The sequence below is a fragment of the Rousettus aegyptiacus genome, unplaced genomic scaffold (assembly GCF_014176215.1).
Source record: "Rousettus aegyptiacus isolate mRouAeg1 unplaced genomic scaffold, mRouAeg1.p scaffold_m13_p_1, whole genome shotgun sequence".
In the NCBI taxonomy this organism is placed as follows: Eukaryota; Metazoa; Chordata; class Mammalia; order Chiroptera; family Pteropodidae; genus Rousettus; species Rousettus aegyptiacus.
The window spans coordinates 86,594,591-86,882,948 of record NW_023416284.1 but is presented as its reverse complement, the minus strand read 5'-3'; the positions used below and the strand labels follow the sequence as shown (position 1 = coordinate 86,882,948).

Here is a 288,358-nt window from a genome sequence, read left to right as displayed (position 1 = left end):
AAGATGGATGCTCTGTCCTCTGGGCTATTATAGTGTGAATGAACCCTCTCTTTGGTTCAGCCCTCTGTCACCCTTCCACTCTTCCTGGGGGGAGTATCCCTCCCTCACCTTGCATCCCTTTTATTCCTCCAGGTTCACTCTTTGCCTTTGTCCCCATTGTTCAACCTCATGTGAATGCTAAAGAATATTGATATATATTTTTAATTGTGGTAACATACACAAAAAGTGAAAGGTACCATTTTGAAGTATACAGTTCAGTGACATTAAGTACATTCACTTAATGATGGTGCAACCATCACCACCATCCATCTCCAGAATACTTTTCATCTTGCAAAACTGAAACTTTGTATCCAGTGAACAATTACTTCCCACTCCCACTTCCCCTCCCTAAGCTCCTGGCAACCATCATTCTACTTTCTGTCTCTTTGAATTTAACTACCTCATATGTGTAGAATCATATAGTATTGGTTCTTTTGTGACTGGCTTATTTCACTGAGCATAATGTTGTTAAAATTCATCCATATTTTAACATGTGTCAGAATTTCCTTCTTTTCTAAGGCTAAATAACATTACATTGTATGTATAGACCACATTATGTTTATCCTTTCACCCTTTTATGAAAAAAAACATTTGGATTGCTTCTACCCTTTGGCTATTATGAATAATGTTTCTATGAACATGGGGGTACAAATATCTATTTGAGACCCTACTTTCAATTCTTAGAGGCATATGTGGAATTACTAGATCTTATGGCAATTCTGTTTAAGTTTTTGAGGACCCTCTATGCTATTTTCCATAGTGTGTGTACCATTTTATGTTTCTACCAACAGTGCACAAGGGTTCCAATTTCTCCACACCCTGTTTAACATTTATTATATTCTCAAGGATATTCTCATTCAACAAATACCTCCTGAGATCCACAGTGTTCTAAGTCCTCTCTTGGTTTCCAAGGATACACAGTCTTCGATGGGACAACATCTTGGTCTTGAGCAGTTCATGGGCTGGTATAGGAGGTGGCACATACTAAGTAGGTGCTGTGGGAAGGGCATCTCCATGAGACAGGAAGGTTGGTCAGTGAGGGCCTCTAAGAAGAAGTTTCTTTCATCCCCATTTTTAAGGTGAAGAAACCAAAAGTGACTAGTTTAATGTTGAATACCCATTAAAAGGTGAAGCCAGGATGCTAATCTAGGTCTATCTGATTTCTGGTTCATGTATACAATGGAATATTACTCAGTCATTAAAAAAGAAAAGAAAAGAAAAAAAATGATATCCTACTATGCTGAGTGAAAAATAAAGAGGACAATCTGGTGATGGCCAGAAGGTGGGGAGTTGCAGGGGCTGGGAGAATGGGATGAAGGGTTAAAGAAATTCACATTAGTAAGGAATGCAGTCAGCATAAATGTAATGGCTAGGTGGAGAGCCAAAAGAGAGAAAGAGCAATTAGGGGGATCATTTTATAAACTGTATAAATGTCTAACCAATGTACTATATACTTGAAACTAATATTAAAATATAAGTTTTTTAAAAGCTCACTTTTCAATTCTGATGCCAAGCTGTAGTTGAGGGACGGAGAGTCAGAGAGGTGACACAATGAGCCCAATGCACATGGCTGATGAACTATGTGGCATAGAGTCCACCAGCATCGAGTCCAGACTTTCTAAGATGGTTGGCCTTTTCTTTTCTTTTCTTTTTTCTTTTTTTTTTACCAAGAGGAGTCCCACAGATGGAAACTCATCACTTTGGATGGGGGAGAAGATTAGAAGCAAGACTTCCAGAAAGAGAAGAAACAATGATTTGGGATAATGCATTAAGATTTGGCTAACCTTTATTTATATTCTCATTAAACTACCATTTAATGGGAGCTAAGTGCTTTAATGTGCATGAGTTCATGTGGTCCTGAAGTAATCCTAAGGGACAGGAATTGTGTTTCTCACCTTCTAGATGGAGAAACAAAGAGCCAGGGAGGTAAGTACCTTGTTAAGATTACATGGCCAGCAAGGTTCAAGGAAGGGATATAACCCAAGCTCATCCCTGTTCCAGGTGCTCCAGCTTTCTGCTCTAAAACTCAGTTTTTTAGTTTCTTCTGTAAAATGGGGCACTTACTTTATAGGTTGTCAGGATTAGAATGTAAAGGTTTCTTATTTCAATGTTTCTTAAATTTTGGTCACATATATACTGCCTTCAAAATTTTGTTTATTATTATTTAAATAGTATCTAATTAAAATTTATGATAAATATTATCTATTCAGATGATATTATCTAATTAAAATGTGACTTCTCAAAATTAAAAGTAATGATATTTTTTAAAATCTGTAAGTGGACTCACTTTTCAAATTTAAATATCACTTTGGCCTCACCATAAGCAATAAAAATTTCTAAAAAACACAAATTTGATGTGCTTCTATGTATCTAATTTCCACTACCCATTTAAAATAAATAAAAATGATTGAAATAAAAATGTCCATCAGTACACCATCTGCAACACTCCTCACACTACCTGTGGGCAGGTCTGAAAAAAAAATCTTCCCCCCACCATTCTACAGGTGACCTTGCATCCTTTGCCCACTGGAATCTAGAGTGATTGTTAATCCCCTCTACCTTCCACCTTCTGGCAATCTATAAGTGGTTACCATTATGCAGACTAAAAGAGGGCATTGACTCTTTAGAAAACACTTTTTTTGATCAACCATAAATCTCAAGCAAATAAATCCTTCTTTGAAACCTGGTGACTAATCCCTTTGTGCAATGCTAGTCTTGTTGAGAAATGTACATATGGGGTTCAGCCATGGCTTCTCCAGAGCTGCCTTCTTCTGGATAAGAAATGTAGAATGAAAGCCTTTGTCCCGTCTCACATATGACTTATGTTTTCTTATGTTGCTAAAACATTACCCTTCTCTAAATGATTATACATTAGAATCTTTTCCTGGCAAAAAGACCAAGAAATGCAAACATTGAAGCTGACACATTGAGTTAAGAGGCACGCAAACATTTCAGTCATTCCTGTCACTCTGATGCTTGGGCTTACTCACCACGGTGTGATTTTGTTATCACATCGCTCCTGCCCAGCACTTTAATGATTCCTGTAACTTGGTCGAGTGGGCCTCTTTCCATTATATTAACAAGTAACCACAAGGCAAAATTCAAAGTTTTCTGACATTTAGGACCTGGTAATTATATGCAACATTAAACTTTAAAAACTTTTAGTTGTAGATAAAAATATATATATTTTTTATTTCCTACTTTTGAAGACAGGGAACAGGGGAGGAAGCAGAATAATTGTTATTCTCCATTTGTATGTACTGCACCTTCAGCTGGGGCGGTCCTTGACCTGGGTCCTTCTAGCCATGTTTCTCCTCAGTTTCATCTGTGCTTTGGGGATCTCTATGCCTCCTTCCAGCTAGAACATGGGTCTAGTTCACAACTCCCATCACCTCAATGACCAAAATGGGTTAAAAGGGGGAGAAGATTTCTTAGGAGAGTTCTTCTCACTTGAAGAACTTGGAGGAGTGGAGGAGAAGAACTCATGCAGCAGAGAAAAGCAGTTGGCTGCAGGTTTGAGCAAGGCCCTCTCCATGCCTGCTGCTCTCTTTAAAAGCAGGCCTGGGTCCCCATTGGGTGAGGACCAGGGGAATTTTTATGCCCTAAGTACTCCTTAATTCCAGATTCTTTCTTCAGCTCTGAGAGACTTCAGGGGCTTCAGGTTGCCACCTACTCTTGAGAGTAAAGGCAGCAGAGAGCCCTCAAAATGTTCCTTTGGAAATGCAGGAGAAAAATCTAGCTATTGAGCACAGCTTTTTAGAAAATGGAAAAAGATGTATGGGACCAGAAAGGTTGAATTAACACTGGGAGGATCCCAAGAATTCTGGACATAATTTCTGTCCAGGAGATGTTGGAGGAGGAACAGCACCTCTTAAAGGTTAGGTGTGACCGAAGGAGAAAGAGAGTAGAACACAGACTGTAGGGGGCTTTGAGGGCAAGTTTTGGGGTAGGAACTGTGGTGGGGGAGTTTCAAAGGCAAACTTCGTCCTTTTCATTATTTTGAGCAGTGAGTTCTAAGGCCCTTCCCATTGGCATAGGCTTAGAGAGGTTTGGCATCTGCTCAGTGATTGCTGAGACCCTGGCAGGTGCTGGCCCACACATCAGCCCATCTGCATGATGCATGGGTCCGGAAGGCATCATGAGAAAGTTTAATCACATTTGTAGAGAGCTTAGCACACAGTCAGTATGAAGGCATGTTCAGTTTACTTCTCTTTCCTGGGCATGGAATAAGGCAGGCTCTCCCAGGGTCCTATCTTGCTGCAGGCCTTGGTGAGAGCAAGAACCTGACCAGCCTCTTACTGGCAAGGCCAACAAAAGTCCCCCACTAGTCCAGAATGATGAATAACTACTTCGCAATTAGAACGCAACACCAACAACAAAAGCAAAACCTCTGGTAAGGGGAAAAACAAACCTTTACTCATCTGACAACCAAGGTCTTGGGGCTCTCCTGGGGCCAGCAGTGTAGGCTTCCACAGGCTCCCTATTCCTGAGGCTGCTGCCTCTCAGACTGCAGAGGCCAGTTGCAGAGATTGGTTAGCAGGGGAGAGGGAGCTGCATCTAGTATGGGGTGGGTCTGAGGGAAAAAATTACAGAACCTGTAGAGAGAGCAGAGAGCAAAAGCAGCTATTGAGAGGGATGGGAGCTTGAGGCAGGATAAAAGGAAGGAACTTCTTCCACCTGAGGAAGCAGATGTAGGAGTTTTTTGGTTTCTGTTCAGCCTAACATGTTGCAAGAGCTTCCACATGTGAAAATTAAGTTACATAAATGCATAATAAATCGTATTAAAAATAAAGGTAGCAAGTCCTCAAAATACTCATTATTTCCAAATTATCTGACTAGAATCTCTTATTATCTCTGCTTTGGTGATTATTTGTTACACTGTATCTGTATGGTGAAAATACTACATAACCCATGAGCTATTGCACATACTCTTTTAACTGTGTCTTCAGTGGCATTGTGTTGGTAGCTTGAAATTGACCGTGGTGGGAGTATTTACACCACAGGAATCAGTGAACACTAGAAATCAGGGCTTCCCTTCTACCATCTCCTCCCAGGCAACTGTAAGACATTTATCAGCACACCGCTGGGTGGAGCTTGGTTTGCTTTTTCACTCCCTGTTCATCCTAGTTCTGCTTTTAGCTGCTTTTGGGGCTATTAGCAGGGAGATAAAAAATAGCAGAGATGGAAGGGAACCAAATATCTTGTTGAAATCTGGCTGGCAGGAGATGTCCAAAGCTGACTTCCATGAGTGAGTCCAAGGTGAGGGAAGGGAGAATCACCGAGGACTTTGGTTTATAGGGACAAGAGGAGAGCTCTTCGAGCTGCCAAACCTGCAGGCTTGGCTGCAGGTTCTTGTCCTGGGCTGGCCCTCTCCGACCAAGCCTGGCTACTTGTGTTATGCCCACTCTTGCCACACTGATCAGTGGCTACCCGACACCCATTTGTGTCTCACTGGCCCTCTCTCTACAGTCCTCTTTCCCCACTTCACAGTGGCCAAGGAAATGAGCCATACATTTCTCCCTCATGCAGACACCTTTAGTCCCTACGTGTGTTTCTTGGGGCACCCTTCATCTGGCTGTGGCACAAGAAGAGCAGTTCACCCTCACACTATCCACAGGCCACTCCCTGATGTGAGGATCTCCAGGCCCACTCCTCCCCATAGCCCTCTGTCTCTACAAATCAGGACAGGTGGTGCAGACCCTAAGGCAGAAAAGTTACTTGGTCTGAAAAAAGGCCAGATTGTTTTCAGATTTCTTTCCACTGTGAGTTCGTGCTCGCCTCTTTGTCACTGGCTTGGTCATAGCACAGCACCAGCAAATGTCTGCTTCACCCTTCCAGCACCCCACAAATGTGAAGTGGGCTCAGGAGGGAAGGAATGCAATCAGGTGTGCTTCCATAGAGGGCTGGTGTGATGGCCCTGAAGCCCCCGAGAGTGGACAATGCAAGCTGACCTTCACTGTGAAATATCTCTGATAGGTCCAGGATCCCAGATGAAGTAAGCCAGCAGGAGAGACTCACCATGATGACCTGGATTCAAGCACTTCACATGCTGAGATACCTGATTGCCTAGTTAGAGGTGAGTTATTTGGGCCCAACAGTGCATGTTAAGTCCCTTCTCTCACAATAGATTTGAAATACATGGCCCTTGTACTCTAGTCCCAGCTAAGCCTTCTCTTCTCTAAACCTAACATTTTAACTTTATCTGGGGTGAGACAGAGGGAATAAATGAAAAAATTGAAGGCAAAAGTGGCCCGAATGGTAAGCTCCATCACCATCTTCCTTTGCCCATCACCATTATACCCCGGTGCCATAATCAATTTTCATCTAGTTTGATTATGTTATCTATTAATTTTCTTTCTCATACACAACATTCAGGCTTGAGAGAAATATCATATAAGGAACATATGGCAATAAGTTGCCCAGTTCAGTGGCATGACTTTATGGGATAACAATTGTCTCAGACCTCAGTCCTTAACCCCAAGAGAAGCATCATCACCTTCAACTGGGTTGTATGGAGTGCATGGAGGAACTAGGTTCTGTCCTTTCTCCCATAACCTGCTCTTTAAAACACTGAACATAAAACATGATTCTCCAGTTGTTAATTAAGCTCCATAGAACAAGAAAGGACCATTGTTTTGCTATGAAAACAGAGGATGCCTATTTCAGAAGGTATGCATCTGGAATCTAATGGAAAATATTACAATAGGTATAATTTGATTTTCTTCATTTTTATTCCATCTTAAATTCAACTTTATACCTGCACCACTGTTATGTCATTATCAGTAATTCTAATTTCTTTTTAAAATTTGCATCTAAGATAGTGCTTGCCTGTAAAATTTATTGACAGAGGCAATATTCTATATTTAGCAAAAGAGATGTTATCTATAAATTACAAGGAAATGATTACATCAAGGTCCTCTGTTGATGAAATAGACCACAAGAAAGAAATAAAGTGTATGAGAGGAACAACATCCTAAAAGTCACTAAGAACCAAAGCTAGTTGACTATCTTGCATCTAAAAACTCCTTTGTCTACATGTATCCTCCATATGACCAAACAGCATGGCCTATGTGCCCTCTGGAGGGTTAAAAGAACAGCAATAGTGTATAACAATTTCTTCTGCAGACTGAGAACATAATCTCTATTCAATGGTTATGTATCTAAACCACAAAATCACTAGAATAATTAGATGCATTTTTAGGAATGATGAGAAGCATGGCACAATTGTCCTTTTTATTTGCATAGCTTACTACCATCTATTTTGGCCAGTCTTTTCACTTTTCTAAAGAAGGAAACTGAGGCACAAAGAGGAAAAGTGGCCTGCCCTGTGTCAGATGGTTGGCTGAGATGGGACCACATCAAGTCTTCAGCATTCCTGTTCTAGTCTTCCCATCAAGTAAAATGAACTCTCTTGGCTTCTCCTGGCAATCAGAGCTGTTCAAGAGAAGCACAGTGCAAGCTGCATGGTGCCATCCAGCAGAAATATAATACAAACCACAAATGTAAGTCACTTACGTAATTTTAAATTTCCTAGTAGCCACATTTAAAAAGAGTAAAAAGAAATGGGAAAGATTAGTTTTAATAATATCTTCTATATAAAATACAATATACCCAACATTATTTTTTCAACATGTACTCAGTCTGAAACAATTATTGAGATATTTTACATTCTTAACAGGTTTTTTTTATACTGTTTTGGACATGTATGTTACACTTGTTGCACATCTCAATGCAGACAAGCCACATTTCGAGATATGGACAGATTGGTAGGTCAGGAGTTGTGAGACCTGGGTTCCTACTCTGTTGCTGCAACTTCTTATGGGTATGACTGTAGACAGTTTCCTAATCTTCTTGAGCTCAGGTTTCCTCAAGTGTAAAATCAGGATATGAACGCTTATTGCACTGGGCTGTGAGGCCTGCATAATCCCACCAAGTCCAAGATGTTCAGGAGGTATCCTTTGTGGTGCCTGGCACCTAACAGCCTGTCTTCCACTCTCATGAGGGCTGGTGTTCTCATTAGGTAAAGTTCCTTCTAGGGATTCTGGTAAGTAAATACTTCTGTTCTTCAGAGTACTGCTCAAGTAATTCTAAACTACACTCTGATAGAGATCATCAGTGGTGAGTAACTTGATTCAATTAAATAAAATGTTGAAACCTTCCTATGTTTCAGATATTGGGCATGGATACAGGAACATGATGTGTAGAAAGACACAGATCCCATTTGGGGGAGTGGGTGGGGAGAGAGTAGCATTTGGGAATTCTCTACTCTCTGTGTCATTTTTTTGTAAACCTAAAACTGCTCTAAAACATAAGGTCTGTATACTGAAAAGAATATAGGGTCATTGTTTATCTAGTTGGTCACCATCAGCACCATTGTTAACTTGACTGGACCTTTGTATGAATTAGACAGAGGCACCTCTTTCTTAAAGCATTTTATCACCAATAATCATAAAGTTGTACTAAAAAAATATATACATATATATTTTAAATACAAATGCAGTGATTATGAGGAGAATGGTGCAGCAGAGTTATGCAGTAGAAAACCTGCACAATAGTGCACAGCAGCCCTGCTTTTACTGTCATGCCACTGGGGGAAGTAGACATACATATTAGTTACAAGACTAAAAGGTGGAATGAAACAAGTCAAATTATAGGGGAAAGATAAAAGGTTGGGAAGGCAAAGGAAAAAGAAGGAAATCATGCTGGGAAGACAGATAAATGGGAGAGGTAAGGAAAGAAACGGGGAACTACGGAAATAAAGTGAAAAGTCAGTCATCTCTGTATGATACCAGCTCTACCCTACCCTGGCCCACCTTGACTTTCCATGATTCTGTTATCAATGTTCCCCTGGCGATGAGCTTCTGGACCTATCTCTAAGGACTGAGAATGTCCCACTCCTACCACAAAGCCATGTGAACATGAGACACTGAGTTAAGCGTCATAATTCTCCTAGGGCAACACTTATATCAAGAAATTATTTTTCTCCCCACTGTGAGTGTCATCACCACCTACAATAGCCCTAAAACATGTTTTGTTCCCCCAGGGGCTAAAGCCTTGATCTATCAGCACCAGGGCTTAAGCAGAGTTGTTTTCCTGGTGGCGAGTGCCTTTAGGCTCTTTTATCCGTGTCTTTTTGCCCAGATGCCCATAGAAAAAGATATTTCGGAGATGGCTGACTCCTGATTGTTACTCACTGGTTTCAATTACATGGAATTGATCTTCTTACCCTTATTCAAAAGACAAATAAGCTCAAATAGCCTTAGCTGCATGGATAACTGCCATCATAGTCCATTTCTATGTGAGTCTTTCCTAATGAGTTACAAAACTCATGCTTGAGGCACAGGATTCATACCCATGGCAGGATGAAAGTGTTGGTGTGGAACCCTATTTTCTTCCTGCTGTAGTGCTGTGGGAGAAGGAGAGTTCCAGAGAACTGCTCTCCCTCTAGCATTCATGCAGTCAGGGTCAAATCCAGTAGTTACGTCAAACCATACCCTCACTGGAACAGTCATGGCTTTGCAAAGGACTGAGGAGAGACACTTTGGTGTGACCACATCCATCAGGGGTTACACTTAACATCCCAGCCACACTATAGATACAGAGACTGTAAAACAAAGGTCAGAGTTACCAAACAAAAGAACGAAAACAGCCTTGCCAGCCTTAGGGAGGTTTTTAGAAGACTTGGGCCTGAAAAGGTTGACCTTTAAAACTGGTGATCATCTCTATTTCCATAGAAATATTCCATTTTATTATACCTTTTTAGCTAAATTGTTTGTGGATATCTACATAAGTAGTAAATGACAAAAACCTTTATGAAAATTATATAATCAACTTCAGGACAGTGGCTAAATCCTTTAGACATTCATAATGGGTAGGTATATGAGTGCCTGTTATATTCGTATCTGTATATTTGAAATATTTTATTAACAAATAAACTGCCACCAAAGAAGATATATGGTTGGCAAATGAGCACATGGGAAAAATGTTCAGTACCATTAGTCATTAGGAAAATTCAAATTCAAACTACAGCAAGTTCTATGCACCTATTAGAATGGCAACAACCTGACAATAACAAGTTTTATCAAATACGTGGAGCAACCAAAACTCTTGTATATTGTTGGTGAGAAGGCAAAATACTACAACCAGTTTGGAAAACAGTTTAGTGGTTTCTTATAAAGTTAAACATATGCATACTATATGACCAAAATATCTTACTATTAGGTATTTATCCAAGAAAAAATTAAAACTTATCTTCACATGAACAGGAATTAATCTTAAATGCATTTTTTTTTTTAAGTAAAAAAAGACAGATTCAAATCTATCCACTGTATGACTCCACTTATATGACATTCTGGAAAAGAAAAATCTATCGAGACATTTCTCTCGATGCTAGGACCCAGGCAATCTTTAGTAGCTCCAACCAGATGCCCTCGGCACAGAAAAGTCAAAGTCCCATGGTCACCCCTTTCTTTGGCCTGTTTGACTGCTAGCCTCCCCAAGAGCTTGTGGGAACACAGAACCCATGGTTTGAAGATGCAGTAGGGTCCCTGGGCATTCAGCATCTTTCCACTTTCATACTTGGAGCTGCTAGTGGTATGGACTGTATCTTACTCATTCTATATACCCACTATACACCCAGAGACCAACAAACAGCTTGAGATATCATTGATGATTCATAAATATGTGCTTAAAAGAAGTAAGAGCAAGGTAATTAGGCTTGGACTTCTATCCCTGGCTCTGCTTCTAAAAGGAAGAGGGAGAAAACTCCAGAGGCATAAAAGATGACATCTTTTTGGAGAGGGGTAACTAATATTAGATGGATTATTTGCACATCATCTCAGATCACACACATCAGAATGAATATTTCATAATCAAAATGAGAATTACCTTAGTTGCAGAACCAACAAAGTGATTTCTAAAGGGAGTAAGTTCAATTCACAGCAAGAATACGCAGGCACCCTTTGTGTGCTGTGCTCTGTCTTTACTCTCGTAGGGTTGCCCATGAGACCATTCTGTGCAGAGCAGCAAGATCAGCCCAATGAAGAGACAGCCTTCACACAGCCAAAATGAGTGGTCAGAGGTCAGTGACTCATTTCGCTCTCCACTGATGTTCATTTTTCATTCTCTGCAGGCTTGATCAACTGTCAGCTTTCATAGGGAAAACGCCCAGGTCAAACACAGTTCTTCAGTTATTAGAATCGTTGTGTGGTTTCCCCCAAATCTTTGGCCTTAGTCACTGGCATAAGCTGAAATACAAGAGGCAATTTGCCTGCAAGCTGGCCCCATTTGTTTTTGTTAAAGATTAATTTCGTGTTAGAAAGTAAAAGAAACAAGTATTTACTAATACTAGATATTATGGCCCAATGTTTAAGCTTGCAAAGCTACAGAGACAGGATTTCTGGATCCAGAGCATTAGATGGAGTAAAGTCAGCAAATGTCACATGGTGCCATCACCATATAAACTCTGTGATGTTTGTTTGGAGAGAATTTCAAGTATACATAAGTGTTGTTCCTCAAAAGTAGTCACTTGGAGATATAGCAACCTAAACTGCATTCTTCAGGGAAGAACCATGACTTTTGACCTCTGAGCCCCAGTCAGGGCCTGGTCTTAAGCTCCTGGGCTGGATGACACTTGTTTCATTCATGATGCTACAAACGCTTAGTGGTGGTCATGTAGCTGAGTGTCTGCTTCTTGGCTTCACAGTCCCATCAATTTATTGCCATACATGAATTCTAAACTAAAATCCGTCGGTTGACTTGACTCTCAGTAATATTTGGCTGTTTCCCCAAATCAATTTAATTGACATCTATTGCAAATATTCAAAAGAATGTGTTATGTTCTGCTCTGAAGAGTTCCAGAAGAAGACACCAGATGACGAGCTAAGTGCAGGGAATAGAAAGATGAAGGAAACTCTGATTTTAATCTATTTTTTTAATACACATAATATAAAATTTACCATCTCAACCATTTTAAGTGAACAGTTTAGTGGCACTAAGAACAGTCACATTGGTGTGCAATTATCACCTTTTCATCTTGCAAAACTGAAACTCTATACCCATTAAACATTAACTCCCTATTCCCTTCTCCCCCCGCTTCTGGCAATCACCATTCTACCTTCTGTCTCTGAATTTGACTACTCTAGTAGTCATACAAGTGAAATCATACAGTATTTATCTTTCGTGACTGGCTTATTTAATGCAGCATGAAGTCCTCAAGGTTTATCCACATTGTAGCATGCGTCAGAGTTTCTTTCCTTTTAAAGGCTGAATATTATTCCATTGTATGGATAGACCACAATATGCTTATCTGTTCATCCTTCTATGAATGGACACTTGGGTTGTTTCTACCTTTTAACTATTATGAATAATGGTTCTATAAACATGGGAGACAAATATCTCTTTGAGGCTCTGCTTTCATGTTGTCTAAGTATATACTCAGAAGTGAAATTGCTGGATCATATGGTAATTCTATTTAATTTTTTGAGGAGCCTCCATACTTTTTCCAAAGCAGCCACACCACTTTACACACTCATTCTGTGACTGTGTGGCTTATAAACAACAAACATCTACTTTTCACAATTCTGGGAGATGGGAAGTCCAAGATTAGTGAGAACTTTCTTGTTCATAGACAGTCATCTTTTCACTGTGTATTCACAAGGTGGACACTCTCTGGGGAGCTGTATGGGGTCTCTTTTATAAGGCACTAACCTTATGAGGCTGGAGCCTAATGACCTGATCACCTCCCTACAACCCCAGCTCCTCATACCATCAGGGGTTAGAATTTCAGCACAAAAATTTTAGGGAGACATAGACATTCAACCAATAGCACCTCAGGACTTTATTTTCTTTAAGTTAGAGAAAACCAGGAGTAGAGATGTGATTATAACTGAATAGAGTTTGAGGCAAGTAGAGAGGTGTGTGCAGTGGCAGCAGAACCCCAAGATAAGTGCACCAGCCCTCAGGCATTTGCAGGGGATGCTTCATCAAAGAGCTGTGCCTTTAGTCAAATTTTGAAGGAGGGCACTTTGGCAGGAGGTGGTGATGAAAACAAATGTACCCCCACGGAACTCCCAGTGGTGTGCACAGCAAGGGACCCTGCTCTTGTGTCCAAGGATGCCCGAGTAGCCAGCAGTTGCCAAGTCCTTGATGGTGATGGCAGAGAAAGTCCATTATATGAAAGCTATAGCAGTTTTAATCTGGCAAGATTTGGAGAGTTTAATATGCCTTTAAGATGATTGGAGTTTTGGTTGTTTTCGTTGTTGTTAAGGAAGGTAGATCTAGGAAAATCAGACTGTTTTAAGAATAAGAATCAAAGTAACATATACATAGCTACTTTTTATAGGTACTAACTTACTGATTCATTAAAACAACTCTTTGAGGGAAATACTATATCATCCTATTTTAAAGCTGTGGAACAGAGAGGTCAAATAAATTCCCTGAGGGCACACAGCTTATAGGAGAAACTCAGATTTAACCCCAAGCAGTCTGGCTCCAAAGTCCACAGTCATGCACTCTTCCATTCTCACTGCAGAAGAGAATGTTGAACAACCAAATGCCTGCCCTCAAGGTGTTTGCAATGTAATCGGGGATACAAATAATAAAGAAATAAACAAACAAATATGATATATATCATTATATATATATATCATGTAACATATATGATATATAGCACAGGAGGTGGCAAATTTTTTCTGTGAAGCTTCAGATGATAAATATTTTAAGTTCAGCAGGAAAAGATGAAAAAACCGAGGATCTTATGTAGGTCTCTGTTGCAACTGCTCAGCTGTGCCATTGGATCATGAAAGCAACCACAGACAACAGGTAATTGAGTTAGTATGGCTCAAATTAAACTTTATTTATGGACATTGAAATTTTACATGTTTGGGGAGATTTGATCACCAGAATAGATTTGAGATGCTCACTGGGGGTGACTCATGCCTTCATTTTTGTCTTAGCCTCGTCTCTACCTAATATTATATCAGAGATCTGCAGACTACAGTCAATGAGTGAAATTCGACTTGCTTAATTCTTTTCCCTGTTAGAAAAAATGTGAAAACCATTTTTCGTTCCATGGTATTCCACCTATTAAACATTTTCATTATTAATAGCAACACCAGGAATTGCTTGATGCCTTAAATGAACTCAAAGTGTAAATAAAGTGACTTTTAAATCACTTACTATATTTCAAGCATATATGAACATGAAGAGGAAAGCATGCCCTATGATTTCACTGCCAGCTCCAATAATTCTCAACTCCTGGCTAGTGTTGTTTTATCTATGACCCTCCCACACCCCACACCCCCAAGATTATTTTGAAATAAACCCCAAACATCAAACCAAGAAATAAATTAAATTAAAAAACACATATGCATTAGAAAACTACATTTAATATAAACATATCATGCAAATCAGTTAAGGATTATATTAATAACTATCAATTTGTGTAGATTCATCCAGGTTTACTAGAAAAAACACTCAATGTTTCCTGATATAAATGAACCAAATAAATTTTACTGATCTAATTGCATTGAAAATCAGATTCCAGTACATATTCATTTTCCAAAAAATGGCCACAAAGGGCATCACACAATATTAGAAAACACAGGAAATTTTAATTTTCCAGGAGAGCTCTATTGATCTGCTGATAAGGGTGTAACAAAGCCACTCCCTGCCAAAGTTGGTTGTGAAAACTGAAGGAAATCCAAAGAAAGGGTGTTTGCAGTAGCTCTGAAAAGATAATTCTAGTAAGATGGACTCAATTTAGTTGACAAATAATGTAGCTAATAATTAATAATTAGCATTTTGTAACCTATAACATACAACTTAGGTAATAATTAAATATTTAACATTTGTTAGCACATTTCAGCCAAAGAAACAGTGTCCCCTTGTGATTCACAAGAGGAATCTTGAACTGAAACATAGGTGCAGTTATGTTCTGCATAGGATCACATAGGATCACAGTATGTTCTTTCAAACTTCCATGTCTGAGTACATCCTATTATTGAGTGTTCTTTCTTAACATATCTTCTTGGTGAACTATGTTTATCCTAAACACCCTGGCCAGCCAGAAAGAGGACTTTCTCCTCATGTGGATGAGGCTGGGGCAAAGCAATCACCAGACTCTTAGAGAGGAACAGTCAAGCTTGGCTCTACTACCCCTGACTGAGAGCTTGGTGACTAGGGGGTTGGGGGTGGAGTGGGCTTCCATTTCGTAGCTGCCTTGAGAATCTAAATCACTTGTCAGGCCTATGGACACCTTGCCATTTATGGTTCAGAGGCACTGTTTTTACTCTTTGGCAAACCTTTCCCATCACCAAAAACAAAGTCCATTTCCCTTTATGGAAATCTTTCCGGCTGTTTACAAATACTCTGGTTCTTCACCTTGCAGGCATAAGATAAGACTGTACTCCCTTGCCTACTCTGCAAGCGAGGAAAGTCATGTTCCTTACTCCGACAGATGAGTGACAGGAAGTGACACACATCACCTCCAGGTGGACATTTCAAGAGCCACATTCTCTTTTCCCTAGCCAAAAGAAGGAATCCTGGAAGTTTCTGTATGGTTGGAGCTTTCTCTGACTAGTATGCAAGTGAGTGGCCATGACAGTTGAGCCCTGCTGCCAGCTTCCTAAGATTCTTGCCTCTGTATCCTATGTCCCTCCAGCCAACCAGCCCATGCTCTGTTCCTGTCCTCATGCATAGATCTCTGGTTTAGCTCCAAACATACTTTTCTACCTCATATGTGCTTAGGGGTGAGATTAAATAAGTTTAAAGATAGCGTGGTTTTAGAAGGGAAGACAGGCTTAAATGGAAGTTAGAGTGGAGATGTTCCCAGTGCCTGACTTTTGTGCCTCTGTTATGGAGTGTATTGCAGTTCTTCCCTGCAATGCTTGCAATGAGTCTATTGGATCGATCTACCTTCTCTGTCAGCACTGTGTTTATACTAGGACAGGCCACTAGAATTTCTCAAATGTGCAAGACTGAGGGGTTTTCTAGAACTTACTCTGACCTCTTACTCCTCACTTTCTGCCCCTCAAGTCTCAAAGAGTATGGTCTCTTCATTCCCTGGCACCTGTCATTTGGTGGCAGGGTTCTTCAAATAGGTTGGCCCAGTAGTCACGTCTTATTGGTGGGTGTTTTGGGTGCAGGCAGGATGTAAGTTCAGAATAGACTAAGGAAGCGCAGGTTGGCAGGAGCAGGTGTTCTCAATTCTCCCAAATGACTCACTTGGAGCAAGGTATTACAGCTCTTTTCAGATAGGCCCATATCCAAAGAAGCAACATGATGAGGTTATTACTTCAGGGAAACTATCCTTACTATCACCACCAGCTGGAAAACACCAATGAGCAGAGAGTGATTCTGCCTATGGATCCAGAGTGCATCCACCCCAGGCAGGTGGCCTCTTCAGCTCAGGATTTTGAATGGTAAAGGTCCAGCGCAGCTCCCAAAGATGCAGGGCCATCCTTAGTGCTGTCACCATTCAAGCCCAGAGATATATCTAGTTGTGTCAACTCTTCCTGTATCTGATGCTGCGGGGTCTTCCCAGTGCTCACCAGGGGCTTCTGATCCTAAGTCAGGGTGGCAGATAGGGAACCCCCAGACAGCACCCTCAGGCAAAAGCATGTGGGAGTCGAGAGCAAATGCCCCAGCTTCCTTGCCTTCAGAGTGGGGTGGGTTATGAGACCAGGCACCTCATATTAACCTCTTCCCTCCCATCCTTCACCTTTCATTCCTTATCCAGTGTTGCCTCCCTGACAGTTGCTGCTTCTAATTCCTGTTTCAGAGTCATTTGGCATTTGGGGACAGTCCAGATCCCCCCTCAGCCATCACTGATGAATCTCTTATCAGTCAAGATATTTAAAGCTTTGGAAACCTATTTGCATATTCATATGTTAGAAATCTTGGAGAAAATAAGGTTCATAACTTCACTGCATAGTTTTTGAAATTTTCCTTTCTAAATTCATTTCTTCTAGCCTCCATCTCCATGGTCACTCTCAGTCCTTATGTTTCCTGATCAGAGAATTAGTCAATTTGGGCTGTTGTAATAGATTTCCACAGTCTGGTTGCCTTAAACAACAAATATTTCTTTCTCACATTTCTAGAGGCTATAAATCCAAGATCAAGGTGCCGACATATCTGGTTTATTTTCCTGCTTTGCAGATAGCTACCTCCTCACTGTTTTTACATGTATCCTTGTAATGGCTTCTTATAAAGTCACCAGTCCCATTTGTGAGAACTCCATCTTCCTGACCTGAACTTCCAAAGGCCTTACTTCCTAATACTATCATATCGAGGATTAAGCTTCAACATACAAATTTTGGAGGAGGACATCCTCACTCCATAACAGAGGCTATTCCTCTTTTTAAAAAGTATTGTGCAAAAAATGTTATGGCATCATCATCCTTTCTCTTGGAGTTAGCACAATTATCACTGCAAAATAACTGTGTTCCTAAGCCCTAAGATCCAAGAGGACAGAACTGTTTTTGTTTGGCTTACCATAGAGCCTGGGATATCACAGAGGGTCAAATAGTTGATGAAATGGAGAAATGAGCGAAAGTCTAGAACATAATCTCCATTATACATTTCACGACACAATAAATATTTTCATTTTTCTTTATTTAATTCTTGTCTGTATTCGTGTCATTTTGTATGGCTATAATATTAGTGTGAATCATAGTATAAGTGCACTCTTGGCTTCTGGTCAAGATGGTGGAGTAAATAAATGCTGTGCTTGCTTCCTCTCACAACCACATCAAAATTACAAGTAAACTACAGAACAGCCATCACTGGGAGTCACCTGAAGTCTAGCTGAACAAAAGTCTTACACTAGGGACACACAGAAGAGGCTACCTTGAGACTGGTAGAAGGGCAGAGGTGCATGTTTCACACCTGCATGTGGTGGTTGAGAATCGGGAGAAATATCTCAGCTGCAGAGGACCCCCAGAAGAGCAAGGGGTCCTGGTCCCACACTGGACTCCCCAGCCAAGGGTTCCAGTGCCAGGGAGAGAAGTCCTCACAACTTCTGGCTGTGAGAACCAGTAGAGATTGTGGCTGAGTGAGACGAAGGGCTGAGGGTTGTGCATGAACTTACCCGCTGTCAAACTCAGTTGCTCTGAACTCCAGCTCTGGGACAGCAGCTTGAAAGACACCTGGGACATATGGGGAGGAATTGAAATCTTGCTATCTGCAACAACATGGATGGACCTAGAGGGTATTATGCTGAGTGAAGTCAGACAGAGAAAGACAAATGTCATATGTGGAATCTAGAGAACAGGATAAATAAGCAAAAAAACCAGAAATAAGCTCATAGATATGGAGAACATTTTGATGGTTGTCAGATTGAGGGGTGGAGAATGGGCTAAGTGGGGAGGGGATTGAGACATTCACATTGGAGGTTACGAAATAGTCATGGGTATATAGAGTATAACATGGGGAATATAGTCAGTAGTATTGTAACAATTATATATGCTGTCAGATGGATACTGGGTTTATTGCGGTGATCACTTTACAAGTTATATAAATGTCTAATTACTGTGGTGTAAACCTGAAACTAATATAAATTGTATGTCAACTATGAAAAAATAAAAATATAAAAATTAAAAAAAATCATAGTATAAATGCAATCTTATTTTGTACTTATAATATTTTCACATTGCCACAAAATGTTCATAACATGTTGCATCACAATTAAGAACCAAATTTCAACAAAATAGTGAAATAATTGGTGAAATTAGAATATTGTCTGGAGATTAAATTATAGGACCATGTCAATGTTAATTCTTTTTTTTTCTTAAGCTTACAGCACCTGGTATTCCAAGGTGGTCTCCCATCCAAGTACTAACCAGGCCTGACCCTGCTTAGCTTTCGAGACCAGACGAGATCGGTCTTGTTCAGGGTGATCTGGCTGTAGACCAATGTTAATTATTAATGTGGATAATTATGTACAGAATATCTTTGTCTTTCATTTTAGGAAATACACACCAAAGAATTTACCAGTGAAGGGGTACAATGTATGCAACTTCTAAATGGTCCAGAAGAAAAATTGCATAGATAGAATGCTAAAGCAAGTGGTAAAGTATTAACGCTTGGGAAACTGAGTGGAGGGCATATAGGAATTCTTCATACTCTTTAAGCAACTTTCTTGCAAGTCTAAATTATTTCAAAATAAAATGTTAAAGAACAATAACACAAAAAGAATTGGACCCATGGATACATAGCTACTACAAGAGGTCTATGAATTTATATAAGCATCAAGTACATAGGAGTTGAATAAATAGTATCCTGTACACATACAGGATGCTGATATTTTTCAAACCTATTTGATTTTGTTGTGATGAATGCAAATTTATTTATAAATGTTACCGAATCCATTTTTAGTTTTTTACTGTGTATTTTACGAATCAATGCATGTTAAAAGATACATTTAAAAAGGGGATAGGAATGAGACAGGAATAGCAACACCTTGACAATTATTAAGGCTGGGTGATAGGTACATGTAGATTCATTGTACTATTTCTAGCTACTTTCAAGTATGTTTGAAATTTTTCAATAATAAAAAAATTTAAGATATGGTCATGTTTAAATTTGCCATGAGAAAAAGTGAATGCTGTGAAGAAAAAAGTGAAGGAATGCTTTTCAGGTGCTACTTTTGGAGAAAGTATTTGGCTAAGAGTGAGACTGAGGTTACTGGACCACTTTTGTCTCAATGCTTATCTGTGAAATGGTGATTTCAACAACTGCCATAGACAGTCCAGGAAAGTAGAAGTCTTATGAGGTTTAGGGGTGTGGAGTATTGTCTCACACAAACTATCAGCACAGAAACTGCCATTCTTCACCCTGATCCAGAGGAAAAGCCAGGAAGAGAAATGGATCTCAGTATGAATGTTTTGACCAGAATTATGGAAAGTGCTAACTAATTACAAGTGCAGATAAATGAAAATCAGTGCTGGAGAGAAAAGGGTGGGAGGTGAAATATACAAGGAGGGAAACAAATTGTACTTGGTTTTTTGAAATGAACAACTTGAAAAGGAATGCAATGGAAGAAAATAAAAGAGCAAGAACGCGAAGGGTAAGAGTGAGGGTGGCAGGAAGGAGTCAGCAAGGAAACAGCACTTCCAAGGCCTCTGCAGCCAGTCCCTTCTAATGCCAGTCATGGACAGAATGGCTCCATGTCAGAAGTGGTGAGGCAAAGCTGAACCTGAGAGATGAAATGAGAAGCTTGACCCGCAAAAACAGGAGCACTGATGATCACACAGCCATCATTAAACCTGGAAAGCAAAAGTGAGTATGCTTAACGGGAGCCAGGTGGTGATCTACATTGCCTACACCTTGCCCAGAAACCGTGCTGACCTGAAGAGCTAGGGGACACGGCCCCAGGGGAACCTTTGTGGAGGGCAGTATGGTAGTGTGAAGGAGAAGGAGGGCAGGAGCCATGAGGTCAGGTAATTCTTAAAATAATGGTGAAAAAGCATAGAATGTGGTGGAAACAGGCATATGGATTTGCATTGCAGGGTAGGCAGTGACTCAGCTGCCCTCGACCTTTCCAGTTAGCCACCCTGCCCAGGGACCCTCCACCCCCAGCTCCACCCTCTTTAAAAACAGAGAACACACTCCACCTGAAACAACCTTCCTTTTATTCCATGATTCTGACTTCCTCTTCTTTAACAGAAATCATATTTTCCTATGCTTTCAATACATTGGACAAGAGTCACTTTCTCCCTCCACCATAAAATGCTCCCTGATTACTTAGCCCATAATACTTTAAAAACCAAAACCAAATATTTCTTTTAGAACTTGGAACATTCACCAGTATTGGTAGCTTTTATTTAGCCTCTACATTATTTCACTTTCCTTGGGTTGGCCCTCAACTCCCTCATTTCATGTTAAGGTCTATATATGTTTTTGTATCATTTGACTTCTGCCACTGACCAGCTGAGTATTTAGGGTGAGTGAGTTAAACTTGCTGTACTTTGATTTTCGCCATCTATTAAGTTGAGGTGATAAAAGTGCATGGCTCACATGTTGCTCTAAGCATTAAATGCTTACGTGGCCCCAGCATGTGACAAATGCTTATGGAGGGTTCGTTTCATGAGCAGCTGCAGCAGTTTTATTTATTGAGCCTCTCATGCTTTTATCCACCAAACAAACACTCAGGGCCCAAGATATGACCATGGCCAGTTCCTGCCCTTTTGGCCCCAAGTCTGGGGGGAAGACTAGAGCTTGTAGCGGGGTGTGGTCAGGCACACAGGGCCACAGGAGCTCAGATGGACACAGCATAGGGGATTTTCAATAGGTATTTGGCAAATTGATTTGATAACACTCTCATCAAAATTTTGCTGAATGAATGTTGAATGATTTTGAAATCAAAGACCAAACCACAACACCCATGAAGAGGAAATGACAAGATGGTTCTAGAGAGAGTGAGGGTTACGATATACAGAGAAACAATGGAAAAGCAGCCAGTGTTTCAGTCAGGGCTCAGAAACTCTGATGTGTTCAGTGTGTTTACAGTTGTTCTTGTTTTTCCTTTTTAGATGACAGTGGGATATTTTTTTCCTCTCTGATTCTTTTTTTCAGAGTTTGAAGCAATAAGTTAGGGGATTCATAAGAATCATTGTAAATAAACAAAATGGAGCACACCTTCATGACCTAGTAACTTTGGTTTCTGTGGTTTTTAATTTGGGTATTATGAAATAGAGTCTCTGGAACAAAAACAGTTATGAGGCTTAAAGAGCTTTGCTTAAGTGCCCAAATTTAGGCCCTTCCAGAAGCCATTATAGGAATTGTTTGAACTGTTTAAAGGGCAATGGCAAAAAATAAATTGACAATGGCAAATAAATCTTACACTTAATAAAGTCTAGCACCATATTAAAATTAGTCCCTCAGGGGGCATAAAACACAGAAGACGAGATCAGTGAATGGGAAAACCAGAAGGCAGTAGGCCTGGATCCTGCTTCATCTCTTGTGTCAGAATGGTTGGTTCCCTCTAGTTTTGTGGCCCCCTGACTCAGAGTCAACAAGCATTCAAGAAAGCCTGGGTAGAAGTAGGGCACTGGGTACGAGACTAGCAGCTAGATATGGTCTTTAAAATGTCTACCCCTCAAGGAGAGGGCAATAAAGTGTTACAAATGAAACAGTGAGAGCAAAGGGCTTTGGGAGCCACATTCATTTATATGTTAATGGTATGGAAATAATGGGGTCACAGTGGGCTTTCAGAAAGGGCTAGAGTGGGGATTGAGACTGTAGTTGAAAAAAGAGTAGGGTGGGTTGAGGAGGTGGATATAGCTGGATGAGAGGAATGAGGGGTAAAACTAGTAGAGGGAACAGAGGCTGCTGGCTCAGGCAGGCCCCTTAGAGTTGCCACTCTTACAAGGGCTCTCCCAAATCTGTCCACAGAGCCACAGCTCCTGCCTGTCTGCCATGGGACCTGGATTGATGCCAAGTCACATATATTTAGAAATTGTCTCTTAAACTCCTACCCCAGATTCCAATTCTTGTTTTTCCAGACTCCTGAGCATATGGCTTCAGTCTTTGGGCTTGGGCTTCCGAAGCCTTCCCCATCTGAGTTCTAGGTGGGAACTCTGCCTGTTTAGACAAGATCCTGGTCCTTTTCTTAGTCTAGCCTGCCCTGGTTCACTGCCACCCACATCTTTGGGGGCAGACACCATTCAGAAAGATGGTGAGTGTAGATACCTTCTGCTGGGGATGGGAGAGGAAACACAGGGTGGAGTATGCCCTTGACATATGTCATCTATTCACAGGCAATAGGAGGGCTCTGAAGGGTTCTTAGTGGAGCCAACAATGGGAGAAATTGTTTTAGCTGCAGCATCTAGAAAATTCTAGAATAGATTGAATTTAGCAATAAGGAGGGCATGTAGACTTGAGTGATAATGACGAGAAGCCTCAGCTTGAGCATGGACTTCACTTTAATCCTTGTCTCAAGGCAGCTTATCCTGCTCCCTCATCTTTGGCCACTCCTTGCTCATGTCCTCAGATATCCTTGGTTCATGCTAAAGTTCCTAAGTTGAACTGAGACATTCATATCCAGGTGTCTCCTGAGCAGTAGGAGTGGGAGGGGGAGCATTTACTGAATTAAAAATGTATACAGTGTGTGAGAACACTAATGTCACCTCTTTTAACCTATTTAGTGACTTATGCAATCTTTAAACACACACACACACACACACACACACACACCCTACAACCTTTTAACTGGTTGAGTTCTACCAGGAGAGAAAAAAAAAAAATTAGTGGAAATAATGATATTGCACTCATGTTTAGCTGGCATTAAGCAGCTTCTGCAAGCCAGACGCCCGAAGAGAGGGAGGGAGGCCACGGCTGGGCCTGACTCAGTGGAAGGAAGTGGTGTGTTTCCATTGCAGAGCTCAAAAACAAGGTGGTTTGAGGAACAGCTTGTGTGTCATTGGCATTTCCCTGTTGTGTTTATGAAATAAGGTGGGAATAAATCTTCAGGGTTACTCTAATCTCGTCTTTTACAAGAAACCCAGAAGCCCCCAGTGGAACACTGGCAGGGGGCTGTGGCAGCCCCAGGAGGTGCTGGGGAAACCCAAGGGCACCACCTTCCCAGGGAGGGGAGGCTGTATCGCTCAGCTCTCTGAAGCCCCATTTTAGGAATGGAAACCTGGGACCATCCTTGCCAGTCTGGCTGTTTCCTTCTCTAGATGGGCATGGTAGGGGTAAATAGCAGGCACTCTGTGGATGGTGCTGAATGTCCAGGTCAGAAGCAGAGGGCCTCAAAGGAGGCAATATATAAGATGGATTTGCATAAAGGAAATGAAAAATGTCAGTGTGACCACCCAAAGCACAACATCCCTTCTGCACTGGTATCATGGAGCGCTCTTACTGAAGTCAGCAGTTTCACTGGAAACCAGTTCCACATTCCAGAGGTCAGTTCACAATTTTCAGGTTGTGGAGAGAGGGCTGCATTGATAACAGTAATCCAGAACACAGGGAGGAGAGTTGACTGTACCAGTGATGAGTTGGCTGGTTCTGCACCAGTGGGAAAGTGAGGCAGCATTTCCAAAATAGAGTTCTGACAAAGGGCCTGGACACAAAGGCCCAAGACCCTCAGGTGATGAGGTGTCCTTCTCTCCCTGGGTGGCTGCCTTCACCAGGACCTCCCAGTCTGAGCAATCCCAAAGAATAAGCTGCCTTGGAGTAACATATCAGGAGTTCATTTCTATATTTAAACTAGAGTAAAAGCCATATGAAAGAGTACACTGAAAACAACAAACACAGAGGAAACGGTGATGTCTGCTAGTCATGCAGTCTGTGGCCAAGCCCTGATGTTCCACTTACCTGTTTGGGTTGTGATCAGGCATCAAAACAATGGAAGAAAAAAATCCCCACATTTTCACAAGGAGGTTTACTGGAAATTTTTCCAATAAATGAAGTAGAAAGTATAAGCACAACAATCTTAAAACCACCCTATCATTAAATGTTGTTTTCAAAATCATCTCTCTCTCTCTCAGACACTGTCTTGGAGGGCTTTGTCATTGAGGCCTGGGCACAAAGTCCCCTCCATAAGTAATGCTGCTCCACCTCATGCTATCTATCACATTATCTTTTGTTATGGGTTAAATCATGTCCCCTCCTCCAAATTTCCATTTTGAATGAAGCTCTAACTCCCAGTACCTCAATGTGATTGTGTTGGGAGACAGTCTTAAAGAGGTGATTTAGGTTAATAGGAGGTCACACAGGTGAGCCCTAATTCAAGTCCACTGGTGAGATCAGGATGCAGACAGGCAGAGGGAAGGCTGTGTGAATATGCAAGAAGACGGCCATCTACAAGCCAGAAAGAGAGATTTCAGAAGGAACTAGACCTGCCTACACCTTGATCTCAGACTTTTAGCTTCAAGAACTGTTAAGAAAAAAAAATTCTGTCGTTTAAGATACTCAGTCTGTGGCAATTTGTTATGGCAGCCCTAACAAACTCTTATTTTCTTTTTTAAGAAGCTTGGAGATCTGTGAGCCTCCTCACTTTATAGATGAGAAACTGAGGTCCCGAAATCTAATGTGACTCATCTGAGGTCACATAGTCCAATAGCAGTTGACTAATATTTACTGAGCATCCAGTAGGTACTAAGCACTGTTTTAGCAGTGATTAGAGAGCGACAGAGTTCCTAACTACATGAAGCTTATATATACTTAAGGAAGCAGACAATAAATAAACACATGAATATGTATTATCAGGCATACAAGACATGAATGTTTCCTTTTTCCTGCCCCTGGATTTTCTCTCTGCTTTTAGCAGGTGTTTTGGGACTTTTGAGAAACCACTTTGAGAAGAAAAGCTACATGTTGAGAATGGCAGGAACCTGGATCCTTGATAATGTCACTGGGTTACTCATAATCAATCCTAGAGCTTCCACCTCCAGGCTTCTCATTAAGTGAAATAATAAATGTCACTGCTCTTTCAAAGACATTGTACAGCATCTGGGTTTATTTGCTCTTGTCAAGTAGGCATAGATGTCTTAAGCTCATCTGAGAAAAATCTGTGCTGGTTCCATAGTCAATTGTTCATAGTTCTGGAGTAATCAGCTTCACAGGAGTGTGAATGAGACCAAGAACTTGGCCATGCACTCAAGTAACTCGAGCTATAGGCATAAGGTATCCCTGAACTACAGGGCAAGAGTGTGTCTCGGGTGTGCAGTTTTACACAACTTCTTCTGGGTCCCTTTGGTAGGACTTCAGGCAAGTCACTTAAATTCTCCATGCCTTATAGTACCTGCCTTATAGTGTCCTTGTGAAGAGTAAATGAATTCACATGCGTAAAGCAGTTTAAACAGTACCTGGTCTATTCTAAGTGCTATAATGTTATCTATTATCATAATTAGCCCTTTGCCTGTGGCCATTTTTCTCTATTGTAAGAAATAATTAAAAATAAACATAGGTAAAATTTATCAAACACTGATTAAGTGCCAGGCATCTCACAATGTGCTTTAAAATATCTCATTAACCCAACCTCATCATTATTGTCTGAAGCCTGCTATTAACCTTGAATTACTTGAGGGTCTTTGTTTTTGGGTCAGTTTCCCCAGAGTCTCCCAGCATCTATCAGAAAGAAAAGAGTCACTGTCACTTAGTTCAGCTTTGAGAAGTGCACAAATGCTCCAGTCAATATCCCAGAAGAATCATCTCCAGGTTATTTGGACACCTAGTGGGGGTAACCCAAACCTCCTCCCTTTATACCCCTTTACCCTGGAGCGAGAGGGCTAGGACAAAGGAATCTGAGAGGAAAAGGGGGCCAGGGGAAGGGCAGCAATATCATCCATTGAATTAGGCAAGGAGTGTCCCCTGTGGGTACATCTATTACATGTATTGACATTCTTCCTCCCTCTATGAGCGAAGGACTCAGAGCTGCCCCCACCACATGACTAAGGGGAGTCCCTTCCCTTGGACAATTCAACGAGCCTTGCAAGGAAACACTGAGCAGTATGCCTTAGCCTGTTAAGGTTAAAGGCCATGCATGGTCCTGGCCAGATCACAGAAACCTGGGACTGTTCCTTATGCAAATCTGTGCTTTCCTAGAGCAGCGTTCACTAGTGAATTCAGGGTCGTCATCACCTCAGTCTCTTTACAATTCATATTTCTAATAACAACTCCAAACGTGTCTGTGGTCACTGCTTAGCTCAGAAACTTCCAAGAGCTCCCTATGTGTCATTGAATCAAGTTCAACCTCTGGACAGAATTTTGAGAGGGCTGAGGCAATGCCTTTGGCAAGGGCTCAAATATACTGTGTGCTACCATCTGTGAGCAGAGACCTCACCCTGTGATGCCTGCTCTGGACCCTCCAGGAGCAAAGCAGCTCTCTTCCTGAAACTGATCAATTTTATCGATTTTTTTCAAAGAGCCAGATTTTGGATTTTATTATTTTCTATTGCTTTTTTTTCTTTTTCAATTTCACTTATTTCTGCTCTCATATTGATGATTTCCTTCCTTCCTTCCTCTGGGTTAAGGTGAAGACTTAAAGTACCAATTTGAGACCTTTCTTGTTTTCTTAAATAAACACCAAATGATATTCATTTTCTTTTAAGCACTGCTTTAGATGTGTTCCACAAATTTTGATATATTATATCTTCATTCATTTCAAGATATTTGCTAAGTTACCTTGTGATTTCTTTTTTCACCTATGGGATATTTGTAAGTGTATTGTTTAACTTCCAAGTATTTGAGGATTTTCCAGCTATCTTTCTGTTTGTGATATTTTAAATTCCATTGTGGCCAGAGAACCTTTTGGTTTGTCACAGTGACTGGAGGCTATTGCTGGCATTTAGTGAGTGGGTTAGGGCTGGGAATGCCAGATTTCCTGTAGTGTCCTACAGTGTACAGGATACTGCTATATGACAAAGTGTAAACAGCACCCTCTTGGAAAGCCCCCAGAGCAAGGTTTGGGACATGGCATGAGAGGTTGGAATCAAGGGCACAGTTACAAGGGTAGAACTAAGATAGAAAAGGAGATAACACATTTTCAGAGATCAGATAACAGGGAGCAAAAAAGGGGTGAAGGTAATTTTTAGGTAAAGGTTAGACGTTGAGGAAAAATCATGCCTGAAGACCAATAAAGAGAAAATGAGGTTGTCTGAAAATAAAGATGAAGGTTGAGTGTGTGGCCTAAAGAACAAGGTGAAGAGTGACATAGTTATCATGGATGTGAAACAGGAAGTAGACAGGACATATGACAGACTGGCACCCAGCTGGGCACTGCCAAGATCTAAGGAGTATCTGAGTATCAGACAGAATCTTCCCAGGTATCACATGGTGTTCACAAACTACAATAATTCAGTGATGGTTTAAAGGGGTTATTTACACATATGTGAGACAGTTGTATGGTAACAAAGCACACTGGGGTTAGTGACAGCAGGCCCCCTATCACTTGTAAGCTTGAAAGGAGGAAGATCCAGAGTAGATTCAGGTAGGGAGAGCTACTGAGAGAAGAGTGGCTTTTGGTCAAGGGCATGATCACTCCTACCACATTCTCCTGTCTCCTATCTCCTGTCAGTGTTTCCCATTATTCACACTCAAACTTAAGCCAGTGTACAGTAACCTGCCTATTTATACAGCCTACTGTCCAAGGCAGAGTGCAGGATAGGGAAGGATGGATGGTCTAGAGGGACATATAAAAAATGTCCAGCTCTCATAGTATGATTTAGGGTTGGGTGATTGATAAAGAGGGTAGATGATTTGATGTCATTGAAATCCAGGAATTTATAGATTATGTTATTTGGTGGGTCTTCATGAACATTCAAATGGCAGGAGTTGAGACAGAAAAGGTAACAGTAATCTGTGGAAATCTATCTGTCTGGTTTCCTTTCAAGGAGGGAAGTGAAAGAAACCTGACAACTTAAGAAGAGAGAACAGAATTTGTTTCCAAAACTACATCAGTTGGTTAGGTTCAAAAGCCTATTGAATGTGTGGTAAAAATGAACACATGGGTCACCAAACTTGTTTTCTTTTCTCTCGAGGGCACATGACCCAATTCCATTTGCCAGCCTTTGGTGTAATTAGGAAAGGTTGTGAGACTGAGTCCTGGCCAATGGAATGTGGACGGGAGTGATGCACACCATTTCCTAGCCTGGCCCATATAAACACTCCTGTGTAAGCTTTCGCGCTGTCCATTTCATCTGATCCCTACATTGAAAGCACCCCAAAGAGGTAGACAATGGCAGAACCACAGATGAAAGCAGTCATCATTGGGAGGAGAACATCCTAAGGTGTTATGCAACCAGGAACATCACATTGAACTTTTATGTGAGCACAAAATAAACTTTTATTATGTCAAGTCACCAAAATGTTCATGTTAATAGAATAGTTAAACTTTCCTTTAGAATGTCATTCTTCTCAGGTTAGGCTAAGGAGATAGGATGAGTGGGTAGAATCCAAGAAACCCTGTGTAGCAAAGATGTGAAGAAGGAGGAGAATGAAAGTGACAGGAAAATTAAAGAACATTTAAAGATAGACTTGGAATATCTGGAGAATCATCACACTGACCATGAAAGGAAAATGAAGAAGAGAGGAGAGAAACATTTGGGGTTGAAGAGTTTGGCTTTGAAATTCAAAAATGTTAAATCTAATTGGCAGTGGAGACATCACAAATCACTTGGAGACAATAAAGAAGAGGATAGTTTTATCGCCATGCATTTGGGCAATAAGTTCACTGAGAGAAACAGTTTTGAGTCATGGGGAAGTGCCTGGGGTCAGGGAATTGTGGGAAAAAAATCAGAATGAGCACTTAAATTTGCCAAGCAGTTAATCTATATGAAATAGATGCTTTCACCTCAATTAATTCTATATTAGCCCTTTATTTATGACTAGCATGACACTTTGCATATAGTAGGTACTGAAAAAAGGTTGCAGAAAAAAATAAATGAAAGAAGAAATAAAAATGAAGCCTCTAAACGTTTTGGAAGTATTCCTCATAAAATTCTGAGTCTGAGCACAAGAGGTATAAACAGGAAGAGTTTGTGACTTGTCACGGAATCTGGGCAATCTGCCTCCATCCCATTTGGAGACCATTAAACTAGTTACAAGAAAGGAGAATAAGGGCTCTGGGATTGGTGTAATCAGAATTGATAGCAGTGAACTTGAATAGAGGCACCTTCTTTTTTAGTGAAGTTTCTAGTCTAATTGGAAATAGTTCTAATTACCTTTTCAAACCACGTCCCTTGTTTTAGACAACAGACTCCCACACCCTTTAAATATCTTCAGGTGTCAAGGGAAAGAGATACTTGGACATTACCCATTTGAATTAGCAAGTTTATAAGGTGGTCCTTAATTTTTTCACCAACCATTTTGAAATAATTTTAGACTTGTGGAAGAGTTGCAAAGATAGTATGGTGTCCATATACCCTTCACCTTGTACCCCAATGTTAACATCTTACATAAATGTATTATGAGAACTAAGACATTATTATTGTAAAATAATACAGATTTTTTCAATCTAACTTGTTTCAATGAAAGCAATTATTGTGCCATTTGCAGTGAGATAACTGCTATTATAGCTGACAGAAAGAGCTCATCTAATATAGTATTCTCGAGTAACAATGCAGTTTTTAACTCTTCAAGTTCCTGATGCACCTAAGTGTTATGGAGAGAGGAGACAAGGGCCTTGGATTTACCACACAGAATAAAACTTTGAGTTCTGAAGAAGGGTAGAAACTAGCTAAAGAGGAAGATGGAAAGGGGCAGAGATGAGACTCTGAGGGGCAGGCACAGGGAGGTGTGAAGACAGTCTTCTTCCTCTAGACATCTTGGCTCCCTTCTTTTGCTTGCCTCCACAACTGAAAAAGTGAAAGTATCAGTAGACCAATTTGGTGGTGAGTTATTATGGGAAGAGAATAGCTACTGATAGAGAGATAATGGTTGTGAAGCACTTTACAGTTTACAAGCTTTTTCACAAAATGACTAAAGGTTGTCCAGAGCTTGACTAACTGCAAGTTAGTCTTAGCCAGACGACCCTTAGAGAAGATCTAGCTAAACTCATTTGGTCAGAGGAAAGCAGCTCAGACCCACAAATGTTGTGAGCTGCTGGGTCACAGCCGAGGGAGAGAAGTTTGGTTTCTGATTTCTAGTCCTGTTTTTATTATATTTGAAATTTTCACTCAAATTTCTAAAATACTCAACTCAGGTAGTAATACTCACATCTAAGAAAACAAAAATGGCATTACCTGCTCTCGATGGTGTCTTTTCAATTAAGATATTAGGTTGGTACCCTGAATTAGATTCTTTATGTTGAAGTCATCTTAAGCAGATGAGGCAAAAGAAAAAGAAAAAAAGAAAAAGAAAAAAAAAATTCTGTTTCGTGCCAAGGAGGAAGAGTTAAAAAACTCCAGGTTTCGAAATGTGGTATTTTAACTCTTTTACATTATTCTAAGACCACATGCTCAGACATTGACTTGGAGAGTTTTCTAAAATCCTGAACTTCCACAAGAAGTTCATGCCTAACAACTTTCAGGTAGCTCATTGTTTCTTCAAGTTCTTTAAATGACTATCTTTATGCTTTTAAAAATATTCCCAAATTACCTGAGTTGTATTTATGAGGTAAATTATCAAGTATATTGTCTATTTTTATGATGAAACACTTTTTTTTTTCCCTGAGTGAAAGTGTTTATGAGATTTTCTTCCAAATAACACAACACTGAGGTTTCATGAAATAAAGGGGAACAAGGTCTCACTCTGGTCTGGACTCATGAAGCATCCATGCATGCCTCTTTCTCTCAAAAATCACAACATGGCCTTTGTTGAGACTTCTGTCACAGAATCTGCCAGCGGTAAAGGGAGAAGTCTGGGGCCCATAAGAATGTTAGACTAGTTTCTTTTGTACCAAATAACACATCTCCTGACCCTCTCTACTTTTCATCAGGGATCACGGAGACTGAATATGAGATACCTGTGCCTCAGAGGAAACTAAAGGCTGGGCCCTGCGTGCATATTACTTACCACTCAGGCAATTACATGTCAACAAGCTTAATGGCTAATGTTTAGTCAGTGGACGACCTTTCTCTCTAGAGGGTTTAATTGAAGAGAATACTACATGAAGACAGGTTAGATGATCCTTAGTAAACCACAATATTTTTAAAAAATTAAATGTATTGGGGCAACATTGATTAATAATGTTTTAAGTGTATAATTCTATATCATCTATATTTTGCATTGTGTGCTCACCACCCAAAGTCTAGTCTGCTTTTGTCATCATATATTTGACCCTCTTTACTCTCTTCATCCCCCACCCATTCCCTTCCCCTCTGGTAACTATCATACGGCTGTCTGTGTTTATGAGTTTGTTTGTTGCTTTCTGTTTTATATCATGCATATGAGTAAAATTATATGGTTCTTGTCTTTTTCCATCTGACTTATTTCACTTAGTATGATACTCTCAAGATCCATCCATGTTGTTGCAAATGGCAGCATTTCATCTTTTCTTATAGCTGAGTAGTATTCCATTGTATATACATACCACATCTTCTTCATCCAATCATCCATCTAAAGACACTTAGATTATTTCCATGTCTTGGCCACTGTAAATAATGCTGCAATGAACATAGGAGAACACATATTGCTACAAATGTTTAAAATTTTTTGGATATATACCCAGAAGAGAGATTACTGGGTCATATGGTAGCTCTATTCTTAATTTTTTGTACCACTTTACATTCCCACCTATAGTGTACATCCTCTCCAACACTTGTTATTTCTTGTCTTATTGATAGTAGTTTTTCTATCAGGTATGAGGTGGTATCTCATTGTAGTTGAGCATCTTTTCATATACTTGTTGGCCATTTTTATGTCTTCTTGGAAAAAGTGTGTGTTCGGTTCCTCTGCTTAATTATTTAACTGGATTGTATTCTTTGCTGTTGAGTTTTTTACATATTTTGAATATTATCCCCTTATCAGAGGTATTGTTTACAAATATCTTCTTTCATTTGTTATTATTATTATTATTATTATTACTATTTTTTTTTTTTGGCTTTTTGCTTTGTTGATAGTTTCTCTTGCTGTGCAGAAGCATTTTAGTTTAATGTGGTCTCATTCATTTATTTTTGTTTTTACTTTCTTTGCCTTAGGGGTCAAGTTAACAAAAACTACTCTGAGACCCAGGTCCATAAGTTTAGCACCTATGTTTTCTTCTATGCGTTTTATTGTTTCAGGCCTTATGTTTAAGTTTTTAATCCACTTTGAGTTAATTCTTGTGTATGGTGTCAGATAGTAGTCTAGTTTTGTTCTTTGGCATGTGGCTTTCCAATTTTTCCAACATCATTTATTGAAGAAGCTTTTCTTTCTCCCTTGTATTATTATTATTTTTTTGGCTCCTTCATCAAAAATATGTGTGTATTTATTTCCAGGTTTTTGATTTTGTTATATCAATCTGTGTCTGTTTTCCTGCCAATATGAAGCTGTTTTGGTTACTGTAGCTTTGTGGTATAATTTGAAGCCAAGAAGTGTGATACCTCTAGCTTTCTTTTTTTTTCCCTCTCAGGATTGCTTTGGCTATTCGAGGTCTTTCATGGTTCCATATGAATTTGATTAAAACACTTAATAAAATGGGTATAGAAGGAAAGTACTTCAACATAGTAAGGGCCATATACACTCAATCGTGAAAAACTAAAAACTTTTCCTCTAAGATTGGGAACAAGTCAAAGATGACCTCTTTCACCACTGTTATTCAATATAGTACTGAAATCAGGCAGGAGAAAGAAATAAAAAGCAACCAATTAGGAATGAACGAATAAAACAGTCACTTTTTGCAGATAACGTAATTCTTTATATAGAATACCCCACAGACTCCACAAAAACACTGTTAGAAAAAATAAATACAGTAAAGTTGCAGGATACAAAATCAATGTACAAAAATCCATTGTGTTCCTATATACTAACAATGAAATATCAGAAAAAGAAATGAAGAAAACAATTCCATTTATAATTGCAACAAAAAAGATAAAATAATTAGGAATAAACTTAACAAAGGAAGTTAAGGGCCTATACACTAAAACTACAAGATACTGTTGAAGAAATTGAAAAAGACACAAAGAAATGGAAAGATATTTCGTGTTCATGAACTAGAAGAATCAACATAGGTAAAATGACCATATTACCTAAAGCAATATACAGAGTTAATGAAATCCCTATTGAAAGCATATGGCATTTTTTAAAGAACCACAATTTTTTAAAACAGACTTTCACACAAGTAGGAGAGAATCCATTCAGATTGGCTCTAGGCTCCCAGGCTGGGCTCTTGCATGTGCCAGAAGCTGCTTCCATCTTCTGTCAATGGGGATGACTAGAATTGCTATTGGAGCATACATTGCTTATAAATAAGAAAGTTTTTAGTGTACAAGATCTTCCTGGAAAGTGAATAAAGCAAAACCAATATCTTATATAAACAAATTCCATCCTCCTCTTAAAAAAAAATGCTGGAGATGAGGTAGAGTGAGGGAGGACAGTTGTCTCATTCAGTTAATTTCAGAATTATTGGATACTTTGGTGGTGTTCTTCAGGACACCTCATGTTCCCATCTCCTTCCAGCCACCTCCTCTTAACATCTTGCTCACTGCCACGTGTGCTGAATAAAATAAGCCTTCATGTCAGCTGCAAGGCCTGGCTCTCTACCTATGGTTCATTTCTTCTTCCATGAGATGCTCTGCTGTTCTCGTTCCCACCCAGGGATGTCTCACTCAGTTCCTAGGGGCCCTATCCTTGCTACCACTCAGCAAGCTGGTTGAGGAGAGGTTTAGAATCACTAGGCTCTCCATAAAATTTACACCGGAAGCCTGGCTGGAGTCATTCAGTTTCATCAACATTTGAGCGTAGGTTGGGCTACAGAATTTAGTAAAAACAATTTAAAATCCTTGCACAGTGAGATACAAAGTAGAAAGAAGCTCTTTTGAGGTGATTAATACATAGAAATAGTATAGTTGTTCAGAGTTAACAATAGGGTATGAAGTCATTGACTCAAACAAGTAATATTTTTTTTGGATCCAAACGAGGCGAAACTCTAAAGTAGTGTGATTCAAGTTTCTTTGTGGTTCATAAACTGGTTCTGAGGGCAATCCAAAAATTAAACAAACAAACAAACAAAACAAAACACACACACACACAAAAACAAAAACAATGCTTTGACCAAATTCAAGCAGAAAAGCTATTTGTCTACATAAATTTATCATTACCCTACTGTTGTTGAAGCAGAACCCAAACCCTCTGCCGTTTCATGTCTATTGCACAAGGCCTAAAAATAAGGCTATTTTCTCACACAGGCACAATATATCAGCACATCTACTAAACTAACTCCTAAATATCACCCAATCCAGACCATGTTTTAGCTTCCTCTGATTATCCCTAAAATGTCTTTGCACAGTTGGCTTGCCAACTATTATAGACATTGAAATAATGTCATGAATTATATTGAAGGCAGAATTAGTTTGGATGTGTAAGTTCTGACATAGGTTTTAAAACGTTCTCTCTAAATAGCAGTCTCTAAAAAAACAATCCCTCTCTTTAGGGAAGGAACTTGAGTTTCCAGGTCATTCACTTAGAAGTATGAAGCAAAAAGATGATCACAAGGAGATTTTTCTAAAGAAGGGTAGAAGAAATTATCCTCAATTTCTGAGTTGGCATGCTGATGTCTTCATCCCTACCAGAGAGCTCTAATGTGAAGGGGTTTAAACTAAGACTTCGTGGCTCTTGGTTTTATCTCATCCCTTTCATAAGCTAGTTTTGTGATCATAGGAAGCACTAATCATTCCTAGTCTCAGTTTTCTCCTTGGTAAAGTCCAGAACGTAAAAATATTAATCCTACTCGCTTCACATCAAGTAAATCTTATACATTAAGGTTCTTAGAAAAGCACAACATTCTATAGCTATGAAAGGTGATGCTGTTTATAGAAATGATGCTTAAATAAAGGTATACATGTACAAATGATATTAGTGTGCATGATAATAATTAGCTTGGATGAATAATTAGCTTGTTTTATAACAGCAAACAGACCTCGCATCATTGGTGTCTCACTAAGCACAACAGTATTTCTCCCATAAATGCTAAAAGATATGTTAGTAAAAAATAAAGTGGTGTCAGGTGACAAAGTTGTTTTGTGGCATTTACCCCTAAAAATTATAGGACACTGATTAGTTTAAATGGCTATGTTTGAACACATTTTCTAAAAAGTAAGTTTTTATATAATCCTTTTCTTTTGCATTTGCCTTAGTTCCTCTGTATACTCTGGCTCCTCTCTCTCCTTGTGGCTGCTGAGACACCTCTGCAGATGTGTCTTCCAAGGTCTGCCCCTCAGACCCAGTATACCTTGTTCTGTCCTGGACCCCTCTATTAGTTGGATGTGATCTTATTTGTTCCATGGCTTCAATTAGTATGTACAAGCTGACTGTAATTTCTTCTTGTGCTCACAGCCCTGGGAGTCCTGAGGTACATATAATTGATATATCCAATTTCCTTAAACCTAAACAGGGAAATCAGGGAAGTGGAAAACATAAACTCATTCAGAACTTCTGCTTGCCTAGTTTTCTTGAATTAAATTGCTTTCCTCTTTTTTTGTGATGATAGATTTGCCAAAGGTTAGCAGCCAGAAGGCCAAGAACAGACCTTTATTTTCCTTGCTTCTTAATCCTGTCTTTATGTGGAGCATCGCTTGGGGACATGTCTCTTTTTAATTTCTTCAACTAGCTCTGTACTCCTTGAGAGAAGAGCTAAATGTGATTCATCTTTGCAGCTTCATGGATACTGAGCATCACCAACCTACTTAGGGTTACCCTTCATTTCTGATTTTGGAGTTCATGTTTTTGCTGAGACTTTGTTACTTTAAAGGATACCAAATATTTGCTGTCTTGTGACCAGTGTCCTGTAAAGCAGCACAGATTGTGGTTAAGTGCATAAGCTCTAGAGCTGGAATCTTTGGGTTCAAATCCTAACTCTGTTCCTAATTAGTTATGTGGCCTTGGGCAAGTTGAATTCTTTGTATTTCAGGTTCCTCATGGGTAAAATGGAGATAATAGTATAGATCTGAAAAGGCTGTTGTGAGAATAGTGCTAATACAAGTAAACTTGGAACAATGTCTGACAAATAGTAAGTGCTAAATGTTATAAAGGTACAGAGGAATATGATGTGCCCTAGAGGACATGTCACAGAAACTAGAGAGTGCATATGCTAAAACTCTAAACTGTGGTGCTCAAACCTTGGTGTATCTCAGAATGACCAGGGAGTCACGCAAAAATACAGCTACCTAGGCCTCACCCCTAAATCCCCTGGGTGATTTTAATGCACACTAAAATTTGAGAACTGTGTCTGTAGACGAAACTGGATTATTCCTCTTCACAAGAAAAATTTTGAAAGCAAAGTGAAAGCAAGTAACCAGTCACTTCTTTCCTCCTAAATTCTTTTAATCAGTGTAAACTGAAGGAATGACGAGGGCTGACTTCTCACAGGAGCAGTGTAGGATGCAAATGTAAGGACTGCAATGCCACTGTGAACATCATCATTTATGTGTCACTAACAATGGCAAAGCAATAATTCTATTCTTAAACATAGTGGAATTTTTTTCAAAGGGTCTGATTAGGAACCTATATTTCAAAACCCATTTGTCATTCAAAATGTCACTGCAGATAATATATCACCCATCATCTTATACATAATGGGATTTCATGTTGTGACTTGGTACTGTCAAACATAAGATAATAGACCTTAAAAAAATCCTGTTAGTTTTTTTTTCTTTCCAAAAGAATCTTTCTTTTTTAATGAGGATGTTTTAAGTTCTGCATGAACTGATTGATGGGACTGAAATGGGGTGGGGAAAGGGCTCACTCAGCCCTGAATTGCTGTTTCCTGTTTGGTTAGGATCACAAAAATTCTTAGGAGGTGGTGAAGAAAGGCTATCTTATTAGACACTTGTACTTCTCTCTTAGCATCAAATTGAGGTCCAGGTTGTCAGCTTGCTGTGTTCAGGAACTCAGTTTGATCACAGGATTATCTTATTTTTAAAAAGCGAAGCAGTTGTATGTTTAATTATTTCTCTCTTTATTTTTAATATCTGTCTTCTCTCTTCTTTTATTATCTTCATCAGTCTTGGAAGGTTTTGTCTCCATTCCTTTTTTAAGTTTATCCAAAGAATCAGCTTTTAACCTCGTTGATTTGACCATCTGTATTGTATCTTAGTCTTCTACTACTACTTTTTTTTTTTTTTAAACTTCCTTCCCTCTACTTTCTTTGGGTTTCTTTTTTAAAAACTTAAAAAAAAAAAAAACTTTTGATACTTAACTCATGTTTAATCTCTCTTCCTCTTGAAGCATTTGTTTAATTGCACCTTACATTTTGATGTGAAATTTTTCATTGTTGTTCAGCTCTCAATCTTTTTTTTCTAATTTTTGTTTTTTTTGACCAATGTTTTCTTTAGAAATATGTTCTAAAATTTCCAAACATAAATGGGGTTTTAGAAGTTATCTTCTTGTTACTGGTTTCTAATACAATTTTACTGTGGTCTGAGAACTTGATAGTGAGTCTTGGTTATTTCTTGAGACTTGTGGCTAGTATGTGGTCAATTTTCTAATTAATGATTGTAGGCTTCTATAAATTTTTCCCAGATTGTTTGCTAATTGTGCTTTTCAAATTTCCTTTCAATTTTATAATTATTTTGCCTGCTAAATCCATTAATACTGAAAAAAAAATGTGTTAAAAAATCTACCAATATAATTGTGGATTGTGAATTCCAGCAACTTTAAAATCATTTATCTTGAAGTTATTAAGTATACCTAAGTTTAGAATCATTTTATCTTCCTGGAAAATTATTACATGTCATTATGTAGTAGTCATTTTTATTCTTAAATATATTTTGCCTTAACATCTCTTTTATTTGATACCAAATTAGCACTAATAGCTTTATTTTCATCAATATTTTCCTAGTTTGCTTGCTTACTTGCTTAACTTATTATTGATTGATTGATTGATTGATTGCCTGGTATTCTCTTGTTTTCAATCTTTTTGAGTCTTTAATATTTTAGGAGCCAGAAATTAAGTATATTTTAAAATATCATGCAAATGGTATTTTACCTAAAAATATTAGTTCTTGACATTGTAGTAATTCATTTAAAAACATTTTTACCTCCTTAGTTTGCATTTTCTATTTATTCTTTTTTGTGCTTCACTGCACCATGTTATTTCAATTTTATATTTATTTTATTTTATTTTTTAACATTTTACTTATTTCCCTCTTCCCTTTTTCCCTTCCCCTCAGGTAACCACTAGTCCATTATCCATGTCCATATGTCTCTGTTTGTCCTGTTCATTCATTGCTTTTAGGTTTATATCTCACATATAAGTGATATCATGTGATTTTCAACCTTTTCTGTCTGTCTTATTTCGCTTAGTATGATTATTTTGAGGTATATCCATGTTGCCACAAATGGCAGTATTTCACCTCTTCTTATGGCTGAGTAATATTCCATTGTATATATGTACCACAGCTTCTTTATCCAATAATCTATCATAGGACACTTCAGTTGCTTCCATGTATTTCAATTTTTTAAAATTCCTCACCAACGTATATTGAATTAAAAGGTTTCTATTCTACCTTTTCTTAGAAAAAAATTAAAACACAACTTTTCATTATAAAATAATGTAAAACTTACAAGTTTCAAACATAGTAAAGAATCCCCATATTACTTCTCTTCACCCAGTTTCTCCAAATAATAGTATCTCACATACCACAGTACTATGACCAAAACCAAGAAATTAACATTGATATAATTTGTTATTAACTAATCTACAGATCTCTTTCAAACTTCACCACTTGTCTTACAAATGTCTTTTGTATGGTTCAGGATTCACTGTAGGATCACACATTGCCTTTAATTGTCATATCTCCAATCCAGGAGGGTGCCTGAGTCTTTGTCTTCCATGACTTGACACTTCTGAAATGTATTAGCTGGGGTCCCTCAGTTGTGCTCTTTTAACGTTTCCTTCTGATTACATTTAATTTATGAGCATCACTTCTATGGTTTTGTTGCCAAAATATATTAATGCTGCAAACTGGTGGTGTTTCAGTTTCAATGTGCTTTTCCATCCAGATATTATGCTCATTACATTCTGTTCATGTATCCATACCTCCTAATTCACACACTGGAAATGATTCTGATCCAGGCAGACTGCTGAACTTCAAGAGGTAGTCCTGGACCATGATGGCCAATATGCCAAAGAGAAGATACCCTTAATAGCTCCTGGGTATAGCTGAATGTGAGGACTCTTGGGAACTGGTCTGGAGAACATATAATTTAAGATTACTACCAATACTACTTAGAAGAAACAATAATTTATTTATTCCCTTTAAAGTCTAAGACTTTAATGTGTTTAATGTGTTTCTTTCTGGACACTAAAGTCATATTTTAAACTGCTGTTTTAAGAGCCAATAACTTTAAGAAAGAAATCTTATTTAATAAATGAGAGCTAAGGGGCAGGACAGGGATGCTTCTTTTAACAGTCTTACCTGAATTTATTTTGATGCAGAAAACACATTTGGCTTTGTTGAATATCTGATTAAATCTTAAACATAACACAGACAACTCATATGCGGAAACAGACCCATAGAATGAAGAGGATGCTTTTCTAAGGACCTCAGGCTCAAGTCACACAGAAATCAAGCTTGGGACCTCTAACCTCTAATTTGCAGTCTAGTTGAACATGTTCACTTTTAGCTAAGCCAACACTCCAGTGCTTGATATAAAACAACACTTTTTTTTGTGAGTCATGTCTAAGTCCATGGTATATATTGAGTGTTAAGAGAATACAAACTAATGCTACAGATTATAAAAATACTTAGTGATATTTTGGTGCTTAATTTATTCAGCACTTTTACTGAGCAATCGCCAGCACATGCTTTTTTGTAATATTCCACTATTATTGCTCTTCTGCATCTGCAAACACCTAAAGACGTAGAGCACTTTGTGTGTCATTTAAGTCTAACCACTCTTATACAGATGAGTAAAAAGATGCATTTTTAGTAAAGTGACTTTCCCGGCATTGTGCAGAGTTAATTGCAGTGCTGAAAGGAGAAACCAACTCAGAACCTTTTGATTTTATTTTATCGCTTATGCATTTTCTCTCTCATTGATGTGTATTCTTTATTATTTCTTTCATTCTACTGACTTAGGTTTAATTTCCTCTTCTTTTTAAATTTCTGAGCATGAAAATATATATCATTGATTTCTGTTTTCTTATATAACATAAGCATTTAAAGTTTTACATTTTCCTCTAAGCACAACTTCAGCTCAATCCCTCAAATTTTGGTGTTCCATTTTTTCTTTCAGTTCATTTACTTTTGTCAACCAATGGTCGTTCGCACCAATTCAATGCAAACAGGAATCCCTAATTTGAGGTGCAGTGAAGAAAGTAAGTTTATTCAGTGCAAACAGCTCAACTGTGACACAGCTGCTGTGAGAATAGCATGCATGTAGAACAGCTTGAGTGTTACTGCTCAATTTTTAAAAACCATGGTTGAGAGGTAGGCCTGGGGCAAGGTCCCTCTGGGTAGACAGCTCTGCTATGCCTGCTCTTCTCTGTTCCAGTGAGATGTCTTTTGTCAGAGAACACAGTGGAAAGGGAAAGTACATTACTTAAACCTACAGGGACGGGGGTGGACACATGTTTACTTTATGTATAGACTTCTCACCCCTGGTCCCTGATTGGCCCATCTCCATGCAAATGAGGACTACAAATCCACAGTTTGATTGGTCCAAAAAGCACTGTCCTGACTGGTCAGAGTGGAGCTGCTCTGATTGGTCAGTGAAGATATTAATGGTAATATGGGTGCACAGCTTTGACAGGGAAAGTCTCAGTCCTATTGGTTAAATACAATTTCAGGAACTCCTTTGATTCAGATGACAGGAACATAGTACAGGCAGGCAGTTCAGTGCAGGCTTCTCCCTGAAGTGTGGCTGTGAATGAAAAGCCCCATGTTTAGAAACAGATATTAGGCTCTGCTTTAAAGTTTGAGTCCACTTAGCCACCAGGAGTCCTTCTTGGTAGGTATCTTCTCACACTTTTCATTTAGTTTGAGATATTTCCTAATTTTCCTGGGTATTTTCTCCTTACTCATGGGTTACTTAGGAATGTGTAGTTTAACTTCCAAATATTTAGGAGTTTTCTAAATATTTTATTGTTATTGATTTCTAATTTAATTCCACTGTGGTCACAGGGTAAACTCTGTATGATTTGAATATTTTTATTTTTTTTTGAGATTTGTTTTAAAGCCCAGCGTATGGTCTGTTCTGGTGAATACACCATGCAACATAGAACAAATATGAACTCCACAGTTGTTGAGCGTAGTGTTTTATAAATATCAATTACGTCATGAATGTTATTGTTCAGAATCTGTCTTTGCTGGTTTTTTTTTTTTTGTCTAGTTGTTCTATCAATTGCTGAGTTTAAACGCTCTATATATTAGAATGATGGGGTCTATTTCCCTCCTCCCTTTATGTTACATCTAAATATGCCATAAATCCACATAACAATGATGTAATTTTTCCTCTAAACAGTCATATGTATCGTAAAAATTTTAAAAGAAAAAGCAAAAAAAAAAAAAAAAATTGTGCTTACCCAGCTATTTGCCATCTCCGATGCTCTTCATTGCTGAGGATCTGAGGCTCCATCAGATATCATTTTGTTTCAAGTCAAAGAACTTCCTTTAGCATTTTTTTAATTTTAATTTTTTATAATTTAAAAAATTTTACATTAGAGTTGGCACACAATATTATATTAATTTCAGGTGTACAACATGGTGATCAGACATTTATATAACTTATGAAGTGATCTCCCCAATAACTCCAGTACCCATCTGACACCATATATGGTTATTATAATATTAATGGCTATATTCCTTATGCTATACTTTACATCCCCATGACTATTTTATAACTCTATCTGTACTTTTTAATACTATCCTCTTTTTCAGCTCATCCTCCACAACCACTCTCCCATCTGGCAACCCCGAAAATGTTCTCTGTATCTCTCGAGTTTGTTTCTGTTTTGTTTATTTTGTTATTTAGATTGCAAATGCAAGTTAAATCATATGGCATTTCTCTTTCTCTGACTTACTCCACTCAGTCCAATATCCTCTAGGTCCATCCATACTGTTGCAGATGACAAGATGTCATTCTTTGTTTTTTTTTTTTTTTTTTATGGCTGAGCAATATTCCATTGTATATATGTTCCATGTCGTCTTTATCATTCATCCATTGATGGACACCTAGGCTGCCTTCATATCTTGGCTACTGTAAATAATGCTGCAATGAAAATGTGGATGCCCATGTCACTTCGTAGCAGTGCTTTGGGTTTCTTTGAATAAATGCCCAGAAGCAAGGTACTGGATTCTTCCTTGTCTCTTGTTACAGCCTTTGTTTTAAAGTCTATTTTGTCTGGTACAAGTATTGTCAACACAACTTTTTTTTTTTTTTAGTTTTCATTTGCTTGAAAAATCTTTTTCCAACCCCTCCTCTCCAGTCTGTGTATGTCTCTCGATCTTAAGTGAGTCTCTTGTAGGCAGTGAACGTAAAGGTCTTGCTTTCTTATGCAATTACCCTGTTTTTTGATTGGAGTATTCAATTCATTCACAAAGTAACTTTTGCTAGCTATGTAGTTATTGCCATTTTATTATTCATATTTTTAATCTTTACTTTTTCTTCTTCTTGAAGAAGTTCCTCTAACATTTCTTGTAATACTGGTTTGGTGTTGATGAACTTCAGCTTTTCCTTGTCTGGGAAGCTCTTTATCTCTCCTTCAATTCTAAATAACAGCTTTGCTGGAACTTTGCTTTTCACCCCTTTGAATATTTTGAGCAAGGAGAGAAGCCTCATGTAGTAGGTGTCCTGTGGGGCCAGTGGTACAGTCTCTCTAGTCACCTGAGCCAGGTGGGGCGACCAGTGTTAGTTAGCTAGGCTGATGGTGACTCAGATATGGTGGACGCCTGAGTCTGCACGCTTGGAGAGAGGAGGGGCTCCCTGCCCAAAAAAGACAATAGATGCAGCCTGAACTTCTGTCTGGGAGAAAGCTGTCCCTCCCGCCCTCACTCTGAAGCTAGACAATTCAGTTATTCCCTGTATTTCCCAGGCACTTTTCAAGCAGTTGCTCCAGTGGTGGAGTTCAGAGCAAGTAAGTCTGTCACCAGGTAAGACTGTGCATGGGCCCTTTAAGAGGAATGTCTGAGACTTCCGCAGCCCTTTGTCTCACTCAGCCACAATCTCTGCTGGTTTTCACAGCCAGAAGTTGTTCCTCGGAACCCTCACAGACAAGATATCCTTCCCAATTCTCAACTGCCATAGGCAGGTGTGGGACCAGTCTGTGTCTTTGTCCAGCCTATCAGTCTCAAGCTGTAATTTTGATGTGGTCATTAGAGGCAAGCATAGTGTTTCTCTACTCCATTATCTTGACCAGAACTTCCCCTTTAGCATTTTTTTATAGTGCAGGTCTGCTGTTAACTAATTCTCTTAGTCTGATCTGAAAATACCTTTATTTTGCTTTCATTATGAACAGATATTTTCACTTGAAATAGAATTGTGGGTTGGCAGGTTTTTAATTTTTTAATTTTATTTGTCACATCAAACATGGTTATTTTGCTCTCTTCTGGCTTTTACAGTTTCTGATGTGAAGTCAGAAGTGAATTCAAATATTGTTCCCCTACATGTAACACATTTTTCTAATGCTGCTTACTAGATTTGCTCTTTGACTTTGGCTTTAATAGTCTAAGTGTGGCAACCTTTGTGTTTAACCTTTTCGTTGTTCGTTGAGCATCTTGAATCTGTAAATTTGTCTTTCGCTAGATTTGGGAAGTTGTCAGCTATTATTTTTTCAATTTGGGGGGGGGCGATTAATTATTTGTTCTCCTTCTAGGACTCCAATAACTCAGATGCTAGACCATCTGATTACATCTAGCAGGCGTCTATGAAAGTATATGTTCATCTTCTCCCAAACATTTTCCTTTTTATTCTTCACATTAGATAATGTCCATTGACCTAGTAAAGCTAGTCTCACTTGATTTTCTATTCTCTATGTGTTTCTTTTCCTTTTCCTTCATATGTCAAGTAATTCCGGATTTTATTTAAGACAATGATAAATGATAAAGTGTGAATAATCTGGATCCTGTTGTTTTCTTTTGGTTTACCAGGCAATTATCTTCACTGACCTTGAACAGCAAACTCAGTTTCTTGAGTGTTAGCTTTAATTTCAGCCCAAATCTTTGACTTTAGCTGAACTATTCTGAGTGTGCTTCATGCAGGCGCTGTTCAGGCATATTAGCCAGAAAATTATACCAAAAAAAATTCAGAGATCTTGTCTCTGATTATTTCTTTTCTAAAGTTCTTCCTCTGTCTCTAGTAGCTGTAATTTTCTAGATATGATACTCTGAATCCTGAGTACAGAAAGTCATTAGTTTTTCCACTGGTGCCCCTGCCATTTTCCTCACTGTGCCAACTCTAGTTCCTAGCTAAAAACTACAAAAATGGGAAATCACTCAATGTATAGTGTAAGTGTGGACTGTTTCTGTTCACTCCTCAGGGAATTCAGGTTATAGCTTTATGACTTACGGACAGAGTTTATGGTTGTTATATGCAAGAGTATCAATCTAATAGTATTTTACCCAGCAAGAAGAATTAGAACTCAGCACCTTTTGAAACATTAGGCTTTACTCTATATTACTACATACATATTCTATATTATTATAATAATTATCCTTTAAAATGTTAATAATCCTAGTATTCATAATTAAAGAGAAATAACTTTTTCTATGTAAAATTATATTCTTTTATAGAGATCTTTTTTCCCCGAGACTTACTTTCACAATTCATCAACAACATGGAAGGGAATAAATGTTTAATTTGCTAGAATATATACCTTTTATAGTAATAATCATCACCTATCCTTAGGTAAAACAACACTGCCAAATCTTTTCATAGACATGGAAGAAACTGAAATGTACTGAATAATATTCCATTGTATGGATGTACCACCAATTATTTATCCACTCATTTACTGAAGGGCATCTTGATTGCTTCCAAATTTTAGCAATTATAAATAATTGTTGTATCTAAGAAGTCACTGTCAAACCCGAAGTCATCTAGATTTTCTCTTATAATACTAGTTTTACAGTTTTGCATTTTATATTTAGGTCTGTGATCCATTTTGAGTCAATTTTTGGGAAGGGTGTAAGGCCTGTGTCTGGATTCATTTTTTTTTTTTGCATTGATGTCCAGTTGTTCTAGCCCCATTGTTCAAGACTACCTTTTCTCCATTATGTTACCTTTGCTCCTCTGCCAAAGATCAGCTGACTGATCTGTGTGGGTTTATTAATGGGCTATGTAATCTGTTCCACCGATCTATTCACTTAGTTTTATTTTTTTATTATTTTTTTTAGCAATACTACACTGTCTTGTTTACTGTAGCTTTACAGTAACACCTTATATGACATGTTATGTCATTTACAAAGTTAAAAGATAATGACATTAAAAAATAATAACCAAATGTCATTATAATTCCTTAATATCAACAATATTGTTTAAATATTGTTAGAATGTTTAAATTTTTTCCAATTATTTAATTAAAAAAATAATTTGTTGGTTCAATTCAAATAACATCCATACAACACAATTAACTGATATATATCTGAAGTATATGTTATTATATCAAATATCCTCTGGCCTCTCTCTCTCTTTTTAATTTTGTCTGAAATATCTTTGTTGAAGAAATGGGGTTGTTTGCTTTAGTGTTTCCTACAATATAGGTTTTGTTGATTGTCCATTAATGTATTCTATCCCCTGCATTTTCTATAAATTAAGTGATCCAGATGTCCAAGTTTCACTTTTTTGCAGGAACGTATCACCGGTATATTGTAAGAGTTGTTTCTAATTACGAAATAAAAGCTATTTTATGCATGCTATGCCTGATTGAGTACCGTTAGCATCCAGAGATGAGGAGTGGGGTCATTAGAAGGCTTCTCTACACTAATACTTCCTTCGATTTTAAAAGTTAGAGTGAATAGTCATATCTTATGAGCAACAAATCTGAAGGCCATACACATGTAAACAGTTTGGTTTTATGATCAAATAAAACAAAAAGTTAATCTGAACTTTCAGTTATAAATAGCAGATTGAAACCACACATTAACCTTAGTTCTAACCAAAACTACAAAAATGACAGTGCAGTTTTATATATGTGTGTATGTGTGTGTATACATACAGCATTATACACAGCATATATATGGTATATATATATCTACATACACATAGTACATATACTACATATAACAGCATATATAATGATATGTAGTTAATAATACAGTTAAATATATAATAAAGACATAAATCCATGAAGAGAAGGAAAATAGGAGAGGAAATAGCAGCTAGAAGAGTTTGAAAGCTGAAAAGTATATGGGTCAGTGAAAATTGATTTAGCAGGTCTAAAAACATCAGAGTCTAAATTGGTAGTATGAAAAACAAAGATGCAACCTAGTTTACAGTGCAAAGTGCCCCAAAGGCTCAAGAATTTGTGGTAAGGAAACTTCTGAAAGTGGGTATAAAGTTGGGGTTAAAATCAAATGATCAGTTTAAAGGCTGTTTAAGAAATAGCCAGATATTCCCATGTCTCTTCCTTCCCACACAGCTGGGCAATGGTCTCTTACCTTCCCACTCCAGCAGAAAACTAGAGCTTTATTCTCTGAAGAGAGTAAAATGCAGAAGGCTGTGAGATAACAGATCCAGCTGAGAGCAGAAATACTGCCTGACAAACTGATCTTTGGGCTTTCTTACTCTTCTTGCCTTTCAGAAAGCATGAGATTGGAAGAACGCTTTCTGAGAAATCTTATCAGCCCCAGAAAAATGACATAAATATCATAATATTCTGATGAATATGAATAGGTATCCAAAGCTTGCTAGAAATTTGAAGAAAGCTTATGACATTTATTCCAGTATCGATCTATAACAGAAGAATAAAGCAAATTGGAGATTATGCAAAAGAACACTTCTAAAAGAGTGTTCTTATAAGATTCCAGAGAAATAAGAAATAGGACTCTATATAAAAAAGAATACTGAGAAAACAAAAAACTTATTATAAATTGAAAACAACATAGCAGAAATGAAAAACCCAATAGAAAGGAAAGACAATAATTGAGGAAGTTTCTCAGAAAGTAGAATAAAAACAAAAAAAGAAAAAACAAGAGGAAAAAGATCTTAACATTTTTATAAAGAAACAGGATAGGAGATCTGACCATTAAACATAATGAAAAAAACAGAAGCAGAGGGATTCAAAAGAATAATTCAGGAAAACTTCCCAGAATCTAAAGATATTAGACTCATCACTAGGAATAAAAGTGCATCACACTCAGAAGAACATTATGAACTCTCAGAAACTGGAGAAAGGAGGTCCAGAGAGAGACAGACGCTGGAGGACAACAGGATAAATTCCTGAGAATCCTGAGCTAGAGAAATTTAATAAGCATTCTGAAAGGGAAGACTTTGGAGAAAAGAGAGTATAAATATTTGTTAGGTTATTCCAATGGAAAAAGAAGCTGGGGCAGCAGAAATTGATCAGACACACAGAAAGATAAATTTTAAAAAACAGCAAGTTGAGGAAGAGCCTTAAAGACTGACCCTCACGGGTTTCACTATTGTGCTGAGGCCAAGAAACTTTGTGATCTTTTTTTTTAAAAAAAGACAGCTCTCTTGACAGTCCCTGTGGTGAGATAAAAGAATCAGTTCAAAGTTTTACGTTTCTATGATTCTGTCCTTATCCCTCTCTGGTCATTTATGATTTTCTAAATGCCAAGTCTAGAAAATATTTCTCAATACTCATCCTTTGGACATATCTGACAACATCTGATTCTTTAAATTCTAACCATGATTCTTGTTCTTCCCTTGATTTTTGTGACCCCATAATTCCATTATCTGCTGGTTGTCCTCCTCCCTCTGTGATGAGTCCATCTGGGGGCCTTTCTTGGCAATTAAGTTCAGATAGTGGTCTTGGTTCTCAGGGATGTGTGCCTAGCTAAAGGGTTTGTAGGTAGGAACATTCAAGAACAATGTGATTGAAATAACAATAACAACAATCATATCAACAATGATCAGTGCAACACAACCATGGGGGACCAGTCATGGTGACAGTGCTGATGAAGATGGTGTCACCAGCTCCAGTGCTAACCCTGTCTAAGACTTCATGAGAATAGACAGGAGAAAGGTATTTTGACATCCTAGTGGCTTTCATTAGCCAAATTACAACAGGTCATCCAAAGATCCAGATTTTGTTCTTAAAATATTAATTGTTACATATTTAGAACCTAGCCAGGTACAAAAAGGCTTTCCAGTGATACATATAATAATACTAAACTAAAAATGTGGGTGAATAGAAAATGAGATGATATTAGTACACAAAAGGCATGATGACTCTATAAAAATATGCAATCTACATTTAAGGGAAAGCTAAAATCATTCAAATTGCTATTCTAAGTGAGGTATGTGTGTCAAGTATTCAGTATATCTTTTAGATTTTTCAGAGCAGTTCATAAATCCATACAAAAACCTATATGATAGTACTGCTAGGTAAATGTTTAATGATAAATATGTATGCAAGTTTGAGTCTATAGTAACATATAATTATTCAAGTATATATTAAATAAAATATAGTTAATTTTCCTTATTTTAGAAACCTAACCTTTATGTACAAGCTGGTAATTTATGATAACTTTCAGAGAACACATTATGAAACTACTAGTACAATATCCCATAGCACATGATCAAAACAGAAACACATGATCATCTTGTACTAAATCTAAAATTAAAATATAATCCTTCCTATTTATCCCCTTCAAAAAAACTGCATGCATGTTTTCTTGAAGGATGACAGAGACAGGAGAGTGACTCAGGGAGCTGTGCCTACTGCAATAATGCTTGTTTTGTAATGCTGGAATCATTTCTAGAATATGCCACTTTCATGGTACACTGATATAGAAAGTCTTAGTAAAACCAAATTATTTCTAATACTTTTTCAATATTAAAGGTGAGGCCAACTTCGCTAACTGACATGAAGCCAGGGTGACCACATGGACGTGGGTGTGCTAAACTCTAACGGTACCTGGGTATAAAAGCAAGTACCTTTGAGTAACTTAATTTTTTTTTCTCGGCTACCACTTTATAAATTTGCTCCAAGTCTCTCAGATTTCTTCTAACTTATATTATATCCAGCCATTTCCCCTTAATCATTACATTCTTCTGTAGCTCAAGCAGCTCTTAAAATTCCCCTTTCTTCCAAGAAGTCCCCCTTGATTTGTTGGAGTAGTAGTCCTTGAACCACCTCATTTGGGTATGGGTTTTTTTTTTTTTTTTTTTTCCTGTGCCTACCCTCTATTCTCTAAGACATTAAAGCACTTACCTGTTTCTATTTTGCTTAAAATTTTATTATCTGCTAGTGTTTATGTACTTCCTTGAGCTATGTTACTGGCAGAAGGACAGCAGAAAGCACATTCAGCTGGAAGAAAGAACTGGCAGTGCTTAATTTAAGAAGTGATGAAGCCAGACAACTTTGAGTGTGACACAGATCCTGCCCTTACAAGCCTTGTAGTCTTAGAGAAGTCACTAACCTATCTCTAAGCCCCATTTTTTTTTTTATCTGTGAAATGGACATAATACCACCTAGCTTATAAGGTTTACAGAGGCTGTTGAGAGCACTAAAAGATAATTTACTGCAGTGCTTGGCATATGGCAAGCTCCCACCAAGAAGAGAATTAACAGGACACCTGACAAATGCTTTCTGACAAAGGTCAGACAAACAGAAGGTAGGCTAGAATTTAAGTATTTATTCTGAGTTTTAAAATTAGACCTATAAAGCTATATAGCTAATAAAAATGTTTAAATAAAGATGCTTAGGGGAAAAATGTCAACTAAATTACATCTTGTAGTGAAGACACATTTTGTAGTGGCTGAATGCTATATGCTATTTAAAATAATACAACTAGAATTGCATTTTTGTAATTTAATTCATAGTCATAAGTTTTATTGAACATATTTGTAAAAGATTAAACGTTCACTTCCAGGTACTAAGGTTTCCCCTTATACAGCAAAAGAACAAACACAGCACTGACTTATTACAAATAATGCATACTGTATATGGTTATACAGTATACAGTGGGATTCTGTGACACTCATAAAAGAATTAGAAAACCCTGACACGTAAACTACAAATAGAGAATTGCTCGGTTTTCTTCTGAAGCAAATAGTATGATAAAGTTAGGTGAGGAATGCTAACATTGAAAGACCTCACCATGACCTGAACAAATGGCCCGTGGTTTATCAGCAGCTCCTACTGCTTAGTGGCTAAGGAGCATCTTCAAATGTTTAGAAAACACAGACTCTGCAAGAGCAGTGTTCTTAGTTACTGAGCAAGATACCTCAAAGGATAAGAAGTGGAGAGAAAAGAAACTGTTGGAGGGGAAGGAGTGAACAGCGATGGGCAGTGCTAGCTCTCACACTGTAGCTGTTTCTAATGGCACCCATGGATATCCAAGCTCCATCACATGTAACAAAGCAGTCCTCAGGGACAGGCAACATAGTGATGTAAAATGACAGATCAAATTAAGAGTGAGACAACAAAAAGCTACATTGAAAAGATGCTTAATATTTAGCACTGTGAAAAATAAAAATTAGGCAGCAAATGCAAAGATAACTCATTGACATCTGGACCACAAAAAATCTACCCCAATTATAACATTTTTTTAATGCAAATCATAAATTTTTCTAAAAATCTACTTGAATTGGGAGAGTTCAAACTATCTGTTGATATGAATTTTTCAAGTACACCTGTATGGCTTAGGTGAGCTAAAGCTTCAAAGTTGTCTAAATATAACTTTCCAAATCTCTTCTTATCAATCTGTCCATGTGTCTTGGAAGCTGTTGGCACTAAAACTCTAGTAAATGAGACACTGAAAAATGCTTTACTGTACATCACATGACATCCCCAAAACACTCTTTGAAAAAGTAACTCTTCCTGTGGCATTCACCATAAAACATTTAGCTAAGAAAAAACTATATGTGTGTGTGTGTGTGTATGTATATATATATACATATATATATATATGTATATATATATATAATTTTAAAGTGATACAGGACCTAATGTAATAAAAATGACAAAACAAACACTGCTTGGGCATTTCGAATAAGGTTATTTTGGTTGAAATAAAAATACACCAACATCTTCTTTCTAAGTTACCAATTCAGGGGAAAAGAAAGGTGGGGAGAGAGAGAAATTACAAACTTAATGCTTTATATACAAATATCTTAGGGCACTTAAGACAGTGGACAATTTTGTTACTTGTTATCTTTGGACTGCCCTTATTTCGGTGGTATTTATGTTTTCATCATGGTTGAAGAAACAGCTTGGAAACAGGTGAGTTGCAAGTGCATGGTACTCTTGAACTTGTTTAGCAGCTCTTCCAGTAACCTGCAGGGAGTAGAGACTATTTTATAACCTGACAGAATGAAGATTGTCTAGCAATATGAGAAAACATGCAGGGAAACAAACTGCTCAATTTTGGTTCCTGTGCATTCAAAAAATTGTTTATCTAAGGATTCTCAATTCCTATCCTTTTCCCCAAATTAATTAGATTCCTTCCTAAAACAGATTGTCTGCATCTGTACTTTTGCTTAATTCACTTTTTAAAAATTTACATACACTAAAATGTACTCTTTTTGGTATACAGTTCTGTGAATGTTGATAAACACATCTTAGCAGCCTAACAACCTCCACAACTGGGATGAAGAACAGGTCTATCACCCTTCAAATATTCTCGTGCTGCCCCTTTTTGCCACCTTTCCCTTTACCCCCACACCTGGAAAATTATTCTGTTTCTCTTATTTTGCATCTTTGTCTTTAATAAATATTGACAAATGGTGAACTAAAGTGGTGAATTAAGTACCAGAAGAATCAGGGTTAGTTCTAATTCCACTGGGCAAATCAGTCTACTACTTGATGACTCAATTTGTTTCCTTAACTGGTCTGATATATCCATATAATTTTAGGGCCAGAAGGGATCTTAGATTCATCTAGTTCAGATGAAGTGACCAAAAATGGGCCTATGGGCATTGGGGTCAAGAGATTATTTCATTGTTTAACAATACTCAATATTAGAACACTGCTCCAACAGTAGATCTAAAACACAGTCCCCATCTAGGACTGTATCAGGATTTCTGTTGTTAACTCCCCCCAAAAGCACTAGCTTTTGAGCCATGTTCCACATGTTAAAAATAATAGTGATTGTTTTAATCTATATCATATTTGTTTTAAAGAAAACAGCAGAGTTTAGAATCAATTCAGATAGAGCTTGAAGGTTAGTGTGAGAAAAAGGAAGTAGGAAAATGGAAGACACAGACAGGGTTGCAAGTGGGCAGTTTGTACAGGCATCCACTTGCCCATTTAGGAACATACACAGGAACGTACAAGCAAAACAACTGGTCTGCTATTCATTCTTCCAAGCCCAGTCCAAATCTCTATATGACATTTTCCTACCATTAGTCCAGCCCTATGTGTTGTTCTCTCTGCCCTCTGAGTTTCCATGACATTCACCTGTGCTAGAGCGCAGAGCCCATGTTGAGTTTTTCACATAGTTTAATAACACCATAAATATTTGTTTATGGACTGATCAGCCAAATGCAAAGACAGGTGGACTTCAGTTACAGATGATGAAGGAGCAAAGATCTATAATGTTTCCAATACCTCAGCTGAGGGTGGGCTGGGCATTTACGAAATTTGTCTGGCCTAGATTTTGTCTCAGGTCAAAATTTCCTTTATATGAGTAGCAAAGTTTAAATTCAGGCTGAGAAAATCAATACAGTATAGGTGAAACATATATAACTTTATAATGTCATAGGTACAAATCGATTCTTTCTTAATACATAAAGCACAAAATGTACATTGCTGAGCTACTCAAAGGAAAAAAAAATGGAGTGCTGAATTTTATCACACTGTCCTTTTACATTTCTCTAAGTAATATCTTCTTAAAAATTTAAGACAATAATAGTTTACTGATGAGTCAAAATAAAGTTTCTTATGATGTTTTCTACACCAGTCACTTAAAACAAGACAGGAACTAGTTTCTAAATTGTCACTTGGGAGACAAGAAAGGCACTACTGACATAATGCATATTGCTAAGAGCTTAAGTGCTGTTTTTTCTTAAATCCAAATCACTATTTATGAAAAGAGTACTTTTAGACAACAAAATCTTCAACATATCTAACAGGCTGAAAATAGCATACAGAACTTACTTTTTGTCTGCTCCACTGGAAAGCTGAGGCAGGGCTTCCAAAGCCTGTTTAAAACTAGACCTAGAACACAAACAGCAACATTTAAGTTGAAACATTTCTAAGGGAAATTAAGCACATCATTAAAAATTCTTAAGCATATTTTAAATATAAAGAAACCAGTATAAACCAGTGAAGCATGTAAAAACATGAGAAAATTAAGAGTGAAAACAATAGAAAAAGTAAAAGTGAGGGCACAGTTATCAGAAAGAGGCTTTGTAGGAGTAGGGTCAAAAAAGTCATCTAGGAAATGAAAAACTAAGGGAGAAACTGATTTTTATAAAAAGAATGCTACTCATGATAGATGAAAGCTTCATGTGGGCATTTAAATTTTTAAAAAGTCTTTATTTTCAAAATAAACCTGAATTATAGATAAAGCAACTGGTAAGAAAGGAAGGAAGCTAAGTAGAAATAAGAATGATCTAATGAAGGATTACATGAATGCGGACATTTAAAGTATTGGCCTGTCCAGGGCCTGATTTACAGCCAATATCTTATAATAATAGAACATAATTTTTATAGAATTGTTATTATTGCATTTTAAATTTGTAAGATAATGGAGAGATTATACATATTTAAAATTCAACATTATTTCGCTTCATGAAAAAGAGTGAGTTTTAAAACCAATTTGGTGCATTTAACTTGTTAAAGTACCAGAAAAATTACTGAATCAAATGAAAAGTATTTTAGGGGAGATTATTTGTTAATAACTTGTACCATTCACTAAGAAACAGTTATTCTTATTTTTTATGCTAGTTGACTAAAGTGAAGAAATAAATATAATTATTCATGACTTTAAAGTGGTTTTTAATTTTGTATTGTAAAAACATCCTCATCAGTAGACCAGGAAATACTTTTGAGCAGTATTTCTCAAACAAGGGGCAGGAATCATAGCAGAACAGAGACTGACTACAAAGTCTCAAAAGTCATAAAATGCACCTGGAAGCTTCAGCTGTTCCTAGTGGGGCAGGGTGTGGGTGCGAGGATAGGTTATAGCTTGTGGGCACACTTAGCTCCCTTCCCAATATGAAGTTGGTTCTCCTGTTTCCTGATGTCAAGGGAAGTCCCTCCTATAATCACCACGACCATCTTGTTTCTTGTAAAACCTCTTCTCAATTAATCAAAACAAATGGGATTCTCTTTACATTATGATAAAATGATGGTAAAGATGATACCACCTATTATTTGTAGTGTGTCAACAGTTTAGAAGGGGACTTAACATATTTTTCTCACTTATTTTCCCCAAAACTTTACCTAGAAAGTATTACTATCTTCCTTTTATAATGAGGAACTTGAGCTTTAAAAGGTTAAGTTAGTGAGAATAACACATAGGTACTTACACAAGGCATGCACACACATCAAATATGGACTGAGTGCTTTTATCATCTGTTATTTAGCACGTTGTGCAGTAAAACAAAGATTGGGAAAAGGTATGGTTAAATAACTAACATGGGAGCCATATAGAAATGGCTTCTGGTCAGCCAAGATGAATAGAAATAAGAAGCTAATTTTATTTGTTAGCAAAATAGTTAAGAAATCTTTCTTTCAGTTGTAATGATGACAGAATTATGGCATAAGGCATGTTATCAAAAGCTGGAAATGAATAAGTAGATTGTACAAAATGTCCTTAAACATTTTATTTGTATACTTCTCATATACTTCTCATGTATTTGCATGGCTTCTCATGTACATTAACAGTATAAACCAATATTTCCTAGGTAATATTGTCAGTAAACAATTTTGTAAAAGCAAGTAGTTAGTTCTATTTCAGTTCAACTACTGATGTTTCAATGATAGGAAATCCTGACTTTCATTCAAAACAGCTAAAAATTATCATCAAATTTCCACTACAAAATTCTGCAGAGAAACCACAAAGCTTCCTCTTACGCTGATATTTACAACACTTGAACTGTCCTTCAAAAGTCTGCTATGAATAGATTGACTCAAATCTTATTTTCTTCCTTTTTAAAGAAGAATGAAATGCGTTGCTATATCATTTATGAGACTAAGATTTATCTTACAGAATGAAAAACATAAAATTATATTAAACCTTTCCTCTTTTATAGTACACTACAAAGAACCAATCTTAGGAGTCTGTGGCTTAGTATAAGTGTATGCTTTTTAGTTAAAAAAGTGATTAAAGATAGACTTTGTCACATCACAAAATCATAAACATTCATTCTGAGCAGTTATCTTTACAAAGGATTTTATATACTACCAGTAAGACAAGCTTTATTTTTAATGAAATATTCAGAATAAAAACATTTAGCATCTCACTTGCTTTCAGGAGTCAGATGAACAGCCACAGTATCCCTCAAAGCACAGATTTCAAGCCTTGCCTAAAGATGAGAAAAGGACAAAGTGACAACAGGGAACTATGACAATTATCAAATAGAAATAAGTAATGAGGGGGACAGTCTCTACCTTGTTTACTACAGGCACAGAGTTACCTCCACTCTTATGGTGATGACTAGTTACAAACGGGCTTTCTAAAATAGTCCGAAGAAACTGGCTATGAAAAAATATCCTTTTACTGAAAATCAACTTATTGTCAAGTATGACTATGTGAAGGCAGAGAGCTAGATATCTTGCTATAAAAGGTACAAACTATACAAAGATTTTCCAGCAATCTGCATTTACTATCTAATTAGTAATTTTTCTTTTAGTCTGCTTTTGAGAAGAAGGAAAGTCTGAAACACTGTCCCTTAATTATTCCTCTCCACCATAGATTTAAGAAAATGGGTTGCCTTACTTCCTTACACCTATACCCTTTAGGCACACTGACTTTAATCACAAAAGCTGAGCTGAAGTTCTGCAGATTCAATGCAATGTCTATTAAAATCACATCTGGCTTAAAAAAAAAAAATTGACAAGTTGATTCCAGACAGACAAAACAATCTTGAAAAGGAATAACACAGTTGGAGAAATTCACACTTCTTGATATCAAAACTTACTACAAAGCTATAACAATCAAGACAGTGTAACACTGGTATATGGACAGACATATAGGTCAATAGAATTGAATGTCCAGAAATAAACCCCTACATTTATGATCAACTAACTGATTTTTGATAAGAGTGCTGAGACCATTAAATGGGCAAAGAATGCTGGGTAACTGGATATCCACATGCACATGACTGAAGTTAGATCCCTTCCTTAAAACAAAATTAACTCAAAATGGACCTAAATGTAAGTGATAAAACTCTAAAACACTTAGAATAAAACTGGAGTAAATCTTTATGATGTTGGGCTGGCCAAGCCTTTTTAGAAATGGCATCAAAGGACAAGCAATGAAAGAAAAAAGATACATTGGGCTTCATCAGATATTAAAAATTCTGTGCTTAAAGGAAACCAACAAGACAGTGGAATGACAACCCACAGAATGAGACACCACTTCTCACACATGAAGATAACTATACTCTATAACACAAACAGTAACATGTATTGGTGAGGCTATAGAGAAATTGGAATCCTCACTGGAATTGCTGATAGAAAGTAAAATGGCATATAACATTTTGAAAATAGTCTAGCAGTTCACTAAAAGATTAAACAGAGTAACTATATGACCTAGCAATTCCATTACTAGGTATATAACGAAGAGAAATTAAAACGTATGCCTACAAATAACTTGTAAATGAATGTTCACAGAGGCATTCTTCCTATTAGCCAAAAATGAAAACCCAAGTATTCATTAAATGATGAATGAATAAATAAAATATGGTATATTTATATTTATTGACATAAAAAGGAATGAAGTGCTGCTACATGTTACACCATGGATGAACCTTGAAAAAATTATGCTTCGTGAAAGAAGCTACTCACTAAAAGCCATACTCTATGATTCCATTTATATGATAATTTCAGAATATGTAAATCACACAGATAGAAAGCAGACTGGTGCTTGTCTACTACCGGGGAGAGGGTGTGGGAGGAAAATGGATAGTGACTGCTAATGGGTCTGGGGTTTCTTTCTGGGGTGATGCAATGTTCTAAAATTGATTGTGGTGATGATTACACAACTCTGTGAACACAGTAAAAAGAAAATTCACTGAATTGTATACTCTTTATCTTGTAGATCCATTATATGGTATATGAATTATGACTTTTGTAATTCAAAAAGGCTAACCTAAATAATGCAGAACTTTAAGTTGAATATTTTAGGAGGAATAAATAAATCACTGTGAAACTAATCTTCATGTTGAAATTTTATGGAAACAAAGTGAAAAGGTATTTTAATTAACCTATAAATTACACCAATTATAAAAGTGGTTATTTATATAATATTAAAAAAACTGTATGCCAGAAAATGTCATGCTAACAGATCAGCTAAAATCACTAAACCATCATTCCACTCTTCTATAAACTGGCTCTCAGGAAGGTTTTGAAAACTGATGCATTGGTCTTTTATGTAAACAACTATTAAAGATTAATCTGTAGCCCTTCGCAGTTATCTGCTCAAAAAAAAGACACTGAAAACAGTCATTCCCAATGGGAAAGGGTGAAGTTTTAACTTTTTCAAAGTTAAAACTTTTAACTTTTTCAAAGTGGAAAAATGCCTGTCCAGTTCCTAAGATATATCAAAATATTAGATATTGGAAGTCACGGTGGCTAGGTGTCCCCTGGACACATGTACAGTAAATTCTCATTTAATGTCATCCATAGATTCTTGGAAACTGTGACCTTAAGTGAAATGATGTATAATGAAACCAAATTTTACCATAGGCTGGTAGCTGGAAATAAGAGTTAAGTTCTTATGACATATTTCTGGTCATGAAAACATCACCAAACTTCTAAATAAAGACCCCAAACACTTATAATATTAAACACTGAAATAAATGTGAGCTATACATATGTTTAAGAAAGATTAATACAAACAAATAAGATCATTATTGTATAACCACTTATTCTAGTTCAGGATCTCAGGTGGCTGAAGCCTGTCCAGGCAGCTCAGGGTGCAAGGTGGGTCCCTCCCTGGAGAGGGAACATCACACACACCCCACACTCACATAGACTGGGACAGTGCAGAAATGCGCACAGCTTTGGAATGTGAGAGGCAACCAGAGTACCCAGGGAAAAAACCCTTATAGACATGGGGAGAATGTACACCCCCAAAAAAGACAGAGGCCCCAGCTGGGAATCAATGTTTTTTCCTTTTCAATGTTATAATGAAACAATGTTGAACAAAACATTATTCAAGGACCTGTCGTATATGGAAAAAGTTCTCCAGCTGATTATCTCTTCTTAACTTCTTCCTGTTAGCTTTGAGAAAAATTTTGCCATAAGGTAAATGGACTGCAGAGGTAATTTGCCAGGAGGGAAGATTTTTGTTATTATTTCAAAACTGCATAGGCCCACTGTAGTTACTGTAACTTCCTTTTAACTAATCTTCAGTATATCCTTTTTGCAACTGCTCTCTTGTAATAGAACTACTATAATCATCATGATCTTTCAACTTTATATCAAAAGTCTAATAAATCAGATTTCTTGGGAAAATTGAGGCAACTGTAAATATATGTTTTTGTCTTTCCGCTAAACAACTTGCCTAATTAGTGCTCTACATTCCTTTTGCCTCCCAAATTTTCAAATGTATAGACAAAGAAAGAATTTTACAGTAAACATCTGTATACCCACAGACTTTACCATTAACATTTACTAGTACTACCATATATCTATCAATTCATTATATTATTTTAATGTACTACATCATTAACTAGAGTAGACTTTCAATTTTTTTATTTTTTCATTTTTTGAGTTAAAATTTATATACTACACAATGGACAAATATTAAAGTGTACCATTTGATGAGTTTTGACCGAAGCATACACTTGTGTAATGGAAATCCATATCAAGGTACAGAACCTGTGAAGCTCCCTCAGGCCCCTTCCCAGTTAATCTCAATCGCCCAGGGCAATGCACTTTCCTAAGAGTTTTTCTACCAAAGGTTAGTTTTATCTGTTCTAGAACTTCATGTACATGAAATCCATATAGTAATATGTGTGCTTTTGTGTAAGGTTTCCTTCACTCAAATGAAAGCTGAGATTCATCCAGGTGGTAGTTTGTCCACCTTGATATTGAATAGTATTTGGTTATATAAACGTACCAGTTTGTTAGTTCTGTTGATGGGCACCTGGTCTGTTTCCAGTGTTTGGCTATTATGAAAAAAAACTGCTATGAGCATACTTATGTCCCTCACCCACCCGCCTGCACCAACACATACAACATATGCTTGGTTAAATACTGAGGATTAGAATGGCTGGGTCATAGGAATGTACATATTTAGTTTTCAAAGAAACTATATAAGTTTTTACCAAAGTAGTTGTACAATTTACACTCCCGACAATGTGTGAAAGCTCCAAATGATGATGTTGACCATCTTCTCATGTGCTGACTCGCAACTCTGACTCTTTTGGAAACTTAATTACGTGTATACTAGACCTTCTGATATTGTCCCAAGGAAATCTAATTTTTTCCTAATTATTCTTTTCTGTTTTCATATTGGATAATTTCTGTTGATTTACAAAGTCAATGACTTTTTCTTTTATCCTCTCTATTCTGCATAAAAAGAAAAAAATCATAGAACGTTTGAAGGAATTTGCATTCAGATAATTTCTTAAGTGTCATAAAGGTCTTATTCTACTCTAAAGAAACAGAAACTCTGGAACTTGTAGACAATGCATAACAGGGATGGCTTATGCAAGAGAGATGACAGAGATCTCAAATCAGCAAATCTGTTCCAAAATAAAACAAAACAAAATAAAACTAAAACCCTGTCTTTATTATAAGATTGATGACTAAAAATACATTTGTATGTTTTAAATGAAAATAAAAGTTGAACATGGAACTGAACAATTTTGGTACCTGTAATGCTCCATTTTTGCTGAAGGATGAAACACACTGCATAAGGCGGCTTAGCTCTTCAGAAACTGCTTCAACCACTTTGGATAGGACTCGAGGCACCAATTCTTTGGAAATAGTGAACACCTGATAGAAAATTTAAAATAAGAAGAAATGGTGTATTAAAGAAACTTTTCTTGACTTGAATTTGTTAAAAACAAAGGAATGCACCAAATAATTCACAGGTCTTCATAGTCACATTTTTAAAGGGTCAGAATTATAAATGAAAGGAAGATGGTGACTTATACTTAAGTTGTATTACACAACAAAAATAATCCTCTGAAAATATATTGGCAAATATAATTCTGAAAGATTGCTGATGTGGACAAAATAAAAATAGTTTTAAGGATTTCTTCTTCCTCTTCCCCTTACACAAAGAGAAATATGATTTCTAAAGAAGAAATTAGAGGAATAAAAACATAATAGGTCAGACTCTCCTTAGATCAAAACAAACACCACTTTATAATGGGTACATTATTCTGTATGGGATAACGAAGTCCTCAGTTTTACTATTGAGTGAATTAATATATATTTTCTTTCATTTGATATAAAACACTATTTTCAAACTTTTAATTTTAATATTTTCCAACTACGAGTTAATATATTTGGAAATTTGGTAAAACATTTCATTATTCTGATTTATAAGTTAAACTAAATCACACTTCCTTTTTAGATTTTCCTTTTTTCAGATTGAGTCACCAGTTTAAACCTTTGCATCAACCCAAACACAACAAGAACATTTTGGCAAATAAAGATCACGTGGGAAATAATAAGGATTCTGAATGAAATTCTACTTTCAGTCACTGGGATAAATTACACAGTTCCTCTGACTATCACTTGTCTACCTATCACAGAAACACTTTCACTGACTGATGATTTTACACTTTAATTTTATTAGAAGCTAACATAATAAGAAAGCATTTTTATATCTTTGATAGAGTCATGGTTGAAAAGATATTACTCATAAAAAGATGTATGTGATAGATTCCTGAGTTAAATCATACAAAAACTTTATTTTTATAGAGGAATTTACAAGCTTCCCTTTACAAAGAAATTAAAACTATAACATGCTATGATAATCTCTTTGCTTAGCCCCATTTTATCTGGTCACCCATCAGTCTATGAGCCATAGCTATCCCGAAAGATTAGCAAAACAGTGAATAATAGACTGTGAAATTGCAGAACAGGTATTACAGTGGTGATAATGGTGGTAGATATGGTCTCTTCTTTTGATGTTCCTTAGAAGAGTCCTCCCAAGAAGAATGTTAACCAAGAATATTAATATAAAGCTTAAGATGATAATGATTCAAGTGACGGCAAGTTTTAGCATGAATCAAAGGCATCAACATCTATATGTACCTCAGCTGGCCACAGACAGGAAACCATGCACCTGCTTCCTAAATTCAGCCCGCTCTCTGAACCCATCTAACAAACATACACTTTTCTGGAATCCCAGCCACTATATAAGAACACACTGCTACATGAATAAGACACCAATGCTTATTCGTATACTGGTAAAGAAGAGGTTAATAACTTCTTTGAGATAAGGGATTTCACATTCCTTTTAATACAAGAAAAGGGGAGAATATCTTTTCAATCTCTCTACCTTTCAAATGCTAATAAATTTAGTTTTAATTATGAGAAAAAACAATTTCAAGAAAAAGACTCTCATAATTAAAAACACACGGGTGTGCATGTATGAAAGTAGAGTTTTATTTATACCCAAGATATAGTCTGAAAGGGAACAAGATCACCATAAAAACCATCAAATTTCCATTTTTATTTTTTGTTACTCATATCTCTTAGGAACATTTATTGATAGCTTACCTCTGCATGCACTGCAATTATATTCACCAATGCTTCTTTTAAATAGTTTCTGACACCTGAAATCAAGACGGGGGGTGGGGTGGTGAAAAAGGCATTTAATGGAAATACCAGCTACCTGTCCCCACTGCTGGCATTACTGCACACAGTATTACTGCCTTAGAGTTTCTAAGGAGAAGCAGAAAGTAGTATCACTATTGTCTATTTCTTTTTGAGAACCAGATGATGCAAGGACTATTGTTGTACAGGTGAAAAAAAGTTAAATCAGTTAAGAGTTGTCTTTCATTGTTTTTCTATTCTGCCATTGTTTATGTTCTCTATAACTGTTGGCCAGTCTGCTTCAAAACTGAAATTTAAAAATGTCCTTTAGTTTCTTCAGTTATATATTCTTCATATATGTACACACTCACATAAACACAAAAAAATAGACACAAGAATATTTACCCAAACTTATAAAACATATATGCTAAATATCTATTATAGCTTCATATTTCCAAAAGCAAAAGTCAAATTATTATGCAGATCTTAAAAAATTATGATCTTAAAAATTACTTCTGGGAGAAACTTCTGACATACCAAACTCAATCTGATCCTATAAAGCAAGTTAAAGATTGGACAAAATATAAGATTTCATATGGTCTAGAATTAGTGAACACTACTCTACTCAAAAGCAGGTACACATAAGATTTAACAGTGTAAGAACCTGAAGTCATACTATCTTGGATCAAACTCCAGTTTCATAACCTACAAGTTGTGACGTTCGGCAAGAAGACTGTGCCCAGTTTTCTCTTCTATCAATGAGTATGAGAACAGTACCTATCTTGTAGGGGTGTAGAGAGGATTAAAGAAGGTAATGCATGTGACTGGTCCTGGTATTCGCACGGCTCACTTTCATTATCATTATTTTGCCAAGAAAAATTATAAAAACAACATGCTGCTTTATTGTAATTTCAGAACAATTACTTTCACTTGGAATGAAATATTTTAGAATGCCTTCTAGAATCAACTGCATGTACTGAGAATTCCTTCTACAGAATAGAGAAAATTCCACTGCATTTTAAAACCATGGATGTTTAACAGTAACAATGTTAAGGAGAATTTTTTCCCAAATGTCATGTAAGCTACCGATTATTTAGAAGAGTTGAGATAAAGGCCAAGAACTATGATCAATTTTTTTGTATTGGCATTTGCAGATTCTAAATATATGACTAGCTTTTGCTTTTGTCATACACGAGTATATAGATAGGTACTATTTTGCTTTTGAGGAGTCAATTTCATATATATTTCTGAAGATTCAGTCAGTTATTAGTCATTATATTTTGTGGATAAAAAATTTGAGAAAGCTGATTGAAGAGTAATTAAATATAATCCAGAAATTAGTTGATTCTTCCTGAATAAAAGGATAACTGCAAAGTAACAGGTCTTACCTGGGAGGTAGAAGAAAAGACTATAGGAGTCTATTACAAGTGAAAGTGAAATAAACTATCTTGTGCTCAAGAACAGAAAAGCCTTATTCCTGTAAGAGTAAAGCCATACCACACAGATGTTCTTTTGGATCGTTCATCTGCTATCGTCAGTGCGTGAGGTTGGACCTGGCTGTAACACCTGCCCCCAGTAATCATGGTCACCAAAGTCAATGTACCTCCTTTCACTACCTGCTTGCTAAGCAGTCTTCACAATGTGAGTGGAGGCAGACAGGGAAGAGCACCCTGGTTCGAGAGTTCATAATCACTGTACTCAGATCTAGAACTTTAAATTGCAACTTTGGGGAAGACTAGCTCATTATGCATACATATATGAAACATATATAGTTACTAAAAATATAAGCACAATATTAGGCCAATTCTGATCTAAGGAACTTAAGAGTAAGAAATTCAACAGTCTCTGCCCTCCATGAAAACCAGGGTCCTATCAATGCGACTATATGAACAAACGTCAGGAGTTTGGGTTCTAGCAATGTTCTAGCAATGATGACTGGAAATATGAGGACAGTTTTTAACTTCTAAAATTCTTCAATGTAAAAGAGAAGAGTGGGGCCAGAATGCTGACTAAAAAGCAGAAAATTAAACTTAGAATGAAGCAAGACAATGTTACATGCTCACTATGCTATAAACTCAACTCCCACTCTGACCCTGATAGGAAAAACATTTCCTGGCAAGAACCCATCAGACTAAGCATTACTAATAAAACATCCTGTAAAAGAGATAAATCTAAATTACTCAATACAATTCTAAAGACAAAGCTGTGACTAGTATATAAAAAAAAAAAGCAAAGCACAGGATACTTTCAACCATTAGAACTATTTTTGAAAAAAAAAAAAAAATCAAGCTTCCTGTTTTAGGCTCAACACAGGTTCCGAAAGGATAATGCATTGGAAGGAGCAGAGCCTTAACCTTGGGTGAGTAAGAAAATTGTTGAATCTCTTGGAGACCTGATTTTTATGAACAGAAAAAAATGAAATAGTTGGCCCCAAATTGCAACAACAATAAACTGCTTTCAAGGGGTAAGTTGCAATATTAGAAAAAGAAAAAGGAAAAAAATCTGTGGTGATGAACAGAAACAGAACTCCTAGCCAAGTCACAGTAAATCAGTAAGGGTTCAAAGAAACAACATTAAATTGAACACATCTAAAAAACACATACTAGCTCAAGGCAGAGCTTGGTGAAATGTTATAACCTCCCAAAGCAATGCATATGTTGGTGTTATAACTTAACAATAAAAAAATTAAAATATGAAAACGAATTCATTGATTGCCTCTCTCCAAAAAGCAACCCATTGTGTTAAATAGAGTTAAATATTTTGCATTGCCCATTGGGCTGAAATTGTTTAGATCTAAGAGAATGGCTAAAAGTTCTCATTCGTTTAACATAAAATTGTTGAGATTCTACTCCATGGTGGACACTGCTAGGCACACATCAGAGGTAGTCAGACACTGTGTCCTTCAAGTAGAATATGCAACTATACTCAGTATGACTAAGACCTCCAAAGTGCTTTGTAATTTTTACCTTAATTTACTGATGTTCAATGTGAATCTAAGTTGTATGTAGAAATATGTGCTAGATGACGATATGAAAGGATTTTACATTGTAAAAAGATCTTTGTACTCAAATTTAACTAGTTTGTAATACATTTAGTTGCTATTTCTTTAAGTTCTTAAAAGGTTAAAGCATAGTATCTGGGGGGGATGGTGGTGAAAGGGCACTACAGGCCTAGAGACTAGACACCATCCATGTCTAGGGAGTGAGGTCTGAAGGTTCATAAACACGAAACAGATACGATCTTTTGTGGTCTTCCTAGTTATGAATTTCAAATCCTTTCTCTCTTCACTCCATGTACAGTAAGTTATCTAAAGAGAAACAAAGCCAATATCACATACTGTTCATTAACCTTCCTCTTCCAGCCTCTACCCCATACTCACTCAGGGGTCCACACTGACACTTTCAGATGTGTTTCTAATAAACTAAATGCAAATTAGCTCCTTGGGTTTAATTGCCTGATGCAATTTTTGTTTGTTTTAAAATGTTGCTCCAAATCCAACCGTAAGCAGATTATCAGCTCTTTCAAAAATCTGTACCAAAAGACTGTGTAACAGTGGTAGGTGCCAGAGATTGCCTTATTTGCTCCATGTTGCACTAATGTCAAAAGACCCCATCAAAACACAGCTGGCAGCAGGTAGCAATCTTTTCAGTAGCTAGAGTGGACAGTTTGCTTTTGTTTGACTGTGAAAAATAAAAGTATGTGGAAATCATGCCAAAAGGATGGAAATTCTAACACTCAGGATTGAAAGAGAACAGACTTGGGTTTTGGGAAATGTAAACTTGGGCCTTCCTTGTGATTTCACTGACAGCTGAACTAAACTCAGCAGCCTTTTCCTTGAATGAAAGGGGTTAGATCTGGAGAGTAAGAAAGAGGTAATAAGAATGTCAACAACGATGTTGCCTGAGAAAAATCCTGGAGCTGTCAGAGAAGGGCTGTACATACATTTTGTTGTCAGAGTGGCTTAGGCCATTAAAGCACATGGCAGAATAAAGTGAAAAACGAGTTTAAAGGGACCATGGTCATTGTATATGGGGCCAAGACCATGACTTGATTTTGGTTACTTTTTTCAAAAGGACCATGATTATGACAAAGGGACCATTTTATAGTTAATTTTGGTGGCATATATTCTTTCTCTTCGCACTACAGTTTATTCTCATTTTAATGGTTGATGGTTTTAAGTTTATTGAGGTGACAGAATGAAATAACACTCAATGTGAAGTCAGAATATGTGGGATCCAGGTTCTGGATTACCTATATACCAACGATAAGGCCTTAGACAAAAATCAGTTCACTTTTAAGACGACTGCCTACTTTGCAAAATGTAGAGATTACATATATTTTGCTAACAAAACTGTTATAAAAATGTAACGTTTATTCCCTTATTCTTCAAATACCGTGCATCTACTACTGCTAGGCCCTGCCAGGTGGTGATGTACAGAAGTGAGCAAAACAGGCATAACCCACCCTAAGAGAGATTATCATTTAGTGGTAACTGTTACATATTTCAGGTGTTATTTCTTAAAGACATAAATAGTTGAGTAAAAGGCATGATGACTGGGAAAAAACGCTAATATCTCTTTCTGAAACAAATGGTGTAGAAGTCTGGACTATGTAACCCATTAAGAGTGTCATCTAGCTGCAGCATACCCTAATTGTAGGTGAAGTTCCTTTGATTGGCACCAAGAATCTCAGAACAGTTGAATGTGCATATAAGAACATGACAACAGCAGACAGCCCAGACACAATATCAAATATTACTGTGATGTGCTATAATGGGAGAGATTTGTCTTTGATGATACTTCTACTTGGCTGGTTTACACAAAATCCTCTGAAAGTTAGAAATTTAGTGAAACTCTTTTGTCATACTGGTATTGAAAAGAATGGCTAAACATCGCATACTAGGGAAGCCTCAGAATGCTGGCTCCTATGGTGAAACCTGATCAATGGCCTGACTGATTTAGAATTATATATATGTGAAGAGAAGGCAGAAGCAGATGCTGATCTCAAACACCCATGTTACTACTTACTAATCAGTCACCTTGGGGCAAGTTTCTAAATGGCTGTAACTTGTCACTTTCTCTTTATAAAAAGAGATACCATTTATTAAATGAAATATTTCTAAGAGGCTAACGATACATCTGTCAAGCAGCAAGCAGTAAGCAGATTACTGGTTATGTCCATTGACTGTCCCTTATATTCCAAAGTGTTGCACTTAGTTCATGTCCTCTCAGTGCTGGGTCCCATTCCTTCCGACTGCGGCAGCTCTTTATTTGTGTGACTACTCGATTACTATCTTTCTCCTCTGCTAGACTATAAACTCTATAAGCACAGGGATCATCTCACCTACCTCATCTTTGTATCCTCAGTACCTACTACAGTAGCTGGCTTGTAGCAAATGTTAAAAAATACTTATGAGTAAAAAAGTCAAAGGCAAAGACTCACTAGCAAGTTCCTAGAACTTAACCTTCTTAAACAAATCGATAAGTGGCTGAATGAGTGAACAAATACGTCAGAGAGAAAAATTAATATATGGAGAATTCTAGAATAAAATATTGCTGAACCTAAATACTTTTGTTTTCCAAATATGCCTTATTTTTCTAGCTATATACTTAAGCAAAAGCTTACTTAAAATAATAAACCATTAAATATTTACTGAAGGCTATGTGCGAGATACTTATGCAGATGCTCAGATATATTAGAACACAGTGCACACTCAGTAAATGTGTCAGGAAATCTAGGTTTTAGTTTCAGTTTCAACAGTAGTGGCCCATAAATGCTGGATTTATGGTACTCTTAGAGAAGGAGCTGTCAATGAGGCCAGTCTGCATAGGAAAAATAAGGCAAACCAACCTGCTTCTTGGAATTACATTGTCATGATGTAGTAATAAGTTATTTTTTTTTAAAAAGGTTTCCCTTGGATAAAACCCCACAACTTTCCATGTTATTTCGGCAAGGGAATGAGAACAGCTACTAAGCATTTAGAATATGTATCTTCTGTACTCTCTGAATATGAAATTAGAATGTGTCATGATATTTGACCAAAAAAGTGTCCCCACCCACACAGTATCAATTTAGACTACCACTTAGCAATTAATCTAGTAGCCTAGCCTGGAAATTCCCCATGGAGAAAACAAAGCTTATGTCTACTCTGAGCAAGAACTTGTAGGCTTCTTTTCGCAGGGTGGGCTTCCTGTAAGCGGGCCTGTACCATATACCATCTTCTCCAACGATATTGTCTTGTTTTTCATACATCAAAGTAGAAAAGAAGTCTTTTTTCTTGCTGTATTTGTCAGTTTCTTCTTTTAATCTAATAGGAAGGGCACCTGATTTTGGAATAGGCACACTACTACAAATATTTATTGAGTGCTTATTACTATTACATGCCAGGCTCTATTCCAGGTGCTGGGGTTCTAGCAGTGATCAAAAAGGAGCAAACCCACAAAAAACAAATTACCTTTCTACACGGGACTTATATTCTAGTAGTGACACACCCAGATTTAAGAAAACATGACCATCTTACATATGGGAGAGAGCCTTACGTCATCTCTAAAACAGCACAAGAAAGCAACTGCATGACGAAAATTGTGTGGCAAACAGTAAAACCCATATTGGCACACAGAGGGCTTCTGTTTGATTAGAATCCTCAGCACTGTTTGTGGAAAAAAATGGATCTCTGATATGCTGACAGGATGTTAGTGTGCCCATTGTGCCAGTCTCATGAAATAATGCTTAGCAATACAATAACCTGTAGTAATGTAAAATAGATAATGTACAGGTGGTTTTTTAAAAAATTTATTATTAGTTTCATTTATACAGTATATTGGTTAGACATTTATATAGTTTATTAACTATTGCTCTGTCTCTCCACCTCGCCATTACATTAATTCTAACTGCATTGCCCATGCTATGCTCCCCATCTCTGTGACCATCTATCAACTACTAATTTGTACTTCTTTAACTCTTCACCCCTTTCTCCCAACCCCCCTACTCTCTGGTGTTTTTTTCCCCCAGTTTTATTGAAATATAATTAGTTGCTCATATTTACATTGTACAATTAAGAGTTTTTTAAATTATAGCTGACATACAATATATTAGTTTTAGTTGTACAGCATAGTGATCACCCCATTAAATCTAGTACTTTTCTTCCTCCTTATGTATTACAACATTGTTGACTATTTTCTTTAACTACGCTTTATATCTCCATGACTATTTTGTAACTATCCATTTGTATTTCTTGATCCTTTTGCCCTTTTTCACTGTCACCGACCCCTGTCTGTTTTCAAAACATTCTCTGTATGAGTTTGTTTCCATTTTTGTTATTATTGTTGTTTATTTTGTTCTTTAGATTCCGCATGTATGTGAAATCATGTGGTATTTGTCTTTCTCTATCAAACTTACTTCATTTAACTCAATATTCTCTAGGTTCATCAAGACAATACCTTTTTCCATCCCTTTCCTTTTAGTCTGTGTGTGTCTTTTAATCTGAAGTGAGTCTCTTGTAGGCAGCATATGTAGGGATCCTGTTTTCCTTGGTTGGAGCATTTAATTCTTTTCCATTTGAGGTAGTCATTGATAGATATGTAGCAACATTTTGTCTTCCTGATTTTGATACATATTTTTTTGTTTTTAAAGAAGTCCCTCCAACATTTTCTGTAATAGTGGCTTGGTGGTAATGAATTCCTTTAGCTTATTTTTGTCTCGGAAGCTCTTTATCTGTCCTTCGACTCTAAATGATAGCTTTGCTAGATAAAGTATTTGTGGTTGTAGATTCTGGGTTTTCATCACTTTGAATATTTTGTGCCAACCCCTTCTGTCCTACAAATTTCTTTTGAGAAATCAGCTGTTAGTCTTATGGGTGCTCCCTTGCAAGTAACTGTTTTTGTCTTGCTGCTTTTAAGATTCCCTCTTTGTATTTAACCACTGGCATTTTAATTATGATATGTCTTGGTGTGGGTCTCTTTGGGTTTCTCTTTCTTGGGATTCTCTGAGCTTCCTGGGATTGTATGTCCATTTTCCTCACCAGGTTAGGGAAGTTTTCCATCATTATTTCTTCAAATTTCTTGTTCTCCCTCCCCTCCTTCAAGTACCCCTATTACATGGATGTTTTTATATTTAGTTTTGTTCCAAAGACTCCTTAAATTATTATACTCTTGGCTTTTTTTCTTCCTGTTGTGATTGGGTGACTTTTGCTTCCCCTTCCTTTATATTGGTGGTTCGATCCTCTTCTTCATCAACTCTATCGATTCCCTCTAATATACTCTTCATCTCAGATAATGTATTCCTCCTTTCTGACTGGTTCCCTTTTATAATTTCCATTTCCATGTTTGTTTTTTATTTCTTTGTTAAAGTTCTCACTGAGTTCATCTGCATTTTCTCTAAGTTCACTGAACATCTTTATAACCAGTGTTCTGAATTCTGCATCTGTTAAGATTGTTTGACTCCATTATTCCTGGATCTCTATTCTGTTCTCCTATATGGTTACTGCTTCTCTGTCTTTCCATTTTGGCTGCCTTTCTGTGTCTGTTCTATGTACTATGCAAAGCTCCTAAGTCTCCTGGTCTAATTAGCATGGCTTTGTGTAGTAGGTGTCCAGTGGCGCAGTCCTGAGAGGGGTTCAGCTGCAGGCCAAGTTTAGCCCTAGCCTGTGCCCCTCCGGCGCCGTCTGTTAAAATTCAGCAAGTGATACACAGATGCTGTGCTTACAGTTGTCTCAAGAAACCACACCAGAAAAAGAGGTCAGCTGCCACCAGAGGGAGTCTCAGAGGTTGCTCAGCAAGTTGCACAGGACTCTCCAAGGACAAAAGTGGATGTAGCTTATATAGGGCCATGAGTTGGGGGAGGTGGATTTTCAGGGAATCCTCTGGGTGGAGCAACCTCTGTTATCCAGTTCCATGACTTCTTACCTATGGCAGCGCTGCCTTTGCACAGTGGGTGGGGGAAGAGCTCCTCCCCTTGCAAGATGATTTCTTATTTCTCTCCCTAGTTGTAGGGCTTTGTTCACTTAGATCTCAGGCAACTCTGCTTGCTATTTGCTCCATGTTTCTGTCACAACTTTGATGTGGTCATAAGAGCAGATGAACAAAGCCTCTATCATCTATACCATTTTTACTTCTCTCAATAATGTACAGGTGTTTATGGAATGACTTGGATTTAAATCTTAGCTGGAAAATCAGTTAATTTGCTAAGCTTCAGGATTTTTTTTTGAAGCATTTGTGAAATGCTTTATAAATTAAAACTGGTATACAAGTAAATTTGATTCTTCTTATAATTAATAATTTGGACAAATTGCTAGGCAGCCTTCTCTAGGTAATGTCTGCATTAAAGAACAGAATAGTGAACACTTTGGATCAATCAAGAAATTCTTCTTGATTTTTTAGTTTTTTAATTAAATGTTCACTGAATAAAATTAAAAGAACACAGAAGTATAAGTTTTTATAATAAATAAAAGCTCAATAAACTTCTTCATCCTTCTCCCTAGTTTGGTATATATTCTTCCAGATCTTTTCCTATGAATATATTTTTTTCCCTAAAAAATTAGATTATCTACACATTCTTTCCTTGAAACTTGCTTACTTCAATCTGTAACATATTACATTCTCCCATGCCACTGCATACATACCTTATAATATTCAAAGGCTGCCTACTATATTATAGTATGTTTGTACCATGATTTATTTATTCTCCTACTATTTATTCTAATTTATTCATTTTTATTATTCTCTTTACTCATAATTTATTTTCCTACTGTTAGACATCTATGTTGCCTTTCAGTATTTACTACTACAAATAATGATGTAATGGACATCATTCTTATATTCTCACAGAATAATTTATGTAAGATATCTTCCTAGAAGTATAATTGCTGAGTCAAAGTTTTTTTAGCTTTGATTGATTCTACCAAGGTGTCATTCAAGAGGCCATACCCTTGCTTCCTCATGCCTTTTTATTTTCTTAACTTGGAGTCTCTAATTACTCTAATTAACAAAAACCATAATACATGCACTGCACTTCCTCAGCTATGATGACAAAACTTTCAATTAAAACACTAAAATAAAATTTTAAGTTAAATACAAATGTCAAAAGAAATTTACTAAAAGTTATATAACTTATGCTTAATTTGATTGTATAAAGACTATCTGAAAAAGAGCTGGAGAGAAAGAATCCCGTGCAATTATAGAAAACAACTGCTATAATATTTGAACCTATACCAAGAAAGCAAACTTTTCCATGAGGCATTTCCTGTCATAACTGGACAGACAACTCCTTTAAACACAGACTTATTTCAAGGTACGCTGCCTAATGTTGTTTTGAAACATGATACTCTTTAGTCAATACTACAAGAAATCAAACTTTGGAAACTCTGGAGATAATACTTACTTTATAAACCACATTTCCTGTTTTTAACCCCTGTGCCCTAAATCAGTTATCAGTCCTAGTCTACAGATATAAATAGATTGAAAAATACTATAAATATCCCACAATGTACTTTTTTTGGGTCAAACTGAAACACTACATGAAAGAACTCTGGGGTATTATTTTTTTCAAGAAAATTATCTATTCAATTACACTCTGAAAACACATTATTGAAATTACTGCCTATTTAAAACAAAGTAACCAAAAACTATATCAATACTGGCAGACAGACAGAAAAGCCTAAACAGTCTGCAACAAATTTAGCTTTTGTTGGAATAAAAAGTTTTAAGTCCCAGGGTCTTTATGTTTCAGTTTACTCACTCCTAAATTGATGTCTTTTCCTAAACTGAGAAATGTCTTTTGCCATATAGGGGATTTTTAAAATGAATACTCAAAGAAAGGATACCCTTCATATATAGTGTATGAATGAATAACCCTAGTCTCTGCAATTTTCTATTTTCTTTCTCAGGATCTTTTCTTTTTTGAGGAGGGAAGCTTTAATTAATATGAACTCCTAGCTTGGAAATATGAATAGGAAAACTTTCTACTCTGAAACCCGAAAATATTGCCAGCAGTGAAAATAACAGTAAAATTACAGTTTATTTGTTCCATTTGTAAGAAAAAATTATATTCATAAGAATTTATTAAGCATTCGCAAACTTCACAGACAAATAGATTTCAGGGCTCAATTATGGGCAAAAGAATTATGACCTCTCCCATTTCAAAGTTAAAGTCTGATATGTAAAATAGACTATACACTATACTAACATAAAATATTACAGAATACTTTACCTATTTAGTATAGAATTATCAGTTTCATTTGAAACATGATACACTGAATTTCAGACTTAATGGTAAAAATTAAAGTAATTTAATATCAACTGATAAACTCATTTCAATTTAGTCTTTTAGAAGAACAAAATTTTATTAGAAAGCAACTTTAATTAGAAAAGTGAAAGTGACAAGAGAACTTGATTCATTCCATAAATGCAAATAAATGCGTTTACACTGAGGCATCACATTTGTATATTTCATAAACCAGTCCATAGTAACTATTCAATTTTCAATATCTCAAGTTTTTTAAAGAAATAAGAATGACTTCATTTAAATCAAAACTAATAAATGCTTATGAGAGAAGCCAAACTAAAGAACATGGTACATGGTTCTGGCTGACTGCTTGCGTTAGAATCCTAGCTCCGCTATTTAGTTGTGTGTCCTCTGTGACTAAAAAAGTTAACATACAGAAAGCACTCTACCACTGCAGATGGTGTGAAAATTCCCAGCAGTACTATATATTTCATGGAACCACTATTGTATCCTCCTCACTGGAATCATTACTGTGGAGCAGAGCAAAAGAGTAATAAGGGTATGATTCTTATTTTCAATATATAATTCCATATAAAATTTAAGAAATAAAAGCCACTTATTACACATTTCAGTCATTAAACTAAATGAAAGACCCTAAATTAAAAACAAGTGAGTTATAATAAAATTGAAGGCAGAAATAAATATAATAAGCCAATAACTAACTTGGAGTTTAATATCTTATTTACATAGCAAGAAGTTTTAAAAAAATCTTTTAAGGCTTTTAATAAACATCTTTTAGAAGCCAAATTTTGACTATTAAAACTTGTTGGGAATGATAAGACCGACGTAAGCAGCAGTGTGGCACACTAGAAAAGGTTTGAACAGTGGCATTTGGGTTTGAGTCCCTGACTTGTGCAAGCTATTGATGCAGTCTGCACTTCTATTTCTGTAATACCAGCATTTAAAGATTAAGGACTACCAACTACAAAGGCATAGGAGCTCAATGCTGGCAAGGAGAAGGAGCAGAAGGGGCAGTAACAATGACTTGTTTCAGTGACAGGATTTTGTTTCTTTGATTTTTTTATAACAAAATCTTCATTCTAATATCTGAATTCTGTTATTTTTATCTTGAAGATTTTATTAATAATTATTTAGTGGCTCTTCCATCTTCGATATCAATGCTTGCTTTTATCATTCTATGAAATCTGCTGCTTAGGGCCCTGATAGTTTTATGCTGATTATTTCTCCAAAAATAAAAGCAACCCCTTTATCCTTTCCAGTATCTTTATTGTTCATTATAGTAACCATTATAACTTGGTCATACTTTGAAATGATATAGCATGAGCCACTATTCTGTCAGGGAAAATGTCAAGTTGGATATATACATTGTTCTCTTAGCAAGCCAACATTTATTTCTTCAGCTGGATGGGCCCTCGTTCAGGGCAGCTCTGCCTGTTTTCAGGTAAGGGGATGTGCCTCGCAAAGTACTTTCTTAATAGACTTATTTATAAAATATTAGGATATGCAAAATTACATTGTATTGTCATCCATCTGGTCTGATCCATTTCCTATATCCCACACAATTCTCCAGTAAAAGTGACACGGTTAGAATTTGGAGACAGAAGAACTGGGCTAAAGGCCATGACCATATTGTCCTTTATATTTGTGAGTCTGATTTTGATTAGTTTGTTCTTTTTGTTCCTTAGATTCTGCATATAAGTGAAATCATATTGCATTTACCTTTCTCTGACTTATTTCACTCATAACAATAAATAATATCCTCTAGGTCCATCCATGGCATTGCAAATAGGATTTCATTTTTTTTTTTTAATTTGGCCATTATTCCATTGTATATATAAACCATAACTTCTTTATCCAATCATCTGTTGACGAGCATTTAGGTTGCTTCAATATCTTGGCTATTGTAAATTGTGCTGCCATGGACATAGGGGTGCATTGATCTTTACGAATTATTGTTTTGGTTTTCTTTGAATACCCATAAGTGCAATTGCCGAGTCAAAAAGTAGATCCATTTTTAATTTTTTGAGAAACCTCCAGACTGTTTTCCATAGTGGCTGTACCAATTTGCAATCCCACCAACAATGTATTAAAGAATCCCTTTTCTCTGCATCCTTGCCAACACTTGCTGCTCCCTGATTTATTGATGATAGCCATTCTGACAGGTGTCAAGTAATATCTCATTGTGGTTTTAATTTGTATTTCTCTAATGATCAGTGACCTTGAGCATCTTTTCATATGTCTATTGGCCATCTGTAATTCCTCTTTAGAGAAGTATCTGTTTGGATCTTCTGCTCATTTTTTAATTGGATTGTTTGTTTTTTTTGTTGTTGTTGAGTTGTATGAGTTCTTTATATATTTTGGATATTAACCTCTTATCAGATGTATCATTAGTGAATATCTTCTCCCAATTAGTCGGTTGTCTTTTTTTGTTGTTGTTGTTGATGGTTTCCTTTGTTGAACAAAAACTTTTTAGTTTGATGTAGTCTGGTTTATTTTTTCTTTTGTTCCCTTGCACTGTTTCTTAAGCACCTGAAAGCATTAATACTACTTGTATGAAATGTTTATTTTTTCTTTTGTTCCCTTGCACTGTTTCTATAGGCACCTGAAAGCATTAATACTACTTGTATGAAATGTTTTCTTGTCAGGAAAAAAGGTTAAGACTTTTAATAATGCTCAAACTGAAAAAAAAAAAATTCATCCAGTTATTAAAGCATTCATTTGTTCAAATGCATATTGAGAATCCATTATGTAAAGACACTTTCCTTGGTGGGGACTCCAAAGGTGCCTAAGGCAAGGTGCTTGTCATTAAGAAGCTCAGTCTAAGTAGTCTTCAAAATTTTTTGATTATGCAAGTAATAGGTAAAAGAATTTTAAGCCCTCTTGATACATGTATTTTTCCATATAAATATATAAGATTACAGAATATATAACTTTTAATTTATAAAGATATGTGCCATTATATTAACACATTATGTGTTGCAAAAATATACATGTTAACTTATAGAATAATTTATATATATGTACATTATGTATTCCATGCATTATAAATAAGAAAAACAAATAGAAAAGGAAGCGATAGAGAAGAAATAGATTATTAGTTTAAATAAGCTAGGAGATGGTAAAACTAAAAAACCCTAAAATATCAGCAGGTTAAGACACGTCAACTAGGGGTTGAGGGGTCCGATCACTGTAGTCATTCAGGGATCTTGGGTTCCACTTTAACACAACTTCCCAAGAGTAAAGAGCAGGGGAGAAAGAGCAAGAAAAACCATGGATAGTGCTGAGGGCTCTGGCTGGGTGATCTAGGGTAGTTCCACAGGCCCAGTCTAAACTCAGTAGGTAGAGCAGTAAAACCCTTTCCCAGTGAGAAAAATGGGGACTTCAATGAACAATAATAAAATCTATTTTTTAAGTTTTACATTTAACAGTACAAAAAGTGTTTTGGAATTGAAATCAATGAGTTGGAGGTCTGGATCTAAGTTCATTTTATTTGAATACTTGGGTTTAGTGGCTTTCGTAGCTGAAAAAGTACTATACAAGGTATTACACAAAGATATGGATTTCAAAAAGGTATGCAATTGACTGCACTTACTAAATCATGATACTCTGTTGTCAAGATTTTTAGGTTTGCAGATATGAAATTTTCCTTCCCTTTAAAGTTAAAAGTATAACTTACACATAGTAAAGCACACAAATACCCATGTAACTATCATCCAGTTCAAGATACAGAATATTTATTTCCAGCACCCCAGTAGACTGTCCTGTACTCCTCCCAGTCAATATCTCTGTCTGAAAGGTAATCACTATTGTGACCTCTTTCTCCACCGATCAATGTGCTGGCTTTTACATAAATGCAATAATAAACTCATATGGAAGCAGATAGTATGTATTCTTTTGGATCTGGCTTCTTCTCAACATTGTGAGAACCATTCATGTGGCTGAACAGAAATTTGGTTATTCTCACTGCTATATAAAATTTTACTGTATGATTGCACCACAATTTTTATATCCACTCTACTACTGATGGACATTTGAATTGTTTCCAATTTTTAACTATTTCGACAGAGCTGCTATAAATATTGTTGGTTATGTCTTTTGGTGGGCATAAAAACTCATTTTCTTAGGTAATTCTGGAACAGGATCACTGCAAAAATGCATATTTATCTTTAGTGGGCATTTTCGGTTTTCCAATGGGAAGAGAAAAGCAGTAATGTATGTCCCACCAAAAACACTTCATCGTCAACATTATGTATAGTCTTGCTGAATATGGGACCATGTGTCCGAAAGTAAAACCTGCTCTAGTTTAAAAAAGAAAAGAATTTTCCATACCTATTTTCCTTAGCAGAAAAAAATAAGTTAGGGCATAAAACCAAAGGAGAAAAGTCTAAGAATACACATCAATTTCTCTTTTCATTAATATAACCCAGCCGAAGAGTACAAGAATATTAATTTCTTTCATACCATCATATTTAAAGTCCCTGAAGGTAGATTTTTGAGATTTCATAAACTTATTATTAAACTCCTTCAATACACAAGTTTGCTAAAAGTGATAAGCACTCTATGTTTAATTCTTAAAGTCCTTGTTCCTGTAATAATAGATTGTCATACCATTTGCAATTGGAAATGACAGTAATTTCAAAAAAGAAAAATGAGTTTTCAAATATATCACATTTATGAATTTACTCTAGTTGTCACTCATACATTTTGATTATTAGAGCGAGGTATTATAAGAGAATTGAAGTAAATTGATCTAAAAGAAAGTCTATATCCCATGTAAATGTCCTGTGCAAAATAAAGATTTTATTAATATTATCTCTAGTTTGCTTTGTTGATGTCTATTTCTCCAACCACTTAAAGTCTAGGCCCAAACCAAATTTTGAATTCGAAATATACCAATGTTGGACTGTTTCTACAATATTCAATTTATCATATTAATTAATTTTCTGATAAATGATAATCTGAGGCAGAGAGAAAAGTCCCAGTCTTGTTAACCAAATGGTCCTCTGTGGCCTAATATAATCTTTAACCTGGGCCTTGGTTTCCTCAACTATTAAGGGAAGGATGTGTCAGGTATCTGAGCCTTTTTCAGGCCTCAAAGTCTCCTTTCTATTGTGGACGCCCAGGAAACTGTTCAATGTTCAAGACACTGTTGTTTTAAAAACACACATATTCAAAAGTTCTACACTGTGATGTTCAGAATAGTTATCAAAATGGCTAATTATTAAGCTGCACTAAAAGTATCTTAGGGATAGCATTTGCTACTTAGTAAGAGAAGATGGTTAAGAACATTGGATGTGATTTAGTACAGTAGCTATTTACTAAAGGGTCTTTTATCTCTCAGGTTTTTCTCCTGCCATTGGGAGAGAAACAAAGAGATGGAATTTCTGATTTCAGTTTATGACAGATGAGAGGAGATGAAACATATAAAAATTAACAGAAGAGTGAGCAAAGTCACCTTTCTTAGTGCCTGGCGGGCACCACCAACATCCACAGGCTCTCAGGGCATGCCCTAAGGCAGAGATCAAAACAAAGGCAGGCCCACCAATGCACTTTAAACCTTTTCACAAGAACTGTTTGATGACAAATACTTTTAATTCAGGGTGAACATTAACCACAAAAGCAGCCAAGGTCACAAGACATAATAAAATAGCTGAGGTGGAGAAAAGAACGACAAAAGGATAGAATACATACAAGTATCTGTTATCTTGGTGTTTACTGTGGTGTACACAGTTGTGAGGTGTGTAAATGAGTTTTAAAAAAAGGCTCTTGGGTCTATAATTAGACCAAAAAAATTAATGTATAGTAAGGGAAAAAAATCCCTAACACTTTTCATAGGACCTTAAACACAGAAATTCCACATTCATAATTACAGAACATACATGCAGCTTTTCTAATGCCTTACTAACCAGAGGAGACCACTTTGGTGGAGATATGACATTTCACTACCATACTGGCAAAGGACTGTGATGTTAAAGGACAGGCTTAGCTGGTGTTGGCTTGAATAGAAGAGATGGTATTGCTGAAATATAAGAAACCACCAGGTAATGTGACTGCTGTCAACACTGCTTGTCCAACTACAGAACAGACTTTTGGATGAGATTTAATGAGGTGGTAAAATAGAGAGGATACAGACAAAGTATAGAAAGAGTAAAAGAAAGTTAAAAGAGAGGAAATTTTTCCATAGTTAATATCATTTCATTCCCTTCCAAAGGCAGATTCCAAGTCTGAGACAAGAAAGCACACAGTGAGCACAGAACACCTCAGCATACCAGAGATCAAGGAAGCATGACAAGGCTGCATCTCCAGGAGTGAGGGGCCTATCTGAAGAGGCTGCCTTAGCCAGAGAGGGTACAATCTGATTATTAAAAATATAACAACTACTATAATGAACTGAAACTCATTAAAATATGCTCAAACCAGGAGTTAATAAAAGTAATAAAAAATAAAAATTATCTTGTTGATCACCTTTAAAAAACATGAGGCAACCAACTCATTCTAAAAACTGTTAAAGAATCAAGTATTTATCCTGCCTTTCCTATAGAAACTTTTTACTTAGTGTTCCAGCTAACAATCATTCGTTTGCAATCCCTAAGAAAGTAATAGATCATGGCAACAATTACATATGGCACTAAAACCATTTAATAAAAGGTTATGATACATTTTTAAAGGGTGAGTCAAGCTGATAACGCTTAAATTCAATTTCAATCTTAACAACATAAAAATTGAGGTAACCAAACACTATATATCTCCTGGTGATAGTAAACAAAATTAAAACAAAATCAAACCTAAAACTGATAAAGCTTCTTTATTAATTACATATTTATAGGAAACACAGGGGAGAGAGGAACATGTTAAACGGTACCATGAAACAGCAATTTGAAAAGTGCAGAAAATGAGAATATCTACAGAATGATCGACCCTATTTATTCGACAAATTAGCTGAAGAAGAGACCTTTGAGAGTTAAAGGAAAAGAAAAAAATTAAGAGACTTATCAACCAAAGCAACATATACACCTTGGCTGAATCCTAATTTGAACAAATTCTCTAAAAAGCTTTGATGAGAATTTTGGACAGTAACTAGATATTTGATGAAATTATGGGATTGTTAATTTTTTTTTCTAGATCTGACAAAGGTATTGTAGCTGATGGTTTTTTTTTTTTTTTTTAAATAAGCCCTTATCTGATCTGTGTATGGTCAAAATGATCTAATGTCTTGGATTTACTTCAAAATAATCTATCTTGGAGGTAGTGGGGGATAAAACAAGATTGACTATGAGCTCATAATTGTTAAGGCTGGCCAACAGGTCAATTGGAATGTTTTACTATTCTAGTTTGTCTGAAAATGTCCAAAATAAAAAGTTTAAAAATGACTTAGATTGTTTATTTGCAAAATAGTACATCAGTTAACCCTGATGCCAGAAAGCAGTGTACAGCTATCAATTTAATACATAATAAAATAAATACTTTTACAGATAAGACATGCAATGAAGAAAATATGTAAGCTACAGGTCATCTCAAAGTTAATAAATTTCACATTGAAGACCGTTAGAGCCAAAATAGAGCTTTATTAAAAAACGCTTGGCAGACAAAGAAATTATAACCAAATGTCCAAAGCATTGTATAAATGGTTTTACAGTACTGATTCTAATACATTAAACTGCTTACAAAAAAGGAGAAAATGCCTGAAAAAAAAAGTGAGGTTAAATAATGAAACTGATTTTTAAAAAGATGACTATGATTGTCCTCCTTTAGAAAATATAAAATTGTTTTTCTCTTACAAATAGCTTGAATGCAAGTTTATTAAAATATGCTGCATTACATTTTTAAAATAAAATTAATAAAAATAGTCCAAGGAATTAATAAAAATGATTTTTTTTTCAGAGTTCAGTAAAGGAAAAAATTATTAACTTAGATCGCTCTCTTCAAAGATGAAGTTCACTCAACTGGCATCTGTTTTGATAAAAAATAGAATAAAGTGCCAAGTTACTCAATGACTAGAATGAAGAAAACTTATGTAGGATGGATCATAAGAAAAACTGCTACTTTACTGAGTGTTACTATCCATGTTCCAAATTCAGAGAACAGTTTTTTAAGTGTCCAACAAATAGCACCAGGAATATAATGTTCATAAAATTCTGCCAGGCTTAAAGAGTCTTCAGAATAATTTTGAAAAGGTAAAATTACATTTAAGAGATATTGGGTGTTACATGCATTTTATAATATTTTAATTATTTCTAAATGGGTAGTTCACATATTATTTTATCCTATTTAATCAACCAAAGTTCTCCTCTTTGCATTTACTCTACTCAATTAAAAAAAAAAAAGATAACTCAATCTGACATTCTGTTGAGAATATCGATTACTCTTAAAAACTAAACTGTAAATTGGTATTAACTCGATGTCTATTTTTCCCTATCACTTCTGGCTGGAATAATCTATGCTAAGGTGTTTCTCATTAATCAATCAACTAATTGGATAAATCTGTTGCTTAAGGCTTATTATGGGCCAGGAATCATTTAGGAACTATGGACACAGAAATGAGAAACAATGTCAAAGACCTGGAGAAAGAGAAGAGAGTTGATGGCATGCAGCCTCTAAGAGAGTAGCAGGGATAGGATCAGGAAGCAAGTGCAATTAGCCCTGGGCAGGCCAAGAAGGAAAGATAGACTGTTAAAGTCATAGACAGAACTGAGAGAAACAGAAGTGAAGGAGGTACTGATTGCTGGATTCTGTCATCCAGATAACTGGAAGTTTTTTGTAGAGTGAAAAACACTTTAGAGTTGATTTATAATTTTAAAAATTGTCTTTATAATTGATCCTTACACTATCGGCCAAGGTATTTTATTTTTAATGAGAATTCATACTTAAATTCTGAAATAATTCTCCTTATTTGTATATTAATGGAAAGCACAAGTATTTATTTGCTGAAATCCGCTCTTATGTTTTGTCTGAACACCTAGAGGTAGCTATGTCTTGTTAAAACTTTGTTTGGTTTTTAATAAGGGAATGGTGTCTCCCATTTCTTCTGGTTTCTATGAGTGGGATTTCCCCTTGACACTTCTGACCTCTATTTCACTCTCTACTCCTCTCCTACAGAGGTGGGACTTCTCAGCTGGTGGAACACAGATATTAGTACACCTTTTGGTTGGGTAGAGTAAATCTTAAACTCTTGAGCATGGGAATTTGGTCTCTTTCTTTTTTCCTCTCCACCCTGAACCAGTGTGAGGCAGTGATCCAGGCAGATGTATTTGCTCTGGAGTCTCAGCATTTCCCTTTGGTAGCCTATTTCAAGTCTGAAGACTAGGGAGCCCATATGGCTCTTATATCTAAACCATATTGTCTAGTATCATGTTTTTCATCTGCTGACTCTACTGTCTTATTCTTGGGCAGAGAAGAGGGGTGTTATTCTTGATTCACAATCTTCAAAAATTCAAATATTTTCCTGTCTTTCTTTCCATTTAGGTTGAGATAATGATGGGGTGAGAGTGTCTCTTTTTTTCGCTCTTCTCTAATTCTGAACATGACTGAACATTAGGATGATCTAGAAAGCTTTACTGTAATAGCCCTATATAGACCCAGGTACCAGCCCTAAAAATGTATTTTAGTAAACGCCTCAAAAAAATTTCAGAAGAAGATTTTCCCTATGAGTGGTTAGATGAATGTTTAAATAGGAGGTACTGATTTAATTATATAAATGGCAAGCAGCCAAGCCACTACCTCAGACAGAGGTAAGTGCAACAGCTCACTGAAATAGAAAGATATACTTAAAATCACACACACAAAAATAGTAATAGGATTAAAAAAGCTGGAAAAAAAATACAATAACCAATCAGGATACTCTTCACAGGGCAGTGGAAATGTATTCTCCTAAGGTTAACTTCAAAGAAATGATAATTTAAAAGAATATAATAGATGAGTATATAGTCAATGAACAGCAAAGAAGTTGCTTTTCACATTTTCACATAACCCAGTGGATTCTAGTTTTAAAAGAGGAAAAACATCTCAAGGCTTCAAGAAGATACAATTTTTAAAAATAAATGTGAAATCGTATGGGGATAAGAGTTATTTTTAGCATTTAACTTTTTAATTTTTGCCACTTTCTGCCATTTTTTCACCAAAACACCTGCTCTCTCTCACACACACTAGCAATCTTCCAAAAGGAGAAACGTGCACCACAGATACAGATGCTAAGATCAAGAAATAGTTTCAGGAGTTCCTCTAGCAAATTCTCATTTTAAAGATAGTCCAGAGTATGGAGAACATTAGTTGGTACACTCTTGAGTTTACTGGCTTGGTTCTCCATATATTTCTCAATTCTCAGAGTAGGACACACAATACTGAAGAATACGAATGTTTCCTAACTTAAGAATCACAATAATTTAATCTCATACACAATATGAGTTTCTCACACACTAGCTTCTCTATTTAAATTTTAAACTTGGAAATGAGGAATTGCTATCTTAAATTTGTCTTGGATATAACAGATTTGATAATATTTGCTGAATTTGTGAATGAAAAGAAAATATAACTGGAAAATGCTTTTTGAAGCCTTCTTGGAGGAAATATTTTACACTTTGAGTAAAGAGATTAAGACTGATTTCACTTTTATTATGTGAGTCTCAGTGTTCCAAACACATATATTTCCATATATATAAATTCAACTTAGACTAAGTTTGAACAGGCAACAAATGTATAGTTTTCTTTGGCCAGTGTGCAAAGCATAATTAGATCTTTTAAAATCTATTAGTGGTAAACGATAACTTGTATGATTGAAGGAGCATTCTGAATTCCTTTAGAAGAAGGAATTTGTACTATTTAGAAGAGAAAAACATCTGTATTTCCCACTGAATTTATATCTTTCATAAAGTACTAATTATTCGAATGTAATGTTTGGTGGTAGTGCATTTGTGGTAGGGTACAGAGTTGACTCTGCAGTAGAAATTTATCTAAATGCTTTAAGAAAAACTAAAAATGAAGCTAAGGGGAGAGAACTTAAAGTTTAACAGACAGAATAACTTTGCATATGGATTTATGCAATATCTGCTCAATGGAAGGAAAAAATTCTTATAATTCAGTAATTCAGCCATTCCTTAGGACATTTAAAAGTATGAAGGAAGGACTTTTAGACTCAGTGATGACTGTAACTATGTAGGATATTGTCTTATGAAACATTAGCATAGTTCCTGCCTCATACAGTCAGCAGTCATCCAATGATTGCCAAAACAGGCTCAAACAGGCAACTTACAGATGTTAGAGGTCCAGGAAAATCTACTCTAAATTGATAATTTGCTTTCTTAGTATAACATCCCAGCAACGTCTCTAATGTACATAATTGAGCAGTGATATATACTAAAGTAAGCAAATCGAAAGAAATGATTTTTTTCCTTTTAATTTTTAAACATATATAAGAGACTCAAGTCCTACTCTGGAAAGCAGTTTTACATACTTAATTTTAAATTTAATTATTTTTTTTTCTAGCAAAAAACGATATACTACTGAATGAAATGTGAAAATGTTTATCTGACAGTTCTCAAGTTGTAAATGTCTACTATATTTTATAATGTTAACTGTTATCTATTCACAGTTCATCCTAAGTGAAATCTAGTTGATCTTTCTTCTAACTCACCTAAGCTCACAGTTTACTCACCTCACTCCAAGATTTCAGGAATGGTTCCCTGCCCCTTCTCCTAACCAACGACCATGCCAGCTTGTCATCATTGCATTAAAATTTCTCTTAAAACATTACTTCAGATAATTTTTTTTTTTGGAAACCTCCAGCGGCTTAGAATGTTCTACCATACTTACTTCAATTTCCCAAATCCTGTTTGTTCCTCAAGAGACCTACCATATACATGATGGCAAGTCTGATTATCCTAGCTAATGGCAGCAGAGTCTGAGAGTTTGCAAGTCTTGAAGCCATTCAGATCAAGCAGGAGTCCCTGAAAATGGTGTATCTAGATGTTGGCTTGTTATCATGCATGTAAAAACTGGAGGTTATGGGATATATATTCTTATAAAGCTGACCATATTTAGAAAATTCTAAGAACAACTCCTACCCATTTCATTGTAATTCTAATAATCTTTGCAGTTATACAGAATTAATCTTTTTTTTTTAAATAAGATATTTAAAGAGAGCTATTAGATTTGTCTCTAATCCTTTCTCCAGGCTAAAATAGTCTGTTCTGACAACCGTTTTCACATAGCCTGGTTTTAAGACCAGATGATGACTCCAGGACACAGGAATCTGCAACTTATCTTTGGACACTACATTTTTATAATTGTAACTATTATTTCATTGGCTATTATGGGGCAGCTACACCACAGAGCACTTATAACTGCCAATATCTAAAACCTTTAGAATGTATGCATTAACTCTTACTAAGCTATTCTCTCTTACCTCTTGTATGTCATCCCCACAACTGTCCTTACAGAATTTACTATTTTTAGTTGTTGCTTCTCTAATTATACCATTTAATTTTATGCATGCTCTTTTCTAGTAACTCAATTTTTATTGTATGACTTTAATATTTTTTCTAGTCGGTGAATTTTTGAGGTAAAATTTACATACAGTGAATGCACAGTGTTCAAAACCAAAAGTGTACAATTTTTGGTTTGATAAAAAGTATGTAACTGTGTACCTACTATCACAATCATGATATAGAACATTTCCAAGGCTGTTAGTTTCTCATGCTACGTCTCAGTCAATCCCCAAAGGCTATCACCATTCTGGTTTCTGTCACCACAGATTAGTTAGCTGGTCCTTGAACTCCACTTAAATGGAATCCTATATTATGTCTCCTTTTCTATTTTCCTTTTTTCACTTAAGCATAAATATTTTTGAGATCTATCTACATTCTAGGTATTAGTAACAACAATGTAAGTAGTGCCCTGTTGCATGGATACTGTTGCATCGTATGATTATACTAAAACTTCATACATGCTCCTCTTGACTACTTAGGTTGTTTCCAGTTTGGGGCTATTATGAATAAAGTTGTGGTAGCTACATTGTACAGTCTATTTGTGCACTTATTTTTCATTTATCTTTGGAAAATGCCTAGAAGTGGAATTGGTGGGTCATGGGGTAGATTTACGTTTAGCTTTGTAAGAAGCTGTTTCCAAAGTGGATGCACCATTTTAAAGCCTTATCAACGATGCAAGAGAGTTCCAGTTGCTCCATATCCTTGTCAACATGTAATAGTGCTGCCAGTCTTTAATTTTAGCTATTCTAGTATATCTGAACTACTATCTCATTATGGTTTTACTTGCATTCCCCTGATGACAAATAATGGTACATACTTTTCATTTATTGGCCATTTATGTATCTTCTTTTATGAAATGTTTGTTTATATATTTACCCACTTGTTTCAGTGTATCTGTTTTGAAGACTTCCATTCCCCATGGAAATGTCTTTGTGTCTTTGTCAAAAATCAACTACGTATGTGTGGGTCTATTTTTATATTTTCTATTCTGTTTCATGCGTTTGTCTATCCTTATGTTAATACCATACTACGGTTATTCCAGTACCTTTAAAAGTCTTTAAATCAAGTAGTGTGAATACACCAACTTTCCTCTTCTTCTTTAAGATTGTTTTGGATATTTAAAGTCCTATACCTTTTCTTAAAAATTTTTAGAATCATCCTCCAATTTCTACAAAAAAAATCCTGTTGGAGTTTTGATTGGGAATGTACTGATCTATGGATCGATTTGGGAGAAGTGGCTGTTTAACAATACTGAGACTTTCAACAGAAAAACATGGCATAGCTATACCATGTACTTTGGTTTTCTTTACTTTCATTTGGCAGCAACTTTTAGTCTTCAGTGAAGAGGTCCTAAATGTTTTTTTTTTGTTGTTGTTGTTTAATTTATTCCTAATTGTATAAGTTTTGATGCAAATTAAATTTTTTAAAGTTGACATTCCATTTTTTCGCTGTATTTACAACTGTTATATTTTAAATATAACTGATTTTTGTATATTGATTCTGCATTATGAGGTCTTTATAAAGTCAGTTATTAATTATAGTAGTTTTGTAGATACCTTAGGATTTTTAACATACAGAGTGATAATGTCTCAGAGTGAAAACACTTTTACTTGTTTTGTATTATTTTTCAATCTTTCTTTGTTTTTCTTGCTCTATTACAATCGCTAGGACCTCCGGTGCAATGGTGAATAGGACTGGTGAAAGTAGACACCCTTGTCTCCTTTCCAATCTTAGAGAAAAATGATCCATATTTCATCATATAATATTAGTTATAGAACTTTTGTCAATCTTTTTACTGGGTTTAGGAAGTTTCCTTCTATTTCTAGTTGGCTAAGAGTTTTTATCATGGATGGATGTTGAATTTTGTTAAGTGACTTCTCTGTACCTACTGAGATGACTACATTTTGTTTTTAAGGCTGTTAATATAATGATTGAGTTTCAACTGTTTCACTAACCATGTGTGTCTGAGATAAAGTTCTCCTTTATACAGATAATACTGCTAAACAAATCTGTTAAAATATTGTTCTCCAATGTTGATGAAAGACACTGATCTGCAGTTTTCTTTCCTTGTAACGCCCTTGGTCAGATTTTTGGTTTGAGGTTATGTGATCTTCATACAATGAGATTGGACATGTTTCCTTCTCCTATATTTTCTGATAAAGTTTGTGCCAAATTGGTATTATTTCTTTTAAATGTTTCATAGAATTTACTAGTAAAATCACCTGGACTTGGAGTTTTACAAAATAAGGTTTTTGATTGTGAATTAAATTTAATAAGTTATAGGGATTTTTCTTGCATCAAACATGTATCTTTTTTGGAAAAATTAACCAAAAAATAAAAAACAAAACAGTTTGCTTTTTATATTTACCCACATATTCACCATTTCTGGTGCTTTTATTTCTTCCTTCAGATGTAAGTTTCCACCTACTGTTACTTTCTTCAGCCCACAATCCTTGTAGCACAGGGCTGTGGCTTTCTGCTGAAGGAGTAATCACTGGGTGCTGCAAATTGGAGAGCCTTCAGGTGAAAGCTATATACAGACAGATCTTGGCCAGTACAGGTTCACTTCCTTCAAAGGTTGAAGCATTCCTTTCAGTTTCTTTTTACTTTCTATAACCCTCCAGTGCTTCAAACACTTCTTTTCTATATTTTGTGCACACTTTTAAACTGTGGAAGGGTTAGCCCAATTCAGGTTCTTCCACCATTTCCAAAGACCAGAATTCCTCTGAAGTTTATATTTTTGATTCTGTGGTAGTATTAATTAATAAAGCATGTTAAATTTTGTCATTAATGTTAGGATAACCCATCACAGGTTTATATAAAAACATTGTAGAATCTTTGTATGTATAATGTAAGACAGTGCTAGAAAAGCTAATACTAGGTTTATCTCCATAAATCTGGCTAAAGTAGTTTTTATTCCTCCATTTTCAAACGGCTAATAGAATGTCAAACATTGTTTTAAAAAATCTTCCTGCAATGACTGTAGATTTCCCTGTAGGCTGACATCAAGACACCCTGGCTATAATTTTTCCAGCCACCCTGATTCCAAAAGCTTGTCAGGAAAAACTGTCGAATGACTTGCCAAAATGACTCCTGATTTATCCAGTGTTTCATTTCTTGGACTGTCAAATCAACTGTGTGTCTATAAAGAAAATAAGTTAGTGTTACAGTCACCTGTTTTTTTCAAGTGTGCTGATTCTATGAATAGTTTTCTTCGTTTTTAAAAAATACAAGTATTTTTTAAAAAATACAAGTATTTTTAAAAAAATACCAATGTATGCTCCTTATAAATATTTGAACACATAACTTTAAAGCAGAAAACTAAAGTTTTCCAAATTTCTACTTACCATCCCTTGTCAAGATACATTTGTACATGAAAAACTGTAAATCATATATTCTCTTTAAAATAAAAATGAGAGAATAATGAAAGCATTTGTCTACCAAATTAATTAGCAAGATTAATTTAAACTATCTCGGAACAATATAAAAAGCCAACTGTTTTGTTCTTGCATGGCAATGCCACATAGAACAACTTACATGTTGGGTATACATGACACATTTTAATTCAAATGCAACTGCTCAAATTTTAGGGAGTACACAAAGCTACCATGTGAGAATTCACAGGTCATATAGACAATATCTGTGTGTATGTGTATCCATCTGATCCATTAAAAAGGAGTGTGTGTCCAACTCATCCATTGTAATGGATGCATCTTATTAATTAGACATATCATAACTTAATCCATTAACTAATGAGCGTTTAGGTTGTTTTTTAGATTTTGTGTGTATAAAACAATGCTTCATTCAATAAACATCACTGTACATATTTCTTTCCTTGTATGATGTTTTTCTTAAGATAAATTCTTAGAATTTCTAAGCAAATTATACACACATATATATGCAGGTACTACACATACACACGTGACATAGCTGTGCCAATTTACGCTTCTAGAAAGATGACACAGGCTAGTTCGTTTCTTGGTACCTTTACCGAAAAGCAGGTATTATCAAGCTTTTTTAACATTTGCCAACTGGAATTTTTAAAAAATGACAACTGGATGCAATTTTTAATTTTCATTCTTTGAGTATTGAGTTTTAATATCTTTTCATGTTTACTAGTCATTTTAATTCTTTTGTGAATTTCAAGATTTTTGTCTTATACCAGGTTATCTACCTTTTTCTTAATAGACTTTTAATGGAAATTGTTAGCTCTTTGTCTAGCATTACAACACAGTGCTTTTAAGTAGGGGCTTGTGCTAGTTCGATTTCATAGCTGGATTTGAATTCTGAACCCCACCACTTCTTAGCTATGTGATCTAGGGCAATTTACTTACCCTCTGCTGTGCTAAATGGCTTCGTCTATAAGATGATGATAAAAATATCACTTACTTCTTGAGGTGCTAAGGATTACCCAGATAATCTATGTAAAGTCCTCTGACTGGCACATAGTACATACTTAATAAATGACAATTTATATTACTATGTGTATACATAGTAACAAATGTATGTGTCTGTGTATAGAAACATATGTGTATATAACAAATATATGTATGAACATAAATGCATACATACAGATAACGTATATAACTTATTATTTTAAAGGGCCCATAAACATTTTCATGATCCATTTGCTCAAAGAGCAACATCAAGCTTTGAGGTCTATAGTTTTCCATTTTTTGAAAATCAAAGAGACTATTTTCCTTATCCCTATTCTTCTAACATTTCTCTTATTCTCTAGAAATGCTAAACTGACCTGAACTTTGAATTACTTGAAGTTATAAGATGCATGAGATAATGTAATTATGAATTGGCTCTTACAGTGTTCAGACAATGAAAATGTCTGAAAAATAAGATTCTGAAAGGTAGAGTTCTCAATATAAAATTAAAATTCTCTTGAGTAGAATAAGCATAGACAAGCAGAGCTGTACAAATGCCTTTGTCTCCATTATTAGATTTACATTTTCTCTTTCTTCTACTTCCTTTAATGCTGCCTAGCACGCTGGACTGACAATGTACACTTAATAACTCTTATTCAATGATGAAACTGAGTACTACTATGGGGCCTATAACCTGACATTTTACTGATACAGGAAAAATTATTCTGCTCCAGATTATATATATCATATATATACCAATACTCTTTATGCTACTATATTTTTAGAAGGCACTATGATTATTCATGTTATGAATTATATAAATGTCTTCCCTTCTCTTTATAACTTTAATAACTACAATATAAAAGCATTTTGAATTAAAAATCAGAAAAGTACTTTACTTATACAAAAATAAAAATGGTTAAAATTCATTTATTAAATATCTTTAAGGAATATATATATAAAATTGTATGCTTTTTTAGATAAAAAAAGTTAAAACCAATATTTAAGTGAAAAGTTGAAGGATTATTTTTCTTCAAATGTTTTAAAGCTATAAACATCCATGTGAGTTTGTAAATGGAGACCAACAATATTCTTAATTTAGCTAAAATTTATTAAATATAAATATTCTGAGCTCTTAATAATTTTAGATACTAGAACAAACAGTTTGGTGACTCAGAACTAAGCAGAATAATCTTTCCTGACATGTATACAAATTAAGAGGTGATAAAAATTTAAATACTTAACATCAGGTTATAAAAGCATAGCTATGGCTTTAATGGGATCTCTTCTTGAATCATGAAATTAATCGACTGGGTTTAAAAAAAAATTACTATATAATCAGAAACTATTGCTAACTTAAGCAACAAGTAATCAGCTACCTATATGATTTAAAAAATTTAGTTTTTGGAGATGAAAACCTTAAAGATAAAGTTGTTAATTGAAATTATTTGGGAAGATTAATAGTCAAACTATTTTGGCTGCTCACTTTACATGAGGTCTCAACTTAAGTCAACTCTCAACAAACTAAAAATCACTATATGACTATGCAAGACCAAGTTCAGTTAGTGATCTCAAAGTCAAAAATACACAAAGAGGAGAACTAAATACAGTTTACAAAAGTGAAATGAACACTGACATTAACTGTTATTGGAATCTGAGAAAGAGTATTGCTGACATTGCAGTGCCATGTACCATCTGCTCCTAAATGATGTTTATCTCTAAAAAGAAAGAAAGAGCTAAGTAAAAGACCATGCCACTCAATGCCACACTGATAACAAAATATTAATTAAAAAAAAATTATCCAGAGGCAACAAACCATTATTATTTACATCATTGGCTTATGCTAGTTCGATTTCATAGCTGAGAAAATATGAGGATATCCTCACTGAGCTGAGCCCTTGTCCTAGGATCTACCATGGTGTAAGAACAGTCAGTAGTCATGGCCTCTGAAGTACTGTGACCTGACTGTGCCCCTTAAGGGAGGAAAAGATCTCCTACACTGCTTTTTTCCAAAGATACCCCTTATGGAGGTGAACTGATAAGAAAGTAAGGCTGCATCCCACCCCACCAGGAATGTTGTCACTGCTGTTGCCAGTCTTCAATGTGCATTAAGGATTCCTGACTGTTGGGGAAAGTTGCAATTCAAGGATGGTGGGAGGAAGAGAAGAGAGCCTTCCTCTTCATCATTCACAAGTAAACTGTGTTTCCTGGTAACAATTAGAGTTTAAAGGAGACAGATATGAGCAACTGTTCATGAAGACTGAAGCTTAGTGACCAAGTCTTATTTGTTGTAATAATCATTAAACATAGAGAAAACTTTCAGTAGCTGTGTTACAATTTTTCCTGTTCTCACAAAAACATCATAAGAAATTTGATAACCTTTAAAAGACACACCAAATAATTTAAGAATAATGTCAGTGCTAATAGTCATGTCCAATACATGCTAATAACTGAAGAAAATATTAATTTTGCTAAAATTAATTTAAACTATCCCTGAGCAATATGTTACTTTTTACATTGCAATGCCAAATACAACTGCTGAAGTACTGGGTATACATGATACTTACAATTTAATTCAAATGCAAATGCTCAAAATTTAGGTGTGTACAAATCTACCATATGGGAATTCCCAAAACAAGAAAATGAGTCCTAATATACTCATTTTAATTCGATTTAATTCGATTCAACAAATATGGATATCTACTGTACACTATTTATTAGAAAGTGAGTAAGAACGGAAACTAGAACATAATATGATTTACTTATTGAAAAAAATTTGAAAATAACAACTGCAAAACCATATAGCAAACACTTGGAAGATAAACTGAAGAGTGGCTTGCACATTTAGTAAGACTATATACTAATAAATAAAAATAATCGAAAGAAAGCTGTGACTTGGAAGGTCAGCAATGGAAGAATTAGGAAAGATCACCAAGAGTAAAGATGTGTCATTAGAGACCAAGGCTAAGATCATTCACACCCTCGTATTCCCAATAACTATCTATGGATGTGAAAATTGGACAGTGAAGAAGGCTGACAGGAAAAAAGTTGATTCATGTGACACATGGCATTGGAGGAGAGCTCTGCAGATACCGTGAACTGCCAGAAAGATGAACAAGTGGGTCCTAGAACAAATTAAGCTGAAACATTGCTGGAGACAAAAATGACAAAAGTGAAGCTGTCTTACTTCAGGCACATCATGAGAAGGCAGGATTCTTTGGAAAAGACAATAATGCTAGAAAAATAGAAGCCAACAGGAAAAGAGGAAGACCAAACATAAGATGGGCTGACCCTCAAAAAGAAGTCATAAATATGCATCTGTAGGAGCTGAGCAGGGCAGCTGAGGAGAAGACATCATGGACATCACTCATTCACAGGGTCGCCAGGTATCTGAGCTGACTCAACAGCATGTAACACATACTAGTAAACTATCTATCTTTATTCACTCTACAAACACACACAGAGTATCTTATCTATGCTGAGACTGTGCTAAACACTGGGAGTGCAGACATGAAAAAGATAGCCCCTGTACCAGGAAGACCCAGCACAGCAGAAGAGATCAGAAAACAGATGATGACAGTACCTACATACAAGGGTGATGCAAAGAACAGAAAATCACTGCAGAAGCACTAAAGATGAGGGAATACTAACCCAACTTGGATACACGTGGGGAGGTGAGCAGGGAAAGCTCCCCAGGAAGAAGCACCTAAGTATAAGGAAAGAGCAGGAGTGGAGCAGGTATGGGATTTCAACACTGAAGTGGTTCTGACTGCCTGCTGCCTAGAGGCAGGCATGAGAGGTTGAGAGGAGAGTGAGGGAAATAAAGGACAGTCACGAGAAAGTATAAGCATTGGCAATGTCTAAGAAGTTTAGGTTTTAGCTGAGGAAGAATGAGTCATCTTGAAGGGTTTTAAGCAGGGGAATGACAGATCCAACTTATATTTTAGAAAGATGAGCTTCTCAAAGAAGCAGACATAGATATGAATCAGGCAAGTCTTGAGTGCTGGGACTATAAGGAGACACTTGAATGTCTTGGTAAGAAAAAATGAAAAGTGACAGGGAGCAGAATAGGGATGGAGACAAGGAGGTGGCACTTGTAACTAGATCTCTGATGGAACTAGAGGAGTAAGAGGAATCCTGGTTGACATCTCTACCCCTTCACATTGAGTTGAGGTTCAGCAGCAGAAACAACTGATTTGGAGTTGGTGAGAAAGAGAGGATGACGAGTTTGCTTTTGGACTTACTAAGCTGAGGAGGCCTCAGAATGTTCCAGCAGATGTTGGAGGCATCTGCTAGGAAGGTAGATAAAAAGATCTGAAGCTCAGTGTACAGAGATTAGGCTACAGAGATGCTGAAGGTGATGACTCAGAAAGTTTGAGATAGGACTACCAACGATAGAGAGAGACAGTCTTGAAAATACCAGGCTATAGTACAAGGCTATGAAGAAGAAGAAAAGTCAATCCATGAAGGAAACTAAGAGGCTACCAACTAGGATTGGGGACAGAGATGCCTCAGAAAGACAGTCTCAGGAAGGGGGTTCAACAATGTAAGTGCCACACAGACATAAAATAGGAAAAGGAGTGCACCTATTAGATTTCCAACTATAGGATCAGAAGTGGTTTTGGTGAGAACAGTCTCAGTGGAATGGTGGAAGTGCAGGCAGATTTCAGGGGTGAGAGAGGTCATCTGACATGAGAGGACAGATAGGACTAGTATAGAATCATTAAGGGATGACAGATGACTTTTTCAAAAGCTGGGTTGTAAAGAGAAGAGTGATGGGGAGTTATTAGAGAGGAACTGAAATTTACAGGTAGGGTGACCATAGCTGCGGTTTAGTGCCTAATGTCCTAGGTGCCCTGCCCATCCCCCTCCCCTGACTCTCAAGAGATCATAAATGTGGTTATCTTATGATAGTTAAAATTTAGAAGATTATAACAAGTATTAAGTGATAATTATATGGAAGGCACACTATTTCATACAAAAAAACAACTGTCTGCACAACCAAAAAGTTTATAAGTTTATTTGATTCAGCAAGCAATGGTGTTTTATATATATATATATATATATATATATATATATATATATATATATATATATGTGTATATATATATATAAATAAAATAAAAGTGATTTAAGTGACTGTCATTTGATATCATAAAGATAATACTGGAACTGCGTTAGTCATTCTCCTACAGTTCAATTGTCTTCGCTATATTACTATATTAATCTTATTCCTACACACTTTCCTTCTATTCTTCACCTTTTCAGCATCAATAATTAGGTCTTACATAGGAATGACCAGATACCTTAAGTTAATTTTTGATGACAGTCACAAAGTCATTGGATAAAACTGTCAAAAGTCTATTATATCAATGTAATAAAAAAAATCACAGGAAGAAAGTATGCATTGCTAAAAATGATCAAATATTATAAAGTGTATTAATTATTCTCTGGAATTTAAAAATAATTAAGCAATTAAGTGTTAATAATTAAAAAGTATACTAAGTTCCAAATTATCAAGAAATGGGTTTAAGCTGATAAAAAGTTAAAATCAAACTAATCCCTTAGTAAATACAAGAAAAATGACAATAAAAATAAAAGCATTTTAAGCATCTATTAATTGATAAAAGTATATCTATGTTTATTACACTAGATGTACTAGACTAATATTAGAGAACTTTGATAACTCGATACCATTTACCTGTTGGAGGCAGGCAATCTTTCCAATCAAAATAGCCTGCATAAATTCCAGGTTCTAAGGAGCCAACGATGGGATCAGCTTTCATCTCAATGTAATTTTCAAAGAGTCTTTGGTCTAATTCTTTCAATGAGGCCATGCTAACCTATAAACATACAATAAAGAGTAATTATAAATTGTCCATTTGAGGGTGAAGGAAAAATACATTTTAAAAGCACTTATCAACTTTCCTACAGAAAAAAAAACCATGATTTTTATTTCCTTTATTTTTAGTAAAAAAGAACACTCTTTGCATAGCTATGTAATAGGATAAGAATTAATCCCCAAGTATGGACTAGAGGTCATCTTCATAGAAAGTTCAGCCCAGATGAACTGTGAGTTCCTGCTGGTAATTGGAGCAGGAAAAAGGTGAGGAGGTTGACATCAGTCCTACAAGTCTATGCCTGATCTCACTGGCATCTAAGAGGCCAAGAAGTTATACACTAGATGGGTAGAGTACTAAGTTTGAGAAGTAAAGAGTCTGTGGGCCCAGGTTCCTCTGCAGTGGACTGGTGACCTGTCTGCTTCTATAACATTGACCAATGGGACACAAGCTTCTCTCCAACATCAGACCTGAGTTTCAAGAAGTTAATATTGAAAAACAAATATACATCTAGAGAGTTTAGCAGCTATAAATAGGAATATCTATCAAACAGTGAAATTAAGCTGTGGGAAGAGAAAAGCAACAAAACTTGAATTTAGAAAAATAATGAAAACCCATAATAAGACTAAAGTACAATATAAAACAAGACTTTATGAAGATAAAACACATGATTTCCAAAGCTAACAACTGAGTAAATTAATCGAAGAAACTACCGGTCACTACCAAGACTAAAATTAAGTGCAATTAAGTACTTCAAAGTATAGAGTAAAAATGTAAAGAGGTAGAAATTCTGAAATAAGAGACTAAGAAGACAGATCCAGAAGCTCTAATATGCAAAAAAAAAATCAAGAAGAGAAATATGAGTAGTTAGAGAACAGGTAATAATTAAACAAGCAACAGAAAAAATTTAACTGCTTCTAAAGACCTAGTTTGCAATTTGAATAGGCTTGCTGAGTTCCAGGTTAGAAAATGAAACTTTGTACACATTTAGGTAAATACTATTAAAATACCTAATTTTTAAATAATAAAAAGAACCCTTTAAGGTTCTAGATCAGAAAAATAATTTATCAAAACCATAGCAGAGTGAGAGACATCTCCAGATCTCTCCCTTTGAAACAACAACAAATTGAACACCTAAAACTCAACAAAAAACACCCAACCTGCACACCAGCACATCTGAGCATGGTATCTGCGCATAAGAGATACCACAGGTCAGAACCCTGGGTGTCGGGCAGTGGACTGGGAGAAATAAAGATGCTGCCTCCTGCAGTCACCTGAGCTCACTGCAGGATGGGGAGAGGTGCAGGAGTGGCGAGTTCCCTGAACAGCCCTGCCTGGGAAAGCTGCAGGGCCCAGTCATCGGGGCAGAAAGCAGAGAAGCAGGACAGGACCGCAGAGGAACGACAGTTGATTTTTGCCAGTCATGGTTACAAAATCGAAGATGAACATAGCCCCCAACTCCTAACACAGGGGGCTGCTCCTCCCACACCCTCAGAGACAGATCACCATGGAGCCTCAGGGGAATCTGAGCAAATGCTGCTGAGACTATTGCTGACACTGATAGGGATTGAAACTGAGGGTAGCGAGCATGATTAAATATCTCCAAAAAAGTTTAAAAGCGTTACTAAGACTTTATATAAAGCAGGGATCTAAGAGGCTTAGATGCCACCTATAGGAAACCAAAAAAAAAAGCACCTTATGTGTAACAAGCTAAACAGAGACCTTTATATAATAAATCTTCTTTCTGGAAAAACAGTAAAATACACTTTCATTAATGCCCAGGCAGAGAAATAGAACATTAAACACCATGAACAACCAAGGTGACAGGGCATCTCAGAAAGAAAGAAAAAAATCTCCAGAAAATTAGCCTACAGACACAGAAACATGTGACTTAAAAGACAGAGAATTCAGGATGGTACTTCTGAAAAAAACTCAGTGAATTTGGAAACGAGTCATATCATCAATTTCAAGAATTGAAAGAAACACCTAGACGAGCAGAGTAAAAAAACTGAAACCTTCAAAATGAACAGAATAGATAGCCTTGACAAATATAAGAGGGTTGAAATCATACCAACCGTATTCTCTGATCATAATGCTTTGAAACTAGAGATCAATTGCAGAAAGAAAGCAGGAAGAACCACAAATACATGGAGATTAAACAACATGCTACTGAAGAATAACTGGGTCAGAGAAGAAATAAAAAGATATCAAGAGATACACAGAAATGAATGACAATGATAGTACACGTATCAAAAATTTTGGAACATGGCAAAAGCAGTCATATGAGAAAAGTTCATATAAGAGGCCTATCTCCAAGAACAAGAATGAGCCCAAACAAACAACCTAATGCTTCAACTTTAAAAACTAGAAAAGAAAGAACAAATTAAGCCTAAAGTCAGCAGAAGGAAAGAAATAATCAAAATTAGAGAAGAAATAAATAAAATGGAAAACAATAACAACAATAAACATTAGAAAAAATAAATGCACCAAAGAGCTGGTTCTTTGAGAAGCTTAATAAAATTGATAAACCCCTGGTTAGACTGACTAAAAAAAAAAAAAAAAAAAAAAAAAAAAAAAAAAAAAAAAAAAAAAGAACACAAATAAACAGAATCAGGGATGAAAGAGGGAAAATTACAACTGACATCACAGAAATACAAAGGATCACACAAGAATACTATGAAAAAATATACCACAACGAATTTAATAACCTAGAAGAAATGGACCACTACTTCGAAAAATACAACCTTCCTAGACTGAATCAAGAAGAACTGCAAAATCTAAATAGACTTATCAGCAGTATGGAAATTGAAACTATTATCAAAAACCTACCAAAAAGTAAAAGTCCAGGACCAGATGACTTCACCAGTGAATTCTATCAAATTCAAAGTAGATGTAATACCTGTTCTCTTCAAACTCTTCCAAATAACCGAAGAGGAGGCAATACTTCCCAACTCATTTTATGAGGCCAATATTACCCTGGTACCAAAACCTGGTAAAGATAACACAAAAAAAGAAAACTACAGACCAATATCTCTCATGAATACAGATGCAAAAATCCTAAATAAGATACTAGTGAACCGAATACAGCAACATATTAAAAAGATTATACACCACGATCAAGTAGGCTTCATCCCAAAGGCACAGGAATGGTTCAAAATATGCAAATCAATTAATGTGATACACCCATAAACAAGTTAAAAAATAAGAATCAAATGATCATATGAACAGATGCAGAAAAAGCCTTCGACAAGATACAGCGCCCATTTATGGTCAAAATGCTTAACAAAATTGGTATGGAAGGAAAGTAACTTATCATAATAAAGGCCATATATAACAAACCCTCAGCCAACATTATACTTAATGGTGAAAAACTAAAAACCTTCCCTTTAAGAACAGGAACAAGCCACGGCTGTCCACTATCGCCTCTGTTATTCAATATAACATTGGAGGTCCTAGGGAGTGCAATCAGATATGAGAAAGATATAAAATGTATCCAAATAGGATATGAAGAAGTCGAACTGTCACTGTTTGCAGATGACATGATTCTCTACATAGAAAACCTTAAAGACTCCACAAGGACACTACTAGAAACAATAAGCAAATACAGTAAAGTGTCTGGATATAAAATCAATGTTCAAAAATCCACAGCTTTCCTAAACTCTAATAATGAAGTGTCAGAAAAGAAGCAGAAAAAATAATTCCTTTTGCAGTTGCAACAAAAGAATGAAATACCTAAGAATAAATTTATAGAAACAAGTTAAGGACCTATGTAATAAAAACTATAAGAAATCGAAGAAGATACAAAGATATGGAAAGATATTCTGTTTTCCTGGATTTGAAGAATCAACATAGTTAAAAAGACCATGATACTTAAAGCATTATGGAGATTTAATGCAATCCCCATCAAAATCCTATAGGCATTTTTGAAAGAAGTAGAACAAAAAGTCATCAGATTTGTATGGAAGCACAAAAGACCCCGAATTGCCAAAGTCATCTTGAGAAAAAAAAACGAGGCTGGAGGCATCACTCTGCCCGACTTCAAATTGCACTACAAAGCGACAGTAATCAAAATGGCATGGTATTGGCAGCAAAACAGACACATGAACCAGTGGAAAAGAATTGAGAGTCCAGAAGCAAACCCATATTTATGTGGGCAAATACTTTTTGACAAAAAAGCCAAAAACATACAGTGGAGAAAAGAAAACCTCTTCATAAATTGTGCTGGGAAAACTGGAAAGCCAGCTGCAAAAGAATGAAACTAGACTCCTGTGTATCACCACACACCAAAATTAACTCAAAATGGACTTATATAAGACCTGACACAATAAAAAGCACAGAAGAAAACACAAAAACTAAACTAAAGGATCTTGGATTTAGGAGGATTTTATGAATTTGACTTCAAAAGCAAGGGAAGTAAAAGCTAAAATAAATGAATGGGACTACATCATACTAAAATGTTTCTGCTCAGCAAAAGAAATCGTCAACAAGGTAAAGAGAGAACCATCCAAATGGGAAAATATATTTGCAAGCAACACTTCCGATAAAGGTCTAAATCCAAAATATACCAAGAACTCATACAACTCAATAACAACAACAACAACAACAAACCCCACAAATGATCCAATCAAAAAATAGGCAGAGGACCTGAACAGACACCGCTCCCTAGAAAACATACAAATGGCCAACAGCCATATGAAAAGATACTCAACATCGCTAGCTATTAGGGAAATGCAAATCAAAACCACAATGAGATACCATCTCACGCCTGTTAGAATAGCTATAATCCACAGGACCATTAATAACAAATGTTGGAGAAGGTATGGAGAAAAAGGAACCCTCATACACTGCTGGTGGGACTGCAAATTGGTACAGCCACTGTGGAAAATAGTATGGAGCTTCATCAAAAACTAAGAATTGATCTACCATATGATCCAGCAATCCCTCTTGGGAATTTCCCCAAAGATCTGAAAACCCATATCCCAAAAGATATTTACACACCGATGTTCATAGCAACATTATTCACAGTGGCCAGGACATGGAAGCAACTGAAGTATCCTATGAAAGATGATTGGATAAAGAAGCTGTGGCACATATATACAATGGAATATCACTCAGCTATAAGAAGAGATGAAATACTGCCATTTGCAACAATATGGATGGACCTTGAGATAATCCTGCTAAATGAAATAAACCAGACAAAGTTGAAAATCACATGATATCACTTATATGTGGGATATGAACCTAAAAGCAACAAGTGAGCAGGACAAACAGAGACTCATGGACATGGACTACAGACTATTGGTTACCAGAGGACTATACACTAGTTGTTACTAGTGGGGTGGGGGAGGAAGGGAGAGGTAGATGGGGTAAAGGGGGCAAAATATATTGTAGCTGAGGGAAACTGGACTTTGGGTGGCAAATACACAATAGAATATATAGATGTCAAACAATAATGTACACCTGAAAATTATCTAATTGTATTAACCAATGTTACCCCAATAAACTTAATAAAAAAATAAATTAACTTTAAAAAATTCTCAAAAAATTTTACCTATAAAGGAGAATCAGTCTGATATCAGATTTCTCATATGCGACATCAGAATCTGAAATTATCAGAATAATATCTAGAGGAATAAAAGAAATCCAACCCAAGAATCCTCTACTTAGCCAAGGTATCATTCACTCACAAAGTCCAAGGAACATATTTTTGGATATGCAAGGATTCAAAGAGTACATATATCATCCATGTACTTGAGAAAGAACTTTAACCTAAAAGCACATAGATGAGATTGAGGAGGATGAACAATTTAGGAAAACAGTGGTAGGGAATGAACTTTGAGTTCCCTTCCATCCTCCATTATCATTTTCCTTCTCAAATATTTAGAAACATAAACCTAAATATATGATTAGAGATGCTTTGGGATTATAAAAGTGTTAATTCTTAAAAGAGAAGAGGCATCCATAAAGGAAATACTATTAAGAACCCAAAATGACGATGAAAATATGACATTATCAAAATCTGTGTAACAGAGGCAAAGCAGTTGGTTTTATAGCTAAAAATGCATCTATTAAAAGGCTTAAAGTTAACGTTTTACTCTTCTACTTCAGATAGCTAGAAAGAGAAAATTAAAGTCAAAGAAAGAAGTAATAATTAAGTATAAAAGCAGAAATCAATTAAATATTTAAAAAGATTAATATTAGAGAAAGCCACCAATTTCAAAAGTTGATTCTTGAAAGGGTTATTATAGTTTTATGTAAGTCTGACAACATAGAGAAAATTAATAAACTCCTAAGAAACACAACTTTCTGGAAATGGCACAAGAGTTCATTATTTAAAATGCTTTCACTTGATGAAAACTTCAGGCCCAGATGATTTCACTGCTGATCTACCAAGCATTTAAGGAAGAAATTATATCACACACAAACTTTATAATACACTAGAGCCTGAGAATATTTCCTATTTTGTTTGGTGAGACCAGCAAAACTGTGATATCAAAACTGACAAGGATATTGCAAGCAAAGAGAATTATAGACCAATAGCCCTCATAAAAAAAGACATAAAAATCCTATTGGCAAATTGAATCTATAAATAAAAAGAATATATTATACAGAAGTGGAATTTATTTCAATAGATTAAAAAAAAAAAAGGACTTGATAAATGTCCCCTCATACCACATATGTTTCAAGATTGTAATAGAGGTCCTAGTCTATGCAATATAGAAAGAAAAAAAATATAGCAGAAAAAAATGAACCAAGGTTTCAAGACATACTAAAAACCTGTAATATATGTGTAATAATAATAATAGTAATAATAATGCAATAATGAACAAAATGTAATGCTTAATGAAAGATCACAGACCTGAATATAACAGCTAAAACTACAAAGCCCCTGGGAAAAAATATACAGGATATTGAAGCAGGTAAAAATTTTGACAAGATATGAAAGGCGTTAAACATTTTAAAACTTGGTAAACTGGATTGCATTGAAATTAAAAATTTCTATTCAATACATCATTATAAAAACAGAATAGCAAGCCAGGAACTGGAATACACACACACACACACACACACACACACACACACACACACACAAGAATTTATATACAGATTTCTAAAACTCACTCATAGAAAGGTGAACAACCCAATTAAAAAATGAGTATGTGTACTGAACAAGCACTTCAGAAAAAAAGCTAGCTAAATATAAATATCTGAATGTATAAAATGCTTAACATCATTATTTATCAAGGAATAGTCAATGAAAGCAGTGAGACTGGTTAAAATAAAAAGAATGATAATATGAGGTATCAGCAAAGATGTGGAACAACTAGAATACTCATATATAGTTGGCTGAGTATAAAATTAGACACTCACTTTGGAAAACTATTCAATGTTTCTAATAAACTTATTCCATGACCAGCAATTCCACGTCTAGGGATATATAAGTAGTTTCTCTTTTTCTGAGGGGAATAAATTCCAAGACCCTCAGTAGTTGACTAAAACTGCAGAAACCAAACCCTGTACAGTAAGAGATTAATAATGAATTAATAATAAAATAGAACAAATGTCCACAAAAAGACTTTTACAACAACTATATTAATAAAAACCTACAACTGGAATAATCCAATGGCCAGTATCATAAGAATGATTAAACAAAATTTGGTTAACCAAACTCAGCAATAAAAGAAAATAAATTACTGATGGGCACACAATTTCAATGATTCTCAAAAATTATTAAGTTGGAGTAAAAGCAGCCATACACAAAAGGCTACAAACTGCATGGTTCCAGTTTACATTTAGTTCAAGAACAGATAATATAATACATTCTGATAGAAATCAGAATAGTGGTGAGAGGAGTGTATGAGGGAAAATTTATGAGTGGTAGATACTGTACATTTAAGATTTGTGTGTTTTACTGTATGTAAATTATACTTCAATTTTTAAAATAAATGGATGAGTAGATACTAGGCAAATGAAACAAAAAGAGAATGGAGTAGCAGTATTAATTTGTGACAAAGCAGGATTAAGGTAAAGTACTCGCATCACAAATTTTGTTGTGAGAATTTAAAAAGATAATTTATGAAACTTGTGCAGCATATTTTACATATAAATGCTAGCAGCAGTTATAATTTCAACTGTCCTATTTTCACTAATGTCCTGTTCACACCAGCTATGAACATAGATATTAACTAGGTTTGCTTAATACGACTCGAAATGCAAAATAAAGTCCATCCATCATTAAAGCGCTACCTGATAATGATGAATGAAAGTTAAATGGGAAAAAATCCTGCAAAGGAAATCACAGTCTAACAGAAACAACAACAACAAAAGAACATTTATAAGACTATATGTTAAAAAATAGGGCTGTTAAGGAAGCAGACAGGGAGTGCTTAAGGGACACTAGGAAGGGGACTGAAAAAGGCTTCATAGAGAGGGTGATGCCTGAGGGAACAGGGCACACTATCCTTTCAGGTAAGGTGTCTCTAACCACAATAGGGCACCTATCTAAAGGAAAAAAGGGGAAGATTGCTAATTCAATGACTATGTACTCAGAAACAGCTGTACTCAATAAATTCCCACACTTTACAACTGGACAGCACCTTTTAAAGTACTCCAACCAGTTGGTTATAACTTACAGAAATACACAACAGGAGGCAGCATATTGGGTGTAGGAGCAAATAATAGTTATAATATTCTACCATTATAGCTTCTTTAGCTTCAATATGTATATCAAAAGATATTCTTGTATCATATGGCCTGACCTGTATTATAGTAACTCTTCATCATGGACAAGTCCTGACCAATGAACACTTGCTAGGTAGATGTCACAGTTCTTCAATTTCTATTCAGTTGCCTTCAACTCATCAAGATAAAAAAGTAAAATCATTATTTTGATATATTTTAATGTTTCCAATTTAAATTTTCTACTTTATTATTTTAAAAACTTTTTGATAAAAATGCTTTTTAAAAAGCATGCTTCTGAGAAAGGAAAAACTGGAAAATGAAATCTGTCATTTCAAAGATGACAGAAGAAAGTACATTTAACTGTGCCATCTCTATAGAGATAAACTCATCGAACTCTAATCAGAACTTCTATCCAAGTAAATTTGGATTACTAGGTTTAGTAGAATTAATATATATTTTTAATTCTTTACAAATGGATGACTGGACAAATGGCAAACTGATATTCCTTTATGTTCCTGAACCATAATTTATCAAATTTGGGCAAAATAAAATCCAGGTAAATAATTTTAAAAACTAAACTCTTAAATCTATAGTAGATTGGTGGTACAATGAAAACAAATGAACAAAAAAAGAAAACCTTATATAAAACAGAATATATATCACCCTGAAAGAGAAGAACAGATGATATTTCTAGGACTTGTTAGTGAGCGCCATCATTCCTCACCCCCTTCACCTTCCACTGTAATTCTAACCTGATGGCTTACTACTCATCTTTATCATTCCCGAAACTTTTATTTTCTGTGAATTTTTATAATCAAGCTAACTACCTCACATCCCATTAATCCAAGTCTCCATCAACCTGGCTAACACTGGTCACCCCATCCTGGTTATCACTGAGATACCACGCTACCCAACTTGCTGGCCCACCCGAGATGCTTCCGGTGGTTTTCCATGCAAATGGCCTGTCTTGGTTTATGCTGTGGATTTTCCTAAAATCTCTCAAAGGTTCATAAAATCCACCCAAACAGGCAGCATCTGGCCTCTGCATGCCCTATAAGTCTTGCTAAGCAGCCACAAGCCTGACACTAGTGGAGGCTGGCCAGCTTCAGTTCACAGTTTGGCCTCTGAAGGCACCTCCAAGTCCAGCATGGGTGGCAGTCATCTGAGGATTGCTTAAGGGCTCATGTCAGGTGGCAACAAGCAGGGCACAGGCTGCAGCTGAACTTGGCTTGTGGCGGGGGGCCTCCCAGGATGCCCCAGGGCCTGCATGCCCAGTGGCTAGATTCAGACCTAGCTGGAGCACCACCCAGGGCCACATCCTAGGACGACACGCTGAAAGGGAAGAGTAGGCAGGTACCAAAACTCTGCTAAAGCCAGTCCTGCTCCATACGGTCAGCCACTGCACAACAGCTCCTCCCCCATGTTTGCCTGTCAGTCCTCACAAGGACTCAGCCTGAGGGTCAATCCTCCCACTGACATGAAAAACCAAGGCTCCTATAACAGGAAGGCACATACAGTCCACTCAAGAGACACGCCTGCAGCACCCAACTCAGGTGACAAGGGAGACTGCACTACTGGGTCCCATAAGACACCTACTGTATAAGACCACTCTACCAAGACTGGGAAACACAGGGGAACAGCCAGGATGGGAAGAAAAACATATCCCAAGTGAAAGAGCAGAAAAAAAACTCCAGTAAAAGAACTCAACAATAGAGATAGGCAACCGACCAGATGCAGAGTTCAAAGCCCTGGTTATAAGGATGCTTAATGAACTTAGGGGAAGAATAGATGAATTCAGTGAGAACTTTAACAAAGAGATAGAAAACATAAAAATGCAGACAGAAAACAAAGAACTAGTCAGGAATGAAGACTACAATAACTGAAATGATGAACACATTAGAGGAAATAAACTGCAGATTAGAAGAAGCAGAGGATCAAATCAGCAATTTAGAAGACAAGGTAGCAGAAAACAATCTGAACAGTAACAAGAAAAAAGAATCCAAAAAAATGAGGCCAGTTTAAGGGGCCTCTGGGACATCGTCAAGCGTACCAACATTTGCGTCACAGAGGTAACAGAAGGAAAAGAGAGCAAGGAACCAAAAACCTATTTGAAGAAATAAGGATGGAAAATTTCCCTAACCTGAAGGAAACAGACATACAAGCCCAGGAAGTGCAGAGTCTCAAACAAGATGAACCCAAAGAGGCCTACACCAAGACACATCATAACTAAATGCCAGAGGTTAAAAGTAAAGAGAGAATCTTAAAAGTGGCAAGAGAAAAGCAATTAGTTACCCACAAGGGAGCTCCCTTAACACTGTCAACTGACTTCTCAACAGAAACTTTGCAGGCCAGAAGGGACTGGCATGAAATATTCAAAGTGACGAAAAGGAAGGACCTACAACCAAGATTACTCTACCCAGCAAAGCTATCATTTAGAACCAAAGGACAGATAAAGAGCTTCCCAGATAAGAAAAGGCTAAAGGAGTTCATCACCACCAACCCAGTATTACAGGAAATGTTGAAAGATATTCTTTAAGAAGAAAAAAGAAAAAGATAAAAAATATGAATAAAATGGCAATAACTACATACCTATCAACAATTACTTTGAATGTAAATGGATTAGGTGCTCCAATAAAGACAAGGTAGCTGAATAGATAAAAAAAAAAAAGAAAAAAAAGAAAACAGGACCCTTATATATGCTGCCTTCAAGAGATTGCAAGACACATACAAACTGAAATTATAGGGATGGAAAAAGTGTATCATGAAAATGAAACGAACAAACAAAAAAGCTGCGTTAGCAATACTTATGTCAGAAAAAATAGACTGTAAAATAAAGGCTGTGACAAGAGACAAAGAAGGACCAGTATTCCTACTTCTGGGTATTTATCTGAAGAAATCTAAAACACTATTTTTAAGGTATAGCATTATTCACAATAGTCAAGATATTGAGTATACCTGGGTGTCAATTGACAGATGAATGGATAAAGAAGAGCTAGTACATATATGCAATGGAATATTACTCAACCATAAAAAATAATGAAATCTTGCCTTCTGCAACAACATAGATGGACCTAGACTAGAGAGTATTGTTATGAGTGTAGTAAGTCAGATAAAGACAAAAGCCATACAATTTCACATACATGTGGAAAATAAAGAACAAAATATAAAAAAAAAATCGGAAACAATCTCACAGATACAGAGACCATTTTGACAGTTGCAAGATGGGAGTGGAGTTGGGGGAAAGGCTTAAGAAGTACAAATTGGTAATTACGAAAGAGTTGTGGGGATTTAAAGTATAGCGGAAGGAATACAGTTAATAATATTGCAATAACTGTACAGTACCTGACAGGTACTAGATTTATTGATACGATCACTTTGTAAATTATATAAATGTCTAATCATTAGGTTGTACCCCTGAAATTAATATATCGTATGCCCATAGTAATTGAAAAAAAAATCCTAATTCTGAATGTGAGAACTAGCCTACCATTTAGTCTAAGCTGCCTTCCCAAATTCTTCATATTACCTTATTCTCAAAATGATCTAGAAAAAATCTAAGAAGAATATCTAAGTCTCTTTATATATCAATTTCATTCTTCTTCTTAATAATGTAAACTGAGGCAATATAGTTCCTACTTAAAACTTTGTAAAACTCTAAAGAAAACCTAACTTATTGCTGCTCTGCTACATACAATTCCTAATCATTTCATATATTTTTTAAATGCTAAAGTTTCTCCAATAAATATACTGGTATTATTATTGTTGTTGCATAAGAACAAAGTGCTCATTACTTACTACAAGAGAGTACCTTACAATTCGCAATACAAAAATTTCTGGAAATAAACTTGACTTTTGGCCCTATAGTCTTAAGTCACAACATTTCTCATCAGGATGATTAATCTTTACGAAAAGGCAGGAAAGCAAGACAGAGCCACCCACTTTGATATTTTCATTCTTTGAAAAAAAAAATCCCAATTTAGCTCATAAACTAGAACTATCATTTGAAAAAAATATGCAATCTATCAAGAGCACATTTTGATTATAAGATTAACAAGATGATTATCTTTCCTATTCTTTGCTCTGAGAAAACTGTACTGACATTAAAAAGTGGTTCTAGCTTAGTTTTACTTAGAAATCTGATAAACATGCTCAGGAACCAACCAACCTCTAATAACGAGGTTACTTCACATTTTCCTTTTCTGCTTACTTAAAAAAATATACACAACAAAGTATAACTTTTTTAAAAACCTACTCCATTAATATAGGACTCATTTTTGTTCAGTCTTGCTACAGATTATAGAGTAGAGAGTATGTACTTGTACTTTTCTGATAAGGTCTGTTGTAAGCCAGTTGTGTATATGTGTACACACATAAGTGCTCAAGCACCTGTGTGCCTGCTTAAATAGTAAAGCAAAAGGATTACTGCTGTCTTATGGAAAGGGAGAGAGGAAGAAGAGTGAATAAGCAGAAAGAGGTTTTTCTGTAGGCTCAGAGAGTTTGCTGTTGGCTATAAATAAAAGCTTTAATCTAAAAGGAGCCAAATTTGAGATGATTCTTAAAGATCTAGGTTTAATGCCTTTCCCTCATTATTTAATTCTCTTACTTTTGAACAGCTTAGGTGAGGAGAAAATCACCTCTAACCTTGAGAAACCTTTGCTCTAGAGGAAATATAAGAGTATTAAATTAATGATTCAAGGTGAGTTATGAGAAGGACAGCAAAGACAGGGTTGGGTGAAGATGGGGAAGGAATATGGGTGTGGGGAGAGCAAGTAGAGCGAAAAGTGTAGGAAAGCAAAAAAGAGAGGATGCTTAGAAAACAGTTTGGAAACTAAGTAGATAAAACAACCAACTTGTCCATTTAACATAATTAATTTACCTGTGTTATTTTTTCTATTCCCTGGAAGTTGTGCTTCTCAAAATGTTCTGCTATATTTAGGAAGGTGTGATGTTCTAGGTAGCAGCAATTACTTAGGACTATCAAAAGTTGCTGTTCCTAAAAGCAAAACAAATTTTTACAAAATTACATTTACAATTAACAAATTGAGAGTCTAACAGATAACATTTATCACTTATTAGATTTAATTATAATCTTTTGGTGTTTAATAGCAATAGTCAACACTTTGTTTTTCTTGGTCCTTCTTTCTCAATATTATATAGAGAGAAACAATACAATTCTGTAATTCTATTAATTGCTCATTATTATACAATGAAGAGTTAAAGAATGTCCCTTTTGAAATTTAATAGAGACATGGATTAATGAAACAGTTGAATACGAGGATCAGCTGTCAATCTAATGCTCTAATGCGAGAGAGGAATAACTACTTTACTAGTTATTCTACTTAATATTTTGTGCACAAAAAAAGCTACAAAATAAATATTTTTGAGAGCTCAGAGAAGGGAAAGATCAATTAGGGGGATTGTTTTATAAACCACAAATGTCTAACCAACGTATCGTATTCTTCAACTAATAATAAAACTTTTAAAAAATGAATATTTTTAAGTATTAACAAAAAAGTAGAAACTCTTAGAAAACAGTTTATAAGAGAATTACAATACAATCCATACGATGGGCTCCTTCAAATAACTTGGGCCTTCACAGAAGGCACAGAGGCTAGGGGACTCTTCCTCAGTTTCAGTCATAGAGAGGACTAGAGGCCCACATTCTATGCTCTTCACGGTTCTAGCTACATAAAGTAATTTCTTATCAAAATTACCAGCCCCCAAAGCTAATGAATAAAACATCTTTTACAGTTCAGAAGTACTACTTTTCTCACAGCTATTGTGGCTCACTGAGAGCGCAGCCCCGGTGCTCCCTTAGGTGAAGAGCATTCTCTGGAACAACTGTGAGTAATTTAAGGCCTTAGTTTAAGATCCCTTGACTAAAATTAAAGACAAAAACCACTTTCCAGGAACATTTTTCACTCATATTTTATTTGCTGATTTATATGCAATCAGAATAACTTATGTTGAAGTCAATATAATAAACATGGAAATAAACAGGTCCCTGGGTCTTTGAGGCATAGAAACCACAGATGAATATATACTCCTTGAACTCAATTGCCAAGCACAGATTATATCTCCAAATAACTTCATTTAACTTTGTCAAATTTTTAAAAACTTTCTCAATTTCTTTATTTAAAATGTGCCTGTCTTTATTTCAGGCAGAGTGTAGCCCATTCAATATCTTTTCTGTTCCCCAAGAAATGTTATTAAATGCCAAGGAATTACTACAGTACCTTCAAACAAATGAAACATTGTTAATGGCCCTGAATTAATCTGTGGATGGAAAATAAAGTACAAAACAAGGTAAAAAGGGTTATGGGATATATACTCTTCATTTTGTGATTAAATGGCAAGTGAAAATCAGAAGGAAAGCAGTGAAGAGGTGTAAAGGTAAGGCTGGGGATGGGAGGCAATATTCCCTTTTGCCCCTAGCCTGGTATTACCCTTATGTGGACTTTGTAAAGCACATAAAATAAACATAATGTCTCATCAGGCACTCTAAACACAATGCACTCCTCCAAATTCTCAACTGGATTCTCAGTTATAAAATCAATCCCTAATTGCCTTTTTCTTCAAAAATCTTCTCTCCAAATATTAGCCTTCTCTACAAGTCTACCTGAGCCTGCTGCATCTTCTGCGTGCTATTAATTAACTCTCTTTGGTTGATTTTTCTCATTATAATCGGTATGGTTCTTCCCCCCAAATGGAAAAACTATTTGAGTGACTTAAAGTTTTAACCCCCAACAAGTGCTTTTTTCCCTCCTCAAATCTAACCAACCAGTAGAAAGAAAAATTGAACACAATCAAATAATCAAATTCTTAAGCTTGGATGACTAATCAAAAGCTTATTAACAATTTAGATGAATATACATGTTTGAAAATAACAACTCAACCTATTAAAGATAGTACTTGCAGATTAAGGACTATGGCTTTATGTATTATTTCAATTATACCTTACCAAATCTCTGAGGTGTAGGCAATATCATCTTGATTTTGTCCCAAAGAAAACTGGACATCCTCAGTAACATGCCCAAGGTTATTCAGTTAGTAAGAAGCAGACTAGAAAGCAAACCAGTGTATTCTGACTCCAAATCTAGCTTCTTTCTACCATAACTGATACTGCTGGATAACAGAACAAGACTCTAAGATCTCAATAATTTGGGCCAACTATAACAAGATATCATAGAAGGGGGAAAAATTAGGAAATGAATTTGTTACCAAATAAATAATTTTTGGAGTAAAATGGGAGAGTAAGGTCCTGTGAGTAGCAGAAGCAAGTGTGAACCTTGGGGTTCTGGCTGGCAGTAAGTCAACAGAGAGATGTAACCTGTGTAGTTCTGGTTGCTTCCCAGTAGTCAGGATCACATTTTTTCTGTGCCTCCTTTGAAGAAGGACTGAATTAAAGTCTGAGAACTACCACATCAAGTGACCACAAGCACATCAGCTGGGAGATGTCTAAATGATTTAGAGTGTTAAGAGAAGGGAACATTCCAACTACATACAGCAGCTGTTTTCAAATACTGGAAAGATTATCATGTAAAATTAGGCTTGTTCTAAAATATTGAAAAAAAGCATAGTTAGCCAGATGGCTGGCAAGGCCTTTTTCAATTTAGAAGGATCTTTCCTCCAGTCCATGTCCTACTCTAGCCCTCTTTCTATGTTCACAGTGGAAAGAATGGTTTAAATTTTCCACATCAACTTCCTCAGCTCTTATTCACTCATGACCCAGTGTAAGCAGATGGCCCCTCAGCAGTCCAATGATGTGGTTCTCTCACAATCATATACAACCTTACAACTATCAAGATCATGAGGCTCTAGTTTTCACCTGACCCAATCTGATCCTCTGTCAGTCTGTGACACTGTAAAATATTCTTTTGTTTAAATGTTTTTTTCCATCTGTCTCAGGAACATTACTCTATTTGGATTTCCTTCTCTCTCTGATTACTCCTTTATAGGAACCTTCAAGGCTTTCTGCTTCTGGCCATCCCTTAAATACTGGTACTCCCAATATTATTTTTATATATTTGGCTCATCTCTCATTCTACCAGTATTTTCTCCAGTATTCTCATCTACCCCCAGGTCTTATATTGCTGCTTACAAACCTAGATTTATCTCCTGGGGTCCAGATAAGTATATCCAATCCCACACGAGATATCTCTACTTAAATGTTACTTGTTCAAAGATTAAACTAAATTTTTAATCTTTCTTTAGAACCCATTTTCTTCCTGAATTCTCTCTGTGAATGGTACCATTATCTATCTAGCCATCAAAGTAATTAAACCTAAATAGATTTTATTAAAAAGTTACTTTGTTTAAACTTTGACTGAATTATATTTTCTCCAATGTAACAAATCCTTTATTTAGGAATTGAAATAATTGTGGAAATGAAATAAGGCAGGGAATTTAGGAATTTTTTTCTTGAGAAATAAATACACACACACACACACACACACACACACACGCACACCACACCCTTCAAACTAATGACAAACCAGAGAGGATTTTTTTTTAAAGAAAGATGGAGTTTGGATTTCAACTGTTGAATTTATAAATGTAATAAAGTATCCATGAATCATATATATACATATATGTGTGTGTACACATATATACATACATACATGTATATATGTGTATGTGTGTGTGTGTGTGTGTGTTTAAAAAAAGTTTGTTTTTGTTTTTGTCAGGGACTTTGTGTTTAAATAAAATGCTATTAGATATAGAGAAAAGCAGAGCTTCTCTGGTTAAAAGAAACATGTGAGGGGAACAGGCACCTGTCTTTTGCATCCCCTCCAACTTTCAAGCACCAGAGAACCACTAGGACACCTAGTTCACACCCAAGAACCTGCATGATGCAGAGAGTAGATGAAACTACTTAAGGTACTATTTCAGCTAAACAGATTTTAAATGTAGAATACATACAAAATTATATTCTTATTAAAATTTTCACATAATAAAACATTACTTCAAAGCTCAGAGTAGTATGCTATAGCACTAATGTAGTTGGTAATTTAGACAGATTTATTAAAATCATTAAATAGTTTTAAAATGAAATGCTTTACTCTCATTTTAATTATTTATCATTTACTTACAGAAGTCAAATTGAAGTCTTCATGGATACTTCCAAACAAATCAGGAGAAGAAACATCAACAGAAACACTGAAAATAGAAGAGAACAGTTATAATTAAAGCACTAAAATAAGAAAATGCTAATATATTGTTATATGTAAACTACACATCAATAAAAGGATGTAATGAACTTTAAAATGTTTTGGTCTGTTCTCTGGGTAGTAGGGGAGTAAAGATGGCGAAGTAGGTAGATCCTGAGCTTAGAACCTCCCATGGACACACCAAAACACATAGAGCAATCATCATTGAAAATGACCTGAAGACCAGATGAACAGACTTTTCTAAAACTCAGGATTTAAAGAAAAAAACCTCATCTAGTGGGTAGGTGCAGCAAAGACCCAGGATGGCCAGGACCTACACCCTCAGTATGGTGAACTAGAGGTGGGAAGGACATCACAACTACAGCACATGCTTCAACCAGCTCTGGAACCTTGCCCAATCAGCTCCACCACTGACACACCTGATGGGCAAACTCAGCCATCAGCAAAAGCACCACTCAAGCAGCTCCAGCATCAACACACCCAGTAGGCAGCTCCTCCACAGTGGCTCCTACTCTAGAGGATCAGCCCCCTTACACTGGATCATCTTAGCAGTAGCAGCTAGTCCTCACAGCCAGTTGGTCTTAGGAGACCCAACACATAGGAGCGCCAGCAGCAATTATAGCACAGCTGTAATAAAAAGGTGCATGCAACCTACATTGGTGACATTCCTGGAGCGCCTAGCTCTGGTGACCAGAGGAGACTATGCCACAGGGCCCCACAGGGCACCTTTTACATAAGGCTACTTTTTCAAGACTGATAGATGTAGCAAATAAAGAGAAACAAACACAGAGAGATAAGCAAAATGAGGAGAAAGAAGAATATGTTACAAACAAACAAACAAAAAATAAAACCACAGAAAAAGAACTGAATGAAAGAGAAATAAGAAACCTATCAAATAAAAAGCTCAAAGTAATGGCTATATAAATGCTCAACAAACCTGGAAGAATAGATAAACTCAGTGAGAACTTCAACAAAGACAAAATAGATATTTAAAAAATCAGAACTAAGAATACAATAACTAAAATGAAAATTGGAGGGCATCAATAGCAGATTTGATGTTCATCACCACTAAACTAGCACTATAAGAAATGTTAAAAGGAACTTCGAAATAGAAAAGGCCAACTAAAAATAGGAAAATATAGGAAAAGAAGTATCTCACTGACAAAGGCAAACATTTAGTAAAAGTAGTAGATCAAGCACTTATAAAGCTAGTATGAAGGTTAAAGACAAAAGTAGTATAATCCTTTATATCTACGACAAGTAGTTAAGGGATATACATACACACATACACACGCAAAGATGTAAAATGATATCAGATACATAAAACATAAGGAGGAGGTGAGTAAAAATGTAGGACTTTCAGAATATATTCAAACTTAAGCAACCGTCTACTTAATATAGACTGTTATTTACAAGGTTCATGATATATGAATTTCATTGTAACCACAAACCAAAAACCTATAATTGATACGCACACATAAAAAGAGAAAGAAATCCAAATATAAACTAAAGAAAATCATCAATACACAAGGAAAAAGAGCCAGAGAGGAAGAAAGGATCAAAGAACATTAAAAACAACCTGAAAACAATTACTAAAATGACAATAAGCTCACACCTATCAACAATTATCTTAAATGCAAATGACTACATGCTCCAATCAAAAGACCTACGGTGGCTGAATGGATAAAAAAACAAGTGACACATATGTACGCTGCCTATAACAGACTAACTTCAGATAAAAAAAAAAAAAAAAACACACAGACTGAAAACGAAGAGATGGAAAAATATTTCATGGAAATGAAAACAAAAAGAAAGTTGAGATAGCAATACTTATATCAGTGGGCATTACATAATGATAAAGAGATCAATCCAACAAGAGGATATAACACTTGTAAACAAGTATGCATCCAATGCAAGAACACCTAAAGACATACAGCAAATATAGATATTAACATACATAAAATAAGAGACTGACAGTCTAAAATAATAGTAGGAAACTAAATAATAATAGGAAATACCCCACTTACATCAGTAGATATATCATTAAGGCATAAATCAGCAAGGAAGTGTGGGCCTTAAAAGATACAATAGAATATGGTGACAGAAAGAGATCTAACTATGTGCGGTGAACAGACAATGCAATATATATATATATATGCCACATTATTAAATTGTATAACTGAAACTTACTGGATTTCGATACTCAATATCACCATAAAACAAACAAAAAAAGATAAATTAGATAAGATGAACTTAATAGATATTAGCAAAACATGTGATCCAAAACAGCAGAATACACATTCTCTTCAAGCACACATGAACATTCTCCAAGAGAAATCACGTTAGGCCATGAAACAAATCTCAATAAATATTAAAAGGTTAAAATCATATCAAGCATCTTTTCTGACCACAACAATCTAAACCTAGATATCGATTACAAGAAAAAAAAATGGAAACACAAGCACATGGAGGCTAAACTGCCTGCTACTAAACGACCAATGTTAAAAAAGAAATCAAAGAGAAAAAAATATACCTTGAGATAAATAAAAATGTTAACACTATATTCCAAAATCTTTGGGACACAGTAAAAGCAATTCTAAGGAGAGAATGTATAGCACTACAGATCTATAAGAAACAAGAAAAATCACCAAGAAAAAATTGAACCTTACACCTAAAGAAACTAGAAAAACAAACAAAGCCAAAAGGAAGTGGAAGAAAGGAAATAATAAAGATCAGAGTGGAAATAAGTGAAAAAGATACTAAAAAAAATAGGAAAGGTCAATGAAACTAAACACTAGTTCTTTGAAAAGATAAATAATATTGATAAACCTCTAGTTTGACTCATCAAGAAAAAAAAAGGGCCCAAGTAAATAAAATCAGAAATGAAAGAGAAGTTACAACTGGCACCACAGAAAAACAAAGGATGTAAGAGAATACTATACATGCCAATAAATAGGACAACCTAGAAATAAATGGATAAATTCTTAGAAACATACCATCTTTAAAGACTGAATCAAGAAGAAACAGAAAATCTGAACAGATCAATTAATAGTAACAAAATTGAATCAATTATTATTATTACTGAATTGTATACTTGAAACCTTATGTATTTCATTAATCAATAAATTTAATAAAAATAATTGAACCAATAATTTAAATTTAAAAACTACCCACAGACAAAAGTCCAGGACCAGACAGCTTCACAGGGGAATTCTACCAAATATTTAAAGAAGAATTAATACCCATCACTCTCAAACTCATTTTATGAGGCCATCATCACCTTCATACCAAAAGAAGACAAAAATAACTATTAAAAAATACAGACCAATATCCCTGATGAGCACAGGTGCAAATATTCTCAATAAAATATTAGCAAATCAAATTCAGCAATACATTATAAAGATCATACACCATGATTCCAGGGATGCTAGGATGGCTCAATAATCCCAAATTAATCAATGTAATACATCACATTAACAAAATGAAGGATAAAAATCATATGTTAAAAACTACCCCAGAAATTAATACTAATGATGAAATTTTCAACAAAGTAGGTATAGAGGAAATATACTTCAACATGGTCAAGGCCATAATATGACAAACCAATTGCTTATTAACACTTAACAGCGAAAACCTAAAAGCTTTTCCCCTAAGGTGAGGAACAAGATAAGATGTACACAAGTTATTCAATATAGTATTGGAAGTCCTAGCCACAGCAATCAGAAAAGGAAAAAAAAAAAAGTAGGTATCCAGATTAGAAGGAAGTACAACTGTATTTACAAATAACATGCAGAAAACCTTAAGCCTCCACCAAAAAAATTTAGAACAAATAAATTCTATAAAACTATAGGATACAAAATTAATATATAGAAATCTGTGGTATTTCTATATGCTAATAATAAACTATCAGAAAATTAAAAAACTATCAGAGAATTTAAAAAAAAACTATTCCATTAACAATAGCACTAAAAAGGACAGAATACCTAAGGATAAATTTAATCAACAAGGTAAAAGACCTGTACTGTGTAAACTGTAAGATACTCATGATAGAAACTGAAGACAACTCAAATAAATGCAAGGGTATACTGTGCTCATAAATTATTAAAATGAGTATCATTAAAATGATCATGCTACCCAAAACCACCAAAACCATGCTACCCAATCCACAGATTCAATGCAATCTCTATCAAAATACCAATGGCATTTTTACCAGAACTAGAACAAATGACTCTAAAACTTATATGAAACCATGAAAACCCCCTAAGAGCCCAAGCAATTTTGAGAAAGAACAAAGTTGGAGGTAACATGCTTCCAGATTTCAAACTATCCTGCAAAACTACAATAATCTAAACAATATGGTACTGGAAGAAAATAAGACAGAATAATGGATAAGAAAAAAATCCCCAGAAATTAACTACTACTTATAAGATCAATTAATCTATGACGAAAAAGGCAGAAATAAACAATGGGGGAAAAGATAGTGTTTTCAATAAATGGTGTTAGAAAGACCAGACAGATACATGCAAAAAGTTGTTAAATCACATTCTTATACTACAGATACAAATAAAATCAAAATGGATTAAAGACTTAAATATTAGATCTGAACCATAAAACTCCTAGAATAAAAAAACAGAGAACTTCTGACTCTGATCTTAGCAGTATTTTTTCTTTTTTTAAATGTTTCCTGGGGCAAGGGCAACAAAAGCAAAATTAAACAAATGAGACTAGTTCAAACTAAAAAACTTTTATACAGCAAAGAAAACCATCAACAAAAAGGCAACCTGTTGAATGGGAGAAGATATTTGCAGATGATATAACTGACAAGGGTTAATATTCAAAATATACAAAGAGTTCATATAACTCAACATCAAAACACCAAATAATCTAATTAATAGATAGGCAGAGGATCTGAACAGACATTTTTCTAAAGAAGACATACAGATGGCCAAGAGACACAAGAAAAGCTGCTCAACACTACTAATCATCAGAAGAATGCATATCAAAACTACAATGAGATATCACCTCACATCTGTCAGAATGACTATCAATAAAAAATCAACAAACAAGTGCTGATGAGGACGTGGAGAAAAGGGGATTCTTGTGTACTGTGAGTGGGACTGCAAACTGGTACAGCCACTATGAAAAACAATATGGAGGTTCTTAAAAAATTTAAAAAATAGAACTACCACACTACCCGAAATTCCAGTCCTGGGTAGTCATCAAAAAAAAAAAAATCAAAACACTAATTCAAAAAGATATATGTACCACTGTTTCATTGCAGCATTACCTAAGATAGCCAAGTAATGGAAGCAACCAAGGTATTTACAGATGAATACAGATGACATGGTATATTTTTTATGTATGTGTATACACACGCATGCATACACACAAAATGTTACTCAGTAATGAAAAAAAAATGAAAGCTTGCCATTTGTGACAACATGGATAGACCTAGAGGGTACTATCCTAAGTGAAATAAGTTAGACAGAGAAAGACAAATATTGCATGATTTCACTTACATGTGGAATGGAAAAACACAAATCGAAAGAACAAACAAACAAACAAAACAGAAAAGGGCTCATAGATACAGAGAATAAATTGATAGCTGGCAGCAGGGGTGGCAGGAGAAGTGAGAAAGGTGAAGGGGATTGAGAAACACAAACTTCTTGTTATACAATAAATAATGGGGATGTAATGTACAGCATAGAGAATACAGTCAATAATAGAATAACAACTTTGCATGAAACAGATGATTACTAGATTTATTGTAGTGATCACTTCATAAAGCATATAAATGTTGAATCACTATGTTCTACAACTGAAACTAATATAATATTGTATGTCGACCATAATAATAACTCTTTTAGTCAAAAATCATGTTTCTAATATTTAACAATTAATAACTCAAAGTAGACGCTATTAACCATCTATTAACATGGACCATAAGAATTATGCTTTTTGGCCTTCCCAATCCTGACTTAATTAAATTTAAAAAAATCATCAAGAGGGAAAATATCGAATAATTTAATTTCCAGGGTATAGACGCATATAATTGAAATGTTCTGATTATCGAAATCACGTGGTTTTTTCAAGCTAACTTTCGTAGTTCACCATTTACAAGTGAGTTGAGCTAGGAAATTAGTTAACAAAAGTGACCAGAAATATAAAATTGTGGAGGAGGGAATATCATAAATCCACTGATTAAAGATATGACAGGAATTCTTCTCTTTAAAGAATGATTTTTTTTAGAATTCATATGGAAGACTTATAGATGAAAACAGCAAATATATTTTAAAATAGAAGGGCAATAAAAAGGTGCCAATCTGAAAAATATTAAAAAATAAGCTAATGATAATTAAAACAACATGAACTGATAGAAATATATATGAAAGAATGGAACAGAATATAAAGTTCAGAAATATGTTATACTATAGATATTAGAATTCAGTAACGTATGAAACAGAATTTTTAATAAAACAAGAGGAAGGACTTATTTAATCAATAATATCGGGAAACTTATTAACAATACAATTTCCTGGTGAATTGATGTGTTAAACATATAAAATCAAATGAAATAAAAACTAAAATAATGAGATATTTCTTAAGTTTCAGAGAGGTGAGTCTTATATACTGAAAGGCAAAAACTAATTATTGAAATAGATAAACATGAAAAAATTCTTAAATTTTCAATTATCGATTTAAGAGGCATTTCAGTATTATCTATCTGTATCAGATGAATCTTTGGTGCACACGGTTACATGTGTCAAATATCAAAAAAATTTCTATACAAGAACATTATAAAAGAATTATCGCATGGATTTATAAATATCAAGAACCAAAATTTGTCCTCTGCAGCTCAAATAACTAAGCCTGACCCAGACTTAATCCTACTAACGTAATTAATTTTTTTACAAGACTACTGGTGCAATTCTCTAACCTCTGAATTGTAAAAGTTAATGACTAGAAGTTATATGTTTTAATTTTCTACTTTATTAGTTATGAAACTTACTCGTTTAGATGATTAGTAAGCTAATCATCTGTTTGGTTTGTTCAACATATCTCTAGTAATGTTAAGATGAGTTCAGAAGATAAAGAAATTATGGAAAAACACAGGTTGAATATAGAAAAATATGTTTAACTATCTTTCTTGTTGGAAGTTGTACTATATAAGACCAAATACATAACATTAGCTTGTATTTTTAATCCTCTTAAATGAAAGAATGGAACAGAACATTAATCTCATTGATAATGAGACTAATTTCAGTTTTACTTACTGTGTAGTATCTACATCTGCATCAGGCTTGCTGCTTAACTGTTCCAGACAATATATAAAAATCTAAGTCAAAAAATAAGAGAGTTCAGTAACAGGAACTCTTAGATTCTAATCTATTTGAACATTAAAAAGAATTTCATGTAAATAAAAAGAGAAATACAAATCCTGTAAGAGGCATAATGTATGTACACATCTCCCATAGTTGACAGACTATAGATCTCACCAATGCATATTGCGTAAGTGACAGAAAAGTAAAAGCACCAATATTTTGATCCAAATACTAAGTTCCTGCATATATTTTATGAAAAACACCTTTTCTTTTCTCTCATTCAATCACATGCTCAACTTTATGTGCCCACAAATAACTTAGCACTCTAGACACGGTGTAAACAATTATCATGTGTGCTCTAACAGAAATATATATAAAGCAGTACAGGAACATAAAACAGGGGAGTGTAATATAAATGAAAAATTGGGGTACTGCTAAAACAAATTGGAGTTAATTTTCTCTTGAACCTTATTTTGTTACTTTACTTACTATTATATACTAGTTTTAAAAATATATGTATATTTTTAAATATATATATTTAATACATTATATACATAAATAAGAGGTTTGACAAATAATTTGCATTATTTCAGGCTCAGGGCATCAGTGCTTTTACTTGTTACCTGCATGATATTGATGCTCAGTTGGCAAACTTCTTCCTGTGTTTTAGGTTGTTGAAAGACCTGTAAGGAAGAATTTTGGTGAAAAATTCTGGACAGCTAAGAAAACAAAACTTTTGTATGTGAAGTTCAATATAAAAGTTAACAAGGAAAACTGCTTCCAGTGTGAGCAACTTTACTCTGAAAAGGGCCATGAATAAGGAGCTGGACTATAGGTAATGTTTCTAACTACAATAATTTTGCCCTGAGAAGACACTGATATAGAGCTGCTTGACAACACCAAAGTCAGTTTTCTCCATTTGCAAAAATGCAAGTAGTCTACCTACAACATTTATATTCACATTTTAACTTTCATCAGCCTCTCTTGGAACCAAGAAATCAGTTGCCTGTGTAAATGAAATAAAACAAGCAGGCAGTCAGGGGAAAAAAACTCTTATGCTGAAATGACTCAAAAATTTACAACTGGGTTCTCCCAAGGCTTCATTGGAAAAGTCTGAAATAAAGGCTGAATGTAACAGAAAACTTACACTGGCTTCTCCTGGCTTGCAGTCTAGAACTCCTTTAAGTGATTGCAGAGAATGTGCAATGCATTGTTCAAACTGACATGGCTAAAGGAAAAAAAAAATACATATCTTTAAATTCAAAAATAAGCATTGGGTAAGACATTTAACAGAAGTGAATACAGTCAAAAACTCAATTTTCCAAATTTGTAACATGAAACAGATACAATTAAACTGATAATCTCTTAGTCACTGAGATTGAGATCTGGCATGTTCTGCACTTGATATTAAAAAATTGGTGAATCCTGAGATTCCAAAGTACATCTAATTCAACGAAAACAAAAGTCAGGTATAACTAAAATTTTTCTTCAAAATTCTACTCTTCTGAGAGGCAAATGACATGATAAAAAGCAGATATAGTGAGTTTATATTTTAAACACTGGAGGATAAATTCTGAATGAGCTCGATCTCCTAGATACTCTGCAACTGTGCAGAAAGTATTTAAAGAGCCAAAATGTTTGTTAGATACTTGATCTTATCCATCTAATGTACCTGCCTCAAAGGTATGAAAATCTAAGATGTTAAAATAATAGTAATAGTGAGAATTAAATCCAAAATTCAACTGTGGTAAGTTAAATGCTGATATTCATGTGTGGTTATTGAGATTTCTTTTATTAAAATTTGAACTAATTTTACTTTTGTAGAGACTTTTCTTATTTTCGTATTCTCTCTTATAGAGAATATCAGAGGGCCAATGAACAGTTTCAGGTAAGATGGGAGTAAATGACAGTCTAAATATCTACTATCTCTGCATATTGTCAGTGAATCACCAATTTAGCCAACTGTAAGAAGTTATCACAAATCATTCCAGTTCTTCTGAAAGAAAAAAATTCTCAGAATTATCCAAATTTAAAAAGGCAGAAGATATTTTCAACATGAGAATAGGATGCTTTTAAAGGAGGTATTTCAGAGCACTAAAGTGAAATTCAAATTATAGATAATACCTCCCCTGAAAGAACAGGCATAATGAGGCGAAGCTTAACATTCATTTCTTTAACTTAATAGGGAATGCTTTCCAATGCCAGTTACAGGGAAAGAAAAACAATCTCATTTTAAACAAACAGGATTGGTACTATGGAAATGTTAACTAAATATAAATTAGAGGAATATAATTTAAGTTGTCGTTCAAAGTTTAAAGAGTTTTACAGATGATAGGTTAAAATACTTAAAGCTGAAACCTAGACTTTTATTCTAAACATTGATTCACTTTATCTTTTAAGTGAGGTCCATGCTGAATAGCTAAAAAATGCTCAGCTTTATCAAGTATATTGTGTTAGCATGTTTCTCCATCTGACTAGAAGACGAATTGGCTGACACTAGAAGTGTGATTTCCAAGGTGTGGTGGGTTTAGTTTTCTGGCTTGTGTGTATGAGATCAAACATGAAATTAGTTATTCTATGGTTATAGTTTCTTACTACTATAGTTAAACTTCAAATTGACTACAAACAAGTTTTTATAGTAACCATTTCCAAGCATTTTCAAAGAGGCTTATCTGCTCTAATCGAACAACCATACATGTGGCAGCTATTACATATACACACACTGGGACCCAGCTGTGACAGCTATCAGGTAAGAACATTATGGGACCCCAGGTGTGACAGTTATCATGGAAGCACACACTGGAACTCAGATGTGGCAGCTATGAGGTAAATACATACTGGGATACTAGATGTGGCACCTATCACACAAGCACACACTGAGACCTAGCTGTGACAACTCTCAGGTAAGCACACACTGGGATCTAGATGTGGCAGGTATCACACAAGCATGCAATGAGACCTCAGATGTGGCACCTACCATGTAAGCACATTCTGGGCTGACTGTGTGTGCAAGAAACACTAACCTGAAGAAGGACCTAAAGCCAATATCAATTTTATTGCTAAGTGTTGTTAAATTTATGTCAATTTTTAAAAATATTTAACACAAATCTTTGAAAACAGATGCTCTATTTTCTCAGATTGAACATATAAATTATCTCATTTGCACAAGACCAATGTGAAACACATATCAAAATCTAAGCTCCAAGGTAACTCACTGTCTAATCTGCCCTGTCTTATTTCAGGTGGGGCAAGTTATTCAGTATATTCTGGTCCAATGTCTTCCAGGCTTGCTGTGATAAGTGAGATATAGTTATATGAATGAACTTTAAAATAGTAAGGTATAACATTCCAGGTATTAGTTTTATAAATAAAACTCCTTTATATGTTTACAAAGCTTTGTAGTTTGGCACTTAATCCACAGCATTCCATTTAATCTTAACCGATAACACTGTGAAAAGGTGTTCTGCTGCTGTAACTAGGGGAAGAGAAGTTAAGTTTGCATGGCTTTAAGATTTGCATGGCTATGATGTAGCAGAACTAAATACTAACCAGATTATGATTCTAAATCCGGTGCAGTAAATTATCCTCTATACCACTGTTGTTCAACCGAAATATAATGTGAGCCACAAACATAAGCTATATATAAAATTTTAGATTTTTCAGTAACCACATTAAGAAAACTAAAAGGAAAAAATTAACTTTAATATAATTTATGTAAAAAAAGTATCAAAGTATTATTTCAACATGTAATGAATATAAAAAGTTGAGGTATTTTACATTCTTTCTTTTTGTACTGAGTCTTTGGAATCTCATGAATTTTATATAAGCCATATCTCACACTGCTGCTGTATTGGATGGTGCAGGTCACCCCCACACCTCCAAATATTGAGTATGACAAAATTAGTTATAGGATAGCCTATATTCAAATACAAATTATGAAAAATAGAATAAACCAAATAAATAAAAATATTTTTTATAAAAAAATAAATCCTTTATACTTACAATGCATTTATTAAAAATAATATTCTTTAATTGCAAATATGATTTGATTTATAAAAATTTGGAAGTAGTGCTGTTCTAAACCATGATGTTACATATAAAGTAAGGTATACTTGTATATATTAATATTAATTTTAGAAAGACCTTGAACTTTGGAGAAATAGAAGGAAAATTTTCAACTTGCCAAAAATTCCTCAACTCTAAAAGACTGTCAATAAGGACAGAAATTAGAGGAAATGAAGAAATATTACATGAGATTATTGCTTCTCAACAACCTGACTCAAAATACATAAGTCATGGGGATACAATACACAGCACAGGGAACACAGTCAATGGCATTGTGATCATTTTGTGGAAAAAATGGTGATAACAGGAGGCAAAAACCTTGACTCAATCACTATTTTATAAATATTGGAAAATTAAAATCATTTTATCCTAGCTTCCTTATCTACTAAGTAGGCAGAAATTGCTAGTTGCCCCCTCATAATTTGCTCCATGACACAGATGTGAAAATGTAATAAATCATAAAGACTACTTTCAAAGGTATTTTGAAAACCTAAAAGCCCCATTAATAAAGATAACTATTCTAGAATGAAAAATACATGGTTATAATTTCTTGCTTGACCTGTGTACATATCTGGGGAGGTCTGTTGTTTGTTTTATTTTGGCTTAGAAGTTAGCACAGCATTTTTTTCCTATCCTGCTTTTCTGAAAAATTCAAGTTGCTGGGTAACTTAAGGATAATCAATTTAAAAAAAAATGTAAGGCAAATAAAAATAATAAATGATACAGAATGAAGAAAGATCATTCTAAAAGAAATCCACTGTTTTTTAATTTTTAACTATGTGTGGTTGGTATTCAGCAAAAATGACTCTCAGAAGAAAAACTTAAGTTTATTTTTTGTCTATGGCCATGCCACCCTGAAAAAGTCCAATCCCGTCTGATCTCGGAAGCTAAGCAAGGTCAGACCTGGTTAGTACTTTGATGGAGACCACCTAGGAAGACCAGGTGCCGTAGGCGTAAACAATAAAAATAAAAAAATTTAAAAATAAGGGATTGGAAGCTGACAATGGCCTTGCAATCTGTGAGGTCAACCAAGAGTTGCCTTGCCAGGAAAAAAAAAAAAAAAAGTTTATTTCTCTATTTCGAGAAGCTATTTAGAGTTACAATATAGAGAACATATGCTCCTTACTAATATATCACGTAGTCTGAAAATACACTAATGATTAATCATTTAAAAGAATTCAAACTTACTAGAGAAGTCAGTCCTTCATTATCAACAATCCAGTCTTCCTTTTCAGCTAATCTCTTTATTTCTACAGGAAAAACAAACACACAAGGATGTTTGATTGTAGTTATCTCAATGAACTTTAGAAAGATAAAAATCTATAAAAATTATGGTTTTTGTTTCTTATAGGTTTGTAAAATTGGTGGAAAAGTACAATAGAATGTAATTCTGGTAGGCTCAAGGATTAAAATGTGTATTGTTCACCAGATTTTTCTAATAAAAATTAATGTAAATAAAATTTTTTACTGCATAGTCCAATTTGGAGAATGCCAGGTTAGGTTTAATAATAAACTTTATTATTACTTATTCAGCACTCTTTATAATATTAAACATGTACAAAATAAACTATACAATATTTCTAATGAACAATTTCGATTCTATAAAATAGAATTAAAAATCTTATACATTCCTGGCAATGGTGGTCCGATTCTTACTTGGCTAAAGGAATGCCACCTCTCTAAACTTTTAGCATTGCAGTCTATCTCAGATCCCTTAGGGGAAGAGGTGAGGAATTAAGAGGATACTGCTCAGTTTCTCACCTGGATTCCATTCCATTTCCATTTAGAGTATATTAGTCACTAATTCTGTATAGATGTGAATTTCCTACTTAAATGTCCTAGTGACAGACAGTAATGGCTTATGTCAATTATAACAATGTTTTTGATTGTTTTTGAAATATTTAATACCCAAAGGGCTACTTTATAAAGATAATCTTCATTGTTTTTTATAATTATATGTAAAAATCCCCCAAATTCTAAAAGTATAAAGAAACTGAGTATCACTTTTAATTTTTACTACCCAGAGAACCATTTTAAAGTCTTTCTGCTGCTTTTACATTGATATCTCTAATTAAACTTTAAATATACACATATATATTTTTTCAAAATTGGGATATTTCACATCTTTTATATTCTAACTTTTCTACATATAATCTGCCCTAAAAACGTGCTTATAGCCTTAAATATTTTTAAAGTATATCCATCTTTTAGTTTCTGCATGGTCTGGCATCTCGAATTTTAAAAACTTTCTTCTGAAGAATTGTATTGGGTAGATATAGGTAATCTAAAATATTCAATTTCCTTAAGAGTTAATTTTTGTTTTCAAGGATTTGGAAGCTGGAAAGAGGTGGCATATTTAGATAAACAATGTTTAGTAAATGTCATCAATTTTTCTTAACATACCCTCCGCTGTGTGTTGCAATGTGACCATCACACAATGTACTCGGAGATCCAAAATGAGATCCTGGATAGTCTGTAACATGTCATTAGGTATTTCTAAGGCAGTCAATGATTCATAAGTAAGCCTGTAAAATAAGCACAACAAAACAAAAGCGAGCAGAGATCCCAAAGCGATCCCTGTCATCATTTTGGCCATCCTATAATGATTTATTATGGAGCTTATAAGCTTTAGTATTATGTTGAAAATAAGGCAAAAGACAGACCATACCAGGGAATATAACAGTAACACTGAATTAGACAATAAAAGATGCATGTCCAGTATGACATTCTCATTAAATATAAGCACCGGGAGAGTTTAAGAGCTTGTTAGATAATGTATGGGAAACAGTGGAGGCAAAAAGACAAAGTAAAATTCTTTGTAGAATGTATTAAAAATTATATCCCATAATATATATATTTTTTTAAGACAAAAAAAATGTTTACTCTGTTGAAGAGAATGTGTCCATATTTACCTTATGGTCTGGATGACATGAGTAAGCCACTGTCCAGAAAGCTCAGACTTCACCTCCCAGCCTCCGTACTGCCTCACCCCGCCCTCAGGGATGCTGAGTGGGAGCAGTGCTCCGCGGATCAGCTTCACAAGACAGTGCATTACCTCCTGAATCATTTTCTAGACAATAATAAACAAGCAAACTGCATTAAAAGTCACTAACTTGATTAATCAAATAAAGGATTCTGCCTGAACAATGATGAATATTTTGAACATAAAGTCTTCTACTATGGTTGAGAAAACTGTACCCTGTGGAAAAAAATCTACATACTTATCCTTAACTTACCTTAAAATCGTTTTGTCTTTGTCTTACATTCTTTGATCTTTCAATGTGGCCTGACTTCTCGGCAGTCTTAAAAATTTAAAAAAACGATCTTTAGAAATAATTACAAAAATAAGATATGCTTTAGAGGCTATATATAAAAAAGCATGAAATATGGTTATAACTTGATTAAAAAGAATTCATAGGATGATTAATCAGAAAACCTTTCTTATTCTAACAAGTATTCATCTTCCTAAAATAATTAAGTATAGTGCCCACAAATAAACCTAATTCCCATAAATGAACCTAAGTATTAAGCTGAAACTACCTTTTTATTTTTGTAGCGGAATATCATGTATATTTTTCACCAACAATTTTATACCCATGATACCCATGATAACATTCTCAACATCATTTCTCATCTAATATAGTGTGGAAATAAAAGAGTAAACTCTGAATTAATGTTCAGTAATCTTAGGACATCCATTCCATTCCCCTGACAAATATTTATAAATATAAGCATTATATGTTATTTTATTGTAAGAAAAAAAAAACTATAAGTCATTGTTCTTCCTGTATTCATGCATTATCAGTTAGAGACATGTCAAGAGAATGTTTATGTTAATAATAAATGCATTATAAATAATTATGATATTGACTTCAAGTTCATTTAAAAATATGTCACATGTATAAGCTGGAAAAACAGTACATAGAGTTAGTTTAAATGATGAACATTATTGAGGTGAGTGCATAAAAGAAATGTTATGATTGCTGAACATTTTCAACAAAAATATAAGACATACTAATAAAAAGTGGTCAATATACACATAGATACACAACTCGTCAGGCTCTAATTTATACTTATTTTAAAAATATTTTAAAATTATTAAGCTGTGCAGCTTTTAATATTTTTTCTTTATAGAAATGTACTTTTGCTTTGAAAACAAGTTTAGTTCTTGAAAAAACTAAACCCAAAATTCACCTCAATGATAGTTTAATAAACAATTTCCTAAGTTCAGTGGCAAATAACACTCAGAATTCTTCATAACATGAGGATTTAACTCAGAAACTGATGTTTTCGTCCCTTTATTTTTAAGACAAATGAGAAGTAACTGAAGTACTTAAAGTTACAATGAAAAGTGACTAGAGGGGCTAGTGTTAGGAACATAACCAGCTAATCCAGGTAAATGATGACAGAGTCTTAGGCTAAATAAGGTAGATAATGGATCCCTGTAGCTGGCTTAGATACAGGCTTCTGAGGCAGACGTGACTGAACCCAGTGATTCCACTGTGTCTCGGAAATGAGAGATGTCATGAACGACTTCCATCTGAGTCATGACCACTCAGGTAAGTTCAAAAGGCCCCGAATATCTGTTAGTCTACTTTCTGTTACTGTCCAGTAAGATGCTCTGATTCAAAATAATCCTGGTGATAATGTGGCACAGGTGTAGAAAAGCAGATGCATGGCCCCTACTTACTGAGGTGATAAATAGCTATTCTCTAAATGTTGTGGTTTATCAGGTCTTAGTCTTAGGCTCTTTTTTCTCTATACTCTTTCACTAATGTATTCTCATAGCTTCATATATCATTTCTATCTAATGCCTTCCAATTTGGGTTCTCTACCCAATTCCAATGTGTCTGTGGTGGGGTAGGGATAGCTTCCCCACATGGATAAACAATTGTCTGGACATCAGGAGGGTGTCCTATAATTCAACTCAATTCTGACACTGTCTGGAGTCAGATTCCAGTTAATGGTTCAGTCCTACAAGACTAAACCCCACTCCCACCGTCACATACTTCAATTGCCAATCACAAGCCCAGGTTGTCCCCTGTGCTTCTGACTGACTGACTACAGACTGGAGGTTCCTATGAACTCCTCCTTGGGTTCAATTAAGTGGCTAGAATGGTTCACAGAACTCAGAGAAACATGATACTTACAAGATCACTGGTTTATTATAAAAGGATGTCACTCGGGAACAGTTAAAGGAAGTAATGCATAGGGCAGAGCATGGAGAAAGGATGTGGAGCATCCAAGCCCTCTCTGAGCACACCGCTGTCCCAGAATTTCCAAATGTTCACCAGAAGCTCTCTGAACTGTTCTGTTCCTCTTGGATTTTTATGGAGGCTTTATCATATAGGGAAGACTAATTAAATCACTGGTGACTAAACTCCCCAATTCCCTAGGAGGTTTGGGGGTGGGACTGTAAGCTCCAATCTCCTATTGTACAGTTGGTTCTCCTGGCAACCAGCCCTAAATCCTAAGGTGGAGACCTAAATCACCTCGTTAACATAACAAAAGACACCTTGACCATTCCTCTCTTAGGACATTCCAAAGGTTTTAGGAGCACTTTGCCAGAAATGGGGAGGAAGACCAAATATATATTTATTATAATTATAATATCACACTTCCAAATTCATATATCCAGCCCAAATCTTTCCTTGGAGGCCAAGATTTGGATTTCAGATTGCCTACTTGATGTTTCTTCTTGAATATTTCACAGGACTCTCAAATCCAACATATTTTCCTCCAAGCATGTTCTTTCTCAAGTTTTTCCGACTTTGAAAATGGCACACCTACTCACTTGGGAGCCCATTTGGGAGCTATAAATGAATTTCTGTGCACATCATTCTCATGTGAGCCAAAAGTTAAGTCTGGTCAACACGCCTTTCAATACAAATGAAATCTATCATTTTCTCTCCAATTCTACTGACAAAATCTTAATCCAACCACCATTTCCTGCCTGGACAGCCTCAACAGCTTCCCCACTTGACTTTTGTTCCCTGCCAACTCATTCTTGAATAGGCAACAACGCTGGTTTTTAAAACCAAAAATCTGGTCAGATTACTCTACCACTCAGTCCTTCCATGGGTTCCCACAGCACTTAGAATACAAATTCCTTACCATGGTCTGTGAAGGCCCCTGCCCACTCCTCTAGCCTCATTTCTTGCTTCTCCTGATAACCTCAACCACTGCTCAGTATACTCTGGATGCTGTGACATTCTTTTTTGTTTTTCAAATATGCCAAGCGTCGGAGCCATTTTGAGAAGCCATTGTGAGGCACTGAAGAAGTCACGCAGCTAAAAGCCATGGTATGGCTGATGAGTTTAAAACAATGGTCACCTTGGTAAGCCCCATAAAGTCACCTTTTAAGGTAACGGAATATTATACTACCATGGAAACAAGAACGTGTAGGATCTTATGTAATTGACAAGCATTGTTTTAGATATGTATGGTGTGCTTTGCTATGGTAATGTGGTGATTGATTATGGTATTCAAAAATCACATAAAAAGGGTATGCTAAATAAACTCGGGGCTGCAGCTCTGACTGTATGCCCTTCCGGAAAAATCGTTTCTGTCTTCTCTTTTTGCCCTTAGGCTTCACCCCCCTCTTTCAGGTGCTGTTCGATCTCAGCCAGCTGGCTCCAGCAGCCAAGTGCCTTTCCTAGGTTTCTCTCTGCCTCTGATCCTTTGTGTGGCTGTTTCCTTCTCACGCTTAGAGTTTCAGTTTCAACATCATCTCCATATTGAGACCTTCTTGCACTACTCCATAATGAGATCTTCATCCACTACTGATATTCTTTGTCTAATTTTTTATCTTTTGATTCTTTGATAGTTATTACCAAAATTTAGGATAATTTTTTAAAAAATTTATTTTGGTTCTGTCTCAGAGGGGAGAGGTCATGTATATCTTGGTCATTATTTTACTTATACTGTATATATTTTAAAGTTTATGTGTGTGTATACATGGATGTGTGTGTGTATCAGACCTGGCATATGGAGGCTATTCATATTCAGGGTATTCAATAAATGTTTGGTGAATGAGGAACCACCAAGGGTTAGGGTTCATCAGAACCTGTTGTAATACATATTAGAAAGCATGATGGCTCTGCATATTACTAGGTTAATCTAAAGGGCTTCTTTAAAAAAAACTTGAAGTCCTGAGTCTCCACACACATGGCAGATGCCCTTTAAAGGAGATCTGTGGGGCATAACCCTGTGATATGCGCCTGAAAATTCCAACAGGCTCAAACGCTTCTCCTGGAGATTTAAGATGTCAACAGAAGTGATGAGCAGAGGCTTAAGAATTTTGTGTGTATGTTAGGATTTGGGGGGACTGCTATAGGTATGGAATTCAGATGCTGCTGAGAAGCCCAGCCCCTACTGCATTATTGGGAGGCACAGAACAACACTGGCATCCTGAACCCGGAATCTATATTAAAGACTTTGTAATGGTTAATGTGTCAATGTGACTGGGCCATGAGGTGCCCAAAATTTTGGTTAAACATTACTCTGGGTATGTCTGTGAGGGTGTCTCTGGATGAGATTAACATTTGAATTGGTAGGCTGAGGGAAGCAGCTTGCCTTCCTCAGTGTGCGTGGGTGCCATCCAATCAATGGAAGGCCTAAATAGAAGAAAAAGGCCAACCCTCCTTGGAGTAAGGGGGACTTCCTACTGCTTGACTACAAGAGCTGGGACATTGGTCTTTTCTAGTCTTCAGAATGGAACTGAAACACTGGCACTTCCTGGGTCTTAAGCCTGCTGGCCTTCAGATTGGAACTACAGATTGGCATTTCCTGAGTCTCGAGTTTGCTGACTTAGGACTTGTTAACTTCCATAATTATGTGAGCCAATTCCTTATAGTAAATCTCTTTCTCTTTGTATATATGGTGAGAAACAGAAGCAATGTCCTATTGGTCGTTTCCTTGAACCCTGACTCATACGTACCTGGTTTAGTGTGCTATGGAGGAAGGAATGGGATTCTGAAAGGAAGGTATAATTTATCTTAATGAAGGGTCATGCCAATATAAAACTATAAGTATCTTGATTATCAGATGGTGTCTTTTCTAGTTACATCTGCCACAGTACCTAATACTGAACTTTTTACATAGTGGACTTGTTCAATGGGAAGATTATTTCATAGTCTGTGATATTATTTTCAAATCAAAGAAAAAAGTGAAAACCTGTTCTTAAAAAACACCATGTCAAAGTTAAAACAATTTGCCCACCAAAGTGGTGCTAAGGAATGCATGATGACAACTATGGAACAAAATAATTTTGTAAACTTCAAGGACTTGTCTTCAAATATATGAAAAGCAGAGAAAGTAGGAAAATTAGTTGTAAGGCATACCTCTTATAATTATTAATTAAAAATACCTATTGTTTTAATTTGATGAAGAACTGAACATTTCCAACTTATTAAATTATGTAAGGTTTGCTCTATTTATTTAAATCTAATTTTGGAACATAAAGTGCATTTTAATTTATACACTATGATTTATACAACTTTTTGAAATGCTGATTCCTAATATTCAAAAATTATTTGGATGTTTTAAAAATTTTGACCCCAAAATGCACCACTGTATTTAAAATATATCTAAAGGTGAGATCTTAACCTACTATTAACCATTTCGTTAACTAAAAACCTTAACTCTTTCCTGCACACACAGACCAAAACTACTTTGTGGTGAGACCAACGGCTAGATTTCACTGTTTTGATTCACATGTGTTACTTCACATGGACTTGATTGGTCTGAAGAACTGACTCTCTTTTAAACTGCTGGAAACTCCATCCAGATCTTTAACGGGGGGACTCTTAAAACAAAATAGTTCTGTAACAAGATAAACAAGAAATTTCAAGTAAACTGTATTTAAAAATAGAGGTTTCTTGTATGAGATTAAATAACAGCTATCAAAAGCCCAGAAATCTTCCTAACTACTCCTTTCTCTTCTACTGCCTTTTGGTGTCTTTTTAGCTTTTCAACAGAGGGCAAATAGTTTAAAAACATGCCCAAATCTGTAGAGTAAATTATATTTAATTAATAATTACTACAATAAATGTTTCAGAAAAGTGTATAAATACAAACAAGTAGACATACCACAGACATAAAGACATATAGTAGAATTAATTAAAACTATTTTTTCAGTACTAATGTTGTTTGTGAGTTTAGAAGTAGCTAATTTATTTTTCATCTGTAACCAAATATTTTATTTACTTTTATACTATAACTAGATATAACCTATAAAAAAGGAAAATGTACTCCCATTTCACCAAAATATTCCAAACAGAAAACTCTTAGAAATTTAAAAAACTCTAAAAGGACCCAAGATAAGGCAACTACTGACTATGTGTGGTGGGCCACCTATAGGAACCAATCCAAATGGAAAGAAAAAAACACTTGGCTGAAAATAAATAACTAGGTTTAAAATTCATTTCCTAAGGGAATGATCCTTTATGAGTTAATCCATCTCAACATTATTCAACACTACTCTAGTGGTTAATCAATCCTGTATTTTTTAATGCTATTAAACTTCGTTCACTGAACACACATTATGTACTAGGTCAATGATATTTCAAATACTGGAATGAATATTTATTCCAAATAGGAGTAAATTCTTATTTATCTGTCGGATACTGTTATAAGCACTTCATATATGTTAACTCATTTAATTTTAATTTAAATCAGCCATATGGAAGTGGGCACACAGAAGTAGTTACTTGTCTAAGGTCACAGGTGGTAAGTGATAAATATTGGGTAAGTGGTAAATAATTCAACACTAGTGTTCTGTAAGAAAAAATTTGAACACTATTTGCCCAAGGTACTGATATGGAAGCATCTACCTTTCCAGTCCTCATATAAGCAATCTGATTTAGAGATGGAACAGATAAGCAGCAGCAGCTATGACACCATATGAGTGTTGCAGCTGTCCCCCACAACGGGAGAGGGCAAGAAACCCAAATCTGTTCTTAGCACAACAGCCACACAACTCTCATTCAGCTGAAGTGAATAAAAATGTGAACCGATGGGGAAATTCTTGAAAGTAGACACTGAGAAAAAATTTTCAGAACACCTGAAAAACTAAAATTAAAATATTTTCTTCCTCAGCCAGCAATAAGCAACTTTGTATTTATGAAGGCCATTCAAACTCTACAATTATTTTACAGCACACTGACTTTCTCTGTATAGTTAACTTTTCAACAGAGCTTTTGTATGAACAAGTGATACGAGAACATAAAAAAGTTGTGATGCACATTATTTATTGCTATAATATTTAAATGTTCACTTATAAAGTACAGTAACTGATACACTGCTAAAATTAAAGAAATAAAAATTACAGGGATAATTCATGCTTAAGAGACTTTTTTTTTCTGCATTAAGGAAGTTGTTTTTTCCTGCATTATCATTTTTGTTTTTTCATGCACTAAGTAAATTTTGTGTTTTAGATAACTAACCATTCATATAGAGAAGGATCTAGGGATCTACTAGGTTTAAAAGAGATAGTGGACAAATAAAAATTAAATATACGATGGAAAAACAAAACAAAACAACTCCAGAGGACAATTCTCTTTTTTAAAGTGTAACCTGAATGTGTGTCCCAAGTCAAATAAGACTGGATGGACCCCTGGAATACCAAGACATCCTACCACTTTCTGCCAAGGAAGACAGGTCTTGAACCTCAAAGGTGTGCCTTGGTTTAAAAAACCAAAAACTGTTCAGCCTTTTTCTACTCTGCTTTGTGTTGGCAAATGCAAAAGCAGCATGAAACAGCTTTAACACTCAGAAAGATCCCTACCTCTCTAGCTCTCCCAGGACTGAAAATAGTTCTCTGTGGAAACATGAAACTAGAGCTACCTTCTCCATGTTACAAGTGGGGCTTTTCTAGCAGCTTAAGGCAAAGGACATTAGTGTCTATACTGTGGACCTAGGAGCCTTTTATGGGCCACTTGAAGTGAGACCATAGAGTGATGAATCTAAGTTCCACATGCTATCCATATAGGTGAGTCCTTATTTTATGTTCATAATTTCTATGCTACCAATTATGATATAATTAAGACAGCAAGTAAATGTGTGACCTGGGAAAATATAAAAGCTCATAACAACTTCTGTAGACTGCTCATATGGAGGTTAGGTAAAAGAATCTTTAAATTCTTTCCAACTAGAAATTTCCATAATTATATGAATTATCTAGGACCCATGTGCAAGCTGCGAATATTTCATCCTTGTTTTATTATTTGTTCATAGTCCACATAGCACAATAATTTCATGCATATTTTGGCCTGACTGGCAGTGTACTCAATTCAGAATCCTTGCAAATATTTTGAGTTTTCTTTTTTTCTTTAATTGACTAACTCATTTAATCCTCACAATCACCTTTTGAGAAAGATGTCTTTACTATTTTCTATTTACAGTTGAGGAAACTGAGCCCCAGAACAATTAACTTGTTTAAGGTCATACAGCTGTTAAATATTAGGGCTTTGCAGCATTTTTAACTAATCTTAAAATATATGACAACACTTAATAGGTGTTGGACCTCTAAGGTTTTTAAAACGTCACTTAAGAACCTAAAATTTTCAAGACTAGAAATTTATAATGACTTAGCTACATCTGTAGTCAAATTTGTATACATACCTCACTGAAAAGGCTGCCATTAACATACGAAATCCAGAGTTTCCAGAAGTTAGGCAGCTGACTTAAAACAAGCTTGGTCAATTTTTCAACAAATGCCACCCGGTGGGGAGTTTTGTATCTCCATGCTAGGGAGAGAAAATAATAAAATATTCTGAATATACTTTTGAATCAAGAATAAAAATCTGTTCCAACATATTGCTGCTCTCCCATCTAAAAATATGCGTCACTTTGGCTGCAGTTTTAATTTGCTGATAGAGCAAGATTTCCTTTTGCATATCACACTACCAAAACTCTCACCAGAGTTCTCTGTTTTTCTCAAAGGGGCATGTCAGGCAGGGGAGGGGCAGGCAGGTCCAGAGGGCAGAGGAGCAGAAGTGGGGAGGGCTTCACAGAGGTGGATGCTTTGGGCTTTTCAACCTTGTTGTTTTCAGGATGTTATATTTCTCTTCAAAAAGTCATGCCTCAAAACAACGAAGAACTGCAAAGACAGGGCTGTCCCATGGCCGATAAATTTGAGGCTAATATCGACTTCTCAAAAATACCACTATACACCCTACATGGTGAAAATTCAGTAAGAAGTCAAATTATCATAAAGGAACATATTTAAACACAATTATGTAATGAAGAACTCTTCCCATAACAAAGAAATTTAAGAAAAAATAAAAATATTAAAGCCTCTTGGGTTAAATATAATTTAATGTAGTGGGAAATAAGGTCTTACAGATTTCTTATGGGAGGAATAAGTCTGTGGGAATAAAAACAAATGTAGTAATTCAGTAAACATTAATCACTTTTCCAATCTCTTGTCGTTCTTTACTGCACTCTATACTGTTTCCTCTTCCTTCCATGGCCTGCTTCCTAGCCTTCCTGTTTTGCTTCAGAACCTCCAACAGGAGCAAAGAAGCATCCCCACTGTCTAATTTCACAGCAATGATGAGAAGCACTTCTGGGGTCAACTTCTAACTTCTATTCAAAGACAGGTCAGGAAAGGTGACTTTCATTAATTCCTTCACCAACAACCATTAGCTCCCTTTCAAAATACTGCCAGGCAGAAAGTTTTATTGTTAACAGAGTTTAATTCCAGCAGGAAGAAGGGGGGATTTTATTTATTTTAAAATGTTTAATAATTTTGACAATATATGATCAGAAAAGAACTTTAAAAAGTCCACCTTCCACCCTCATCCCCCATTGCCCAGTTCAAAACTCCTGCCTTAAGAAACCACTGTTACTAGTTTCTTCGATTTTCTTCTGAAATGTCTTTTATATGTACAAGCAAACAGAGATATGTGTTCACCCTTCACCCAAATGTTCTTTTACATAAATGAAAGCATACTAAATACACTCTTTTGACGCTTAGCTTTGTTTTGTTTTGTTTTTTTTTCTTTCATTTAACAACAAATCCTGGAATTCTTCCCTATTCATATATAAACGCTTCCTCTTTGTCTCCCCTTAGTCACATAGTATTTCACATTTTGGAATTATTATAATTTAATAAGTCCCCTTCTAATGGACAAGACTGTTTCAAAGCTTTTGTAGTTAACATTAATGCTTCAAATAATAACCTGCACCTCAGCATTTAAGTATATGTGCAAATACAGATGCTCCTCAACTTACATGGGGTTAGGTCCCAATAAACCCATCTATAAGTTGAAAATACTGTAAGTCAAAAATGCATTTAATACACCTAGCTACCAAACATTATAGCTTAGCTTAGCCTACCCTATCTTAACCATGCACAGAAGCCAATATTCAAAAAACACTGGCAACACTGTGGAGTATTGGTTGTTTACCCTCAAGACTGCCTGGCTGACAGGGAGCTGCGGCTCACTGCTGCTGCCCAGAATCACAAGACAGTATCATAATACATATCTCAAGCACAGGGAAAAAAATCTAAATTCAAAATTCGAAGTACGGTTTCTACTGAATGTGTGTACTGCTCTCATACCATCATAAAGTTGAAAAATTGATAAGCTGAACCAACATTAAGTAGGGGCCAATTGTTTAAGTATAGAATAAATTCTCTGAACAGGAATTGCTGGGTCCAACAGTACATGGAATTGTAATTTTGATATGTATTATTAAATTGACCTCTACAGAGATTATTTACACACCCACAAGCAACACTTGAAAGTTGCAGCTTCCTTATAACCTCACCAATGAACAAAGAGAACACATAAAACCCAAAACAATAAACACTGGGGGGTTTGCCAAACTAGTGTAACATTGTAGTGTTACAATACCTTTTTCATTTTTATTGTGAGTGAGGTTGAGTACTTCTTCAGATGCTTCAGAGCCATTCGAACTTCTTTTTTGTGACCTTTAGAGCCTCTTTCTATATTAAATAAACCAGCCCTTTGTCTATGTTATAAGTTGTGGCAAAAACTTTATATTCAGTTGTCTTATGTGGGAAAGGCATGGTTCTTTATTTAGGGACACACTGTAATTTGTACTGATTCATTCAGCCAGTATTTATTGAATGCCCACTGTGTGCTAATTCTGTGGCTGCACTCCAAGGTCTGTCCATCATGCACATCATAAATACTAAACAGGGCAGATCTCTGCCTTCACAGAGCCTGCAATGGAATGGCCAGCCAATGAAAGGAGTACAACTGGTAGTATGACATGAGCCTAATGAGATAAAAGTTATATTTCCTCTGAAGACAGAGCTGAAACAGACAAACTACAGATAAACACTAACTGCTTTCCAAATGCTAGGCAGCATGCTACACAGCTTACGTGCTACATACAGGCTATGGTATGTTTTGGGTCAATGACAAAGTAAAAAATCAGATAAGAAAATCTAAAAAACCGAAGCATTGTATCAAATAGACTCTTACAGGGTTTATTCCCCAAAATTAATGTTGAGTACAGTATCAAGTAGACTCTTACAGGGTTTCAAACGATCTGAGCTCTGATCCATGCTGCTATACTGACCATTATTTTGTACATCCCTGTTGTGACAAACTCATCTGGTATCCTTACCTCACATGATCTTTGCAGGGCTTGTCTTTACTGGGAAATTAAAGTGAAAAAAACCTAAGCTGAACTCAAGTCCCCACTGGCTCTGAAACTGAACAAGCTTTATGCAGTCTGGCCTGGCTTAACACATATCCTGAGTTTCTACATATACATATATATACATTACACACACACACACACACACACACACACACACACACACACAGACACTTGATCTCAAAGATCAGTCTGTCCATCCCATAGAAAAATAAGGAACATTGCCTTTTCACCAATTTAAAAGAAAAATTCTTTTTGAAAACCACGAAGTAAATGAACAGAAAGTAAACGACTTCTCTCTTGTTCAATTCATCAATTATATAAGTATTCAAACTGAAATGATTTTACAATAGGAAAAGTATTTGGACAATTATAAGTAAAAACATTAATTAATTCCAAAGGCTTCCAAAAAGATTCCTTCAGCTGAACCTTTCTATAGCAGATTAATTGGTAAAATTATTATATCTGAATTCACCTTAGTATGAAGTAGTAAAATAGCTACTAAATAGTACTGCCAGATAATCATATTGAGTTGGAGGTCCTGCAGCTACTTAATGTGTTAGCACTTAATCACCAAGGTTCTTGGAAAACAGGTGGATTCCTCTAGCCTCTTGCCCAGTGACACAGAACAATTCTTAGTCATTGTTTTAAGTTTATTGGGATAACATTGGTTAACACAATTATATAATTTTCGGGTGTGCATTATCATTTTGCATCTGTATATTCTATTGTGTGTTTACCACCCGAAGTCTAGTTTTCTTCAGCTACGATATATTTGATCCCCTTTACCCACACTTGACCCTCCACCTAACCCCATATTTGACATCCTTTACACCGCCTACCTCCCCCCTCCTCCCCAACTCTACTACTAACCACTACTCTATAGTCTTCTGGTAACCAACCACTAGTCTATAGCCCATGTCCATGAATCTCTTCGATTATTTGGAAGAGTTTGAGGAGAATAGATATTACACCTTCTTTGAATTTGGTAGAATTCACTGGTGAAGTCATCTGGTCCTGGACTTTTACTTTTTGGTAGGTTTTTGATGAATGTTTCAATTTCCATACTGCTTTTAAGTCTATTTAGATTTTGCAGTTCTTCTTGATTCAGTCTAGGAAGGTTGTATTTTTCAAAGTACTGGTCCCTTTCTTATAGTTTATTAAATTTGTTGTGATATATTTTTTCATAGTATTCTTGTGTGATCCTTTGTATTTCTGTGATGTCAGTCTTAATTTTCCCTCTTTCATCCCTGATTTGGTTTACTTGTGTCCTTTTTTTTTTTTTAGTGACCCAAAACATACCATAGCCTGTATGTAGCACGTAAGCTGTGTAGCATGCTGCCTAGCATTTGGAAAGCAGTTAGTGTTTATCTGTAGTTTGTCTGTTTCAGCTCTGTCTTCAGAGGAAATATAACTTTTATCTCATTAGGCTCATGTCATACTACCAGTTATACTCCTTTCATTGGCTGGCCATTCCATTGCAGGCTCTGTGAAGACAGAGATCTGCCCTGTTTAGTATTTATGATGTGCATGATGGACAGACCTTGGAGTGCAGCCACAGAATTAGCACACAGTGGGCATTCAATAAATACTGGCTGAATGAATCAGTACAAATTACAGTGTGTCCCTAAATAAAGAACCATGCCTTTCCCATAGATGACAACTGAATGTTCCATGTGCAGTAGGGAAGAATGTATAAGCAGCTATTTTAGAATGAAAGGCTCTGTAAATGTCAATTATGTCCAGTTGGTCTAATGTGTCATTAAAGGATTTTATTTCCTTATTGATTTTCTGTTTGGATGATCTGTCCATATCCGACAGTGGGGTATTTAGGTCCCCTACTAAGATAAGTGTTTTGGTCTGTTTCTCCCTTTCGTTTTGTCAGTAATGGCTTTATGCATCTTGGTGCTCCTTGATTGGGAACACAGATATTAATAAGTGTTATGTCTTCTTGGTGCATGATTTCATTTATCATTATGAAGTGTTCCTCAGTATTTTGAAATCTATTTCATCTGATATTAGTACCTCTACTCCTGCCTTTCTCTGAATGCCCTTTGCTTGAAATATCATTTTCCATTCTTGCACTTTTGAGCCTATATTTGTCTTTGTAGCTGAGATGTATCTCCTAGAGGCAGCATATGGTTAGGTTTTGTTTTTTGATCCATTCTGCACCTCTGTGTTTTTTTTTTTTTTTTGTGAGTTCAATCCATTTATGTTTAGGGTGATTTTTGATTTTTGAAATAAGAATTCTTCTTATAGACATTTTATCTTTTGCTTCCTGGTAGTTTGGTGTTTCCATTGCTTCTTTGTCCTTGTGTTTCTGTTTTATTTATTCTGGTTGGTTTTTGTGGGTTTTTGCCTCTGGTTCTTTTTGTTTTATGTTATATACTTCAGTTCTGAAATCTTTGGCATGTGGTTACCATTATGAATATGAAAAGGATAGTTATATATATATACAGTCATCCATTTTCTTCTGTGTATGCCTTATTTCCATTACCCTTTGCAGATTTGGATCTTTGAATCTCCCCCTTTTCAGTCTTTGTTATCTCAATTTGTCCCTATGTATGTTAAATATTCATTATTATCTTGTTATAACAATTTTCTTCTTATTATTTAAGTTTATAATGTTCTTTGTAAGGGTTGCACTCCTCTGCTTCTATTTGCATAATAGTCACTTTACTCCTAATTATGTTTTTTATTTGTTGTCATTTTGTTTTAGGTAAACTGATCCCTTTCAGTATTTCCTGTAGTGCAGGCCTCGTTGTGGAGAATTCCCTCAGTTTTTGTATGTCTGGAAAATCCTTAATTTCTCCCTCATATCTAAAGGATAGCTAAGCAGAATACATTATTCTAGGCTCACAGTTCCTTTCACTTTGTAGTTTAAATATTTGATTCCATTCCTTTCTGGCTTGTAACATTTGCGCTGAGAAGTCTGAGGATAATTTAAATGGGTTTACCTTTGATAAGTTACCATTTTTTTTTCTCCCTGGCTGCCTTGAGAATTCTCTTTGTTGTTGATGTTTGATAACTTTAATACAATATATCTAGGTGAAGGCCTTTTTGGGTTGAGATAACTGGGTGTTCTGTTGACTTCTTGAATTCATTAGATTTGGGACATTCTCATCCTCTATTTGTCTGAAAGTGCTTTCTAGTTCCTGCTCCTTTTCTTTGCCTTCTATAATGCCCATTATTCTTATGTTTCCTCTCCTAATGGTATAAGCTAGTTTTTTAATTTCTCTTTAATAATTTTTTATTCTTCAGTTTCTCTCTTCTTCCTTTTGATTTATTTCTAGATTTCTGTCTTCGATATCACTGATCCCTTTCTCCATTTGGTTTACTCTATTCCCCAAGCTTGCTATTTCATTTTTCAACTCTTGCACAGTGTGTTTTTTATCTCCAGAAGATCTATTCTATTTTTTTGAGTCTCAATCTCTTTGCTCTGCTCATCTATATTTTTAATTCCTGAAATTGTTGCTATGACTCGTTTCAGAACTCCTTGCGTTCTCTTGCAAAGTACCATCTTGAAGTCTCTGTCATTTAAGTTGCATATTTCTATGTCTGTAAGCTTATTTTCTGAAGATTTTTTTCTTTCTTTTGAGATTCCTTGTCACCTTGGTTGCTCATGGTGTTTAATGAAGTATTTCTCCATCTGAGCATTAATGGAAGTGTATTCTGCTGTGTTCCAGAAAGGTTTATTATACAAAGGTCTCTCTTGAACCTGTTGCAAAGAAGGCGCTTTTCTTTTGGTTTCCAGTAGGTGGCGTCTAAGCCGTTTGGATCCCTGCTTTATTTAAAACCTTAAAATGCCTTTCTTAAACATTTTCTTATAGATATTTAATCATGCTCGCTACCCTCAGTTTCAGTGCCTATAAATTTCAGCAAAAGTCTCAGCAGCGTTTGCTCAGATTTCCCTGGGGTTCAATGGTGATCGATTTTGGAGTGTATGGGGAAGGGTCCCTCTGGGTTGGGGGTTGGGAGCTGCGGTTCAGCCTCGCTTTTGCAACTCGGGCCATTAAAAATCAACTATTGTTTCTCTGCGGTCCTGTCCTGCTTCTCTATTTTCTGCCCAGCGTCTACGGCAGGGGTGAGGGTGGGGAGCAGTGTTCACAGTAGTCCCATACAGGGCTGTTAAGGGAAGTTCCCGCACCTTCACCCCGCAAGTATAAATTCAAATTTATTTTACCCTATTAACATGTCCATAATTGGCAATAGTAACTTACATAAGATGACAGAAGGAATGATGTGGAGGGTTTTTAGATCTGACGTATTTATCCTACTAATTAAAAGAAGAAAATATTTTTTAAAAACTCGTAGGCTACACTGCAGGGTCAGACCCTGTGTATATATGCTTAGAGGGCTACACTGTACCACAGTATGCAGAAGCAAACATTTCTGTTTTTCCATTGTTTATACTAGTGTTTGTCTGGCTGGGTGAATGGCAACAGGACAAAATGAAGGAATATCAAGTTATGGAAGACTTTCATTTGGTACAAATGAATCATCTAATTTCAAGATGTTCTTATGATGAACATTCATTTTTATTAACAAAAACCTGAAAAAAATTCCCTACTCCAACACTTGTAAGAATAACATAAAATACTTCCAAATAAATTTTAGAGGTATTTGAATTTAATGTAAAGTAAGGTACTTTTAAACTCTATTTATTTGGATTCTTATTTCTATTGTTGAGGTTATAAATAACCAGTGACTAGCAGCATCTAATTGGCACACGAATGCATTATAACCAATATATTTTATATCTCATATAGGTAAATAAATAAATAAATATCAGCTTTAGAAAGTTAAGATATATAACGTAGTTAGAATTTGAAATGCTTTATTTCATGAAAAAAGACTAGCAAATAATTTAGTTACCAAGTAATCCATTCCAAACCAAATTTTAAAATTCATTGAAAAGGTGTCTTTCTCTGTACGGATTACAGAAATTACTTTTGTTGCAAATTTTATCTTAAAGATGTTCTCACAGAATTATTTTCTGTGGCATATTTTTAAAAATTAAAACAGAAAAAACTAGAGTTTAAATATGTTGAATAAACATTGACTGTGGCCAATAATGGCATATATTTAATGTATAATGTAAAATGCATTTTAATTATTTATACTTAATTACTTGCAATTATTTACATTTATTTATTTATATTTAATCACATTTTTAATAAATTCTAAAAAATTAAATACTTTACATTTAATTACTTGAGAAGCAGAAGAGATAATGGTTGATAATATTTAGCAGTAGTAACACAACTAATGGAATTTCCCAAGAGAAAAATGTTTGAAATTATATAAGTATAAATTTAAAAGACAAAGTAGGAGTAGAGAGGTATACTTACTGTCATCTCGACCTAACTGAAAGCTGCTGCCTCTCTTCAGTGATGCTGTCTGACTTAGATGGCCCAACACTAAGGGACGTACATCATTATCCAGATCCAGCATGGGACTGTGAAGGCCTGGAGTATCTGGAAGAGAAAGGTGACATTCCATTAGGTTCTACATGTGCATACTTAGTTTACCGAATGGACTGCTTCTCTGAGTTATTTCTTGCTATATTGTTCCATTCTTATAAATTTCCCTAAATAACATTTAAAAGTCGTTCCCACCGTGACAGATTTAGAGGATTCAATCCATTACTCTGGCTTAATATAGAGAGATAACAAACTGTGGAGTGAGACTTATGCATCATTTTAGAACGAATGTTCAGCAAAACTAAGGGGGTGTTCTAGAAACATAAAAAAAAAAAAAAGTATGAGAAATAGTTTTTTGAAAAACAAATTGGCACTTGAAAAGGATGTTGTAGAGTTCTGACTCTTTTAATAGAGAGGAGTAACAGTACAAATCTTTGACTTCTCCCTTAAAATTTAAATCCCCAAATCCCATTTCTTTCTTTCTTTGCGCTGTGTGATTTGCTTCTTTATTTCTATCCCTGATGCCAGCCAACTAGTTTACATCCTTTTCACCTCATACTGTTACTATTCCAGAAGCTTAACATGTCACTAGTGTCAAGTAATTCTCTTTACTATCTGGGATTAATATCACTGAAATACTGCTATCTTGATTCTCTTCTTGGAAGTCTTCCAGAAAACCCTCAAAATTCTAATCCAAATTACCCTAAGAACCAGGAAACATTTTTTTTCTAAAATGGATATCAAGAGCTATTAAGGAATGGAATCCCATGTTGCTAAAATAAGTAAGACATTCGCGTTAAGTGGTAAAATATGTCTTGCCGGTCTGTAGAGGTGCCTATAATTCCCACTCTGAGCTCTTTAGCTGAGCACCTTCAAAGATCTTGAAAACAAGCTGAACTCAATAAACATTTATAGAGTATTTACTGTGCATAAGACACTTAAATATTCTCTGCATGAAAATGCATCTTGAATTTCTCTGCTTTATTTCCTATCCTCTCTGCCAAAAAGGCCTTACTCATTTCTCCTCTCCATCCACTTAAACTGTCCTCCTTAAAATGCAACTTGAATTATACCTACCCCATGAAGTATTACCCATCTCTGAATCAGAATACTATCTTCTTAGGGATAAAGATTAAATAATATATCTCTGTCCATAGTCATTGGACATTCTGCAAATAACTCCCTCAATATACATTGAGTGACTGATACCAAATTACTCAATAAAATCTCTATTCCTTATTTTATAAGTTAATAGAATTTTAGAAGCTTATAGACTTGTTATTAGGTACAAAAGATAAAACACATTTATAAGATAATAATTTTATGCTACTGATAATGTTAGCTATTCACTAATACTGAACAAGTATTACTGAACACTTCCTATGTGCCAGGAACTTATACTGGCTCTGCGGAGGAGGAGATGAATGAAAGATAAGTCCCTGTTCTCAAAGAGTTTACATTCTGGTGATGGAGGCAGAAATAAAGCGATAAGTAAATTTAAAAATACAGTAAAAAGAGCTATGGAGGCTCCTCCTACCATGAGACACTTAACATGGTACAATATCAGATATCTCCCTATATCCTCACAAATTCTACCAGCTAGGTTTTATAGAAATAGAAATTAAATCATTTGAACATATCTTTTTTTAGCGGGATACAATTTCACTGAACACTAACTATGTTTCAACTACTGTGCTAAATGCTTTATTTGCATGCATTTCTACTTTAGAAAACATATCTAAGATGAGAAGGCTCATATAATTCAATATTTTAAGAAAACAGAGTAAAAAATACAGTGAAGAAATAATACTTTTTCATAATTGATTTTTCTACATTAAGGAGGAAGTCGTATGTGGAAGCTTTACTGATTTACAACATTTTCGTTAAAGTTTATATAGTCAGCACTGCTATTAATTGTAGAATTTAGGAAATTAATATCAAAATGCCAATTTTCTGACACATCTTAAAAGTATGTATAAAGGGGCTCGATCTTAGTGTCACATTAAAAATTTATATAAAATGTATAAGTTATATAAAAGTATAAAAAGTTGGAAGAAGAGAATGCTTTAATTTAAAATGTTACATGTTACTCTTAAAGGTTTCAGGACTATAAATTTTTGACTAAAAGGGAAAAGACTTCCTAGTTTCCTAGAAATACACTACATACCATTCCTACAAAAAGTTCAACTACCATTATTTAAGTAAATCCTCAGAAAAAGTTTTTCCATATAACTAGTACATTAATAACTTTAATTTAAATGGTTTAAGATTAAGTCATTTATGTAGTTTAAGTAAATCTTGAATTTTAAAACTGTTAAAAGATTGAATTATTTTTCCCTTTAATAAAAGAAACTGTATTAATAATATGCTTTTCTTCTATTAGAAACCTTAGTGTCATTTTCTACGATATTAGGAAAAGAAAGTTTAACATGAACTCATTTCTTAATTGGTAATGTCGAATTACCAGCAAGTATGCCACAGCAGCAGGAAGCTAGAACAGCATATACACCCTCAGGACTAACTAGCATCTGAAACAAATCTGCAAAATGTATTTTTCCTGAGTGACCAGAAGATAGCGCTTCAGTACTGCACAAAAATGCAAAAGCCTGGCAAACTAAATTAACTCAGAAATATTTCTCTCCCTCTCATTCCACTCTTTTTCTGTTAAAAAAAAAAAAAAAGTCTTAAGTTATCTTACAGGGAATTAGGAGAATTTAAAATGAAAACATTTTAAATCTCAGTTGTCAGAAATTATCAACTATCTATCTATCTATCTATCTATCTATCTATCTATCTATCTATAAGAACCTGAGGATTCTGCGATTCCTTTTAAACATAAATTACATGACTTGATAGTTCTACCTTTCAAAATTACGAGAAATATGAAATAGTTTTGATAACAAAGCATTACTACTAAAAAGAACCTCCCCAAAAAATGAAAACCAGGAAAAACAATTTCTGTAGCAAAATCAGCAAAAGGTTTAAGTATCTTACAAGAAATCAGTTTATTTTCTCTTCTTTTATCTCACAATATGATAGCAATATCTCTTGATGTGTTTAAGAGATATACATATATTATACGAAACATATGGTTATAAATGAGAATATGAATAATTATGAAGTTTTGTAATATCATGCATTGATTTATGTGAAGACCACGTGCAACTGAAAATGATATTACTTAGTATACTTTCTATGAAAACCTAAATTATCTGCCCCTTCATATCCAGCTGTGGACAGTGTTCAACTGCATGCAAACTTCTGTTTTTTCATTAGAATGTCAGCTTGCAATGGGACATTCTGCAGGTGACACAGACTAAAGTTTTTATAAATTTGCACTTGACAATTCTGTCTTTTTTCAAACAATACTGCATTAAAATAAATTATGAGAAGTCATTGGTTTTTTGACAGTAAATTTTCTCCAGAAATGAATTGTTTCTATGATTATTTTCTAGATGGAAAAAACTTTATAAAGCCTTTTATCAAACAGGATTATATCCTTTCCACTTTCATTTGTGCTAATACTAACAAATTGTTTTCCATATTTGAAACTGGGGCAGGGTTTAATACTACCCAAGAGTCTCATGAACTATGCAATTGGTATGGGGTTTTGCATCTAGTTTAAGAAGTTATAAAAGGTCTATGCTTTATCACCTATAAAAATCTAGGCTTGAAAACATGCAATTTTTAAAGTCCTTGCAAAATTCTGATACTAGTACATAAAGTTTAAATCTGAAACTTTACATCACCCCAGAGAACAAAATGGAAAATATACTTACTCTGCTCACTATTTCTACCATTTAGAACACTAATTAGTGGTATTATCGAACTGTATAAAAAGTCTGCGTCTTCACAGAGGAGCAAGGTGAAAACTAATCCTCAAAAGGACAGCACATCAAGAAAATATCAAAGGCAATAAAAAAAAAAGTAACAGTAAAAACCTCGAAATTTCATAGTATTTTTTATTATGCACCCTACTGCTTGGATATTTTAATGACACTAAACCGAGTAACCAATAAATACACTCAAATAAATGCTTATAAGATCAAAATTATTTGGTTTTCATGATTAGCTATTAAGCTGAAACATTTGCTATTTTTTTCCCAACAGCTGCAAGATTTCTACTAAAGTTTTATGCTAATCTACAGATCTGGAAAGATCTGCAAAACTCAAAAACTTACATTAACATTCTACAAAAAACTGATAGTGCCTTTAAGAAGACTATAGAAAATGATTATTATACCTAGTAATCTATATAAGACTTCTAGGAAACCTTAATCACATACCAGTCAAATCCTTTCAACTCATGCTGTACAAGTTTTTCCTGTTTTAAATGCAAATATAAGTCAATATTTGCTTAACAGACCCTATATAACATAAAGGGCAGAAGAGACCTTTCTTCAGCGAAGCCTGCAAATATGGAGCCAGGTGAATAAGTTCACTATATTTTCTCATCCTTGATGCCTCTTGCAGCAAGTTTTCTCATAGTCTACAATAGAGTGAGGAACACTGTTCTATAGCCCGCTGACTCTCAGAAGGGCAGCTGACTTCCTTACTGCCCTTAAACACCTTTGAACACATTTTCCTGAGCACAGCAGGCCCTTGTCCCATGCATAGTACGACCACCCACTGTTGCTTGTTGACCAAACACATGGGGCCAGGAGCCTCCACAGACACAAGCAGGATGGGATTCCTTTCAAGCACAACACACAGAAGAATTTCACTGCCGAAGCTGGGCGGGGGGTAGGGGGTGGGTGGGGGGGGGGTGGGCAAGGGCAGCTATATCAAGACAGAATTACTAATTCCTCACAGACTAGACCTCTGTCAACAGATAAAAATGTTCTTCTTGATCTTATTTTTGATCATATTTAAACTTTCTATAGGAGCATTTCCTTAATTTAAAGGGGATCATTTAATCTAAATTAAACAAAAGGAGACATATTTAACATACCTCACTTCACTTTTTAGGGTATCAGAACTATCCTAAATAGGTTCCAGCCGACTATTCTTATATGTATTTTAACATCATTGAAAACAATAGTTGAAGAAAGGAAAATGATTTTAAAAGCAAAACTACAGGTTTGAACTTCGAAGAAGCACTTATTAACTAACATTGACTATATAGGTAAACTAAATAGGTGCAAAAAGCTGGATAGGTGAATAATCAAAACAAAATTATTTGTTTTTATTAAAGTATTATACTTTTCTTGAAATTATACATATATAGATATATGTAGATTTAAGTAGAGAAGACATGCTTAGAATATATAATAGCATTATTATAAAAATGACAGAATGCAGAATTAAAATATTTGTAATGGTGAATATTTAAATTACCCGTTTAAGCTAGCATTCGATGTGTGCCTAATATTCACTGTCAAAAAATATTTTTTCTCTTAAGGATAAGGACATGGTTTAGACTTGAAATGGCTCCCAGCTGCAAGAAGTCGTCTTCCAGATATGTAGTGAGCCAAGACAGTAGAAAAGAACCAGCTGCTAAGATAACAAGTTGAAAAGGTCCTTTTGACATAAGCCTTGTTGACCTGTCTGATGTAACAAAGATAGTTCATTCAATGTAAGGTGATGAGAATCTAGCATAAAATAGAAGAAACAAGGAAAGAGAACTTAATCCAACTCTTTCCTATGATATTCAACAGCTGTTATTTTACTATACAGGATCTACAAATTAACACTATACTGTTCAAAACGTAAATCAAATTCTCAACTCTTAAGTTACTGACTTTTTTAAAATACTGCCTAAATTACCAATATTAATAACCAGCCTTAATGTTAATTTGGAAGCTAAAATTGTCTTTTCAAATTAAGTTAAAAAAATCTACAATCATTATGTAAAAGCCTGCTGATCTGCATTCAGGTAATTAACTGCTTATATAAACTTATTCTATTTATAAACAACAGTGACAATTTCTAATGTGTGCATTAGAAAGTCTAATGGTATACAATTAATTGTAAATCTAATTCATGGCACACCGAATATCACCTGGGATTTTTTCTCTTGCTGAAAAGACAAAGAAAGGAAAGGGAAAAGAAAATCAGACCACTACTTTGATATTTTTGCAATCATAAATTGGTATTTTTCTTCTACTTCTCTCCGGAATCTACCTTCTTCTATATATACTTTATAGCTTATAAATCTCAAAGCAAATAAAGTCTCACTAGAAGCCTTTAGAAGCACTTGATCTACCAAAGCCAATTTAAAAATACTATGTAGTCACAAAATGCAAAAGAATAAGTGTGGAGACAAAGCTGGGGCTATGTAATCTACATCAGAAAGGACTTACTTATAGGGAAACGGTAAAAATCAAAATAATTTCTCCCATCAGTACTTGCTGCAGTTGTACCTTTCCTTTTTTTCTTTTTAAGTCAACTTCTATTATTCTGGGTTCAGACTGTTATGATAAACATTCAAGAAAGAAACTATTTTTAAATCTCCAGAAAATAAAGTGTATATAAACACATTTTTACTGTCTTTTTAACCATGTACATATTTTTATAGTCCTATAGAAAATTCGATCAATCTACTGCCAGTTTTCTAATGGAAGTTGAAATTTAATATAGTGTACAGGAAGTCTACCTAACTTCGTATTATGGAAATATCAGAATTATATTTATTAATCCCACTTATTAAAAAAATTATGAGTTATGTATATAAAGGTCAAGAAATATCAAGGAAAATACAGTTTAGCTGTATTGTGTAAACTCAAAATTATAAATTGCAAAATATCATTTATGCATGTATTTTATGACTTTCGAGTTGGAAATATGTATAGCTTTTTTTATATTTTAAGATCATTGGATAAACATTTTTATTGCAGCAAGTAATTAATCTAATAATCTACTCAAATGCTTAAAATAATAGAGTAGATACTAAGCACAGCCTCTAAAATATTACTATTATTTTTCTTCAATAACTGATCCATACTATGATGATTCAGAATAAAACTTTCAGGTATGACATACATCTAAGATTTCAGAGAGAACTTGAGCCACATATATTTCCTTCTGTTGTGTGACTATTTTAAAGAATCTTGATTACTTAAGTTATTGCTCCTATTCTAAATATCCCTTAATGTGCCCCTAATCTAATATGCATTTTTGGGAAGTCCTAATTAAGCGTGTATCTGAAAGAAGAGAATAATTACTCTGTGAGCAGGCTGATGCCTTTTCCCTCAAATGATTAAATATAGCCAACATATATTTTAAGACTTAAACACGTTTTTAGAACAAAGAAAGAAATACCTTTGAAGGCTAACTTTAAAAGTCCTGTTTGAGAATGTCAGTAGGAGGTTAACCAAAGGCTTTTACTGGCAAAAAACCTAAAGAGTTTGTCTAATTTTGGATTTATTTCACTGGAATTTTAAGAGACAAATGACATTTCTTATAAGCTGGTAAAAGTTTCTCATGTGTAACAATTTAGAACACAGGACTACTCTGAATATAGAGGAACAGAAGCAAAATGGTTAACTGGTTCAGGCCAGGAAAAAAATCAAACTCTTCTATTAGTATTTAAGCTTAAAAGATGAGTTTTTAAAATGTTAATCTTTAAATGAATATATGAGAATAAATGGCAAAGTGTGTTTTAGATACAATGGTAATCTTCTGTTCTTGTGTCTTAGTGTTTTTAATATGGAAGATGCCATCCACTTGTTCAGTGTGTGTGTGTGTGCGCGTGATTACTATAAAAATTGGAATCCAGAGAAATATCTATTGCCATGCTCATAAAAAATATCAACCTTATGACCTACCTCTTCTGACAAATACTTCATATACAAAAAAAAAAAAAAAAAAAAAATCTGTCTTGGAAAAGGTAGCTTTGTAAAATAGGATTGTCGTCTCTGAAAATCTAAAATCTATCATCATCTTTGCTCAAGAAATTGTCTTTGAAGACCACAAAATTAACAGAATTAACATTTTCCCCCAAAACAACCATGTAAAGACTTTAAGACAAAAAAATATATATATATGTTAATTAAATGTCTGCACAAAGATCGGCTTGACTTAAAAATACATAAGAAACATTTTTCTGTCAGAAATATTTACAGTCTATTTAAATTTTGTATTTTGTTTCACAAGACCGTCTCAATTCTTAACCACTGTTATACCTCTGGGTTTAGTTAAGTAATTGCAACCATTTCACTTCTCCAATGGTAAAGTCCAAGTACAGATTTCCAGTAACGATGGCAGAGTAGGAAAACACTGTGTTTGTCTCCTTTCATGACCATGTCAAAATTACAACTAAAGAACAACCATCATTGAAAATCATCTGAAATCTAGCTGAATGGAAGTCTTACAACTAAAGACATATAGAAGAAGCTACCATAAGACAGGTAGGAGGGGTGAAGACATAGAACAGGCTGGTCCCACACTCTCATTGGGCAGTTGAAAACTGGGAAGGATATCTCAGTTGCAGAGGGCCCCTGGAGGAGCAAGAAATCCCAGCCCCACACCAGTATCCCTAGTCCAGGGTTCCACTGCCGGGAAGAGAAGTCCCCACGACTTCTGGCTGTGAAAACCAATCACAGATTATGGCTGAGTGAGATGGAAGGCTGCTGGAGTTGCAAACATTCCTCTTAAAGGGCCAACAAATGGACTCACTCGCTCATGGACACATTTGCTCTGAGCTCCAGCACTGGGCAGCAGCTTGAAAGGTACCAGGAACATACTGGGAGGAAATGGATTATCTGGCTTCAGGGTGAAGGCTGGAGGGGTAGCTTTCTCTCAGACAAAAGTGCTGGCAGAAAGCATTGTTCCTTGGTTGAGTCCTCCCAACTCTGAGTGTGCACTCAGCTGGTTGTCATATCTGAGTCTCCATCAACCTGGCTAACACTGATCACCCCATCCTGGTTATCACTGAGATACCACGCTACCCAACTTGCTGGCCCACCCGAGATGCTTCCGGTGGTTTTCCATGCAAATGGCCTGTCTTGGTTTATGCTGTGGATTTTCCTAAAATCTCTCAAAGGTTCATAAAATCCACCCAAACAGGCAGCATCTGGCCTCTGCATGCCCTATAAGTCTTGCTAAGCAGCCACAAGCCTGACACTAGTGGAGGCTGGCCAGCTTCAGTTCACAGTTTGGCCTCTGAAGGCACCTCCAAGTCCAGCATGGGTGGCAGTCATCTGAGGATTGCTTAAGGGCTCATGTCAGGTGGCAACAAGCAGGGCACAGGCTGCAGCTGAACTTGGCTTGTGGCGGGGGGCCTCCCAGGATGCCCCAGGGCCTGCATGCCCAGTGGCTAGATTCAGACCTAGCTGGAGCACCACCCAGGGCCACATCCTAGGACGACACGCTGAAAGGGAAGAGTAGGCAGGTACCAAAACTCTGCTAAAGCCAGTCCTGCTCCATACGGTCAGCCACTGCACAACAGCTCCTCCCCCATGTTTGCCTGTCAGTCCTCACAAGGACTCAGCCTGAGGGTCAATCCTCCCACTGACATGAAAAACCAAGGCTCCTATAACAGGAAGGCACATACAGTCCACTCAAGAGACACGCCTGCAGCACCCAACTCAGGTGACAAGGGAGACTGCACTACTGGGTCCCATAAGACACCTACTGTATAAGACCACTCTACCAAGACTGGGAAACACAGGGGAACAGCCAGGATGGGAAGAAAAACATATCCCAAGTGAAAGAGCAGAAAAAAACTCCAGTAAAAGAACTCAACAATAGAGATAGGCAACCGACCAGATGCAGAGTTCAAAGCCCTGGTTATAAGGATGCTTAATGAACTTAGGGGAAGAATAGATGAATTCAGTGAGAACTTTAACAAAGAGATAGAAAACATAAAAATGCAGACAGAAAACAAAGAACTAGTCAGGAATGAAGACTACAATAACTGAAATGATGAACACATTAGAGGAAATAAACTGCAGATTAGAAGAAGCAGAGGATCAAATCAGCAATTTAGAAGACAAGGTAGCAGAAAACAATCTGAACAGTAACAAGAAAAAAGAATCCAAAAAAATGAGGCCAGTTTAAGGGGCCTCTGGGACATCGTCAAGCGTACCAACATTTGCGTCACAGAGGTAACAGAAGGAAAAGAGAGCAAGGAACCAAAAACCTATTTGAAGAAATAAGGATGGAAAATTTCCCTAACCTGAAGGAAACAGACATACAAGCCCAGGAAGTGCAGAGTCTCAAACAAGATGAACCCAAAGAGGCCTACACCAAGACACATCATAACTAAATGCCAGAGGTTAAAAGTAAAGAGAGAATCTTAAAAGTGGCAAGAGAAAAGCAATTAGTTACCCACAAGGGAGCTCCCTTAACACTGTCAACTGACTTCTCAACAGAAACTTTGCAGGCCAGAAGGGACTGGCATGAAATATTCAAAGTGACGAAAAGGAAGGACCTACAACCAAGATTACTCTACCCAGCAAAGCTATCATTTAGAACCAAAGGACAGATAAAGAGCTTCCCAGATAAGAAAAGGCTAAAGGAGTTCATCACCACCAACCCAGTATTACAGGAAATGTTGAAAGATATTCTTTAAGAAGAAAAAAGAAAAAGATAAAAAATATGAATAAAATGGCAATTAATCCATTTACATTTAAAGTAATTGTTAATAGACATGAAATTGAAGGTAGGGTAGCTGAATAGATAAGAAAACAGGACCCTCATATACGCTGCCTACTAGTGATTCACTTCAGATCAAAAGACACAAATGGTCTGAAAGTTAAGAGATGGAAAAAGATACTTAACGAAGATGAAAATGAAAGAAAAAAACCTGGGTTACAAAACTTATACCAGACAAAATAACTTTAAAACAAAGGTGCTATCAAAAGACAAAGAAGGATCCAGTAATCCCACTGCTGGGCATTTATCCTGAAGAACTGCAAAACACTACTTCGAAGGGACAAGTTCACTGAAGCATCATTTACAATAGCCAGGATATGAAGACAACCTGGGTGTCCATCAATGGATCAATAGATGATGAAGAGGTGGTACATGTATACAATGGAATATTACTCAGCTATAAAAAAAAAGAACAAAATCTTGCCATTTGCAAACATATGAATAGACTTAGAGGTTACTGTGCTGAGAGAAATAAATTAGATGAAGACAAATGTCGTTATGATTTCACTTGCATATGGAATCTAAAGAACAAAATAAATGAATGAAGAAAACAAACTCAGAGATACAGAGAACATTTTGATGGCTGCCAGATGGGAGGTGAGTTGGAAAGGGGGTGAAAAATGGAAAAGAATTAAGAAGCACAAATTGGTAGTTACTAAATAGCCTTGGGGAAGTAAAGTATAGCATAAGGAATATTGTAATAAGTATGTACGGTGCCAGGTGGGTACTAGAGTAATTGGAGGACCACTTCATAAATTATATAAATGTCCAATCACTATGTTATACACCTGAAACTAATATATTGCATGCCTGCTGTAATCGAAAAAAAAAGTCCAAGTACAGACATTGTAATACAAAACCTACAACTCATTCTTTAGATTTAAAAGGCAATTATCCTTCATTTTAAAAATAGGGTCCCAAAAATACCTGAATAAAAACAATAAAGCTTTATAACAAAGTGCTAGATGAAATGTAGGCATTGTCATTATCATGTTCATCAAGGTCAAAAATTCTGTTTGATGAAAATATTTATTCCAAAAATAAAACAGAGGTCTTGTGGAACTTGCTGCCCTACCTCGCTGATCCAGAGGGGGTAGGCAGAGAAATCTGAACCACTCACTAGCTTTGCCACTTATTTAGGACATAGAGAAGCTCAATTGATACCTTGCTTCTATGAGATACCTTCCTCACATGCAAAATAGATCTAAAGTCTTCTATTGAGCCTTTATTGGGAACGGATAATTTCCCAGATTTCTTCCACATCTAAAATGTCAATTATGAGAAGATGTCCAGTAGAAAGTCCAAATGATAGAGATTTAGGTTTTCTTCCATATTACATTTAGATAATATAAAATTAGGATACTCATAAATGTCAATTAAGAATCTATCATGAACAACTAGTTGTAGATTACATAAAAGAAAAATTGTGCTTATTCCCAGTAAATTATAATTAAGGCAAATATTTTACATTGTATATACCCATATATGTATATGTACATACACATACCTATACTATATATAATTACATTAGCTGTATAAATATAGATAAGTGTATATTAAATAGCTAATAGTGTCCAATGACACACACATGCATTTATGACAACAACCAGAAAAGTATCTAAGTGGCCAGGTGGATCATGTTTTAATAATGGTTAATTTTCCAATTCCAGGAAGTGCATGTTCTGTTATACCTATGTAACTTTTCTTATCATTTGTCTTTGTACAGAGTATCAGTCAAAAAGCCACAATATTAATGTACTTATATCCTGTAGACATTAAACTGCTTCTGAATTTGAAATTAACTTGAGTATTGGATAATATTAATAAATTTTTATTGATAATAGTTTAGGTAATGATAATGGTGTCTTGGTTAAAGTTTCTACAAACCATCTTTACCTTTGAAAATTACATACTGAAATAATTATGGGTGAAATGATATGATCTGCTTCAAAAATAATTCAGGATGGGAGGGAAAGAAACAGACAAGGGTGTGGTCAGAGATAAAATAAGATTGGCTATGAGTTGATAACTGTTGAAACATGGGAGATTATTGTATTACCCTTTCTGCTTTTAAGTATGCTTGAAATTCTCCAAAATAAAATAAAAACTTCTGATGTGAACTCAAATACATCTTCCATTTATATTAGGATACCCATTAATGTTGTTTACCTTAGTAGTATTTGCTACAACAAAAGAGGGCACAGTTAAGCATGTTCTTCTGACTGTCAAAGGAAAATTAAAATATAATCTATAAATACCTGACTAATGAATTTAGTAAATTTGCATTATATTGTCGTGAAATTTGCAGAGGAAATTCAAAGGGCTATATAGCATTATGTTTATACTTCCTAATCAACTTATGAAAATAACTTTAGGTAAAGCTCATCACTCGTCATTCTTTTAATTATGTACAAGCAAGTTTGACAACAAGCTTGGTCAATTAGGGCTCCGGTTACACATAAGCTGTCGTCATTTTTTTCCCCCAGAAACACTGATTTTAAGCAGTTCTGGATGAATATATATAGCAATACATAACATCAAGTTGACAGGGAAGGAATCCATCAAGTAAATGTATCTATGTATCTTCACGAAAAATTCAGAGCTTTGGCAATGTAATATTGGTTATCAGATATTTCAGGTACGGATGTGACAATAAGATACATAAATTTCCAATTTGAAATAGTCTATATGTTACCCTCGTATTATATACACATTCCAGAAATTCAAATATTCTCATAACCAAATTATATAGTCAGATTGTTTCTTATAAGCTTCAGGAAACTCCTTTATCAAATCATATATCCTATTTGGATCAGGAGAATATTATCAATGTATTTAGTGGAGTGAGGAATAAGGCGGCATTTATTGAAAACCTACTAGGTATTTGGACATGTCTCTTTACCTGGATGATTGATATTTGTCATTTAGTTTCAACAGAAATATTACCTCCTCAACAAAATTTCCTTGGATCTATCTCTTCCTTACTAGAATGGAGTAGTAGTTTATATTCCCCATTTCATAACACTTTTCAAAATTACATTTATGGAATAAATAGGTGATTTTTAAAAATATGTCTCTCCCACTACACTACAAGGTCCAAGAGGCCAGAGATCGTGTCAGTCTTGCTGCACTTCTAGTCCCTAGCACAGAATACAGGGCACTGATTATCAACACTGGCTGTACCTAAGTCATCTGAGAGCGCTAAAAAATTCTGATGCCTGAACTCCACTGCTAGAGGTTCTAAAATAATTGATATAAATGGGGTAGAGGACAGAAATTGATAGTCTTTAAAAATACCAAGGTGATTCTCATGGGCAGTCAAGGTTTAGAGTCTTGCCTATCAGAGCAGATTCAATAAATAAATACACAATGCCCTCTAAAAAATACCCTCAAGGACTACAGACTATCTATATAATTTGATATTATTTTCACTTGCTAAAACTATAAAATAATTAATGACATTAACAGGAATTTTGATGTAGCATCAAAAAGAGATATTTGGGTTTTCCAAAAATTGAGACTAGAAAAAAAAAGAATCACAGCTAGAAAGTACTCAAATCTACACCAACTAATTCAGAACAAAACTATGCTATAATAAATGATGTGACCTCTTCATTGTACTTCCTTCTGTTCCAGGACTGTTCTCATGTTACTTCACTTACTCCTGGAGACCTCATTAAGTATTGGTATTTCTTATTTTATGCAATCGATTTGGCATCACGGGCCACCTGCAACTGCATTTGCCAAGGTCACTAACAAAAGCCTCAGTGCTAAACCTAAATGACACCTTATTCATCTTTTAAAACTCTTGATTATTCCTCTCCTCTTTGCTTTTATAACATTATACCCTCCTGTTTCCCTCCTAGCACCATGACCATCCCTTCTTTGTCTCTTCTGCTGACTTTTCTTCTACTAGCCCAGTAAATACTTCTCCCCAAGATCCTGTCTTAAGTTTTCTTCTTTTTCTCATCTTTTTGGGTGAAAGCATCAATTCCCAGGGACCATCTATATGCAGACGACTTCCAAAACTCTCTCTCTTTAAATTTAACTACCTACTGGATATCTCCACTTGCATGTAAGACAACTCCAAATAAACCTTTACAAATAAAAAGGAAAAACTTGTTTTTTCCTCTATGTTCCCCAACTCAATGGTGTCATCATCCTAACTAGCTGCAGAGGTCAGATGCCAGATTCCGAACACCTCTCGAATCCATCCACCCACTTCTTCACACCCACCACCTTCATGGCAGAAGAGATGCCTGAATCACCATAGCAGCTTTTTAACCAACTTCAATGATCCAGTTTTGCATCTTCTCATTCATTCGCCACATAGAAGCAAGAGTTGTCTTTTAAAAAATAAGTTTCATTAGGTCTTTCCCTCGCTTCTTACCCTTATGCCTTTTGGATAAAGACCAAACCCCATAAGGTAGCTAACAAAGTCTCCTAACTCTAGCCACTTTGAATTCAGTGAACTTCTCTTGCTTAAAACCCAGTACACATTCTACTTTCTCTTCCTGAATAGTTTTTAATCTCTTTTCCCTTCCCCACTTCTATTTTAACTAGTCAGTACAGATACTCTACAGATTGCAAAACGTGTGTCATTTTTTCAAATCCTGAAATGTCATTTCTGTGACCTCAAAATTCTGAATCAAATGCTGTTTCTAAGTGCTACTATGGCACCTGGAACTTCTCAGGCTTAAAAAGTAGCATACTGTATTCTACTAGTCACTTTCCCTGTCCATCTCCCCCACTATTTTGTGAGCCTCATGAGAGCCAGGCTCTTATCTCCCATACTGACCACTGTTTTCTTAGCACCAAACAGTGGCTGGCACATAGCAGGCATTCAGGACATTCAGTATTTGCGGGTTGATAGAACTGCATGTGAATGCAGCTGTGACTTCCGTCAAACTTACCTCGGGGCCTTTGCAAAGACTGCTCCTTTTTTCAGGATGGAGTGGGCCATGTAGGCCACTTCACATCCTTTCAGCTCCTAGCTAACACTGAACATTCTTTGAGACATCTTCCCAAACTAGCCATCTAAAGCATTCTCCTCAGTTCTCCTCCCTTAGAATACTGTTATTTTTCTTTGTATCACTTGCCACAACTTTGTATTTGGTTAGTTACATGTTAATTCCTTGTGGGACCTTGCCTCTTTTATTCACCACAGTCTCTCCGTACATGGCATAGTGCCTGGTACAGAGCAGGGCTCAGCATATATTTGAAAAAATATAATAAGTGGATTATTAGCATTTATCAAGGACTGATATCAGTTCTAACAGTATGCTGTTTCCCACAAAAGTTTTACTGTTCCCTAAACCAAACCTTTGTTAATACTGCCTGTCAACCACAGTAATAGGCATATTTAATGAGTTTTCACCCTTCCCTGTTCTGTTACTCAGGTATAATACTAACCAGAGCCCAAAAAGCAAACAAACAAAAACCCCCTAGATAACAAGATATCAAGAAAATTGACTAATCATTCCTTTAATCATTAAGTGTTTCTACAATGTGTTAAAGTGACAATAAAAAATGGCATTACACTGGAAGAAAAGTGGCCTTGCCTTTCACGTCTTGAACATAGCCCTCTTTGCAGCTGTGCATGAGCTGAAGGATCCACCTGTGTTGAGCCCCAATACACTGCCAAGCAGGGTCACCTGGTGAATGAAGGTCAGACAGGTACCTGAAAAAGCAAGGCTGAAGCTGACCAATAGGTTTCCTCTATACAGGAAAAAAATACAGACAAAAGGAAAGCTAGCTTATTTCAAAATTATCACTTTTAAAAAATAAAACCTAAATTTTTATCAATTGGTAAAGCAGCTATCAATGAGTCACTAATAATTAGTTCTAAATAAAATATATTCAGATCTGTTTTCATACACTTAACAAACAATAAAGCTGTATTTTTAAAAAAGTTAAGACTTTATAAAATGACACCAAAGAACACAAAGACAACTAACAATGATCCTATGTACTCGATGAAAACTTATCTTTATATGTATTTACATTTCGTTCACAGAGTGTTTCTACTTAGTTCTGTCATTATAGAAAACATAGGTGGGAGCCAGCAAAGGATACCTAGTGAGTAATTTTTTGATTTTCTTATTCCTTTTCAATTGTTTTTTATTCCTTTTTTGAAATACAGCCAGTAGATGGCAGTGTGACACTGTTTTCTACATAATCGAAACAAGGGACAACTGAAACTCAAGACCATTTTATCACATGAAGAGATTTGGTAATACAAGCACTTACCTCTAAGTCTAAACTCTAATTCAAGACTGAGAAAATATTTTTCTAGAGCATATAATATAGAGATGGGCATTAGACACCGTTTTAATATAGTTCTTAAAATATGTAGTCATCTTTGTATATAAAATATCCAAACCCAGACAGAGAACTGAAATAGATTTATTTGTCAACTATTCAAAATTTGGCACTCAGCCCTCACAAAGTATATAAATATAACGAATCAAATTAAAACAACTCCAAAAAACTGAATTTATTGTCTTAAAATTATTTTTAAACCATAAGCTATCTTGCAGTTAAAGAATTTTGTTCAATGATAAATTGTAATTAATGGTTACAACTGTAACCAAATCTTAATCACTTAGAGAATCACTTTATGCTTCTCTTCCATGTTTCTCTGTCACTGGGTATTTCCTTACTCATAGGCATCCCAATTAGCAACTAACTAATAGGAGAAAATTTTGTGATAAGTTTGCAACAAATAAAATGTTGAGAAGAAATCTCACATCACATTTAGAAACTATTCACCCTGACCCTGACCTTCACAGGCTAACGGAGATGGCCTGGTTTCTGAGGAGACCTGAGTATTTGATTAACCTGAAAAAGGGCCCTTAAGCAGCCTGGATCACACAGTACAGGGTTGACCCTGAGAGCTGGCTCTTTGCCTCCTCCCCATGACTATGTGCAGGCTACAAAAAGGTTATGTCTGTATTGAGAAAGTGACAATTCAATTAACAGCATCCCAAGAAAAAAGCTACAATCTAACAAATAACATTTAGCTTGGCATAAATAACTCATTTCAAAGCTTTCAAAACTCAGTCTGATTGATTCTTCCTCTCTCACAACACTTTCTTTTTTAATTGACTGGGATATAAACATGACAATTAGTATGTTGTGTCATTTCTCCAGAAAACATGTCATTTTATTCTTTCTTGGTAGGGAGAATTTGTCTTAGCATTCCCGTTAGGTAGGTTTATTTTGCCTCCAAATACTTCTTCAGTACTCTCTCCTATCACTTTCACTCACATAACATCCTTAGGTTTCATATTAGTTGTAATATATAGGAATATCTTTTCAGGAAGGCTGCTTCTAGTTTTTAAATACTGAATAAGAATATAGATGATCCATTATAAGGGCTTTTTCTCGAACAATATAGCAATTAGCATTTTTTGCTTAGTAACTTTTAAAATTGTAAGTATCTTTAGTATGGTTACTAGGTTCTTCTAAATTTTAATAATCCTCTTCCTATTATCTTATTAATGAGTATTATATTAAAAATTTTATAAAGGATAAATATGTTCTCTCAGAAATTTCAGTATTTCAACTCAAAAGTACAACCTGTGCTAGGCTTGTCCTTGGCTACATGACTTAATCCAGTAACTTTTTTCTTTTCTTTCAGTAAGTCGCTTAAAAATAAGTACTAGTTTCATTTTGTAGATATTTGTTTAGGATATGATACATGCTATTGACATTTCTTTTAAAATTGTTCATTAAAGAATAATTTTTAAAAAACTTTAGGGGAAAATTTAAAATATTTGATGAGCATAGGCTCAATATTTTAAAATTTAAGAATAACAGTTTTTAGCTATATTCTGACACAATTTTTAATAATTACCAAGAATAAGATTATACTGACACAGAAGGAATATATCAAACTTTGCTTCTCGCTAAAAGCTACATGGATCAAGATGAATAATGAGTAAAAATAATCAGAAAGTTTTTATTTACATAAAATAGAGAAATATAATAGTTATAATCTGATTTTCCCTTGTATCATACATAACTTCAATTATGTAAGAGAAGAGAGATGCATTTTTGTTGATGATAAAGCTGTCTCTGTCCCCATGTGGTGCTCACAGTACCTATCATCGTAGATTCCAAAATCCAACAGATATCTAACCTGGTTGTGATGTTATTTTTCCTATTAATTAATAACTAAAAACTTAATTATAGGATAACAGAATTGCTCAGTGTCTTCTCAAAGGATCAAAAATAAAATGATGATAAATTGACTACTGAGCATTTTTATCAAAATTCTTTTTCCTTTAAAATAATAGGGAAAAAAGCATTTTGGTATGTCATTTAAAAGAATCTTTTTTAACACCTACTATCTTTAAAATGATATCTAGTAGGTTAGTCATAAGAATTACACAGTTATCTATAATAAATGGTAATTCACTACAGAAAGAAATCATACACTCAATAAGATTTAACATATTATCAGCAAATTTAATAGATGTCGACAGGAAAATAAATACAAAGCACAATCAGCAGAACACAGATATGACACTGACTAACTGTATCCTGGACCAGATGATTAACATTCCTGGAACACTACTTCTTTTTATGTTGGGAAAAAAAAAAAAAAAAAAAAAAAAAAAAAGCAGTTGGATAACTAACATGTAGTTTATTTCCAACTTTAAGTTTCTACAATTCTACAAGCCAGAAAAATCCCCAAATACATTCTTCCTTTTGAAGGCTGCTTAGAGAAAAGCAATTACAGGCTTTGAGAGCCAACAAATGGGAGTCCTACTACTAGCTGTGTGTACTGCACAAGCAATAAAATCTGAGGCTCAGGCTCCTCACCTGTATAATGGTACAAATGTCCCTGTGTAGTGGCTTGGGGGATTTGAAATAATATACATAGTGCATCTAGCATGGGTGCCCGGGTGCAATACAAAAGTTCAGTAGTGGCAGGAGTTGATTTTAGTGTTCTCTACTCCACTGCTAAAGTCTCCTCTTCCTTTCCTGTTCAGCAACATGAATGTGCTACAATGACAATGGCTTGTGCTCCAACTGTGCTCTTGCATCACTAGGAATATAGGTCTGAATGTGGAGCCTTGTTTCCCCACAAGTACAAACACAGTGGCTTTCAGGTAAGATCCTCTTTTCATACCTAGAAATGATTTTCAATGGTCATAAAGTAATGACGACCAAATGCAAAAATATATGTAGTTGATTATTATTTTATATAACTATGAAATATTCAATAAACTTCGGTAATTAAAGTGGGAAGGTATTAAGTTTGAAAAATAACAGCTTATTCTGATAATAAAGGTCACATTCAAAATATGCCAGCAGAAAATAAAGTTAATATTTTTAAATCATAGATATAAAAAGCTTATAATTTATACGTTGTCTCCAAATCCTGATATCATCACTATATATATGTAATACTATATATATTTATGTAATTTATCAACTAGTTATGATGTGTCTGGTGCTATATTAAACTCTTAAAAGTATCCTTAATTATCTTTGCAATTACCCTAAGATGTAGATTGTGTTATGTCCATTTCACAGACGAATAAACTTAAAAAGAAAACTTAAGTCAGTTGCCCAAAGTGAATAACTAGTTCCCATTATGCTATACCTCTCCACTCTAAGGCCTTTTCGTCATACCCCGTGATATATTACTTTCATTATTACTGTTATTATTATTATTATTATTATTTTTTACATTTCTAAATTTCTTTTTAAGACTAAAATCTTTCAGAATTTTATCTACTATTGAGCCACAGCCCACTCTTGTGGCATGAAGAATTTCCCACACAGTGTGTGACAGTGTTGTACTCTAAACCACACAGGGAACACAGGCTCTGTAGCTTGTGGGTATCCACAAGGTGCATTACTCATACCATCCATTAGGTAAGCCCTTGTTGAGCAGGAGGAAGAGGTGACTAAGCAATAAGACTATTTTTCCTTTCCCCAAACTGGCAAAATTTTCTTGCCCATACAGAGAAGGTATTTGCAAATGTATTAATATACAAAAGAATTTTGGTGTCCTACATTATATACTAAGTGTCTTCCCTTTCACCATTTCATCAATTGCCTATTTTCCCCAAATTAGCTTTAAGAGTCAGATGAAGTATCCAGCACTGTACAAGACATGTGATTTGTGAAAATTCTTACATAAAGTTTACCTTATATAACGTTTTTGGTCGTGTAAGGTCGATGGTGTCTCAAGCAATTTATCCAGAAGTAATTTTCTTAAAGCTTCAATCCGTGTTTCTACTTCAGCATAATCTATTTTTAAAAAGAAAAGAACATACAAGATTTACAGAATGGAAATTTAAAATCAAATTATGGAAGAAAAAACAGTGGCTGCCTTTGGGATTATACGGGTTTACTGAAGGGGCTCAACCGAACTATCTGGGAAGATGAAAATATTCTGTCTAGGGTGTGGGTTACACGGGTGTGTGCATTTGACTGTGCATTTCACTGAATGTAAATTTACTACAATACAAAAATTAAGTCTCTGAATACTTATGGATTTGAGATTCACGAATTTAATAAAGACTTGTGATATTTCTTCTAGCTGATAAAGCATCACCATAGGACATTTTAAGCTTTTCTTATTTTCTGTAACTCTGCCATTAGAGATCGTTTCAAAATTTGTTCAGTTTAATTCATAAATATATTGATTTTTCTGAAGAGGAAAGATTCAAATGCAGGTTTTCATCTCTTTAAAATATCTATAACTGATTCTTTCCAATAAAAAAGATTTTTAAATAACATCATGGTTAACAAATGGCAACGAATGTCCAAGATTAACCTATCCTATAGTTGTGGTTACTCATTTTCACTACATTTTAGTAAGAAAAGCCATAATGTTATTTCTGAGGTAACTGTTCTAAACTTTTTAAAAAGTTCCATATAAAGAAAACTAAAACACATGTAACATTCTTTGTAGAATACATTCCACATTCTTCCTGTAAAAGAAAAGTAGATGGTCTAGAAACAATAAACAAATCTTACATTTCTTGAAAACTCGCACCTCCGTTTTCCCAAAAAGTGACTTGGCCTTTTCATAATCATTAATAACCACATCATAATCACCCTTTAAAATAAAGAAACATTTTGGAGACTATCAGTATAGTGAAGACATTTGGTTAAGATAAAAAATATGTTCACAACTCTTTAAATTTATGACATCTATAACCATAGATACATAAATATGTACACTACCTTTTGAATATTCCTTTCAATATTCAGAGGAAGGTTGAAAAGAAACTTAAATCGTTGGAGCACATTGAGTGCATTTCTAGTGGAATCTGCCTTGTCCTTTCGACCTAATACTTCTTGAAATAATGTGTCCGCAGTATTACTTGCTCCTATTTTAAAAGGAAAAAAATTAAGTTAGATAAAAATTGATTTTATTTAGAAAATGTGTAACTGGACAAAAGAAACAAAATGTTAGACTGCTATTATAGCTTTACATTAAAACTCAATAAACAGTTTCAAAAGTTAGCTATATCAGAGATCTTTCACAGTTTGCTAAGTCTTTTATTATGTTAAGAATGATATACAATTAAAATAACCATATTTACCAGGGCCATATAAATTTCCAATGTGAACCTACATTTACTTTAGCTACTCTTCTAAATTTTATGGCAATTACGGACCCTTAGGTTAATTCATTAATTCAGACAATAGGTGAAAATACACACATATACACATATGCATATACACTAAAATCCCTAGATTCAATATCTCTCTATATAGTAACAAACAAAGTAAGAAAAACATTTTTTAGAAAAGTTGTTCAAAAGAAATATTTTATAATCAATCCTATTCTTTGGTAAAATTATCTCTTTACATAGCAGGCACAAAAATTACATGAGCATTAAAATAACAAATTCTAAAAGTATCACCATTAATGAGTATTTCTTAAATTGGCTAATTATTATATTATATACAAACGGGACATGTTATATATATGTGTGTATATGTGTGTATACACACACACACACGTATATATATATATATATATACACACACACAGATATAGATATGTGTGTATATAATTTTTTTAACCTTACAGACTTCAAATTACAGGAATCACTATAATGAAAGTTGCTTTATCTAAAGTGAAATTTACTGTGTTCAAAATAGTCAAACTTTTTCAACTTGTGAATTATTTTTAATTAGCCACAAGAGGAGAAAAAGAATAAATTGTTTTCAGCTGTTTTATCACTGCTCATAAAAAGTTTCTACATTATCTGGTCTAGTGACTATACTTTAAGCAAAGATGAAAAAATTACCTCAGTCTCACTGGGTGGCTTGCATGCCATATTCTCTAGTCCACACTGTGGGTGGCCTGATCCTGTTAAAAGTCATCTTTGTAACATAATTGTTTTATCTAAACAATGCTTAAATTCTGTTGAAATTTTAAAAGCCTGATACAAAAACTTTGTTTTGTCAAGTTAGCTACTTTCACCACTTTCTATTTAATGTTGACTATTAAATTTCCACTATAAGATGAGGAAAAAAAATACTCTCTTCCTGCCACCAAACCACATAATAATGGCTAATAAATATTTAAAATATGATTAGGGTGAAAACTTTTTTTCTGCAAAGAAAATTACCATATAAAAATAGAAACTTTATGAACTGAAGCTTCACAAATGAATATATACATGAATGAGATTAAATATTTGTAAAAGGTTGATTACTCATGTGTGAGCTGTGGATTGTTAAATCCTCAAGCACTTTTTTTAATATACAATGAAAAGACGTAGGGCAAAAATTATGAGTTCAAAATAATATTTTTCTCATCTTCTTTTAAAGATAATAAAAAATACCAACCAACAATTTAGCGCCTCTAAAACGTAAAAAAACAAGGTAGAAAATCCATACATAATTAAATAAAATATAAACACTTTTATAGAGAAAAATTTGTAGGCAGAAATTATAAACTATAAAATTATAATTTTATTTATACGAAAATGTATATAGAGAATTTTAATTTGTGTAGAGAATACATAATCTTAATTTACATAACTCATTCTGCTGTGGGTTTTATTGAATTCACAAAACTGAATTTTGGTAATTCATAACTCTTTAGTTACTGGACAATTATATTCCGTAATAAAATAAATGAGGGCAGTGAAACCAAGATTGGTGCCATCAGATAAAAATTACCAGAATTTCACAAAATGCATTTTATGTCTTGATTCTCTAGGGCTACTAATAACAAAATGAAACTGGGTGAGGAGCACACAATGTTGTATTATAAAGTTGTACACCTGAAATTTATATAATGTTATTAATTGATGTTACCCAATTAATTAATTTTTAAAAAAAGAAAGAAAATGAAACTACTAAACTTAGCAGTGTTGCTGCACACACACAAAGGTCTCCATAAGTAAGCCATCAGTCAGACATTTGTCAAATACTCTAGAACAATCCTCCTGTGCACCAATCCATCCAAATCCTCACTCTACCTTCTCACAACCCAGTTTTTAGGCAGCTGGCAGAGGTTTGAATATCTAGGGTGTAATCACAGAACAAATCTAAATGAACCACATGCCATTGGTCTTATAGGTTGCAGAACAAATCACGATCTTATATAACTATCAGCTCTGAGCAAGTCTAGATCTGACCACCAGGAGACCCTCTCAACACTAGCTCACTGGACAGTGACTATCATCGTCTCAGTTACATATGAAACTCAAGCACTAACAGCAATGCTGCTATAATGGCACTGTGGCTATCACCACTACAATAGGGCTGACTGAGCAGTAAAACTTTCCTCAGTGTAAGACGGGATGACATGGATAGACCTTGGGGACATTATGCTAAGTGAAGTAAGTCATACGTTGAGGAAGATAAATATTGCATGGTATCACCTATATGTAGGATCTAGAAAAGGCGAACTCATAGAAATAGAGAGTAGAAGGGTGGTTATCAGGGGTTATAGGGTAGGGAGTTGGGGAACGATATTGTATTAGATACCTGAAAACGCTACTAGTAAATCTCAAATGTTCTCACCATGAAAAAGAAATGGAATTATGTGAAGTGATTCAGGTAATAGCTAAAGCCAAGGTGATAACTGTACTGCAATGTTAGTGCATCAAAACAACATGTATGCTTTAATTCTACACAATGTTATCTATCAATTTTATCTCAATAAAGCTGAAAAAAAGATGGAAAGAAAAGTCACTACAGCACTGCACACTAACCAATCAAACCAATACTTCTCATTCATCTTATATCTTTAATGGTGAAAAAAAAATTAATTGTACTAGGAACTCCTGTCATCTAGGATAACTAGTCATGTAATTCTAACACTGTCTTATAATTTTAAGTGTGTTTGTTTAAAGTAAATATGCTTTCTCTTATTTCAAAGTGACCTTATTGGTTCTTTTCATGGCACTGACACTAGGGACACTATATCCAAAAGTGACTTTTAACCTGTGTCCTCTATTTGATGTAAACTGGGTACACTAAGCGGGCACTGTGCTCCACTCCCCCATACACACCCACACACGACACAATTTATCCCAGGAAAAAGCAAATTAAAAGAAATTAGGAAACACCAAAGTACCTGGAAATTTAAGGTAACTTTAAAACTTATAAATTCATAGCAAATCAGGGTCACAAAGAGAGCTAACAACCTACTGTATGTGTCTCAGTTTCTCTTAATAGATTCCAGAAAATCACCAGATAGGCTGAGACCAATAACATAATGATATTTCACGAACAGTATCATTACCAATGGTCCGATGATTGTTTATAGAGCTGTGCCTGATACTGAAATTACATAGCACCACATAAAGTACACAGAACAGAGTCTCAGAGATGAGAAAAGAGCAGAAATCGGCTCATACTGCTCACAAGAGCCAACTGTTCCCATCTCTGCTCGTCTTCCAATCAGTAATGTCAAGTTGGGAGCCTGAAATCAATGATGGGAGAATTTACACACTGGAAATACTAATATTAGGGTTGTTTGTCTTTTTCTTTCTTTTTCCTTTTTGCCAGTTGTTAAACATTACTATCATACCACTGAGTAAAATAAGTTCCTTTTTTACTTATTCTTTAGTGTTCAAGTCCTTAGCTTTCTTCTTTGATTTTTACACATAGTTCTCATGTGAAATCATTCAATCCTGTTCATTCAACTACCATCCCTATGCTGATGATTGCCAAATCTATATCTCAAGCTACATCTATTAAAAAAAAATCAAAATATAAAAATAAAAATAAAAAATATGTCTGTTACCTTAAAACTAATCTTTACATATATCTCTTCACTGGACATACAATAATTTTTTAAAATGAATTTACCAATCACAAAGAAGTCTTTTATTCTGAGCCATCTCAAAGATAAATTCCTGTTTTCCTGAGGGAGACAATTCAATAATCCCTCGCTGTTTTAAGGGGATACTATGAGAGCATTTCTTAAGACATCCCAACATCATCCTATGGGACCAATTTAGTCCCTGAGAGGAATGCTGAGAATTTCCCTTTAAATGAACTCTGACAGCAGAGCTGAAGAGGGCAATAATCAGGAAAGAGCACAGCAGTTTTAAAGGATTTGGAGTACAGGAACAGGACTCTGAGTCTAGGCAGATAGCTGGTCAGGCTTCTTCATGGAGGAGAAAAGATTCCTCCTGAATGGACATCAACTTTCAGATTATTTGGGAAGAACTGAAGGAGTGGAATGAAAAGAATGAAGATGCCATAAGGGATAAAAAACATTTTAGCACCTATGGGTCCCTCATAACTTAAAAAAAGTTTTAAGAAGCCTTTGTGGGTGGCATAAAGACATACGAGACATATAATATTGAGTAATTACTCTATGGTAGGTGCTAGTCTAAGAACTTAATATTAATTATTCTAAATTCTCCTTCTAAAAATGTGTATATATGTTAAATCACTTAAACTTGTTCATACCCTGTAAGACAGGCATGATTTTTATTTGCATTTTACAGTGCAGGCAACTAAAACAGAAAGAGGTTATTCAATGTGTTCATTGTAACACAGCTAAGAAGTACTGAGAACTAAAAAGATATTTATGGGTACAACCTTCAGCAATCTCCAACTCAACACGTTATAAATCAAACTTAATTTTTTCCCTCTCTGCTCTTCTTCTCATGCCCCAAACCCGTTCCTTCTTCCTCTATTTGAGGCCCGAAACCTGGAGGTCATAATTGACTACTTCCTTTTTCTTCTTTCCACATCAATCAGTGACCAAATACTGTCTTTCTCATCTCCTTAACATCTCTCATCACCATCCATTCTACCTTTATCACCTTTGTTTTGGTTAAAAGTCCTTGGCACTTCAGTCTTAACATAATAATCGTAAACTTCTCCCTGGTTTCCCTTCTTGCCTCAGTCTAGCTCTCTTTTAATCCATTCTCTATACAAATGGCAGAATGTTCCATAAAAAGTTAATATCATTCCCCTATGTAAAAATCTTTCACTGGCTCAATCTTCAGGATAAAGACACTCCACAGCACTACACAGAAAGCTTGTTAGGACCAGACCACTGTCCACCTGGCACCCTTACCTCTCATTTCTGCACACCAGTCCTGCTGGATCCTGGTTCTTGGAATACTGTCCATCTCCTTTCTGAAGTTGGTGCCTTCCTCTTCACCCTGCTTGCTCTGCATGGGACAACCTATATCTACTTAGTTGCCCACCCACTAATCTCTTCTTCCCTGGCTACTTCCCAGTCCTCTTTTAAGACTAATGTTCCCTCCTTTGATATTCTATCCACTCCACCTTTCAATTAGGTGCCTCTTTTACAGGCTGACAATATCACAGGATTAGCACCAGCGGAATATTGTTGCACCGCAATTTCATCCTCTGCTTATTTGTCTGTATTTTCCATTCTGTAACTTTTAAAAATGTTTGTTGAAACACTAAAAACTCACTGTTGGTTATAAATAAATAAGAATATAAAAGGCAGTAAAAGTATTATTTATTTAGTACGCTAAAATTTAAAACACTAGAAACACTGAAAATGCAAATATTCTATTTCTTTGTAAAAAAATTAACAGGATTGCTTGCCTTCTTTATTCACCGTAAAAGTTATAATATGTATCAAGCATCTTTTATGTGCTTTGACAAATTATACTCATTTCTAAATTTATTATCTTTTATACTTTTAATGTCAAGGATTATCTGTGAGTGTTACCCTAGGCACTACTTTCTGTAAAACACCTTCATCTTGTTCTTCACACTTTCCTCATTTCCATCAATAAGTTCACCTTCACTAAGTTCCTCTATCTTGAGTCTCTTGAACAGCAGCAGTGTCTACGTCCCCACTATGAACTACTTCTGTAACTCTGGCCATGTTAGATTTGAGTATCACTTACACTGTTATCACTTTGTGTCTTGACACACTTCCATCTTTGTGAGCCAATACCCTCTTTTAATTATCTACTTCTAGTCAAAGTCATTTGAATTTATCTCTGGGGGATAAGGCCACACAACTAGCCACTTGGCTCTCTGCGGGTGAAGTGATAATAACACATGTACAGTGACCAGTCACCAACAGATTCGGAAGAGGCATAGTTGGTCACTGATCACTTGCACATTTACAGAGTGACTGATCTATGGACAAGAGCTAGCAACCAAGTTTGTATTTTATGCAAATATACCATGGTAACTGAAATCTAAACTGTGTTGCTGGAGAACACGTATATTTAACTAAACTGTGGTAATACTGAAATTCATGCATATCAAAATCATGCACAGCAAGGTCCGCCCATAGTTTAAAGCAAAAATTTAAAGCCAGATTTCTAGATATAAACTATGCCACTGAATACTTATATGACTTTAGGTAACTCATTTGATATTTCTGGGCTTTTAAAATGGAGATAATCATTCAAACCTCATACAGTTATTGTAAATACTATATCTACAGAGAATGTTTAAAGCTGACCTTTACTGAACACTGAAAATGTTTTAGCTACTATTACCACAGCTGCTACTACAAATACTTACACTACACTCTCTTTACCTGCACTGTCTAATATAGTAGCTACTAGCCACATGGGGCTATTTTCTGATTCCCCAATCGTACAGCTTCTGAAGTCTTAGGTAACTATAATCCCTGGACAGAGGACATGTTCCCAGGGCTGGAGCCACATGTCTTCCAGCTGCGTACCCAACACTGGACTGAGCACGGTACTTCCACACAACCAGTCTTAAATAAATGCTGGTCAACTTGAATTAGCAAAACCTTATTGTAAGATAGTAAATATTAACATCAAGTTGATTAAAAAAAAAAATGTTTCTAGAAAAAAAGGGACAGTTACAAAGGAATATATTTTAAGGGAAATTTTCACACCAGAATGTCCTGATGAGTCTCATAAAGAAGTGACCAGTTATGTTACAACCAACTTTATTCAAAAAGAGCAATCTTTAGTAGAAAGTTATTAAGACACAATCTTAGAAAAGGTTTGTGGTTATAAAAGAAATAATATAATTTCCCTTATGAAGTTTATAACACAAGTCTCAAGGGAGCATTTTCTAAACTACTCTTAAAAGAAAAAAATTATTTTAACACATTATGCTAAACCTAACATTTGAAACATATTTTTTTCAAAACTTTAACAAATATGTATTTTCTTTAATTGATACAATAATATACTATGTCAGCTTGTTGTTACAAATCTTTTAAAAATTACTGAAATAATCTTTTTTTTAAAAAAAGATATTGTGGTTTAATGACAACTTTTTTAGTGAAAATAACATCACTAAGTAAAAAATATCCTTCCAAAACCTTAATATGTCTGTCTATGCTAATACAGAAATAGCTTTAGTAAATGTTTATTTGGGTTGAATTCAGAATATGTTCATTTCAACCAAGTTAGTCACTTGGTCCTCACACAAAAACAAGGCAAAATCTCAAGGTGAAAAATAACAACAACAAAAACAACAACAACCAGGAAGAAAAATATTTAAAGTGCTTTTAAACTCATAAATTTAGGATGGAATCCAAGTAGTCAAATTCTGCTACCAAAGAAAGCCTACGTCAAATTAAAGCTTCCTTTTAGAAAATACTTTCTTTTCAGAGATCCCCAGATTTATGAAAGATATTTACAAAAAAACCTCAGCAATCTCTGTTCATGGGAGTAAATTAAGCGAGAAGTGCAAAAACTAACTTGATAACACAATCCTACTTTCACAGAATCACTAAAGATGTGATGTGATGGTTCTTACATTTTTTAGTTATTCTTAACCCTACTATGGGAAAATCATATGCTATACTTATTTTTAAAAATAAGATTCCTTTGGGCATTACTGTTCCTTGTCAAATGTTTACTAAATGCGTGAAAAAGGGTAACTTATTTTTAAGCCATTAATATTATAATAGTAAGAATGATTCATCTGATGGGTTTCTTTCCAATCAGCATAAGTACCTTGGAGCTAGGATGTCAGGTAAGTGGAACCCAAAATTTAGCATATGTCAGTTTCTCTTGGCCTACATTTTTAAAAAAGTCTCAGAGTTAGAAACACTCTTAAATATCCAGCTGCCTTAAGTTTGTTTTGGAAAAAGGCAAGGTCTAAATAAATAAATGACACTTAAGTATCTGTTATCCTAGTAGCTGAAATTATTTGCATTAACACTAGTAGATACTTGAAGATACTTTTTCAGGTTTTTGTTCAATGATAATCCTGGCTTTTCTGTCTTTGATGATGTTATTTATATACTGGTTTTCTTTATGGTAACAAATATTACTTCTCAAAAAGTATACTGGCTTTTTTTCAAATTATGATTTCTCACAAGTAAAATGCCAACAGAAACGGAACATTCATTATTAATGTTTTAATCTTTATATTCTTTAACTCATTACTTAGAAATAAATACTAAAACATTATTTAGAAATAAATATTAAAATGCAACTTACTGACTTGTTCTGTGAAACCAGATCCAAGAATTATATTAAAGCTTATTATAAAGTCCATAAATAGTTTTGGGTAGTACGACAAAACTTACTGTTCAGAACATTCTCCAGTTTTTGCGTCATGGATCCTTCTACTTTTTCTGTTCCATCTGCTTCTAGTTTCTGATGGATGGCTAGAAGAAAAATAAAGTCTAGTTAAAATGTATGCTATTTTAATTAATGGGAATACATTACATCAAAATGTCATTTTTGAATAGCTTTTAAAAATGGTCATATTATTTTCACTGCTGGAAGAAGCACAAACATGCAAAAACTCTGTACAAACTCTACAAAGTAATCAGCATATACCAGTCCAAATTATTCAGTTTAACACTATTAAAGTAGTACATTATACATATAATCATCATGCTTACTGCTGAGTGGTAAAAACAGTTGCATTACAGAAGAAAAGTAAGACTTAAGTAACTAATATCTTTTATATTTGGCCACAGGAAAGTCTCAGTTTCAGAAATACTACTATTTGACGTCTATCAAACTCAAAGTATTGAACTTCGACCTTAGAACATAACATAGCAAAAGACATTCATGTTCTATTCATTCTGTAATTATTTCACTGGAGGTTCCCAAGAAACATCTACAAATTACGCTGGAGGTGTTTGCTATTTTTTTTTTTTATTCAAGTACACAGCACCATTGGTTAGACATTTATATAGTTTATAAAATGATCCCTCTAATTGCTCCTTCTTGCTATTGTTGATATATAACTACATAATTCTTATAAAGATTAGGAAATCATTTAATAATTTATATTTTAAAACTTTTTACTTCCCAAATAGGGGGGTTTTAAACAGAGCAGCAAGATAATTTTCAAAACAAAATGAGCAAATACAATTTCAAATTCAAAATTCTGATATCATAAAAATAACATAGCAAGACGAATATTAATTGAGCCATGGCCATAAGTTAAGCACTATGATAAGTTTCTAATGCACAATGCTCATCTTGTAAGAGGCCAATTATGTATGTTCTAAAATTATTTCTATTTCACAGATGGGAAAATCATGACTCAGTAAAATTAAATAGGTTGATCAAGGTCACAAAGCCAAACCCAAAATTTGAACTCAAGCAGTCTGATTCCAGAACAAAAAACTTCACCCCCATACTGCTCATACTGCATGACTAAGCAGCATAAACTGTTTAAGCCTCTGTTTTCACATCTGTAATATGAAAACAACATATTTACTATGTCAGTTGGGAACTGCAGTCAATTACAAATAAATGGATCTCTCTCTTAAAAGTAATAGCTGCTAAAACACCCAGGATTTTATTTTTTCACATAACCTGCTCAAGTAAACTCACATGCAAGATATGTAACTCCAAAGGCCTCATAGCCAGTATACTAAAATTGTTACTCTATTCTCCAACATTCATATAGAGCATCAAACTCTTTCATAATAGGCATTTATAGGTTCTGCCTCAACCTAACATTCATGGGTGGCAGATTTAGGAAGGAGGGGAAGGTCTAAGAAAAAAAAAAATTTAATGTGTATTGTAATTACAATTCAATTTGTTTCCCTTGACTCACTGTTTGGAAAATTTGGGTCAAATTCAGTGATCAAATACAGTATGAATATATATTCTCAATGCATGATAATATCTATTTCTTGGCTTTTAATTAGTTTCTAATCCTGATCTTGTCCCTTTTTACACTTTTTTTTTTGTAAAGCAACTTCAAATTTTGTTTGAAACTATAAAATAGACCACTTCTCTGTTCAAGAAACACATTCATAGAAAAATACATTTGGGAAAAAAAATCAGCCACTATATTTTTAATTATCTTCGTTGATTTGGGAATGGAAAAAGTTATTCCATTAATGTTTTAAATTTGGAATAAGTGGTAATGGTAACCTAAAATGTCTTCAAATATCAAAGCCTAACTTGTACTTAAATGGAAAAAAATTTCCCATCTTTAAGAAAGAAGATTAAAAAGTAAGACTAGAAAGAATTCCATGTTCTATACCAGCAAATCTGCTCACACTATTTATTTAAATGTTGTAATTTTTCTGACAGTCCTGGTTGCAAAAGAACATTTGGCACTCATTGCAATTTATTAAGCAGGCACTTCATGCAGTTTGTCCACAACAATAAGATGTTATTTCTTATAGTAGTCCTGATTCAAGTGCTACTTTCTAAGTCAAAACTAGTGTTAAAAGGAAATCATGCAACCACATTTTCAGTTGCTGACAAAACCCATCACTGATCAGCAGGTCAAGATGAGGTGAGCCTGGCTCCCCAGAGCTCAGTTTACATCCCTGTTCTGCTGAAAAGGCAACTTCCTGTCTCCCATCTCCACCACAGCAGAGCCACTGTCCAACTGTCAGCCAGGCCTGAGGACCAAGAGACACTGGGATCTGATAAAGGCAATCCTATTTTCCAGAAAATTAAACCAAATAAACCAATGTCTGGTTCACTTGATCTTTTATTTTCTCTGAAAACATTTTTAAATAGTATAACTCTATAAGCAACATGGTACATGATCACAGGTTTGTTATAGTTTCTAATCTATTGAAATTGAAGCAGTTGAACTTCATAAATTTATATTTGAGAAACAAAAAAGTATGTATATAAAAGTTGTATTCAAAGAAAAATCAGTTATAGAAAGGCTGCCTACTGATTCACTGAAATTATTATGTGAACTCTAATAAAATATAAACATCAAATATGCAAATTTCAATTAAAAATCATATTTGTTCATGCATTCATATAATACCATTATTAAATAAGGCACTAAGAAATGACATGTGTATATTGCAATGTCTATAAGGATTCAGTGTCAGGTACACTGTGTGTATATACTCTAACCACTATATGTTACTACTCACCAATATGACATGGGAATAGTCAAACTAGGTCAAAGATTGACAAACTATTTCTATAAAGAACCTATAGACAAGTGGTTACCAGAGGGTAAAGGTTGGGGGAGACGGGGGATATAGAGTAAAGGGAGTCAAATATAGGGGATTAGGGGGAGAGTGAAGTGGGTAAAGGGGATCATATATATGGTAGCTGAAGGAAACTGGACTTTGGGTGGTGGTAAACATACAACAGAATATACAGATGTCAAATTATAATGTATGTCTGAAAATTATATAATTGTATTTACCAATGTTACCCCAATAAACTTAATTTAAAAAAAAAGAAAAAAGAATCAGACAATAAATATATTAGGCTTTGTGGGATACATAGGGCCTCTATCCCATATTCTTTTCTTTAAAAAAAAAAAAAATTGAAAAAGATAATCATGTTTAGCTCATAGCCTGTATGTACAAAGATAGGCTGGGGACTAATGTGGCTTATGTGTCAACCTCTGAGCATAATACTTACTTACCAGGAAGAGTTAGAGTAAGATGTATTAATAATTTAAATTTATAAAGAACTTTTCAAACATTTAGTTTCTACTTCTTAGTCTACCAAATTTTTACGAGAGTGGCTAAATCACGTATAAATTATATTTAAACTGGTTAGGTAATCTGTGAATCTTTTCCTTCCTCAGTTATATTGAAAAGAAACAATAAATAATAATAAAATTACAACTACTACATAGAAGACTACTAGGTATAAAGGGTTTTTATTTAGATAACTGGGTCTTATATAAGCATACTTGTCTAGATTATCTTCACACATTAATAGATACTAACAACAGAATGTCCCCCCCCCAAAAAAAATCAATATGGCTCACACGACCTGGAATAGGAGCAATAAAAGTAATATGAGAATGAAGACCAATTGTGTATCAAGCAAAACGTGCTTATTCACTCTGTTTTGGCATCTTTATTCTGGTATTCTTTACCCTGCTATAATCAGAAAGAGGAATAAGTCATATAATTTTGGCCCATAGTTGTTCTCAAAAGGAACAAGTGATAATGCTGAACTTGCCACTAAAAAACAAGTGACTGCAGAGATGACAAACTCAAGGGGCAGTCAGGGAAATGGTCACCGAAATAAAGATAGCAATCATATAGCATTGAGGAAGTGAAGAAGGCCTTTAGCGTTGTTTGTGTAAGTAGCTACACAAACACTACCATAACCTGGGAGAGCTTGTGTGAACAGTAGCTGGTAAGAAATCAAGGCTCATCAAGACTTCAAGGGATTGAAAGAGAATGGCAGAATGACAGCCATAGAAAAGTGAAGTGTGATGCTGAGAATATTTTTGTGGGATAACGTAAAGAAAAAAACTGTAATAAACACACTGAGGTTAACACTGGCAGATTAGTTATGCCAGACACACTATGGTCAAGTTCTAATAAAAATACTCATGGGATGCAGAAGAAAAAAAAAATGACAAAAGTATGAAAACTTAAAGATAAAAAAAGGCAATACAAGAAGGTAAAAGCTACCAAATGTAAACCTGATTGGAATAGACTAAAAATAAAAACCTTGGACTGCATACAAAATAATCAAAGAGAAGAACACAGATAATAACAAAAAGAGCAGAGAAAGTAGTTCAATTATACTCTATCATCTCTAGCTTAACACTCTAACACAGGGCTTGCAGAAACCAAAAAATCTTCAAATTTCTTCTTTATGACTATAGTTCAGCTCCCCATTTTTTTTCACTTGTAATAACATCTTTCCTTTTACAAACATTTAGAGACCATATTTCCCAACATCCAGCATGGCAGAAAATGAAAGGAAACTAGTAAAAGCGTTTTCTTGCTGGGCAACTTAGCATTCTACTAAAAAACAAAAAGGGTACTGGGCACCATGCAGGATAGAAGAAGGAAAAAGAGTGATATTTTTATAAAAAGCTATTCAGAGACAAACCATAAATAAAATCTGACATAAAAAAAAAAGTGTTAAGAATTGAAGATAGGAGTCTACAGATTCTAAAAGCTTATCAAATATTAGGTAAAATGAATAAAAACAAGACCTACATTACGATATAACCTAAAAAGGTATTATTTCTTTTTTAAATTCAAGGCTAAACAAATATATCTTTTAAGCATTTAGGTAGAGAAAAACAACCAACTCTTCTACAAGTAATAAAGAATTGCATTGGCTCTGGACTTCCTCTTTGAAGCACTAAAAGACACTGGATCAATGTTTCTGGAAAATAATTCTCTTACAGCCAAGTGGTTGTTCATATGTGAAAACAAGAGACTTTTCCAGACATACAAGAATTTAAAAGGCATAGCACAAAAGATATAGTTAAAAACAAAAAATTCAAAGATAGAAAAATAAAATAAACCGACAGGCAATAAACATTAAAGCCAATTAAATTCATGTGTATATGGTAAATTTTAAAGACCTGTAGTAAATATGTTATAACTTAAATGCAAAAGACAAAAAGTCTAGAAACAATAATGAAATAGAAAAAAAATGATAAAATAAGAAGCTGGGTCTATAACTTCAGATTAAATTAAGACCAGAAAAAAAGAGCATGAGAAATAAAGATGTGCAAAACTGTTGTTATACACAACAGGAGTCTAAAGACAACCTACAATAAAATTTAAAAACATTTCTCCCAAATCTGCAAACAATATAGTCTACATAGTACAGAGGGAAAAATGAAAAACAAAAAATAACGAGAAAACAAAAGGACAAAAATTTTAGTTATGATACATATATACAACACTTAAATTCCTCTATCAAAAGGCAGAGAGTCTCAAAATGGCATAAAAAATAAAACTACTACATGTTGCTTACAAGAGAGATGCCCAAATCAAAATTTCTTAAGGTTAAAAAGTACATAATGCCTACTATACTAAGCAAATGCATACAAAAGGAAAGTTATGGAATGTCAATAGTGTACTATTGTGCAGAACAGAATTTAATCTTGCCAGAGAGTTCTAGCCTCATCCTGAGCTTCTAGAAAGTAATCTCTAAGCTCTTCGAATGTCACATCTGATAAAGTGTGTTGTTTACTTGGAGGTCTTGGACCACACCATATAATCTAACAATATGATTTACAGGGAGGGCTATGGGTCACTCGGTATTAGCTTAACCTCCAGGAGAACTGAAGAGCTCAGTCACTGGGGTAGTTGACTATGTTGATGTAACAGAGCCCCAGTAAAAACTCTGGACACCAGGCTTAGATCAGGCTGGCAATATTCCATGCATGTTGTCTCACATCATTATAAGGAAAATCAGTGCTGTCCATGACTCCACTTTGAAATGACAACTGGACTCTCCATGCGTGGAACTTTCCTGGACCCTGCCCCATGAGTCTTTTCTATTGGCTGATTTTAATCTGTACCTCTGCAATGAAGTAAATCATAACTGCAAGTACAACAGCTTTCAGTGACTTCTGTGAGTCCTTCTAGCAAATTATCAAACCTGCAGGTGGTCTTGGAATTGCCCCTAATTTTACAGTTATTATTATTATATTATAACAGTTTCAAGATGAGCCAAACCACCAAGAGTTACAAAGTAAACATGCTTTTCATACAAAGAATCAAAATTAAAGAGGGAGGTCTGACATGTTTATTTTAAATTACCTAAATTTAAATAATATAATTAATCAGGCATTGGTATTCTATCAAACATTGTGCCCTAAAGAGACTATGCTCCACCCTCCATTTTTATCATTGGCACAATGAAAATTGACATATATTAAGGAAAACATTTACTTTCATAATAAGACTAAAACTAACTTTAAAAAACAGAAGTCTATTACAAACTACTAGATCAAAGAGGAAAATTAAAATTTCAACTTTTGAAAATACAAAATAGTTTCACTCAACAATCAATGTAAATAAAGTAGAACACAAAACATGAATTGATAATGAGAAAGACTTAGAACATAAATTTTAAATGATTTAAAAATTATAACGCAATGCTAAAAAACCTGAAAACCTTGATGGAGAGAATTTCAGGAGGAAACCAAACCAAAATAAATAAAACACAAAAAATAGAAATTTCAAAAATGTATATATACACAACTGCCAGTGTCTAACCCAGTTGAATGCACTTATCCATCACAGTGTCTCTACAGGAGGAATAAGCAGACACTAATGGCCTCCTGATGTAATAAAACAGAAAGCACACAGTACCCGCATGTGGCCAAAACTGTTGAAACTGCATAATATCTAATGTCCAATGAGATAAATCTAAACAATATAATGGAAAGTAAAATAAGTTAAAAGACACATGAGAAAGTAATCAGTCAAATCCAGAGTATGGAACAAATAAACCTTTTTTCTTCAATGAAAAAAAAAAGAAAAGAAAAGACAAGGTAACAAAGGTGAAGGGATTCTTTTAGTTTAAAAAAGGCTTACAAACCTAAAAAAAAAAAAAAACAAATGAAAAATCTGGACCTTATTTACATCTTGATTTGGACAAGCCAACTATAAAAAGGAAAGTCAGAGGATAATTGGAGAAATTTAAATTTGAACTGAGAAGTAGATGATATTAAAGAATTACTGAAACTTTTGTTAGCTGTGATAATGGTACTGATGTTATGTAGTTAAATGTTCTCATTTGGGGGCCTCATACTAAAGCCCATAGGACAGAAATGTCATACTGCTAGAGATTCATTGCTTGAGAGTTGCAATACACAAAACAAATCAACCATCCTTAAAAAACACTGATGAAGCAAGGGATGGAAAAATATTCAGAACAGTTAAATCTAGGTGACAAGTATGTGAGGGTGAATGCACTATTCTCTCTACTTTTAACACATTTGAAATATATCATAATAAAAAAAGTAAAACAAATTACTTGAACAATTTATTAGCTCTTTAAATATATTAGCTCTTTCAAATTTCCAACATATAATTCTTAATCTATATAATCCATTTCACACTATATACGTATAAGCATACGATTATATGATTCTATATAACGTAAACACCAAAACCTGATCAAAAAATCATTTTTAAAAATTATAGATCAATTTCACTTAAGACTATAGCCAGAAAATTTCTAAAGAGCTACTAATAAGTCAAATGCTATATTTGAAATAATCACCCAGAGGAACAATTGAAAGAATAAAGGTTTCTAGCATATACAACTGTATACATAATTCCAATTTTATAATATGTATTCATATAAAATATCTCTGCAATGGGATTACAACAGTAGTTCCTTCTTATTCATCAGTTTAATATTTTTTGTAATATGCATTTCAATAGATCAAAAAATGTGTCTAAAATTTTCAATTGTACTAATAAAATCATTTCTATATGCAATAATTACTTGTTGATTAGTAGTTGGCCAGCATTATCTTTATTAAACTTTTAGGTCACCAATGTGACCAATGTGGCCAACACACAATGAGTCACTTTTACAGAATTAGTAACATGTAAGATATTGACGGCTGTAAAAGATTTTTTAAATTCTAGAATTTTATCCATTGGGATTTAATTTCTTATCAGCCTTGGAGACTGGATATTGTGGAGAAATAAAGTCTCCTATTTCACAGATGTATGATGGGTCAGCAAAAGCCTCAGAGACAAATATTTAAAGCACCAAGGCTTCAAAGAGATTCCAGCCTACTCAGCAACAAATATTTATAGCACATTTTAGATCTCTACTTTTATGAATTACAGACCCTGTAAACACTGCAAACACAGTGTTGGGTTTCTACTGTGGAAGACCTAGCACACGGCTCTGAGAGTCACCTTACCTGAGAGAGCATCCTGGGCTTCAAAGAATGTACTAAGACCCCCTTTCACATACGCCAAGCTGCCTTCACTCTTCTTGTTAGCCTGTCTCTTCAAGTGGGTGACTGCCATTTTGAGCTGTTCAAAACTGAAATGAAATGAAGAAACTAAAATTTTCAGACAAGCAAAATAGAAGACAACTCATTAAGTGTAAAATACTGAAACCTACATTAATAAAAATACAAACTGATATAACATGTAACCAGATGAAAATCAAAGTTTTCACCTTCTTACCTATACCTAAACCTTTTATTATGAATACAAAAATTATAGCAGCTAGGAAAGAGATTAGTAGCCCTCGAATAGTCATTCTAAATATATCAGACCCCTACAAAGTAAATATAATTGTATTTTTATAACTGACATAACATATATATGATTTGCCAGGTAAGGCGTTCTGAGTATCATCTCCCTGGTGGGAAGACTGAGATCATGGTAGACACTATCTAAGACAGGACCTCCTCTGTATATTCATTTCTGTATTCTGGATATAAAATGAGCATACTGTTATCCTAATCACATCAGCAGCCAGTCATTAGGAGTGAAATTACAGAAAACCTGAGGGAGGGAGCATCAATTCACAATTTAAATAACTAAAAAGACCACAATATTTTATCTCTACATCTCAAGTAGAGAAAAATATGTAGTCCTCTGTATTTCAGAAGTTTTATTTCCATTTTAGCTAAGAAAGTATAGCTATAAAAATTCGAATAAATTGAGTACTATGATAGGCTTACCCAGAAAAGAGGTCAATTCTGACTCCTAGTAATAGAAAAAGCACATTCATAATGTGAAATTAGAACCATCTTTACAATGAAAGATTTCAGACATTTGCTTTACAAGTTTATCAGGCCAAATTTATTCTATGTATATATCGACTTTTCTTCATGTCTTCTATTAATGTAATGGTTTTCATCCTAATAGGTAAAAAATTTCTCCAAAGGTATATTTTAACAAGTTGACTTTTCAAGAATAAAAGTTTTATGCAACAAACCATTTACTCAAACATTTTTACTAAATTTAACTGTTTTAAACCAGTCTTGCAAAAAAAGTTACAAACCTGACCTTTATGAGAAAGAGGATTGCACAGAACTCCAGTTTAAGTATCGTACTGAAATAAGGTTGACAGAATAGGAGTAAGCATGCCACCATGCACATCTTTCTCCTACAGATGGCAGATGGCGATAATTTATCATGCTGTAGTTTCCACATGAATCTTGAAACAGCATTCTAGACAGACACTACTCACTAGTTAAGGTAGAACTATGAAATATAGCCTATGTGTATCAAAGGATAAAATGTCATTAGCAGACAAAAATGAGTACTTTAATTTGGATATATGATCTTGTTTATTTTTTGCCTAATTTTAAACCAGGTCTCTGTAAAATGATAAACTAACTCATTCTCTTTTGCTCTACAGTAAGGGAAAGAGGTGTGTTCCCTATTTTACATCAAGACTTGAAAGTTTTGTTATTTCAGTAGGTCACGTTCAGACTTCAGGTTAGGTATCCAGTTGAGATTCCACAAAGTTTTAACGGGTTACACAAATAATGAAACACGTAGAAACAACATGATAGTAGGAAATAAGGGTACTCTAATAATCATATTTTATAAATAGATACCCTGAGATGTTCATGAGCTCACCCAAAATCAAAGGGCTACAAAGTGACAGAGTTGGACCTAAAACCCACAATCATATATAATCCTATTAGCTGCATCCGAGTGAAGCCATTCACAGTCAACAGTCCAATATCACTAACCTGGTAGTTGAGTGGTTCTCTATAAGATACCAGGCAGCTGAAAAATTCTCGCTTGTAAAATCAGCACTCATTCCAGGAAACAGCATTTCTAAGTCCTTCTGGGGAAATTTACTTCTGAGGGAGAAAAAAAGTTTAAAATATATTTCAAGTGTTACTACCACAAGGATGTAACAGACATCCAGGAGAACCCAGTGTAATAAACACAGATACAAACCATTATAATTATACGCCATACAATATGGAGCCTATTTTTGTATGTATCCACAAAATGTTTCCTGCACCTTAGTTTATTTTCATATCAACTTTGCTTAAATATAAGATAGGAAATTAGTTAATATATAGAAATTACATCAATACAAGAATATAAGATTTAAAGAGACTAAAAATTGATACTTTATGAAATCTAGCCAACTATGAAATCATTCCCTACTCAAAGGATGAAAATAAAAACTTGGATATATCGAAACTAAAAAACATTAAATCAGTTTATTAAAATGATTTTTGTTAAAGACCTATGCGAAAGCTGTTTTAAGGCATACTAATAATGCTGAATGATAATGCCTATTAATAAAATTAGATCTAGCTATACACTACTCATTTTGACATGTCCATATCTGAAATAATTTTAAGAAAGGCTCATAAAAAGCAATTATCTGCAGCTCATTTTCTTGCCTACATTTTAAGGTCAACTTCTGGAATCATTTATTTATTTGTTCAAATATTAATTATCAACTATAGGCCACATTCCATGCTAGAGGTCAGACAGTTGTGCCAGAGAGCAAAAACAACATGGGCAGACCTTGCCCACAGAGGGCTTATGAGCTAGCAGCCCTTACTATATTATCCCCATCTGTGCGGGATGAAGTCCAAATTCTGTAGTCAAGCCTATGATCCGAACCTTTTTCTCTCTCAAGACTTATCTCTGCCACTCTAATCTTCAAGCCTGAAGCTTCAGCAACTTCGAAGGGATTATACTTTCCTGCACACATGGTGTTCGTTTTTACTTTGTTCCTCTGATCTTGCTGCGCCTTCTGACTGAACTGTGTTCCTTACCCCCATATACTGGATAAGCCCAACTCACAGGGTTTGAATAGGACATTATTTTATAGCCCAGTTCCTCTTTAAAATTTATTCAATGGGAGAAATTATCCCCATCCTGGAAGAAAATGTGGGCAGGTCTGATGACTTCTACTCACTCTTATCTGAGAGTTTTGATCCACATTATTATAAATAGCCTCGATTCAGAAATCAGGCAACCTAGTAGTCCAAGATCAGCATTTTCATCCAAAAGTACTACCTGCTTGAGCCTCTTGACTTGCAGGTGACCAGTTCCCTTAAGCGCAACTCTGCAATGCCTGGAGCCTACTCTCTCATCTGGTCCCAGGAAACACCCTTGCCAAGGCAGACACCTCCACTGTCCACATGCACTGGTCCAGTGTTCTTGAGTGCCAGCGCCTCTGGTTCATGAACGCTTTTACCTGGAGGCTCTGTGGAAGCCCCACTCACCAGGCATGAGTGAAGAAAAGCACATATTCTCACAGCCTAGCTCTCAAGAAATCTTATAAACTTTCCCCTTCTCTACTGGCTTCTTTATCCCTCCATACTCCCTAAAAGTAGAGGAACACAAGCAGCAAAACCAGTTATCCACAATTTCCTTTGTAAACCCTGCACTTTAATCTAGAATCCAACATTTATTTTATCAGGGCCTCAGTCAAGAGAGAAAAAGTCCCACATGCTATGGCATTTTCTTTAATTAGGGAGAAAGAAAGTCCTGCTTAACATTCTACTAACAGATGAAAAGATGAGACGAGACATAAAGCAAATCATGGAGTCACCTCAGTTTTAGTAACTCAGAGACTAGGTCAACCTTACATCTTTTTTCACTGGCTTAAAAAGTCAAAAAATTACAGTCTAAATCATGTGTGTGTGTTGTATAAGTTTCGTGGTCATTTCAAAAAACAGAGCCTTTGAAAGGGAGCTAGAGAACTCTGCATTTTTAGAAGTTTATTTTGGTTTGGATTCTTCATGCTAGTTTAATACTTTTCTCATTTTATTTATTTGTAAATGATGCTTGCATGGTAGAACTTTTGGAGAATATAATGACTGAGTGGAGACTTAAGCTGAGCCCTAGCTTAATAACTAGAACCCTTCCCTCTGATACACATAGGCTATATTCCATAGTTCTATCTTAACTAGTGAATAGTGTCTGTCTAGAATGATGTTTCAAGATTCATGTGGCTTTGTCTAAACTGGAAACTACGGCATGATAAATTATTGCCATCCGTCATCTGTATGAGAAAGATGTGCATGGTAACATGCTTATAGCTCTTCTGTCAACCTTACTTCAGTACGATACTTAAACTGGAGTTCTATATAATCCTAACAATTTGCTTTCTCATAAAGTTCAATTATTTTAAGAGTCAAAAAGTACAACAGAATTACTTGGTATCAACTAAATCCCTAAGTCTTTACAAATTATTCAACTATGTGAAATCCTAATCTAACAAGGAGGAGTTCCAAACTCAAAGATCAAAGACAGAGCTAACAAAAAAGCAGCAAAAAGGAACTCTGAGAAGCCAACCTGAGCTTCTTTTTCTTCCACTCAAGCCCTGTAGTTTGACTTTGGTTGGGTGGTTCTCTATCCATATCAAACCCGAAGTGTGAAAGAGGGGTTGCTAGAGTTAAGAATGACAACATCAAACAACAACAATAACAACAAGATCTATGATATAATGATAGCAAGGAAAGCAAAAAAGCATAAAAGGCAGATACAAAACTAAAAAATACAGCAGTTACATGCCATAATGAAATGGCTAAAACTACACAGTCCCCCAGATCTGGCAGTTAAGTCATGTTCAATCTATTTAGTTAAAAAAAAAAAAAAAAAAAAAAAAGGTCTACAGCCATGCCACCCTGAATGTGCCTGATCTCGTCGCATCTCAGAAGCTAAGCAGGGTTGGGCCTGGTTAGTACTTGGATGAGGCCTTTAGTACTTGAATGGGAGACCACCTAGGAACACCGGGTGCTGCAGGCATTAGAAAAACAAACAAACAAACAAACAAAAGAAAATAAAAAAACTGCATTTGTCTTTCTCTGTCTAGAATAATGAGATCAAGGTCTATCCACGTTATTGTAAATGGCAGAATTTCCTTCTTTCTCATGGCTGAACAGTGTGTGTGTGTGTGTGTGTGTGTGTGTGTGTGTGTGTACCACAATTTCTTTACTCATTCATCCACTGATGGACACTTAGGTTGCTTACACAACTTGGCTATTGTTAATTATGCTGCAATGAACATGGGAAGCATATATCTTTTCGAGTTACTGTTTTCATTTTCTTTGGAAGTGAAATTGCTGGGTCATATGAAGCCTATCTTTATTTTTTGAGGAACCTCTATATTGTTTTCCATAGTGGCTGCACCAATTTGCATTTCCATCAACAGTGTACAAAGGTTCCCTTTTCTCCACATCTTCGCCAACAATTGTTCTCCTTTGCCTTTTTGATAAGAGCCATTCTAACAGGTGTAACGTGTGCTATCTCATTGTGGTTTTGATTTGCAGTTCCCTGATAATTAGTGATTCAAACCACTTTTTCATGTACTTGTCCATTTGTATTGTCTTTTTTGGAAAAAGAAGCTCTTCTGCCTATTTTTCAAATAAATTATTTTCATATTTTTAGAAATTTTTGTTCTTGAGTTGTAAGTGTTCTTTATATATTTTGGATATTAACCCTTTATCAGATTTGCAAATATAAGCCTCTTATCAGATCTAAGGGATATAAACCACTTATCAGATTTTTCGAAAAATATGTGGACCATTAAAAAAAAAGTTAAACTCATAAAAAGGGATAGAGCATAGGAGAAATAAAAAGAGGGTAGTAAAAGAGTACAAACTTACAGCTAAAAAATGAAAAAGGTCTCCAAGGATCTAATGTAAAACATTGTGATTATAGTTGATAAACTGTATTACGTAATTAAAATTTTCTGAGAGTAGAATTTAAATGTTCTCATTAAAAATTCTAAATAAATATTTGAGGTGACAGATGTGCTAGTTAACTAGATGGCTGGAATCCTTTCACAATGTATATGTATATCAAATCACCAGGATATGTCAATTATGCCTCAATAAAGCTAAAAATTAAAAAAAAAAAACTGGATATAAATGGCATGTATAAAAAGGTCATATTCTAAATAGTTAAAATGCTTAAACAGGTGACACTGAAAGTTGTAAACCTGCAGCTATCTAGAACTTCGCATATTTAAAATTTATCTGATTCTTAAACCTTAATAACATTTAATTTATAATATACTAAACTGTTGTTTTTACAAATATAAGTAGACGTTTTATCACAAGATAAAGGCGTGATGTCTAGTAAGGGCTCTAGGGGATAAGCCAGTTGAGAAACTCTCCTACCCCAGGAGTCCCTCCCTCTAACCCTTGTCCTCAAGAGGGAGCAGATGTGGGCCTGGCCACATTCCAGAACACAACTGGGGTCACATTCACTAGCAGCAGAGTCTTCTGGCAATAAAGGGAAGTACATGGGGCATGGCCAGGCTTCCATGGGCTCTTCATCATTGACGTACCCTGACACTAGCAAGGCGAAGGTGATTTGAAGCATTAATCCACCTACTAGTAAGTATCTCATTTCCCATGTACTATTATTTCTCATACAGGTAGAAACTTCAACCATCTAAATGGATTGAGTAGAGTTTGAAAAGTATTGAATCTCTTGGTTAAAATACTACCTCCTAGCTCCGAAACCTTCATAATCACTCCTGAGTTTATTTTACAGTAATTTCTTACTGAAGACATTAAACTCTCTTCCAATTTTATTATAAATTGAACAATATTTTAACATATTGAAATTGAAAGAACAATATTGAGACTTACACTAAGAATCAAACTTATAACAATAAGATAAATCATATTAAAGATGACAAAATTCTAACATGGAGATGTCAAATAATTAGCCCCAAATCATACAATAAAGCCCACTGTTGACTAGGGAACCAACATTCATTCCTTACCCTCTCAGACAAAATAATCGTACATAGTGTGACACTGGTAATTTCTCTAAATAAATGCTAATTATCCTAAGCCGATCATGCTTATCATAGTCTCCTTGCTATTTACTGAGTCATCTTGTTTTGTCCAGTTACTTGAGGAAAGATCTTCTGAAGCATATTTGGGAAAAGTTTCCATACTTTAAGGAGACCTAGGAAGAAATAGCATCTTCCTGCCTCTAAATGTTATTGTGGTTTATTATTTATTATGTATTATTATTGTTTCAATAATATTATATTTTTATCATTTTACCATTTATTAGGTACTAGTATTGTTTCAACACTAGAAATCCCTAAAACTATTTTACAGTTCTGAAGGAAATCAGTGCTATGCCCAGTGCAGCAGAACAGCAAACCCAGGTTCCTTATATCTTTGAGTAACAGTACTGAGTGAGTCACTAACTTAACCAATCATGGCATCTACCATCTCTGGACTTTGTATATTATGAGAAAATATATCTTTATGTTAAGGCCAAAATTAATTTTCATTTTCTGTTATTTACAGTTGAAGGCATCCTGAATCAATATATCCCAAAATGTATGCTTAAATATACTGATCTTTTATGCTAACACCTCAAAATGAATGTGAAACAGAGGATCTGGAAAAAAACAGACAATGAATGACAATGCCAAGAGAAATGAAGCTCTAAGGGGAACTAATATGCAAAAGCAGAGATGACTCATCACAGTATTTATAATAGAAGGTAAGAGTAATAAGTAGTGGTTAAGAACACGGGCTCTGGGTTCAACCTTGAAGTTTGCTAGATTTGTCTTTATAACCTTGGGGAAGTTATATAATCACTATATGGTTCCATTTATTCATGAGGCTAATGGGATAATAATATCTTCCTCTCAGGAATGTTTTAAGGATGAAAGGATACATTATCTAATGCATGTAGAAAGGTTTAGCAGTTTCTGATACATAACAAATGCTCATAAGTGTTATTCATTGATAATTTTATTCTTTATACTTAGTTTTTTACATTTTGCAGACTATTTTCATAAGTATCATTTTATTAAATTCTTATAACAACATAGTGATTAATATATTATAGTATGGAAACAATCTCAGAGAGGTTGCACACAAATAGTCGAGATTTGAACCCAGTACTTCCACTGTCAAATAAAGAAACAAAGAATCTTAGGTATGTAATAAAGCCACAATTACAAATTTAGAAAAATAGAAACTTAGGTGGAGAGTGGAGGAAGAGTTATTTAGAATGTAGAGAATTGCTAATAGTCTTAATAACAGTATCAGGAAAGGAATAAGCACTAAGTCAATGAGTTAGAAAGAACCTAAACATTTGCTCACAATGAGATTTTAGGCTCTAAGCCACCAAGTGAAGCGATGGCATAACAAGTCAATAAAAGCAAAGTACAATCCATGTAATTCAAACTAAGTCTACATTTTAAATCTACTGGCACTGAGTTGGAGAGTAAAAGCAACACATACTCTACTATGTAAACTCATGAAAGCTTTTCATTAAAGAATACAACAGTTTCAGTAGCTGAGACAACTCTTGACACCCCTAAAATATACGTTTTTCATTGGATGGCAGTGTAAGCACAGATTTAAATTTAAACCTTTCCAGGCTTAGACCATGTCATGGGAAGATCCTGGAATATGAATTGAGTGGTCAGATATGAAACTAACAGGAATGTTTTTTAACATATTAGCTTCACTTTCAAGTATGAGAACAACCTGCAGTAATGACCCATGAGTGAGCAAAACAAAAATCATTTTGAGAGAAATTCTAACCACCCCATGTAGGGTGCAGCCTGATTGCAGTTGTGTTACCGTGTTTGCATAAAGAGAACATGTTTTCTTGATTTGACAGATGGAAAGATGAAAGGCAGGGGAGGCTAACTGAGTAAAAGTAGGTTTACATAGCTCTTTTGAGAATGTATATATTATACGCAATTCTTTTAGATTTAAAGTTTTAGCATCATTATTTTCACTGTCGTATTAAATATTAAGAACTTGTTTTTGGTTGTGTGTATGTGTGTGTTTTATTTTTCAGTCTGATAGCTTCTGGAGCGAGGTACTATATCACAGTTGATAAATCTGTTTTTATGAAATTTCTAAAAGGTAAATCTACCCAAAGCTCTTCTCTTCTACACTCATTCTAAAAATTATTTTGCCAACTTTCCTTGTTTTCTAAACATAGAAGAAAAAATGGTCACTTTTTCTATTGGAAAGCCAAACTGATGAAAAGAAAATCAGATCTGTATAGCTCATGCAACCTATGTGGAAATAATACAGGTATTAGCAGTGTATCAACTGACTACAGACATTCCCAGGTATAATTTTACAAAAAGAATTGCAGAACATATAAAAACAGAGGCAAAGTTCCAATTCTATGTCCTCATTCCCAAATATAAACTATCTTCAAAAACATTATTTCTAAATATTTTCATGTTAGATATCATTTTTAAGAAATAAAACCTAGTGAAGGCTTTACTTAATATGAACCTGTTTTAACCTTCTTTTTCAGTTTAGTTTGTCTCCATTACAATTTAAGCTGTGCAAAGAAGACATATATTGTGACAATCAATAAATCAGAAATACAGACTTTATACAAGCAAATCAATCCTAGTCTCAGTTCAAAATGAAAGTTATTTTTTCTGAGAAATTAGTAATATTTTTATGAGTATCGTGGCATCATGTTTGCAAAATATCAGTTAAAAATTTAGAAATATGAAGGACTTTAGCAGTGGAAGGAGGCCAGTAAATGCCAGTTGTTAAACTTGTGGGCTGAAAGAGGACACTGCATGCTATGTACAGCAATAAAATATTTATTAAACTCTGACTCACACCGAAGAGTAACAAGAAAACTATATTATTGTTCTCACTTGCTTTTTCATATTCAGATGAACTGTCCACAACCTCCAAGATCCCCCACTGTTTCACATGGTACATTTGACCGTCAGCTAAAGAGAGTTTCCATAAACATTCACAATTCCCAAGAGATGATTCATCTTCCAAAGATGGTCATACCACTTTAACCTGATCATTCATTAGGACTACAGTATTTTATAACAAGCAGTCATCATTCTTCAAACCTTCTCAATTAAAATATTTCAACAAACAACTATAAAACCATTTTATTCCTTCTCCGACATTTTAAAATGTTAGAAACAGGTCTTCTTTAGTCTTTTAATTATAAAAGAAACACCCAAATGATATTAATAAACAGAAATAAAGGCCAGATAGTTATGAAATGGTCTTCGGGATTCTACTCTGAATATAACAACATTCTCTATGAAGACTAAAGCTTTTACCTAAGAAATGAGTCAGGGAAATAAAATCCATATCACTATTTTAACATCTACTTTTCCTTTCCAGTTCTCTTCTTTTTCTAAAATAAGATTTCTCTATTTGAGATCAAAGTTCAATAAAATAAATGTATTTTTACTGACAGTATCTTTAAAAAAATAAAAAACAAACCTGAAAGACCATTTTTCTGGCCCAAAACATTCTCTTCTCTTGGTTTCTATACCTCTTTCCACTTCATTTTCTTGTTTCCTCATATCTCTCTTTCTTTTGACTGCAAAAGTTGTAAAAACTTGAAATGGGCAAAAAGGTTATTGGGTGTCCTTTCACTATTTGGAGGGGCTTCCCAGTGTTTTCTGATTATATAGGAATCTGTGCCTTTCTTTGTCTCTATTTTATAACTATATTATAGAAACAAAAGTTAACTTGTGGAAGGCTAATGTTGACCAGGGCACAGAAATACCCATCAGGTATTGCAGTAGAAGTGGTCCATTTGCATCTTTTAGCATTCCTCGTTGCCTTCTCATATCTCTCCTATGGAATTCCCTTTGAACCGATTTTAACATTTTATTGGTTTTCCCATTAATAAAAGCTCTGAAACAAACATGTTCATTTTATATATGTGCAAGAGTCATGATTTCACCTTTTCAAAAACTATTCTTTAATTACCTCATGGCTGAACAAATTATTACTGCAACTTAAGTAACAGTTCAAAAGAAATATCATAATTTTATCACCATTTAAGCTCTCCTTGAATTACTTACATACTACTACTTTAAAATTTTAATACAATTTATATCCTGAAAGCTTAATAGTCATTTAAAAAGACATTCTTTTCATAAGTGATAGAGACATGACTGTGTTCACTCTAAGTATATAAAACTTTTAGAAAGTAAAAATAAAAAAGACTGAAGGTAACATGGTACTCACTTTTCAACCTCTATGCCAAGTGGATTAGCAGGACGTAGGGACAAGGGAGAAATTCCTTTATTCCTGTCAGTACGCATATCATAATAATTAATTTCATCAACCCACACAGCAGACTGGTCCAAAATACCTACCAAAATAAGGAACAGATCCTTAATAAGATACAGACACCCTCCAATACTTTCTAAGTTTCGCAAAGTGCTTTACTTTTTAAGGACCTAATACAAAATACAATGTAATTTTTAAGAGATTTGAAAATACAAAGGCTCTTTTATTTTTTTATGTCTGGTGGCTTAATTAAGAATACTAAGCTATAAAAAGACAAAAATAACACCTCTTGGTTCATGGTTTCACTCTACATTCATTATTCATAGAGAAGATACTTTAAGCCTCTGATAAAAAGTTCTGCCAAAACGAATGTATTTTACAAAAAACAAACAAACAAACAAAAAACAACCCAGTACAATTAATTTGGTAAATTTGACAAAATATCCAACAATTCCTTATATAAAGAAATCAGTCAAACACCATCCAAGGAATGCATAGCTTGTGTAATGAAACTAACGAGGATTCAGTAAAAATAACCGGGTAGACCCCATGAACAAAATGTGATCTCTGAAAATAGTACCCTCTTTCATGGGACGGAGCTCACTGTCATTCACCTTGGTACAGAACTCACCAGTTTACCACTTTCGGACCTGGGCTACAACAGAAAATGGGAAAAGTGCCAGTGAGCAGAGAGGAGGGGCTGGGAGCTGGAAGCCTTTGTGGAGGAAGGGTACTTGATGCCAGACAACTTCTATCACCTTTTGTGAACCCACTAATTTTATCAGTACCCACATTTCTTCCAGGATGCACTGGAAAGCTCTGTCAGTTTATGCTCAAGTCCAGATACTACTGCGTACAAGTAGATAAGACTACTGACCCTACACTGTGCTATGGAGGCCATAGGCAGGGTGTTGGAGAATAAAATTAATAATTTCAAATAAGCTTTCTTTATCTACTGTATAAACATGACATGAGATGATGCTGGATTCTATCAAAATGGTTTAAGTTCCTCTAGAAAACTGAAAACAATTTCCGTATTTAATTTCACAGGTGAGTTTTTGAAGACATCAAATAAAAATGAGTAAATAAAAACAGTGATATTGTATATATACATAAATTCCATTTACAATTTTCTCCTAAATTCTTTACATATTTATTTATAAAAAAATCTAGGAATTTAAGGAAGATAATGCTGCAGAAAAGCTCAATGTTCCGATACAGAAAACAAAAATAATTTGGAATTATTTACTTTTCTATAAAAGAGGGAAGTAGGGCCTGGGAGTAATTATGCCTGTAATATTGCTACATCATAAAAAAATATCAAGTACTGACAATGTGCAAGACATTACAGAATCACAAAAATGAGTCTGACATTAATTCTTATTTTACTAAGGGACATGATCATGCATAGAAATAGCCATGAGAAGAATAAAAATAATTGCTCAGCAGCATGGCAGTTGTGAGAGGACCCCCAGTTCTCACCCTTTGAAGTTACAACTAGTTGAACAGCTGTAATTAAACAAGGGATTCCCTGCCTAACACAAAAATATGTCTGAGACATCAGCATTGAGACATGTGAAGGTGAGCATATCTTAGCAAACAGTGGCAATGGGACAGGGAGTGAGGACAGAGACAGAAGCCAGGGGCAGTTCCATGCCGATCACAGTCTAATAGCAGTGAAACGGTGGGGTTCAACCCCATCGGACAAACCAGAGCAGCGGAAAGAGCAAACAGTCCTGGATGACTAACACACACTGAAGCTAGGCCCAGGATTTTGGGCAGAAAAACTGTGCAAAAAGTGAAACTGCTCCACAATCCACTAGAACAAAAATACGCTAGAATACAGAACATATTGCATGGTCAGGTCAACACTGCTCCACAGAGATCCTAGAAGCAGTGAGGGTAAGAGAAAATAAAAACACGGTTCAGTGCCACCTACTTATCAAACCTATAAACAGTGAAACAGTGAATACTTAAAAAAAAAGTTTTCATTCCCACAAATGCCCTTGTAGAGAATAATCCATCAGATAAAATGAATAACCAAGGTAACAAGGAACTCAGAAAGAATATTAAAAATCTCCAAAAAAAAAAATATTTTAAAGACATGGAACAACTGTTATTTAAATGTCAGAGAACTCAAGACTGCAGTTTAGAAAATACTCAACAAGATACAAGAAAACTCAGAAAAGCAATTCAATGACCTCAGAAACAAAATCAAGGAATAAAATGAGTACTTCAACAAAGAGTCTAAAACTAAAAAAAAAAAAAAAAAAAAAAAAAAAATTCTGGATCTGAATAACCCAATAAAGGATATGAAGACTAAACTAATGAGATTAGGAAATACAGCAGAGCAGATGAATGAAAGAATTAATAATATAGAAGATAGATATTTAAAAATGATACAAGTGGAAGAAGAGAGAGAATTCAAATGTTTTTTAAAAAGAACTCTATGAGAACTAATGGCCATTAAAAAAGCAATACAAAAATAATGGGTATACCGGAAAGAGTAGAGCAGTAGAAGAAAACAGAGATCCTACTCAAATAATCAGAAATTCCCAAAACTATGGAAAGAACTGGATCATAAAATCGAAGAAGCTAAAGGGCTTCTCTAAGGCACAGTGTATTGAAACTGTCAAAAATTAAATATAAAGAAAGAATGCTCAAGTTAGACAGGAAAAAACTGACAGTAATCTATCAAGAAAACCCCATTTGATTATCAGATTCTTCAGCAGCACCCTACAAACTAGGAGAGAGGGGAAACAAACATTCAAATTAATCAAAGAGAAAAACCACCAGTCAGGAACAATACCCAGCAAAGCTATAGTTTAGGTATGAATGAAAAATAAAGGCTTTTCCAGACATACAGAAGATGAAGAAATCGACCACCACAAAGCTGCTCTTTTACCTGAAATAAAAATACATTAAAAAATAAAAATTATGAGTACGATGACTAAGAGACAAAAGCAGGAAATTACACCCCTTGTTCAGAATAGAATACTAAATACTTAAATATAACATAAAGGTTAAAGGAGTTAAAAATATTTTTTTTTAAATGAGACTAGCTACTTCAATTTGGCACAATAAAAACATAAAAGAGGAAGGGGGAAAAGAACTGAACTTGCACAGGAGAATGGAGAAAAAATACAAGCAGAAGAAAAAGGACTATTGTATATATGAAGCTTTCTTTTGCATGAACCTAATGGCAACCAGAAAAATAGAAATCTAGAACTGAGACACGTTACACAAAAAAGAAAAAACAGAGGAGAAAATCATAGAATACTAACAGAGTAAAATAACAGACAGAAACATAAGAGAAAAGAAACAATGGAGATACAGAGCTACTAGAAAACAAAAGATAAAATGACTATAGGAAATTCTCATATATCAATAATTACCCTAAATGTAAATGGAATTAACTCATCAGTTAAAAGTCATAGAACAGTGAGATGGGTCAAAAAAAAAAAAAAATCCAAATTTATGCTGCCTTCAGGAGACATATCTCAGCTGCAAAAACAAAAAAAGTTATAAGTGAAAGGGTATAAAATGTACTCCAAGTAGATAGAATTCAGAGAAAAGTGGGTATAGCTTAATCAGAGAAAATAGATTTAAAAAATTTAAAAAGGTAACGAGAGACAAAAACAGACATTTTGTAATGATAACGGGGACAACCATCAAGAAGATATAACACATCAATATATACGCACCCAAACTGGAAGCACCAAGATATATAAAGCATCTACTAACAGAACCAAAGGGAAAAAATTGACAAAAACATAGTCATAGTAAGGAATCTAAATATCCCACTGTCAGAAATGGATAATTTGCCTAAACAGAAAATCAATAAGGAGGTAACATCCTTAAATGGTACATTAAGACACATTAGACCATTTGGACATGATTAACATTTATGGAGCCTTTCATTCCAAAACATCAGATTATACATTCTTCTCTAGTGCACATGGAATCTTCTCAAAGAGAGACCCTATGTGGGAGCACAAAACTAGGCTCAATAAATTTAAGAAGACTAAAATCATACCAAGCATATTCTCCAACCACAACTCTTTTAACCTGGAAATCAACTGAAGAAAAAGAAAAAAGCAAGAAAAACCACAAACATGTGGAGATTCAAGAACATGCTATTAAATAATGACTGGGTCAAAGAAGAAATAAAAAGATACAAAAAGACAAATGAGAATGACAATACGACATATCAAAATTTTAGACATACAGCGAAAGCAATAATAGGAAGGAAGTTTAGAGAGCATTACGGCCTACCTCTGAAAACGAGAAAAATCCCAAACCTCACATTTCACCCTAAAGAACTAGAAAATGAAGAAAAAACAAAGCCTAAGGTCAGTAGAAAGAAGAAAATAATAAAAATTAGAGCAGAATTACATGAAATAGAGAGCACAAAACAAATAGAACATTTAATACAACAGAGAGCTGGTTCTTTGAAAAGATTAATAAAATTGGTGATCCTCTAGCTAGACTCATTAAGAAAAAAAAAAAGACTCAAACAAAATCAGAAAGGAAAGATAGGCTACAACAGTTACCCCAGAAATGTAAAGGACTATACAAGAATACTATGAAAGGCAATCTACCACCAAATTTGATAACCTAAACAAAATGGATAAGTTCATAAAAATATATAACCTTCCTAGACTGAATCATGAAGAACTAGAAAATATAAAAAGAATGATGCACAGTAAGGAAATCAAAACAGTAATCAAAAACCTCCCCAAAAGTAAAAGTCCAGGACCAGATGACTTCACTAATGAGTTCTACCAAACATTCAAAGATTAAATTCCTGTCTTTCTCAAAAGTTCAAAAACTGAAAAAGAGGTGACAATACTTCCTAACTCATTTTATGATGCCAACATTACCGATACCAAAACCTGACAAGATAAACACAAAAAAAGAAAATTGTGAGCCAATAACTCTGATTTATATAGATGCAAAAATCCTAAACAAAATGCTAGCAAATCATATAAAACAGTACATTAAAAAGATACAACATCCATTTACGATTAAGAAAACACTCAATAAAATGAGTACAGAAGAAAGTATCTCAATAAAGACCATATACAACAAACCCTTTGCTAATGTAATAATGGTGAAAAATTAAAAGCTTTTCCTCTAAAATTAGGAACCTGACAAGGATGCCCACTCTGATCACTGTTATTTAACATAATACTGGAAGTCCTAGCCAGAGCAATTAAGTAAGAGAAAAAAATAAAGGCATTCAAATTGGGAATGAAGAAGTCAAACTGTCACTTTTTGCACATGACAAAATTCTTTATATAGAAAACGCTAATGATTTCACACACAAAAAATATTGCAAACAATAGGTACAGTAAAGTTGCTGTATACAAAATCAATGTACAAAAATCTACCGCATTCCTATATATTAAAAATGAAATTTCAGAGAAAGAAATTAAAAAATAATTCCTTTTGCAACTGCAACAAAAAGAATAAAATACGTAGGAATAAACTTAACAAAAAATGTAAAGGACCTATCTACCAAAAACTACCTGAAATGAAAAGATACTCCATATTAATTGGAAGAATCATCATATTACCCAAAGCAATATACAGATTTAATGCAATTCCCATAAAAATCCCAATGGTGTTTTTCAAAAATACAGAACAAAAAAATCCTTAAATTTGTATAGAATCACAAAAGACCCCGAATAGCCAATAGCAATCCTGAGAAAAAGAACAAAGCTGGAGGTATCACACTCCTTAATTTCAAATTATGCTACAAAAATCAAAAGAGTATGGAAGCCATTAACAAAACAAGCAGCAACCAAAAGAATGAGAGAAGATATTTAGAAACAATACCTCCATTAAGGGGCTAATATCCAAAATATGTAAAGAACTTATATAACTCAACAACAAAAAAACAAACAATTGAATTTAAAAAATGGGCACACACTTTTCCCAAGGAAATATATAAATGGCCAACAGACATATGAAAATACACTCAACATCACCAGCTATAAGGGAAATGCACATCAAAATCACCATGAGATAACACCTCACACTGTTAAAATGACTATTATTAATAAGATGAGTAATAACAAATGATGGAGAGGATGTGGACAAAGGGAACCTTGGTAAATTGCTGGTGAAAACGTAAACTGGTACAGCCCCTATGGAAAATAGTATAGCAGCTCCTCAAAAAATTAAGATTATCATATGACTCAGTAATGCTTCTGAGCACCCCCAAATTTGAAAACACTTATTACATAAAGATATCTGTGCCCATATGTCCACTGCAGCATTAATCCCAATTACCAAGACATGGAAACAACCTAAGTGTCCTTCGGTGAATGACTGGATAAATAAGAGTGGTACAAATATATAACACTTTCAGCCATAAAAAAAATGATGAAATATTGCTATTTGCGGCAACATGGATGGATCTTGAGAGTAACCTTGTCAGATGGAAAAAGACAAGAACCATATGATCATATTCGTATGTAGGATACAAAACAGAAAGCAACAACAACAACAAAAACCTCATAGACACAGACAACAACATGGTTACCTGAAGAGAAGATGCATAGTGGGAGTCTGAAGAGAGTAAGAGGGGTCAAATATATGGAGACAGAGGAAACTAGACATTGAGTGGTGAGCACACAATGCAATACATAGCCAATGTATTACAGAATTGTATACTTGAAACTCAATGTTATTAACTGATGACACCCCAATAAATTTAATTTTAAAAAAGAAAGTTAAAAAAAAAAGGATACTATTGAGCACTTATTTTGTGTAAGAGGCTATGCTAAGCACATTACATGTATGTATGTTCTAAGTCATTTAATCCTATGAGGTAAGCAATACTATTATTCCACATCCATCCACAAAGAAATTAGGCATAAGTTCCACAGTTAGCTGTGCTAGAGTTCAGATTTTGCCTCCCATTTGCCCCGAGAATTCTCACCAGCAGCACTTAGGGCTGCAGCTTTAACCCTGAGATAACTCAATGGATTACAGTCCTAACCTTACTCCCAAAGTCTGCCATGAAATATCTCACTTTTACTATTTTCACATCACTCTAGTCTATCAATAGTCTTTGGGAACATATGACATTATTCTATTTATAGCTTTCTGTTTTTAGTAGTGGTATTTCCATTTACAAAATATAGTATTCCTCCATCACTGAAAATGTCAAATCCTAGAAAACGCAGCATTCCATTGGTGATGTTAACATTGTTCTATAATAGTTGTTAGCCAAAGATTCATTTGATGAATCCAATTTATGTATACATTTCTGTTACATCAGGATTAAAGATAAGTTCTGTTTAGAAATAACTCCAAGAACAGTTTTTATATTTTATTTTCACACTGAAGACCATTCATATTTGCTTCAGCCTCAAAGAGCACATTTATGTAAAATTAAATTAATGCTGGCAGCAAGCTGCAATTTTTTTCTAAACAGGAAATGGGTTAATATTCAGAGTCTGGCTCCTCAAAGCAAGTTCTTAACTACAGCAATATGAGGAAGCAGGTGTTAAGTGCATAAAAAGTCACATATAAAGTGCTATGGGGTACAAAGAAGAATGGTTATTTCTAGTTCGAAGGGTAAAGACCAGGCAACATTTTCCCCAGAACTGAAATAATAAAGAAAATGAAAGACAAAAGAATATCATTTAGATAACATTACTACTTTGGCCAAATCAGGAAGATATTTGACCTCAAATCTTAACCATGTAATAGAAAAAAATGCAATTCAAGAAGAAATGTATTTAAGAGTTAGGATGTAAAATTATCATATCAAAATGTTAAATGAACAGATTTTGCAAGAATTTAGAATGACAGTTCTGTCAGGATCATCACCCTTAGATTTTACTGCTAGGTCAGCAAACTGACTTTTCAAAAATAATTCACATTTTAACCAATATTTCATTCCTGTCAAAATAAACATAAACCAAATCTAAGTTAATGATATATAATAATAGGTAAATTTTATACTAATCTACCAGTTTTAAATTTTAAAAGTCAAAACCCATTTTTATTTTTTTCAGAATAGCATCATAAAAGGTGATACCTATTTTTTCAGGTTTGAGTAGCTTGAAAGAGACTGTTGAGGTTCCTTTGCCACCTGATTTGGTTGTGACAATTATGTCTCCTTTGTCATTTTTGGCTTGTCCCACTCGACATACTATTTTACTTGCAGACATCCATTCTGCCGTCAGAAGGCAATTATGTCCACAAATTGTTAAACCTGAAAAGAAAAGCATGCATATAACAAAGTTCAAAAGAATAATGATGAGTTATTCATGTCTATTACATGAGAAAAAGATTCTTCTTTTTCTTCCTACTAATACCACACCCTTTTCAAGAACTGAAAATAAATCTAGAAATAATATTTCCTGTTCAAGTTATTTCTATTATTGAATATACCCAATATTATTTATAAATATACTATTGTCTCTTGATTTTTGTCTAATCTGTTTTTCTCTAATATTTAAGAGTTCTTTTAGATTACATTTTAGTTTCTTCAAACATCCATGGAATTAGATAATAATGAGCATAATAATTATGTGTAGGCAATGCAGATTTGTTAGATTATGAGAATCTTACATTGCTTTTGTGGTGATAGAAGAGAAATTATTGCCATTTTTAGAAGTTTAAGTTATTGGTATAAAATTCTAAAGTGTAAATAAATGTATAATGTCATTCCCTAAAAACATATTTATCTATCTTCCTGAAAATTATCTGCATGTACTTTAACTAGTGTTCAACTGTATATAACAGGATGAACTAAAATATTTTAAGTATAGCCTGAAGTATGGTAAATCCAGTAAATGTTTTGGGGTAGTACTAGTTTACTATTTCATTTTCCATATGTTTATCATTCCAAAATGACAGTTCATGCTGCCTTGGTGTTTCCCTAATGATTCTCACAAAATAAATCGACACTGCCAAAAGGTCAGTTTATGCCTGGCATTTCAGGTCTCAATTCCATGTAAATGTACCCCTATGTTCACTGTAGCATTAATCTACAACTTAGGCGGTAACCAAACAGGGAAGCATTTAAAGATTGTAATGAGGAAAATGTGAACCCAGGCAGAACACCAAAATATAACCATGTGAACATACTGCCAGCTAACCTATTCTCTTATTTCCTTTCTGTTTTCCAGTTCCACAAAACAGAGATCAACATAATAAATATTTATGGAGAAAATAAACCAAAATATATGTGGCAAAGACTGAGACACTTCAAACTTTCACATTATGTAATTTTTTATACTGCTCAGCAGTCAAGTTTGGTAATAGTAATTTTTTTTTTCAGGAATACATCAACTAACACCAAATTTGGTTGAAAAAATGTAGGGAGGAATTCAAGTCATCTTTTATTACAACTTAAAGCACTATTTAGTAAGAATCTTATATTAACTATAAAGGAATAAAAACAATGACATTTTTAATACAGATTTATTAAAATAATAAATTTTAGAGATTTCCCTAAAACATCTATTATTTATTCATGTATGAAATTTTGTTTTTCTAAAAAAGGACTTGACGGTTCTTTTAGAATTATGCTTCCTCTTTTTTTAAAATGTGTAATGACATTTACACATTTTTAAATGCATTCATAATTCAAAATAATTTTTTTCAAAATGAGAATGTGTTTGGCTTCCATCAAAAAAATCAATTTTTGTTAGGAAAAATTTAAACAATTTAAGAGACTGAAAGGATCCCTGAAACTCCTCTACATTTCCAAGATAAGCACTGTGAAACATTTCAAGACATAATTGTTCAAATTATTTTTACACATACATAAATCAATCTGTGTATTTTTTAAATGAATGTGAAATGTTTTAATTTATAAACTTTTTAGTTATCAGTGGTAAATATTTTGACATCACTCCAGGTCACTATATAACTTAATATTTTTAAATTTTAGAGTAGAAAAAAGATTCTTGTGGTTTAAAGGTTAACTCACTTCAGAAAGGAGAAAAACTCAACAATGAATTTCAAGGTTTAAAGTAAACTAGGGAACTATCTTACGATTAAATCTGAGGAATAGGAAAAAATAGATACAGAGACATGAAGTCTTAAAAACATGTTCAGGTGAGCAAACAAGAATGACATCCATAATGGTACAAGTTGAAAAAAAAACTACCCAGAACAATAGTTTATTCATCTAGTGACAGCTGCTATCAACGTTCCTCTGATTTAATATCTATTCTTCATTTTAACTTTAAAAAAATGAATAATGACCATATAATTTTAAACAGAGATTCAAACAGATCATTTTTAAATGTCATGATAATTAAAATCATAAAACCTATTATTAATTTCTTAAGCACATTTTTGCTGAGTTGCCGAAAGCTAAGAAATCTGCTTCATGAACTATAATAACATCTTTTTTAAAGTAATTTGTAGAATTCCAAACATAAAGTGTTTTTGTAGTGTTATACTTGGCTAGTATTGATGTTATCTGAGTTAAAAACACTTAAATTATTTTTAATAAGTCAAATTTGCTTTTTTAAAAAACAGTTTCTTGGATATACATAGGCAGGTTTAATGATGAATTAGCAAAATTTACAAAAGTAATACACATTTAGTCAAATAAAAATAGCATTGCCTAAAGCTAAAGCAAGGTTCAAATTTATGACTAGTAACTGTCATGTTTAGGAGCTCACAATGACTGCCAGTTAAAATGTGAGATATAACCTCTAACTGTATAGTCAATTTCCATACATTCCAGGGATTTTTCCACTTTGGATAAAGAAAATTCTGGAAATGAGCTATTTCAAGAACCAAGACATAGCATTAGATAAAACTATCTTCATTAAAACTAACTTTTATTTACTGAAGAATAAAAAACTATAGCTAGAGAAAACAATATAAAGGAGACAATTTAAATAATACTAGCAAAAAGAATTAGCTGAGAAATGCAAAACTGAGAGTTTCAATTCACTGTTCTCTTTTCAAAGGGTTTTCTGACTGGCCAAAATGTGTCAATCAGCAGCTATAGTGCAAGAAAAACAAGTTCCAACTTAAAATCTCTAGTATTTAACAAAAGGTCTCTTATAAATTAAGAAACGAGTCAAGAGAATGTCTGAATCCAGATCAATGTATATGCAAAATCAGAATATATATTCACTAGAGTCTCTCCCTTCCTCATTCTTAATATGTCTAAAAACCCTCACACAGAGTTCACAGGAAAATAATCTTAACTGACCATATGACTATATTTATAATTTGCTCTCTTCCCTGGCTGTATCTGACATTCACTTGTATTAAAAAATTAATAATAATAAAATAATTAGAGTCCATCTTTAGAGAGTGAAACTTAGTGGGCCAGATCATTTTTTTTTTTTTTAGGTTCTAGAAGAGAGTAAAACAAGCCAGGAGTCAGAACCACTGACAAAGTGCTTAACAGTACGCAAACCAAGACCTAAAAATATTTATGCAGTGTCAACTGGATGCATAGTATTCTCATGTCCTTGAGCTTAAAAAAATTAAAAAACATAAACTGGTCCAGAATGCTAAAATTTAGTTTGCTCTGAATATTAGGGGAACCTAAATAAATAGATTAGCATGGGTGAAAATGAATTTGAAGAGATTTTTTTGGTTGTTTATGGCAGTCAGAGACTATTTGTATTTCATATCAATGCTGGTGCTCTCAACCATGATGGCACATTCACACGGCAGAGAAAAGGAAATAAGATCTGCAGGTCATAGTGAGGCCACACAACTGGGAGAGAGTCTCTTTTGAGGTGCAGTGAGGGAAAGAGCAAAGTGGTACTGATGACAACAGGAGGTAGAGTTTAGATTTAATTCGAAGAGCAATAAGAAACAGAAGTGGCATAATTCACAGAGCACTTGAGAAAGAATACAGACAGTTGTATAATGGAGTAAAAACTCGAGACAGCAAAAATAATTAGTAGGTTGTTTTGGCAATTTAAGAGGAGAGATCAAAGTTCAGAAAAGGAAAACAAATCTCAGATGTGAGAAACTTCCTGGAGAACTTAGTGAAAAACAATATAGAAAAAGGTTTGAGAAAATAATGATTCTTAACAGAAAAGTCAGAAAACCAAATTTATTTCATTTTTGTTCAGATTATTCTGTACAGACCACAATAATGTTTTTCCATCACCTTCACTATTTCAAAATATTATATCTTGCCTCAATTGACCAACATAAAAATGCATTTACCATGGATAAATAGCATAGTCCTTGCCCTTACCAATGAGATCAGTTGGGCCAGTTCCCAGGTTTTCTCCTCTAATTGTGACCTTGGTCCATGGTATTCCTTCATTTGGAGAGATGCCTGTCACAAGAGGGGGTTGTCGTGAACGAGACATTGTTCTTGTTGGGCAAATTAGAGATCCAGTTACAGAAATAATCTGTTAAAAGAGAAAGGAAAAAAAGGTTTAGTGTCAACTGAGTTAAGCAGTGACTAAAAATATAAGAATGCTAGACAGTACCAAAACATATATAGCATTCTTAAACGTATAGTTCTAATTTTTTTTTTTTTAAGTCTACAGCACCTGGTCTTCCTAGGTAGTCTCTGATCCAAGTACTAACCAGGCCCGACCCTACTTAGCCTCTGAGATCAGACATTGAGCTTGTTCAGGGTGGCATGGCCATAGACCATGGACCATGATCTACTGGGACGCAAACCCAGGACCTTCTGTGTGTAAAGCAGACGTGCTAACAGCTACACTATGGAACCACGTCCAGTTCTAAATTTTTTTAGCTGTCATTTAGCCTGTCTGCCAAAATCTACTAAACATTAAGTTTACTACACTCTAGATAGAACTGAAAAGGAAATATCAGAAAAATAACAAAACTAAACCCTTGGTTCTAGAAACTTTCAATATGACAGACAGAACCTAATATCACTATTTATCTCCATGCCTAGGCCTGCTGAATCCCAAATATAAGCTGGAATCTGTTCTACTCCCAAAATTGTTTATGGAAGGTTAGTTATATTCATAAAAATTATATTTATATTCCCATAGGTGTAATGAATTTCACTTTATTTTTGTATTATATTTAGAATAGTCTTTGTTTTCCTGTCTTTATTGAAATATAATATACAACTAGTTGCCTGCATTTACATTGTACAATTCAATGAGTTTTTCTCAATTACTGTTGCTATATAACACAACGTACAGCAGCATATTGATCAGAGATCCACACAACTAGCAAAGCACTCACCCCACCAAATCTAGCACCCCTCCCTCCCTACTATATTCATTCCAACATTAACCATTTTTCCCACGCTATACTCTATATCCCCATGTCTACTCTGCAACCATCCACCTGCACCTCTCACTCCCGTTGCCTCTTCCCACCCCTCAACCTCCCTCCCATCTAGTAACCCTCAAAATATTCTCTGTATCTATGAGTTTATTTCTGTTTCTGTTGTTGTTGTTGATTTTATTCTTTACAACATTTATGTGAAATCATGTGATATTTGTCTTTCTCTATCCAACCCATTTCATTCAACACATTACCCTCTAGGACCACCAAGGCACTATCTTTTTCCATCCCCTTTCTTTTAGTCTGCGTGTGTCTTTTAATCTGAAGTGAGTCTCCTGTAGGTAACATACATAGGGATCTTGTTTTCTCATCCATTCACTCTATTTTTTGGTTGAAGCATTTATTTCTTTTCCATTTGAGGTACCTGTTGATGGGAATGTAGTTGTTACCATTCTTTATTACTATTTCTGATACGTTTTTTCTTCTTAAAGAAGTCCCTCTAACATTTCCTGTAACACTGGCTTGGTGATGATAAATTCCGTTAGCTTATTTTTGTCTGGGAAGCTCTTAATCTGTCCTTCAACTCTAAATGATGTTATCATTTAGAATAAAGTATCCTTGGTTGTAGAGTCTGGGTATTCATGACGTCGAATATCGTGTGCCAAGCCCTTCTGTCCTGAATAGTTTCTTTTGAGAAATCAACTGCCAGTCTGATGGGTGCTCCTTGTATGTAACAATGCTTTTCTCTTGCTGCTTTTAAGATTCTTTGTATTTAACCTTTGGCATTTTAATTATGATATGTCTTGGTGTGGGTCTCTTTGGGTTCCTGGCTTTTGGGACTCTCTGAGCTTCCTGGGGTTTTATGTCTATTTTCTTCACCAGGTTAGGGAAGTTTTCCATCATTATTTCTTCAAATAGTTATTCAACATCTTTTTCTCCATCAAGTACCCTGATGACATGGATATTTTTACTTTTAATAGTGTCCCATAGGCTCCTTAGATTATTATTTTAATTTTGGCTTCCTTTTCTTGCCATTCTGATTTAGTGTCCTTGGCTTTCTCATCTTCTGGATAGGTCATTTTGATCTTCTTTATTCACTTTGTTTATTTCCATTTAATATACTTCTCATCTCAGATAATGTATTCTTCATTTCTGACTGGTTCCCGTTTATAATTTCCATTTCCATTTTTATGTTTTTTATCTCTTTGTTGAAGTTCTCACTGAATTCATCTATATTTCCTATAAGTTCATTGAGTATCTTTATAACCAGTGTTTCGAACTCTGTCTCTGGTTAGATTGCTTGACTCCATTATATCTGGATCTCTGCTCTGTTCCTTCATGTGGTTTCTGCTTCTTTGCCTTCCCATTCTGGCTGCCTTTCTGTGTCTGTTTCTATGTACTAAGAAAAGCTTCTAAGTCTCCTGGTTTTATTAGTACGGCTTTGTGTAGTAGGTGTCCAGTGGCACAGTCCTGAGAGGGGTTCAGCTGCAGGTCAAGTTTAGCCCAAGCCTGTGCCCCTCTGGGGCCACCTGTTAAGATTCAGCCAGTAATCCACAGATGTTGTGCTTACAGTTGCCTCAAAAGGCCATGCCAGAAACCAAGGCCAGCTGCTTCCAGTGTAAGTCAAGCAGCAAGCAGCACCTGACTTGCTAAGGGTACACCTGGATGTGGCTTGGGTGGGGCTGCGAGTTGGGGGAGGTGGGGTTTCAGGGAATCCTCTGGGTAGAGCAACCTCTGTTGTACAGTTTGATAAAGTCTCAGCTGTGGGGGTGCTGTGTCTGTGGACTGGGAGGGGCTAGGACTCAACAGAGGAACAATGGATACCGCCAGCATTTCTGCCAGGGAGAGAGCCTCACCCAGGCCCTCACTGAAACAACTCAGTGTCACCCTATAAGTCTCTGCACAGCCAAATCAGCACTGGCGCTCAGAGCAAACAGATCTGGCACCACGGAAGTCCGCTTGTAGATGCGGCTCCTTTAAGAGGCATCTGCGACTGCCACAGCCTAGGTCTCATTCAGCCGCTCAAGACTGGGCAGCCCTGCCTCTTCACCCCGTCCTACCTTCTGCCATCACAGGGTAATTTCTTAGATTTTCCCCTAGTTGTATGGCTTGTTCATCTAGCTCCCAGGCAATTTTCCTTGCTGTTTGCTCCTTGTTTCTGTCATAACTTTGATTTGGTTGAACAGAGACTCTATCATCTACGTCATTTTTCCCCCTCCAAGAATAGTAAGTCTTTTTTAATGTGTTTGAATCAATACACTGACATTTTTACAAAACTTAGAATGCAGACAGACAGAAATGTGAATTTGCTAACTGTTCTGAGTATAATACAGCTGGTAAAAGTCCAGTTTCTAAAGTCAAATACATCTCTGTTCAAGTCCCGGTGCTCCAATTTACTATTTCCAAGGAGCTAGTAAAACCTTTCATAAAGTTACAATTAAGATCACATGAGATAATTCTTGCAAAGCACAGTATCTACCAAATAGTAGGAAACCAAAAACTAATAAAACCTCATTAATAATTCCCTAAAGAATTCAAGTGCTCAAGGCTCCAGATGATGCAGAAGATGAAGGTGAAGTTTAGAGCAAAACAAAGAACTTGTTAGTTAGCTACATCTGCAGATAGTGAGAAGACAGTGAGGGCCTTTGCCCTCATTTTGCAGTCAGGCAGGAAATTAGCAGTCTCATCTCTGAAGAAACCAAAAATAAGAGGTCCAGTACTCTAGAACACCAGGTAAAATAGGGGGGTGATTAAGTGTCAACCTGCATAGCAAACTGTGGAGCTCTTCTGGCCTCTTCCTAACCCTGCTCTTATACTACTGTCAGCAAGGTGTATAAGCTACCCCCATCCCAAACCCACCCTGTCCTGATAACTAGAATATTATTCTCTAGAGAAATTGAAGAGTGCTAGGAAAAATAAAGAACCAAAGATCCTGACACATAAGAGTCCTCCCCAAAAAGGATGGGGTACTATTTATTGCCCGACAGAAAAACCACTTACAGACTCTGCCTAAACCAAACTAAACCAATAAGCTATTCACAGCCTCTCTCTAAAATATACAAGGACAGGCAAAGACTACAAGATGCTCGAGGGAAATACATGAGGTCAGGTAAATAAAAAGATCAAAAGAAAACAGATATAAGACAGATGTATAGGCTGAATTGTGTCTAAGCCACCCCACCCCCAGCCACCCCCCCCCTCCGCCAAAAAAAAAAATCATGTTGTAGCCCTAACTTCCCAGTAACTCAGAATGTGGAAGTATTTAAAGATCAGGCCTTTAAAGAGGTGATTAAGGTAAAATGAGGTCATATAGATAGGATGTAATCCAATATGACTGGTGTCCTTTTAAGAGGAAATTAGAACACAGACACACATAGAAGGAAGACTATATGAGGACACGGGGAGAAACACTTATCTACAAGCCAGAGAAAGGCCTCAGAAGAACCAACCCTGCCAACACCTTGGTCTCAGACTTCCAGCCTCCAGAATCATGGGAAAATAAATCTGTTGTTTCAGCCACCAGTCTATTGGACTTTGTCATGGCACCCCTAGCAAATTAACATAGCAAGGTAACAGAAAGGAAAGAAAAACAAACAAACAAACATAAACAACTTCATAAGTATTATAAACTTTGATCCCAAATTAATCTGCAGAGGGAAAAAATATCTTATTACTAAAAGAACTGATGCCATGAAGAAGAATTGATCCCAAAATAAGCTCTTGAAACCTTCAAAAGGGGCAACAGAAACAAGATTTATATCATCCTATTAATGTAAGACCTGAGCATAGGTTTAACCAAATGTGATAATAAGGCTGCGAATAAGCAGATGTGTGTTTGGGGAAACAGAAGAAGAGGATGAAAAGGAAATAGGAGTTACAAATTTTATCTAAGATTGGCTATCAAGATAATGGCAGATTAGACAAAGAACCTGGAAATGTAGAAATGGATGCCAGAAGAGCACTAAATGAGTTTGGGCATATTGTATAATAAAGAATGTGACTGACCTTTGCCCCTAGTTTCTGGAGGGAGACTCAAAATCCCAAAAGTGTCTTTGTTATTCTTGAGGCCGCAATATCACAGGTAGGAAACACTCAGGACAACTGAATAAATACCAGGGCTCGCAAAACCAAAAACCATGTGATTAGAAAATTGGTGTTTGGAGCCATGTGATTCAGCTTGATCTCCTATGGAAAAAGGGAGGGGGGCTAGAGATTGAGTTCAATATCACAGCCAGTGAAACAATCAAACATGACTAGGTAATTTATTGAATACAATTAAAATAGTTAAATAACAATAACAAAATGTAAAGGACCAGAAAGATATTATCATTTATCCAATAAACCAAATGAGACAACTCAAAGTTATCTTGATTTTTCTTCTTCCCTTACTGCACACCCTCATAATCTTTCTGTCAGAATCCAAAGTCAACTATTCCTCTCAATTCCATTGTTGTTCTCTGTGGGAAGACCTTCATCTTCTCTCCCTGAATACTGATACAGACTTCCGACTGATTACTCTGCCCATATTATATCTCCATTGCAATCCACTCTCAGCAAATGCCAGAGAGAATTATCCAAATGATAGATCTCATCAATATCATCCCTCACTTAAAAAAAAAAAAATCTTCCATGCCACCCCACTGCTCAGTGGTCTCCAGTGCCCACAAAATCCTTAGCATTTTATTAAAGCTTGTCAAAATTAGATTCTTCTACATTTCCCATTTCACCCTCAGTCATTTCCCTCAGTCATCTGACACTAACCACATACTCCTGTTCACCTCTTAGGAACAGTCGAGTATTTTTATACCTTCATGATTTCCTTCATTTTGTTTCAACTACATAGAAAGTCTTTCCAAGTTTGTTAAATCCTTACCAATATTTCAAGGTCAAGCTTAAATGTTACATTCTCTGACAAAGTCTCCCTCATCCTTCCTTCTATAATGCTTACAATGCTTAAACAATGCTTCCATTACATAATTCTAATATCTACTGTGTTAAACCTTATATACTTCTTCTTAGAGGACATTTAATCAACTCTACATCCCCAATGCCTGTCAGACAGTACCTGACACAAAATAAGCATGCCATGTGTCTGCTAAAAGAAGTTGAATAAATGTTTTCTGAATGTTCCATGTTATCAGTGGAACATTAGCATTAAAAAAAAAAAGGACAAATATTAGAAAGAACAAGGGGTAGAGGACAGGAATAAGGGTGACTACTACATATACATATGCAAAACAAAAAACAAAAAAGTTTAAAAGACACTTGAATATAACAGCACCAAAAAATAGAATATTCAGGAATAAGTTTTACAAAGGAAGCGCAAAACTTGTATTTTGAAAACTATAAAACACTTGTTGAAAGAAATTAAAGAAGACCAAAATAAATGCAAAGACATGGATAGGAAGACAATAGTTAAAATGGCAATACTTCCCGAGGTGTTCCACAAATGATTGCTCAGCTGGCTTTTTTGCAGAAGTTGACAAGCTGATCATAAAATTCTATGGAAATAGAAAGAGAGAAAAATATCCAGAACGATCTATAAAAAGAGGAACTAAATGGGAGGATTTACATTTCCTGATTTCAAAACTTACTACAAAGCTACATAGTCAAGACACTGTGGTGCTGGCATAAAGATAGACATGTAGATAAATGGAATAGAATTGTGAGTCTAAAAATAAACCCTACTTTTATGGTTTTTAAACAGTACAGAAAAAATAATCTTTGCAACAAATGGTGCTAGGATAACTTGATATCCACATGCAAAAGATTAGATTTGGATCCCTTCCTTATAGTGCAAAATTTTACTCTAAGTGTATTATAGACCCAAATGTAGATGATAAAACCACAAATCTCTTTGAAGAAAACATAGGATTAAATCTTTGTGACTTTGGGTTAGCGAAAGTCTTCTTAGAAATAGCACTACAAGCAACAAAGGAAAAAAAAAAAGATAAGTCGAACTTGGTCAAAGAACTTTGTGCTTCAAAGGACATCATCAAGAAAGTGAAAAGACAACCCACAGAACAGGAGTAAATATTTGCAAGTAGTGCATCTGTTAAGAGACTTATATCTAGAATATATAAAGAACACTTACAATTCAATAGTAAAAAAAAAAATACAATTTAATAATGGGCAAAGAATCTGAATAGCCATTTGCCAAAGAAGATACAGAAATATTCAATAAGCACATGAAAAGCACAATATTATGAGCCATCAGTGAAATGCAAATCAAAATGAAGTATCACTTTATATCCACGAGGAAGCTATAATCAAAAAGTAATATCTTGGCAAGGCTGTGGAAAAATTAAGAACCATTTACACTGATAGTGGGAATGTAAAAGGTACAAATATCTGGAAAATAGTTTGGCAGTTCCTTAAAAAGTTAAACATATAGTTATTATATGACTGATCAATTCCACTCTTAAGCATTTACCCAGGAAAAATGAAAACTTATGTCCACATAAAGACATGTTCATGAATGTACACAGTAGCATTATTAATAATAGCCAATAAGTGGAATAAACTCATTAGTCTATCAACTATGGAATATTATTTGGCATGAAAGTAAAATGAAAGAGGAATGAAGTACTGATACATGCTACAAAATGGATGATTCTTAAAAACATTATACTAAGTGAAAGAAGCCAGTCACAAAGAACCACATACTATATAATTCCATATATATGTCTGGAAAAGGCAAATCTATAGAGACAGAAAGTAGATTAGTAGTTACCTAGAGCTGGGGACAAGGATAGAGGTTGGGAAGAAATAGGAAGTGACTGCTAATGAGTATGGCCTCTCTTTCTGCAGTAATGGAAGTTCTAAAATTGATTGTGGTGATGGTTGCACAACTACGTGGCTGTATTGAAAACCACTAAATTTTATGCTTTAAATGGATAAACTGTATAGTATATAAATAAATTTGTATTAAAAAATTGAAAAAAATTCTTCACATAAGTTTAGATGAGCCAGATCGGAATTAGTAAACAAAAATTTGAAAGTGTTTGCAATAAATAAGCTATTAAAAATGTATGTAATCATAATTAATGAATACATAGCTATTCTAAACAGCAAAGTTGAAATTATAAAAACAAAAATAAAATGTAAATTCTGGAACTAAAAAATACAATATCTCAAATAAGAAAACTGACTGGGTCAAAGAAGACAGAAGATAGTTGAAGTCGGTGAACATGAATGTAGCTCTAAAGGAAAAATAGGGGGAAAAAAAGAAACTAATTCAAAAACCTATGGAAAATATCATACACTCTGATGTAAACAGAGAGAATGGAGCAGAAAATTTCCCCAAATTTGTTGAAAACTATTATTCTAGATGTCCAAGAAATCCAGCCATCACCAGGTAAGATAAATACAAAGAAAATCACACCTAGACACACTGAAGCCATACTCAAAGAGAAAAATCTTAAAAGCAATGAGGGAAAAAATGAAATATTATGCAAAGAAGAATAACAATATAAATGATGATTTCTAATCAGAAAAAAAATTGAAGGCCAAAAGAAAATGGAATATCCTTAAACTGCTGAAAGGAAAAAATATGTTAGAAATGAAGGTTTTATAAAAAGCATTTTCTGCTCTTTTTTGCCAAAGACTCCTCTTACTGGGTAACAATGAGTTCAAATGATACAGACCTTAAGCTTGTTAAAGGGGCTCCTTGCAAGATGGCGTAGAAGGTAGAAGCTGTGCATGCCTCTTCTAGAAACCACACCAAGATTATAATGAAATTACAGAGCAACCAGTATGCGGATTCACCTGAGGTCTGGCTGAACAGAAGCCCTACAACTAGGTCACCTCAAATAACAGGTCACCTCAAACTGGTAGGAGATGCAAAACAGCCTGGTCCCACAACCCTGTATGGTGATCAAGAATTGGGAGGACTATCTTGGCTGCAGAGCCACCTCCCCTACCTGAGAGGTGAGAGGTCCCAGCCACACAACAGTCTCCCCTACCCAGGGTTCCAGTGCTGGGAAGAGAAGTCCCCACAACCTCTGGCTGTAAAAACTAGAGGAGGTTGCAGCTGAGTGAGACTAAGGGCAGTAGGAAATAGACACCTTACTTGCTTATGGACTTACTGGCTCTGAGCTCCAGTTCCAGACAGCTGCTCAAGGGGTGCCAGGGATTTGTGAGGAGGCGCTGAGCTGTCTGGCTTCAGGGCAAGAGCTGGAGGGTCAGCTGGCTCCAGGACAGAGGTGCAGGAAGAAGCCGTTATTCCTTTTTTGAGCCCTCCCCACTCCCAGCCTGCGGAACCAGGCACCATCAACCTGGATAACACAGGTCACTCTGCCCAGAGGATTCCCTGAGACTCTGCCACTCCCAACTTGTGGGCCCACTGAAGCCGCTTCCAGTGGTTTATTCCATACAAACGGGCTGTCTTGGCTCCTGCTGTGAACTTTCATAAAATCTCTCAAGGCTCACAAAATTCAAAACAGCAAATCTGGCCTCTGCATATCCTGTACCTCTTGCTGAGCAGCTCAAGCCCCACACCAGTGGCAGCCATCTTCAGTTTCTAATTTGGCCCCTCAAAGCAACTATAAGCCCAGTACGGGTAGCAGCCATATTGGGATTGCTTGGTAACTCTTACCAGGGGGCCCTGGAAGTGCATAAGCTGAGGCTGAACTTGGCCTACAGCTGGACCCCTCTCAGGTCTGTGCCAAGGAGCCTCATAGCACGCCTATTACGTAAAGTCACTCTACTAAGATTGGGAGACTTAGGAGCCCTACTTAATATATAGAGACACAGGAAGGCAGCCAAAATGGGGAGACAAAGAAGCATGTCCCACATGAAAGAACAGAACAAAGCTCCAGAAAAAGAATTCGCCAAAATGAAAACAAGCAATATACCAGATGCGAGTTCAAAACATTGGTTATAAGACTGCTCGAGGAACTTAGGGAAAGAGTAGTTGAACTCAGTGAGAATTTTAACAAAGAGATAAAAAAAACATAAAAATGGAGATGTAAAACATAATACAGAGCCATTCAGAAATGAAGAATACAATATCTAAGATGAAAATACATTAGAGAAAATCAACAGAGTGAGTGAAATAGAGGATGGAATCAGCAACATAGAGGATGGGATAGCAGAGGATACTTGATCATAACAGCAACAAGAAAGAAGAATTCAAAATAATAAAAACAGTTTAAAAAGCCTCTGAGACAACATCAAGAATAACAACATAGGGATACTAGAAGGAAGAGAGAGGGAGCAAGGAATTGAAAACCTATCTGAAGAAGTAATGTCAGAGAACTTCCCTAAATTGATGAAAGAAATTGACATTCAACCCCAGGAAGTTCAGAGAGTCCCAAACAAGACGAACCCAAAGAGGTCCACACCAACACACATCATAATTAAAATGCCAAAGGTCAGACTCAAAGTGAGAATCTTAAAAGCAGCAAGAGAAAAGCAATTAGTTACCTACAAGGAAGTGCCGATTTCTCAACAGAAACTTTACAGGCCAGAAGGGCTTGGCACAAAATATTCAAAATGATGAAAACCCAGGACCTATAATCAAGATTACTTTTCCCAGCAAAGGTATCATTCAGAATCAAAGGACAGATAAAGAGCTTCCCAGCCAAGAAAAAGCTAAAGGAGTTCATCACCACCAAGCCAATATTACAGGAAATGTGGGAGAGACTTCTTTAAGAAAACAATATGCATCAAAAGTCTAAATAAAGAATGGCAATAACTACATATCTATCAAGAAATACTTCAAATAAAAAAATAATTCAATGCTTCAATCAGAAAGATAGTGGATGAATGGATAAGAAAACAAGCCCCTTACATATGCTGCATACAACAGATTCATTTAGGATGAAAAGACACTCACAGTCTAAAAGTAAGGGGATGGGAAAATATATTGCATGATGGACCTAGAGGGTAGTGTGTGGAGTGGAGTAAGTCAGGTAAAGGAAGACAAATACCATGTGATTATATGTATATGTAGAATCTAAAGAATAAAACAAAATAAACAAACAAAAAAACATAGAGACATATATACAGAGAACATTTTGAGGGTTACTAGATGGAAAGGGTGTGGAGGAATTGGTGATAAAAGAGAAGGGATTAAGAAGTAGTTACAAATTGACAGTTACAACATAGTCATGGAGATAGAAAAGACAGAATAAGCTATATAGCCAATAATATTGTAATAACTATGTACAGTGTCAAAGGGACACGAGATTTATTGGGGTGACCACTTTGTGAGTTCTATGTCTAATGACTATGTTGTACACTTGAAACTAATATAATATTGTATGTCAACTATACCTGAAAAATAGAAAATTATTATTAAAAAAAAGCATTTTCTGGTATTGGGAAAACTGACCAGCAACATGCAAAATAATGAAATGGGATCCCTATCTTACACTACACATTAAAATCAACTTAAAATTAAAGACTTGAACATAAGATACAAAAAACCGTGAGGTGTGAGCTTTTTGACTCTGGGCTTGGCGATGATTTTTTTGGATTGGACATCAAAAACAAAGGTAACAAAAGCAAAAATAAACAAGTGGGACTACATCAAACTATAAAGGTTCTGTATAGCAAAGAAAACCAACAAAATGAAAAGATAACCTATGGAATAGGAATAAATATTTGTAAATTACATATCTGATAAGGGGTTAATATTCAAAAATATATAAGAAATTCATATATCTCAATAACTAAAAAATTTAAAAATGGGCTGAAGATTTGAATAGACATTTTTCCAAAGAAAATATACAAATAGCCAAGTGCATACAAACAACCAATCATCAGGAAAAAGCAAATCAAAACCACTATGAGGCATCACCCCCACACCTTTTAGGATGTTTATTAATCGAAAAGACAAGAGACAACAAATGCTGATTGTAGAGAAAAGGGAACCCTGTACCCTGGTGATAAAATATTAAACTGGTATAGCCACCATGCAAAACAATATGGAGGTTCCTCAAGAAATTAAAAATAGCTTTCACAATGAGTTTACCACCAGAACTCGGGTATCATGAAACCACTGCTAAACCTAAGCCAAAATGAGTAAGGAAAAAACTCATATCAACATCACTGTCACTGAACACATAAATTCTATCATACCGGTCATCTAATCTACAGATGTGATGGGATTGACAAAAGAAAAAAAATTTGAGAGGAGCCTGATGAGATGGGAAAGAGCTCCTTTTTCAAATATGCCTGAGTCTTGCATAAACTGAAACCTATATGTGAGCATGGTTTCACCACTGATATCTCCCTGTAGAAATTCAAGGCCAGCAAGTATTATATGACCATCACTGATGTCCCAAAACACAGAGTCTTTATCAAAAAACATGATTACAGACATATCTCAGGCTAATTGTGCTGTCCTATTGTTGCTGGTGTTAGTGAATTTGGAGCACATATCTTCAAGAATGGACAGACTCGTGATCATGCCCTTTTGGCTTACACATTGAGTGTAAAACAACTACGTTCTGGTGTTAATAAAGTGGATCCCACTGAATCAACCTATGGCTAGAAGAGATATGAGGAAATTGTTAAGGAAATCAGCACCTACATTAATAAAATATAACACCGACACAGTAGTATTTATGTCAATTTGTAGTTGAAATGGTGACAACATGCTGGAGCCAAGGGTTAACACACCTTAATCTAAGGGATGGAAAATAACCCATAAAGATGGCAATGCCAGTGGACCCACAGTGCTTGAAGCTCTGGATTGCATCCTGCAACCATGTGACAACTCCATGTATCTGCCCCTCCAGTGTATCTACAAAATTAGTGGTTTGGTACTGTCCCTGTGGGCTCAGTGGAGACCATTTTTCTCAAACCCAGCTTGGTGGTTACCTTTACTCTTGTCAAAATTATAAATGAAACTTTAAGTGAAGCTCTTCCTAGGGACAGCGTGGGCTTCCATGTCAAGAACATTTCTGTCAAAGATGTTCACTGAAGTAACATGCCTGTTGACAACAAAAATGACTCACTTGGAAACTTACCAGTCTCCAAGGAAATGAAATAATCACCAATGGAAGCAGCTGGCTTCATGACTCAGGTGATTATACCAAGCCATCCATGCCAAATTACTGCACTTGTGCTGGATTGTCACACAGCTCACACTGCCTGCATATTTGCTCAGCTAAAGGAGAAGACTGATCATCATTATGGAAAGCAACTGGAAAAAATTCTTGAAACCTGGTGATGCGGCCATCATTGATATGGTTTCTGGCAAGCCCATGTGTGTTGAGAGCTTCTCTGACTATCCTCTTCTGGGTCGTTTTGCTGTTTGTGACAAGAGACAGATGGCTGCTGTGGGCGTCATTAAAGCAGTAGACAAGAAGGCTGCTGGAGCTGGAAAAGTCACCAAGTCCGTCCAGAAAGTTCGGAAAGCTAAATGGATATCATGCCTAATACTTGTCACCCCAGTCTTAATTAGTGGTGGAAGATGGTCCCAGAACTGTTTGTCTCAATTGGCCATTTAGGTTTAATAATTAAAGTCTGGATAATGATAACAATGTATTCATTTGTAAAACCTTCAAACAGAAAGACAAATGTTTTTACAGACCATTTGTTTTGTCTGTGTGTGTGTGTGTGTGTGTGTGTGTGTGTGTGTGGCAGTTCAAAGGTATTAGTTTTTAAGATTAGTATTCTTTAGCGGAAACAACTTGACTAATTGTCATAGAATTCTGACACCCATTAAAATAGAGTTTAATGAGGAAAAAAAAAAATAGAACTTCCATATGATCCAGCAATCCCACTTCTGGATATATACTCAAAGGAAACAAAATCGTTATCTCAAAAAGATTTATGTACTCCCATGTTCATTGCAGCATTATTCACAGCAGCCAAGATATGGATGCAACCTAAGTGTCCATTGATGGATGAATGGATAAAGAAAATGTGACATACATATACACGCAAACGCACACACAGTGGAATACGATTCATTCTTAAAAAAGAAAATTTTGCCATTTATGACAACATGGACGAACCTGTACAACATTATCCTGACTGAAATAAGTTAAAAACAAATATTGCATGGTATCAAAAGAAAAAGGCTAACTCATGAAAGCAGCAGAATAATGGTTGTTAGGGGTTGGGAGCTGAGGTAGTTGGGGAGGTAAAGAGTAAAATTTTCAGTTATGAATAAGGTCTGAAGATCTAATGTGTAACACAATAACTACAGTTGGTAATACTATATTGTATAAGAGAATAGGACTTAAGTAGTCTCACCAAAAGAAGGGTGGGGTAACTATGTGACATGATGGATGTGTTAATGAACTCAATTGTGGGAATCCTTTCACAATGTAGATGTATATCAAATTATTAGGTTGTACATGTTAAGTATATTACAATTTTATTTGTCAATTATATCGCAATAAAGCTGAAAAATAGGTATTTTCAAATAAAGGAAGTTCATTGGGAACAAATCCGTATAACAAGAAATGCTAAAGGAAGTTCTTCTATCTAAAGAGAAATGACAGCACACAGTAACCTGAAAATTTTTACAATGTGAAAAGATGAATTCTTCAGAAGGACAAAACAATCTAAACTGTGCATATATCTAATAACAGAACTTCAAAACACAGATGTAAAAGCTGAATATAGGGGGAAAGGGATAAAGCCACAATCATGATTAGAGATTTTAATATGCCCCTTAAGTATGGACAACAATTAGATGAAACAAACAAACCTTAGTAAGGCTATAGAAGACATAAGCAATACTACTGACCATCTTGACCTACCTGGCATTTCTAAAACTCTTTGTGAATTGTCTACAGAATGTTCACCATGCTGGGCTATCAAGTAAGTAACAATGAATTCCAAAACTGAAATTCCAAAGACTGAAATTTCAAAGACTGCAAAGGAATTCAATTAGAAAACAATAGCAATACAATATCGTGAAAAGTATCCAAGTATTTGGAAATTAAACAACACACTTCTAAATAACCAAATGATCAAAAAAAAAAAAAAGAGGAAAATAAGAAAAAATTTTGAAGTGAATGATAATGGAAGTATAATCAAAATTTTAGGGATGTAGCCAAAGTACTGTGCTTTAAAAGCTTATATTAAGAAAAAAAATATTTACTATTAAGGGTCTATGTTTCTACCTTAAGAAACTAGAAAAAGAAGAGCTAATTAAACTCAAAATCAAAAGCCAGGGAAGAGAAACAAAGGAAGCAGAATAAAGAAAATACTGAAGAGTAGCAATCAATAAAACAGAAAAAAATAGTGAAAAAAACTGTAAAGCCATAAGTATTTCTTTAAAAATTAATAAAACTGATAAATCCTAATAAAATTCTCTAAGAGAGAGAAGCACAAATCACCAATTTCAGGAATGAAAGGGGGTAACTATAGATACCAAAGACATTTTTTTTTTAAAGCAATAAAGTACTATTATAAAGAACTTTATGCCAATGAATTTGACAACTTAGATGAAAGAGAAAAATTCCTTCAAAGGACAAGTTACCAAGTTAATACAAAAACAGAAAATCTCAAAACCTTCATATTTATTAAATATATTGAATTAATCATCAAAAAATTTTCTACGAAAAAAACTTCAGACCTAGATGATTTCATTGATGAAATCAGACATTTAATAAATAAATAATACCAAGCCTACATGAATTATTTCAGGAAACAGAAGCAGAGGGAAGACATCATGACCAAGTGGGGTTTATCCCAGGCATGCAAAGATAATTTAACTTTCAAGACTCAATCACTGTAAATCACATTAAAAGTAAAAAGCAAAACTGTGTTCAACTAAATAGATATAGAAGGAGTCTTTGAAAAAATTCAACAACTCTTTGTTACTAAAAACCCTCAACAAACTAGGAATAGTTGGGGTCTCTTCAATCAATAAAGGACAAAGGAGTGGGTGGGGTGTGGGGAACACACCTATCATACTTAATGGTGAAATATACAATGCCTTTCCCCTAAGATAAGTGAAGCAAAGATGTCTCTTTCATCCTGTCTATTTAACATGTTCTAAAGACTCTAGCCAGTTCAATAAGTTAGATAAGACTAAAGAAACAAATGACATAAAGTCCACAAAGGAAGAAAGAAATACTTTTTATTTGCAAATAACATGACTGTGTACACAGAATATCCTAGGGAATCTGCTAAGCAACTACTTGCACTAATAAATGAATTTAGCAATGGTCAATATACAAAAGTTAGTTATTTTTTTATAGTCTAGTATGAAATAATTGGAAAATAAAAGTTTTACATTTCTATTTGATATCATTATAAAATTAAAATACATAAAAATACATTTAATAAAAAAAATACAAGACTTCTATACTGAAAAATTCCAAATATTGCAGAAAAAAAGATTTAAATAAGTGGAGATCTATATCCATATCTATGGATCAGAAGATATCAGAAAATATCAAGTCTTCCCAAACTGATGTATAAATTCATGCAGGCTTATGTAGAGAAATTGTCAAGCTGATTCTAAAATTCTTATAGATATTCAAAGAACCTAGAATAGCCAAAACAATTTGGGGGGGGGGAGGTTGTAACACTTATGGTAGGTACATAACTTCAGGACATTATAAAATATCTACAATAACCAAAACACTATGCTATTGGCACAAGGATAACCTAATGAATCAGAGGAATAGAACTGAGTTCAGAAATGGATCCACATTTATATAACCAGTTGATTTCTGACAAAGGTAACAAAGCAAATCAAAGGAGAAAAAAACATCTTCATCAATTGGTGCTGAAACAACTGGGTCTCCACACTGGTGGGGCGGGGAGGGAGGGTGGCATAAAAATCTTAACTTCAACTTCACATCACTTCCAAAAATTCATTTAAGATAGGTCATAAACCTAAACATAAAAACTAAAATTATAAACTATAAAAAAGATAAAATAAGAAAGTATCTCCAGGTAAAGATTTTTTTTCAATATGACAAACGATATACAGACATTGAAAACCCTAATATATTAAGACTTCATCAGAATTAAAACCTTCTCATCAAAATAAAATAGGCAACTAGCAGAAAATATTCTCGATCGATACATCTGACAAAGGACTTATATAAGGTATATGTAAAGAACTTTTTCAACTAAATAAGACAAACCACCTAATTTTTTAAAAAATGAGCAAAAGAAGAGACTCTTCGCAAAAGAAGATAAATCTAAATTGATAGACATTCTACAAAATAACTGGCCTGTATGCTTTGAAAATGTCAAGGTCAAGAAAAACAAAGGCTGAAGAATTGTTCTATATTAAAGGATACTAAAGAGACATTGCAACTAAATGTAATGTGTGATCCTAGATGATTTTAGAACGAGAAAAACATTTTTTCCATAAAGTACATAACTGGAACAATTGGTATCAATATTAAATTGCCTGACTGTGATAACTGTACTATGGTAATATAAGAGAATGTCCTTGCTTTTAGTAAACACATACTGAAGTATTTAGAAGCAAAAGGCTTGTTTACACTATATTTTCAAATGGTTCAAATAAATATATACAGATAGACTAACAGAATGATAAAAACAAATGGGGCAAAAAGTTAACAATTGGTGAGTCTGATAAAAGGGTTTATACTTGTTATTTACCAAAATTTTTTTTAAAAGATTTACAAGAGTGAGTTACTTTTACTGTTCTTCTAAGTTTTCCGTAAGTATGAGGTTATTTCAAAATAAAAAATTATCAAAAATAATGCTTTTCAACCTAAGTGATCATAAATAGATTATTAAAAAAGAAGTTTGGGGTGTGTGTGTGTGTGTGTGTGTGTGTGTGTGTGTGTATAATGGAATATTACTCAGCCATAAAAAAATAAAATACTATGCACAAAAACATGGATGGACCTACCTAAAGGATATTAGGCTAAATGAAAAAGACAAAGACAAATACCATATGAGTTCACTTAAATGTGGAATTTAAGGAACAAAATAAATGAACAAACAAAATGAAAACAGACTCAGATACAGAAAACAAACTCGTAACTGCTAGATAGTAAGGGGGGTGGCGAGCAGGGTGAAAAAGATGAAGGGATTAAGAAGTACAAATTAGTAGTTATACCACAGTTATGGGGTTGTGGACTATAGCACAGGAATACAGTTAATAATAAATACTGTAATGGCTATGTATAGTGCCAGGTAAGTACTAGCATAATTGAGGGGAGGGGGGGAAACAGTTTATAAATTATATAAATGTATAACCATTGTGCTGCACACCTGAAACTAATATAAAATTAAATTTTAAATATAATGATTGGGTAATTACATTAAATTTACATCATCCTACTAATCAACACATAAGACCCATCGTTACTCAAAAGAAATATTTATTTTCACATTTAACATTAGCAAAATACACAAATAACTAATGAATAAACTTATATTAACAACCACAGTAGGTAATTTAATAATTAAGTATACATAAAATTATAGAATTTTCAGAAACAAGTATTCTTTTAATGAGATTTACTATTGCTGGAAAGCTTGTTTTGAAAATGTGCTTTAAAACCATTATAAATTGATAAACCTGAAATTTAGTAACATGTGAATAAAAGCTTTCACGAGAGAACAGACATATTTCAACACGAAGTTCCCACAGAAATTATATTGCCCTAAAGATACCATAACATTGCAGAGAAAATAAATATTAAGGAAAGAATGGGTAATTAATATGCTTCATTAACATTTACAAACCAATTCTTGACAAAACGAAATGCTTCACTCTATTGGCATGGAAAATTAGACCTCAATTAAGTGGTGATTTAAATAACTCAACATTATTAATTCCTGTCTACAGTATTAGACTATAAAACAGATAAGCATGTGGCTTCAACTGATTACTTTCAAATCTGGTCTAGTTCACTTTACAAAGAACCAAATTTTTAAGCAGAAATATTCTTACAATCCTTGTTTCCAGAAAAACTGTAGGATGAAAATTTAATAGGTAAAGAAATTACCATCATATTAATATTATTGAAAAGACGATTAATAAAAATATCACACTGTCAGCTCCTCTTGACATGATGGATTTGATTATTAGTAGGAGGACATGCCAATATTTCACAGAATCAAAGCTAAGAGAGACTTGATTCAATTAATGTCCAGAACCCTCATCTGAAGAAATTGTAACCTAGATATGTTAAATGATTTTTCAAGGTCACACAACTAATTAAATATATTACAGACCAGGTCCATGGCTTAATGACTCACAAGAGTCTAATATCACTCTTTCCTTTATACTACCCCGCATCCTATGAGGTCATTTGTATATTTGATAGCCCATATTCTAAAAACCTCAGAATGGTTTCATATGTGCATGGGGTACCAGCTCTTCCTGGTGTAAAACGGAATTGAAATAAAAATACCTCTAGTTTTAAAAAATGCAAAAAAAAAAAAAAAAAAAAAGTAGGAAGAGGCATTTCTAATTTATTCCCAATGTTCTAAATCCACTTTACCTCGAAAAAGCATTGTCATTTAAATAAGAAATAATTGAAGTGCTTTTAAAAACTGCAATATCCATAACACAAACAGTGCCTACCATAGTATGCACTCGGTAATAATTTGTAGAATGAGAAAGAGATGTCTCTTTTCAACCTACCTCCAATTAGAAATATCCTGCAATATAGATTATGCTCTTATATTTAAAATCACGAATAAATGAAAAAATTTCTTATCACTTAGGAAGAGTTTAATCCTTAAGAAAACAACTTAGTTTCTAAACATTTTCAGTTTCACAACCCATGCCAGACTAACAAGGATATTTTTAAAGAAAAACACTCATCTAATCTATAGTTATCATAATTAAGTGCCCACAGATTTTCCTCACAAAGATTTTTGAAATGCAATGGTCTTTGAAAATTTGTCATGTCTTTCTTATATAAATACTCTAAACAGAGATGAACAAAAGTCTGACTTTACCAGACATAAATATTATTTGTTTAATTAAACCAATATATTGTCTACATTATATAGTCATTTAAGATAATGAAAGAGGTAAGGAATAAAGTGAATAAACCTACCCTAAAAGTGCACACCACAAGCCAATTTCATCTTTTGAAAGCTATATGATAGAGACAGGGGGTAAAATAGCTGTTATCAATTATGTAAGGAAAATTATTACGGATACAGAATAAACCACTTTTATTAGGCAATATCCTTGCACAAATAAACTAAATAAATGAAGAATTAAATGATAGAAATGGGCAAATGATAAAGGTTGACAGTATTGGAGTACCTACTGGGAATTCACATACATACACAGGTATATGTAGATGAGCTTCAAAGTATTACATACTGGCTCTTACCTTAAGAACAATACTACACACTTATATCCCGTCAATTACCAAACAAGATTCCAGACTCATATTAACTTACTAAGCATTTTTCCAACTACCTGAACCTGAATAGGGATAATTAGAACTAAGACTACTCTATAGAAATGAACCAGGCAACAGACTTTTGTCTGATTTCTTTTGGTATTTCATTTCTCTTGGTATTCATGTTGGAATGGTATTGATACATTTATTCAATGAATGATTCATATACTTATAAATAAACATATACTTATGAGCAATCTTTTTAGTAGCTTTTAGCAAATGATATCTAGGGGAACAATAAGAAATACAATGAAACACGCATTTCCAGATATAAAGAAGCACTTTAATACATTTCACCTAAGATTTATTTCTGTAGATACAGTGAACAGAAAGGCATGTGTTTTCTTGCTTCTCAGTAGCATTTCTCTAAAAGAAATGAAAAGCTGAAATAATTTCTAAACTTGATACCTTGATTTTTTAAATGAGAGGTCATAGTTTTCCATAAAATTACCATTTCATGACAAATAAATTCCTTCCAATCTGCAAAAACAAAGAGTATCTTCACACAAAGACAATATGGCAATGCCCTTCAAAAAGATTTTGGACTTTTCTTAATATAAATTTTATCTTTTTAAATAAGTAACAGATTCACATGGTAATCTTGATTTATTTTAATAAACAGAACTACATCCAAGCTGTAAGTCTATGAATTTAGTCTTGACAGAACAAGCTCAAATACTTAACATCTATGAATAGTTTGGAGACCTAGCTTCTAAACTGGATGCTGGTATTAACAATTAAAAACCCTTGCCTACTTGTATGCTCTCTGGAACTTTTCTTATCTATAACTACGGTTCCCGGATGAGATAATTTTTAAGGCCTTTTTCAATTCTTTATTTTGAGAATCTTATTTATAGGACCAAGCCTTTAAAATCAATTACTAATGTAAGACTGTCGAAACTGGCACTTCCTAGCTTTTCACAATTAAACTAAACTACAATGAGAATGTTATTATTCATTTTAAAATCTCTGTATTTCTTATAAAACAATTTACTAAATGAGAAAAATATGAATTTTTAAGACCTTATATTTAGATGTTAGAGTTTTAGATGGCTTATTTTTAACAGCTACATATCACTGAAGGTTAAATAGAGAGAAATAAATTATCCTTCTCATTTTCAAAAGTTACACTGCAAAAACCCTAGTCTTTTTGTTAATGAATTATTAAAAGTAAACTACTATAAATAATACACCATAGATTAAAATGCAATTATTTATTTTCCGAAATAACCTATAGGTTTTTTTCATTTGGGGGCAGGGGGAGGAGGAAGAGGGGGAGAGATAGACATTCTCTGAAGGAAGGAGAAAAGAAAGGATGAAACAGGTAAAAAGACAGACTTTTACTAAACTTGAAAGTTCTCATTTAATTAAGAAACCAAAGAACAATTTGAAGAGATACTAGAGACAAGCATGATAAGTTATTTCTGTGTTATGGCATAGGAAAAAAAATCTGCAGATTTTATAATTTCCTTGCTGTTAAAGCACTTGTTTTGCATTTTCATCTTGCATTAAAAGTCTACAAAAATGCTGATGAGAGCAAGGGATTTTAAAAACGTTAAAAATAGCTTCGTAAATATTTATCAAGCATTTGTGTATAACTCAAGTTAGACAGTAAACAGCTTCACAATGCTTAAACTATCACTCTGAAATAGTTACTCAATAATAATGTTAAGATACTTTTGAAAACTCTTTAATCTTCCTATATTATAACCCTCAGAATATGGAATCAGAATCTATTTAAACTGAAAGAGATCTTAAGCAGACAAGAGTTCAAGTTACTTGCCAAGGTTTCATGTTTCTATATATTCTTTCTGCAGCACCATGAATAAAATTTAGAAATCAACAAATAATCATAATAGTAATAATAACAAATTTAAGTATTTAATAACCAAATCTAATAGGCAGTTACTCATCACTGATAGAAATGTAGTCATTGGAATTTACTGAGTGCAAAAATACAGGTTGCAAAGTTAATAGCTTGTCTTATTGCATAAATCATAAAAAGCTAAAATTTAATATGAACTGCCCCTCTCGATGAGATTATTAATCACAGTCCTTTAAAACCCTTCCTTCTTCTCAAAACAATAAAGCATTAAGAGTTATTTTCTAAATAGAATGACAGAATACTATGGGGAAAAAATAGAATCTTGGTTTATATAAAAGTTCACATAAGAAACATCCTGGTCCACATAAACTTGACTAATTCCTTGAATTCTTATGTGAATAAGATGCATTATTAGTGAATCTAATAAATAACCAATTCAGACTCTGTATATGATAAATTTAAAACCACAAATATACACTAATATATGCTCTGACAAAACACATATAGCTTAGAAAGACTATGTAAAATACATAAATGCTACTTTATAGCTTTCAGATATCATATTGAGCTCCCTAAATTAAGAAAAATCCCTCAAAAAATGTTTACACTTGATGAAGTTCCCATTTTACACAATAGCATTTTATAACAAAATACTGATCCAGTTGTTTCAGTGTTCAAAGTTATTTTTATTTACTTTGTTACAATCCTCTCCCCCCACCCCCCCAAAAAAAAGTTAGGGTAGAAAATCTTTTTTCTTTGGCATCTTAACAAGTATGAAAAAAATGGCAAAGCCAATAAACATAAAAATGACCTATCCAACTATTTCAGCAATGATTTTGGAATAAAAGCTTTACAAAGGAAGAAGGACTCAATAGAATGTACACCCTATATAAGCCAGCGAGGGTGCAGACTTTTAACCCAATTAACTCAGGGTCTGTTTCAGTTTTGAACAGAAACATAAGTTAAAATACACACACACACACACACACACACACACACACACACACACACACACACTGGCTGGCAGAATTTTTATGAGCAGGAATGAAATACTGAAGAGTGACATTTTCATGAGCCAAAACAAGATGAAGTGCATTGCTCAAAATATTGCATAAGGTTGTTGTAGGATTTATTTGCTGTCCCTGGAAAAACTGCAGAAGATTCCTATTCTCTACCAGCACTTGCACCATGCTCTCGGGTTTCTGTCTTGAGGAATATCCTGAGCAGCCACTGGAGGATTTCCAAGATTGTTAAAATAACTCTTAATAGAAACAACATTGGTTTCTGTACTCAAGTTCATTTTGCCATTTATATATGCTTCAATCAGCACTTAATCACTCAAGTTTGCCATTATTTATACAATGTTCTTCAGTCTTCAAAGTAGCAGGAATACTAACATCACAGGTTTGATCACTAGGCTCTGAAAAATCTTCCCCTACTTTTCAGGGAATCATCTTCACAGGCAGATAGTGTACCACCATGCAAGTCTCACCTGTGGGCAATAGCAGCTCCACAGCCACCGAGGCAGGGACAATGCTTGTTGGTCAGCTGGAGCTTCAGGGTGGAAGCATTCTCTGTGCTTCTTACTGCTCTGAAAAAAATGCTCAGATTCTAGCTCTCGGTAAATCTTGTTGAACTTTTTCGAAACACCTTGCATGAGAAACCAGTAGAAGTCTCCCCATCGTACCTCGTACCACACCATGGCCTCTTAGATGACCCTGGAGTCAGGAGTCCAAAAGCATAACTTGTCTTGGCACACAGACTTTTACCAACTTGGATATGGTGCTGCTGACGTGGAAAAAGAGCTCTATATCCTCAATATCCTTGCAGGAGATTTGCGTAAAACTTCATGATGCCACAAGAGTGACAGCCAGAGTTCAGAGCAGAGATCCCATGAGCCCCCGGCCCCTATGGTCTTGTGGTATTACACCTCAACACCCCACCCAGGAGAGATAATACTTGGGTTCTACCCGCCTATAGACTCCCTGACAAAGGCAACAGGACATGCCAGACCTGGGGCCTTTAAAACACAGGCTCCATTCCCATTCTCAACTTGCTTCTACCTCCTCCCTTAAAAAGAGTTTCACTGTTTCCACCCTGATTATAAAAAGGATAGGCATTCCATCAGAGAAACATCTAAATATTCTAAACTGTACAAAGAAAAAGAAAATCATCACTCAGATAACTACTCGTCTATCTCTACAGATTAGAATGTTAAATTCCAAGAAAGAGTTTTTTTTCTGTTCCAAACACTGCTATACATCCAACACTTAGAACACTATCTAGCATATAACTGATGCTCAACACATATTTGTTAAATGAACAAATGTATCAATAACATTGAATTTATAGATAATTTAAGGACATTTAAAATATCTACATTGGGAGACTGGTCAGGATGGTAGAGTAGGAAACGGGTGTGCTTGCCTCCTCCCACGACCACAGCAACAAAATAATAAACTAATTACAATTAAATAATAAAACAATCATTATTGAGAACCACCTGAAGACTAGCTAAACAGAAGTTCCACAACTAGGGATATAAAGAAGCCATGTGGAGAACTGGAAGGAGGGGCGAAGATAGAAGATACGAAACAGGGTAGGTCCCACACTCACAGTGTGGTGATTAAGAATCATGAGGGATATCTCTGCTGCAGAGGAGCAAGGGGCCCTACCCCCACACTAGGCTCCCCCCAACCTGGAGCATCAGTGCTGGGAAGAGGAATCCCCATAACATCTGGCTGTGAAAAACAGCAGGGATTGTATCCAAGTGAGAAGGGCTGTTGAAGACCAGACGCTATTCTTGAGGGGCCTGCACACAGACCTGCTTGCTCAGAAACTCACTCACTCTGGGCTTAACCACAGGGGAAGCAGCTCAGAAAGCACCAAGGATGTACAGCAAGGAATTAAATTGAGTAGTTTTTGGGCAAGGGCAAAAGGGATAGGGTCAGAACAGTTCTATCTATGGACGGAAGTGCTAGAAGGCACCATTGTTCCTTTGTTGAGCTCTCCTTCCCACACAGCTAGGCTGGTACAGCAGGACACCAAATCTGAGAAACCAATAACCTGGCTAACACCATTCACCTTGCCCTAGTAATTACCAGACCCTCCTCCACTCAACTGACATGACCAGCCCAAACCTTTTCCAGCAGCTTTTCCACAGAAGCAACCTGCCTGGGCTCATGCTGCAAAATTTACTAAAATTTCTCAAAGGTCCACAGACCTCAAACAAGCATCAGCTAACCTCAGCATGACCTGCAACTCTCAATAAGCAGCCCTAAATATGGCAAAAGGGAACCCTTGTTCAGTGCTGGTGGGATTATAAATTGGTGCAGCCATTATGGAAAACAGTATGGATGTTCCCAAAAAAATTAAAAATAAAATTACCACATGTCCCAGAAATTCCACTCTGGGTATTTATCTGAAGAAATCCGAAACACTCATGCAAAAAGATATATACAATCCAATGTTCATTTCAGTATTATTTACAATAGCCAAGATGTGGAAGCAACACAGATGTCCACTGATAGATAAATGGATAAAGAAGTTGTTGTACGTATATATAATGGAATATTACTCAGTCATAAACAAAGAATGGAATCTTGCCATTTGTGACAATATGGAGGGTATTATGCTATGTGAAATAAGTCAGAGAAAACAAACTCACTGATAGAGTACAAACTGATGGTCACCAGATTGGGGGCGGGGGGTGAAAAAGGTGAAAGGGATTAAGAAGTACAAATTGTCAAGTATATAAATAGTCATGGGGATATCAAGTGCAACTTAAGCAATATAAACAATAATACTGTAAAAAGTATGTATGGTTCCAGATAGGTACTAGACTTATCAGGATGATCGATTCGTAATGTATATAAATGTGTAAGCACTATTTATTTATTTATTTATTTATTTATTTATTTATTTATTTATTTATTTATGTAAACTACAAAGGTTATTTGTTAATGCCAGAAAAGAATTAGAGATGAAGCAAAATTAGAGATGAAACCACAAAGACCTGAGGAGAACAACTCCCCTTCCATGGGTCCCCTATGGGCAATAGCAGGTCAAATTCAAATGTGGCCTCTAACTGTAAGGTCCAAAAAGTGAAAAGTTTAATATTCTATTACTACTTCCATAATGAATTACCTGAAAATCAGAAATTCTAATGTGTAGAATCAGCCCTTTAATATTGTACACCCTTTTTTACTAAAAAATATATATATTATTTTAAATGTTTAAACCAAAATGAGTTTTACCCTCTTATAAATCCTTGCACTTATTTTTCAGCCATCTTTTATTTCTATAAAACCAAGCCAAAACTAACGGAATTTTGATTTTTCATTTTTAAAACAACACACACACACTGAGAATACATAAAAAGATTCCAAGTTTTCAGTTCTAAAATATGAAATGTCCAAAGACAGTAATTTTTTCTTAAAGATGAACTTATGTTTAACAGAGATGCATTTGGAAGTGGTATCTTTAAAAAAGCTGCCAAAGTATTGTGGCTCTTCAGAAACTGTTTTTCTACTTTTGCAAGGGAATGAAATGCTCTTGAGGACAATTCCCACTTTAGTTACCTAATAACTGCTCTGTTTCCTGTTCACTGTTCACTCCTTAAGGATTGAGCCCAACAAAAGAGGAAGTTGAAATGGAGGGATCTAGCTCAATCTGGATTTATCCCTTTAGAGTTTTAGATCAAATTTCAAATAAGTCAGCAAAGACACTGGTGAAACTCAAGACAGTTGAGTATAGGTTCCTGCATGATTGACTGTTGACCACTGCAACAAAGAGCTAGGTGACTAGAAGACAATATAATACACATGGCCTTTCTATCAAATATAAGCCTAGAGCATTTCGCAGCTCCTGTTAAAAATTTCTAAGCTTCCAAAATGTAAGTTGAATAATATTTATAGTGATTACTTGACTATAACCATAATTTATCAATGTCATATATGTGTTTATATTTATATATTTACATATATATGAAATATTCATTTACTAGGTAAAAGACATAAGGTAATTTTAAAAACATGGGTAATGACTACTATTATGCACATATTTTGCCATAATTGACACAAAAGATTACATATTGTATGATTCCATTTACATAAAAGTTCAAAACAGGTAAACCCATAGAGACAGAGAGTAGATTACTGGTGGCTAAAGGAGGAGGAATTGGAAAGGATTCATAGTGGGTTCAGAGTTTCCTTGTGGAGTAATAAAAATGTTCCAGCATTAGCAGTGATAGTTGCACAACTTTGTGAATATACTAATTTTGCTTCAGAATTCTTGAGAACATTAGATTATCAGTATCTCTACAAATACAGAACCAAAAAAAAAAAAAAAACCCACACAAGAGGAAATATAGGATGATAGCAATTTTTAAGAAAGCATTTGACACTACTAAATTTCTAGTCTTCTGATTCAAGATCAAATGAGACTAAAGAAAACCATGTACAGGACTGAAAAGGTGAGAGTGTGAAGGAAGGTTCCCACTCAGTGATCTGAACTGACTTCCACTTATAGTCATGTGAGGCAGAATGACATTTCAGTCAACGGTGGACTACATACATGATGGCAGTACCAAAAGATTATAATGGAGCTAAAAATTTCCTATCACCTAGTGATGCCTTTCTTGGCTGTCATGACATCATGGAGCAACGAATTACTCACCTGTTTGTGGTGATGCTGGTATGAACAAACCTACTGCACTGCCAGTTACATAAAAATACAGCACATACAATTATGCCATGGCATGACATAAGTATGTCATAATACTTGATAATGATAATAAATGGCTATGTCACTGGTTTATGTATTTACTATGTATGGTTATTTTAGAGTATGTTCTATCTACTTATAAAAAAAAAGTTTGCTGAAAAACAGTATATCTTGTTATTCCTACAGCAGTTTTATACATCTGTTTAACTACATCTCTTGACTGCATTGTTTCTCTTCTGCTTGATTTAACCTCATGTTGTTTTATAAACTTAGTGTAGCTTAAGTGTAGAGTGTTTATAAAGTCTACAGCAGTGTACGATAATGTCCTAGGCCTTAATATCCACTCAGCACGCACTCACTGACTTACTGAGAGCAACTTTCAGTCCTTCAAGCTCCATCTATGGTAAGTGCCCTATGTATTTTTACTGTACCTTTTTTATGTTTAGATATGTTTAAATACGAAAATACTTTCCATTGTGTTAACAATTGCCTACACTATTCGGTATGGTAAAATGCTATACAGGTTTTTAGCCTAAAAGCAACAGGCTGTGCTATAGAGCCTACATGTGTAAATAGGCTGTAACATCTAGTTTTATGTAAGTACATTCTATTATGTTCTCACAATAACAAAATGGCCTAACAATGCACTTTTTAGAACATATTACCATCATTAAGCACACTGTACTGACTGTACTGAAACTCAGGGTTAAAAATAGCAGTAAAAGTAGTGGAACAACAATAAGCTACATATATTAACCCCCCCTGGAAAATGTCAGTGCCCTAGACTTTCTAGTCCAATGCATTAATGACAGCAAAACCATTCCAGTAAGACTGCAGGGAGGCAAATGGAGATGCTAAACAATGCAAATTCCCAAATGATATTGAGTCTCTACATGTTCACTTAAATAACAAATTTGAGCATCTCAACACAAATGTTCAGGAATGAGAGATGCATAAAATCAACAAACTATTGCTAAGCCATTTATAATAAAATAATTAGTAAAACTATATTGTTCTAAAATGTATTGCATAAAAACAAAGTTTTATCTATGTCAACTTGTCAAACTTTTATGATGAAATCAGCCAATTATCACTGCTGACAAATATAATAACTACAGTCAACAGGCATACCAAAATCAATGTAGATTCTCAAAAAAGGTCCAGGAATCAAGTGTCAGTTTAAATTGGTTAATTTTATTACAATTGTTTAACATGACAGTATGTCACATAACTCCCAGTTTCTTTCACATGAGCCAAGTTGGATTAATTCGACCCAAATTTTGTACAATAGCTTTCCCAATTTCTAAAAATACATAAACTTTGTCACTTATCTTAAAATTTCTGTTTTACTTCTCTAGCTCTACCTCAAAAGAAACTTCTTCAAGGCCATATGTCCTGACATAGTGAAAGCAAAATAATCACGGCACTCAGCAGTGTCATTAACATTTCTGAGTCAAGGGGGATTTAAATAGGCAGATGCTGTTTAAAGAGCCTGTTGGAAGAGTTGAGACTGTACCACAGCTGTGAGGGGATTGAAGTTGCTAGCTATGGAATCAAGCTTAGGAGAAACTCCGGGCACAATTCCGGCATCCGAAATAAATTAAACAGTCTTGCTTTCTCTCATCCACCCTGTTAGCAGCCTTTGGGCTGAGTGAAGACCACACACTCAGACCACACAGCGCCAGCTAAACTCCTCACACGCAACATCTACAAGCTGTCACTCCGCAGCACAGTGAGAGGAAAGAAGGAGGAGGGAGGGCTGGGGGATAAGGGACTTGAAGAGAGAGAAAAGGAGAGGGAAAGAGGGGGAGGGGAGAAAGTCTCTACTTACAGCTGGATAGAATGATGTGTGGTTTGGAGAAAGGGAAAAATCTCCCTGAGAAAACAAGCTGGTCAATTGTCTTGTGTAGCCTTGACCTGTATTCCCCCATACCAATGTAGTAGTTGATGAGGAATTAACAAAATATCCATTCAGCATCAATGAATCCCCTATCATAGGTCAAAAAAGAAAATTACCTTTATAAAAGCATTTCGTTAAAATAAAGATGAAAGGCCACATTTTCTTATAAATTATAATATATACTTAAGTAAATGCATTTTCTTTTAGATTTTTATTATATTGGTTTTAACCCATCTGCCTTTTTTTCCTCTAATGAAGCACACAGGATGAATTTAAAGTGTTTCTTCAAAAGAGGTCAGAAAATTTTAATTTTATAATTTTCCCATATTTCATTGTGGCGAAGTCTTTAATTTTCAAAAATATTTATTGGCAGGAAAAAGACAGTAAAGTATTTTTTTTACATAACTTCAGACTAAATATATAAAAAATAACTACTAGCAATATTTTTTTTAAAAATGTAGCCATAAAAGTAGCTTTAGAATGATTAACCCAAATTTTTTTACCACTCAGTAAAGAAGAATCTTGCTGATGTAAATAGCAGACAAGAAATCTGAACAAAACAAGTAGGTGTCTTACCCTGTCAGGTCCCCAGATGTCCAGCTCAGATAAGGGTATAAGGCCAGGAATTGGAAATACAGAAGTGCTGATTCACTGAAGACTTGGAGAATATTCACCAAATAGGCCAAGGAAAGCCTCCTTATGTTAAAGAACTATTTTCTTAGATTGGGCCATAGAAAAGTAAAAGTTTTTCTCCAAATAAACCTCCCAAACCCCACCCCTCCCATGCTACTCAAACCTGCATCACCAAGGAGCAAATCAGAAATGTAGAATCTCAACACCCCAGCCTGATTCCACTAAGTGAGCATCCACATTTTAGCCATTTGTGTGCACATTAATGTTTCTAAAGTGCTAAGTAGACTTATCCAGTCCAGAGCCATCTTGGATCCGAAGGACCCCAGAAAAATCTGGTTGTGGAGCTGCCTAGTGAGTTTCAACAAAAAAATTATTCTCAACTAAAGCATAGTTGAGGCCACCCAGGAACATAACCAAACTACAGAATTCACCATATCTTGAATCTTGTACAACCTATCCTAGGATAGACATGCCTCTTGGGGCTGGGCTGGGCTGGCCCCAGAGGGATCTCCCACAGATATTGGGAAAGGGATCTTAGAGAATGGTAATTCCCTTCATTGAGTTTTCTGCAAACTTAGGCTCTACTATTCCTGAGCAGGGTCAAGGTAAAGTTATATCTGGTTAACTATCTAACAGCACTGGGTGGGTCAAGTCTTAGAGACAGGGTCATGAACTCTTCAGTCTAGTTTTTTAAATTAACCATCTCGCTCTGTTTCATCTCAAAACATGGTTAAAAATATATATATATAATGATGAACCAATCTGAAAGAATCCATGGGGTATAAATCTGTACAAAGAAGACTCATTGGATCTCAGAAGGGACATCTACAGAAAGGAAGCACTGAACACTTAAGAGATAAAGCATCCCTCCTTTTCTGGCTTTCTCTTTAGACCTCTTTTCTTCACTACTCCTACAAGCAAAACATAACTAACTGAAAGCATACTGTTTTTAAATAAAAGCGTACTTATTTTTTAATTCATTTGAAAACGATTTGATGATGTAAAAATATAACTGATAAATGGTACTCTTTTTCTTTTGGATTGGGAACGGGGGACCTTCACTCCTGCTACAATGTTTGGAGGTAGGCGATTAAAGAAAAGAGAATGTACATGAGTTAACTAGGAAAGAATACTGAAAGAAGACACTACTACACAGAGGAAAAGCCCGACAATTTGGCTCTCCTCAGCTCCCACATAACTGATCTGCTACATAAATACATAATTATACAGCTAGTCTCTAAAGACAAACATCAGATTCCATGTTAATTAGAAATGTTAGTTAAAAGTCTCCTTTATTTCCCAGGAACCACGAAATCTGTTGCCTCAGCAGGCTAAGTCTGTTCCCAGAGGGCAATTATTTTGTGAAATCAACACATTCACAGCCAAAAGCTATAGGTGTAAAGATGGCTGGTCCTCTACCTCAGGGGTCCCTAACCCCCAGGTACAGGTTAGGAACCTGGCCGCACAGCAGGAGGTGAGTGGCAAGGTAGCCTGAAGCTTCTTCTGCATTTGCAGCTGCTCTCCAGTGCTAGCTAGCATGGCACCACCTCGGCTCCACCTCAGATCATTAGGCACTAGATTATCGTAGGAGGATGGGGACTGCTGTTCTAACTCATTCCACTGGATATTGATGACATATCAAAAATGAAACAGGCCAGTGTAAATCCATTCCCCCTCTACTACAACCCCCTAAAACTGAAAACGAAAATCTCAAAGAAGATACATTACTTAATGGAAGGAGGAAGCATAATTTCATGTAAAAGCATAACATTAATTACTTGTCAATCTATTGCCTATTGTATCAATGTCCCTTCCACTCTCTCTTTATTAAATCTACATTGGGTGGACAAAACATTATTTCTGGAAAATTAATTTTTCAGGAAATAAAAAATGTCCAGGTCCCCCCCCCCAGAAAGACAGATCAGCTGGACAATACTGAAAAAGTCATTATTAAATAAAATTGATTTCTATATTTGTTTAGTCCATCGAGAAGACTTCGATTGTATAGAGATTGGTCACCAGCACCTCAAAAGATGAGTGTTGGATTCCTATCCCTCAGAAAAACAGACAGATACAAATAAACTAGGGCTTGAAACAAACAAGGATGTACCCTCAGATTGTTTAGTCAAAACAAATATTTATTATCTGCAATGTCCCAGGCGTTATGATGGGGAAATGATAAGAACAAGTTTTGTGACAAAAGAGGACCTGAAGACCTTGGATTTCAGTAGTGTGATGGGTACTAAAACAAAACAGTACTGGGATGAGTGAAAAGTTGAGTACAGACAACTATTTAAGAATCTGGCTGATAAGGGAAGAAGAGAGAGGACTTTTAACAGAGGAATGTGAAATCGAGGAAGGGTGTTATTTTTTCATTGTTGTTTTTGTTTTGCTTTATTGTCTGTCTCTAAGCATGTCTAAAGGCTGACAGGAAGGTGCTTTTGGCAAGAGATGAACAACTGAGTTAAGTGCTCCCAAAGGCAAGAGTGGATGGGATAGAGAGACCAGGTACAGGGATTTGTCTTAGTATAAATGCAATACAATCTCTTTCCATGTAACTGGGGAGAGAGAAAAGGCTTTTGGAAAACAAGCATGGGATTCTTCTCTGATACCTCTATTAGTTCTGAAGTAGGTGGCAAGGTTATCTGCTAAGAGTATAGATTATGTGAAAGGATGAGGGGTTTGAGAGAGTGAAAAATGCTTCAGTTCATTCTGCAAAGAATAGAAGCAAGTGCTGATGAAGAAAAGTCTTGAAAATTCTTTAATGGCCAGTTGAAATTGGTGACCATGATTTCACAGGCGTACAAATCTAGATGTTAAGATTTTCCCTTGATGGTATCAGCAACTCAGTTCCTACATTAAAGAAGGTAGAGAGCTGAGATGATCCAGGGCTGAGAATTTGCCGGCCAGAGGCTATAGAAGGATGATGATACGACTGAGCATACTGCTATGAGAATGGTCAAAGATCAAGTAAAAGGACAGCGGTAATTGAGGTAACTCAGTGAGGGTTAGAAGATGAAAGACTATAAGCAAACAGTGGTAAGTTTGAGCTTTGGATTTCAGAATTAAACCAGTTTCACATTGAAGCACATCAGTCCTGCTCTCCCACCCCGAGACACCACATCTCAGGCAACTGCCATACCCCACCTCTGTGGCTCCAGCTCTCAGCAGACTCTACTTTCTGCTTCTGCCCCTTCAGGTTGTTAGTTTCTCTTTGGGCCTCACTGTTCTTTGTTCCCTCATGCTGCCCACACCTCTGAAAGTAGTCCCTTTATTAAAATCTCCTTATTTGAACCATCTGCTACGAATCCTGATGCCTGCTGAGACCATGACATACATCACGTCAAGCACATGGGGCTTTCATTAAAACTAAACTAAAACCAAATATTCCTGGCTTTTAGCCTTTTGTCTTTCAGCAAAATTGTAATATAATAAAAGTTAAAATCATATGCTCTCCTAAATCACAGAATTTTATAAGTGGAAAGGGCCTTAAAAAATTCATCAAAGCTTACAGATGAAACTAAGGCCAACTTGCCAAAAGTAGTACAGCCAGCAAGTAGCAAAAGCAGAACTCATTCAGTGTTGCACAATGATTACCAATGCTAACTTTGTGCCAGGTGACATTCTAGGTGCCTGCTTGGATGCACCTCATACAGTTTACATCATAAGATTCAGATTTCCAAATTTCCATTGTCCACTGTTTTTTCCATTACTAGCACTAAGATTTATTCTAAGTGGGAAATAGTAAGGTGAAGGAATTACTAACACCAAAATCATAAATAAAGCAAACTGTATGATCTGCCCCAGGATTAAGTTAAAAAATGTTCATGAGGTTTTTGAGCAAACCTGTGCTTGACCTTCAAGGCACTCCATAATCCAAAATGTACTCACTTACCAGCCAGCGGGCCTTTGTTCCTGGTGTGCTGCCCAGATGTTCACCTGCCTTCCCTCCGAAGGGCCACGACCTTCCCATTAAGGTCTGACCTCAATCAAGCCTTCCCAATTACTCCACCCCAACAGATCCTTCCCTTCTCTGAATTCCTGCTGTATTTACACTCAATACCACAGTTTAGTTCTTAGCCATTCTTTGAGAGGGCAAAAAACCCCCTTGAATCCAGGCTACATTATTTTATTTCTAATATGTGTGTGTCAGGTATATGCTAAAATTGGGAGATACAAAAATGACTGAGATTAATCCCTGTCGAGCAAAAGCTTGGTCTTTTGACAGATAGGTAAATACCAGTAATAACTATAGCCCTTAAGACAACACAGGGATAAGACAAGTGCTAGTGGTTACAGGATTCACTGAATTGGAAGATTTCAAAGCAGGAAGAACTTCAGGCTAGTTACCTAACCACTCTGAGCTTCTATTTCCCCATATGTAAAATGGATATACTGTAGCACCATCTACCTCTAGTGGAATTAAATCAGTCAGTAGACGTAAATGCTTAGAAGTGACAGACACCCAGGAAATGGTCAGCACAGGTCTAAACTGACGCAAATCTAAGCAAAACGTGCCTCACATTCGCTCTACACGAATAAATTCTCAAAATTCACTCAGTGACAACGACGCAAGGGCGCAAGGAAGCAGGTGAAGCTAACAACAACCATCCCTGTAGGATCAGTATTCCGGAGGCCCGGGCCCCGCACCTGGAGTAGGCAGGGGACGCGACTGCGCGGCTCCCCCCACCCCGACTCCTACCCCCACCCCACCTCCCTCACGGGTACGGACTGGAGAGCCGAGCACGGGGGCTGACCACGGGGGCTGGCGGGCCGCCACTCCTACCCGTCTCTCCAGGAGCGAGCCGCTCCGCTCTACCTGTCCGTGCTTCCCCAGGCTGGCCCCCAGCTACGACCTCAGGGCTGTGACACGTACCTCCGGCCTGCCTGCTGCACCTTCGGCCCGCTCGGACAGGGTATCGGCGGCTCTCGAGAAGAGAACTCGGGCCGCAGCCCCACCAATCGCCGGCCCGCAACTTCCGCTCGCCCGGAGCGCCGACGGCGTCGATCCGCCGGGTAGTCGAGCGCCGAGTTGTCGACGAGCTGAACCCTGGGGAGTGGGGCGGGGGGAAGGGGAGAGCGGGGGAGGCAGGCGTGAGGGTGCGCCCTCGCGGGGCGCGCGGTGTGCGCAGTTCCTGGCGGTGCTTTCCGACACCTTCAAGGAGTTGGGAGATGACCCTCGGGCCGTTTGTGGTGAGCTCTGCACTGGGTCAGGACGCTGTGGCTCCACCCGCGGCTCCGGGAGGCCAGGTGACACACAAAAGCCACAGGACCGTAGAAATTGCGGCGAAGAATGCCAGTCTATGGCCTGGAAACCCTGAATGTTGACTGTTTAAAATCATCAAAGTTGGTGAACACCTCCATGGCCTAGGTGCCGTGCAGGAGCGCTAGATATAAAAGGTGAATAACAAGCAGTCACTTCCTTTCAGGATCTCGCTGGGCTGACGACGGTAAACCGTGGTATGGCAAGAGGAAAAGAAATGAGAGACTGCTGCAGTGTAGGCAAGAAACGATGGTGGTCTGCACTGAGGAGACAATGGTGGAGATAGGGGAAGGTGGTGATGGGGGAATGAGGACATACTCTCTGGTTGCCTCTATTTTATTAGCAAAAGAAGCAGCAAGATCATCTGTGAAAAATGGAGAATGAGGGGCAAGGTAGATTTGAAGAGAAGTGAGAAAGTGAAATCTTTGTCTTGGATATTGTGACAATTATTAGAGAAGTTTAAAGTGAGAACCCATCATCATGCCAGTATGTTTTGGCTGCTCTTGCATACGTAGAGAGTTAGTAGAAAATTAGTATAACCAGTGTTGGAGTTTTATAAGGCAGAAGGAGCAGAGAGCAAAGGAGTTGAGAGTTTATGCAAAGAAATGACATGACCAAGGGTGATGGAGTTTAAGCTTTGTGATAGGATTTTTAGAGGGGTTTTTCTGATTGTGCTACAATAGGCCACTCAGATCCGGAAAAGGTAGCAGATTAATAGGTTTAATTAATCCTACTCTGCAACATAGGTGGTGCTTGCCTGTTATCCAGGCTTAGTAAGAGTGCCTCTTTTACTGTCAAAAATGTCCCAGTTTGGACAATATTTGATTACCCTACAGTCACTCCACATTATAAAGAGAGCCCCAAACAATCGGAGTAAGACATTTCTTCGAGTCTTAGAAGGAATACACCCAACTGGCTCTGAGCTGAGTTAGTACTTGCTGACCTGAGGGACACTGGAGCCTCCGTTTCCTGCCATCACAGTGGAACTGAGCATGGGGGTGAAGTTCTTTGGAGAAGTAGCCTGCCATTGGAACTATATGTGAGCAAGATTATGCCTCCTGCTTACAGTCTAGAAATTCCCAAAAGGAGGAGTGACTGGTTATAGCCGAATAGAAAGAAACATAGCCATGAAGCAGAGGCAACCATGAGGAGGGTTCTTGCCCCCTGTTAACCCTAAGAGCTCACACATGCACTTCACACAGACTTTGTCTTGGGCCAATCTGTATGTGTCACATGAATACCCACCAGAGAGCATCCATAGCAGAGGGACACCAGTACCCAGGATGATTTGACCAAACTCTGTCCTGGGTCACCCTGGTGTTTGTACAATGGGCCTATGAATTGAATAGCCATGGTTACAGGGATTGAACTGCACATACCCCTCTCAACAAGGCAGATTTAAACATTGCAACCACCCCCTTTAAGCTCCAGTGGCCAATATACAGCTAGTGGTATTGTACTTCCCTCAAGTAGACCAGGCAGCCATTTGGTAGCAAGTTGATTTCCTCAGATCCAGATACACATCTTGGGTTCGGGGTTGTCTTCCCTGCCTGCAGTACCCTGGCAAGCATCACTATGTGAGCACACATAGTGTCTGATTTATCATTCTGGGATTTCCCATATCACCTAAAACAAGGACTCTCTTGAGAGTGAAAAAAAATATGACAGAGGGGCCAAGATCACCAGATCCATTCGTTGTACCATATATCACACACTCAGAAGATGCCACCCTAATAGACCATTAGAATAGCCTCTAAAGGCGCAGCTAAGCCTGAAGCTTGAGGATAACATTGTGCAGTATTGGGATGCTGTGCCACGGGATGCAATTTATATTTTGAACCTAATACCAGTGTATGATGCTTCATCCCTGATAGAGTCCTGGCTCCTCTAGCAGGGGAGGATGCTCTGCCAGTGGACACAAAGTTCCACTAAATCTGAAGGCTTCTCTTCATTTGTTCTCTTCATACAGGTAACAAAAATTGACCCCCATGATCAGGAGGAGATGGGGCAGGGAAGATTATTTCTGGAACTCAGAACTCTCACTGGACATCGTCATGCCTAGTGATATCAGTTAATGAGCAACACAGCAACCCTGGCCTGACAAGAGCATGGCACTCAGGGCTTAAACCCTGGTCTAGGACAAAGGGACACAGGGACAATGGTCTGGGCCACTTCGTCAAGCAGCCCAGTCCAGCAGAAGTGCTAATCGAAGATGAGGGGACTCTAGAATGGGTGATAAGAGGGAAATCGCCATAGCTGCAGGACAAACTATAGCAGGAGTCCATAACTCAATTTATCAATACTCCTGTTGTGGGTATGACTGGACTACAGCATAAGGAATTAGTGACAGGACAGACAACACAACACAGCATGCAAGGGATAGATAGTAGTAGAAGCCATTAGAGCCAACCCATATTTCTCTGATGTCCCCTGTGCTCTCTGAAGTCTGCTTTCTGGGAAAGCCTGCTCATTTGTGTCTTAGGGCTTTCTTCTTGGATCCCGGGCATGCTGGAAGCACTGGAATGTTCACTAGACCAAAAGCAGGCTTCAGCCAGACAGGATGCCTCCATCCTGGGGTAGCTTGGAGGTATGTTATACAGGGTATTCCAGAGCTCCCTGGAGACTGAGCTCAGGCATCCTTGGGAATGCCTTCATGGCACACCTTTAACTGGCTTTCTTCCCTTTCCCCACCTGGCTTTCCTACTCCCCTCTTGGTGATCACCTCCTGGTGATCCCTTGTCACCTCCCAAGTTAAATACTAGCCCTTGAAACTATATCTCAGGGATGGTCTCTGGGAGAATCTAGCTAAAATAGTCAGTATCATAGACCAAAAACCACCTATACTTATTATGACTCGAATATCTTTACGTGCTGAATTTACACACCTATAAGAGAAATACCTCCCAAGGCGGGGGTGGGCAGGGGAGGAGTGCTATTTTGTACAGATAATTTGAGTCCTGAGACTTAGCATAACTTTATTTTTCTCTCTCTTTTCCTTTGGAAAACATGCCAAAGTGTTGCTCCAGTAAAAACTCAACTGTCCCAAAATCATCCATTTTAAAACACACAGGAAACATGACTCAGAGGCCTGGCAGCAGAGGTTAAGAGGAAATTAAATTTTCTGTATCCCTGCTTCATGGTGAAACTAAACCCTTTTTTTGTCTCCTCTTTGGGTCTCAGCGACAGGTCATTTCTCAAGTTAGGTGATCCTGCCATTAAGCTGGTTAGAATGGCTCTTGAGGACTCACAGATCTTTCCTGAATCAAAAAAAAAAAAAAAAAAAAAAAAGACAATACTGTATTTCTGAAAGAAAAACACTTGAAAGAGGAAAGAGTATCTTTCACTAATATAAAAATTACTTTGTGGTGTTTCAGTGTTTTCTTTCTTTTCTTGAACTTATGGTGTGTATTCTAAAACCAGCTAGCAAGTATTGGTACAGTATATACAGAAGCTGGCAGCAAATAAAATAAACATAAAATTATAGTAGTAGCTGTTGAGGCAATAAATATCATTATAGCTTTGTGTTTTCATTATTGCATCAGATTTAGTTTGACCCAGAAAAAATAACTTTGCAGTGTGAAATTCCATTGGTTTTAGTCAGGAAACATCATGACAGGCACAGCTTCCTGTTCTTTAGATATTTTTACATTCAATACATAAAGTGTTTCATATTGCATGGTATATCAGTTTGTAATGGACCATAATTAGTATAGAATCTAATCCTCAAAAGGGCTATAATTTGCCATTTTACCAAAGACTGATAATTATTTGGTCTTCTGTTAACTCAGATTGTAAGCCCCTTGCTAGTAGATACCTGTCTTATTCATCATTGTAGATACAGCATAGCCTTATACAGCAGGTATTCAGTACACCAGCCACCCAGTAATAGTACTAACCACAACATGTAAATACATCATTTGTTTACTTTTTTGTCTCCTCCCACTAAGATAGGTTCCTTTAGGACTTTCTATTGTTCACCCATGTCTCACACATAGTAGAAGCTCAATAAATGTGTCGAATACAAAACTAAAAATAATAGCAATACATTAGGATAATGGCAGAGTTAGGGGAGATGCCTGTTTCTAGTTATCTACTTCAAAATATGATTAATGATCACTTAAGGGCAAAAAAATTTGAGCAAAATTTGATATGTAAATTTTAACAATGTAGGAATGATTGAGATGTTTTACCAAATACCACCCAATTCTATCATGCTTCACTGGAGTGCTTTATGGTTTAAAATCACAAGAAATTTAAAATCCTCCAAGATTGTAACAGGTACAACCCTGTTTTACCAATTCTCAAATTGGGCCTATCGGTTAAGGAAGCCCCTTGCATCATTCTGTTTTTACCTTAATCTTGCTATTGTAATCCTAGCAAATGCCTTTATGTGGACTTTAGCATCTACACTTCTCATCAGCTCCAGAGCTCTATATATGCAAAGTCCTCAAAATAGTGAAATGTCTCCAAACAATTTTGTAGCAAAGCAGAGCTCTGTGGTTTTCTACTTACTTGCTAATTGCATATTTTATTTTATTTTTTTTAAAAAAAGCACTTTAAATAAAGCTGGATCTACATAGGAATATGGTGTTTCAACAGTGTTGCTCTAATCATACGGCCTCCACTGCCACCCAGCTGTGCTTATCACCTGTGTTTATATCAGGGTGTCCCTGGCAGTGGGTTGTATCTATAGGTAGTTTAGAATAGAACAGAGAAATTGAGGAATCACTCACTACCAGAGAGATGTGGGAGATATAGAAGCTGGATAGAAGGACCTTGATCAGAATGTCAAAATGACTCATCTTAGAACCAGGGGAATCTTTGTTGGTCAGGCCTACCCTACTGCTGCAGAGAGGGCAGTGACAACCTAATCCTATGGTTTTCTGTGAGTAGGAGTTTAGACCCCTTTATCTTCTAAATGAAGGGATTGTAACTGAATGTAAGAATATATTTTTTGTTTTAAATTGCTGGGCAGTAGTAGGTGGTTGAGGTTTTGTTGTTGTTGTTGTTTGTGTGTGTGTGTGTATGTGTGTGTGTGTTTTAAAACTTTCTGCTTGAAGGTCTAATATTATTACTTCAATGGGAACAAGGCCAATTTGCATTAGTGTCTGCAGTCATAGAAAAGATTACCATATTCTCAGTTTATTCCACTGATGCGATATTTCTCATAATAGATTGGGGCTAAGGGCAGCAGACTGGCTGGCTTGCCATATTCTATGTCTGCTATCAAGGTCTATCACCCCATTTAGAGAAGAAGCCAGTTACAATTTCACTTGGGCAGAGACATGTTGCTGGCCTCTTGGTTTTTATTTGAGTTCTATAAACACTCCTTTATGAAGGCTTCCCACTTCCAGGAGTTTCAGAAATGCCTGGCTTCATATCTCATTTCTTTTTGTTCTGATATGACACAATTTTTATCTGAGTCTTTTCATTGCTCGGCTAACACCTTGGTTTCCCACAGACCCAAGAGATTTTAAACTCTCTAATGGTAGTTTTCTCATCCTCTGTTTTCAGTAGATTTCACTTAAGTTTTTGACTTATCTGTGCTTCCCTTGAAGGTATTGAATATAGTTCTCAAAGGTGATTAGAAGCATCAGTGTGCAGGATGCCCACTCAGTGTACATACATCCTGAAGGACATCATGCCCATCTGCACATTACTGCTTCCTATAAGCACATCTTCAAGCAGCTGCTGCTATTGTACTGCCATCCAGTGTCCTGGGCCAGTTCCCCAGCAGGGCAGAGATCTCTGTATATTTTTGGTGGTAAAAATGGATGAGGAATACATGAAAGATTAAGAGCCAAAAGTAATTTCCAGTCCACACTTTAGACAAAAATCTGAAACTTTATTCTTTCCTACCAAACACATAACAAAAGTGAACCGATTTTTCCACTTCTTGTGGAGTTTGAGTATTGAAATACTTAAAAGAAACAAAGATAACTATGGCCCCTGAAAAATCGAGAATTAACTGTAGTGTCACTGGTTTAGACGTATAACAAAACCAGTTTTAGCATAGGCTAACAGATGTAAATAAGAGTTAAGCTCCTATAACATATTCCTGGGCACAAAAACATCACCAAACTCCTAAGTAAAGACTCAAAACACTTCTAATTTTAAACATTGAAATAAATGTAAGCTGTACATACATTTTTATTTTAGAACTTACATGTATGTAAGATCATTATTTTTCCATCGGCTTATTCCAGTTCAGGATCTCAGGTGATCAAACCCCATCCCAACAGTTTGTGGTGCAAGGCTGGACCCACCTGGACAGGACACCCTTCCATCACAAGGCTCATCACACACACCCGTTACTCACTCAGGCTGGGACAATGTAGACACACCAGTTCACCTCGCGTACACAGCTTTTGGGTCTTGGGAGGATACTGGAGTTCTCAGAGAAAATCTTGCAGATGTGGGGAGAATGTGTAAACTTCACACACATAGTAACCCTGACTGGGAATCGATATTTTTTTTTCTCATTAATGTTGCAACAAAATTATGTTGAATGAAACTATGTTTTTCAAGGACGTGCTGTTTAGATTAATTCCACTGAGAGTTTAGAAGCTCATATTTTGGGCCAGGCCTAGTAACAATCCTGATCAGAAGCATTCTTTGACCACTTGAGAGTTGCAATTAATGCACTTTTAAAAGAAGGTGGTGAGGAGCGGAAAACTCTAAAGTCACTTTAAGTTCTAAAATCCCATGACCACACTTTTCAAAAAAGTAACTATTTCGCAGTGAGTTTTGGCTGAACTGCAAGGCCTTCTTTCTCTCTGGCAACTTTGACTGGCTGGCCATCTGCATATGACAGAACATGTGGGTAATGTTAGTAAAGTTTTTCTCAACACTGGCAGTGGATCATACTAATTTTTCTTGCTAGTGAATTAAAGGGATTTTTTTTTTCTCCTAGATACTTTATTCTTTGAATTTGTTACCTGTAAGGCAAGCCATTTTAAAACTGAGAAACCCTTGGTTGCTTTCTCTGACTTTGAGGCAGATTTTGGTCCTTTTCTGTTTCCATAACTTTTTGGTGCTCTGTTCTGAATCACTTGTACACCTCAGTTTCCACGCTGTAAACAAATTGCTTTGCTTCTTAGTCCCTGGCTTAATCGAACTATAGAAGGTTAGCTGGGACGTAAAGTAAAGAAGAAAACAATGATAAATACACGAGTTGCATTTTCAATTTTGTGTTTTTATTGAATTCCTACTTTTCCATAAAGTAATTTCTTCTAAGCTTGGCCACACTTGTTCATATCCTGGATGTGTGGGTCCATGTTGATTTGCATGATTACTATGTTTTACATATATTTAACATGATGCGTATTCATCTTACTAACATAGATTAGAGGCTCAAATGAATGCACAGACATAAATAATAGGTTTTATTTTAGCATATGCATATGTTTTCTTTGTGATAAACAATAGCTTTTTAGGACCGTAGACTTCTGAGAATTTCTAACGTTTTATCTGAGAACAAATGGAGAAAAATCTCTATGTAATTATAATTTTATCTTAGAAATTTATATATTCTGTTCACTGATTTCAAATTGTAAGGGAAAATTTCAGTGATTTCTTTTAGTCCTTTCATGTCATTTTGTGTTTTAGATATGTTTAGTTATAATTGTTACAGCTGTTAAGTTGGCCTGTTCGTAAGCATGTATTTGTGAAAACATTTAGAAGGAAGTTTCATTCTTTAGGAAAACCAGTTTAAACTTGAATTTATAGACCATAGTTCCTTGGTTATAATGCTGGAAAGGGGGAATGAAATGCATTGCTATATCAGTCTTTCTCTTTCTTCCACCACCTGCCACCCATGGGAATGGCATGTTTTAAGAAAAATAAAAGATAAATTAATTCTTAGAAAATTCTCAAAACTAAAAGAGTCTGCTTTCCACATTAGAGAGGGGAGCTTTTGCATTTTTACTTGATGTTCTTTATTTAAAGAATTTTCACTTTGCTATTCTTTCTTGGTTTACAAACAGTAATTCTTTCATTTAAAGATGTTTAAGTTCCAAACTCACCAAATTGTATGTTAAGTACGTGCAATCTTGTATATCAATTATACCTCAATAGAGTTGTTAATAATATTTAAAGGTCTAAGAAATCTGTGTTTAACTGATCCTATAAGCATGCAAAATACACTTTCACAAAAGGTGTATTTTTCATAGCTGCTAATTCAGAGAGATCCTCTGCATGTGTACATTGCAGCAAGTCAAGCTTGTTTTTCAAATCAACACATAATGATACAATGCATCTCATATTCTTTTTCTACATATCCTCTCTTGGTTTCTATAAATTAAGCGAATCTGCCATTAAGGTAAAGACATTATAAGTATTCTTTTTTTTACAATATTTATTTTCCAAAAGCAAAATAAGAAAATCATATTTGGATCATGGGAGGTGATTAGGATAATGAAAAATCCTGCTTTTATTTATTTAGTTATTTTTAATTTTCTGTGCCTGGTTCTTGATAAATATTTACAGTGAGGGCTAATACAAATCAACTGCCTAAGAAAATCTGTTGGGAAAAAAATCTTTAACAAATAAGAAAATAACAGCTAAAAGGCTGAAGAAACTGTCTTTCCTGCTTATTTTTTCACACATATGCTAACATATTTAAATCAGAAAATTTTGAGCGGAACCAAATAAAGTAATAGTCTGTTGGTTAGGTTTATTAGAAAACTCAACTAAGTAAGCAGTATTCAAGTATAGAAATAATCCCAGGAACAAAGCTATTATTGACACATCTAATCTACTTATAATTCAGACAGGAAAAGACTCACTACTTTAAAATGTAAGTGACCCATACACTATTAATCTTTGAATTTTTTCATGTGCTTATTTAATGAACTTATTCATATTGGAAGAAATATATATGTAATAGTTCACATTATATGCACACATTCACATTATTGTGATCTCTATTGGAAATATAGAAATATAGGCATTTGTAAGCTTCATATAAGACTAATTAATTAAATACACATTACTACAATTTTTGAAAAATGACAATAACAAATCATTCAAATGTATTTTAATACTATATTCCCATCCTGACTAGAAATCTAATAACTACATGTTAAACAGTTTTAAATTACAAGAAATGTTGTAACATTTAATGAACCTAAATAACTAATTTAGAATACTGACTTTCCTTACAATTATAGAATAAATGTAGTTCTGTCATAGAATCAAAGCTTTCTACTTCATCCAATGAGATTTGTAATGTTTTAGCATGCAAACTAATAGAAACAGGAAATTAACTTTTACAAACTTGAGATCTCTTACATTTTTTCAAGTGGTAATTAGAATATTTCACATTGTAGAAGCATTTTAATAAACTCTTCCAGAAGCCTAGCTAAGCAAGCAGCTTATTTAAATTTGAAATAACTTAATACACATAAAAAAATTATTGAATCTGATATATGAACTTGTGCTGACTTATCTTTCTAGCATATCTAATAATAATTAATAAAATTAATATTGCTAATAATATTTATAACTAATAGTTTTCAACTGTTGAGAAACATTTAGAGACAAAAGCCTTCTTTAATTTATAAAATCTAGAAGTCAGAGCTGTTAAAATCTCTGTTTAGTTTTGGTTACTGACACACCCCAAGTTCTTTTCAGGCCATTATAAATATAATGCTCACAGAGATTCTAATGGCCAGTCCAAGGAGTGCCCATGGGCAATCAGTAGGTAGTGGCCACCAGAACATTCCAGGAAACTGAAGCAAACATTTCAGTCTGTGAGTGATGGTAGATACAGATTGTTTATTCCTTTTACATAAATAATTCATCTTAGAATCACAGGGGTTGATTATATCCTGCATCTTTTTATTTCCTAAAAATCACATTTTCATAGTGAGGAGAAAAAGTTTTACAAAACTAGAAATGCCTGGCATCAAGTTAGTGGGAAATATTAGCTAACTAATCAAAAATTTTTTAAAAGTTAAGTGGAAGTGGACAGAGGAGAAAGTTGAGTTGATAGACCGATTATGATTTCTTCTTTTCTTTCTACTTCCTTTGTCTCTACTCCCTTCCATTTTAATTTTTGAATAGAACAAATGGTTCTGGGAAAAATAGAACTTCTTTTTAACAATAACAAGTAATTTCAGTGACTTGTCATTTTAGCTTTCACTCTTGTTTAGGCTAAAGGCAGTGACTGATTAAGGCAGGCCCTCCCCACCAAAACTGCAGAAAACGTCCCCTACTCAAAAGGCCTCTCACTTTGTCTTTGGGCCAGCCTCACTTAACAGGTAATCCAAAGGTTAGCTGTGGCCAAACTAGCAGTGGACAGAATGAGTCACTACCCACAGCTACCTACTATACACACCCCCTCCCCCCCGCCCCCGGCACACACACACACACATATGTGCATGTACTTATAAGAAAAGATTGACAACTGAATTTGGAGATAACAACTACTGAGAAGAATTACAGTGCGGTGAGTGAGGGCAGTCTCACTAGAAATCACATTCCAGATGGTGGGTATGAGGAACTGGATGGAAGAAGCAGCTGTGGGGACTTCAAGACTTTTGAATGTTTAGATTCCACTTAATTTTAGCCTTGTTTTAACCCACCTTGCATCATCCTGTCTCATCAATCACAGTTTAAATATTTATTTTCTCCACATCTCTTTCATCTCTAATGTAAATCGAGGACTTCGGCAGAATTCTATGTAAAAAGAATGCTGAGAACAGCAATCTAATTTTTAAAAAATTTTCTGATTTACACATTTTTCTTTAGTGGCTGATCTACTATTCATCATAGGAAGATTGTATACTGATGTTCTGCTTTCAACAGCTTTTAAGATCATTTGTGGCCTGTGCAACTAAATAATGATGTTTGGGAATTTTGGAATTCCTAGTCACAGTTCATCTTCTCTCCAACCTCGAGGTGAGTAGACAGTCTACACTAGAAAATCCTTAAACCTGGAGGTCTGTTGAGTACCTTGTTCTCTTAGTTCTTTCACCTCTTTTTACCTTTATTATAGCAGTGTTCAGAAGAACCAGCCTATTTTCTTGAGAAAAAGAAATCAGGAACATGGTTTATTTTACTTTATGCTTTGAACGAACCAATCTGGATCAGGTGAGTTGTCAGTTGTTTACAGTTGAATGTCAGATGTAGAAAACCAATACATAGATCCAATGATTCTGTTTTCCAACTTTGTACATATACTCCAATTTTTAGTCTAAGCATTCAGATTCAAGATAAAGCAAAGATGAGAAGAAATTTTATACATGCTGTTCTGTGTTTTTGTTTGTATATTTGTTTGTTTGTTTTTTTGTATATCTACCTTCGTCCCTCTTCAGCTTGCTCTGCAGATAATGGCCTATCCTCTGTCGTATAAATCTTCCAGCACAGACTTTGCATTTTTATTAGGGATAGTTTTGAATTTCTAGGGATTCATTTACTTGGGGGCAATGCCTAAATTTAGCTGTGACTTATGTCTGCACAAGTTGGAAAATATACTCTGGAGTCACACATATGAAAGAAAATGGCAGCTCTGCGTACATAGGAAAGGGTAAGTCACAAGAGGTGGTTTTGTTCTTGTTTATTCTGTGAAGTACTTTTCCATTAAAAATATTTTTATTTTACTATTTGACTTCTATGGAAGAAATCATCAGCCATGATAAAATTTATTGTTAACTCTAGCGAAGTGGAAATGATAGTTGGAAATATTAGAAATGTATAATTTTAATTTTTTGAGACTTTGTACAAATGGTAAAACATGTCTTTTTTCATATCTATTCAGACTTAACTACAAAAAGAAAGTCTCCAAATATACTATATCTCAACTGACATTTATTTTCTGAAGGTGTAATTTAACATAACAAGACAGATACAAAAGAGGTTTGCTACCAGGGAAAAAAAAGTGATGTGGATGTGAATAGCATGATTTCCTTTTAATATTTTATTTTTAAAAAGTCAATGGAAAAGAAAAACTACTCAATAAAATATATTTAAATTAACCAAGTTATGAATGTCTGCTACCTTATTTTATAAATTATTCAGAAGAGTCAAAGAGCTGCAATAATTTATTCTGCACTGCTCAGTACAGCTAACCAGTTTAAGTATCTTTTTTATTTAAACTGCAATGCTTTTCCTATTTTTTGTACTTAATTCTATTAGTATGTTTATATCTTTAGTAACCTTAGACTTATTTTTCTTTAACATCTTTTCTTTTGATTTTAATGTGCTTTTTAAATAAGCGAGCCTCAGAGAATTATTATGAACCTCAATTATACATGTTAAAAATACTTTTACAGTTTATGAAGTGCTATATAAACATAAAGTGTTATCGTTATTATATGCACAGCATATCTTATATAGTGAGTCTCAAATATATGATCAGTATCATGTGAAAAACTATAATTACGTTATTCAGCTCACATCTGTATATATTCAAAGTAAGTACTTTAGCTAGGCAATATTTGCGTAGTTCAAGCAGCTTTGTTTCCCTCTTTCACATCTTTAATTTTAAAATAAAATTTCTATGGAAAAAATTCTATTTATAAATTTTAATAAGGTACTAATAAATTCACTGAAAAAGTCAGATACATTTATGAAGATGTGATTTCTGTTATTGTCATTGATTTTGACAATTTAGTACTGTCTCCACTTTATAAAAAGTGATTGCGAATAGCTGTTTAATACCATTAATTGTTTGATTAAAATAAACAGATGAATTTTTTTTATTTCTCAAAAAAGTTGTTCAAACTAAACAAGACAAAAGTTTTTCAAGGTTTGCTTTCAGCTCACAGTGGTGGCAAATTTTGCTCCACAGAAATATCTTATCGTTTTTTCATTCTGGGGTAAATTGATATACGATTAGAGTACCCATTAATTACACCAATAGCAGAAATGTATTTAATGATAGAAATGCATATATTTAAATGCATTTTAAATATATAGTTTTTCACATGATACTGATCATATATTTGAGACTCACTATATAAGATAAGCTGTGCATATAATAATGATTAACACTTTATGTTTATATAGCTCTTCATTAAACTAACGGAAAGTAGCTCTCCAGACTTAAAAAATATGCTAGACTCAGTCCTGTTTTAAAGATACAAAACTAGTACTGTATTTGCTCCTCAACTGACACTCTTTCAGGGAGTTTCATTAAAGTAATTGTCTTTGGTTTATTTAACATGTGTGTATATTTTCAACTATTCTAAATCTTTCTTTCAATGTATTTCATGCAAAATGTATCAAATGTTAAAAATTTACTATATATACTCTTAGTTTAGAAATGAAAGATGCAAATATACAGGATAAAATCAAAAGTCAGTTTTGAGATTTAAATTCTATAAGCCATGTGTATAAATTTAATTTTTGCCAAAGTTGCTTTTTACACAAATCCATTGAAATATAGTCTTCTTTGAATGTTAGGCAATACAAAATTTACAACAGCAATATATTATTAGAACAACATAGTATAGCATCTTGATAAAATTAAAATTTTCACTGTTAGCCTTTGTATTCCTAAAGAAAAGTGCTGTTGCAACACATGCAGGCTGTAATTTGTATGAAACCCCAGTGCAATGGTATAGTGAAGCAAGCTCTTTTTTAAATATATTGCAACAGAAAATTTGTCCCAGTGTATTTTATGAAGATTTAGACATGGACAGTCAATTGCTAAATTTTACCAAATAATTTTTAATGTTACCTTTTATTTTATTTTTTACAGTAACTGAGCATATCACCATATTTTCTCCTTTTCAAGGAGAAAGTAAACTCGTTTTTAGTTTCATGAAAAAAATAGGCACTTCTGATAACCCACATTTAATTAGATTTGCCAAGGTTGTACTGCAGATTCAGACCCGGGTACAGTGTGCTGACAGGGACTGGCTTTCTTTTCTTCTTATTGTTGTAGTTTGAATTTGAAACGCTGCACTGCTGAGAAAATGCCATGAAAATACAACCCACTGAATTCCAGAAAAATAAATAAGCAAGACCACCCAAATTTTCAATTAGTGCTCGTGCAGAATGCAGGAAATGACAAGAGATCTGTCCAAGACGCCCTAGGCTGGGTCGCAAACACAGAGCAGTGACAGGACGGTTGGAAAGGAGAACACTGCACAGTGTGAAGATGGCCGTTCTCCAAGGAAAACTGCATACTAATAGGCTAGTATTGACTTCCTGAAACAGACCTGTGAGTATTACATCCTGACCAAAGTTACTGCTAAGCTTCAAGATTTTGATATTTAATGGTGAAGTAATACCTGAAAGTTCTAGTGGTATTACGTATTTTATGTTATAAACCCACTAAACTTTCTCAATATTCCCTACATACAGACTTTTCGCCACCAGAAACAGCAATTTTCCGGACAGTTGGTGAAAACTACAAAATGCTTCTGATTTAAAATGTCAGGCCTAAGGATCAATTGTTTCCCATTTGGTGGCATTGCTTGCTAATGTACTATAGCCAGCAGGGGACAGGGGAAGCCATTGGTCAAGAGTCAAAGAGGTATGTTGGTGTCTTCCCTACCAAAGTGAAATACAATCCTCCCCTGAGTCAGCAAGAAATGTTAAGAATAAAGATTTCTGAAAAAGGTAAACGTAATGACTTAAAAGCTCCTTTCCTTGCACACGTTTTTCTAAAATTCTCAAATCACTAGTTTGAAGGTAATATTTGAAAACCAAAATAAGGAAAGACAGAAAACAATGGATTCTTCAGGGGTCGTATACACCCAGGCTCCTGCTTTTTCTTGCTTTCTGTTTCACTTCTCAGATCTTCACTACAGCATTTAAAGTTTTACAGCTCATCACGTTGAAGTTATTTAAGGAAAAAAAGATTGTTTTTTTTTGGTGGCATGATGTTGGTTGAGCTTATGAAACGGCGCCCATTATTTTGAATGGATTTTATCTGTTGTGTATATAATTATTTTTAACTTCAAACTGCATTAAATTCTTTAATTACCTTCATACTGCATTGATAAGTGAATTTACACATTCCATTCCTTTGTACAACCAAGAAGCTACTATAGATTACAACTGTTAAAATAAGAAATACAAGTCACAAGTGATTTTATCAAACTGCAATTATGTGGGCAGGAAGAATGATATGGGTAAGTAGGAAACAAATATCCATTATTCTAGGTGAGAATTGAATATGAAATTCAAATTATATTGTGTGATTATTTAAATAACAATGTTTTGTATTTGTGGTAAATATTGGAGTGCTTTTTAAAAAGTGAGACAGCTTTTTTATCTGCTCACGAAAACAGTAGATGGGAACAGAAGCACTGTCCATATTTTTCTTCTTAGCTGATTCCTTTGGATTAAGAGCATTTTCTTGGCAAATCAACTATTCTGTTAGGTTCAGAATGCTATCATTTCCTTTTCACAATAAAAGCAGGAACTTTATTTTTATACAATGTGGCAGCATTTCCCTTAATTGAATTCTGTTTGGGAGTGTGTTCTTTACCTAGTTTTCCCACGCAAAATAAAGAACAAAATAAAAAACAAATCTTTTTGCATTTGCAATAGTTTCAAAATAGATATGTCTTTAGATTTAGTAAGTTTTCATTACAGAGAAATCCAGAACTGTATCGTCATAATATATGTCGCAGAGCTATTCTAAGAGGAATTGCCCAGAGTATTCCTAGCCTTCTTTTTTCTGCGCTCACTCTTTTGCACTTTCCTGTGCTGTTTTCATTTCTTCTCTTAATTTCTCTCCCTTCACCACCATGCCTGAGGCTCTCAGTGCTTGCCACATTCCAGCCATGGACTCTGCATCCAGGAAATTATCTAATGAATTTGTACTAAAGTGTAAGGATTAGCTTATTTATTCAACCAATGTTTTCAAGCATCATACTTAGTGAGGTCTCTGAGAAATATGGAAATGATACTGGCACTTATACTTTGGCTAAGATACCAAAACAAATCATTATAATGGAATCAAGGCTTTGGGCTCCATGGCAGAGTTGGAAGGGACCTTGAAACCACATAGACCAAACCTTTGTTCTATAGATAAAAAAATTAAGGCTTAGAACCAGATGATTGACATGACCACATTTCCACTAAAACTCAATAGGGATCTACTAATCTAGCGCTCTTTCTGGATTGCTTCAATATCCAATCTTCCTCACATGTTGTATTAGATGAAATTATTGTTTAAAATATTTACTGCCCTTCCTATGGGCTTTTTCTTCTGAGGGAATTATATAATCCATTTCATTGACGTCAGTCTTGGCTATGGACTTGTTTTGACAATCGAACAGGAGCAGAAGTGACCTATGTCATATCCAAAGGGAAGCTCGAAAAGCTATCGCATGATCTGTCACCTATTTCCAACTCTTTTATGGTATCTGCATTATTTCTGATAAAGACTGCTTCTTCAGCCTAGGTCCTGGGAGAAAGAATGAATAGAGCAGAGCCACAGTCAAGATGGTTATAATAAGTGTGTTATAAGCCCTGAGATTTGGGAATTGTTTGTTATTGCAGCAAACAGTCTCAGCTAACTGATATATTGAATAGCTGCTGAAACAGAGATCATTTGGTCAGTGTCACCCATTTCGTTCTGTGTAGTTTATCCTTGATCAAGGTCATTATATACATCATGGTCCTAATTTTTGGTACTAAGATCAAAAATTAAACTTACAGATGGCAGACGTCCACATGCTCTGCTTTAGAGCTCCATGAAATGATCTTAGCTCTTTGGAGGCCAGGCCTGGGTAAAGAACATTACACTCAGAAAACTAGATCTTGCTTCCCAGTTGTCCACGTATATATCCTGAGGTGCTTATAGTTGACCAAATTTCAGAAGCATCAGTTTAGATGCCACAAGAGAAAGACTCTCCAGAAAGGAAGAGGAAGGTAAGCTTTTTCTCTTTGGTAACTTCACTGGCCTCGACCTGAGGTATGTGTTCCTTAAAGCAAAAATCAGAAAAAATTGCCATGATATGGGTTAGAAAGTGATCTATTTATAAGATGGTAGTAAAGCAGGCACAGAGCATATTTAGCTTAGGGGATCAAGAAAATTTTGAAGGATGTAACTTTTCTACTGAAGAATGAATTAGAGGTCAATATTAGAGACAGCAAAAAACCATTTGCCCCACAGGTTCATTGTGATCAGATACACTACAGTAGAAGGACCTAGAATGTTTCAGAAAGAGTATTACCTCTTCCAGAACAAATTTTTAACTCAAACAATTAATATTTACTAGATTAAGACAAGAGTTTTATTTGTTTTTGTTTGTTTGTTTGTTTATTTAAATGGATACGAGGTCCTGAAATTTATCTCTTATAGCATTTTGCTAATATTTTGGTACTAATCATGTATTAGTTTGATTTTTCTCCTTCATTTCTGTGTTCTCTATCCTAAACACTGAGCTACTTGAGGGCAAGTATAATGTTTTGCTCAGCTGTTATCTTGTTAACCTAGTACATTTCTTGACATAAATGAGTAAGCCACAAATAAATAAATGAATGTTGTTGACCCTTCCCATTCCTACTTACATGTAGAATATATACCTACTTTATAAAATAAAGAAACTATATGCTTGTCCTTAACATGTAGGAAAAAATTAGAATCATCATCAAGAGTTGCCCAACATTTATAATGACCTTTCCTGAACAGCAAGTTAAATGTGTTCTTTTTCTTGAAGATCATAATACACAGCTATGCTATGTATCTTCTTATTTTAAATATAACCATGTGTGCCATTACAAACTCATTTGTGAGTACATTTTTTTTAAGTGGAAAAAGCAATGTCTAATTGTCCTTTAAAATTGATTTACAAACTATGGCTTTATTTCTCTTCAGTGTTTTAAAACGATATTCACAGCAATCTCAATTTCTCATCCCGCCTCAGCTCATGCTAGGGTCTATGTACATTTCTGAACTATAGATCTATGATTCTTAGAAACACGGGAAACCTATTGATTAGAAGATGTACTCTTTCTGAAAGCATTTCTCTACTGGTAGAAATTAACAAAGTCATGGTAATATGAAAACACACACACACACACACACACACACACACACACACACACACACACAAAACAGTTAGGATGCCATGGCTGTCTAATATAGATTTTTAAGCAGTGACAAATTTATTAGTATAATACTGGCCAGAATGATTTATATAAGCAAAATAAATAGATACTGCATAAATGTCTATTATTGCTCTCATCATTGGACACAGTGTGGATAAACATAAGTAGATAAGAAATGGGCTTTCGAATCCTAGGTTTGTACTGTACTGCCTTGGGCAAATAAACCACTCTAAACTTCAGTTTTCTAATGTGCTTAATGAAAATAATGATTTCTATTGCCCAGCATTTTGGTGCCTGGCACAAAGCAGATTCCTTTTAAGTATTTGTTTCCTTCTCTTTTTCTATCATAAATATTCATCAAGTACAATAATATGATAAATTATTGCTGTTTTTACTATTGCTTTATTCGGTAAATACGAAAATCTATTAAATCCTCTCTGTGTGCAAGGTAGTTGGCTCAGCGCTAATGGTACACTGGTACAGTGTTCATTGAAGGTTTTCCTTTTTCTTTCCCTCTCTCAAATCTCCTCCCTCCCACCATCCTCTTGCTGAAATATAAACCCACACGATAGCCTATTTAGAGATTGTGGCACCTGGCCATCTTCAATATAACAGTCCACTCTGAATTTAAATTTGTCACCATTTTCCTTAGAGGGAATGAGAGAGACAAGAATTTAATTTAGTATAAAAAAATAAACATTTCTGGGGCTGGAAATGTCTGTGGTGTTTTAAGAGCTGTTATCATTAATCAGTCAAGCATGTTTACCCAGACCTATGATTGCTTAGGAAACTGAACCACATGCTCTCATTCCTTCAATGAGAGATGGCCACCAAAATCTAAGGCAAAGGGTACACATTCCAGTAATCATTCTATGCCTTGACTGGCTCATGAATGTGGCCTCTTTCATGGTTAAAAGGTGAAAAAAACCAGTAGTTCGGACTATTGTAAAGCACTACTCATAATATTGTTACCTTGCAGCTCTTGATTTTTGGCCAAAGCATTTTTTTTGTGGTTGTGCTTTTAATAGTTTATCATCATAATTTTGAGATGTAACATCTTCTGTATGAATTCTTTTTATCCTAGTTGTAAAATAGTCATGGTAATTATTATCATTAGCTTACTCTTAACACATTAAAAGAAGCATGGCATTTTCCTGGGTGTAGAAAGTTTTCAGGAGTCGACAAGGTATGGCTGACTTACAATGTCCATATTCTAACCTTGGAATGGGTGGGGGTCTGGAGTGGGAGGAGAGCTAGGAATATGTCCCTTGAATGTCCTCCTTCAGTGTGAAAAAGACACTTTCCTAAGAAACTATGGCAAAAAGGAATCCCAACACAGAAAATGTGAAACTTTAAAAATAAGCAGAAAATTCCTGTTTAGGACAGAATTCGGTCTCCAATAAACATATGTTTTAGTAAATATTATTATCATTATTATTCATGAGTTAAGCAACCAAGTGAATTTGGTGTCATTTATTGCAATGGAGAAGACTGGAGAAGGGACAGATCTGGAGGAAAATGTCAGGAATTCTATTTTGGAAGTATTAAGTTTAAGATGTTCATTAGATTTCTGAGCAGAGATGTCAGAACTGGACATAAGAATCTTGAGTTGCCTGGTAAGGACAGAGCTAGAGATTAGATTTGATCTTTAAAGCAAGGGTCTTAAATGAGATAATGAACATTGAGAGGTTGGGGAAAGGAGGAAGAGTGAGGAGGAGGAATACGGATGGAGTTAGTGGTTTTGGAGGGAAATAAGAATGCATTATCTAAGGGAGATAGTACTTTAAGAAAAAGGTGTGGTCAGCCTTGTTAGTTCTTACTGAAATGTCAAGAAGATTGGGTTTTGAAGCTTGACTATGGAATGTGGTAAATGGAGGTAACTGGAAACTTGAACAGGAGGGGCTTCAGTGTCATGGTGGAGTCAGAAGCCCATGTGAGAGAACCATGGGGAACGGGGAGATAAAGAAATGCAGATAGCCCAGCAAAAGATAGCATCCAGGCAAAGGCTCCAGACCCTTTGCATCCATCCTACCTGGGTCTAGCAAGCTTGAGCTTTTCAAATTATTAAACTTTATGATGGCATGTCTGTAAGGACCATGGCTCCTTCCTAATCCTTTCAAGAAAGATTGAGAAGCAGTAGTGATGAATGATGGTTTTGTTGCTTAAAACTAGTGAAGCTAACTAACACACTTGTCTAAATAATGCACTAATTGGCACAAAGAAATTTGTGGGTTTACTTTGGAAGTTAAGAGAAGTTCTGTTTCCTAAAACAAATTTATAGATTATACTCTTTAAGTAGAAAGTTTTCCTGCTTTCTAAATTGACCATATGTGCTTAATATACAAAATAAATAAGATATCTGTAATAGCAATAAAGAACAATTAGACAAATCATATAATTTTCAACTTTATCATTGATGCTTCTTTACTTAAGCAGATCTTCTTTCCTGTTATGGACTGAATTTTGTCCCCCCACAAATTCATATATTGAAGCTCTAACTCCAAATGTGACTATATTTGGAAATAGGGCCTTTAAGGAGGTAATTAAGGTTAAAGAGGTTATAAGGGTGGGACCCTAATCTGTTAGGACTGGTGTCTCTAAAACAAGATACACACATGCAGATATATATACACACAGACACACACAAGAAGACACAGTGAGAATTTGGCCATCTGCCAGTCAAGAAAAAAGGCCTCAGAAGGAATTGACCTTGCTGATACCTTGGTCTTTGACTTCCAGCCTCCAACACTATGAAAAATAAATTTCTGTCATATAAGCAGCCTAGCTTATAGTATTTTGTTGGTATTTTGTGCCTCTTGATACAGGCAGCCCTAGCAAGCTAAGACACCTCCATCTCCACTTATCTAGTCAATCAGTTCTATTGCTATAATGCATCTTGAATTTCACTCTCTATTAGAACTACTGTTGGGGTTCTAATTCAGGTGCTTATTATCTCCTTCCTAGACCATTAAAATAGTCTTTATATTGGTTTCATGTCTCCTCTAATCAATTCATCCTTCTTACTGTAGAATTCATGTCTCAGAGACCAGAGCCAGGGATAGAATTGGAGTCAGAGTTTCCCTTCCAGTTTTGGGAAATTGGAGGAAATCTAAAGATGATGCTTTGATGCACCATAAGTGTACCAGGGAGGAAGAAAACAGCTAGGGAGATGCTGGAGAAGGAGAAATTCACAGCAGCCATGGCATATAATTTTGGCATGTTGCCAGTCATAGCCTGAAGAATTTATTCAGTTATTGATTTGTTCAATAAATATGCTATGGAATGAGTACTTGTCACCCTAAATCCAGTGGTTAACAAGAAGAGATCCGTGACTTTGTTGAGGTTACATTCTTGTAAGTGGAGACACAATATGTACATTAATCAATGAGATCATTTAAGATAGAGGAAGATGCTATGAAGATTATGAAAAAGGTAATGGGATGTTGGAAGGGGTCACTTTTGAGCAAGCAGTCAGAGAAGTAGACAGAGGAAGTGACATTGCACCTGGGATATGAAAAATGAGAAGGAGCTAGCAGTGCAGTGAGAATTACATGCCAGTTTCAGAAAATGCTACTGCAAAGTAGATAAGATAGATGAAACATAAGGGCAAGGGTGGAGAAAATTTACATGGAGAGGTTTGGCAAGAGCTAGATAATGTTTCTTGTTGGCCATAGGGTGGGGTGTGGGGGTTGTATTTTCTTCTAATTAGTGTGAGCAGCCACTGGAGGATTGTAAACTGGGAAATGATACGGTTCAATCTATATTTTAAAGGTATCTGGCTGCTGTAGAAATGAATTGTTGAAGGTAAGGCAAGGGGAGGTGAGTTAAAAGGTGCTCTAGTGGTTAAGATTAGAGGTGATGGTTATACTGCATTAAGATGCTGGCAGTAGAAATACTGAGAAGATGTAGGTTCAGAATCTCTTTTGGCAGTAAAGTTGGGAGGGATATGTTTGTGAGGAAGAGAGAAGAGTTGAATGATGGTGGTGCAATGAACTAAGAAGTATAAGTGGGATTGGGGAAACAAATCTACAGCTACAATTTGACTCTGTTAAGCGTGAAGTACTTTATTAGATAGTAAAGAAAGGGGGATTAGTCAAATACCACTTTGGAAGTAAGAAAAGATGCTAAAGGACCACTGGATTTGGCCAGATGAAAATAGCGCTCTCGATAAGTTCCAGTTTGGCTGAGTCATGGAGATGGAAACTTCTTTCAAAGAGTATGTTAAAGAGAGAATGTGAGATGAGAATATGGAAAAATTTTGCTGGAAAGAGGAATAGAGAAATAGGATTAGAGTAGCTGGAGGGACTGGGGAATAACAGAAGACATCATTTATCATGATCAAGAATAAGTCTTGCTTGTATGCTTTTGGGAATGGCTCATTCAGAGTGATGGCACTATTTGAAGGTGCTAGGTTCCCAAACAGACTGAACTAGAAGGGATTTAGAGCATAAATAATAATGCTGAAAAAGGTGAAGTTGAAGAATTGAGATTTTCTCCTAATTTGAATATTGCTCTTTTAAAGAGCTTGTCAGTTTAAAAGTTGAATGTTTTAAGACTTTGCAAAGATATATATGATTTGAAGTTTGTAGAATGTCCATTAATTTTTTTAGACCAAGAATTTACAATTACCCTTTGTCTTTTTGTGCTGTGAATATTAAAGTCTTTAATAGTGAAATATTTAAATGACATACTGTAAATATGAACATTAAAATTATAATTTTAAGAAGTAATCTTAAGGAAATTCAATTACTATTCAAATATTACACTAGAGAGTTACCACAAAGTAAAACCCTCATTTCTAGCAGATAAAAGAAAAAATACATTTTTTTGGGAGGCAGGGCCGTGCAATAGTAATAGAGCAATTTTTGGACTCGAAAATTCACGCTAAATTTTATTGTACAGATATTTGAAATGTCCAGCTGTTCTTGAGCTCCAAAGCAGCCACTACTCGAGGGAGTATAAAAGGCCTTTGAATGAATGGTCAAGGAAACTCTGAAATATGCATCTCCAGAATAAAACACAGAAGGAGATTTAAATCATCTTTTGCATTGCAACAGTTATTGCTTACTCATTGTTACTTATCTCCTAAGTAGCAGATTTAATAGTAATGGTCAAGAAGCTAAAATTAGAGAATTGCAGTTTTCTCATTCTAGTATTACTCTTGTAAAAAGTATGTCTATTACCAAAAAAATTGATCATTTAAAACTTGCAGAGACGTATAAGTTCCTAATGTCTGTAGAGATTAGAAATGAAATCAAAACACAATATGAAATAATGACGCATTCTGGAATAGCCCTCCTTTTATATTCCATACTTAACCAGCCTTAAGAAAAATAAAAATGTAGGCTTTAATTACGATTTCTTTGTGGAATTAAATCCAAGGAAATCCCCTTCACTTTCTTATCAGTTTGTTACCTAAGTTTAAACATTCAACAAGTTTCCAGCCAAGGAATGCATTTTTTCCCTTTTGATACTTTTCTGTGGTTCCTTATTATCATTTGTAGAATATACTGTGGTTCTGTTTACCTCTGCCTGCCATTTCCAGACCTTTGTGGTTTCCTCTACAGCTGTGGGTATTTCTCATGCAAAACCACAGGTCAGTACAGAACCACAGAACTGATCCTGACAATTAGAATTTTAGCCACTGTCTTGTGGGGTTTATGGAGCCAAAACTGATTCCATACTTTAAATCCAGATTCTTAAATTACTACCATCTGACGTCTGAAATATACATGGTTTCTCCAGGGGTCCTAGGTCAGCCTTTTTCAATTTTATTGAAAGTAAGTTTATGCCTATCTTTAAATGGAGCTCTCATAAATACCTTCATTAGATATGAGATCTATAAGAATAAGGATTTGGCCTTTCCTGTGTGTTCTTGAACCTGTCCACATTGCCTACTACGTTGTCTTTGTAGCATGAATACACCTTTCCTTAGAGCCTCATTTTGAGCAGTAGGTCTCAAACTTTTGTAAGTACAGGAACCTTCAGAAGAGCTTGATAAAATATAGATTACTGGGCCCCACCCCTGCAGCTTCTGATTCAGCAGGTCTGGGAGGAAGTGTTAAAGAAAAATTACTCATGACACTTCCTAAAGACAGTAAGGAAAACTGTATTCAAAGGGGCTACTTCAACAGGGTTTTGTAGTAGGGGAGAGAGATTGGAATCAATTCTGACTACAACAAGGAAAAGTGGAGATTTATAGCCAAGGAGCAGAGAAGGGGGTCAGTGGTTGGAAAATTACTAGGAGATAACATTACGGATAAAGGAGGATTCTAGCCAAACCAATCTGACAGAATTCTTGCTGAAGGTAGGCCAGAGTGATCAGATATTAGATATTAAGGGTGATCAGAAACTGAGTGTAGGGGAGTCTGCCTAAACCAATGAGCATGATTTTTGCTGAAATAGAAAAATGAAGAGAAGAACATGGAAGCCTCAGAGTCAAAGAGTAGCTGAGAAGAGTTCAGAGGAGCCTGCCCAGAATTTGGTAAAGGAGGGAATCTTCATCAGGGAGCAAAAATTTGTATTCCTAACATATTTCTGGGTGATGCTGATGCTCTTGGTCTGGAAATCAAGTTTTGAGACCCACAGGTTTAGAACTTCATCAGAAAGTTATATCAAAAATTATTATCAGAAAGAAGAAAACATATGTGTCATTGCATATAAGACTAAAAGAGCTTACATTGCTGTTTGGCTAGTCTACTTGTGGAAAGAAAGCTTTCGTTGAGCTTGGAGCTGAGTAAGACATGTGATAGCTGTCAATGTAATGGAACCCATGGATATGGAGAGAGGATGGCATGGAGACAGATTGCTAGCTTAGGGGTGAGTGCACAGTTATTTTTCACTGTTCCTTTGTGCTAGAAATACTATGATAGTGTTTAAGGCACAAATTATTAAGTATTAATGCTATTTCACAAATGAAGTATGTCTCAATGATATGGTCAGGGTAAGTGTTATATTTTAGGGGTACGGGTTTGGTCTTGGCTCTAAAATAGCGAGCAGACTATTAGGAGAATTAATATTTGGCCCTATCATCATGAATTTGTCTCTTGGCAGTAACCGGAGGTCTTTGCCTCTGAGTGGAGTCCACCTGGCTCACTCCCTCATGTGGCCTGGGCTCCTGGAGGCTTAGCCTAACTGAGTCAGATTCCACAAATGGCATAGACTTTTTTCAACATGTCCTTCTATTTCTTTAAAGACACCATATATATATAGTTTCTATATATACCTCAAGTACTCTCTGCCATGTATTAGGAGATATGAGAAAGCACAGAATCAGCACGGCACTTCCTGGAGTCATAATTTTACTGGAGACTTTTGCTGGAATTAGGATACTGTCTGTGTGCTGCACACACTGCTACCCCTCTGACTTCCTCTTCAGGATGGTGGACAGTTTCTGTTTATGCTTCCTTTCTCACCCCCACCTAAGGCTGCTGCATCTCCCAGCTCCTCCACCATGGGGTTTTCTTCAAGTAGTTCTTCCTCAGCCAGCAGTTAGACAACTTGGAAATGCCAAATGAATTAATGCCCTGGGAGCAACTCTTAGTTACTTTAGGCAGAAGTCTGTGCATACATTCCCCAGCTTCCAGTCCTTAAAAAAGGACAATTCTCAGAGGTGCACGATGTACCTGTGGGTTCCAATGAAATTCAACTCCATTAGCCCATGGTACCAACCAACTCAACTCTACACTATGGCTTTCTACGCTCTCTCACTTGCCCCCAAGCTTATTTTCAGTCTTTTCACTGCAGAAAATTCAAAACTAGGGCACAGAATGACATCAGAAACATGGCGTACACAGATCTCTCCCCTTAAAACAACAATAAACTGAACATCTAAAACTCAGCAAAAAACACCTAACCTGCACACCAGCACATCTGAGTGTGGGATCTGTGAATAAGAGCTACCACAGGTCAGAACCCCGGGAGTAGAGTGATAGACTGAGAGAAATGAAAAAGCTGCCTCTCATAACTGGAGCTCCTTATAGGAGGAGGGAGTAGGGGAGAAGGTGTGGTGAGTTCCCTGAACAGCCCTGTCTGGCAGAGCTGTGAGCTCCTAGAGGTCAGTGGCAGCGCCTAGTCATCAAGGCGGAAAGCAGAGAAGTAGGGATGGCAGAGAAGAGGGGATAGCAGAGAAACAACAGTTGATCATTACCAGCCATGGTTGCAAAAGGAGAGGCTGAGCTGCAGCCTGCATCCGCCAGCCCAGAGAGCCCCTCCTCCCACGTCCTCTGAGACCTAACACTCCAGGGGAATTTGAGCAAACACTACCAAAACTGTCACTAATACTTAGGACTGAGACTGAGGGTAGTGAGCATGATTGAATATCGGTAAGAAAAAAATAAAAGCCATTATTAAGATTTTATATAAAGCAAGGCTCCAAAAGGACTAGATGCCACCTACTGGAAACCAAAAGAAAAACTCCTTCTGTGCAACAAGCTAAAGAGAGATCTTCACATAATAAATTTTTCTGGGAAAAAAAGGAGAATACACTTCTATTAATTCCCAAGTAGAGAAACAGAACATTAAATAACATGAACAACCAAGGTGACAAGACAGGTCGAAAAGAAAAAATAAAATCTCCAGAAAATAAGCTTACAGACATAGAAATAAATGACAGAGAATTCAGGATGGTACACCTGAAAAAACTCAATGAGCTCCAAAACAATTCGTACCAACAATTGCAGAAACTGGGGGGAAAAAACTAGTAAGCATAATGAGTTCTTTAACAAGGAGATTGAAACCTCAAAAAGAACCCAATAGACTTATGGAGATGAAGAACAAACACACCGCAAGAAATAAAAAATGAAATAGCAAGCTGGGTAAGTAGAGTTGACCAAATGGAAGAAAGAATCAGTGATATCAAAGACAGAAATCTAGAAATAAATCAGAAAGAAGAAAGAAACTGAAGAATGAAAAATAATGAAAGAGAAATACAAGAACCAGCTGATACCATCAAGAGAGGAAACATCAGAATAATGGGCATCTCGAAGGGAAGGAAAAGGAGAATGGACAAGAAAGCATTTTTGGACAAATAGTTGATGAGAATTTCCCAAAGCTAAGGAATGAGCTGGAGCTTAGAAATCAAGAATTCAACAGAACACCCAATTATCTCAATCCAAAAAGGCCTTCTCCAAGACACATTGTACTAAAAATATCAAAAATCAATGACAAAGATAGAATTCTCAGGGCAGCCATGGAAAAGAAGATGGTAGCATATAAAGGAAAACCCATTAGATTGTCATCAGACTCCTAAACACAAACCTTATAAGCCAGAAAGGAGTGGAACCAAATATTCAAACTATTAATTGAAAGGAACTATCGACCAAGAATAATATATCCAGCAAAGCTATCCTTTAGATATAAAGAGGAGATAAACCTTTACAGACATACAAAAATTGAGGGAATTCTCTACTACGAAGACTGCATTACATAAAATAATGAAAGAGGTTAACTTACTTAAAATGAAATGACAAAAAAAAATACATAATTAGGAGTAAGGTGACTATCAGGCAGATAGAAACAGAGGAGTGTGACCCTTACTAAGAACAGGGCATTATAAGCTTAAATGACAAGAAGAGATTTCCTATAGCAAGATAGTAATGAACATTCAGCATACATAGGGACGAATTGAGACAACAATAACAGAAAAAAGAAGGATGCAATGATCCAAATTCACAAAGCGGAATGAAGAAAGGCATGTGCAGAAGAACATAAATGACTGTATATATATAACATTCCTTTACATATGTGTAATGGTAACCACACACAAAAGATTCAGAACTGAAATATATAACATAAAACAAGAAGAATCAGAGGGAATATCCACAAAGCCCAGCCAAAATAAATAAAAGCAGACACACAAGGACAAGGAAGCAAAGGAAACATGGAGCTACCAAAGGAACAGGTAAAGTGGCTATAGGAAAACCTCATATTTCAATAATTGCCCTAAATTTAAATGGAGTGTACTCACCAATAAAAAGGCACAGAGTTGCAGAATGGATCAAAAAACAACTATTTGCTGCCTCCAGGAGACATATCTCAGTTCTAAGAAAAATATAGACTCAAAGTGAAAGGGCAGAAAATGATATTTCAAGCAAATACCATTCAGAGAAAAGCAGGAGTAGAAGTACTAATATTGGATGGAATAGACTTCAAAATAAAAATGATAAAGAAAGATACAGAGAGACACTTCATAACAATAAAGAGAATCATGCACCAAGAAGACATAACACTTTTTAATATCTATATTCCCAATCAGGGAGCACTGGGATGTATAAAGCAATTACTAATAGAACTAAAGGGAAAAAACAGACCAAAACACTGTCTTAGTAGGGACCCTAAATACCCACTGTCGGACGGATATGGACAGGTCATCCGAACAGAAAATCAATAAGGAAATCATACCCTTAAATGACACAGTAGACAAACTGGACATAATTCACATTTATAGAGCCTTTCATCCCAAAACAACTACTTACACATTCTTCTCTAGTGCACTGGAATATTCTCAAGAATCAACCACATACTTAGACACAGAGATAGCCTCAACAAATGTAAGAGGGTTGAAATCATACCAGGCATATTCTCTGATAATAATGCTTTGAAACTAGAGATCAAGCATAAAAAGGAAGCAGGAAGAGCCATAAATACATGGAGATTAAACAACATGACACTGAAGAAAAACTGGGTCACAGAAGAAATAAAAAGAGAGATCAAGAGATACATAGAAATGAATTATAATGATAGTAAAACATATCAAAATTTTTGGGACATGGCAAAAACGGCCACAAGAGGAAAGTTCATATCATTACAGGATTATCTCAAAAAATAAGAATGAGTCGAAATATACAACTTAATACTTCAACTTAAAAAACTAGAAAAGTAAGAACAAATGAAGCTTAAAGATAGCAGAAGGAAAGAAATCATCAAAATTAGAGCAGAATTAAATGAAATTGAAAACAGAAAGCAATAGAAAAAATAGATGCAACACAAAGAGCCAGTTCTTTGAGAAGGTTAATAAATTTGACAAATCCCTGGCTAGACTCACAAAAGAAAAAATAGGAAGGACAAAAATGAACAAAATCAGGGATGAAAAAGGGGAAATTACTACAGAAACTGAAGAAATACAAAGGATTATGCAAATATACTATGAAAAAGTTTATAACGCCAAATTTAATAACCTAGGAGAAATAGACCAGTACCTAGAAAAAATACAACTTTCCTAGACTGAATCAAGAAGAACTGGAAAATCTAAATAGAACAATTTGCAATATGGAAATTGAAACAATCATCAAAAAACTACCAAAAAGTAAAAGTCCAGGACCAGATCGATGGCTTCACCAGTGAATTCTACCAAACATTCAAAAAAGATTTAATATCTATTCTTCTCAAACTCTTTCAAAAAATCGAAGAGGAGGCAATTATTTCCTGACTCATTTTATGAGGCCAATATTACCCTGATACCAAAACCTGGTAAGATAGCACAAAAAAAGAAAACTGTAGACCAATAAATATCTCTCATGAACACAGATGCAAAAATCATAAATAAGATACTAGCGAACAAAGTACAACAACATATTAAAAAGATTATACACCATGATTAAGTGGGCTTCAACCCAGTGGCAAAGGGATAGTTTAACATATGCAAATTGTTAATATGATACACTGCATAAACAAATTAAAAAATAAGAATCATATGATCATATTAATAGATTCAGAAAAAGCCTTTGACCATCCATTTATGATCAAAACACTTAACAAAATCAGTATAGAAGGAAAGTAACTTAACATAATAAAGGCCATATATGACAAACCTTCAGCCAACATTATACTTATATATGAAAAACTAAAGTCCTTCCCTCTAAGATCAGGAACAAGACAAGGCTGTCCACTCTCACTACTGTTATTTAATATGACATTGGTGGTCCTAGCAAATGCAATCAGTCAAGAGAAAGATATAAAAGGCATCCATATAGGAAATGGAGAAGTTGAACTGTCACTATTTGTGGATGACATGATTCTCTATATAGAAAACCCTAAAGACTCCACAAGAACACTGTCAAAAACAATAAGTGAATACAATAAAGTCTCTGGACACAAAATCAGTGTTCAAAAATCCATAGCATTCCTATACTCTAATAACGAAGTGTCAGAAAAAGAAGTAAAAAAAAATTTCCTTTTGCACTTGCAACAAAAAGAATAAAATACCTAGGAATAAGTCTAGTGAAACATATAAAGGACCTGTATAATGAAAACTATAAAACTCTATTAAAAAAATCAAAGAAAATATAAAAAAAGAAAGATATTTTGTGTTCTTAGATTGGAAGAATCAACATAGTTAAAATGACCTTATTAAATAAAGTATTATACAGATGTAACCAGAGACTTTAATGCAAATCCCATCAAAATCTCATTGGCATTTTTCAAAGAAATAGAACAAAAAATTATCTCATTCTTATAGAAGCACAAAGATCCAGGATTGCTGAAGCCATCCTGAGAAAAGTGAACAAGGCTGGAGGCATTACTCTGCCCAACTTCAAATTATACTACAAAGCGACAATAATCGAAATGACATGGTATTGGCAGAAAAACAAACACATGGACCAGTGAAAGAGAATCGAGAGTCCAGAAGTAAATTCACATTTATATGGGCAAATACTTTTCGACAAAGAAGCCAAAAACATACAGTGGAGAAAGGAAAACCTCTTCAATAAATGGTGCTGGGATAACTGGAAAGCAACCTGTAAAAGAATGAAACAAGACTGTTTTCTATCACCACATACCAAAATTAACTCAAAATGGATTATGGACCTGAGTGTAATACCTGAAACAATAAAATGCATAGAAGAAAACATAGGCACTAAACTCGAGGACCTTGGACTTAAAGAGGATTTTATGAATTTGACCTCAAAGGCAAGGGAAATACAAGCAAAAATAAATGAATGAGACTGCAACACACTAAAAAGCTTCTGCTCAGCAAAAGAAACCGTCAATAAGGTAGAGACGACCATCGGAATGAGAAAATATATTTATAAGCAATGCTTCCAATAAGGGCCTAATATTCAAAATATACAAAGAACTTACACAACTCAATAACAACAACAACCAAAACCAAATGATCCAATTATAAAATGGGCAGAATACTTGAATAGTCACTTCTCCCAAGAAGATGTAGAAACTGCGAACAAATATATGAAAAGATGCTCTACATCGCTAGCAATTAGGGAAGTGCAAATCAAAACCACAATGAAATACCATCTCACATATTTAAGAATAGCTGTAATCAACAGGACAAGTAATAAAAATTATTGAAGAGGATGTGGAGGAAAAGGAAACCTTATACACTGCTGGTGGAACTGCAAATTGGTTCAGCCACTATGGAAAACAGTATGGAGGTTCCTCAAAAAACTAAGAATTGATCTACCACATGATCTCCAATCCCTCTACTGGGTATTTATCCCCAAAGACTTGAAAACTGATATCTGAAAAGATATTTACACATTAATGTTCATAGCAGCATTATTAACAGTGACTAGGATATGGAAGCCACCGAGTGTCTTATGATAGATGATTGACTAAAGAAGCAGTGGTACATATATACAATGGAATATTGCTCAACCCTAAGAGGAGATGAAATACTGCCATTTGCAACAACATGGATGGATCTTGAGATAATCATGCTAAGCAAAATAAGCCAGACAGAAAAAGTTGAAAATCACAGTGTATAAATATAAAAGCAACAAATGAATAGGATAAAGAAACAGAGATTCATGGACATGGACAATAGACTAGTAGTTACCAGCTGGTAGGGGGCAAGGGAGAGGTAGATGGAGTAAAAGGGGTCAAATATGTGGTGACAGAAAGAAATCTAACTATGGGAGGTAAACAAACAATATATATATGTTAAATTGCACACCTGAAACTTACTGGATTTTGTTAACCAATGTTACCATAAAAAAATAAATAACAAATAAGAAAACAAAATACAGGTGTTTTAAAGATAAGGGAGAACAATCTCTGACTGTAGTTGAAAAATAGAACTTGCCACATGACATGTTTAATGTTCCCTCCCTGCCTCCCCCACCCAGCCCCAAAAAAGTGTAGTTTGAGAGGTTACTTTACTGGAACACTTATTTTATTCCAAGTATGTATTTTAATAACCACTTAAAATTTTTCTTCAAAAAACTAGAAATATCTCGTCTTCTCTAGCAATAATTGATCTATCATAGGAAGGGAATTCTTTATTTTTTCGAATAAAGGTCACTAATTCATCATTTCACGTTTTTGTCTCCCTATATTATCTGGTCACACCCCCCCCCCCCCAGCCCTCTCTATTTTTTCCTCTCCTCCCCTTATTTTCTCTCATTTCCCCTTCTTTTCTTGATACTTCAGATTGCTCAAATATTTCTATCAGTTAACTGTTGGTACTGTGGACCTCAAGAATGAATATATTTGCCAAGAGGACTTCTGTGGTTAACTAGGTACAAATTCATAGAATCTAGCAGCCATCGTTGACAGATGCCTCTCACATACTGCATTTCAGGGAAAAGTTACAGCTCGAACCTTCAGCCTCTTGCACTGTGTTCCTGCTTGCTTAGTCAACCCATATAAAGGAGTTCTTGGTATTATCTTTCAACTAATGGGCTGATTCCTGCCCCATCCAACCAGAACTGTGCAGCTCTATACTCATTTGCATATATACTGACCAATCAGAGTGGCTACATAATGACCAGTTAGATCACAAGAAGCTGACCAATAAGGACACTGTTATTTGGACCAATCGGCCTGTGCAAAATTGGACCTCATTTGCTAATGGACCAATCTGGGAACCAGGGTGGGGGTTTTATAAAAGGTGCCCCACCCCTATTCGTTTTTGCAGAGTACACTTGTGGTTTCCCCATGGGGGTTGTAAGTCCCTGGTTTGCAAACTGTTCACTTAAATAAACTTTCTCCTCTTTCTGCTCCTCAGTTTGGGGACTCACTGACAGAATTCGTTCCTTTGTATAAATATTGTGTTTTTCTTTTTAGTTCCTGACTGAGTTTCCTGGTGAAGTGCTTTATGGAGGCATAGGGAATAGAGATGTCACATAAAATGGAATGAGTTCTGAAAGTAGTCATCTGCCATCTTTCCTGAGATAGGCACATCTTCAAATGACCTCCCTGAGAGGAAAGAGCCAAAGGCGTATTCTGATTTTATAGCACAAAGTTCAGGATATTGAATGAATATGGTTATGACATGATTGAAAATGAAATGCATTTCAGAAAGTCTTTAAATGTCCAACAGCACTAAATAAATTTTACTATATTCATGATTATTTTTTTATTACTTCTTTTTACAGCTATTCACTGTAGATATTATATGGAACCTGAGGCAAAATGAAATAACTCACTTTTTCTGTTTTCAAAGCTATTGTCATTTTTCTTGTCAAAGATGGCCTTGTTGGAATAAGCATACATAAACTTTCTTTCCTACTGAGTAGACCACTTGGAAAAATGCTTATTTTATTCTTTCTTATAAAAATAAAATTGCAATCTTTCAACAGAACATGTTGATTATGCCATCTGGCACATAATTTTTATGCTTAAATTAAGCTGAGAAATCAATTCAGCGTTGAAAGAAATTATCCGTTTAACATTTTTTCACCTCCAAGCAATTTGAGAAAGTAGGGCAAAAAATAAGTTGTTTTCATTTCTAAGTATGTGAATTATATAGGTTTTGAATATTTTCTTCTACATAGAGGAAAATTATAATTTATAAGTGGATAGTTATGGCCTACTGGGATTTCTTGTCCTGTAGTTATACCAAAACTATATTGTATAAATGGAACATATCCTGGAAAGTCAGGTGATTATCAGTTGGAGATTGGTGTCAGTTAATGTATAGTGTAATTTATTGAGTATAAAGTCCTGTTCTAAGGAGCTGTTTATCTTTTGTTCAGACTTTTCTTTGTTAAGCAGTTTGTAGATTCAGGTTGTTACTAATGGTAAAGGCACAAATAAACAAGTATAATATACAAATTAGGCTGCACTTAGGGCTACCTAACAAAATTAAGTAACTAATAGGTGCTGGGAACTCAAAAGGAAGAGTGTAAGTGACTACATTTTTTTTAAATTAAAATTATTGAGGTGACATTAGTTAATAAAATCATATATGTTTCAAGTGAACAATCCAATAATATGTCATATGTATATTTCATTTTATGTTCACCACCCGAAGTAAAATTTCCTTTTGTTACCAAATGACTGTTTTTCAACTGGAGAAAGGAGGACTCCTTCAACAGGATCCATTGGTCAGTTTGTTCTTTTTCTCTTCCCGCATGTGAAGATGTAAATCAATGTTCAGTCACCAAAGAACTTTGCAGTGAATAGCTTAAGCCATGAATAACCTTTGAGCAGCCTGTAGCTTCTAAGGTAAAAAGGGATTGATCAATGAGCAGTGGTACAGGGAAGCTCAAACATTTGTGAAAAATTCCATTAAAAAAAGAGCTTTGAATTAAAGGTAGAAAAATTGGGAAAAGGTAATAATTAATTTGAATTTCTGCTTTCATTTATTTGAATTGCTTTTAAAAAGTTACCTTCAAAATAACAGTTAAATTTTAACATTTGCTAAATAAAAAGTTTTTTTTTTTTTTAATAAGAAAGAAAGAATGGGGAAATTTACATTTATTGGGGTGAGAAAGCGTCATACAAGTTTAACCATCTGGAGTCATAATATCATGAGTCTTTGATGCTCACCCGCCAGTTGAGGCCATGACACACCTGGTGAACTGCCTGGGGCATTCAGGAAAAAAAGAAAACTGAAGTATTTTCATACCAAGGGAAGTTTATGAAGTAACTGCAAGCATTGAATAGGGGGTTTTTCCGAAAGTCTAGATACTAGCTCTAGCTCAGCAATAGATTCATAATATGTTTGGAAAATAGATGCACATTCATACAAATTATGCGCTTGACCTGTCACTCCAGTTAGAAAATGCCAGTTGATGAAAGATTAGTATGCGAGTATATCTGAGAAAGAATTTCTCTGATTGATGCCTTAGCTTTCAGATTCTTTTTGCAGTGAATCAACAAATCCAATGTGGGGAAAGAAGAAAGCTAATGTAATGAGTAATAAAACATGACTCTAGGAAAGCCCATCTCATTACTTTAGAGATGCAAAGCTAGACCCTTTTCTGAGTTTGCCTTGCACTGTTCTCAAGCTTTCAGTATGGTTACAGCCACCAGGGGGCTTCTCCAATTTTTCCATTGTTTAAGAAATTAATTTTAAAAAGTGAATTAGAAGACTATAAAGTTCAAACTCATTCTGTTTCATCTTTTTGCCGTGGTTTACAGTTCTCTCAATGCCTCCCTGATCTCCTGAGCATTTTTGTTAACTACTGTTAAATACTGCAAGATACAAAAAGTGATAGAAAATGAATTACCCACGTTTCCAAGGCTCAGAAAAGGCATAAGCTGAAGAAATTCTAATAAAATTCTGACTCTCGTACAATTTGAACTTCCTGCCTTTGCAATATGAAATGTACATTTTATATATACAATTTCCATGACAACTTACAGGTGTTAAATTAGAAACAGGAGTAGAGTCAGACAAGGGGATAATCTAATATAACAGCTACAGAGTTCAAACAAAGTTTGTTTCCTTTTTTTATATTCTCATCTGGATGTCTGCAAAATTTCATGCAAATCTTAATTTATTATGTGTTTTGGCTCTTTAATAAAATTTTTTGACCATGGCATTTCTACATTTTAGCTGTAAAATTCTCCATAAATAGGTCACTTAATATAATTTTTAATATGTGAAATGATTCAGTTAGTATTAGAGTCCAGAAGAAGAAATACTTACTCCAGGTAGAGAAATCTAGCTTTTTACCAGTTTCTAAGAATATTGTTCAGATTTAAAGGAACATATTCGGAAGTCAGTGGTTGAATGCATTGTTCCTAGTATTACCCTAGCATTTCATCTACTACAAATTAACTTAAGTCTAGGTTAACTTTGGTCCAGTTTTGCAGATCTATAGATGGTCAAACTAAGTGAGCCCTTTTCAAGAACTCTCAGGTAAACTTGGGCTGAATCAAAAGCTTTTGTTAGTAATCTTGGTAAACCAATTTTGTGTTTCAAGGAGCTTGGGCTTGGCTCTGTTCTGAAATTTACTCCTTCACTTTCATTTTGGAGGGTGAGTGAAGTATTAAGCTAGAGAGGTTATTCTCAGATTGTGGTTAATGATCCCAGTCAAGTCCAACATTTAGTATTACTCAGGGTAATTTTGATAACTTAGAGGGCTCTTCATTTTTAATTGAAAGAATTGGAGTGGTGGCATACACATTCCTTGAAAGCCCTCCTCAAGAAGTCTTTATAAGCGTGTGTGTATATATGCCCCTGTTTTTACAGGAGAATCACATCCTTCAGACCACTCTTCTGTCTCACTCTGGCAGAGCAGATATAAGCCCCATCTCCCAATACTGAGTTTAACAACGTTGGGGCTTTTGCTGTTGTATTCACTTGTGACTAAGAGAGATCAGTGTTGGGTTATTTGGATTTAGTATGCTCAAACTCATTTCTTTTCCACATTCCAAGAGGATTTCTCCTCTGAAAAAAGGGGGGATAGGAAAGCAAGTTCCAGTGTTTTTATTCAAACATAATCCCTAATATCCTTTCTGAGTGTCCCCCAAAAGGACAGTTGTTTTTAAAAGGATAATATAGTTAAGACAAACTGAGTCACTAAGGGCACCTTTAAAAAATCATTTGGTCTTCTGGCAGGACCACACTCAAAGAAGAGATCACAATCTATTCCTGTAAAATCTCCAAAGTATTTTTGAAATGATTAATAATAATAAACAAGATAAGGGAATCCAGGTGGCATGGCCACGGGGCATTAACAGCAGTTCCTCTATATGTTAGGTGTCAGCCAATTTGCAGAACAAAGCTGACCACATTTTATAAGTAGTATTTTAAGAAATGAAGTATTATGTACCTTTCAGAACATGTGCTTCTATTTATTCTTTGCCCTCATGCTGCGGCACCTGTGTTAGTTTTATGCCACTGCATGCAATTCTTTGATGAGTGAAATTCTGGTAACTTCTAGTTGTTATTTCACCTGTGGGAGCACAAGAGCAAAAACCTCTCAGAACATTGAATCTGAAGCACTAAAAGTATTTGGAAAATACCACCACATTTGCAGCATATTAAATCTTTTTATTAAATGCCTAATTTAAAAAATGGTTCTTTTTAAGGGTTGTAACAGCAATAACAGCAGTAACTAAAAATGAGCAAACATATTTATAAGATTAACATAGCATTGGTTGTGGTTACTGTGAGAAGACAGAATAAAAACTGAATGTCTCTATGAATTTTATTGTTTACAGATATTTAATAGCCATTATTTACTATCCACCATGTACTGTGTTAAGTACTGCACATACAGTGTCCCACTGAAAACTTCCAATGGCCCTATGAGAGAGCTATCCACATCCTCATTATCTAGACAAAGAAATAGAAACTAAAAGGTAAAGTAAATTACAAAAGGGCTGCTAGGCAATAAATCAAATAATGTACTCAAATCCAAGCAGTTTGATTTCAGAGCTAAAGTTGAACCTCTATACCAATTTCTTACAAAGCATGGGACAGAGAACGTGGTATGTGAAATACTTTCAGATAGAAATATGGAGGAACTTAACATTTTTTCTAATAGCGTGCATTTATTTTTGATGCATATTAGAGAAAAAGTAATATTAATTAGCCAATACATTCACTTTCCCCCACCTCCACCATTGCTGCTGCCCTCTCTATACCTCCCTTAAAATCACTGCCAGAAATTTCTAAGTGGTTTCCAAAATTGCTAGTCCAAGGTCATTCTTCACACAGAAGCTCCAGTGATAATTATGATTGGCAAACACTTCATGTTTCTCCCCTGATGAAAATCCTTCAATAGTTTATTATTACACTCCAAAGGGATCTCAAACTCCTACCTAGGACCTGTGAGGTCCTACCTGATTTGGTCCCTGCCTGAATCTGAACTCTCATCTCTGGGCCTCTCTATTTCCCTCCTTTGTCCCAGCCACATTAGCCTTCTTGGTATTGCTTGGGTATGGTGGACTCATTCTCACCTTGGGGCATTTACCCTTCTATTTTCCATTACTGAGGTGTTCCTAGGATTGCATTCAGGTTTCCACCCAAATATCACCCTTTCAGAGTCACTTGCCAACATCATTTCCTTTTTTTCTCCTTACCTTCCTTTAGTTTTCTTTATAGTACTGAGCTTACATAGTATTTATAGAATACCCTATTTGTATTTGCTTATTGACTCTCTTCTCCATTAGAATGTAATTTCCGTAAGAGAGGTTCTTTGTTCATCCTGGTCATAGCTGTATTTTCATTCCCCCAAAATGTGTAACAAAATACATACTCAATTAATATTTGTTAATTTGTTATCTTTTAGTGAGATAAAGGTTAGTTTGTAAAGAAAAATGTTAAGAGAATTTAAAGAGTGTTATTAAGAAATAACAGGATGGTGGCGATAACAAAAATGATGAGTGTAGAATGATAATGCCTAGAGTTTGGGCAACATTGTATGTACTATATTCCATGTAATTAGTTAAAAGTTAGGTTATTGCATTTTCTGTAAACTCTAAGTAATGATTCACACATACTTTAGCCCCATCAGTTAAAGATATATATCTGCCTCTATAGACTAGTAGATACCTGTGGAAGGTTAGGTTTGCATCTAGAGCTTGGGTAACTAACTTGCGATATTAAATAAACTGAAAAAATCCTGTTATACTCCCTTGAATTCCTCAGGGCAAATGACATTAACTGATCTATGGATATAAGATAAATTTTTCTGATTTTGAAACTGAGCAGTGGCTAGTTAGTAACATCTTTTTGTTTTCATTCCACTTTGTATGAATGTCACCCAACACCTATGTACTATCAACTTCTATAAATTGTGTTGAATTAATGGCTGGATGGAACCAGTAAGAAACTGATGTGTTAAAAGGGAAAGTATTGATTATTCTATTTATATTTATTTTAATGTTGAGCCAGCCATGGAAATTGACTTATAGACGGAAGCCAGAGTGTAGGGAAAGAATTTTCAGTCTGAAATACTCTGCATAACTCTATTTCTTCAAAAGTAGCACATAGAGGACAAACATACAAATACAATTTACTTTTTAATGTTGATACTGCATTAAGATTTTATAATTGAACATGTAAAGGAAAGATAATGCTGAAAAACTAAATTGTCTGACCCAGAATAGCCAAAGCAATTCTGAGAAAAAAGAACAAAGCCAGAAATATCATACTGCCTGACTTTAATTATACTACAAAGTGACAGCACTCAAAACAGCATGGTAATTGGTAGAAAAACAGACACACAGACCAATGGAAAAGGATTGAGAGCCCAGAAATAAACCTACATATATGTGGGAAAATAATTTTCAACAAAGGAGCCAAAAACATAGAATGGAGAAAAGAAAGCCTTTTCAATAAATGACACTGGAAAAATTGGAAAGCCACATGCAAAAGAATGAAACTAGATTGCTATCTGTCACCATACACCAAAATTAACTCAAAATGGATTCAGGCCATGAGTATAAGACCTGGAACAATATATCACATGGAAGAAAGCATAGATACTAAACTCATGGACTTAGAGAGGATTTAGAGAGGATTTTGTGAATTTGACCTCAAAAACAAGGGAAGTAAAAACAAAAATAAATGAATGGAACTATATCAAACTTAAAAGTTTCTGCACAGCAAAAGAAATCATCAACAAGGTAAAGAGAGAACCATAAGAATGAACAGAACTTGAAGGTTTAAGAATTTTAAATGAGAAAAAAAAGTGCAGAAAGTAACCTAAGAATGGCAACTGCTTGATTGCATGACTCATTTCCAGCATTGGGTTTCTTCTTTGCAGAGTTGGTATTGAAATATCGTTTGGAGAGTTTTGGCAAAAATCTATTGGCAATAAGGGGTGTTTCTATATTGTTAATTTGATTCAAAAAGTGGGCAAGAGAGAAAAATCTTTGAATGAATGTACCCTGCTCTAAAATTCTGATTCAGCTGTGAGGCATGGAAGCCAGAGAGCTGCTGGGAATATTCCTAAATGACTACATTGCAGACTCTAATAATTATTGTAACTAAAAGACTTGTCCCACTATCAAAGGTTCTTAGGTATAATTTTTTCTCTCACACAATTATTTGAAATGGGTGGACATAGGTAGCCTTCTTGACATTCAAGAATATTTAGTGCATATCTACTGTGTATCAGCTACTCTTCTAGTTCCTGGAGGCGCAGCAGGGAAAAAAATCTCTGCACTATATGGCTTACATTCTAGTGTGGGAGATAAACAATAAAAACATTAAAAATGTATAGTGTGTTACATGTAACAAATACTATGGAGAAATAAAGAAGAAATAAGGAATTGAAGCCAATTATTGTAAGAAAAGATAAAGAAAGTCACTATATAATGATAAAGGGTCAACTCAACAAGAGTATACAATATTTGTAAATATTCGTGTACCCAAGATAGAAGAATCTAAATATATAAAACAAGTATTAATAGACCTAAGGGGGAAAATAGACAGCATTACAATAATAATAGGAGTCCTCAATACCCCACTTTGAACAACAAATAGATTATACAGGAAACATTGAACTTAAAGTATAAGTTTTTGACATTTGAATGAATGTTGGCCTTTTCAGTGTTGTCATTTAGGAAGCTGAACATATATTCTGGTGAATGTCCATTCCTCAAAGTATTTTGTATTTCTTATATTGGAATTGTTTTTAAAGATTAGAACATTAAATATAACCTTATTTTTGATCATTCTTTGCTTTGGGTGTATGAATTTGATTTTCGAAAACTCATAAGTCATTTACAGCTGATCCTGGTAGTTACAGAGGGTTATTTGTTACAAACTTACAGCACAATGAAGAGTATGGTGACTTTGGTAACAGAGTTGAACCTTAGCTAATTGAATAAACCGTAGTTCAGTATTGTCTCTGATTTTTCAAATACAGGATGATGATGATGATGAGGCAGAGGAGATTATTGTAAAAATTTTATTAAAGCATGTCCTCTGGAGTGACTTTAGATAAATAGATATTTTAACATCTTAGCTGTGATTTTTGTTGGCAACAAAGATCATTTTCTATATTAAAATTATCCTGGATATTTTGACACGAGTTTGACTTCAGCAAAATTATTTCACATTAAACTAACACAATTTTTATGAAAGGAATGCATGCATAATTTAGGGAATAAAAAGAAAGTGAATCTTTATATACCCAGCATCCAAATTAAGAGTAAAATGGCAGCAGTGCCATTGGAATCTCCTCTGTGTTTCTCTGCCAGCCCCTCCTGACTGACTGGAAGTAATCACTATTATAGACCTTATATTTCTAGCTTCTCATCTAATTTTAAGGTCCTGGCTTAGTCTCTTCTTTCACAATGGGTATTCCATTAAAATCCAGACTCTAGAGCACCAGGACTGAGCATAGACCTGAAGGCAGCCTCTAGCCGCAGTGCCTGCTTACTTCTGTGAATAAGAACTTTCTTGCTCTGGCTTCTGAGGAATTCTTTTACTTTCTACTAGTCCAGTCATGTATTGTACTAGACTTTTCCCCACATATCTTCTGCATTTTTATTTGTACTCTACCAGGAATAGTTTCTGTGAACAAATAGGTATACTGGATATTCAAATCATAGTCTACTAGTAGTGAAAAGAAAATCTCTCAGTAGCTTCAGCTTCTTTTTATTCAGTGTGCTCGTATTAGGACTACATGGCTCCATGAATTTTATGACAAAGGGGAAAATAAGCTTTAGGGCACTAACATCAGCTGTATGTCCTATACTAAGGAAAAACAAGTTTATTTGTTTGTTTGTTTACTGTTAAAATTTGGCAAGGGGAAAAAGAGTAGGGAGAATTTAAGTTTCACCAAGACCAGATAATGTAAAAAACAGTATGTTTCTTTCGAGGCTGATTTAAGGACAAGCATCAAAACAAGATACTTAATCATTTGGTTTTAATGGTATACCAAAATCGGAAAAAGTCCAGGAAAGTTTCTGATGGAGGAAAAGTTCTTATACTTATAAGCTGATTTTTATCTTCATGTTAGAACTGTTATTACCTCTGTAGTTTTTAAATATATACAAGTTTATGAAACTTAGCTGATGGAGACATTCTTTTTACATTTAAAGAAACATAAACCTAGAAAAGTAAATCAATTCAAATAATTCTATCATGTTTGACATTCTGGCACAAGTGTATTAAATACTACCTTCAATTAGAATTCATTTGAAAAGCTATAGAATGACAGTTGAGCTAACTTCTTAACAACTTAAAATTGTAATTAGCAAAGAAATGAACTAATAAACTTACTTTCACATCAGCGTGTAGAAACCAGGTTTAAGAGAAGAGCATATTAATGATCATGAATATTTGGAAATGGGGAAATGCTTGATTTCTTTAACACAGCTAATTTCGGCTTTTGCTTTCATTAACTAATTCCTATCTAAATAGAATTGTTTAATTTTGAATGAATTCCTCTATATCCTGAACATTTTTTAAAACTGTTTTTTCTACTTCTTCATCTGAAGTCCGGCCTTTCCCTCCACTCTTCCCCCACAAACCTTTTTAAAGGGAGGCCATTCATTTTCCAGCAGGCCTATTCTTTCTCTAGATTTCTCTTGTTTACATTTCAGATGACTGTACCTAACTTCATTCCTTTCATTCACCACTTCTCCATGTTCATGCTGTCAGAAATGGTACCTTGGACACCTTCCTCAATGATTTAGGCAACTTGTCGTCCTCCCTGACCTCTCTGCTGCTGTAGTTCATCAACAGTGAGGAATCTTGCCACTTTTCAACCTCCTAAACCACAGTCTTCATCTGCACTGCACTTTATTCCATAGACATGGCTTTATATTCTCTTAGAACTGTTCCCTCTTACCCTTTGAACCTTGGAATTTTCCTCTAGCATTTTCTAACATTTCCTGCTTATCCTGTCCTCATTAACAGGAGAATGAAGATCATTTTAGTAAAAAATAAATGTCTCTAAGTGCCTTTGCTTTCTATGAGATAGTGTCTGTAAAGAGCTCTGTGTACCCTAAAATCATCACAAATTAAAAATAAAATTATTTAAAATTTTTTAATTATTATATCTTCTTACAGGAAATTTTGATTTAAAAAATGGAAAAAACAGATTTATCTTTTCTAATACTAAGGTATCTCTTTATGTAATTTAAAAACACCATTGGTCATCTTTAGTTTTTGTGTCAGTAGACATGGTCTAAAGAATTGCAAACACATTTCTAGGGTACGGGCAAAAGTAGAGAGTATTTGTCGCAATCGAAGGGGCAGCAATTACTTACCAAACAAACAAACCTCAAGCTGGCAGATCTTCTGAGTTGTCAAGCTGGAAAACTGCATTTTTATATGAAATTTCACAATTTTTGTATGTCGGCAACTAATGTAAACTTCTAAAATGTCACCACATATGCCAAATCAAAATTTCCTGCAGGAAGATCATCGATTTGTGACTTGTGTAACAAGTTAAAAAACAAGTATATATTTATATAAGGAAATAAGGACATGAGAAAAAAAGTGAAGAATCAACGTTTATTGTTAACAGCTGCATCTCTAAACAAGTACTATGGCCACATTTATACTGGGTTGGCATTACATCTGTAGATAAATATAGATGTGCACACATTAGTAGAAAAAGATGTTATCTACTACTTAGACTCTGTTGTTGAAATTCATTTCTAACAGTACAATATAATAGTGCTTCTCTTTCATCGTTTGGTGTTTATAAGGTTGATATCATAGATCTTTCAGGTGGGATATCAATTTTTTAATTCTTCCAGTTATAAGGTAGTTTTAATACTACTATTTATAAGGCAATTCAATCAAATCGAGTATTTTCTTTTGACCATGATCGTAATGATGATTAATATGCAAAAATATTAACCATATATATTAGAAGAGATTTTAATGGCTCTAACTGTGAATGGAATCTAGGATAATATTTTAGAGAAACTGATGGAAAAAGGTAAATGTTTTGTAGTAACACATATACAAAATTATTTTCTAATGAATGTTTGATTATATTATTACATTCTAAAGGTGTACAAGATAATTCTATACTGTTCATATCTGTATGGGAGAATGATATTTTTATTTATTTTTTATAAGATAGAGCAAAAGCAGTTTTTTTAATTCATTAATTTATTTTTAATTCTTTAATGTCACCATATATTTGACCCCTTTTACCTCATGTTATTTTTTAATGCTACAAATAGGTAGCCTTATATTACATTTAGGTTTTTAATCTTAGTTATCATCCAA

The 288,358-nt window shown here is 35.2% G+C and overlaps 1 protein-coding gene and 3 pseudogenes across 8 annotated transcripts; 2 read left to right on the top strand and 2 right to left on the bottom strand.

Annotated features, from left to right (window-relative positions):
* Nucleotides 1-18,829: 18,829 nt before the first annotated feature.
* LOC118607061 lies at nucleotides 18,830-18,948 on the bottom strand (annotated as a pseudogene).
* A 31,596-nt stretch (nucleotides 18,949-50,544) lies between these two features.
* EXOC2 (exocyst complex component 2) lies at nucleotides 50,545-243,749 on the bottom strand. 8 transcript variants are annotated; one of them, XM_036237595.1, is made up of 29 exons: nucleotides 243,610-243,749; nucleotides 231,969-232,067; nucleotides 208,293-208,452; nucleotides 204,138-204,314; nucleotides 196,037-196,163; nucleotides 186,773-186,886; nucleotides 184,976-185,100; nucleotides 176,442-176,522; nucleotides 167,678-167,823; nucleotides 167,468-167,549; nucleotides 166,633-166,735; nucleotides 162,028-162,146; nucleotides 145,799-145,924; nucleotides 137,433-137,557; nucleotides 129,047-129,112; nucleotides 128,723-128,880; nucleotides 128,214-128,335; nucleotides 126,999-127,060; nucleotides 122,893-122,973; nucleotides 122,369-122,428; nucleotides 121,698-121,759; nucleotides 114,346-114,412; nucleotides 110,130-110,246; nucleotides 96,433-96,574; nucleotides 62,600-62,655; nucleotides 60,737-60,859; nucleotides 56,156-56,217; nucleotides 53,843-53,902; nucleotides 50,545-52,021 (listed from the first exon to the last, which is right to left on the bottom strand). In XM_036237595.1, the coding sequence occupies exons 3-29, from the start codon at nucleotides 208,408-208,410 to the stop codon at nucleotides 51,928-51,930; spliced, it is 2,775 nt and encodes a 924-aa protein (XP_036093488.1). In that variant the 5' UTR covers nucleotides 208,411-208,452; nucleotides 231,969-232,067; nucleotides 243,610-243,749; the 3' UTR covers nucleotides 50,545-51,927. The 8 variants fall into 8 exon arrangements, with proteins under 8 accessions (XP_036093488.1, XP_016014984.2, XP_016014983.2 ...); XM_016159498.2 differs by lacking the exon at nucleotides 231,969-232,067 and adding an exon at nucleotides 213,320-214,815 and having other exon boundaries at nucleotides 243,610-243,748; XM_016159497.2 differs by lacking the exon at nucleotides 231,969-232,067 and having other exon boundaries at nucleotides 243,610-243,748.
* On the top strand, nucleotides 126,647-126,764 carry LOC118605035 (annotated as a pseudogene).
* Nucleotides 189,668-189,806, top strand: LOC118605355 (annotated as a pseudogene).
* Nucleotides 243,750-288,358: the final 44,609 nt, after the last annotated feature.

Coding starts and splice junctions, on each gene's coding strand:
- EXOC2 (XM_036237595.1), bottom strand. CDS start 208,410: ATGTCTCGTTCACGACAACCCCCTCTTGTGACAGGCATCTCTCCAAAT. Junction 110,247..114,345: donor AAGACTTCAATTTGACTTCT/GTAAGTAAATGA, acceptor TTTTGCTTTTAG/GAACAGCAACTTTTGATAGT. Junction 60,860..62,599: donor TAATTGCAGTGCATGCAGAG/GTAAGCTATCAA, acceptor ATTTTCTATCAG/GTGTTCACTATTTCCAAAGA.